Source organism: Ochotona princeps, chromosome 6 (assembly GCF_030435755.1).
Source record: "Ochotona princeps isolate mOchPri1 chromosome 6, mOchPri1.hap1, whole genome shotgun sequence".
Taxonomy (NCBI): Eukaryota; Metazoa; Chordata; class Mammalia; order Lagomorpha; family Ochotonidae; genus Ochotona; species Ochotona princeps.
Window position 1 is genome coordinate 7,093,083 of NC_080837.1, and position 286,666 is coordinate 7,379,748.

Here is a 286,666-nt window from a genome sequence, read left to right on the forward strand (position 1 = left end):
ATATCAATTAAAAAAACAATTCATAAAAAATAGCAGATATATTTCTGGAAATAGACAAGTTGATTCTAACATTCATACAGAAAAATAACTATACAAAGTTAGAGTGTTGAAGTATTACAACTGGCACCTGGATATACTCACGAAAGATACACACAGAAGGAAGTCCAAAAATAGACCTTGGGATGTCAGGAAACTCTTTTTTAAAATGGCATTCCAAATACAAGGACACAATGTTCACAATGATATTGGGACAACTTGATAGCCAGGTTGTGGGGGGGGGGATGATGCCTATTTAAATTTTGCAGCAATATACCTCTCATCTGAATCAAAGATTTATGTGTAAGAAAGAAAAAAGTCTTACAAATTGGGGCTGGCATTCCAGCACAGTGGACGAAAGCTGCTGGTAACGCTGGCAGCCCATAGTGGAGCAGCAGTTCGAGTCCCAGCAGCTCCGGTTCTGACCCAGCTCCGTGTTAATGCGCCTGGGGAAGCAGCAGAAGACAGACCCGAGTTGGCAGCGTTCTGAAGCTCCACAGCACGTGGCATGCCAATCTTTGCTGTGTACCAGCTGTTCCCAGCCTTGCTTGAACTTAAAATCCCTTAGGGGGCGCCGTGCCAGGGCCACACCCCTGGAGAGAATGAGCTCATTGGGTCTGGGTGGCGCTCAGGTGTGAGAAATCCTTTAATTTCCCTGTGTGGTCCTTCTTTCTTTTTTTAAGATTTATTTATTTTTATTGCAAAGTCAGATATATAGAGAGGAGGCGAAACAGAGAGGAAGGTCTTTTGTCTGATGATTCACTTCCCAAGCGGCCGCAACAGCTGAAGCTGAGTCGATCCAAAATCAGGAGCCGGAGCTCTTCCGGGTCTCTTACGCAGGTGCAGGATCCCAAGGCCTGTGTTTGACTGCTTTCCCAGGCCACAAACAGGCAGCTGGATGGGAAGCGGGGCTGCTGGGATTAGAACCAGCCCCATATTGGATCCCAGTGCATTCAAGGTAAGGACTTTAGCTACTAGGCCACCACGCTGGGCTCCCCTGTGTAATTCTAACCACTGCTCTGAACCTCAGCATATCTACATCAAAGTTGCCATGAGCCTCAAAGCCCCCAGGGTTGGGGAATCCATTGGGACAGAAAGGGACACCTCTCCTCTGCTCGTGGGCCAGGCTTTCTGAGACTTAACACTCTGAAGATGCAGTACCTCCTGTGAGCACTGGGCAGAAAGAATGAACTATTTTATTTTTATCTGAAAGCCAGATTTACAAAAAAAAAGAAAGAAAGCTAGAGTGAGAAGGTCTTCCATCTGCTGGTTCACTCCCCAAATGACCACAATGACCACAGCTGAGCCAATTCAAAGTCAGGAGTCAGGAGCCTTGTCTTAGTCTCCCAATGGGTGCAGGATCACAAGGGTTTGGGGCATCCTCCACTGCTTTCCCAGGTGCATTAGCAGGGAGTTGGATCAGGAGGGGAGCAGCTGGGACATGAACCAGTGCCCAGAAAGGAGGATTAGCCTTTTGCATTCTAAAGCCTGCTGGCTCTCACTAGAAGACACTGGAGGACTGTGGCTTTATTTGCCTCTGACTGGCAGCAACAGAACAAAGAGGTGCCTGTTTCCTTATCTGGAAGAGCTGAAGCGGGGCAGGGTGAGAAAAGACAAGCAGACGCTACAGTCATGATGGAGACCCCAGCCCACCTCTACCAGCCTTCTAAAGGAACTTTTAAAAGAAATGTGGGGGAAAAAGAAACACGGATTGAGTACTCTACAAACTTCTGTGCATAACAGGTGCACCAATAGCAGGACCCCTGATTGGTTCACATAAACACCTCATTACCATATACTTTGACCAATCAGGACAAAGTTCCTGCTTTAGACAGGCATAAAAGGCTGAGCCAGGCAGTCCCTTGCAGAACAGGCTCTCCTGGCTGCTGGAGAGTGGTGTCCACTTCTAAGGAAGAAGTATGCCTCATTCTTCATACAAAAACAGCTGACGCAGACCTAAGCAACTCCCCTATATCGCTGGTGCCAGAACTGCCATGGTGATGTCTGAGTAGATGCAACAAGATCAGGAGCTGGGCCCAGCATGGTGGCCTAGCGGCTAAAGTCCTCGCCTTGAACACGCTGGGATCCCATATGGGCACTGGTTCTAATCCCGGCAGCTCCACTTCCCATCCAACTCCCTGCTTGTGGCCTGGGAAAGCAGTTGAAGACGGCCCAAAACCTTGGGTTCCTGCACCCGCATGGGAGACCTGGGAGAGAGAGGTTCCTGGTTCCCGGCTTCAGATCTGTGCAGCACTGGCCATTGTGGTCACTTGGAGAGTGAATCATCAGATGGAACATCTTCTTCTCTGTCTCTCCTCCTCTCTGTATATCTCTGACTTTGCAATAAAAATAAATAAATCTTAAAAAAAAAAAGACCAAGAGATGACTTCAGAAGGATGATCATGTGTAATATGAAAGGAGGGTTGCAGCTGGGAACACTGGGCAGGACCTGGGATGGCCCAAGAACATGCATGTGCAATCCAGGCAGGACAGCAGTGGCTGCGAATCAGAGGGGTGCATGAATGAGTGTGCCCTTGGATCACCAGGGGGAGGGAGAAGGAGGCTGTGAGGGCGATATTGGCTATTGGTACAATATCAATGAGGGATGCCTTGTTCTCGATGTGGGCCAATGCTATTTTAGTTTGATTTCATCGAGTCCAAAAAAATATTTTTTAACGGAATAATTCTTTGCCAGTGCCACAGAGGGCAAGCCAAAACAAAACAAACACACACAAAATAAAAGCCAGTGGATTTCCCACTCATGTCCCTGGAGCAAATATTTACCATACACCTACCACGAGCCAGGCTTGCCACAGATGGCATGGCTGGCACGGCAAGCTTGTCAAGCACAACAGCCCCACTCCCACTCTCTTTCCGTCCCATCTGGGAGGCCCCAGTAGCTCTGACTGCTGGAGTCTTGGCCGATGCACCGTTGGGACTAACTCTTGCAAATCTGGAGTGCTCAGGCCAAGGCCTTCTCAGAGGCTATAGGATGATTGTCCAGTGGGGTTTTGGCTGTCATTTTACAAAGCCCTTGGCTCTGCTGGACTCCTCTGTAAGACCACGTCCCCTGTTGCAAGGCCCTCTCCAGCTCTTTCCTAGTTCCTGTGCAGGGCACAATGCATTTCCTATCCTCCATTTCAGAAGAGTTTGGAGAAAATCTTTCAGTAAAAGGTTTATTTGCAAGGCAGAGTGATGGAGAGGACCACAGGGGGTGAGAAAGATTGATCTCCCACTCACTGATTCACCCCCCTCCCCGAAATGCCTGTGACAGCCAGATCTGGGCCAGCCCAAAGCCCAGGACCTGGGAACTCCATCTGGGTTTCTCACAGGAGTGGCAGGGGCCCAAGCACTTTGACTACCTTTTGCTGCCTTTCCAGGTGTGTTAGCAGGAACCTGGATTGGAATTGGATTTTGATAAGGGATGCCAGCATCCCAAGGCAACTTAACTCCATATGCCACAACCTTGGCCCCGCCAGAAAATCATTCCTGATCAAAACAACCCCTCTCTACTGATGCCAAACAAGAGGCTGGCTGATTCCGCAGACGCCCCTGTCCCAAGGAGGCTTTACCCTTTATTGTTTTCTTTAGGGTTCCTCTTCCTCATCTGGCAGCAAACATTCCCCATCCCTGGTTGGGCAGTGGCAGGAGTGTCACCTCTTGAACATATCCTTCCTTTAGCAGCCTGCCTCCCACTACATCCGGTTTGTTCTCCTTGCCCAAGTTGCCTCTTTCACAGGCTCCATTCTCTCCTGAGCCACCCCCAGACTCAGGCTGCTTGATCCACTTTACTCAAGGATTCTTCTCATCTCGCCTACATTGGCTGGATTAACACTTTATCGAGGTCTCCCACAGTTGGTTCTGGGTTGTACTGTCTCCTAAGCAACTTGTGTGGGGTTTCTTTTTTAAAAGGATTTACTTATTATTTTTTACTTGAAAATCAGAGTTACGGGGGAGGGGGGAGAGAAACAGACAGAAAGATCCTCTGTCCACTGACTGGTTCATTCCAGAAATGGCCACAACATCCAGAACTGGGCTAATCTGAAGCTGGGAGCCAGGAGCTTCTTCCAGGTCTCCTACATGGGTGGAGGATCCCAAGCACTTGGACCATCCTCTGCAGTTTTCCCAAGCAATTAGCAGGAAGATCAGAAGTGGAGTAGCTGGGATTCGAACCAGTACCCATATGGGATGCTGGAGCCACAGGTGGGGGATTAGGCTGCTTTACCATTGCACCAGCCCAGCAAGTTGTATTTTTTAACCAAGGTGAAATATATACACCATCAAACTTTCCATTTTATTCTCTGTGAGTGCCAAGTGACAGGATGCCTGGCCATGTTATTGTACAACACTAACTGCATTGTTTAAAACCCAATAATGCAGTTTTTATGTGCAGAAAATAGGGACCTACTTAGCTTGCTGCTGGTTCTTAGTTCTCTGCAAAGCATGAGCCTCATAAATATGCTTGGCTAATTAGAGCAGATAAAAGATTTAACATGAAAGACAACAGAGTGGCTCTAATATCAGCCCATCAAACTTCTGCTGCTACAATCACTTCAATTAATTTATTGTATTTTAAAATTGAAAGGCAAAGTGACACAGAAAGAGATCTTGAACTCCCTGGTTCAGTCCTCAAATGGTTGCAATGACTGGAGGTAGGCCAGGTAGCCAGGAGCCAGGAATTGCATCCAGGTCTTCCATAGGGGTGGCAGAGGTCCAAGTACCTGGACCATCTTGCACTGTCTTCCCAAGCATATTAGCAGGATCAACAGTGGGGCAGCCGGACTCCAACCAACGTTTGGATATGGGATGCTATTGTCTTGAGGGGCTGCTGACCCACAGCGGCATAACGTTGGTCTCTAAAATCACTTCTTATTCCAACCAGAGGGCAAGCTAAGCAGAGAAAAGGGAAAGGTCCTAAGTGGATTTTGCTGGGGCCCAGCATCAAGTCCAAGGTGTGTGTGTGGCTGGAGGAGCTTAGTGCCCAAAGCCCCTGTGGCATCCTCCATCAGGCCATGACATGAACCGATGGGAAGTCAAACCACTGGGGAAAACACACAGCAATACCCTGCTAAGACGTCCATGCACAGCAAGACAGTATTTCTCTCCTGACTGCCCCATCCCAGGAATCACCTGGGGCATCCATGTGATGCACCGTCTGGGTGCTTCCAGGGTACAATGAGGAATGAACATGTCCCCTGGGGGGCTGGGCTGCTTCCCATGAAAGGCACACTGGGAAAACGTGACTTGGAGAGTTGCCCAACAGGGAGGGGCTGGCTTAGATCCTGGTGCTGTGATGACCAGGGCAGGATGACAAAGAGACACTAATCCTAATTTAGAACAAAAGATCCAGGCATCCATTGGGCAGGTGTTCATCAGAGAATGACTACACAGATAGCTGTTGACATCATATTCCACCTTTAGATCCAGCTGGGTAGTTTTATGGAAACAATTTGGGAAGCTTGCATCTTGACACTGGAAACCAACACCATGGTCAGAGCGGAATTTTACCTCACAAGCCCTTCTGGTCCCAGCTGGCTGAGTGGAGAATGGGAGTGAAAAAATGACGCCTATCACCAACCACCAATACCACCATCACCCTGTCCCTACAGGCTGATGAACGCAATCTGGCTGGAAAGCCAGAAATGTCTTCCTTCTCATGAAGCCAGGACGGCCTTATTTTTCATTAAGACACATTCTCAACAGGGCCTGCAAGTTGGCACAGAGCAGCGTTTCCATGGGAGGACCACAGATGTCACATGGTGCAGGAAGAGGCTCCACGGCACAGTGGTTTGGGAAATGCCAGACTGCACAGAGTGAACTCGGCTTCTCTGCTGTTTGTTCTGCTTGTAGAACCTTTCCTACATCAGGGGAAACTTGAGGAATGAATGCAATGTACTGTATTTCCTAAATACAGTGGATATATTAGCATTGAACACTTACATTGTTTCCCAGGGGACATGTTTTAGGGAATGCTGAAGTACACTGTTAAACCCAGACCCAACTTGACCCACAAGAAACACAGGTGGTTGTGCTGCAACAGGTAAAGGTGCTGCTTGCCGCACCTGCATCCCATATCAGGGGGCTGCTCCCCTAAGGCAGCTTCCTATCCAGCTTCCTGCCACGGCACCTGGGGAGACAGCACGTGGCACCCCAGTGTGTGGTTCAGTGCCACTCGCATGGCAGATCAGGATGGAGTTCCTGGGTGCAGACTTCCACTTGGCTCAGATGTGGCTGCTGTAGGCATTTGGGGGAGTGAACCAGTGGATGAAAGATCTCGTGTGTGTTTTGTGTGTGTGTCTGTTTCTCTGCCTTTCCAATAAATCTTCAAACAATAGAAGTACATGGTTGCTGCCTCACTCGACCCCCAGAGAGCGACTCTTCTTTCTGGGGTACTACTCCCCATGACCACAGAGATCACTTCTCCAGGGTGGGCAGTGGAGTCCAATGCTTAAGTAAATCTGGTTCCAGGCTTTCCTGGTTACAAATCTCAGCTAGCTCACCTGAATTCCCTGTGCCTCAATTTCCCCATCTGTAAAATGGGCAGTGTTGGTTCTCCCATTTCAAAGACGGTGCTCAAGACTGGATAAGAGCACATCCTCAACTCCTGTGAAGTCACTGAGACACTGGCCCCTGAGGAATGCAGGTTCTCAAAGTCCACACCCAGGCTGCATCAGCCAGCATATCAGCCTGTGCTTGGAGCATACAGCACATTGGGATTGGGCACCAGCAGTAATGGCAGGATGCAGGGGTGAAGGGAAGGAGTCGGACTGAACTGCAGGGGGCCAGGCTCGGAGAGCTGGGAGCACCTGGAAGGCCAGCAACAGGTGGATCTCAGGGTGTGAAACGTCAAGAAGAGGAAGAAAGGAGAGTTGACAGGTGCATCATTAGCACAGTGGAAAGAATTCACAAGGTTGGGGGAAGAGATGGGGGGTCAGACCTCACGATTTCTCCAAGATGATGGCAGCATGCTCTGCTGCTCCCTGGCCGCCTTGGGGGGCCGACAACACCACTATGGCTCTGCACAGCAAGCACGGGTGATTTTGGCTACAGAGTTCCCCACAGGTGAGGCAGGTCGCCCTGCATAGTGTCACTGGGCTTGGGGAGGGAGATCTTCAGATACCACCAGCCCAGAGGGAGAAGGGCCAGGCTCTTGTTGGAGAGAGTCCCAGGCTGAACCTGGAGCTCTTGGAATAGAATTTCAGTCCCTTGCCAACCTTCCTTGACCATGTTTGCTGCCACACGACCGTGGGCCACGGATGGAGAAACTCCACCGCAGGGTGCTGAGCTCCTCAGCAAACCTTTAGAAAACTGGGACAGCGTCTTATCTGACTGTAGTCACCTCCAGATAAGCTCATGATTGACTGCTGAGATTGAACTTTCAAAGCCCACTGGGTCTTTTTTTTTTTGAAGAAAAGATTTATTCATTTTTATTGGAAAAACAGATTAGCTTTACAGAGAAAAGGAAAGACACAGAACAATCTTCCATCTGCTGGTTCACTCTCCCAAATGGCCACAATGGCTGGAGCTGAGCCAAATTTGAAGCCAGGAGCCAAGAACTTCTTCCAGGTCTCCCATGTAGGTGCAGGGTCCCATAGCTTTGGGCCGTCCTCTGCTGTTTTCCCGAGCCAATGATTGGCCATTTCTGCGGCCTCCAAGCCCTTGACACTGTGTGTGAAACCCGGCATGAAGGAGAACAGGCAGCAGGAGGAGTCTCTTGTTCCAGTCCAGGATGAATCTCAGGCTCTATTCAGCAGGTGCACATGCCCGTGTGCGCACACAACTAAGAGGAGCATGGCAGTAAAGGATCCTACCATCAAGGCACAGGAAAGCAAGGAGACCTGAAATCTCAGGGAGGATGCTAAAAAATCAGGTGCCGTGGGGCTGGGAAGCATGGTGGGGTGGGCGAAGGCTGAGCTTTCCCCTGCAAGCCCTTTTGGATTTTAAATCTTGTGAGTATTTCAGTGATTAAAAATAAATGAAATTCCCTCCAAAATGAAATTCAAATTCAAAATATGTTGGCCGAAACATGCATAAAATATTAAGCTGAATTTTCTTTTAAAAGGCAAAAATATGCTGAGTGTATTTGAAGTATCTAGGCTAGGCAAATCTCTAGTGACAGAAATCAGATGCAGGCTGGCTGAAAGCCAGAGGGAGTGGGCCTGGGGTGTGGCTACCAGTGAAGGGTTTGAGGTTCCTTTGGGGCTGATAATAATACCCCGGGGCTAAAACCTGGTGCTAACTGCCTAACAATTGGAAATGTACTAAACGCCACCAAATTGTACACTTTAAAATGGTTTTATTAAAATGGACCACTAGTGATGCTGGCATCCCATATGGGTGCTGGTTCAAGTCCCAGCTGTTCCATTTCTAATCCAGCTCCCTGCTCACATGCCTGGGAAAAAAAGCAGAAGACAGCACAAGTGTTTGGGTCTGTGGCACCCCACATGGGAGACCTAGAGGAAGCTCCTGGCTCCTGGCTTTGGCCTGACCAACCCCTGGCATTATGGCCATTTGGGGAGTGAAGCAGCAGATGGAAGATCTCTTTGTCTAAACAGGGGCCAGAACATTATGTCAACTGGCTGATCCTCCACCTCCAAGCACAGACATCCCATATGTCCCAGCTGCTCCATTTCTGGCCCATCTCCCTGCTTGGGACCTGGGAAAGCAGTGAAGAATGGCTCAAAACCTTGGGACCCGGCACCCGTGTGAGAGACCTGAAGGAAGAAGCTTTTGGCTCCTGGCTGTGGATTGGGTCAGCTGGGCCATTGCAGCCTTTGGGCAGTGAATCAGCAAGTGGAAGATTGTTCTCTTTGTCTCTCCTTTCTCTCTGTAAATCTGCCTTTCCAATGGAAAAAAATATATATATATACCTTTTAAAATGAGTAAAATGGTGTATTTTATGCTATGTAAACTTTACTAGAATTGCAATCCATTAAATGAGTGAATTTTATGAACACAAGGTAAAGTACACTGACAAACGTAGGTGGAATCCCTCTGCTGTGTGGAGTTATTAGGTGAAAAATTCCAAAAACACATGAATGTAGAACAGGATCAAGAACCAGCGCTCACCCGGCCGCAGCTTCGACCACCAGTGGCTCCTGGCCAATCCAGCCATTTCTCCCTTGACTGACTTTTCTTCTACGTGTGCTGCTGAGTATCTGTAAGCACCGTGTAGATCCTGCAGCACGCGCCTGCGAAAGCACAGGACTCTTTCCCTGAAGTTGCTGATGATGCACCAACATATCTGCAAAATTAAGTTACCTCTTAATATCATCACAGAACCCTGTGGAGATTTCCCAGATGGGCCCACAAACATCCTTATGTGAGTGGACTTGTTTTTGTGGGAGAGTTTTGTTTAGCTTTGCTTTTAATAGATTTATTTGAAAGACGGCTTTCTACAGAGAGGGAGGTGAGAGAAAGAGAGCAGAGAATCTCCCGTTTACCAGCCAGGACTGGGCCAGGCCAAAACGAGGGGCCTGGAACTCCATACAGATCTCCTGTGTGGATGGCAGGGGGCGTCCAGGCTCTCTGGGGGCATCTTCTGCTGCTTTCTCCAGGGCATTAAGTAGGAGCTGGATCAAAAGTGGACTCAAATTGCACTCACATGGGATGCTGCCACAGGGCCAGCCCTATGTTTGTTTGTTTCTTTTTTTGAAGATTCATTTGTTTATTTGAAAGAACTACAGATAAGGAGAGGTAGTGAGATCATCTAGCTGCTGGCTTGCTTAACAAACATGTGCAACAAGCAGGGTCTGTCGGGCTAAAGCCAGGAGCCCAGAACTCCACCCTGGCTTCTCATATGGGTGGCAGGGACTCAAGTACTTGAAGCCATAATCAACTACGACCTCCCAGGATGCATTAGCAGGGAGCTGCGTGAGAAGCAGAGTAGCTGGGACTTGAAGATTCAGATCTGGGAATGCAGGCATCCCAGTGGGGGCTTAATGTGCTGTGCCATAATACCTGCCCCTGCTTTGTCGTGGTTTGAAACAGACCCAACAAGGGCCCGGTGCAGTAGCCCAGGGGCTAATGTCCTTGCCTTGCATATGCCAGTATCCCATATGAGTGCCAGTTCATGTCCCGGGTGCTCCAGTTTCTTTCCAGCTCACTGCTTGTGGCCTGGGAAAGTACAGAGGATGACACAAAGCCCTGGGACCCTGCACCTGCGTGGGAGACTCGGACGAAGTTCCTGGCTGCCAGCTTCGGACTGGACCAGTACTAGCCAATGTGACCATTAGGGAATTGAACCATTGGATGGAAGATCTCCTTCCCCCTCACCTCCTGCCTTTGTAACTCAGGCTTTCAAGTAAAAGAAAATACATTTTTGGGCCCAGCGCAATAGCCTAGTGGCTAAATCCTCATCTTGCATGCACCAAGATTCCATATGGGCACCGGTTTGTGTTCCGACTGCTCCACTTCCCATCCAGCTCCCTGCTTGTGGCCTGGAAAAGCAGTAGAGGACAGCCCAAAGCCTTGGGACCCTGCACCCATGTGGGAGACCTGGAAGAAGTGCCTGGCTCCTGGCTTAAGATCAGCTTAGCTCTGGCCATTGCTGCTACTTGGGAAGTAAATCAACAGACAGAAGATTTTCCTCTCTGTTTCTCCTTCTCTCTGCAAATCTGACTTTCCAATAAAAATAAATAAATCTAAAAAAAGAAAGAAAGAAAGAAAAGAACAGTAAAGAAAAGGAAATAAAAGTAAAGGAGGGCCCAGCACGGTGGCCTAGCAGCTAATGTCCTTGCCTTGAACATGCCATGATCCCATATGGGTGCTGGTTCTAATCCCGGCTGCTCCGTTTCCCATCCAGCTCCCTGCTTGTGACCTGGGAAAGCAGTCGAGGAAGGCCCAAAGCCTTGGGACCCTGCACCTGTGTGGGAGAGCTGGAAGAACTCTGGGTTCCTGGCTTCAGATCGGCGCAGTTCCAGCCCTTACAGTCACTTGAGGAGTGAATCATCGGATAGAAGATCTTACTCTGTCTCTCCTACTCTATATATATCTGACTTTGCAATAAAAGTAAATAAATCTTTAAAAAAAAAAGGAAAGGAAAGAAAGAAAAAAAGAAAAGAAAAGAGCCAATCCTATGGTCCTTTGCCCAGGCAACTTGGATCCTCAGCTCCCAGGACTGGTGTTGTGGTACAGGGCGTTAAGGGGCTGTTTGTCATGCTTAGCATCCCGTCTTGGAGTGCTGGTTTGAGTCCTGGCTGTTCCACTTCTGACCAGCTCCTTGCTGATGCCCCTGGGAAAGCTGCCAGCAGAGACTCCGCCCATGTGGGAGATCTGGAAGGAGTTCTATAGGCTCCTGGAAGCCATGGCTGTCTGGGGAGTGAATCAGCAGATTCTCTGAGCTTCAAATTAAAAATAAGTAACAAAAAACAAAACAAAACAAAAAAAACCTCAGCTATTTTCCTAGCCAAGCCAAGAAGAGGGAAGAAGAGAGCCCTCACATGGGGGAGTCTGGGAATCTCGGGCAGCCTCACCCTCCACTGACTGTGGATCATGTTGCTGGCTTTCTCTCTTTCTGTTTCCTGATTATGAAAGCCGAGATCCTCACTGTGGGGCAATCAAGAACATGCTCAGAGCAGGAAAAAAAACGATCTCAAGTTGTTTGTGTTTTCAACAATGTACTGTAGTGATAGATTGCAACTTATCACATTACTTCCCCATTGACGCCTGCCTTTTGAGGGCCACTGATGGGCACTACAATAGATGTTTGTTTCAAGCAGACAAAGATACATTATGTGCCTTGATGAGGCGGGGAGCTGAGGAGTCAGAGCCCACCGGCAGTATCTGAGAATTATGAAACTGAAACCGTGGTTGTGAATGAGCTGAGGAAAGACACAAGACTAGAAGGAGAGCTGCTGACGGCTTCGGGGATGCCGACAGTTCCCAGAGAGTCAAAATGAAAAGGAAAACGTGCAAATTAAACAGAGGCACAGTCACGGACACAGAATGACACTTTCCACAGTGCCTGCTGCTCACGCCAATCAACACTTATCAAACTGAACAGACAACAGCAGCAGGATGGAAGGGGACGTGGGCTGTCTGATGGGATTGAGAGGGGCCTCCGAGCTTGTAGGGGCTGACGCCATGATGAAGCAGGCTAAGCTGCCACCTGTGATGCTGGTATCCCAGAGGGGCACCGGTTCAAGTCTCAGCTGCTCCACTTCTGATCCAGCTCCCTGTTAATGTGCCTGGGAAAGCAGCAGAAGATGGCCCAAGTGCCTGAGTCCGTTGCAACCCACATGGGAGACCTGGATCAATCTCCTGGCTTCAGTTGTGGCTATCCGAGGAGTGAACAGACAGACAGAAGATGTCTCTCCCTCTCTGTTAACTCTTGACTTTCAAAATAAACAAAACCATGGGAATGTGTGCAGTCACACTAGGATGAGCACTAGTGTGAGAAGAGGTCAAAGGCAGCGTTTGAGAGTTCTGAATAAAGCCTCCTCAACCGTCACCCAGACAGACCTCTCCCTGCCTTGGGCAGTGGAGGACAGAGCCGTGGGCAGACTTGGGTCTGTACACTCTAGCACACAGCCCCAGGTAAGGGGAAGCCTGTGTTGTAAAGCCCGGGAGGAAGTGTCCCCTTAGCACCAGGGCTCTGACAGTGGACAGCACACTTCCTCGCCAAGCAACACAATTCTCCCTGACATTGAACCTGAGACTGTGCCGCACATGAGGCTATATCTGACTCTACAGTCTCAAGCTTTGTTTACCCTCTATTGCTCTCCTGGAAGTTGAGTAAATGACAGAGATGCTACACTTCCTGCTAGGGATTCTGTCCAGGCAGGGCTGTGCCTGTGTGCTGTGACGCTCCATAGCATGGCAGATAGACTGGGCTGTGGAAGAAAAAGAGGACTCCCAGCAGGCCAGCATGGTGGTGTAGCAGTCTAATCTTCCATCTGTGGCACCAGATCCTATATGAGTATAGGTTCAAGTCCCAGCTGCTCTGTTTCTGGTCCAGTTCCCTGCTAATGGCCTGTGAAAGGAATGAAGAATGACCCAAGTCCTTGGAAAACTGCACCCATATGGGAGATCTGGAGGAAGCTTCTGGTTCCAGGCTTTATACATGCCCAACAATGACCCTTGGGGTCATCTGGGGAGTGAGCCAGCAGATAGAGGATCTGTCTGTCTGTTTCTCCTTCTCTCTGAATTTTCAATAAAAATAAAATAAATCTTTAAAAGAGAATGAGAGAACATATTCACGGCCTGAAGTAGAGCCAGACCTTACTAATAAATGCTCTGATGGGGTGAGAGGCGGTGGTTTCCTTTGCAATAAAGTCAGCTATGGAATTAGAAAGAAAGGGAAAAAAAAAAAACCAAGCAGCAAAGCAATGAGTCTGTAGCTGCTCCGCCTGTGGGGGCTGGCATTGGCCATGGAGGCCCGGTCCAGCCTCGGATTCAGCTCACACTGCGGCAGCCATGCCTCCAGCTCCTGCTGGACCAGCATGGCCTGAGCCACACACGTTTTGCTCCTGGCAAAACACAATTCTGCTTGGCAGATGCGTGGTAGGCACCAACTGTGGGCCAGAGCTGACTCTGGGAAACCGAGATAGAAACTGTGGTCCATGGTTCCCTGGACAGAAAGGAAGGGGCACTCCAGGTCCCTGATGGGAAGAAAACATCCATGCAGGGGCTGGTGTGGCTCACTGAAATTAGTAAACTGGCATCTGTTTGAGCCCTGCCTGAGCTCGGATTGCATCAGCCAGTTCTTGCTAGGGAGCCACTCTAGTTGCTGGGCCTTGGCTGCCAAGGCCTGGGCCCCTAGCTCGCAGCCCAGGGGATGAAAATCTTAGAAGCAGTGCCAGGTAGAGAAAGCCTGTGTTCTTACTGCTGTCCCCGCCTGCCCACGGCTCAAAGGCAAGGCTCTTGTTTCTGGCCCAAGTGACACCTGTCCCTTTTTTCTCTCAGGAAGTCTGAACCGGGCGTGGAGGTGGGGAGAGAGAGGAGAGCAGTGGACAGAAGTTGGTGGGGAGGCACAGGCAGAGTCACTAAGACTGCCTTTTTTATTTTTGCTTGGACACTATTTCCAGATGACGGTGTTGTTTGTGGCCCTGGAGGGCCCGGGGGGTGCTCGCCAGCACACTCTGACTTTCCCTTCAGCTGTAGCCATTTGTCCTATGGACAGATCCAGATGGATTTTGGAGGATTCCTGGAAGCTTGAAGCAAGGGCTTTTCCTATGAATCTCTGACTCGGCTAAAATCAGCCTGGTTCTGGCTCAGGGCCTGGAAGGCTCTTCTGGGCTCTAAGGAAGGGGAGACCGGGTTCCAGCTGTGACTAACACTCGGCACGTCACTGAACTCCCACCCCATGCTCTCCCAGGCCAGGAGCTTCTCATCTATGCCTCATGGCCACCTTGTTCTGGAGTTTCACCCAAGTGCTTCAGGTACCTTGGAGGGTATTTCAAAAGGCTCACGGGAAAAAAATGGAATTCAAAGATGAATTTATTTCTGAGCAAAACAGTTTGAAATCCACACACAGCATTTTCCTAACATGCGTTTCCGCTCAGTTCTGGGAGATCTCTCTTGAGCATAGGTTTTCAAATTTTTACACCAAAGTAAAACTATCTTTTCTTTAATATTTATTCCCCAGTTGTAGGCAATTGCCTAGGCTGCCTTGTACCTAGGCAAGTGTTATACTGCTGGGAGAAAAGAAGCTAGTAACTGGCAGGCATTCTGGAGCTGATTAATCCCAACTTCTTGTTATCTATATCAATATGCCAGCATAGTCATTAATCCTTTTTTTTTTGAAGATAAGTGTGGTAGGTGGGGAACTCCTGGCTGGGACACATCACCCCAGCCCTCAGGTAGAGAGCCACACATTGCTCAGGGAAGGGCATCTGGGGACGTATTGGAGTGGGAGTATCTGGGGGCATGTTTGACAGGGGAGGAATGAGTTCTGGAGTCTGCCATGGACTGAGTCACTGTACTTGTAGATAGGTGAGAGAGCTGATGGAGTGGTTTGGGGAATAGGGGAAACCAGAGTGCATGTTTGAATCAGGCCAAGGCACGTGCCCACGTGGGAGACCTCGGCTGGGCTAAATAGCTTGCTGCTTGCTGGCACTTGCAAAGCTGGTGCTGGGGCTGTACTAGACCATAGTATCTGCCCATGAGTATCAGAGAAAGATGTGGGCCAAGTCAGGCTTGGCGGCAGTACACACAAGAATGCAAGAGAATTGGATCTGGGGACAGATTCTATAGGGAATTGTGGACTCACTTCTGTGGGACTTCAGCACCCAACAGTTTATGCAGAGAGCTGGGGGTGGTGATAAGTTGAGCCAGCCTGGACCATGGAACTCACCACTGGAACAGTCCAGGCTGGCTCAAGAACCCACCTGACACTCGGGTTGGGAGAAGGACAGGTGGGACCAGGCTGCAGCACCCCCATGCAAGGGTCAACACTGAGAACAGACCATGCCAGGCAGGGCCTTTGCCCCCACTGGAAAGCATGAGATCAGGGACGAGGGACAGGCTGGTAGGGGAACTCTCCAACTAGGACACAGTTTCCACTAGGGAAAACAGGAGCCAGGACTGGGGGCAGGTTAGGCCAGGCAAGGCTGTAGCATTCACTCATCATGTTGATGTGGGCCAGGTCTGGGGACAGGCTGGATTGGGCTAGGCCATAGAACCCACTGGCATGCAGGAGAGCCAGGACAGGGTATGTACTGTAGTTGGCTGGGCTACTGCAACACCCGCCATTAATGAAACCAACTTCTCAGAACTATCAAAACCATGCAAGTAACACCCTCAGAACATGCTTTCCTACATCGGGATCTCTAAGTCATCATCAAATGACTGTCTCCCATGCCTCAGTGCTGAAGTAGTTTGACAGTAAGGAATGGCCCCCTTTCCATTCTTGCCTGAGGACACAGGGGAGGGAAAAAAATAAACCAACTAAAAGATATATCCCATCTGCCTTCCTCCAGACGTGAGCCTCTATGGAGTGTCAGGTTGTTGCTGGGCACCTAGCAGTGAGCCCAGAGCTTTGAACGTGGCAGGTGTGTCTCTCCCAAATGCTGGCACATCACCACAAAGCACAAATGAGGGCAACAGGAAACATGCCCTATCTCCTTGTCTCATTTATATCCCTCTGTTGGCTTTTCTCCTGCTCTGGTAGTGGTGGGGTGGAGGTAGGGGAGGACCAAAGCTACCATGAGCTGAGTCCAGGTTGTCATGTCCATCCTGGCTTAAGCAGAGTCTGATTTGAAGGCAAATGGGCTGCCTGCACCCCAACAGTGTGGTCCTGACCAGCCTGTGCTCTGGCTCCCCTGCCATTCAGGACCTTGGCTTGGACGAGCTGCTGTTTAGCAGTCAGCAACCCAGAGAAGCACACCCTGTGCAGGAGAGCCCAGGTCAAGTCCAATGTCTCCTGCTTGCTGTGTGACCTTGAGCAACTCCACCTAGTCTAGCTAAGCCTGGCTTGTAAGGGAGGGATACGATCTTGGCAGGTGGGTGACTGTGAGGGTGGAATGAGGCAAAGTATGCAGTAAAGGCTCAGTATATAGCAGGAGTGGGACCTGTGGTGTTTGTGGCACGGCCTCTGCCTGCAGCTCAGCATTGGCATCCCTATCAGCACCTGTTCGAGTCCTGGCTGCTCCAGGTCTCATCCAGCTCCCTGCTAATGTGCCTGAGAAAGCAACAGAAGATGGCCTAAGTGCTTGGGCCCCTGTATCACCTATTTTTTTTCTATATATTTAATTTGCTAGGCAGAATGACAGAGAGGGAGACACCAAGGTAAAACACAGAGAAAAATCTCCCATTTGCTGGTTCACTCCCAGGATGCCCTCAACAGTCCAGGCTGGGTCAGGCAGGACCCAGGAACTTCAGCTGGGTCTCCCACATGGGTGCATCGCCTTCTGCTGCCCTTCCAGGTGCATGAGTAGGAACCTGGATCCCCAGACTCAAATTGGAGTTCTGATGCCAGATATCAGTGTCACAAGCAGCAGCTTGACCTACTGCACAACAATGCTGGCCTTAAAAAAAGTGTTTTTAAAGATTTATTTATTTATTGAAAGCAAGATGAGATTTATGGAAAGAAAAAAAGATGGAAAGATCTTCCACTTGCTGCATCACTGCCTAAATGGCTGCAATGGCCGGAGCTGAGCTGATCCAAAACCGGGAAGCAGGTGTTTCTTCACGGTCTCCCATGTGGGTGCGGGGTCCCAGAGCTTTGGGCCATCCTCTACTGATTTCCCAGGCCATAAGCCAGCTGGATGGGAAGTGGAACAACTGGGACATGAACCAGCGCCCATATAGGATCCCAGTGCTTGCAAGGGGAAGAGTTAGCCATTGAGCCACTGTGTTAGGACTTACTTTTTCCAATTGGTTCATCTCACTTTGTTCTGTTTTCTTACCTGCAGTCACTAGCTACTATCTCTGTCCTGCATTCGGTTAGCGTGTACTATTTTATTCACCGTGTAGGTCACACCGAAAGTGTCTGTGTCGAAGCTTTTCAGTTGGAGCTGAAGATCTGTGTTCTGTGTTCTCTGAATTGTCCCCATTCATGCTCAAATTAAACCCAGAAGTACAACAGCAGTGCAAAAATAAAATAAAATAAAGTCTCCAGATCATAAATCTTGGGACCGGCGTGATGGCTGCTTTGGCTAATCCTCTGCCTAAAAGTGTTGGGATCGGGCCCGGCGCAGTGGCCTAGCGGCTAAAGTCCTCGCCTTGAAAGCCCCGGGATCCCATATGGGCGCCGGTTCTAATCCCGGCAGCTCCACTTCCCATCCAGCTCCCTGCTTGTGGCCTGGGAAAGCAGCTGAGGACGGCCCAATGCATTGGGACCCTGCACCCGCGTGGGAGACCAGGAAGAGGTTCCAGGTTCCCAGCTTCGGATCGGCGCACACCGGCCGTTGCGGCTCACTTGGGGAGTGAAACATTGGACGGAAGATCTTCCTCTGTCTGTCTTCCTCTGTGTATATCTGGCTGTAATAAAATGAATAAATCTTTAAAAAAAAAAAGTGTTGGGATCCCATATGGGTGCAGGTTCACATCCTGCCTACTCCACTTCCCATCCAATTCCCTTTTTATGGTCTGAGAAGGCAGCAGAGGACTGCTCAAGATCTTGAGACCCTGCACCCACGTAGGAGACCTGAAGAAGCTCCTAGCTCCTGGCTTTAGATCAGCTCAGTTCTGGCTGTTGTGGCCAATTAGAGAGTGAATCAGTAGATGGAAGACCTTTCTTTCTGCCTCTCCTCTCTGTAAATCTGCCTTTCCAATAAAAATCTTTTTAAAAAATGATCACAAATTTTGAAGAAGTTTTAGCCTAAGCTTTCTCTCTAGCATTCTTTCTGAAAAGAAGCAGGCAAAATCAATGCCTTACCTCTGTGTTTAGCTTGCAGAAATGAGTACATTCAAGCGCAGTGCTCCGGGAGGCACAACACTGTTGCCGTGGAGAAAGGATGTGTTTGTGGCCCACTGCTGGCAAGGGGGAGACTGAGCCTCAGGTAGGCTGCTGGCCCCTTCCAAGGCATATGTGTTAGCAGAGGGAGTACCAGGAGCCCAGTGTTGGGGCGTGCGCCAAGGGGTGCCTGGGACTCCTTGAAGGCGAAGTTTGCGTCTATTCCCAGCCTTTTGTAGGATTCACCCTCCCTGTGACTCACTCTCTTCACTGTTTTTCTCTGTATTTGCCAACTGTTGAGATGGGTGTGTCAGCTGTTCTGGCCATCTGCTCAGTGAAAACTTGGGGATTATGCCACGCTGTTCAGAACCGCCCATCAGGCAATGAGTTAGAGGGGTCCTGCAAGGCAGTAAGTGCAAGGCTGTCATCTGTGTGTTCATGGACATGTCTTCCCCGCCTCCTGTGTATCAGCCTCAAGTGAAGGTGCTGGAGAGGTCAGTGTGTCCATCACACACGGTCCTCAGATTCCTGGTGCCTACGTTCCCCTGGAGGAAGAGAACATTAAAACAGAAAGATCCAGCTACATCATGCAGGTGCCCAGGAGGGGAGAGGAGGGGGAGGAAGGGAGTGGGACAAGAAACACAGAATGGGGCCCACCGTGGTAGCCTAGCAGCTAAAGTCCACACCTTGCACGTGCCAAGATCCCATATGGTTCTAATCCCGGCAGCTCCACTTCCCATCCAGCTCCCTGCTTGTGGCCTGGGGATGCAGTGGAGGATGGCCCAAGGCCTTGGGGCCCTGCACCCACGTGGGAGACCCAGAAGAAGCTCCTGGATCCTGGCTTTGGATTGGCTCAGCTCCAGCCGGTGCGGGCTCACTTGGGGAGTGAATTATTGGACGGAAGATCTTCCTCCTTCTTCCTCTCTGTATATCTGACTCTCCAATAAAAATAAACAAATCTTAAAACACACACACACACACACACACACACACACACACACACACACAATGCTCATTCCCTCTAGAAAACCTAAAACCAGAGGGAACAGGTGTTTAGCCTAATGGTTAAGACACCCACATCCTACATTGGAGTAGCTGGACTCTGAAGTTCAGCCTTCTGCCTGAATTTCCACCCTGGGAGGCAAGGGTGATGGAGACCTTGATCGAGTTTCTGACTCCTGGGGCCTCACCAGCACAGCCCCAGCTGTCACAGGCATCTTGGGACTGAACCAGCAGATGGGAGGTTTCTCTGTGTCTCTTTGCTTCTCAGATAAGTCAACAAAAATTAACAATAAATCAGACAGGAAAGTAGGTGCTAGGTTAGTAAGCACTAACGGAGGACGCTGGCATTGTGGTTCAGGAGATCAAAATGTTGCTTGAAAAAAACATCTGTATCCCATAGCAGAATGTCTGGGGTCAAGTCCTGCCTCTGCCTCTCAGATCCAGCTTCCTGCCAATGGGAGGCAGCAGCAGATGTCTCATGACGTAATAGGCTAAGGTAGGCCAGAATGGGAATGGACAGAGCAGACCACAGGGGACATCAGGTGTGAACACTGCAGGAGGTGGAGGGTCATTTAGCTTATGCAGGCAGAACTGCTAAGACTCAACAGAGGAGAACCAGCTATATCTTGGGGGGGGGGTGGTCATCCTGGGCTGAGGAACTTGGGATGTATTCTGGAGGCAGTGACTGGAGTAGGATGTAATCGGTTTGCAGTTTTAGAAACAACTTGTTCTGAGTTGGCTGGCAGATACACAAAAAGCAGCTGTGTTAGTGCAACCCCTGTCTGTGTGGTTCCTAACGATGAAGGAGCAACACTAGGTAGATGGAGAAGGGTCTGGAGGGGTTGCGCAGGTGGATGCAGGGACCCGTGAGAGGCATTCTGTCCGTGTGAGAAGTGATGAGGGCCGGAACTCAGAGTGTGACACAAGCAAAAGCAGTGTCTCCCACCCTCCTCCGAGGAGAGTGTCAGGAGCTTAAGTACACAGAGCTTGTCTTTGGTGAGAGGGGAGGGGGGGATTCCAGAATGACGGAGGGCCAGGCCCTAGAAACAGAAGCAGATAAACATGTGCAGGGAGAAAGAAGCACGAACCAATATTTCGACACACACTGCAGGTGCCTGTTGGACACCCAGACCATATCTCCTGGCAAGCCAGGGCACTTGTGCGTTTACAGCTCAGGCATGATGGCTGACCAGAGCTGTCCACGGTGCAGTCATCAGCTGGTGGCCTGCATGGGCTGGGGAGTCCTGACAGGGCTGTAGGCACGCAAGCTTGTAGGAATCATATCACTCACTCTAGCTAGTTCTGAGAAATCACGAAAGGCCCAACCAGGAGCCTGCTTTTGACATGCCCTTCCAGAGTCACATGGGCCTCTATATGGCCTACTTCCTTGCAGACAATTCCAGGACCAAGTAGCAGGCACCCACCCCTGCACAGGGTTCTCCTATCAGCCAGCCCCAGGCTGTTCCCCCCTACCATATTGCCTCTCCCATGGAAACCACTGGCATGGATCCCAGCCTCATGCTCTCGCCTTGTTCGGTATGCCATCCGGCCCACCGCCCTGGTGTCTTCCCAGGGGGGCCCTGCAGGGCATGCTGCATCCCCTCTCCCAAGGCCCTGTGAGAATAATCCGCCCCGTGTTGCTGACCCTCTTGTGAGCCACACCTGACTGATCCTCACCTAAAACAGGAGAGATCACAACAAATAAAAAACACAGCGGCTTGGCTGGGCAGATAACAGCAAGCAACTTGGTGACCAAGTGAGAAGAGAGATGATGGGAGAAAAAAGTGACAGAGGTATTAAATGCTGCCACATACAGTATGAACTACAGATTTGATGGAGTCTTGAATATTAGGTGTAGGTCAGCTTTACCCCGGTAAACCTAGCTAGAGAGGTTTCAGTGGGGTGCTTGGGGACAGAACCCGGGCCGAGCAGGAGAGGAAGGGGAGGATGAGCCACAAGTGTGGCGTCCTCTAAGAGACTCCCCTGTGAGGGAGAGGAGATCGGAGACAGGGGAGGCCAGGGTATCGGTTTTGTTTTTGCTACTGAAGAAACTTGAGCCAGTGTGGTGCGGGAGCAGCCAGCAAAGAGAGGTGTGTGTGTGTGTGTGTGTGTGTGTGTGTGTGGTAGGGATGTGGAAGAGAGCTGAAAACAGAGAAGAGAGAAAGAGCAGGAAGACAGCAACCGACAGAAGAGCAAAGGCACCAGGATCAGCAAGACAGAAGGTGAAAAGTGGCAGGAAGAAGCCAAAGTTGCAAGTGTGGGATTGGGAGGGAAGTAACACAGAAGCCTCCATTTCATCAGCAAAGGAAGAAAAATAAGGGATGGGGGTGGGAGTTGTCGTTTACTTGCCCAAAAACCCAGAGGAAGTGGATCCAATTTCGAGACTCCTTGTGGATGCTCTTGCTGTTTCTATAGCATGCTCTCCATGTTGATGGCTCTTTTGTGTCCCAAGCAGCTGTGTTGGGGGAGCCAGTACTGTGGAGTGGTAGGCTAAGCCTCCGCTTAATTCCATATGGGTGCTAGTTCTAAACTTGGCTGCTCCACTTCCCTTCCAGCTTCCTGTCTATGGCCTGGGAAAGCAGTAGAAGATGGCCCAAGATCTTGGGATCCTGTACCCACACAGGAGACCAGGAAGAAGCTCCTGGCTGCTGGCTTTGGATCAGCTCAGCTCTGGCCACTGTAGCCATTTGGGAAGTGAAGCTGCAGATGGAAGATCTTGTTCTGTCTCTCCTTTTTGTAAATCTGCCTTTCAAAGAAAAGCATTACCAAAGGGGGAGGTGGGCTTTCTGTGCTCCTTTTACAAAGACCATCGGGCAAGGATATCTTCATGTAAGTCACCAAAGACAACATGCTCACCAAGACCCTTGGAAGGGGATCCAGAAGGCTTGCTAGTAGGCAGACAGCAGAGGTCCATCTCCTTGGCATGGTCCTGACCTACTCATGCCACTTTTTTTCTTTTCAAGTTATAGAGCAAGAGGGAGAGACAGAGACATCTTCAATCCGCTGGTTCAATCCCCAAATGATCACAATAGAGCTGGCTCAGACTGAAGCCAGGAACCAGGAACTTCTTCTGGGTCTTTCATACAGGTGCAGTCACACAAGAACTTGAGCCATCTTCCACTGCTTTCCCAGGCCATTAGCAGGCAGCTAGCTCCAAACTGGAGCAGCTGGGACTCAGATTGGTGACTGTATGGGATGCTGGCACTGCAGAAGAAGGCTTAGCTTGCTGTGCCCCATCATCAGCCCCACTTATGCCACTATTGAGGACTTTAAAAATGGTTTTAACACTCAAACGATGATTATCACTTCCCTGCAAGAATCTGGAAAATTATCTGGAGAAGGGAATAGGATGGCAGGGGAGGAGGACTGGTTGGGGGTAAGTTTGGGACAAGACTGGCTCACTGCATATTTCTAAGATCCTGTCTGTATATATCAGATACATATTTTAAAAAATATTTATTTTATTATTATTTGAAAGGCAGAGTTACTCAGAGAGGAGAGAGCTCTTTCATTCACTGATTCACTCCTTAAATGGCCACAATGGCCAGAGGTGAGCCCATTCGAAGCCAGGCACTTCCTTTGAGTCTCCCACGTAGATGTGGGGGCCCGAGGACTCGAGCCCCTACCACACCCCTAGGATCCAGGTAAAGTTCTGGATGCCTGGCTTCTGTCTGACTTAGTCCCAGCTGTTGTAGATATTTGGGGGAATAAACCAGCAAAGGGGAGACCTTTTGTATGCTTTTCAAAACAAAACAAAAATACATTTTCAATATTCAGTTGTTTTTTTTTTTTTTACAGTGCTGGGAGAGAAGTGTTTAAGAGGCTTTCTGCGAGCCAAATGACATACTGACACTCTGGATGATGCTCTCCGAAGAGGACGTCCCGTCCGTAGCCCTGATGAAAGACCCCTCCCAGCACTCACACCTGCTCACATTCTAAGCTGTTTGTCTACCAGAAGAACGTAAGGTTCACAAAGGCAGGACTTTACTCCTTATTCACATCTGTTTTCGGGGCCTGGAATAGTGCTTGACATATCATGAGTACTCACCGATGTGTGTCCAACCAACGAAGAACGCCTAAGGGTTCATAGTTCCAGCTTTGCCCACTGGTCATCTGCATGATCTTGGAGAAGACATTCCATTTCCAGGAACAGCATTTGGAGAAAAAAAAATGTTCAGGCCCAGTGCAATGGCTCAATTGGCTAAATAATGTTGCAAGTGCTAGCATCTCATTTGAGTACCAGTTTGTGTCCTGCCTGCTCTACTTCCCCTCCAGTTCCCTGCTTATGGCCTGGGAAAGCAGTTGAGGACAGCCCAAAGCCTTGGGACCCTGCATTGGCAAGGGAGACTCAGAAAAAGCTCCTGACCCCTGGTTTCTGATTGGTTTAGCTGTGTGGCCACTTATGGAATGGACCAGTGAATGGAAGATCTTCCTCTGTCTTTCCTTCTTTCTGTGGATCTGCCTTTCCAATAAAAATAAGTAAATCTTGTAAAAAAAAATGTTCAAACAGATGATCCGTTTCAATGCTTCAGTATTGTGATGTTAATGTATATAATGGATATATACAGTAATGTATAAGAAATCAGAGTTACTAGAAAACTGTCATGTTTCCTGGCTGGCTGCAACTTTCTGAGTTTGTGACTGTGTGTGTGTGTGCAGAGCACTCACTGCCTCACAGGTCCTGCCTCTCTAAGGAGGAAACCAGAGTTCACTCACCAGCCAGGGATTAGCCTCGGGTTCTGCCTAAGAGATGCTCCTGGGGGGTTAGAGGTGAGCCGTGTAAGGCCGTGTGCACTTAATTCCTTACAGGGATGCTGTAATCCTGCCTTCAGCCCTTCTCCAACATACACGTAATGGGGGGCTCTCCTGGCATCATCCCCATGTGTGATTTTGTCTCCATGGCCTGTAAATCTCGAAGTTCCATTCTGGTCCTGCATGTGGGTGGCAGGGGCCCATGTACTTGAATCGTCTTTTGCTGCTTCTCCAGGTGCATTAACAGGAAGCTGAAAGTAGAGCAGCTGGGTCTCCGATTGGCACTGCAACCCAGGCAGCATCTTAATGCACTATACTACAATGATGACCCTTTTAGCTTTTCTCTCTTTTTAGAACTTCAAAACTGAAATTATTTTCATTTATAATGTTGCTAGAAGATGAGACACTGAGGTGATTTTTAAAATCCGAAGTGCAGGGAGATAATAAGAAACAGTAAAATGCAGTCTTTCTTATATCAACAGACCTAGAAAAATAACAACCCAGCAGAGTATAATAAGTGATGCACTAACAGTGAACTTTGGCTGTCAAAGAGAGATTAAATTATGGCCTCCAGGCTCAGTATGGTTTTTCCCCAGAAATATTATATTTAAATATCTTTCCATCAAAAAATGATTCCAATGAGAAAGTTTTGATCTGCAAAGCCTACCACTATTCAGAAAATTGCTTTTCATGAAACAGACTTCCTGATGTCAGAAAACGAGATGGAATAATTGGTATCAGTATGAGAAAACTCTATGGGGCCCGACAGCGTGGCCTAGCGGCTAAAGTCCTCGCCTTGAACGCGCCAGGATCCCATATGGGCGCCGGTTCTAATCCCGGCAGCCCCGCTTCCCATCCAGCTCCCTGCTTGTGGCCTGGGAAAGCAGTCGAGGACGGCCCAATGCTTTGGGATCCTGCACCCATGTGGGAGACCTGGAAGAAGTTCCTGGATCCTGGCTTTGGATCGGCATAGCACTGGCCGTTGCGCTCACTTGGGGAGTAAATCATCGGACGGAAGATCTTTCTCTCTGTCTCTCCTCCTCTCTGTATATCTTTCTAATAAAAATAAAAATACATCTTTAAAAAAAAGAAAAAAAAACTCTATGGATGGGAACAGTGGCATTGAAAATTTTGAAAATTGGCTAGAATACCTAGAGTCCCACTGAGGTTGCCCGAGGTGGCTAGGAGCTCCTGAGGGCCCCACATGGATCTCAAGCAAAGCAGTGCATTTGTTTCTAGGTTAAGTCCTCCTCGCTCACATCATTCCAGTGCCAAATGGTCCCAAGGAAACAAGCTTCACTACAACATTCTCTCTCTTTTCTAAACATCCTCCCTGACTCGCCGTACCGGGTGGGGAAACATTCTCCTTGATTTTTTCAACTGTGACATTGCTCCTCTCCGAGTTTTGCATTTCCGATCTTTGCTTCCTAAATATGGAGCCTTCCTGAGGCGTAGGCTGAGGCCTTCGGCTCTTCTCTATAAATACTCTCCCTTGGAAAGATCGTATACACAAAGCTGTTGTCTCCTCAGGCATGACTCACACATTCACATAAAGTGTAGATTTTCCCCCTGAGCTTTTGTCTTACATTTCTCACAATCCCATGCAAAGATCTCTTGGACATCATATATTCACTACCATCTCAAATTTTACAAGTTCTGCTGGAGCTCTGAGGTCACTCCTGCCTTCAATCCAACCTATGTTTATAACTTGTGATGATGATCTCTTTTCAATCTCAATTCCCAGCCTCAAAGGTTTGAAATATTTCCTTATTCCTAGTATCTTTTTCTTCCATCAACCACTTAGTTCCTAAGAATAGTGCTACTTTGTAGTCCTTCTATCTCTCATGTTTATTTACTTTTTAAAGATTTATTTATTTTATTTGCAAAGTCAGATCTACAGAGAAGAAGAGAGATCTTCTGTCTGCTGATTCACTCCCCAAGTGACCACTGCACCAATCCGAAGCCAGGAGCCCAGATCCTCTTCCAGGTCTCCCATGCAAGTGCAGGGTCCCAAGGCTTTGGGCTGTCCTTGACTGCTTTCCCAGGCCACAAGCAGGGAGCTGGATTGGAAGCGGGGCCACCAGGATTAGAAATGGCGCCCATATGGAATCCCAGTGCTTTCAATGCAAGGACTTTAGCCGCTAAGTCAACACCCTGGGCCCATCTCTCACATTTATTAACCAACATCAAAACTGTCTTATCCATTGCCCTGTATACTTTCTGCTAGGTCAATTTTTCTAAAAGCATGGCTTGGAGCATTTGTTTCCATCCTTCATTCCACAAATACTTACTGAGAATTTATCTGTAACGCGCACACATTACATATTGCAAAATGCGGAGGTTAGCTTGATAAAGGAGTTTATATAACCTGGCAGACATGTAGGCAAGTTCAAAGTTTAGTTCAAAATAACTGAATCCATTTAGGGCAGAAAGTATGCTAGGTATGCTGTAGAAGGGCAAATTATTTCTCTAGAGAGATGTTGCTTCATAAAGCTTTGACGAATCCATCGAATTCCTACATCTGGAGTTGTCTGTAGTGTGGTACCCTGGCTGAAACTGCCTGCTGCAATGCATCCCATACCAGAGCACTGGTTCACACCCCAGCTGCTCTGCTTCCCATCCAGCTCCTGCTAATGTGCCTGGGAAAGCAGCACGTGACCGCCCAAGTGCATGGGTCCTTGCACCACGTGGGAACCATGCGGGAGAGTAAACCAGCAGTGATAGAAAATCTCTCCCTCTCCTTTCTGTAGCTCTGCCTTGCATATGAAAGAGCTCTTTTTTTTCTTTTAATGTTTTTAAAAAGACTTATTTATTTCGAAGGCAGAGTTACCGAGGTCAATCTTTAAAAACGAATAAGAACGCCAACATCTAGAGACGATGGGAAGGGCATTCCACGCAGGACGAGCCGTTCCAAGCACGAAGTGCTTCACGGGGTTCGGTGGGATGCATTTGGCCGTTGCATAAGGCAGTTAGGTCGTGGCGGTGTCGCAGGAGACTGGCCTCCGGTGACAGATGCTGCATCTTCGGTGCTGGGGACACTGGGCAGCGCCCAGGGAAGGACGAGGACTCGCTGCTTTGGGACTCCCGGGAGGAACGTGCGGCTGGACAGCGAGGAGGAGTCGGTCCCTCTCTCCACACACACACACACACCGTGGCGCGACCGGTCCCCACCGCCTGCTCTCCTGTTCCCCTCAGACAGACGCCTCCGCGACCTTCCTAACCCGCTCATCGTTCGTTCCCGAAACTTCCAGAGGCCGAACTCTCAGACGGCGACGTCTCGTCTCGCCCGGGTCCCTAGGCAGGCCGGGATATCGCGAGACTTTACGGGCCGCCTGCCGGAAGCGGAAGAGGTTCAGTTGCCTTGGAGAACCCCGGGAGTGCCGGAGCTGTGAATGGTGGCAGGCTGAGTGTGGGCTTGGCTGGCCGGGATCGGCTGCAGCCGGGCGGAACCAGCGCTTAGCAGGTGAGAGCCTGAGGGGGCCGGGCTGCGGGGCCTTCCCTGGCGAGCCTCGAGGCCGCGGCGATCTCTCTGCCTGCCGCTCCTGCTCCCGGCGCGCGGTCCTGGCCGGGCAGCCGGCCTTCTCATGGCCTCTCTATTCCAAGGTCTGCACCCCCCGACCCCGCAGGGGGACGCTGGTGGCTGTGGAGACCCGCAGGGGGCCGGCAGGTGTCTGCACCCCCCGACCCCGCAGGGGGACGCTGGTGGCTGTGGAGACCCGCAGGGGGCCCGCAGGTTTCTCTGGAGTTCTGCAAGTCTTGCCAGCACTTTGCATCGGGGAGTTCTTTCTCCTTTGAGGCTCTGGTGTTCCCAGCTCTCCCTCCCCCTGCATTCATCTTTCCCATGCCTTTGTAGGATTTCCTTCCAGGAAGTCAGTCAAGTGTCGATTATTGGTTTGTATTTTTTTTTCTCTTTCTTCCCTCACAGATTGAAACCATCCAAACATTCAGCAGCGCAGCTATTTCAAGTACTTGGAGTAAGTTAATCTTGGATCAAAGTTCTGTTTACAGTTGCATTTCTGGAGTGATAGAAATGACATCTGTTTACTTGTGTCAGGGGGAGTTGTGGGTGATATGTATATGTATTTTTTCACTGCCCAAGTGAATTAGCTGTGGTGTTGTTTTTTTTTAACGTGATTTCTGTGATTTCCCTCAGGAAATGTAGGAACAATTTTCATGTGTTCCATTTATTTGAAACTTGTTTTATGTGTTTGAGAATTTGACACTTTGCTGATAATCCCAGATGCATGGGAAATTTGGTCTTTGACAAGGCATACTTTATATATATAAATTTATTTTTGAGAGACAGAAACAGAGATCTTCCATGGGCTGGTCCACTCCTCAAGTGGCAGCAGTGGCCAGAGCTGATCTGAAGCCAGGAACCAGAAGCTTCTTCCGGGTCTTCCATGTGGGTGCAGGATCCCAAGGCTTTGAGCTGTCCTCGACTGCTTTCCCAGGCTGTCCGCTGTCCAGCAACGACGCGTGTGGGCTACTGTGTTGGTGAGATAGCCGAAGTTTATTAGTGGCATCAGGCTTTTATAGACTGAAACTCACACAGGATAAGGGAGGAGGTATTGAGGAGCTTACATAGTTCCCATAAGCCTTTCTACAGAACCCATCAATTGTTTCCACACCCTTGTTTGAAACTGTCTTTTGTATATCCAATCAACTGTCCTCATACAAATGATACCCAAATCAGTTGTCATCCTATGTTCACTGTCCTTCTATGAATCACAATGTCCTTCTACACCTGGCTCCCTAAAAGCAGGGAGCTGGATGGGAAGTGGAACAGCTGGGACTCACATCATATAGGTGTTGGTATGGCAGACAGCGACTTTACTCATTGCCACAGCGCTGGCCCCTGTATCTTTCTTGCCCCACACTTTGTGTGAGCACACTCATCCAGCTCTACAGCAACTGGCACCGCTGAAGTTGCTCTCTGTCTGCCAGATTCAGCCAGCTCTCACTGTAGGCAGTTCACTGTGCGCAGCTCTTGGTTTGGGTGGCTTTGTTGTAACTGCCCGCTTGTTTGCCCATCTTCCTTAGCACGTCATTTGTCAGTCATCTGACCACAAGCCTGCAAGTTACCCTTTCACCTCCGGTCCTCTCGCATGTAGTCAGGGAATTCTTTTAAAGCTGTTTGTCTAGTTCCTGCCTCAGTTTGGTTTATAGTATATTGCCTGTATTGTTACAGTAATCTACCATGTAAACCAGCAGTGCTTCTACATGGTAGATTTGATCCTGAGACTTCCTAGCTTAAACCATCCATGGCTCCCCATTGCAGAATAGTCTGCAGTGAACATGTGAGTTTTCAGAGCCATGGAGTGCTCTCTTTACCCTTGTTCCTGCTGTCCCCTGGCCCTCCCCTCACAGGCACCTCCTCTGAGCTATCACTTCTATTTGCCTGGGGGAACTCTGGGAACAGCATCAGTGATACATTGTTCATACTTCTGTTGGAAGCTCCTAGTTAGTACAATGTGTGGATTATGGCAGTCAAGGAATGTTGCATGTAGAGTCTGAAGTCTACCTTCAACTTGAAAGTGCAGACAGGGCAGTTAGCTGTGTCCGGTGTCAGAGTGCCCAAGTTGGATGCCTGACTCCTCTGCTTCATCCCAGTCCCTGCTGACAGAAACACTGGGTGGCAGGGTGGGGCCCTGCACGCACATAGGAAACCCAGGTGGAGTTCTGGGCTTCTGCTTTGGCCTGGCACAGTCCTGGCTGTTGTGGGCATTTGGGGAGTAAGCCAGTGGATGGAAGATTTCTCATCTTAAAAAAAAAAAATCTGATGGAAGATCTTCCTCTCTGTCTCTCTTCTTCTCTGTATATCTGACTTTGTAATAAAAATAAATAAATCTTTTTAAAAAAAAAAAGGAAAAAATCCACACACACACAAAAACACCGTATCTCTCTTGCCTTTCAACAGAAGCAAACTAAAAGCACAAAGATTTTTAGTACTGCTCTGCCTTAAACTGTTTTCATCTTGGTTTTTCACTCTTTGGTGAAATGATGTGATGTTTTACAAGTTTCTAAATGGGAACATCTCAAAAACCGTAGAGAATTTCAGCATGACTGACACCTCTGAAGCTGTCAAGCATTTTGAAGAGATGTTTGCCAGTCGATTCACAGAAGAGGACAAAGAGTACCAGGAGTACCTGAAGCGGCCCCCGGACACCCCTCCCATCGTGGAGGAGTGGCACAGCAGAGCAGGTGGAAACCAGAGAAACAGAGGCAATTGGTAGGTATGCCTTCTGCAGGGAAAGTGAAGGACTTCTCTGTGTGGGACAGCTGTGCTGTCCAGCTGTGCTGGACCACAGAGGTGGCAGCCAGCGTTCGCAGGATGGCCTAGTGCCTGGTGTGCAGTCTGTGATCGAGACACCACTTCCTTGAACGCTGTTAGGTTAGCACCTTAGTCTCTCTTGCCATTCTGTGTGTGTGTGTGTGTGTGTGTGTGTGTGTGTGTATTAAGAAAAAGGGATATTGTTTTGATTTGAGCAAGATGTGTATAAGGATAGATGCTCCAACCATTCACACTGCCTTCATACACTTTAGGTGGCAGGTTGACCGAGCACCATACCCTCAGTTGGAGTTTGTGGTTGTAGTGCACCCCCCGTGACACTGGAAGGTGGCTGAAGGCTTAGACTGGAGGAACTGGTGCTGTAATCTGCTTTGCGGACAGTGTGTTACCTTCCCAATGACTGTAGGAGAAGGAGAAATCAAATGTGCTAGGTGATAGCTGTCATGTGATTTTTTTTTTTTTTTTAAACAAAGAAAGCTTAAAAAACGTTTTTGTTTCATTGTAGGTTGCACGATAACAGACAGTTCCGAGGCAGGGATGGCAGGCGAGGGTGGCCGAGTGACAATCGAGCCAATCAGTGGCACAGACGACCCTGGGGTAACAATTACCCCCCACAGAGACAGGAACCCCACTACCCCCACCAGTATGGACACTACGCTTACAACCAGCAGCAGCCTCCCTATGGTTACTACTGAGGGGTGGCGGCAACTTTTAATAAAAACATGGCTTCCTAACACGACACAAGTGTGTGTGTGTCTTCTGTTGGTGGCAGCCACCCAGCCTGTGTGAGAGAGTGGAGACGTGGCGGTTGCTGGGAGTACAAGCTCTGCCTACAAACACTGCAGCTTGCGTGTCCTGGCACCCTCGGCGTTTGCTTAGCTTCCTGCTCGCATCGTGCTTGGAGTTTGGTATGTTTTCCTTGTTTTGACCACCAGGAGTTCTTTCGTTGACACAGATACAAGCTTTAAAGTAGAAAATGCTTGCCTTTCCCTTGTCAAACACGGGCGTCTCCACAGCCTTAGATGTGCGGTGCTGCTGAGGCGGCTGCAGTTCACCTCGAATGAGCACCCAGCCTTGCTCCCCTGTGACGCATGGCAGGTAACACCGAAAGCTGAGAGATAAAACAAGGAGCGTGTTTCTTTCAACTTGTGTGTTAACTGCGGTAGTTGCTTACTGATAACTTTGTGATTACTGTAAAAGTGTGAGTCGGCGTCACGGCTACTTTGGTTTGCTTTTAGAAGGAAAAATAAAGCTACCCAAAGAAATTGGTATTTTCAGTGCGTGGATTTCAGTGGATCGGTCAGGGTAGCAGCAGGTCAACGTTCATGTGATCCAGAAGGTTCACGGCACTCAGGCTTTGCATGTTATACTGACTTCCGGTGGGATGGGTTGACTTTACAATGTTACATCCACTTCCAAATATGTACCTTTGCTATTTGTGAGTCTATCTCATGCTGTCACTTCCTGTATTAGAAGGGCTTTTTAAAAACACAAGAAAAAGATGGAAGTGACTTCACTCCCAAGTTTTGGCAAGTAGCCCATTTACTAATGTGGTGACATGAGCTTTTTGGTTTATTATGCTGTTCATATCTGTTGAAAAGTATATATATATATATATATATATATATATATATATATATATATATATAGCTTAAAATAAGAGTATAGATTCATTTTGGATGAGTCAAAGGAATTAATAACTTCTGGGGTGGGTGCTATGGCAGAGTTGGGATACCGTGTCCCCAAGAGAACCCCTGGTCGAGTTCCAAGTGCTGCACTTCCAACTCCCTTTCTGCTGCTTCCTGGAGGCAACAGGGGAGGGTCCCAGTGCTTGGGCCCCCACCATCCACATGAAGACCTGCAGGAAACTTCCTGGCTTCAGCCTGACCCAGATCTGGCTGTTACAGTTTTCTCTCTTTGCCTTTCAAGTAGATGAAAAGAATCAGACCTCAGGGATCAGAGGATGGGGGACAACAACTTTCTAGTGCCAGCTGCCTTCTCTTCAACACCTCCTTCTAGACCTCTTCACCACCGACTCTTTCTGAAAGGCCACCTTTTTGGTAACCCTGTGATTGGAAAGGATAATATTCAGTTGAGATGTAAAAATGCGTTTTTTATGAGATGGCTTCTCTCTGCACCACTACTTGTATCAGTAAGTAACCAGGCAGTGCTGTGCTTAGTTAGCTGAGGGTGCCAGAGTGGCCTGAGTGTCCCCAGCAGCTTCTCTGAAGGCCAAGGAGTTACTGAAAACACCTGTCAGTGACAACGCATGGGCACTGCCCCTTTGGGACAGATGGCTAAGTGTCCTTCATGGCAGGACTCTGCTGGCCTGCCTTGACACTAATGGAATCCCCAACAACATCGACTTTTTAAAATTTTTTTTAAAATTTATTTATTTTGATTGGAAAGTCAGATTTATAGAGAGGAGAGACAGAGAAGAAGATCTTCCATCTGCTCATTCACTCCCCAACTGACTTTAATGACCAGAGCTGAGCCAACCCAAAGCCAGGAGCCAGGAACTTCTGCCAGGTTTCCCACACGGGTGTGGCTTTGGGCCATCCTCTACTGCTTTTCAGCCCATAGGCAGGGAGCTGGAAGGGAGTGGAACAGCTGGGGTATAAACTGGCATGCATATAAGTGGAACAGCTGGGATATTAAGCAGCGTGCATATGGGAGCCCAGTGAATTTAAGGCAAGGATTTTACCACTAGGCCACTGCGCAAGGGCCTGCTGACACCCGATACTGCTGACCTCATCTGCCTGAGTGTCAGCCTCGCTGGGGAAAAGGGAAAAACCCTCCTCTTTTTTTTTCTTTAAGGATTTTTTTTGAAGGAGAAAGTGGTAAGAGATCTTCCATCCACTGGTTCATTCCCCAGATAGGATTTTACAATGGAATGAAGAGTAAGGGACTGTTCATTTTGAATTTCACATGCTAAAGTGAAAGGAAATGATTCCTTCTGAAGGTTTCAGAGGGCTCTAGTTTTGAACTCTAAGGAAAACATGACCCTTTTTTTGGGGGGTGGGGTGGGGCAAGGATGCTGTTTCTTGAACTATCTTTTGGAAAATGTACCATCATGTTGTTTTAGTCTTAATGACCAAAAAAACGGAGCAGGACTTTTCAAGATACAAAGACCACCCAGAAGCATTTAAAGAGAATTCCTCCTCGCTTGCCGAGGAGGAGCAAGACCGCAGGACCAGTGGTCACCTTGGATCCCCTCAGCAAGCACCGCCCTCCTCTGTCCCAGTCGTCCTAGGGCCACCTTTCTCCTTGGGTTCTCCCACACTGATGAATATGTAAGTTGTTGTCACTTGATCGATGGCAAAGAATCCTGCAGGACCGTTCTAGGGCTTCTATCTCTGTCCTCTTTTGTGAGCATATTTTTAGGATCACCATGGAAAGGTGGAATTGCTGGGTCCAAGTGTTTGTACTGGGAAAAGCCATAGGTGCTTCTAATTGTCACTAACCTTGTGTTCACTGGCCGCCATTAGGGACATACAGAGTAAGTGCTGTCTTGAATGGCCTAGGAGTTATAACTCTCTGAGGAAGTGATTCTCAAGCAGATGGCGAGTGTAGCCTGGAGGGACAGCAAGGACAGGGAGAGCTGGTGAGAGAGCATACAGGTAACTATGTCGCTGAAACGCAGCTCACTGCATGAAAAGCAGCAAGGACACATGGCAGTGAGCATCACACAGCTGTCCAGGGAAGGCAGGAAACCAGACTCCCAGCTGGATGTGTGGAATGCGCGTGTTGGGGCTGGGACTGAATGGGCAGATTAAGCTGGGAACCGACTAATAGAAGAGTTGCCTGAGTGAGTGCCATGCAGAGGGGCAAGAAAACACTGCACTCTGTTTTTGAAGATTTGTTTATTTGAAAGACAGAGTTAGAATCTTCCCCAAATAGGCTGAAGCCAGGAGCCGAGGCCGCCTTCTAGGCCATCCTCTGCTGCTTCCCCAGGCATATTAGCAGGGAGCTGGACTGGGAGTACAGCAGCTGGGATTTGAACTGGTGCTCCAGTATGGGATGCTGGTGGAATAAGCAAAAGCTTAGCTAGCTGTACCTCAATGCCTCTCCCTAGGAAAATTTTTAAGATGTAAAAAAAAAAAAAAAATTTGTATTTAAGAACAAAGTGTGGGGGCCTGTGCTGTGGTATAATGGGTTATAGCACCTTCTGTGATGCTAGGGCTGAGGGGCTAACCCAGCTTGCACATTCACTCCTGTCCCCAGGGACACCCAGAGCCCCGCGTATTAATTACCAGCTAGGCCTTTCTCCGTCTCTGTGGCCTCTCCTGAGACAGGATGGTGTGAGGATGAGCTCACAGTGTTTTTCCACTGCCGGAGCCTTGAACTCCCCCGGGGAAATTGCCAGCCTCTGTCTGCATTCATTCGGTAAATAAAGCTGCTTGCCATGATTGCCAAAGACCAGAGCTTGGTTGTTTGCGTATTTTTCTTAAGAAGTTTCCTTAACTGTGTGTTTTGTGCATAGACCAAATAGAAGACAGACAGTACAAAAATGAGGCCTCCGCACCCAGCCAGAGACAGCGGCTGCTGTGCATGCTCTGGTCCTTCTGCCATGCTCACACAAACATAACTGCATTTCATGTGCATGTTTTTGCCTTTTGTAAAAACTAAAGTGGGGTTACATGTTTTGGAACATACCTTCTATACACACAATTCTTTATCCACTCAATAGAATACAATTACAATAAGTCATAACTCCAGGTCAGTAGTTTTAAAAACTAATGATTTCAACTACATCAAAGAACTGAAAAGCTTGATATGCTTTTAATACCTTATGTTATTTCGTAATGGGTCAGGAGAGCAGAGAAATCTTCCACCTTCTTAGAGTGTGTGAGGAAGAGGTTAAGTATAATTTATCAAGATTGTAACAGGTAACTTACAGACAGCAGACTCAAATCTGCATTAGACATTAGCAAAAACTATAATGACATACAGTGGTATCCAAGATCGATCCTGACAGCCTCTTAACAGGAGGTCATATGCACAGAGGAGGGGACCCCAGAGTGGAACAGGAGGACAGGAGGAGGCTAGTATCCTAACCCCGGAGACTCCCGGTACCTCACAAGGACTATCAGTATGGGCACCAAGGACTTTATCCCGATTGCCAAGGAGATCACAGGGAACTGGAGTACCCTCATAGGCCAAGAACTCTGAGGTCAACCATCCCCTATCGGATCTCCCACACGGGATGGAAGAAGCCCAGATCCTTCCTCACACAGATCTAATGTCATCAGAACAACAGCCAGGAGCCCTGAGCAGTCCTCAGAAACAGAAGAACAGGAAACTTCCATTGAGAATTGGGAGAGGAGCTTTCTCTGGTCCTTACTTAGTTCCAACTTTGGCTCCTACCCTCTCTTGCAATCACCATCAGGTTTGCGCTGGAGCCCCCAAAATTAGATCAGATAGACAGAGACCAATAAGGAAAGCTTAGAACAGACAGGAAAAAGTCAGCTTGGACTACCATATTCCTTACTAGGTAGCACACGAAGATCAGTTACTCCTCACTAAGGTATTGAAGATTTCTCTGCACACCCCTCCTAAAAGTGTTCTGCTCCTCAATCATTAACATGTGGCTTATTAGAGTTATAAGCCTGTTTGGACTATCCTAAAAATCATGAGGCTCAGTAAAAATTACGCTTGAATACTATAAGTTGCTAAATATAAAAATGAAAATGGGCATGAGACAGCTGAATAGTACCGTATAACCAGTTTAAGGTTTATAGCAGCCGGTTGTGTATATACTAAAATTGAGATGTCAATGAAGTAGTTACAGGCTGTTAAAGAACTTACATTTTCTAACATATCGGTCACTCAGTACCATGTTAATTAACGTCATGATGTTGTAAGTTTCCATGTTTCTTCCTGTTGTTGAAGTTGTGTAGTGGCTTTTCATTGGAGGGGATGATATTCTGCCAGCTCTACTTTCAGACCAAGGATGGTCTCCCAATGAAACTGTTGAATTTATCTGGACAATAGGATGGACAAATTTATCTGGACTCTCTGCATGGTCCATGCCCGCAATGAAGGAATCATGACTGGTAATGAACTATACTACTGTAGCAATATGGAGGAATTCAATATGGGGGGAGGGTTTGGGGAGGAGTTGGGGGAATCCCAGAGCCTATGAAACTGCGTCATAAAAAAACCCCAAAAAACCGTAATGATTTCAGGCCATGATGGCTCAACAGGCTAATCCTCTGCCTGTGTCAGGATCCTATATGGGTGCTGGTTTGAGTCTCTGTTATTCTACTTCCACCCAGCTCCCTGCTTATAACTGGGGAAGCAGCAGAGGAAGGCTCACTTCCTTGGATCCCTGCACCTATGTGGGAGACCTGGAAGAAGATCCTAGCTGCTGGCTTTGGATGGGTGGACTGGCTCATCTCTGGCTATTGCAGACATTTCGGGAATGAACCAGTGGATGGAAAAACTTTCCTTCTCTGTCAGTCTGCCCTTCAAATAAAAATAAATGAATCTTCCCCCTTAAATTAACAATGCTACATGACCTTTGCATATACCTGTCTAGCCTCTGATACTTATGACAAAAAAAGCAAAAATATTTATCTGAAAACGCAAAGTGAGAGCAAGCACAACACTTTTATCCACTGGTTCACTTCAAAAATGCCCACAATAGCTGTGCCAGGTCAGGCCAAAGCCAGGGGCCAGGACTCCAACTGTCTCCCATGTGGGTGGCAGGGAGTCAACTGCTCTAGTCACCTGCCACCTCCCACACTAGCAGGGAGCTGGATCAGAAGAGGAGCGGCCGGGACTGGGTGGGACTGGCGCCTTGATGTGGGACGTGAGCTCTCAAGTAGTGACTTACCCTACCAAGCAGCAGTGCCTGACCCTTTTCATGAGTCCTGCAGAGTTGTCTCAAAAGAGCTGTTGGGTTTAAATATCTGGATCTCCTAGCACATTATAGCAATGCACACTGTCAACAGTAACCTGACTGTGCATACTAACACGTCTCCTCCTCCCTCCTGATGAGCCAGCCTTGCATCTGCATGGTCACAAGCATTTTGGTTGAGGTTCTGATGGAGGAGCCTGGGCAACTCCTCTGGCAAGACACAGTCCATGCAGGTGTATGCAAGAACCATGATAGGGAGCAGCCTGACCAGGCCAGGGGAAGGTACCCACCAGCATACATTTGGCATAGGTCAGGGGCAGACCAGGCTGAACCAGTTCACACCACTCGCTGGTGAATCCAAGCACCAGAACAGAGTGTGGGTTGGGCCAGGTATGGTCGCAACACATACCAGTGCACATTACGGCTGGGATTGGATGCCTGCTGGGCTGGGCTAGGATACAACCCACCAGTGTCAGCTGAAATTGGGGGTGGACCGGGCCGGGCCAGGCTATAACACCCACTGGCAAATGCCAAGGTGAGGTGGGCCGTATCAGACTGGGCCACAGTGCCCAACCAGCACACGTGAGAACCAGGGAAGAGGCGGCAAAACCGGTAGGGGGAATGTGGAGGGCTCCCCTGCTGGATAGCCACTGCCACTGGAGAGTGTGAGCTGGGATGGGGGCAGACCAGACCAGGCAGGGCTACAATACCTGTGGGCCTCATGTGAGCTGGATCAGGAAAAAGCCAGGCTGGGCTGATTGTTCTTACTGGTGCAAGCATAAATTAGAGTGGGTGAGGGTTGGTTGGGTTCAGCTGCAGCATCAACTGGCAGAGGCTGGCACTGGGGGCTAATTCTGTCAAGGTAGACTCCAGAACCACCTGGAGAGTGCACAATCTGGGAGTGGGAGTGGCCTAGGAGGGAAATAGTGGGCTCCTCCCTCTTGGGTTACTACTCCCATTGGAAAGCATGAAAACCAGGATTGGGGAAGGGGTAGCTAGACAGAACAGCACCCTCCAGTAAGTGTGTGGGCTGGATAATAAAGCAGGTTGGATTGAACTAGGTTTCAATGTCCATTGACATGTACGAGAGCTAAATGGGATGTGGGACAAATTGGACCAGTCTGCGGTACATACTGGCAAGCATGGGAGCCAGGGTAGGGGGCAGGCCAGGAGGGGGTTATGGGGAGTTGCCCTGACCAGGCTGCAGCTCCCACTGGTTTGCATGAGGGCTGAGTATGAAGTGGGCAGGATAGGGCTGGACTGCAACACCCATCCGTTTGGCACGGAAGACAGGGCTGGAAACAGAACTGACCCAGCAGTCGCAACCACCAGCATGTGCATAAGCTGATTGGGGTGACGGACACTGCCAGACCGTGCACTGGCAAGCACACACAAGAATCAGATCTGGGATCACCTCAGATGAAGTTTCTGTGGGGATCCCTCCAACTGAACTGATCCCAGAACCCCAACCATGAAGAGACTGTGTCAGCCAGTGGATTCTGAAGATTTCATCGCGCTTGGAGCGGCGAGATTGGCAGTAATTCAGAACTGTTGAACTATTAAAACTGCATGAGTAGGACCCTTGGAGCATGCCCCACATTAGGTACTTGGGATGGGTGGGAGGCTGGGTGATTCTTTTCCCTTTATCTCTTCCCTTACCCGATACAGAAAAAAAAATATTAATGTGGAAACAATGGTCTTACCCACTTTCCTGTAGCCTTTGACCCTCTGTGCCCTATTCAACTATGTAGATTACCAAAATAAGAGAATTAAAAAAAATTAAACCCATAGTTTCATTTTTGATTGACACAGTGACTGTACTTTTTACAGGGTACAGTATGTTTCAGTATGTGTACAAAGTGTGGAATGATGAGATCAGGGGAAGCGGCATATTTGTCACCTCACCATCTCCTTTGGTTTGAATCATGTGAAATCCTGTCTACCAGCTGTTTTGAAACGTCCCATTAGTTGTCTCCTGTGCTATGGAACATGGGAAGCTATTCCTCCTCTCCAGAAGCACCCCTGCACTCACCATCCTCTCCCCAGCCCCCTGTGCCCTCCCAGGCCTTGGTAGCTGCCGCTGTGTTCACTGCTGCTGTGAAATCAACATTTAGCCTACACACAGGAGGACACAGATGCTCCTCTCAACGTAATGCCCTCTGGTTGTCTGCGACTCACTGCAAGTGATGGCATTTCATTGTTCTGTGGGGAGCACTATTCCACCGCATACACACGGGTACACCACATTGCCTGTCCAGTCAGCGGTCGATGCCCAGGGATACTGAGGCTGTTGTGATTGGGGCTGCACTGAACCCGTGAGTGCAGTCCCTCAGCAGCCTTGGGGGTGAGGATTCAGTTCTCTGCCCAGATTGTGACCCTTGGGGCAGGCAGCAGGATTGCTAAGCACTGTAAGCCTTCTCATGGCACTAAGGACCAAGGAAGAGCCTCCGCGGGCTTCCTGAGGCCCCCAAAAAGGGAGCCCCTGGCTGCAAAGGCTCATCGCACATGTCGCAGGAAAGGGGCTGGGGCTGCTGGCTGGGTCCCTACCTATAGCAGGGAGCCCCAGAAGGTCACATTGGCCAACAGTTCCCCAATCAACATTCCAGTGATGGGCTTTTTTTTTTTTTTTTTTTTTAAGAAAAAAGTCACAAGGGCCAAACTTGGAGATCCTGTGTGAACTCAGAGAGCCTACACTTCAGGCACTGCAGGCTGGCCTTCCCAGCAATGCTGTATGTTTCCAAGGAATTAATGCCCTTTCCAAATTACCTGTGGCTCTTACAGGGGAGACCAGGATGCTGGCTCCCGGCCTCAGCTTGACCCATTTGCAAGTTTTTTTTGGGGGGGGGGCGGAAATCAGTGGATGCAGATTCTCCATCCCTTCCATCATTCTGCCTTTGAATAAATAAATCTAAAAAAAAAGTTACGTGTGCCTCTGTGTTGCCTTACAGCGCCACCTCTTGGGTGCAAGTTGAAAATTGGCTTCTCTTGTTTATAATTACAGTCAGGTAACTGGGTTTTAAAATTTCTATTGTGTACCAGATAAAATACTGCAACAAATCTAGAAATCTGTGCTGGGATGCCGGCAGCCCACAGCTCAGATAAACCGCCTTTTTAAACGACTACACAGGTGCCAGCTCTGTCTTCTCTCCCTCCATCCCGGGAGGAGTCTGGAATGGCCCTCAGCCAACCAGGAGCCGGATCTCCATGTCTGCCTGCTTGCCTTTCCCAGGTTCTAGGCGGGCAGGCCAGGCAGCCACAGTCACCAGGCTAGTCAGCTGTCCTCCTCAGGCAGTCAGGGCTGGGGTGACAGATGACAGTCTGTCCCCAGGGCCCTTCGCTGGCAACACACAGGGGCGGCCCAGGCTGCAGTCTTGGCATGAGGCACGAGTGGCAGCTGGAGTCCGTGTCCTTGCCTTGGGTCTCTCCATGTTCCTGAGGCAAGATCAGGGCCCCACTGAAGACGGCCACGCTAACTGCCCTGCAGCACGTCAGGACTGGGTCTCAGCCAGTACCTTTGCAATGGGGGAGCGGGAACGGACTTGGGGGGCAGAGGTCGGGGAAGTGCGGTCAGACTGCTGAAGGCTGCTACATTTCCAGGCACAGAACCATGCTCTGAAATACTGTCTGCAGCCAGTTCCTACCTACAACAAATAGTGTCATTAGGGCACACGTTTGTTAAAACATGCCATTAAGTTTGTTTGCTTGTTTTTAAACAGAATGAGGATGAGAACATCCACAGTAAATTCTATTCACTTTAAATGAGGATCACTATTGTTGAAATTGCTAGTTCCCACCCAGTGCCCATTCCTGCCCTCACAGCTTCATCACCAGCCTAGCAGGGGCTTCCCATGTCCAGCTCACAGGTGTGTGGCACCTGTGCTGCAGCATGGCGTTCCCTGACCACGTGGCCAGCCCAGAGATGAAGGGGCAGGGCAGGCAGTTTTCAGAGGACACAGCAGGCTGTCCTGAGCGGTGTTTGTGAGAACATGGGTCCTTGGCCTCCGTGAGGCAGGTGGACCTAGGAAAATGCCAGCACTGTTCGAGTCGGGAGCAGGAAGGATGTGGGCTCTTCCTGGCATCACTGAGCTGCTCCCTCAGCCACCGAGGGCACCCTGTCCCTGCATGTCACACCCCACTACTGCCTCAACTGCTGAGGGAACCCTGTCCCTGGAGCTCAGTTACCCTCTTACTGCTTCAGCCACCAAAGGCACCCCGTCCCTGCATCTCACAACCCATTATTGCCTCAGTCCCTGTGGTACCCCACCCCTGGAGCCCACACACCCTATTACTGCTTCAGTCACTGAGTGTACCCCATTCCTGGGGCCCACACGTTCCCTCTTCTTGCCTCAGCCAGGTGGGCGTTTCCGGGACTTCCCAAGAAAGCATCCCAAGTGTGACCCACGAACAAACACAAGTACCATGGTTTTATAGCACACACAGGGCCAGCGCAGGAAGGGTGGGGATGCACCTTATAATGAACCAGAAGTCAGGAGTGTGCCGGCTCCAAACACGAAGACCCGACAAGTGTGAAGGAGACAGAAATGCTAATTACTCCACACCGACCCCCCAGGGTGCACGCACCCCTCCCCCAGGCACACTGCTGCTCCTGCTTCCTGTTGCTGTGCCTGGCGGCCGGCAGATGATGACCCCAGCACTGGCGCTCCTGCCACCTGGTGCCGGGCATGGAAGCAGTTCCTGGCTCTTGGGTTTGGTCTGGCCTTTGAGGAGTGAACCAGCATATGGTACATAATTCACTTTGCCTTTCACATAAATAATGTTTACAAATTTTCTTTAAAAATTACGGGGAGGGTCCGATGTGGTAGCCTAGTGGCTAAAGTCCTCGCCTTGCATGCACTGGGATCCCATATGGGCACTGGTTCTAATTCTGGCATCCCTGCTCCCAATTCAGTTCCCTGCTTGTGGCCTGGGAAAGCAGTTGAGGACGCTTCAAAGCCCTGGGACCCTGCACTCACGTGGGAGACCTCGAAGAGACTCCTGGCTTCGGATTGGCTCAGCTCCGGCCATTGCGGCCACTTGGGGAGTGAACCAGTGGATAAAAGATCTTCCTCTCTGTAAATGTGATTAAGAAAAACAAATAAACCTTACAAAATAAATAAATAAAAATAAAACTTATGGGGAAAAATGTGGGTACATTCTTAGGTTTGGCCTATGTAAAACAGCACATCTGGGGGCAGTGTGGCACAGCTGAAAAGACAAGGCAGCTGAGCACGGCTTAAGCCAAGCCAAGGCATTAATGTGCGCGGTGGCCTTGAACACACCACCTAACTCTTGTCACCCTTGTTCCCAGCAGCAGAATAGAGAGTCGTGCTAGGTGAGTGGCTTGCGACCCTCTGAGCACCGGGAATGTTTATTACTGGCTCTTCTCACCGGCGGTACAATGGTTTCACAAGGACGCTGTTCTCAGGCACTTGCTAGACAAGGCAAGGACCACCAGCAGCTCTGGGGAAAACCTAGGGCAACCGGCCTCCCTTACATAACAGTTACTGCAGTGTGTCACTGTAGGCATTACAGCGGTGGAAGCTTGAGGGCTCTTCCAAATGCCAGAAACAGCTGCCAAGTCCTCCTGTTTCTTTTCCGGGTCTTTGCAGATTCTCAGGAAACCCAGGCTTACTGCGGAGGAAGGAGCTTCAGTGGTTTCTTGGAAATCATTAACGTGAAATGAGTCTTGCCTATTCTTACTTTTTCACAAGATGTTCAAAATCACTGTGAAAACACCTAAAAACAGATTTGGGCCTGTAGGCAAACATCCTGAAACACCAAGTGGGAGCTGAGCACAGTGGGGCGGATGACCTGGGCAGGGAGCAGTCCCCCGAGTCCAGATGCAGACAGCACTGCCAGCGTCTACTCGCGGTGATCGCTTCCAACCAGCAGCTGTGCCCGGGTGCCACCCGGCAGGCTGCGGCCTTGAAGTGCTTGCTCACTCCTGGGCAGGCACAGCCCCGTGCGCGTGGAAGGGGTCAAGCAGCAACTCCTTAGCGCGTTTCTGCTGCTCTGTGGTGAAGGCCACGGACTCTAAGTAACCAGTCCAGGTCAGTCAGGGATTCCAGAACCTGCGCTCCTCATGAAGTGATCTGAAAGCTCCTGTGCTCTTCTGAGTCTTACAAACCTGTTTCCTCCACGTTCTTTTGTGCGCTTTTTTCCCATTTAATAGTCTGCTTATCAGGATGGAATTTCACTGCTTGCTCTCATTGCTTTTCAGCTTCCTGTTTTAATTTCCCCAGGATCTCATCTGGAGTTGTGGAGGCCAAGAGCTTCACCACCTTCTCACGAGATTTACCGCCCTGGACCAGAAGGGAAAATGCACTGAGGACCGTCATGTGCCAGGGCCCCAGCCCTTGGTTGTCCCTTGGGCAGCCATGCCCTCAGAGGGTTAAACACACAGGCACCGCTCTCACAGGTCCCCTCTGGTCTAACCCGAGACTCTGAAATGCTACCTTGCTGCAAATTTTTAATGACATTCCAAGGCCTTCCCTTTGCCAACTGCTCTAATAGTGAAAGCTAGGTATTAAAATTTGACAGGGGAGGGGTGAGGAGTGGCAGGCCTAGTGGCACGGTGAATTAAGCCACCACCTGATACCCAGCTCTCAGAGCACCAGTGAGTACTGCGCTTGCCATCCAGCTGCAAGTTAACGCATTCTGGGAGACAGCAGGCCACGGGGCAAGTGCGGGAGTCCCTCCCCCCACATGGGAGACCCACAGGGCTTTTTACAGGTATGTAAGCATTTGTGAAATGAACAAGTGGACAGAAATGCACTCTCTCTCCATCTTCCTTGTTCCATCACTCCGCCTCTTCCATAGATGAAATCTATATAAAAAAAAAAATCTATAAAAACAGGTTATGGCGCAGTGGGCAATAAAAGTCACCGCCAGCCAGAGTCTCAGCTGCTCCGCTTCCAGTCCGGCTCCCTGCTAATGGCATAGGCAAAGCAGTGGAAGATGGCCCAAGTGCTTGGGCGCCTGCCACCGACACGGGAGACCTGGGAGAAGCTCCTGGCTCCTGGCCATTGTGGCCATCTGGGGAGCGAGTGAACCAGCAAATGGAAGGTTATTTTTGTCTCTTCTCTGTGACTCTTTCAAATGAACAAATAAAAATAAAAAAAATTTGAAATGAATTAGATAATCCAGATTTACAAAATTCTAGTTGCAAGTAATTCTTCTAAATTAAAAAAAAAAATTTTAATGCCAAAATAGATATCACGATTTTACACAGACTTTGCAGTAAAAGAATTTTAAATACAAACAAACTACTACTATCCTCTATTGTCACACATTTCGGGAAACAGCCCAGCGAGCGCTTAAGCAGGATGTCTTCTCTGGTCAGGTGAGCCGGCGTTCCTCCCTGCTGCTTCCTGCCCTCAGCAGCAGGGCAGGGCCAGGCGGATGCCAGGAGCCTGGAGCTCCACCCAGTCTCCCACAGGGGCAGCATGGACCCAACTCCTTCAGCCAGCACTCCTAGCCCCCAAGATACACATTAATAAGAAGCCAGAATTGGAGCTGGAATCAGGAATGAAATCCAAGCACTCTGATATGCAATGTGTGGTTTTTTTTTTTTTTTTTTAATACATTGATTTGAAAGGAAGAGTTAGAAAGAGAGATCTCCCATTCACCAGTTCACTGCTTCTGAAATGGCTGTAATGGCGGGAGCTGGGCCAAGCCAGGAGCTTGGAAATCCATCCAGGTCTCCCATGTGGGTGGCAGGAACCCAGGTAGTTCGGTCATCTTCTGATGCTTTCCTAGGTGTGTGAGGGGGGAGAGAGACCAAAAGTGCAGCAGGTGGGACTTGCACCAGTGCCCCTATGGGATGCTGGCATGGCAGGTGGTGGCTTAACCCACTGTACCACAACTCAGGCACTGAATACAGTCCTCCTGACTAGCATCTCTCTCTCTCTCCAAAGATTTTATTTTCACTTGAAAGGTGGAGTTACAGAGGGGACAGACAGATCTTGCATCTGCTGGCTCAGTCCCCAAATGACCACAACTAACAGAGCTGGGCTGATCCCTCAAGCGGTTTGTTCTCAAGCACATCCTTCAGAGAACATTTGAGCAGGGCTCTGTGTAGAGGAGTGTACTGTGCACAGGTCAAGTTCAAGGAGCGCACACCTCAGGAACACGGGAGAGGCCCGGGAATAGGTAGGGGCGTGCTAACTGTTTTAGGTCACTGACTGTGATTGCCAGCTGGGACTGTACACAGTGTGGCAGGTTATGCTGCCTCTGGGGACAGCCATGGCCCACGCAGGGGTGCCTGGTCCCAGACCGGGCTCTCCCATGCTGCGTGACCCAGCCTCCCAGGACGGTGCAATGCCTTCAGTCCTTGGGCCTCTGTCCCCTCCTCCCGGAGCCCTGATTGGAGGGCGTTGCTCTGGGGCACCCAAGGAGAGAGCCGGCAGGAGGGAGGCCTGTCTCTGCCCTCCCTATCTCCATAAAGGCAGGCAGCGAGCCATCGAGCGAGACCCACCTTGTCTAACACCACGTCACTCCTCCTGAGCTCCAGCACCCTGGACAGATACCGACAGAGCTCCGCGTTGGCCTCGCCCTCTGCCGGGGGTGCCGCGATAGCCACGTGCACGGCCTCGGCTGCCAGATCTGGAACAAGAGAGGGGCACACTTTACCCGCAGGGATAGACCTCGCCCCTCACCACGGCAGCAACTGTTCTGTCAACAGATTCTGCACAGGGCTGACACAAAGGTCTGTCATCAGTAAGTGCGTGAACAAAGCAAAGGATGATGAGCCATTCAGAGGAATGCTGCAGGGAACCAACCTGAAGGAGAAGTACTGATTATTCCCCAACCCCGTGGACCGAGAGCAGTCCAAGGAGTTCCCAAGCTTCAGGCCAAGGGGAACTTCACCGGCTCTGATGGAAGCAGCCTGAGGCCTCACCCCTGCAGTGTCACCAACCACACGTGACAGATGGGCGGACGGCAGCTCAACATCTCTGCAACAAAAACTTACAGAGTGCTAACCATGACCCGCTCTGAGCACGGACCATGACCTGCTCTGAAGCACGCATGTGTGAGGGCCCAACAAGCATTTAACCCTCATGAGTCTATAAAGGTGCCAAGACCATTATCATCATCTCCATTTTGCAGAGGAGGGCACTGGAGCCCTGTAGGGTCATTGGCATGGGCATCTGGCACGGGAGGGCCTGGGTTCAAGTCCCAGCCCCCTGCTTCTGCTCCCACCAGCACACCCCGAGAAGGTGGCAGGTGAGGCTGGCTCCAGTACCTGGCTCGCTGCCACCCATGCGGGAGTCCTCGACGACAAAGTGCCTGGGCTCTTGGGCTCGGTGCAGCCCAGCTCTGGCTGTGGAGAGCACTTTGGGTAGAGGGCCAGCAGATGGATCAACTCTCCCTACCTCTCAAATAAGTAATTTTTTAAAAGATCTATCTTTCTTTATTGCAAAGTCAGATATACAGAGAGGAGGAGAGACAGAGAGAAATATCTTCCGTCCGATGATTCACTCCCCAAGTGACCACAACGGCAAGTGCTGAGTTGATCCGAAGCCAGGAGCCCGGAACTTCCTCCAGGTCTCCCACACAGGTGCAGGGTCCCAATGCATTGGGCCGTCCTCCACTGCTTTCCCAGACCACAAGCAGGGAGCTGGATGGGAAGCGGGGCTGCAGGGATTAGAACAGGCACCGAAATGGGATCCCAGGGTGTTCAAGGTGAGGACTTTAGCCGCTAGGCCACTGTGCTGGGCCCCACAAATAAATAATTTTAAAAACTTTAAAAAGTAACACGTTAGAAAATGATGTGACTCAAATGCAAGGTTTGATTCATGATTGAAAATCCAAATCTAAAAATTTCATCTCTATAAACTTTCTTTTTAAATTACAGGTCTCTTTTAAATGTAGCTCCAATTCCTGTGGGCTCCTGGGGAATGAATCAAGTGAATGCTCTGTGCTGCAATGGCCAGGGCTGTGCCAGGCCAAAACCAGGAGCCAGGAACTCTCCCTGGTCTCCCGCCTGGGTGCAGGGTCCCAAGGATTTGAGCCGTCCTCGACTGCTTTCCCAGGCCACAAGCAGGGATCTGGATGGGAAGTGGAGCTGCCGGGATTCGAACAGGCGAATGCTGGAATACTGGGATGAAGGCGGTGGCTTCAGCCCCACCATCTAGAATTCAGTCAACTCTGACTGCAGATGTGAAAAATCCTAACTCCTGGGTGGGTTATCGCAGGAGGAACCTGCAGCAAGCCGGCGAGGGGCGAGGAGGATGTGCGCGTCACCCGGGCCGCCCAAACCCGCGCCCCAGGTAACCTGTCACGGCGTTCTGCTTGGCGCCGGGCTTGGCGTGGATGGCGATGGTGACACGACCCTGGGGGTCCACGGCCACGGGGCCCGAGGGAGGAAGCGGCTTCTCTTGGTCCTTGCCCTGGCTTTTACCCTAGAACGAGAGCAATGGCACCTGCCTTCAAGCCGGGAACAGGGCCGGGGTCCTCCTCCCTCCCGCGGGCGCGCTGCTCTCGTGCCCCGGTCCCTCTCTGGCCAACGCGGGCTGTGTTACTAGCCTTGCCCGTCGCTCCCGCCTTCTTGGGCATCTCGCCGCCGCGCTGCAGCCGTGAACTGGCCCGGACGCCACAGCCCGGCCACAGCCGTGTCAGCCCGCAGCCCGGCCGCAGCATGCCGCAAGAGCGGGCGCTAGGAAGCACCGCCGGCGCCGGAAGAGCCTTCTGCGCCTGCGCTCCGGGAGCCATGCGCGTCCTCACCGGCTGGAGAGCGCCCCGTGTGGCCGGAGGGGTGATCCGCGCCCCTCGCGCGCACGCGTGGTGGGGCCGCGGAAACAGCCGAGGGGCGGGAGGGGAAGAAAGGTATTGTCACTTCTCAGGACTGCAGTGGCCAGCAGCAGGTCCGAGGCCCACCACGCGGCACGGAGCCTCGGACAGCCTGGGCCTTTGGCGAGGGAGAGCGTGTCACCTTTTGATTCCCGCTAGTGCAAGGAGGGTTCACTGAGGAAAACACTGATTGTAGGGAGACCTGCAACCTCAGTGGGAGATGGTCGCCTGGGCTGGAGCAACAGCGGGGATTGGGTTGCCGGAGAAGGGCTGGGTGTGGCAATGAGCGCACGAGCAGGGATTGGTCTGAGCCAAGTTCAGGTTTTGGGCTGCTTGCGAGATGTCCCAAGTAGTAAAGGGGTGACTGGACTATGTAAGAATACACGGCTGGAGTGTGCAGACTCCCCAGGCACTGTCCTGGCAACCGAGGGAGGGTGCACCTTTATGGGGTGGGTTGTGGTAACAGGTGCCATGTGGGATGTGTCCACAGGACAGCCCCCCAAGTGACGTCACCCTGAAGGACCAACAGCTATCTGCAGGTTGACAGGGCAGGCCAAGAGAGGGGACACTGCCTGTGAATGGATCACACAATGTCATGTGTCCTGCCAGACCTCCCCCAGGTCTGAGATTGGAGCAGGGACAGGAAACCCAGCCACAAGGCAGAGGTCTAGCAGTGTGCATGGTTCTGAGTCTGCTAAAATGTGTTAAGGTGTCTAAAGGTTTTCTTTGTGTTTTTATATTATTTCCATAGATTAGTTAAATCTCAATGAACCACAGCCTTTGTTCTTTCAACTTTTAGACAATAAATGAGAAAAAAAATGGATAAAAGGATAGCATATATTTATTTTTTTAAAAAAATTCCAGGGGGTGTCCCAATGTCAGCACACAGTCAGATCCGGCCATTGTGGAGCACGGCATGCTCAGGCTGGGTTCTCTGTGGCTCACGCACCTTCTATGATGGTCGCTGCACAGCATCTGCTGGGCTGTCCATACCTACCCAGGACCACACAATCAGCAGGCCTTCCAGTTAATGGGGTTCTTAGCACCAGGCTTGGCAGTTTTTAGGGACCCCTCTAGACTGTGACCACACACAGCGGGATCAGATTTCAGATCTCGTCAGCCCTGCCTACAAAGTGTTGATACTTGAAAGCACTGTGATTTTTAAGTCATCTTCCATGACCGTCTCATGCACCTGGAAGTCAAGGACGCCCGACTCTGTCAGTTATTTTATGCAGCAGCCTGCGGCACAGATGTTCAGACGTCTCTGCCCGGCCCACCTCCTGTGGGTCACGGGAGGCCGTGGGCATCACACGCTCTGGATCCAAGGACAGCTGCATGGGTGCGGCCGGGCGTCTCACGCGCAGCACCACCACCACCCCAGATGGACAGACGCAGGCCTGACTGTACAGCATCCGGCCCTGGCCTGCACCTTCAGGTTCTTTGTTTAAATTAGAGTACTGTGAATTTCAACAAACTCCATTAATAGTTTTAAACTATTCTCTAACACACTTCCATACTAGTACCAGATATCCATTCCTGTAAATGCATGGACAATTTTCTCCAGCATTTATTAGGTCTATTTTTTTTTTTTTTTAGCATTGCCACAAATGCTAGCCACCAGACATTTTCGAAACCCCAATATAAAGTCAGTTTTCTTGATTTTTTTGCAAGTTAGTAGAGCTGACAGGGGACTCTGTAGGTATACTGACCCATCTCATCTAACCCTTTCCAAAAGGTTAAAATAAAGACAGAAAGCCAACCAGCTATAGGAAACAAGACTCTCAATTCCAGAACTACAGAATGACTGGGTCGGTTGGCCTGGGTGCACAGGGTGCAGTGGAAACAGCTTTGTAGATAATTAAATCCAAGTTCCTGCCTCCAAAAGTGTAAGAAATTGGAAAATCTGCCTTTAAATCATGCAGAGATTGAAATGAACATTTTTCTATTTCCTTTGAGAAACTAAAAAAAAAAAATTTTTTTTCAAACTTACAATTATAAATACTCAAACTTTTTTTTTTGGTGGCCCGTTAATTTATGCCTTTGAGACTAGACTGCAGTAGTGGGAGCTAAGCCGTCGTGTAGTGCTAGGTTAGGTGTAAAATATGATTTCCGGGATCTGTCCATCTTCGATGGAGGTGCCGTTGTTATTGCCAGGGGAGCTGAAGAAGAGGAAGACAGTCTTGCTGGCCGTGGCGCTCTCATGGACCACCTTCTTCAATCCTTTGGTGCCGTAGTGGGAATCCGGGCCCTGCACGAGAACAACAGGTCCCTCAGAAGTATTCACGTTAACAGTCACCCTCCACCTACTGCGATTGATTAGATGAGGGCTCTCCTGTATAAAACTGTATGTGAAGCCCTTTAAGATTTAGGTATTATTTTTTATTGGAAAGTCAAATATATGGAGAGGAGGAGGGACAGAGAGAAAGATCTTCCACCTGCGATGATTCACTCCCCAAGTGAGCTGAGTTGAGCTGAAGCCAGGAGCCTCTTCCAGATCTCCCACGTGGGTGCAGGATCCCAACGCCTTGGGTCGGCCTCGACTGCTTTCCCAGGCCACAAGCAGGGAGCTAGATGGGAAGCTGGGCCGCCGGGTTACAAACCCGCGCCCATATGGGATCCTGGTGCATGAAAGGTGAGAATTTTATTCACTAGGCTACTGCATTGGGCCCATGAAGCCCTTTAGTGAAAAACAACATTTGTGCTTAAAAGCTAACTAATGAGCACAGAAGGAATACTGAATGCTGAGAGTGTGGTTACTAGGGAATAAAGACAGAGGAAAATGATTACTGTATCTTTGTCGAACGTTCCCTTCTCTCACGGGAACAAAGGGTTGCTTCTGAGAGCCAGTCCCTTCCGGGGCTGCGGGAGAAGCTCCGAGAAGCTGGGAAGTGTGTGAGCACCTGGCCAGCCACACATGGCATCCTGGGGGAACCTGGCCTGCGCACTGGGCAGGTGAGCACCTGGCTCTCCTACTCCGCCTCGACCAGCCCCACAGGAGGGACCCTGTCTGCCAGCCCCAGGGCCTCTCTTACTTTGAGGGTGGCGCACGCTGTGTAGCACACGTTGGGCAGGATCTCGATGGGTTCCTTGAACATGACCCTGAATGTGTTGGCGGTCCCATCACAACTGAAGCCGGTATCATTCTGTCCCAGGGTTTGTTTTTTCTCATATTCGATGATCTGGAATTTTTAAGAGAAGTTCTATTGAAGCTAAACCAATGGGAACTAAGGTTTGAAGAAAAGAAGCCCTTAAAGACAGCCGCTCAGAGCACTGCGCCTGCGTTCTAACTTCCCTCCCCGCAAGCCTGGCGTCAGTGGCCGCCTCCCACACACAGGCCTGTAGAGCCAGCCTCGCAGGGCCGCGAGTGCGGTTTTACCTGGGGCACATAGCCTTCCACATGCCAGCCCACATCTGCCTGCTAGAGCCTCCCTCAGCATCTTCTGTGTAATTAAAACGACTTCCGTCATATTGGATTGGTGGATAGAGTGTAAAAAACCAAAAGTCTGCCTTTTCAATTGAAGCCCCTGGACGTGCAGGTCCTGCTTGGCCCTGGTGTGCGGATGGGTGGGCACCAGCGGCTGCAGGGACAGCACGGCGGGCAGACGCGGGCTGAGGAGGCTCTGAGCACGTTTGCTTCGGAGGTGGCCAGGTGGCCGAAAAAGGGGTTCCCATGCAGCGATGGATGTTCCTGACCCTGCCTTTTGCACACCTGAGATGAAAACAGTGGCAGTGAGGCCATGTCCCGCTGGGACAGGGCAGGGGAGGGCCATTCGGGGGAGTGGCTGTGCACTGCGTACTCAGGAGCATGTAGTTTGTGCAAACGAAGCCCTACTCACCACTTCTGCAATGAGCACACACTTCCTGTGTGTTACGGTTCAATAAAAATAACAAGACAGTAGGATGCCTATCAATAAAAGAAGTGAGTACAACCTGTGGCCATGACCATGCAATCTGGAAGCTACCAGACACTTCTCTGCCTTTCACCGATTTTTCATTGCGAGAAAAACAAACCAACCCCAAAACAACACCCTTGCTTTCTCCATTTCCCAAGATTACTGTGAGAATCAGAATAACAGCCAACTCCACAAGATAGGGACAGACGGCGCCACCAAACATGCGATATGCAGCCTGGGCCTTGGATTTAGGGGGGCGCACCTGGCGTGGCGGATGAAGAGGGGGAGGCTGAGGTTCCCTAATCTGGCCCTAGTCAGCCCTTTGCAGTGGGGGCCGTCTTCACACCTAGGTGGGCCTAGCAGGCTGCAGCGTGCCCTCGCCCATCCCTGCTTCGCCTCCTACAGTCGAAGCCGCCAAGGTCCGCGTACTGTGCTGGAAGATCTGTGCAGTGACATGTGTTCCTACGCACTGTGATGTATGGGTACTGTGACATCAGCCCACACACAGTGACGTAGGGCCCGCACACTGTGACGTACGGGTACTGTGACATCAACCCACGCACAGTGACATGGGGCCTGTGCACTGTGACGTAGGGCCCCCGCACTGTGACGTGAGCCCGCATACTGTGATGTACGGCCTACGCAGTGATGTACGGGAGCGGGCACTGTGATGTGAGCCTACGCAAAGCCATTACACCCGACTCAGTCTTTAGCCACACTGCTGTCCCCCGGACTGCAAAGCGTACCTGGATATTGACTTGATAATCCGTGGGACCATGGATAGACCCGTACAAGCCAAAGCCGACGATGGAGATTCTTCTGTTCACCGTGAACCTGTGGGAGAGAAGTCAAACATACAATCGCATCAACAACCCCACAAGTGCCAAATCACAGAAGCGTTTCTGTGTCAGCTGGAACATCCACATTTGTGTATAAAAAGGAAAACTGACAAATTAGCTATCCCTGAAAATGTAACCGCTCTCCTGCTGGAGTAGCCGTGACCCTCACTGGGACTGGGGGATTTCCTTCTTCATCGTGTGGCAGAACTGAAGTTGAACACCCGCCGCGTGCTCGTGAGTGTTTGCGAGCAGCACTAGTGCGTTGTGCCTGCATATCTCCTCGGAGCAGGGAGCGTCCACCTGCACCACGCCTACAACTTGTCACACAGTGAATGCTCAAAAGTGGCTGCCACACGGAGGGCTGAGCTGGGCACTAGGGAAGCGGTGCCAGCCAAGACCATTTCTGCCAGTGGGCTTAGGGCCTAACGGAGGACATGGAGATCAACCAGGAATGCAAATAAATCCACGATTAAGGGGTTGGGAGGGATACAGTGATGGCAGAGGGCTGGGGACAGGACCTGACCCACAAGGTGGAATGCTAAAGAGGACTCTCACCAGAGCCAGGAATAAGTCCAGTTAGGTGAGAGTTCAGAAATTCTGACCCAGCTGCCCCCATTTTATAAAGGTGTGAAAACGAACATTAGACACAGAGCAGGAAGGCTGTAGGGGAACATTTTCAGCCACAACTGTTCTGAACACCAACACCCCTACATGAGCACCTCTCACAATGCCTACAAGTTGGACGCTGAACACCAGCTCTTCCATTCATGGTTGGAAAAGCCTTATATACTAAGTTTAAGAAATGAACTTGTCTGGGTCAAAGGGCAAAGCTGAGACACATTCCAGGTGTGTTTGGTGCAAGCTCACACTTAAGAGCCGTGCTGAATACCCAGCAGGTAAGATGGCCCCTTGGAAAAACACACCAGTAAGCTGTTTATGTAGCAGGCTATTACACAAAGCAATCTATTGTTATTATTATATAAGGCAGTACATTCTGTTTTAAGTCAGAAAATAGGATCCCTGTATGATATCTCAACTGGCTAATCTTCCCACCTCCAACTGCCAAGAGCCCATGAGGGTGAGGGCTCGTGTCCCGGCTGCCTAAAGCTTTGGGACCCTGAGCTTGCACAGGAGACCTGGAAGAAGAACCAATGGATGCAAGATCTGTCTCTCCTCTCTGTGACTCTGCCTTTCCAACAAGAATAAATCCTAAAAAAAAAAAAAAAAAAAAAAAAAAAAAATCCCAGAAAATACAACCCAATAACAAAGAAAACAGCCCTTGTTACCTCTGCACTGTTTGGACTTCTATGAACAAATTACACTTAAAAGTCACAGGGACAGATCTTCCATCTGCTGGTCACTTCCCAAGGGCTAGGCCAGGTCAGAGCCAGGAGCCCAGCGCTCCATCACTGCCCTTCCCGGTGCTTCAACAGGGAGTGAGGCGGTCCCTGAGAGGCTGGTTCTTAACGCACTCAGAGATGGGGTACACAGGTTTTCAAGTGGTGGCTTGCATCACAGCATCTGCCCCACAGTGAATCACTTTAAATCTCCTATCAGAATACACATATATATATATATGTACTTCAGAAAGTTCAAGGGAAAATAATTACACTGGTACCCAAAATTGTTAAAATCAATGCACTCTTCCCATTAACTTTTTCAAGAACCTTCAAGATTTTATAATCTTATCCATGTAAAGTAGTACATGTTAATAGTTATATTTAACTACTCCTTTGTTGGAAAATCTAGGATACCTGCAGTTTTTATTATGCAGCATTTCCATGGTAAGAAATCTTATGGCTAAACCACTTTACAAAGCCTTAGTTATTCAAATAAAGAATGAATGAATGAATAAATAAACAAAATTCCTGGTATAATTGTTGGTAAAAATGAAAGGCACTTCTCTTTCTTTTTTTGTTTATTTGAGAGACAAACACAGAGACACAAAGCAGGGGTGTGGGGGACAGCGGCAGGGACAGAGAGCTCTTCTGTCTGCTGGTTCATTCCTCAAACGCCCATGGCAGCTGGGGCTGGGGTTCGCTGAAGTCAGGAGCCAGGAAGTCACTGAGGGTTTCCATGCGGGTGGCAGGGACTCAACCACTCAGGTTGTCGCCTGCGTGCAGCAGGAGGAAGCCAAGCTGGGAGTGGAGCTGAGATTCACAAACTCAGTGACTGCAAGACGGGAGGGAGGAATCCCAAGCAGTGTCTTAGTGCTCAGGCCAAATACCCGCCCCAAAAGGCACATTCACAACGCTTTACATCAAGATTGTCCGGCTGTGTTCCGGAGAGATGACACTTCACATCCTATAAGAATAAGGCAGAAACGGCCCTTATTCCTTATCAACTGTTAATAGTTCAACTTCCTCCTGTTTTTGAGAAACTGCCAAACTCACAGACTCCGTCTCCATTTCTGATTACTCGGGAGGTATGGCACCGCTCCTCTGCTTCCTGCCTGCCGTCCTGCTCTCCGGCTGAAGGCCACTCACTGCTTTCCTCGTCTTCTCCTCTGAGAGACAGCGCGTTACACATAGGTTATGGCTATTTCTGCTTCCATGTTACTATTGGTTACAAAATGTTTTCCCATGTGTCATTCATCTCTTTTTTTTTGTACTTTTTCAAAAAATATTTATTTTTATTGGAAAGTCAGATTTACAGAGAGAAGGAGATACAAAGAGAAAAATCTGTGTGCTCGTTCACTCCCCAAGTGGCTGCAATGGCCAGAGCCTTGCTGATCTGAAGCCAGGAGCCAGGAGCCTCTTCTGGGTCTCCCACATGGGTGCAGGGTCCCAAGGCGGGGGAGTAGAGCAGCCAGGATATGAACCGACACCCATGGGGGACCTTGGCACATGCCAGGCGAGGACTTGAGCTATGAAGCCACCATGACGGGCCCTCATCTCTTAAGTTTATGGTGGTCTTGAACATAGGATTTTTCAACTATTTACAGTCAAATTATGAGCAATGCCAAGTTTAGTAAATACTGTAATGCTGTAACATGTTTTATTTTTAAAAATTATGTTTCTACTATAGATATTTGTTATAGTAACATCTCATCCACCCGCGTGGCACATTGCTAGTTGGGTTCTTGTTTAATGTGAACATTTTCATGTGGGGGGTACTGGTATGAGGGCTCAATGAGGATCTGAGCTGGCTGTCCCTGTAGCTGGGGCTTCCTGTCTGTCCACTATTCTGTGGTGGGGACGAGCTCTGCAGCCTGCGTCAGACGACACTGGCCTCAGACACTTCCTCACGCCTTCTTGTGCGTGGGCTGTACTCCTGTCTCCACTGCAGAAACACTGAGCCCTGCCACAGAACTTTAAAAGAATTGTGTTGAGCCATGCCTCCCATTAAAAACATGTAATTTCTGAGAGGAAATGCCTACTACAAGTAGGTTAATTTGGAAGACAGCATCCTTATTTAAGTCTGCTTCCAGTCACATCTGTAGTTCTTCATAAATGTGCCATCCTCAGCAATTAAGAATTGTTGAACTATCAAAACTGCTTGAGCAGGACCCTCGGAGCATGCCCCACATTGGGGACCTGGGATGAGTGGGAGGCTGGGTGGGGCTTCTCCCTTTGTTTCTCCCCTGACCCCAGATACAGGGGGAGAAATGATATTAGTGTGGAAACAATGGTCTTACCCACTTTCCTGTAACCCTTGACCCTATGAGCCTGTATCAACTATATAAGATTATCAAAACAAAACAAAACAAACAAAATATATATATATACATATACTGAAGATTTCTCTCTGGGTTTAATCCTACCACTTTAAGTTGTTAATACTGTACGTGTATAAATAATGTTACATACTGTCATATTACTATATCTGTAGCAGTAACATAATTTTAAAAATCAAACACTATCATAGAGAATTACAATATTTACTAAATATATCTGAACAGCTTACCTTCTAAACGTTGCATTTTTGTGGAGATGAAAGGCAGATAAAATACCCCACTAGCTGTTTTCAGCTCTGTGGCAACAAGCAGCTGCTGCCATTACATCGCTCAAGTCTTGACGACAGATGGGAACGATGGTTTCTGAATACCCAGTGTCTAAGTGGGCATTAATGTCCCGTCAATCAACAGACTTTTGTAGCTTTACTCAGGAGGACCTATTCTGCCCCAAGGAGGAAGCCTCTGTTCTCGCGAAGCTCAGGGCCTTGGCTGGCAAGGAGTATGCACACAAGTCTTCCACAACAAACAAATCTCAATTGTCAGCAACTAGTGCCATATAGGTAAATTTATCTATGACTAATTCGTGAACTTATTTCACTACAACCAAAAAATTGGGGGGACACTTTTAATATCCACTGACTTATGAGAGACAATTAGCATAGAAATCCAGGAAATACTAATTGATTCTTATTATTTGTGATACTTAGGTTGTACAAAACATCACCAGGAACACATAATTAGCAAATACTAAATTAATGTTCTTTGGGGAAATTTGTTCACACATACATACAAATATTCACATGCACATCTCACATATATGAGAACCTTAATTTCTAAAATCAACTCATTCTAGTAGCTTCTATTTTATTTTGCAACAGAGAAAACGGGCTTGCCAGAGGCTGCCTGACTACCGGGGGCCAGCGCTAGGGTTCGCTCCCAGTACAACAAGCCCAAGAACCAGAGCTTCCAGCAGCAGTCCAGCTGCTCTGCCTTGGCTGGCAGCGCTGGAGGGAGGCCTCAACACACCACTGGTCACCCCAGTTCGGCTGAAAAGGACCAAGCAAGGGCCCCGGGTGTTTACTGTGTTGTCAGAAATAAATTCTTGCAAGCAGACCGAGTTCATAAGCACAGCAATCATGAGTCAACAGTTTGACTACACTGTTTCGGCTGGAATCTTTAAACAGAAAGGGCTGAGGCAGTGAGCAGCTCATGGAACTGGAGACATTAATCTAACGCACCCACACCTCACTCCTCCAGGCTGCTGCCTCAGCTGCACGTGTTCCACACTCAATTTTCAAAAAGTACATGTGAAGTATATATTCTAACAATTTCATTTCAGCCTAAAACTGATGGAAGTACAAACTGTTAATAAAAAAAAAAAAAAAGGAAGGACTGGTGGCAGGGTGCTGATGCTGTGGTACAGTTGGTTAGGCCACTGCCTACAACTCAGGGCGCCCATACGAGTGCTGCTCCCAGTCCCGGCTGCTGTGCTCCAAGTCCATTCCCTGGCTAAATGCACCGGGCAATCAGGAGACAGTCCAAGTGCTTAGGTCCCGGACTGAGAGACCACCAAGTGGGAGATCTATCTAGAGGTTTGGGCCTGGCTCAAGCTTAGGGTGTGAAACAGTGTACGGAATGCACTCAAACTCTGCCTCTCAAATACAATACACATTGCGAAGCGGGGAGCTGGGAACGCCCAGCGTGTGTGTCTTCAGCGAATCGCCAGAGAAGCCTCTTCCTTTGCGGCAGACAAGCATCTAACGTCCCGATCCTTCACGGTGGCGTCCCCCAGGCCTGTCACACCGCTGCAACGACGCAGCAAGGACAGCTGATCCCTCCTCTCTGGGGCGTCAGCTGCCCCCCGCCAGGCTGCATGTGTGTTTGCATCTGGAATACAGCTGGAAACCTCCCACAGAGGCCTTGTGGACATCTACTAACATCAAACCTGTGCAGAGTGGTATCAGCGGGTCCCCCGGCTGCCAAGCCAGTCTCTCCCTCTCGGAGGGAGCTCTCAGCTCCTGCAGGTGTCCCAAGGACCTGCCCCGTGGATGTGCTAACACTTGACACAGAGTACCTTCCATGTCTCACCGAGGTTGACTCAGCATGTTTTTGTCTTGTCAGGATTATGCCTCCTTCATAATCACCAAGACATGCTTTCTTCTTTGGCGCCTGCTCTGTGCCTTGAGGATTTGGTCAAACTCGCCTGTGAAAGCCACTTTGGGAAGGGACAGTTCTTTGATAACTTTTAATTCCTTCCATGGTAACTGGTCTACTCGGGTTTTCTTCTTCAGTCAATTTTGATAATTTATATTTGCCTATAAAATGATCCATTCCATCAATATGTTCAATTTCTTAGCACAATGTGAATCCAGAATTAAAATAAAAAATTTTGTGTATAATTATATTCCCATTTTGATTTCTTTTTTCTTATTATAGGATTTTTTTCTTTTTTAAATTGGAAAGTCAGATATATAGAGAGGAGGAGAGACAGAGAGGAAGATCTTCCATCCAATGATTCACTCTCCAAGTGGCCACAATGGCTGAAGCTGAACCAATCCAAAGCCAGGAGCCTGGAGCCTCTTCAAGGTCTCCCACACAGGTGCAGGGTCCCACAGCTTTGGGCTGTCCTCGACTGCTTTCCCAAACCACCAGCAGGGAGCTGGGAAGCAGGACTGCCAGGATCAGAACCGGTGCCATATGGAATACTGGTGCGTGTAAGGCAAGGACTTAGCTGCTAGGCCACTGCGCTAGGCCCCCATTTTGATTTCTTAATGTGTTTTGTTACCTTTTTGTTTTAAATTCTTTTTTTGAAATTGATTTCTACATTTTTCCTCATCGTTTTCCTGAGGTTCTTTTGCTATTCATTTTTTAGCTTCTTAGTTAAATGTTTACATTTATTTCTATTCTGTTTTCTAAAGCTAAGTGTTTTCTTTTTTTTTTTTTATTAATTTCATTGCAGTATGTGACACGCATTTTTTTTTTTTTTATGCACTGGAATTCCCCCCGCCCCTCCCCAAACCCTCCCCACCCCTACGGTGGATTGCTCCACCCCGCTGTATTTCCATAGTTCAAACTCAGTTGAGATTCTTTCATTGGAGGTTTTGACCAATCACAAAGTCCAGCATCCAATTGTCCTGGCAAGTTCAATGGCTTCCTGGTGAGACCATCTCTGGTCCAAAGGCAGAACCAGCAGAGCATCATCCCAATCAAGTAAAAAAAAACTCAACCTAATATTTACAACCATTTACAGCATTATGGCATCAATTGACACGGTATTGATTAACCAATATGTTACTAGGAAAATGCATGTTCTCAACCACAACCTGTGACTCCCTCATAGGCATTTCAACTTTGGTTTACATTCAACCATGTTCTATATACCTTAAAATGGCCATAGATTGCTATTCAGCTGTCTCTTGTCTATTTCAATGCTAGTATTTAGCATTTTATAGCATTGAAGCGTGATTTTGCTGAACCTGGCTGTTTTTCGGGTAGTCCAACTCTATAACTTTAACAGGACAAATGTCAACAGTTCAGGTGAATGTTTGGCCAGGTGGCTAAGGTCCTCGCCTTGATCCCATATGGCTGCTGGTTCTGATCCCGGCAGCTCCACTTCCTCTCTATCTCTCCTCCTCTCAGTACATCTGACTTTGTAATAAAAATAAAATAAAATAAATCTTAAAAAAAAAAGCTAAGTGTTTTCTTTGTGTGCAGCTTTGGTTGCATAACCTAATTCTGACAGAGTATTCTTAATGTGAGTGATCCCTACATAGTTTACATGTACATACTTAATTTCTGAGGTTTATAATGGTTGTTCACCTGAATTCTATTTGTTAAACTCGTTCTTTCGGGCCCGGCGGCATGGCCTAGCGGCTAAAGTCCTCGCCTTGAACGCCCCGGGATCCCATATGCGCGCCGGTTCTAATCCCGGCAGCTCTACTTCCCATCCAGCTCCCTGCTTATGGCTTGGGAAAGCAGTTGAGGACGGCCCAATGCTTTGGGACCCTGCACCCATGTGGGAGACCCGGAAGAGGTTCCAGGTTCCCGGCATCGGATCGGCGCACACCGGCCCGTTGCGGCTCACTTGGGGAGTGAATCATCAGACGGAAGATCTTCCTCTCTGTCCCCTCTGCTCTCTGTATATCTGACTTTGTAATAAAAATAAATAAATCTTAAAAAAAAAAAAAAACTCGTTCTTTCTAGTTTCCCATTAACTTGCTCCTAAATAATCAAAAACTCATTTGTCCCTTATGAAAGCCAGGAGAGCGAAAACAAATTCATCAACAGGATCACATGCAGGCTTTTTCCAAGATACGTGGGATTTTTTCCATTTTTCCCATTCAAACCTTCTATAAATGTATACTGTTATTTCTCAAGCAATGTCTACAGAATGAAAACAACTCACCTTCAATACAGTGATGTGTGCGTCATGATTTTCAGTCCTAAGCTTACACAGTGTCTCAGCAGCTGAGGCCTAGATCTCAGGGATCCAACAAGCCCCGGGCAAAGGGCCGGACCCCACAGTCAGGTGAGCCTCGGTCATAACCCAGTGAGGAGAGTGGCAGTCATGGTCACTAACTCCTTGCCTCCCACATCAACTAGAAATGCACTGCATGAAGTGTCCGAGTCAGCTCCCTTCCCGCCCGGCCCAGCGTGGCAGGTACCTGATGCGGTCGCTGGTCCCACTGTAGCCCCAGCGGCTCTCGACTTGCTGGAACCGGTTGATGCAGCACTCCTTGCCCCTGAGGCAGCACCGGGGCCGGTCGGTGTACTCCACGCGGGGTTTAGGGTTGACAGTGAAGTGCAGAAAGAGGTTCACCACTTCACGATCCGACAGAATCCCAGACTGGGCAGGGCCTGCCAAAACGAAAAGGCAAACCTCCATAAGGGCGATTTGATTTCAAAATGAACTCAAATCCTAAAGATGTAAAGTCTAAACTCTCTCTCCTTCTCTGATTCTGTCTTTCACATAAATAAATCTTTACAAAAGATAAAATAAAAGGGGTTGGTGCAGAAGCATAGTGCGTTAGGCCTTCGCCTGTGGTGCCAGCATTCCATATGAGCACTGCTTTGAGTCTCAGCTGCTCCACTTTCAATCCAGCTCCCTCCTAATGCGCCTGGGGAACCAGTGGAGGATGGCCCAAGTCCATGGGCCCCTCCATCCACGTGGGAGACATAGAGGAAGCTCTTGGCTTCCAAGTGGTCTAAGTCTGGCCATTGGAGACATTTGGGAAGTCAACCAGTGGATGGAGGATTTCTTTCTCTTCTTTCTCTTTCTATAAATCTGCTTTGCAAATAACAATAAAACTCTGAGGTAACAGAGATCTCTGGATTCTCCTATCACTCACCCGCCCCTGGGGGCTAGCAGACTTCTGCTCACCATTCCCAGCATTGCGCTGACGAGGAAGTGCTTAATGGCAGCCAGGGAGATTGCTCCGCCTTCTCTCCCCTCACCTGTCCAAAGGCAATCCATCCAGAGATGGAAATGCCAGGGACCAGTGCTTTATTTCTGTGGTTTAAAAGTTGGCAGAGGGTAGGAACCAAGATCCGAAGAGCTACAGGGGTGTCATACGACACATGCTAGCTTTCCCACTATTTCTAAGCAGAGAAAAATTTCAAATGCCTTAAACTTAATCAGAAATAAATTCGGTTCTTCATAAAAGATACCAGGAGATTCCTCTAGAGGCCAAGCAAGCTAAATAACAGACTGCGATTCCACCAGTTTGTGCATTGGCTGGTTCCTGGTGACACACTGAAACTGACCTTGCACTGGCTGGCGCACAAAAAGACTTAGGTCTGAGATCAGCCCAGGCGAGTTTTATTGGGGAACTCCCCAACTAGGCCCGCTGGACTCCAACTACAGCCACAGGGAAAATCACAAGTTACGTGGTTCGACCTTAGAGTACTCATAGCGGGTTTGGGCCTCCTCAGTTGCTGATGCCTGTGCAGTGGAAAGCATGCCAAATGCACACGGGGACATGACAGCCAGATCATCTAGGCCAGCAGAGGCTAGTGGGTGCCTCGTCAGAGGATGGAAAATGGAGCAGGTCGGACAGCTTTCCTGACCGAGCTTTGCAGCATGTTCCTGGGTCTGTGGATCACCGAGCTGAACTCTGTCATCCCACAGACATCAAACTGACAATGTCTCAGAACTATCAAATCCACTCAACACCTCTGGAACATGCTTCCCCACATGGGGGTCTCTATGAGATGACCCAACCCCCATCCTTGGGTATCAGGGCAGTCCGACAGCAAGGAGCAACCCTCTCTCCTTCCCTGCCCCCCTGCAGATACAAGAGAAAAAGAAAAAACCCAAAACATTGATCCTAACAGCCTTTCTCCCTACCTCAACCCTCTCCAGCCTAATCTGAGGCCAGATGGGCATACATCCCTTTCAATTGTGTAAACAATACTACAAATACAATTAGACTATAAAATACTTGAAATCTGGTTTAAAAGAAACCATAACTCTGTTTTAATTTAAAATGTACTCTTAAAACATTAGGTCGGGCCTGGTGGCGTGGCCTAGCGGCTAAAGTCCTTGCCTTAAACGCGCCAGGATCCCATATGGGTGCTGGTTCTAATCCTGGCAGCACCACTTCCCATCCAGCTCCCTGCTTGTGGCCTGGGAAAGCAGTGGAGGACAGCCCAAAACCTTGGGACTCAGCACCTGTGTGGGAGACCTGGAAGAGGCTCCTGGATCCTGGCTTCGGATCAGCATAGCATTGGCCGTTGCGCATACTTGGGGAGTAAATCATTGGGTGGAAGATCTTTCTGTCTCTCCTCCTCTCTGTATATCTGACTTCCCAATAAAAATAAATAAATCTTTAACAACAACAACAAAAACACATTAAGTTAATGTTTAAAAAACATGGCACACAGGGGTGGATGTGCAGCTGGTATGGGGATGCCTGCACACCTCTGCAGCCCACACTGGCTCAAGTGATTAGTTTAAGGTTGGCTGCCTCTGATCCCAGCTTCCTGCTCATGGACGCAGTGCTCGGGTCCCTGGTGCTGACAAGAGAGACTCAGACTGAGGTTTCAACCCTGGCCTCAGCCGAGCCCAGCGCTGGCTCTTGTGGTCAGCTGGAGAGTGAGCCAGCAGGTCCAAGACTGACAACCTTCTCTCGCCCTCTCTGTTTCTGTCCCCACTTTCCTGTCAGTCTTTCAGATAGACAAAATATTATGCAGTCCTACCAAACCTAGCCCAGGGGTCATGGCTGGCAATATCTACAGATTCTAAATAAGGAAAATATATAATTCAATTTAAACTTAAAATCTACATTTTAGCAAAAAGAGAAAAAAAGGAATGCATCAGGACAGAATCATAGTAGCAAAAGAAAGATGGAAGCCTTGGGACCCTGCATCTGCATGGGAGACCGGGAAGCAGCTCCTGGTTCCTGGCTTTGGATCAGCTCTGCTCTGGCACTTAAGCAAGTTTGGAGAGTGAGTCAGCAGATTTTTTTTTCTCTATTGTCTATATTTATATGAAAATAATTTATGCGTCATGCTAAATACATTATTTACTGTACAAGAACTTGGTTATTTTTGAATAAAGAAAAGTTTGTTTTCGTGATTTTTTCGCCTTTTCTTTTTTTTCCTTTTCTCTTCAAAGGAATCCATGCATTACGGATCAGAAATTTCTGCCGGCTACACGGGCTGCATGTGGAAACCACTGAATATTGCAAAGATGAACCTGACATTAATTTCAAAACTCCATTTTGAGGGCAATATGGGAGTTATTTTTTTCTTTTTTGCCACATTTAATTTATTGATTTTATCTGTCAATGTGCCTTCACTCTTCTGAAAAAAAATACACCAGAATAGTAACTGCAAGTCCTGGGAGTTTGGTTGTTGCTGTTTTGTGTTTTCTTTTTCCCCCACTTGGATCAAAAAGCTTAGATGCGACTTCACAAATGGGACTGCTGTGCCTGTGGGCACTTCAGAAGACAGAGCTTGCTATCAGCATCCATTCTCCTCTCATGTTGGTGTGTTGCCTGTGGTGTGTTTTGTCTGTGTGTGTGTGTGTGTGTGTGTGTGTGTGTACGCCGTGCACAGGGCCAGCCTTCAGGCTTACGGCTTTGGGGGACGTTCTCTCTACTCTAGAACAGAACGTGAGGATCAGCCGACACTGGCGGATTTCAACCTTTATCTCCCTTCTCTCTATAAATCTGCCTTTCTAATAAAAACAAATCTTTTTTTTAAAGAGCTCATGAGGTATAAGACCAAGTGTAACCCACTAAAACAGTAATAAAAAAAACAAGCAAAATTAAATAGAAATAATGCGATTCCTCGAAAAGCTGAAATGAAAAAAAAAAAAAAGGATCAACTAGCAGATGAAACAGGAAAGACATGTGGCTTGGGACACCGCACCCCGTCTGAGTTTCAGCTCCTCTCCAATGCCAGCTTCCCTTAAGGCACATCTGGAAGGCAGCAGGGGACAGCGCAAGCAGCTGCATCCCCACTACGTGGCTGGCAGACACATTTAGTTCCCAACTTCCGGCTATGGCCTGGCCGAGCCCAGAGGGATAAACTGGTGGGTGGAGAATCTGTGTCTACCTTTAAATAAAATGTAAATACATCTAAAAACAAAATAGTTGGTAGAACCAAAAGGAAACATGGTCCCAATCATAATCAGATTTTAACAGATTTCAGTAAACAGTAGGACAAAAGACACAACATAAAGAAAATGTGAACATTAATAAGCACGTTTCCTGCAAAGACAGATTAATGTCAGTTTGTTGAATGGATAAAGATACAGATTTTTCTGCTCCCAACAACTCCGAACACATTCCTCTGAATATGCATGGATATTTATGAAAACTGTATGCCAGGCCACAAACAAGTCTCAACAAATTTCAGGCTTACTGGACATATCAGCAGTCAGGAACCTCTGCTGCTATGTTAACGTGTATCCCACAAGTCACAACCCCAAGTCAGACCCCGCACGGACCCAAGGGCCAGTCACTTGGCCTCTCCCGGGTGCACCGCTGTGACCCTCTGAACATGGAACACGCATCCTGACGCACTTCAAACACAGGGATCAGGGGATCTTCTTGATCTCTTGGCACAGAGAGACTGACTGATTCTAACAGTTTCAGACAGATGTTGATAATGTTACAGCTGATCATGTTACCTGCTGCAAACTCCTCAATTGTCATCAGTGGAAACCGGATTAAAGAAAGTGCTTTTCCTAGAACCTTCTGCTTGTTTGCAAAAGTCACAGGCAGTTGTTGCCTCTGACACTCTGCTTCTGCCCAGCGCACAACAGCTCCAAAAAGTCGACTTTCTCGAATGCTAAGTGTGTCTCTTTCTAGAACTGCACACAGTGTGTCTACGGTAAAAAAAATCCAAAGAGACATCAAGTTAGGATTTTGTTCTTTAGCAAAAAAATACTGAAAATACATGCTTATATTGTTTTCAAACCTCAGTGGAAGATAGACTGCTTGAAACCATATATGTTATACTTAAAAACTCCTTCCTCTTCCTCTCAAATGAGTAAATAAACTGCAAATATTGAATAATTATTTTCTACATATCTAATTTAGAAAAGACAAAAATCACATTTTGCTACGCCAGCTTTTCCATTAATGTCTTAAGTCTCAGTTTTCACAGACTTGTTTCTGGATTCCCCAAACAGGTATTTCCCTAACAAGACAAATCGTCTTTTACCTTTCTTTATATTACTTGTAGGACCTTAGTACATAAGACAAGCATTCTTACTTGTCTGAAATCTTCTGAAACGCAATGAGGTGGTGAAAACTTTTAGGAATCTTCTCAGTCAAATGAAAAGGCAAGCTCATCAAGGCTGACTTGACTCATCGGGACAGAATCACGAACAGTTCATCCAACAAGGCTGCCGGCTGAGGCCACACGGCACTTAGAACAACACAGAGGTCCACGGCGAACTTACCAATGTCAATGTCAGTAAAGCCCTCTGCACTTATGGCATCCATTGTGCTTTTGTCTATTGTGTCTAGGCAGAGACTAGCGAGCTGAGGTTCATCAAATAATCGAGCCTAAACATACAGAGACAGTCAGTTTACTTTCACAGTCACTTTAACTTCATGCTGTGCATTCAAGGTCACATGGTCAAGAGTAATAATCACCAAATACATAAAAACACCTACATAGAGCATAATTAAAATGGCAACATCTCCTTAAAAACTCTTGTTTATTTCATAATTAGAAATCAAAGCTGAAGATACCAATGTGCTGCTAAGAAATACTCATTACCAATAACGATCCTGTTATTTTTCTTGTCATATGCTTCCCAGCCTGTTTTCATAAACATTACTTATTCTGACCCTCACTAAGCCCGCCAGGGTTAGACAAGGCAGGTGTTATTATTCAATTTCCCAAACAGGGAAAAGCGCTCAGAGCGAAGCATACTGCGAAGCTGCAGCTTAAATCCCAGTGTTCCGATCTTGAGTCACAGGATTAACTGCTGAGCACATGAGTGCTAACAGAACACGTTTTTCCATTTTCTGTTTTGACTGAGGAGAAAAAATGGAGCACAAGAATTTTACAGCTCTGTGAACATAAGCAAAAACTAGATCTCACAAAGAAGTACAAATAAAAGTCACATGGTGGAATATTATACAACAATGACAAAAATGACCTACAGGTATACACGAGAGAAAAATGAAGCCCACAGACCTGATGATGGGCAGAAGAAGCCATTTTATAGAATGAGCAGGAGCATATAATGCAGGATTCCAGCAATGCTGATGGGGCAAGTTGAACTTACAACACATGCTTTTCACGGGGCAGGTGTTTGGCACGACGGCTAACATGCCACTTGGGATGCCCGCATCTCATTATCACAGCGCCTGGGTTCCAGCCTCAATTGCACCTCTGAGTCCAGCTCCCTGCTAACGCACAACCTGGTAGGCAGCAGCTGATGGCTCGAATGCTTGGGTCCCTGCCACCCACAGGGACACCAGGATGGAGTTCCAGACCCCTGGCTTTGTCCTGTTCCAGCCCTGACTGTGGCAGGCACCGGGGCCGGGGAGTTGAGGGAGGGCGAGCAAGTGGGGAATGGGCCAGAAGACAGAAATCTCTGCTTCTGACTTTCAAATAAATAAAAGTAATTTAAAATTAATCTAAATATATGCTTTATAAATACACAATTTTATTTCTAAAAGCAAAAGTCTGAAAAGCAGGGAGAGTGGAAGCCAAACTCAAATGAGATTTAAAAGCCAAACCACTGAACACAGAGGCGTGACGGCTGGCCTGCTAGCGAAACAGCGCTGCTTACATTTCACAGCACGGACAAATACCAAACCCACACAGGTGCTCCTGCCAGGCAGCTGCTGAGAATGCTACCAATCAGCCAGTCACAGGACAAATGACACCATCTGGCATGACTCAGAACTCTTAACATTAAGGTGGAATTCATTTTTAAAGGATTCTGTAACTTAGATATTACCAAACTATTTGACAGTTATCTTAAGAAAGATTGCATGGCAGGGCAAAAAGCATTACCCCCAATGGCTTAATTTAAAATATATATATATATATATATTTTTCTATTTTAAGCATATAGTTGAAATGCGAAGTTAAGATGCCTGTTGGAGGCTGGCACATCATGGCACGCTAAACCTCCATCTGTCTTGCCAAGATCTCATATGGACACCAGTTCTTTCTAGTCCCGGCTGTTCCACTTCTGATTGAGCTCCCTGTTAATGGCCTGGAAAAGCAGTGGAGGATGGCCCAAATCCCGAGGTTCCTGCACCCAGGTGGGAGACCTGGAAGAAGCTCCTGACTCCCAGCTTTGGATCAGTCCAGCTCTGCCAGTACTTGGGGAGTGAACCAGTGGATGGAAGAGCTCTCTCTCTTTCTTCCTGAAACTCTGTATTTCAAATTAAAAATATTAAAAGTTTTTAAAAATTAAAAAGCTCTTACATAACAATTTAAAGTAGGGCGTTCTTTAAAGTCATGGAAAACTCAAATTTGAAAATGTCGTTCTTAGACACAGAGTCTGTTTATACATACTTGTTTAAATTTTAAATAACTCTCAGGGGAAAGTGGTACAGCAGTGGGGATGCTGCTGCTGGGACATCCACAACCCGTAACGTAGTGCCTGGGTGTGAGTTCCAGTCCACACCCAGTCGAGCTTCCCGCTTATGTATGTCCCGGGAAGCAGAGGGTGGTGGCCTGGATTGAATCCTGGGCTCTTCGCCTCAGCTGGCCCAGCCTTGGCAACTGTTCAGCAACTGGGGAATGAGCCAGCAGAGAGATAGATGAATGATCTTTCTTGCTGCCTTTCAAATAAATAATCTTTTTCAGTTAAAGGAAATATATTATTTATTCTAATAATGGAAACTTTCAATTTTAAAATCTGTAATATCAAGTTTACAGAAAAGTTTCAAGCATAGCATAAAGAATACTAATATATACTTCATCAAAATGTGTTTAAATGCTATTCATGTAACATTCTACCACACTAATTCTATCATTTTCTCTGCAATCATATACAAATATGTACATATGGACGCATATAGCTGTGGGGCGGGGGTGCTGAATTACGTATAATCATATCATCATCTGGGTCTCCCACCTGAGTGCAAGGGCCCAAACACTTGGGCCATCTTACACTGCTTTCCCAGGAACATCAGCAGGGAGTTAGATCAGAAGCGGAACTGCGGGCCTGCCGCAGTAGCCTAGTGGCTAACGTCCTCACCTTGCAAGCGCTGGGATCCCATATGGGTGCCAGCTCATGTCCCAGCAGCCAAACTTCCCATCCAGATCCCTGCTTGTGACCTAGCAAAGTAGTTGAGGATTGCCCAAAGCCTTGGGACCCTGCACCCGCGTGGGAGACCCGGAAGGAAGAAGTTCCTGGCTCCTGGCTTCAGATCGGCTCAGCTTCAACTGCTCCAGCCATTTGAGGAATGAATCAGCGGATGGAAGATAGATCTTCCTGTCTCTCCTCTCTGTATATCTGACTTCCCCAAAAAAGAAAGAAAGAAAATCTTAAAAAAAAAAAAAAAAAAAAAAAGAAGAAGAAGAAACGGAGCTTCCGGGGCTCAAACCACCACCTATATGGGATGCTGGAGTTGCAGACAGTGGTTTTACGAGTTACGCCACACACTAGCCGCAAAGTTTGGCAGATACAAAAACAATGCTACTCATTTACTGTTATCATACCTTCAAGCTGTATTTCAGTTTTGCCACTTGTATCAACTTTCTGGTACGAGATGCAGTCTAGGGTCAAAATTTGTCCATCTTTAAGATGGGTCACAGTATATTTTCACACCCTGAGATTTCATTATTAGCAAGTATGAGGATTGGCCAGTTCCACTGCGTTTTTAGTTACTTTTATTATTCCTTTTAGGATTTATTTTTTTTTTATTGGAATCTCACATTTACATAGAAAGATTTCCCATCCATTGGTTCATTCCTCCACACACATTTTAAAACCCCTTAGACAATAGGATTTTTATCACAAATTCAAAGCAGGAAAAAATGTAACGGGACAATACCTACAAGGATTTGTTTTATAACAAGTTGTTTCGCCCCTCTGTGTCTCATTATCCTTAGCTATACAGAATGGTGACAGCAAGGAAAGTCCTTACTTTGAACATTTCTGCTTCACAAAGTTGTTGTCAAGATGAGATGTGTGAGGGTACCTCAAGTCAGAAAGGTGCCCAGTTTACAACTAGGAACTATTAGTTCAAAGTGAGAATTTACTTTAACTGGTGGCTGTCCAATGTTAAATTACACGCTTACTCCTTTTTTTCTTTTTAAGAATTTATTTTTGGGCCCAGAGGTGTGACCTAGTGGCTAAGATCCTTGCCTTGAGCGCCCCAGGATCCCATATGGGCGCCGGTTCAGGTCCTGGCAGCTCCATTTCCCATCCAGTTCCCTGCTTGTGGCCTGCGAAAGCAGTTGAGGACGGCCCAATGCATTGGGACCCTGCACCCACGTGGGAGACCTGGAAGAGGTTCCTGGTTCCCGGCTTCGGATCGGCGCGCACCGGCCTGTTGCGGCTCACTTGGGGAGTGAATCATCGGACGGAAGATCTTCCTCTCTGTCTCTCCTCCTGTGTGTATATCTGGCTGTAATAAAATGAATAAATCTTTAAAAAAAAAAAATTCCCATCTATCATCTTGAAAGTGGGAATGGTTGTAAAGCCCATTTCAGTGGTCATGTGGAGAAAAAGGTGAGAATATATGAAAAAGGAAAGCTGCGCCTGGAACACACACAGCTCTACAATTGAATTCAAGGAGATGGGAATGACATCAGCATGGTCTGTCTTCTGTAACTATAAATGACAGGATTTTTCTAAAGGAGAAAAAGAGTACCAATCCTTTTCTTTAATATAAACAGGAGTCCTGGCTCCCAGCCCTCGATGTCTGTCATGTGACATCACACAAGCATTAATTGGCTTAATTTTAGTTCTCCCAATGTTGAATGACAGAGTTGAACATAGGGTCATCTGTGATTGTTCTCAATACTAATATTCACTAGTTCTTTTAGCAGTTTAGCATTTTTCAAACAACTTCATATGAGGGCACTAGAATATTGTCTAAGAAGTAAAAGCACATGCAGGTTATGAAGCTCAGATTACGTGCAATTAATAAATGTCCAATTATGAGTTAATATTTCCATACATTATGTTCAATTTGTAGAATATCAGAAATAACATTTCATGTAATCCTCAAACCCTAACTCCTCCATGCATGGGGGTCAGCAGGTCTGCAGACACAGACCCAAAGATGGGCAACCTTTCAACTTTTCTGAATTCGAGCTGATCATTCTTCCAAATCTAAAAACACTAAAGAAGATGCTCAGAAAATTTCATGCTATCCAATTCTCAATGGAGTAGGAATGACGCTGGATCTTTTTTTTAAGAAAAAAAAATTTTTTTTCTTAAAGATTTATTTATGTTTATTGGAAAGTCAGATTTACAGAGAGAAGCAGAGACAGACAGGAAAATCTTCCATCCGCTGGTTCATTTCCCAAGTGGCCGCCAAGGCTGCAGCTGAGCTGATCCAAAACCAGGAGCTTTTTATAGGTCTCCCATGTGGTCCCAGGCCACAGGAAGGGAGCTGGATGGAAACTGGAGCATCCAGGATTCAAACAGTGCCCATACGCAATCCTGGCATATGAATGGGGAGGATTTTAACCACTAGGCTACTGCGCTGGGTCCTATGTTGGATCTTAATTCTAAGTAGCTCTCCATTCTGAGACACTAACCCTCTACTCACATGAGGGCTTGGAGTCTTTAGCTCCACGGTCAAGCATTACGTGAACTCGTTTGCTTTGCTATTCCAAATGGTTATAACTATGACAGGTTTCTATGCGTAGCATTATCAACTGCATGCAAGAGCTCCTCAAAAAGTTCATGGAAAAAAACGATGCTAAAGAACTTGAGGTATAAGTGGTGTAGTGGTTAAGTCACTGCTTGGTGTAGCCCACATCCCATTTAGAGTATCTGTCTGGCCCAACTCCCTGTTCCACTTCCTACTAATGGGTACTGTGGGAGGGCAGCAGATGATGCACCAAGCATGTGGGTCTCTGCCACTCACGCGGGGGACCAGTTCCTGCTTTAGGTCTGGCCCAGCTTTCAGTGTTATGGGCATTTGAGGAAATGAAACCAGTGGATGAAAAAGACCACTTTCTATCTCTTTGCCTTTCAAATAAAAGAGAAAAAACAGTTTTCCAATTCTGCATTTAAAAAGGATCACTTAGCAAGATTTTTTTGAAATCCACACATGCTTAGTCATAATGTACATTTCCTATGAACTTGTTGCAACTTCACTGTATACCTCAAAATAATGAGCTAGAGTTGTCCAAGAATTCTTCTTAGATGCTTACACTTGGTGCCTGACCAACAGTGACACACGCCCGGCACTGCACAGACTCACCTGCGTCAGCAGCATGAAGGCATTGTCTGCCCGCAGGTGCTTGGTGAGGAAGTCCACACAGTGCGCTTCCAAGGCCGGCACCGCGTACTTCTTGGCAGTGTACAGGGTGGTCATCACCGTTTCTGGACCAATCTGAACTTCATCAGAATACAGAAACCTGGAGAGCAATTGGGAAGTGGGCAGAGACACTCAGTCATGTCTTAGACAGCCATCTGGGCCAATGTTTTGAAAGACCACAAGTAAACTGAAGAACATGGTGGCACCTGCATTGGACTGCAGCCTAGGAAGCATGGCACGCATGTCATCTCGTTTTACTCCAACCCAGCCCCGCAGGGCAGCAAGCCTCCCCACAGTGGAAACAGAGTAAGTGAGGATCATGAGGTGATCCGTGCTTCTAACCCACACCGGAGCGCTTCCTGACACCCTGTGGTTGCTGTGGTGGCCCCTGGGGCTGTCCTGCACCAGAGGATGCAATGGAAATGAATCCATGGACACTGATCTCTCAGCGTTGTCACTTATGTTTTATATATAAACAGGCCTCTCATTCTGGACATCTTATAACCTTTTACAGTTGTCTCATAATTAGCACAGTGACCACCGAATGGCAGGCCGGGGCTTGGAAGAAATACTGCCTGACCTGAGGCCGCCATACGCAGAGCGCTCGGCAGTGCCACAGCACCTTGCTGCTGGGTACAGGACAAACCAGGACAAACCAGCTCCACAGACTTGCCGACAAAGCTCAGATTCCCAGCCAAGGCTACACTCGAGCTCTGCTGGTTGGCCATCTTTGCAGCCTCTCAGTGACACCTGTGACGACTGCTGAGGCTACTGGGGAAGTACAGCCTTAAGAAGAGGACTTTCACTGTGCAACACCTAAAGACGTGAAGCACTTACTGTATTTCCAGGACCTGGGCTGTAAAACAAGGATTTAAGCAAACCCATCAGGCCCCGTACGGTAGCCTAGCGGCTAAAGTCATCGCCTTGCATGCACCAGGATCCCATATGGGTGCCGGTTCTAATCCCGGCAGCCCTGCTTCACATCCAGCTCCCTGCTTGTGGCCTGGGAAAGCAGTCGAGGATGGCCCAAAGCCGTGGGACCCTGCACCCATGTGGGAGACCTGGAAGAGGCTCCAGGCTCCTGGCTTTAGATCTGCTCAGCTCCAGCTGTTGCAGCCACATGGAGAGTGAACCAACAGATGGAAGATCTTTCTCTCTGTCTCTCCTCCTGTCTGTAGATCTGACTTTCCAATAAAATCAATAAATAAATCTTAAAAAAAAAAAAAAAGGAAACCCATCTTTTGCTTCCAGAACATTCTATCACAATGCGGTGAGGAAGGGAGGCTCCACTTCAATTCCCTTCTCCCCACCTCTCAGTTTCCTGCTGTTGTCATTACTGGCACTCAAGATGAAACCCCAACCTGCTGTACCCCAGCGTACCCTGCCGCCATGTCCATCAACCCTGCGACAATCCCATGAGCAGGTTTCCTCCCATGAGTGTAGCTGTTTCTCAGGATTACACTCGGTTTTGCCTGATTTTCACCAAAAACTCACCTTAAAGACTTACGTGAGCCAACTCTTTACTCCCTAATCTCACTTAACTCCTGCCACATTCTGTGATGAATTATGGGTCACTAAGAATTAAGTAAGGGGCTGGGGATTGGAGTAGCAGTAAGCCACCGCTTGGGACACATGCAGCCCACACTGGAGGGCCTGTTCCAGTCCCAGCTGCTCCACTTGCAACCCAGCCTCCTGCTGTGTGAGACCCTGATGGAGTTAGGGACTCTCGGGGTTGACGTGGCCCACACCCAGCTGTGGTGGGCATCTGGAGAGTGAAGCAGCAGATGGAAGGTCTCTCTATACATATTTCTCTACATTTCAAATAAGGTGGAAAACCCAAAAACAAACAATACAGGAACTAAGGCACAGTCCCTCCTAGCTAGGAGAGGGGAAGGAATTGAAAAGGAAAGAAAATTAAAATGAACATTTGTTGAGTGTCTACTGTATAACAAGTACCAATTCATTTGATCCTCCCACAAAAGGAGGTAAGTATTGCCTGCATTTTAATGACGAGAGGCCAAGGCTGGGGAAATATGTGAGCTATGGACCACAACACACCCTTCCCAGTGCCATGCCAGCCAGGAAAGCGCCATGCCTGTCACCTGCCCATGAGGTCGCTGCCATGGATACTCACCTACTCTAAAAACAAATGGGAACAGCATGTCCTCCCTAACTCTGAGGTGAGGACTAACATAAGGTAAAACATTCTAGTATAGCATCTGACCAAAAGAACTTGCAGGGAAATAACGTGGAAAAGTGCTGGCATCCCACTTGGGCAAAATTTCATGTCCCAGCTGCTCCACTTCCAATCCAGCCCCCTGATTATGGCCTGGCTTCAGATTAGATCAGCTCTGGGCATTGTTGTCATTTGGGGAGTGAAGCAGTGAATGGAGAGAGACACTCCAAAAATGAGCATCAGCAAATATTATTCATTTGTAAATTGCTTCATATTTTTTGAAACTGCCACCTTTCTCTGCATTTCGGAATTCTTCCAGCTCTCCTCTCCTGTTTCTTCCTATTGCACTGTGTTTACATTTCTGACAGTATTTCCTTCTTCATTCATTTTTTTTTCTACCCAATATCATGTCTCAGTTTTAGGAATGCAAAATCTTCCTCATACCTTCAGGATATGATGCTAACCAAAGTTTTAATATTTTCTTCTGTTCCCTGCACCATGTGCTTCCTTGAGGACCAGCAGTTCTGTTGCGCTTGGTCGTTGATATCATGTTCTGATTGTCCTAACATGTCAGATCACTGACAGTTGGCTACCCATGGGGTCAGGGCTGTGTTCCACATAAGGCCATCTCCTAAATGGACCATCTGCGGGTGGGCAGCGTGCAGACCTGTACCTGGATACCACTGAGTGCAAAGCCAGCCTGGAGACCCTCAGAGCCTCCCCGTTGGGTCCCAAAGCCAGCCAGCAGTTCCAGTCCCTACAGGCAGTGTGTCCAATTCACCTGCAGAGTAGCCAGGCAGCTCATGAGGGTGACTGTCTACCAATAGTCTTTAAGCAAATTCTCATCTTTGACTATTACCTTCTCAATTCTCCCAGCCCCACCCACCTCTGCTCCGGGGCCCAGCTGCTCTGGGTTTGCAGCTCCAGACTCACAGTTCCTTCTCATTCATGAACCAGCTCCCAAGTGCTGGAGCTGTTTTTCTACACTGCTGGCCTTGCTATACACCTCCACTTTCCCCAACCCTAATTAAAATCTTTAAAAAGGTTAAGGTGAAAACTTATACTTCAAAAATCACAAGATCACATATAAAGAATCTTGATTCATTCATTAAAAAATGTTTTTTAAAGATTTATTTCTTTTTATGGGAAAGGCAGATATACAGAAAAGAAAATTTTACTTCCGCTGGTTTACTCCCCAAGTGGCCGCAACTACTAGAGCTGCGCCGATCTGAAGCCAGGAGCCAGGAGCTTCTTCAGGGTCTCCCATACGGATGCAGAGTCCCAAGGCTTTGGGCCATCCTCGACTGCTTTCCCAGGCCACAAGCAGGGAGCTGGATGGGAACCAGGGCTGCTGGGATTAGAACTGGTACCCATATAGCATCCTGGCATGTCCTTTAAAAAATAAAAAAAATTTAATAAAAAAAAAAAAACTACTTATAGTCTGGGGCCCTGCATACTGGCAAGCAGGTTAATCCTTTGCCTTGTGGTTCCAGCACTCCAGATGGTGCAAGTTGTGTTTATTTCTGACCCAACTCTATTGATGGCCTGGGAAAGCAGCAAAGGATGGCCCAAGGTCTTGGGACCCTGCACCCACATGGGAGACCAGGAAGATGCTCCTGGCTTTGGATCAGCTCAGTTCCGGTTGTTGCAGCCAGGTGGGTAGTGAACCAGAGGACAGAAGTTCTCTCTCTTTCTCTTTATAAAATCTACCTTTCAAATAATAATAATAATAATAAATCTTTAAAAAGCTTATAATCTGGCACTGAGATAATAAAATAAATAAAGCAAATAATAATGTTTTTTTTTAAAGATTTATTTATTTTATTACAAAGTCAGATATACAGAGAGGAAGAGAGACAGAGAGGAAGATCTTCCATCCGATGTTTCACTCCCCAAGTGACCCACAACGGCCGATGCGTGCCAATCCAAAGCCGGGAACCTGGAACCTCCTCCGGGTCTCCCACGTGGGTGCAGGGTCCCAATGCATTGGGCCGTCCTCGACTGCTTTCCCAGGCCACAAGCAGGGAGCTGGATGGGAAGTGGAGCTGCCGGGGGATTAGAACCGGTGCCCATATGGGATCCCGGGGCGTTCAAGGAGAGGACTTTAGCCACTAGGCCATGCCGCCGGGCCCAGCAATTAATAATCTTAACAGGACATACTGAGAACCTGTAACTGATCTCTAAGCATGCTCCCCGAGAAGCCCTGCCTTTCAGTATTCATGTCCTTGGTTAATTGGCCTCATACTGCACCCGGGCTGGCCCTGTGTCACTCCCTTTCACAACAGAACGTAGCAGGGCAGCACTGTGCCAGGTTGAAGAGTACAGCGGAATGATGCCTGGCAGCTCTGCTTTTGCATTCGTGGAAGCCCCGAGACAAAACGTCAGGGTACCCTGCTGCATAAGTCAGGAGCAAAGAGCTGACCCCATGGAGAGGAAGACAGGCTCAGCCCGGCCCAGAACCTCCAAGGGGCACGGCTGCAGGGGAGACCAGAAGGAGGCCAAGCAACCCACACAACTGTGAAAGATGATAAGCCAGTGGTTTAAGCTACTGTGTGTTGGAGAGGCGAGAGGTAACCAAAACATGCCGGGAGATTATATGAACCCTGCTTGCCTCTGCCTGTGGGAAGAATTAAGTGATGTTTTATAAAAGAGGCAAAGCCTTAAGATTATCTGCAGTGTAGTAATTAAGTGTGGAGATATAGGAAGAAGAGTGAGACGCACAAAGGTTAGGAGACAATGCAAGAGAAAGGCCACAGAGAGGAGGAGGAGGAGGAGGAGGAGGAAGAAGAAGAGACCTGCCTTCCTACAGGCAAGAGCCAGGGGATTCTTAGGACAGTACCTGGACATTCAAGGGGGAACAATGAGCAGTAGACATGGAGAGTGAAGTATGAGGAGGGACAGCAGAATGTTCAGGAATGAATCTTCATCCAAAAGGATGGGAAATATTTAGAAAACAACGGAACCAGATTGCAACCTGTCGCCAAGCCCGCGAGTCCTCCCGAGCTGACCCATAGTATTCGTGTGCAGGACTAAAGCACCGGTTGCTCCGGCCTGGAGTCTTGGGTTGCTTTATTTATAGCACTACTATGGTTACCACTCACTGACACCAGTGAGTGCGCCTGCCCCAAGGACTGTGCTCAAGTTCAAGTGAAGTCATGCCAGGTACTTATAAACAGTGACACACAGTGAGCATTCAATCAGCTGCACTGCATTTACAACACGAGCACTGCTTGGGTATTGGGTACTGCTTCGTGACGCACCGGCTGGAAATCAGGGTCTGGAGCGCCAGAGATGGGGAGCACGTGCCACCACAGGTCTGCAGTTGGTAAACAACAAAAAAAAAATAGCGTGACATGATAAAGAAGAGCAGGACAGACTGTATCTGGAATTTGAGTTCACAGACTGCTGGTGCCAACCTCTGCAGGCAATGGTCTGCAATAGGCAAAGAGTCTGCGACCAAGGCCAAGGCCTGTGGAAGAAGGTCTGCAGTCGGACAATGGTCCAAGGCCACAGGACTGTGTGCTTTAAGATGGCCTTGAGGGCCCGGCGGCGTGGCCTAGCGGCTAAATTCCTCGCCTTGAAAGCCCCGGGATCCCATATGGGTGCCGGTTCTAATCCCGGCAGCTCCACTTCCCATCCAGCTCCCTGCTTGTGGCCTGGGAAAGCAGTTGAGGACGGCCCAATGCATTGGGACCCTGCACCCGCGTGGGAGACCCAGAAGAGGTTCCAGGTTCCCGGCTTCAGATCGGCGTGCATCGGCCCGTTGTGGCTCACTTGGGGAGTGAATCATCGGACGGAAGATCTTCCTCTCTGTCTCTCCTCCTCTGTGTATATCTGGCTGTAATAAAATGAATAAATCTTAAAAAAAAAAAAAAGATGGCCTTGAGACAGTCACGCACTGACTCCTGTTGCTTCCTGAGCATCAAGCATTAGCTGGCTAACATCAATATGGGACATAGCTATCAACGTTTGTGCTACATCAATTCCTGTAACTCAACTCCCCAAGCAATTGAATAGAAGGCTGAGGCAGTGAGCCTTCCAGGTCGGCCTCCTTCCCTCTGGCCACCTGCATCTTTTGTCTGCTTCTTCTTTTCTCCCTTGCACGCCTCCCCCTCTCAACCCTGTTCATGCCGCACTGATCGTGGTACGATCGCTGGGGGAAAGAAGAGACGGCAGAGGAGGGTTCGAGCCCTTCCAGCCACGACTCCGCAACAAAACTGTTCACGTCAACTCTCCAGCTGTCCCTTCCTCCCATTTGTCCCCTGGCTACTCTAACCAGCTGAAATCACTCCTGGTAGGGGCGAATGATCAGCAGCCCACTCACGTTAGAACTTACCACTTGTTCACGTCATCTGACCCAGCTCTCCTCGGAGGTTAACATTGCTCAGCACCGTCCACAGGTGACTGTTTTCCCTCACGCTTTCCCTTCCGACCCCAGCAAAGGCTACCTCTCCGTTTCACCCTAGAAGATCACAGGCTCATCTTTACACACTCTTCATGATCCACATTCCTCCCCAGGGGGACCTCGGTTGGTCTAAATATCATTCACACTTATGCCCAGCTGAAGCTTTTCCCTGAGCTCCACACTCCTGTCTGCCGTCTGCGCTACAGCCCATCTGCACATAGCTGAGGTCCTCTCCGTTCTGCCTTCAAAGAACATCCATCTTCAAAGGACAGTCTCATCTCACCTCATCATGCCTGCCCCCCCAGCTATAACCCACTGTCATGTCTTGCCAGGACCAACCCCCAAAGCCTTAGTCATCACTAACTTGCCCTATATTCTAACCTCCAAACAACTGCCAGGGTGACGCTCCGTTTTGGTTTTTATTTGTCTGACCACAAGCATTCCAATCTGTGGATTCACACCCCAAAGGCTCACGACGATAGGAACTGAGGCTCACAGGTCGAAAGTCAATCCAGGTCTCTCCCGGAGGTGACAGGATTCCTAGAGTGGAGCCACCAACACCAGCCCTGCAGGGCCTGCACTACAGCAAGCTAGAGTCAGGAGCAGAGCCAAGGCTCAAATCCAGACCCTACGGGACACGAGCACCTTAACTGGCCCATCCCCAGAATTGATTTTTGAAAATGTAAATCAAGAAGCCAATGCCATGGCTCAATTTTCTGATGCTCCCCTTGCAAGTGCCAGGATTCCATAATGGCAACAATTTGTATCCCAGCTGCTCCACTTCCCATCCAGCTCCCTGCTTATGGTCCGGGAAAGCAGCAGAGGATGGCCCAAAGTTTTGGGACCATGCACCTGCATGGGAGACCCAGAAGAAGCTCCTGGCTTCGGGTCGGATCGGCTGAGCTCTGGCCGTTGCAGCCACTTGAGTGAAACAAGGAATCGAAGATCTTTCCCTTTGTCTCTCCCTCTCTCTGTAAATGTGGCTTTCAAATAAAAATAAATGAATATAAAATTTAAAAGAGAAAGAAAATGTAAACCAGACCCTAACAATTTCTAACACATACCAGGTGGAATATAGTCTTTGCAATTCTACCTACTTGACCTATTCTTCTTTTTGAAGATTACTTATTTCTATTGGAAAGGCAGATTTACAAAAAGAGGAAGATCTTCCTCTGCTGGTTCATTCCCCAAGTGGCCACAATGGCTGGAGCTGAGCTGATCTGAAACCAGGAGCCAGGAGCTTCTTCTGAAGTCTCCCATGTGGGTGCAGGATCCCAAGGATGTGGGTTATCCTCCTCAGTTTTCCCAGGCCACAAGCACAGAGCTGGATAGGAATTGGAGCAGGTGGTATATGAACCAGTGCCCAGATGGAATGCCGGCGCTTGCAGACAGAGGGTTTGCCAGTTGAGCCACCACACTCGCCCTGAGAGCATTTTTAATACTTTCTCTATGTGATATAGAAACTAAATTTGAAAACCTCGGACCTCACCATGTGACTTGGGTAGCCTTTCCTGTTGTCAAAGTGTTGAGATTGCTAGGGCAAGAACGTAGAAGAAAAAAATTCTCGTTGTATATTTTACAGAAGCTGCTAGTCAATCCTTACCCATCCATGGAAAGTAAATTTTAGTCCTTGAAGTGGAACATGGTGCAGCTTGATTTCTTATTTTAATGTTTGATGTATCTTCTTCTCACGGTAATTTCTTTCTTGAGCTTCCACTCACTGACAGCGGGGTTGCTAGTTGCTAGGCAGAACAGTGCCGAAGGATCTTGCGCTGGCTGATTCACTCGTTCCTAGTCTGCTGGGCCAAAGCCAGGAGCCTGGCCTGGTTTTCAAACTTTCCTATTGGCTGTGAAACATCCATGCTGTATTTACTTGACATTGTGTGACAGAAAAGATGTCTGATAGTACTTGCAGAGTTGGAAAAAACAGGTTCCCTTGGGCATGTGTTTGTGTGTTTACAATTTCAGTTGGTAGGACTTAAAAAGCTAAGGAATACAAGTCGGAAGCCCTGTAAGAAACTGCTCCCTGGGCCCGGCAGCGTGGCCTAGCGGCTAAAGTCCTCACCTTGAACGCCCCGGGATCCCATATGGGCGCCGGTTCTAATCCCGGCAGCTCCACTTCCCATCCAGCTCCCTGCTTGTGGCCTGGGAAAGCAGTTGAGGACGGCCCAATGCATTGGGACACTGCACCCGTGTGGGAGACCCGGAAGAGGTTCCTGGTTCCCGGCTTCAGATTGGCGCGCATCAGCCCATTGCGGCTCACTTGGGGAGTGAAACATCGGATGGAAGATCTTCCTCTCTGTCTCTCCTCCTCTCTGTATATCTGACTTTGTAATCAAACAAATAAATCTTTAAAAAAAAAAAAAAAAAGAAACTGCTCCCTGTGAACCTGCCTGACTTTTCAATGATGTGGCTCAGTCGGTCACGTGACAGACACTTGCCAAAACACTCGCAGGGCCTTCCAGCCACCCTTGGCAGTATTGGGGGTACAACATGAGCAGGTCCCTGTCCTCACAAAGCCACGATGTGACCTAGTGTTGAAGGGATCGAGCCCTGAGGAAACACACACTCCATGCAGGAAAACCATGCTTCAGGACTCTGAGAGTAAAACAGGGCGAAGTGGCAGAGGATGACGTCAAGGGGCTGGCACAATAGCTCAACTGGCTAATCCCTTACCTTTAAGTGATAGAATCTGGTATAGACACTGGTTCGAGTCCTAGCTGCTCCCCAATCCATCCAGCTCCCTGTGTATGGCATGGAAAAGAAGTAGAGAATGGTCCAAAGCCTTGGGACCCTGCTTGGGAGACCTGGAAAAAGCCCCTGGTTTCTGATCGGCTCAGCTCTAGCTGTAGTGGCCATTGGGGAATGAATCAGTAGAAGGAAGATCTTTCTGGCTTTCCTCTCTGCAAATCCTATTTTCCAATTAAAAACAAAACAAAAACTCTCCCAAGGGCTCCCCCTCCAAATAATGTAGGGAGGAAAGAAGAGATCTACAAATTTCACAAGCACTCAGATCATTGTGAGAAATACTTCCAGTCTAGCAAATCTCAACACCCCACACCCAGCCCTTCTCATCAACATCAAACCCAACACCCAAAGTGTTTACTGTCCTGCAGTGATGGACTTGCTTGCTACGTGTGGGTGAGATAGCCAAAGTTTATTAGTGGCATTAGGCTTTTACAGACTGAAGCTCACACAGGATAGGGGAGGAAGTATTGATTGAGCTGACGTAGTTCCCATAAGCCTTTCTACAGAACCCATCAACTGTTTCCACACCCTTGTTTGAAACTGTCTTTTTGTTTTGTATATCCAATCAACTGTCCTCATACCAATGATATTCTATCAATTGTTATCCTATGTTTGCTGTCCCTCTACAAATCACAATGTCCTTAGTCTACACCAAAGGACCTTGTAAGTTGTCTCTCACCCCACCCCTCATAAATGCAATTGAACAAACCTATAGAAAGTACTACCAGCTTACCAGTCAGAAACCCTTGGCTTAGCATGTTGGGTCTCCTTCTATCCTTACTCTGTGGTATGTCTATCCCAAGTCCTTTCATTTTTGGGTGTTATTCCTGACAAACACTTTCATTTCTACTCAAGTTCCACACTCAGGGACCACATGATGTCGCCAGCAAGGGCATCTACACTGTCTATCCAGCCACTTTCCTCCTAAGTGAACAACACTGCAAATATTTCTCCACACAACACTTTCTTGGTCCTTGAATACTTCTCATCTCTGGAAAGAAAATCCCCATGCTCCAAACCGCTTTTCCTACCACCTTTGGTCTAGGGTGCTTCTAAAAGATGGTATCTTATAGAAACCCTGGAGGGGTTAATAGATGGAGGGGGGAGATGACCCAGTACCTCAAGGCTCTAATTTGCACGTCCTTAATGACTGTGGAGCCTAAACACTGTCCTAATTAGCTGTTATTTCCCCATTCCCCAAATGGGCTGTCTTGTCCTTGATTCATCTGTTGTTGTGGAATTTAGGGATCTTTTTTCCCCTAGCCACCTGGGACTATATATTCAATTTGCTACAGGTCCTCCCGATTAACCGGCGTGGGCAGCTCGGGACTCCATGACCTGCATGCCTCCATCTCACTAAGTCACACATGGCACTGACCCCGGGATGCTGCGAAACACACACCCCTGTGAAACACACACAGTCACAATGGCTGGCACACACACACACACACACACAGTCACAATGGCCTGGCACACACACACACACACACCGCTGTGAAACACACACACAGTCACAATGGCCCTGTGCACACCAGCACACACACACACCCCTGTGAAACACACACAGTCATAATGGCCTGGTGCACACCAGCTCCGGGAGATGGGGGGGGATGTTCTCCGGTCCCACTCGAACCCGGAGAAAACAAACTCCCTCCCCGGGGCTGGCTGTGATTCAAACTTAATCGAAGCCCCCGCGAGTTCCTTCCCTTTCTACTAAGTATAAAACGAACACCCGTGCCGACGGACTCTGCTTCGACCAAGCTAACTCCTCCATCCTGGCGGCGGACACTTGTAAACAAATATGACCTTCGGGGCACAAAACTACACTCAATTTTGCTGATAGGACGCGGGGTGTAGGGGACCAGAAAAAGCCCCAAAATCGGTCCCGCAAGACTTTTCAACGACTGTCCACCTCCCAATTAAAAAAAAAAACAAGCAACTGGGCAAATGGGTCGATCAGGAGAGCCCGACCCGGTCCTGCGTCCTGGCCACCCGGGACCCACAACTGACCGCTGGGGACGGGAGAGCGCCTTTCAACGACCGGCAGGGTGCGGACAGTGGCTTCAGAGACCCATCCCGGCTCCTAAGCAGCAAGGTGGCGGCTGCAAAAACTTGCAACTGAGAACCCCCCATCCCACCCCACCCAAGGTCACCCCCCGGGAATAGGCACAGGCCCCGACGCTCTCACCTCAGCAGCGCCAGGAAGGCGGCGGGCTCCACGTCCGGCAGTTCGATCTCCGCCGACGTGGTGGCCATGCCGCCGTTGAACATGGCGTCGAAGACGGCGCTGCCCGCCGCCAGCACGAAGCGGTGGGCGGGGATGCGCTGCGGGCCCCCGGCGGCCGCCCCGCCGCGGCCCTTGCCCAGCACGAAGCGCACATCGCTCAGCAGCTCCGAGTTGAAGAGGAAGGCGAAGCGCTCCTTCAGCGACGCCTTGGTCGCCTGCCAGTTGTACAGCGGCTCCCGCTGCAGGGGCATCGGGGGCCCCAAAGGGGACGGCGAGCGGGGCGGCGGCGGTCCCGCCGCGGGACTCGGCTCTGCCTCAGCCTCCGCCGCCTGATCCCCCGCGCCGGCCTGCCCGAGCGACGCCATCCTCTCCGGTAGCGCGTTTCTCAGGGGTACTCCGAGAGCTCCGGCCGTCCGGCCGCCATCGCCTAGGCCGCCTCCCGGAGGCGGGCACCGCCTCCCTGCCTTCCGGGAAAGGCGCTTCCGGAGGCCGCGCGCCGCCGCCGGCCCCTCCCCGCCTCGCGCGCCGCCGCGGCCGCCTGAGGTGGAGCTGGAGCGGACACCGTGTAGGGAGGACCTGGGCGTGCACAGCACCACCCGGAGCTCCCGGGGATGGAGACAGGCCTCGGTCACCACCACCCCAACGAGCAGCCAGTCGCGTGGTTCGCGGGTGCAACGCCCCCTCTGCACTATCTAGAACAGGCCTGGATGTCGAAGGAGCCAGAAGGCTTGACCAAGGGAGCCCGTAGCAGTGGTCCCCTGTCGTCGGGGCCCGAGACACCACTGCAGATGGCCGCCGACTGTGGAAATCAGGGGAGCGTGGCTGCGAGCCCTGGAACCCCGAGGACATCGACCCAGGTCTGCAGGTCCCTCCTGCTTGTCGCCGCCCGCCCCGATTCTGTGCGACTGGCCCAAGAACTTGCCTTAGCGTTTCCGCCTCTGTCTTGTAGCCCCTTCTGCTGACCCCTCATCCTAGCTAGCACCTGACTTCTGCTTGCTACAGTCGGCAACCCACCATTTGAGTCTAAAGAAAATCAATGGGAAAAACAGTGTCATACGAGCTGTTCACATCCCAAGCAATATTTAATTCCAAAGAGCCAACTTTGGGGTCAGCAGCTGTCCCCTGCAGGCAGCAGCTGTCCCCTGTTAAAGGCAGAAAGGGGATGGAACCCGTACCAGCATCCCATCTGGGTTCATGTTTCAGCTGCTCCACTTAAGCTCCAACTCCCTGCTCATTGTCTGGGGGAGCAGCAGAGGATGGTCCAAGACCTTGAGGCCCTGCGCCTACCTGGGAGACCCACAAGAGGCTCCTGGCTGGCTCCCATCCTCAGACCAGTCCAGCTCTAGCCGTTGCAGCCATTTGGGGGAAGTGAACCAGCACATGTAAGGTCTCTTCTTAGCTCTGGTTTTCAAATCAAACTTTTAAAAATTTTTTAAATTGTATTTTTTTACATTGGAAAGTCAGATTTACAGAGAGAAGGAAAGACAGAGAAAGATCTTCCATCTGCTGTTCACTCTCCAAGTGGCCGCAACGGCCAGAGTTAAGCAGATCCGGAGCCAGGAGCCAGGAGCTTCTTGCAAGTCTCTTACATGGGTGCAGCGTCCCAAGGCTTTGGGCTGTCTTTGACTGCTTTCCAGGGCCACAAGCAGGGAGCTGGAAGGGAAGTGGAGCAGCCAGTATACTAACTGGGATCCTGGCGCATGTGAGATGAGGACTTTAGCCATGACTGCACTGGGTCCAAATAATTTTTTTAAGGCAAAAGGTGGGAAGCCCTCAGAAGGATGCTTGACCAGGCAGATGTAGTTGGGAGTGCCAGTTCTTTATAAGAAATTCCTAGATATGCCAAGTAATCTTAGGAATGAATCCATGAATTACTTATCCTGAAGACATGAAAAAGAGAAGAAAGAGAAGGAAATCTCTACAGAAAAATGACAGCTGTTTGATGGATAAAGAAATAGAGACCTGGAAGACTCCCATTCTGCTGGCCCCAATTGAGTAGTTGGCTTGGGTTTTTGAATCAATGAATGCTAAAACCACTGAAAGGTTCTTTGGGGCAACAGCCCTCCCCCTCTGCAGATTCTCTATCGTTTCCTAGCAGTCATGCCTTTCTAGTGGAGGGAGTTGGTATTCACTGCCTTAACCAAATTTCCCAGCTTCGCATGCCAAGTGTGAGACATCTTGTGCCTGTTGAAGCAAGGCCAGGTTCATAACATCACCCTCACAGTATTCTTGCCGCAAAGGTTTATACAGGATTCTCACCACAAACCCAGATTGTGGGTTAGCTCTCTGTTCCCCTCTTCCCACCTCCCTGACTGTGTGAAGTAAACACAATGTGTGACCTTTGAGTGCTAGGTTGGAAAAACTATCAGCTACTGAATACACACGTTTTGTCATTTCCAATACATTAGTCTTGTGCTTTGTTAACTTTGTCCCACAGGGTTCATAGTCATGATATCCTATCATAAATGGAATTGTCTTGCTAATTTTCGTTTTGGGTGAAAGATGTGAAAGCTGCTTCATCGTTTTCCCTGAGGGCCTTTTGTCCTAATTTGTTGCTGATTTTCCCCCAGAAGCTAGAGCTAAAGCTACAGAGCCTGGGGCTGCTGAAGTGGCTGAGATGAAATCCTGGAGAGGAGGGAGCTGCAGAGAGAAGGTTCCAGAAGGCTGTGCTGGCATCCACCTCTTGCCAGTGCACAACTTCTAAGGTACACGCTTGTAAGTAAGTAGACACATCCGCAGAGACCGAGAGAGGCAGTGCTGCAGCGAAGAGTGAGCTCAACACGGTGCAAGGTGCAAGATTAACCTGCAAAAATCGATTGTGTTTCTGCATGCCCGTGAGGAACCATCCATCGTGGAATTAAGAAAGTGATTTTATTTATAAATTCTTGGGAATAATTAAGGGTAAGACTTAGACATTGAAAAATGACAAAAGTTATTCATTATTTATTTTCATTTTATTTAAAAGAGAAAGAGACAGAGATTTCCTGACTGCTAGTTCATGCCCCAAATGCCTACAACAACTGAGACTGAGCCAGCCTGAAGCCAGGAGCCAAGAACTCAACTCAGGTCTCCCACTGGGGTGGCAGGCACCCAAGGATTTGATTCTGCTCTTCCCATTGTGCAAGTTAGCAGGAAGCTAGAATAGGAAGCAGGCTGGAAACTTGAACCCAGGAACTCCAATATGAAATTCGGGCATTCCATCTAATTAAACCCCTATCCCAACAAAATGTTATTGAAAGACATTAAAGGAAGTAGAAATAAATGAGAAGAGCACATATTTGGGTCAGAAGAATTAATATCACTGGCATGAAAGTGTTATTAAATTTCTTATACAGATCTGGGCCATCAGCAGCAGGTAATCCTCTGCTTTGTGGGACCAGCATCTCATATGGGCATTGGTTCGAGTCCTGGCTGATCCAACTCTCTGATAATGACCTGGGAAAGCAGCAGAGGACCGCCCAAATCCTTTGGCCCCTGAACCCCACATAGGAGACCCAGAAGAAGCTCCTAGCTCCCAGCTTTGGATCAGTTCAGCTCTGGCAATTTTGGCCTCTTGGGGACTGAACCAGTGAGTGGAAGATCTCTGTCTCTCTTTCTCTGTGTGTGAAATCTGCCTTTTTTTAAATTATATTTTTGACAATCTTTACATAGTTAATTAGGGTAAAAAGGTTCAAGGGCTACAGGAAAATGGGTAAGACTGTTAATTCCATATTGTTTCCTTCATGTATCTGAGGTAAAGGGGGATATTGAGAGAGAAGCCCCACCCAGTCTCCCACCCACCCACCCCAGGTCCCTGATGTGGGGCATGCTCCAAGGGTCTCACTCAAGTGGTTTTGATAGCTCAACAGTTATGAATCGCTGCCAGTCTCGCCACTCCAAGCACGATGAGGTCGTTGAAGAATCCACTGATTGACATAGTCCATCATAGAGTCTCCATTTGCCTAGTATTTCACTGTCAACATATAGCTGAGGTGGTTGATTGACTTGTTCTGTCCTCTGTCCTTTCACGGTCAGGGTTCTGAGTCCGGTAGTTCGATTGGGGAGATGCCCAAAGAAACTGTCTGAGGTGTTCCCAGACCAGATTCTTGTGTGTACTTGCAAGTACAGGGCCCGGCACAGTCCATCACCCCGACCAGCTGGTGGTTGCAATTGCTGGGTTGGTTCTTTTTCCAGCCCTGTCTTCCACTGGAACCAATGGGTGTTGCAGTCCAGCCTGGTTCTGCCCAGCACATACTTGACCCTCGCATAAACCAATGGGAGCTGCAGCCTAGTCAGAGCAACCCACAATAACCCCCACCAGGCCCGCCCCCCACACTAGTTTGCCAGTATGTGTAGCAGACTAGTCCAGTCTGTCCCACATCCCGTTTGGCTCTCATACATGTCAATGGGTATTAAAAAAAATCATTAAAAATGAAAGTACAGATTCACCATAGTCCTCAAAATTGCAGCTGGCCTCTTACAGAAATTTAAAACATGGTCCTAAAATTAATTTGGGCATGTGAAGGGCCTCAACTAGATAAAACAATTGTTATGAAGAACGTTTTGGAGGGTGGCGGCAGGCAGTTGGCTGGGAAGCAGGGGAGCCAGGACTGCAACCAGCTGCTCTGTTACAGCTGCAGGTGCAGGTGTGGCAACCGCTGCTGCCCCGGCATGTAGTCTTCACTGCACATGTCTTTTCAAGTTTTCTCCATCTTTGAAATGAGTAGAGAAATAGAAGAGTCTTCATAACAAACTGAACAGTCTTAAAACGCTGGCAAGTATCACAAACAGCCCAAGTTCAAATGAGATGAAAGCAATTTTTCTTTTTCTTTCCTTTTTTTTTTTTTTTTTTTTTTTTTTTTTTTTTGTGAAAGAACTGCATCTAATGCTGGGTGTGAGAAAGATCACCCAGACAAATCTCGGATGAATTAAGGAGTCTTTATTTACTAAGCTTGGTGATGGCAGAGCCCACTGGAAATTGGCAAACAACAAGTCCATGTGACAATGCAGTCTGAATTGAAACCCTGAGAGGAACAAATGGTCATTACTGTGAAACCCATCCATTAAACTGAAGACCTATGTCCCAGCTTCCCCAGCAGTATAAGTTATCCTAAGAGGCGTACAGTGAACAACCTGGGCACACTTACAAAGCTGCAGGCATTCACCTTTTCCTGACTTCTCTGTCCATATTCCATTACTGCTAGGCCTCACCTCTCCTAGAACTCTTAAAAAGTACACAAATCAGAAATACAAAGCATCTTAGCATTAGTATCTTTACTGACTTGCCCAAGCAGTGAACAGAGGATGAGGAATACAGACATACAGGGGCCATGCTCAGGGGCTACCTGTCCTCAGAGTCTGTCCGTGGGAAGCCAGAGAGCAGGCACTGGGGGAGGCCAAGAGTCAGAGTGTCAGAGTAGCAGAAATGTGGAACCAAGAGAGCAAGCCCCTCCCAATCATGGGCCTTTGTGGGGGCTTGCAAGGGGAATGGTTTACACAACAATGCAATACCACCCCCTCTCACATAGTTGCAGTAGGTGTAGTTGCAGGAGGCGTGGCTTCCAAGCTTATGACCCTAAACTAGCTGCATAAGACCACAACACCTCAACTTTTATATATGATTTTCTTTATTTAATTATTTTGTTTAAAGACTTATTTACTTGTTTTGTAAGTCAGTTACAGAGAGGGGGGAAAAAATAGAGAACAATTTTTCATTTGCTAGTTCACTCCCTAGATGGCTGCAGTGGCCGTGCTGGGCCAGGCATAAGCCAGGAGTTTCTTCAATGTGAGTTCAGGGACCCAAATGCATGGGCCATCTTCTCCTGCCTTCCCAGGCCATTAGCAGGGAGCTGGATTGGAAGTAGAGCAGCTGGGACAAGAACTGGCACTCAAATGGGATGCCAGTGTTGCAGGTGGCAGCTTAATTTACTGTGCCACAAGGCTAGTCCCTATAATACTTTTCCTCATGCAGTCTTGGCTTCTTGGTTTTCCTTCCTTCCTTCCTTCCTTAGATTTATGTATTTATTTGAAAACAGAATGATAGAAAGAGAGGAAGACACAGTGAAAGGTCTTCTATCCATTGATTCTCTGCCCAGATGCTTGCAACAGCTGGGGCTGGACCAAGCCTTAACCAAGTTTTCAAGCTCTCCTACTGTAACCACAAGAGACCAGAAGCTCAGAACTCCATGTGGGTAGCAGGAGACAAGGTACTTGGGCCTTCCACTGCTCTCCCAGATTCGTTAGAGAGAGCTAAATTGAAAGCAAAGCAGCTGAAACTTGAACCAGCACTTCGTTATGTGATGCCAGGGTCACAGACTGCAGCTTAACCTACTCTGCTGCAGTGCTGGCCCCTGGCTTCATATTCTTCCAGGGTCTATCTGTGTGAAAATGATATTTGCAAGATCGTTATCTAGGAAACAGAAAATTTGTTTATGTATTTCTTCCAGCATGGTCAAGAAGTTTGTTATTGGTTGGTTACAGAAGTTTCGTCAGTTTCAAAACTTTTTGCTGCTAATGTGTGTATTTTTAGAGTTGTTCCAAAATCCAGAGCTCCTCGCAATGTTTTATTCTTTAAAACATGTGTTTATTATTATTAGAAAGGCAGATTTATAGAGAGGAGAGACAGAGAAAAGAATCTGCCATCCGCTGGCTCACGCCCCAAAAGGTCACAATGGTCCAGGTGAAAGCAAAAATCCAGGAGTTTTTCCCAGGTCTCCCAAGAGGGTGCAGAGTCCCAAGGCTTTGGGCCGTCCTCAACTGCTTTCTCAGGCCACAAGCAGGGAGCTGGATGGGAAGTGGAGCAGCTGGGACACAAACCGGCACCCATATGCAGGTGCTTGGAGGTGGAGGACTAACCAGTGGAACCAACAGGCTGGCTGATGCTTTTTTTCACCAAGACTTGTAAGAACCTTTTACAACTCTTGTAGAATTTGAGCCTTACAGCTGCAGGCATTATGAAAATTTCCATTGTGTATGATTATCTGTCATTGTGATCAGTGAGTTGCCAAGAATATTCCTTGAGTGGGCATTTGACCTAGAGGTTAAGACATCTATGTTGTCAATTGGAGTAACTAGCTCCAGCTTCCTGCAGATGCAGACCCAAAAGGGCTGCAGGTGTTGAGCCCCCAGCTGCCACAGGGGAGACATGGATGAGTGCTTGGCTCCTGGATTTTTGTATTACGACTCAGGACATGGAAACTCTGTTTTCTCTGCCTCACAAGTTAAAAGATTTTGAGAAAAAGAATATTCCAACTGGAGAGAAGATGCCTTTTCCTGACAAAGTGTTCTTAAGAACCAAATCCTCTATACATTTGCCTTCTCATGGACTGGAAGGACATCCCCCAGACTGGCTTCTGGCGCCACAGCCCTCTAGCCTCATCTGCCTCCACTACTCATGTGCTTCTGGGGCTGAGTTCTCGTCTCCTCCCTGAGTCCATGGGTCCCATACTGAGAGGTCTAGCACTATACCTTTGTGTCTCAATGCTAGCCGGGTCAGCATAGTGTAGGGAGAGGAATATTACTGGAAGCTCTTCTGACACTGTCACCCGGAACGCGTGACTGCCGGCCACCCCGGGATGTCCTATAACCTCGTGCATCGTGTCCCTGACTCAGCTCTTATTGCCAGAGACGCTGCACCAGTGATACAACGGCGTTGTCATAAACCGTTCAGCAGAAACAGCGATCTTAACTGATTCAAATAGCTTGTTTTGCAAATTTTCTCAAAGTATAACATCATGGGACTGTAGTGCTGGCCCTTCCCTCTACCCTCCCACCCCACCAGGGTCTTAGAAGAGGTCCATGCAGGTAAGTCTGCCGCAGCATAGTACCGATTTGAGGATTAACTGCAGTAGGACAAGGAAAGCACTTACCCAGTAATTGTCCCTCAGTTGTTAGTCACATATTAGTGATATAGGAACAGACAGGTGCACACAGGAGACCAAGTCACCCAGTGACAGAGAGATCATAAACATAATATCTTGGGTCCAGGGCAATGGCTCAATTGGCTAATCCTCTTCCTTCAAGCGCCAGGGTGCTGGTTTAGGTCCTGGCTGCTCCACTTCCCATCTAGTTCCCTGTTTGTGGCCTGGAAAAGCAGTGGAAGGTGATCCAAAGCCTTGGGACTCTGCACCCTCATGAGAGACAGTCCTGTGTTTAAGTCCCAGGGTTTGCTCTCTGCTTCTGTAGCTGAGACAACAGCTCCTGCTCATGCACATCCAAGGAGGCAGCAGGTGATGGTTCAAGTAATCAGGTCCCTAAAACCCACAGGGAAGATGTGGCTTGCACCCTGGCTCCTGGCTTCAGCCCAGCCCACTTCTGGCCAGCGCAGGCATTTGGGCAGAGAACTGGTGGGAGGGGATGCTCTCTCTCTTTCTGTCTTTTACTGTAACTCTTTCTTTGCCTTATTAAAAAAAACCAATTTAAAAAAAATACTGGCAGATTTAACTCCATGTAACTGTTATACTTTTCTCCATCTAAAAATAAAACTAATAAAATTAAAAAATAAAGAGACAAACTGAGAAGAATGTTTGTATAATTTATAATATGGTATCTTTGATATGTAAAGAGCCTTTACAAATCAATAAGATAATACCACCCTATACCTCCGTTTTTAAGAAAAGATTTAATTTTTATTTGAAAGAGTTACAGAGAGGGAGAGAGAGCTTCCATCTGCTGGTTCACTCCCCAAATGGCCATAATGGTTAGAGCTGAACTTGAACCAGTGCCCATATGGGATGCTGGCACCAAAGACAGCAGCTAATCTACCATGCCATGACACTGCCCCCGCCCACCTCTTGACAGAGGACATAAACATGGAAGGCACAGAAGTATAGCCATGCTGAAGAGTGATTCAGAAATGTGTTTCCTTACATTTTTATTGGAAAGCCATATTTACAGAGAGAAGCAGAGACAGAAAGATCTCCCATCCACTGGTTCACATCCTGAATGACCACAATGGCCAGAGCTGAGCCAATCCGAAGCCAGAATCTAGGAACTTCTTCTGAATCTCCCAAGTGCAGGGTCCACAGGCTTTGGACTATCCTTCACTGCTTTCCCAGGCAACATGCAGGGAACTAGATGGGAAGTGGGGCAGCCGGCACACACACCGGCACCCAGGTGGGGTCCCGTGCTTGCAGGGGGAGAATTACCTGGCTGAGTCATTGTGCTGGGACCCAATTATTCTGTATCAGAGTGATAGATTAAAGGTGGTTTCTCCTATCTCATGTTACTTTTCATATCTGAAGGGAAGAAAGAGGATTTAAAAAAAAAATGTTTATTTGAAATCTGTAGTTACAAGGAGAGGGAGAAACAGAAAGGATATCTTTCATTAACTGGTTTGTTTCCCAGATGGTCACAATGGTTGAGACTAGGCCAGACTGAGGCCAGGAGCCAGGAGATTCATCTGGCGCTCCAATGTGGGTGGCAGGAGCACAAAGATTTGGGTCATCTTCTGATATTTTTCCCAAATGAAGCAGCTGGGACTAAAACCAAAGCTTATGTGGGATGCTGGTGTCTTCAGGCAGCAGCTTAACTTACTATGCCACAATGCAGGCCCAAGAAAGACAGTTTCTGTTTGTTTTTCTTTTCTTTTTTTTAGGTAAAAAAAAAAATAGATTATGAAATTTGACTGCATTAGATAAAATATTTTTATTTACTTGAAAGGTAGAGCATAAGAGATGAAGATCTTCTATCTTCTGGTTCACTTCCCAAGTGCCCACAACAGCCAGGGCTGAGGCAGGCTGAAGCCAGGAGTTTCATTTGAGGGCTGGCACCATGGTATAGCAGGCTCAACCTCTGCCTGTGGTACTGACACTCCATATGAGCGCTGGTTCATGTCCTGGATGCTCTACTTTCCATCCAGCTCCCTGACTGTGGCCTGGGAGGGCAGCAAGGGATGGCCAAACTCCTTGGGTCACTGCACCCACACGGGAGACCCAGAAGCAGCTCCTGGCTTCAAATCAGTTCAACTCTGGCTATTGCTGCTGTTTGGGGAGTGAACCAGCTGACGGAATATTTTTATCTCTCCTTGTCTCTGTAACTTTGCCTTTCAAATAAAAAGAAAAAAAATACATCTTGAAAAAAATTTTCATTTGACTAAATGCAGCTGAATTCAGCTTAAGCTTCATCACAAGGCAGTGAGATTACAGAGATATAGAACATGACACATATCCCAGAGAAGCATCTATTTTAGCATAAGGAGGTAGCCCTGTGCAGCTAGAAATAAAACTCCCTCTGCTGTCTTATCCACAAATGCATCAGCCAGGGCAATTTGGCACCCGCTCGCCCAGAGCCAGCTTGCCCATGGAGCTCCTCTTTCTTTGCTTGCCACTGCTTTCTGGAACACAGCCTAGGGGAGGAATATATGTCACCATGTGCACTGGGTTATAATTAGAACAAATAGGACAACTTCTAACAGAGAGCTATATTGGCAAAAAAAAGACACACACCCCCCCCGCGACAAACAAGCATTTATAAAACTGCAGGGAAGGAGACCAGGAAGAAACGAGGAGGAGATGATGTATTTTGAAAAATAATGTAGTGAGCAAGAAAGAGAAGACATTGAAAAAGGTACCCGAGGGATTTAGATCTTTCACGGAGTGCCTAGAAACACAGCCACTAGCAGGTCTCTGTCTCTTTGACCCGGTGACCGTCGTAGCTATAAATAGAAGCCATGGTGAAGCAGCAGAAAGCACAGAAATGACTTGCACGTCCGACAGAGATGCTTAGCTTTGTGCCATGACACCTGTGCTCTAGAAGGCTACAAGGACACCTGATACCAGTTTGCATCCTGGGGGGAAGCAGGGAGTAAACGGGGGAAGGGCCTGAGAAGACAGGAACACTTCAAAAAATTTGTGGGATGGGGCCAGTGACACTGGCATCTCCATGTTGGAATGCAGGTTCCAGTCCTGGCCATCCCACTTCCAATCCAGCTCCCTGTTCGTGTGCCTGGGGAGGCGGTGGAAGACGGTCCAAATACTTGGTCCCCTGCCACACCTGAAGGAAACGTGGGTGGAGTTCCTGGATTCGGGCTTTGAACTGGACCAGCTGTGGTTGTTGTGGAAATCTGAGGGAGTGAACCAGTGCATGGAAGGTTCTCTTTCTCTCTCTCTCTTTGAGACTCTGCCTTTCAAATCTTTAAAAACAAGTTTGTGGAAAAGTGGGATTAACAGATGCACTAGGGTGTGGTTAAAATACCAGTTAAGATACGCACATCCCAGAGCTGAGAACCTGAGTGTGATGGCTGCCTCCTACTTCTGATTCCAGCTTCCTGCTAATGTGTCCCTGAGGAAGTCCAGGTGCTGTCAGCCACATGGGAGATATAGATTGGGCCCAGTGCAATGGTGCAATTGGCTAAGCCTCCACCTTCAAGCACCAGGATCCCATGCAGGTGCTGGTTTGTGTCCCAGAAGCCCTGCTTCCCATTCAGCTCCCTGCATGTGGCCTGGGAGAGCAGCAAAGGATGGCCCAAAGCCTTGGGACTCTGTGCTCCTGTGGGAGACTCAGAAGAAGCTCCTGGCTCCTGGCTTTGGATCAGCTCAGCTCCAGTTATTGCAGCCATTTGGGGAGTGAATCAGTGCATGGAAGATCTTTCTCTCTTTCTCTCCTTACCTCTCTCTGTATATCTGTCTTTCTAATAGAAATAAATAAATCTTAAAAAATATACAACTATAAAGGGAGACCCAGATTGGGTGTCTCAGGTGCTGGCACCAACTAAGCTCCTGCTGTTACACCCAATTGAAGAATGAACCAACAGATGGTAGTTCGGTCTTTCTGTCTCTCAAATAATTAAATAATTTTTTATTTCAATGCAAAATATTTTTATACCCATACATAGTTTTCATAATATTCATTTTCCATGGAACTTTTTCTATGAGTTAAGCCAGCTCCAGCCATTGTCAAAGTTCACCATGGCACCACTAATACACAGCAGAGCCCCATGCTACGGGCTCTGAGGCCATGGGTCATTTTCTCCCCTCACACCACCTTTTTGCAACTGAGCACTGAATTTGCCCCCAAAATGGGATTGCTGTTAGCATTGATAGCCAACATTCCCCTCTCCTGGGGGAGTTAAAAGAGCAAACACACACGTGGGCAGGTGTTGTGGCCTGGCGGCTTCAGTCTTAGGACACCCACGTCCCATATCAGAGTTCCTGGTTTAAGACCTGGCTGCGCAGCTTCCAACCCAGCCTCCCAGGAAGTTGCAGTGACAGCTCGAGTAGTTGGCTTCCTGCCTCTGCCTCCCTCTGGTGCTCTGCATTTTAGCAGATGAGACAGACCACCATCACAGGGACCTCTCTGGCTCGTCTCCAGTGACCGTCATCCCTGCTGGGTGGCGAGGGCTGCCTCTTTGTCCTTCTCTGAGACATTCTCTTCTCCATTTGTGGCTCACAGCTTTATGCAAGTAGAGGGGACAGAAGACCTCCTGGCACACTAAGTCACTCTCAACTTCTGGCTCCTTCTCACACCTTCCTTGCCTCTGCATCAGACTGGCTTCTGGGCCCCAGAACCGACTGATGCACTGTTTCATCTGTGACCCAGAGAGGGAGGGGCCTCACGCAGTGGGACACATCCTCCCATCCTCAGCAGGTGCTTGGTGCCTTCAAGCATTTGCCTCGCAGGAGGAACCAGGACATACTCTCCTCTTTCAGCTTTTTGGACCAAGGAGGCAGAAAAGTCTTACCCCAGAGGTTTGCCCTCAGCCTGTGTCCTTCCCCAGATCCAGCTTTCTGAACATGAGTGGAGGACGCTGGGATTGTGCCTTCCAGAGAGTCTTAGGCAGTTACATGGGCCAGCACCAGGGATCCACAGGCATGGTCTGTCATCACTGGCATCCCATTATTTTTCTTAAAAATCACATCCTACCACATCTTGTGTCAGAATTTCTCCTCTGTTGTAACCCTATGAGAGTGTGCATTCTCCTGGGCTAAATGTCAGATGAGTTTGAGGAAGCTCAGTATCAAAATCCCAACCATTTGTTAATGGCTCATCCCTACTAAGAAACTGTGTGAGCTTGCAGGCCAAATAGCCTATGTGACCTTTAGCACCGATGGGTCCCAATTCTCATGAATCATGGCCCACCTAAGTCTGGTTATCTCACAGGTGGCTCCAAGTAATTAAGCGAGTAGTTACCTTAATTGCTGGAGGCCTGGGCTGTCCAGCCGAGATAGGTAGGGAATGTGTGGTATTTCCCCCTTCACCTTGCAGGTTATTGTGAGTTTCCCCTTTTCAAGCTTTTGTGGACCGCCCCTATAAAAACCCTTTGAATGTGCTGTTTGGGGCCGCGCTCCAGTCAGGGATGTTGGCCCTGGCCTGCCAGCTGGCCAACTGGTCAGCGGACTGCCTGCTCTCAACCGAGAACCCAAGCTCGGATATACCGAGCTTGAATAAACCATCCTTGAGCACTTGTATTGACTTCAGACTCCTGGAGATTTCTGGGGATCTCAAAATCTGGGTGCAACAATTTAGGAGGAATGAAGCATATCCAGTGGTTTGTTCAATCAGGAGTGGTGTGCAGAGAGGAAGGATGGAGGCATAGGGTGCAGACATGTTTGGGATGATGGAGAATCATTAGGATGAAGCACAAGGAGCAGAGTACAGGAAAAATAGGAGCCAGGCAGCTGGCAGGGGGGTACCTGGAGACCCCCTGGACACAAGGAAGCAGTGATGAGGGTGGAGTGGTGTTGCAGTGAACAGAAAACCCACCAGCGGCCAGTAAGGGGCAGTCCAACTCCAGTGACAGCCAGGGATCTAGCAGTGGCCACGGATCAGCTCTTGTGGCAGCCAAGTGGGAGCTTGTGTTCTCATGGGGAGCTTGGGAGGTGAATGCAGACTGAGACCGGCAAATTCTGCTGAATAATTTGACCCAGCTATGAGTGGAGAAAGAGCAGCAGACTCCAGGGGGTAGACCAGTGGCAGGACAGAACTCATAATAAGGAGGTTGAGGGGGCACCCTTTTGTGTGGTATGGCAGAATGTGGAGTTGAGGGGATGGTCTGGAGTGGCTCATTCCTGGCTGATCGCATGGAGCTTATCCCACAGGGAGGGCAGTGCCAGCTTCGCATCCTGTACGGTTTGTGTGATCCCCAGATCTAAAAGCAGTAGCCCTGATTCTCCAGCAGTGCCCCACTGGACACCATCTTATGTAGTGGGGCAGAGAGTGCAGATTTCAAAGGATGGCCGAGAAGGGTCAATTCTAGCTAGTTACACTGAGCTGAACCAACAGAGAAAGCAGTGCCAGCCTCGCATCCTGCAGTGTCTGTGGGGTCCCCGGATCTGATGGCTGACAGCTCTAGATCTATGGCAGTGCCCGTCCAGGTGCTACCTTACACAAAGGGGCAAGGGGCCAGAGATTGGGAGGAGCAGTAGTAAACTGCACATGCACTAAATCAATAGCGCTCAGATGCCATTTTCATGGGACTAGGCACTGTTAGACTCAAGGGAGGACAGCTGAGCTGTAAAAGGGCTAAGCTGGGAACAAAATTACTTCCAGCTTAGAGCACTGCACAGGCTCCTTAAAACACAGTTCCACTGTGGCACTCTACAGACTCTGCCTAAAATAAATTAAGGTGGCCCTCAAATTTAATGGTCTACACAAGTCGACAAGATCAGCGCCGCAGACAAACCAGTTGTTTAGGACAGCTTGCATTTTCCTAATCTGGGATACTGATTAAACAAAGAAATCAACTTGTAGACCTGTAGGTAATACATCTTAGAAACCTGCACTAAGGAAAACAATCCACCAACCAGAACTGCAATGTTAAAAGATAAAAGAAGAGACAGACGCACAATGAAAGTTACTGAAGACTCTCCAGTAAAGGAGCAAAAGCCTCTACCACCCTAAGAGTTAACTGAGGAAGACATTGAAAAAATGGGGGACACAGAATTCAGCAAACTCATTATAAAACTTCTGACCAAAAAGGAGAAGTACATAATACAGCAGGAATTTAAGGAATATATAACATAGGAAATGAATTAAATGAAAGCTGACATTTCAAAAGTTAAGAATACAGTGAAGTGGGGCCTAGTGTGGTGACCTAGAGGCTAAAGTCCTCGCCTTGAATGCACCGGGATCCCATATGGGCACTGGTTCAAATCTCTGCAGCTCCAATTCCCATTCAACTCCCTGCTTGTGGGCTGGGAAAACAATCGAGGATGGCCCAAAGCCGTGGGACCCTGCACCCATGTGGGAGACCTGGAAGAGGCTCCAGGCTCCTGGCTTCAGATCAGCTCCCCTCCACAAGCAGGTCACCACCACTGCAGAGGGCTGCTATCACCTGAGCTGCCAAGGTCAAACGGATGTGAAAAATATTAAAAGCGATGAAGAAGGACAGCACATAATGATCAAAGGAGCCATTCAACAAGAAGAGATTAGCACAATAAATGTATATGTGCCAAATGCCAAGGCATCTTGCTACATGGAAAAAAAATTAATGGATTTAAAGGGAGAAATAGACACCAATGCAATAATAGTGAGGGACTTTAATACACCATTAACATCAATGGACAGATCAATGAGACTGAAACTCAGCAAAGAAATAACAGAACTCACCCAAACTCTAGAGCAAAGGGACTTAGTTGATATCTACTGTACCTTTCATCCTACAGAGAATACACTTTTTATCATCAGTACATTCTCCAGAATTGGTCATGTTATGGGCCACAAAACAAGCCTCAGCAAATTTTAAAAAAATCAAAATTATACCATGCATCTTCTCAGACCAATCATGGAGTGAAGCTAGAGACCAAAAAGTCAAAACACTCAGGAAAACTTGTAAACTTGTAAACACATGGAGGCTGGTTAATATGTTGCTAAATGAGCAGTGGGTTAGAGAGGAAATCAAAAGGGAAATTTAAAAATTGCTTGAAACAAATGGAGGCATCAATACAACATATAAAAACTTATGGGACACAATCAAGGCGGTGTTAAGAGGAAAGTTCATCTCAATCAATGCTTATGTTAAGAAAGTAGAAAAGTACCAAGTAAATGAGTTAATCTTACAGTTGAAGGAACTAGAAAAACAATGCAAAGCAATCCCAAGAGTTGTAGGAAAAAATAATCAAAATAAGGGAGGAAATAAATCAAATAGAGACCAAAAGAACTATACATAAGATCAATAAATCAAAGAGCTGGTTATTTGAGAAAATCAACAAAATAGACTCCCCACTAGCCCAACTAATCAAGAAAAGGAGGGAGAAGATACACATCCATAGCATCAGAGACGAGAAAGGAGACATAACAACAGATACCTCAGATATACAGAGAATTATTAGGAACTATTACAAGCAAGTATATGCAAACAAATCAGAAGACCTAGAAGAGATGGATAGATTTTTGGACACGTTTAATCTATCAAAATTGAATCAATCAGTAATTAGCAATCTAAATAGATCTATAACATGGACTGAGATTGTATTGGTAATTAAAGCTCTCCCAACCAAGAAAAGTCCTGGACCACATGGCTTCACTGCTGAATTCTACCAAATGTTTCAAGAGGAACTTACCCCACACAAGCTTTTCCAACCAACAGAAAGCAAGGCATTTCTTCCAAACTCTCTCTATGAAGTCAATATCATCTCAATACCAAAGCCAGATAGAGAAACAGAAAAAGAGAACTACAGATCAATATCCTTGATGAACATAGACACAAAGATCCTCAACAAAATATTGGTCAGCAGGATCCAACAGCACATCAAGGAGATCATTCACCCAGGCCAGCTGGGATTCATCCCAAGCATGCAGGGATGATTCAACATCTGCAAAACAATAAATGTCATACATAACATGAACAAATTGAAAAATAAAAACCATATGATTATCTCAATAGATGCAGAGAAGGCATTTGATAAAATCCAAGCACTACTTCATTGCTGAAAGCCTAAGGAAGATATGCATAGAAGGAATATTCTACAACACGATCAAAGCAATTTACAAAAAATCCAATGCCAGCATCAAACTGAATGGGGAAAGATTGGAAGTCTTCCCACTAAAATTTGCAATGAGACAGGGGTGTCCACAGTCACCATTACTCTTCAATACAGTATTGGAAGTCTTTGCCAGAGCTATTAGGAAAGAAAAAGGAATTAAAGAAATCCAATTGGAAACAAGGAACTGAAATTATCTCTGTTAGCGCATGACACGATTCTCTACATAGGAGAACCAAACAACTCAGTCAACAGAGTGTTGGAACTCATAAGAGACTTTGGCAGGGTGCAGGATACAAAATTAATGAACACAAGTCGATGGCACTAGTGTACACAAATAATTCCATGGTTGAGAAAGAAAGTACAGTCCCCTTTAAAATAGTGAAGAGGAATCTTGAATACCTAGGGATTAAGCTAACTAAATATGTGGAAGACCTCTATGATGAAAACTATAAAACATTTAAAAAGGAAAAAGAAGAAGAAATTGAAAAATGGATAAACTTACCATGTTCCTGAATTAGCAGGACCAACATCATCAAAATGCCCATATTACCAAAAGTAACATACAGATTCAATGCAATCCCAATCAAAATCCCAACAACATTCTTCTCAGAAGTAGAAAAGATGATGTAAAAGTTCATCGGGAAACACAAGAAACCACGAGTAGCCAAAGCTATCCTGAATAATAAAAATCAAGCTGGAGGAATCACCATTTCAGACCTCAACATATTACAGAACAGTGGTCATCAAAACAGTCTGGTACTGGTACAGAAACAGAGAAGACGATCAGTGGAACAGAATAGAAACACCAGAAGGGAGCCCACACATGTATAGCCAACAAATCTTTGACAAGAAAACTGAAAACAATCCAGGGAAAAAGCCTGGTCTCTTCAACAAATGCTGTTGGGACTACTGGATAGCAGCCTGCAGAATTAAGAAGCAAGACTGGCACCCGCCACTTATACAAAAATCAGCTCTAAACAGTTCTAGGACCTAAATCTTCACCCAGAAACCATCAAACTATTAAAGGAAAACATAGGAACCACTCTCCAAGAAATAGGAATGGGGAAAGACTTCTTAGAAAATATGGCAAAAGGGCCCGGCACGGTGACCTAGCAGCTAAAGACCTCGCCTTGAACGTCCCAGGATCCCATATGGGTGCTGGTTCTAATCTCAGCAGCCCCGCTTCCCATCCAGCTCCCTGCTTGTGGCCTGGGAAAGCAGTTGAGGACGGCCCAAAGCTTTGGGACCCTGCACCCATGTGGGAGACCTGGAAAAGGCTCCTGGTTCCTGGCTTCGGAATGGCGCAGCACCGGCCATTGTGGTCACTTGGGGTGTGAATCATCGGACGGAAGATCTTCCTCTCTGTCTCTCCTCCTCTCTGTATATCTGATGTTCCAAAATAAATAAATAAATAAATAAATCTTAAAAAAAAAAAAAGAAAATATGGGCCCGGTGGCGTGGCCTAGTGGCTAAAAGTCCTCGCCTTGAATGCGCTGGGATCCCATATGGCCACTGTTCTCATCCAGCTCCCTGCTTGTGGCCTGGGAAAGCAGTTGAGAATAGCCCAAGCCTTGGGACCCTGCACCTGCGTGGGAGACCCAGAGGAGGTTCCTGGCTCCTGGCTTCAGATCGGCGCAGCACCGGCTGTTGTGGTCACTTGGGGAGTGAATCATAGGACAGAAGCTCTTCCTCTCTGTCTCTCCTCCTCTCTGTATATCTGACTTTGCAATAAAAATAAATCTTTAAAAGAAAAAAATTGGTTTCTTTTTGTTGGAAAGGCAAAATTAGAGAGAGGGAGAAAAACAGAGATCCTCCTTCCACTAGTTCATTCACCAAGTGGCCACAATGGCTGGAGCTGAGCTGATCTGAAGCCAGGAGCCAGGAACCTCCTCTGGGTCTCCCATGTGGATGCAGTGTCCCAAGCTTTGGGCCGTCCTCTACTGCTGTCCCAGGCTACAGGCAGGGAGCTGGATGGGAATGGAGCAGCGGGGACACGAAATGGCACCTATTTGAGATCCTGGCACTTGCAAGGTGAGGATTTAGCTGTTGACTGAGCCATCATCTGGGCTCAGTTCCAGCACTTTTAAATGGAAGATATTAGGTAAGGGGTAAGGAGGAAGGAAGAACTAATTTTTGGCAGACATTTTTCTAACACAGTAACTTGTTACGTGTGTGTGTGTGTGTATAAAGATTTAATTTTTTATTTGAAAGTCAGAATTACAGAGGGGAAGAGGGAGAGATAGAAAGAGATCTTCCATTTGTGGCTTCACTCCCCAGGTGGCCTCAACAGCCAGAGCTATGCTAGTCCAAAGCAAGGAGCCAGGAACTTCATCCTGGTCTCCCACACTGGGGCAGGGATACAAGGACTTGGACCATCCTCCACTGTTTTCTCCAGCCACAACAGGATGTTAGATTCGAAGTGGAGCAGCTGGAGCTAGGAATTGGAAAGTCTTGCAGAGTGCTATGCAGGGCACAGCAGCTACAGATCCCTTCTGCCAGGCATCTGACAAGTGTACCCTTGGGTTAGGAGTGGGTGGGTGGGACAGGGATCTCCCTTGTCATTGACTGGCTGGCAGAGCTACTACGATGGGTAAACCTTGACAATGTGGCAACCTTTATGCCAGGGCCCTAGATTGCCCCAAGTGTTGTCTCCCTGAGTGAATGGGACTGGTCCTCGCCAGTCCCAGGTGGCAGGGACCCTCACCTTTGGGCTGTATCCCACTGCTTTCCTAGGCACACTAGCAGGGAGCTGGATTGGAAGCAGAGGAGAGCAGCCAAGAGTCAAAGCAGGGCTCATGCAGGATGCCAGTATTGCAAGAGACAATTTAATGTGCTGCATCACAACTCTGGCTCCACCAGCTTGATTCTAACACACTTTTTTTTAAAAAAAAGATTTATTTATTTTTTATTGCAAAGTCAGATATACAGAGAGGAGGAAAGACAGAGAGAAAGATCTTCCATCCGATGATTCACTCCCCAAGTGGCTGCAATGACTGGAGCTGAGCTGATCTAATGCCAGGAGCCAGGAACCTCCTCTGGGTCTCCCACGCAGGTACAGGGGCCCAAAGCTTTGCTAGGCCACAAGCAGGGAGCTGAACAGGAAGCAGGGCTGCCAGGATCCCGGTGCATGGAAGACAAGGACTTTTACCCACTAGGCTACCGTGCTGCGCCCCTAGAAGCAAGTTTTAAACTCCACTTAAAATAATAGCAAAAATAATAAAATACTTCGGAATACATTTGCCGAAGGAAGTGAGACTTATACACTAGAAACTATAAAACATTGCAAAAACAAAGGGAAAGTGGAGTTTTGGTATAATGGGTAGAGCCACTGCTTAGGGCACCCACATCCCATATCAGAGTGTTGCTTTGAGGCTCTGCTTCCAGTCTGGCTTCCTGCTGATACGCCTGGGAAGGCAGCCGAAAATGGCCCAAGTGCTGTCGCTACCCATGTGGGAGACCCAAATGGAGCTTCAGGTTCCTGGCTTCATCTTTGCTAGTCTTTGCCATGACAGCTGTTTGAGAGTGAATCAATGGATAAAGGATCTCTCTTTTTCTGTCTTTACCACTGTGTCACTATTCCTCCACATAAATAAATCAGTCTTTAAAAAGGAAGATGGAAAGATCTTAATGATCTTGGGTCCACTGACTAGCATTCTGTTAAGAGGGTAACGTGACCCAATCTAATCTGCAAATTCAATGGATCCTATGCAACCCTCAAAGACTTCATTTGTAGATATTGAAAAGTGAATCCTAAAATTGATGAGGAATTGGAAGGGGACCTGTGCAGCCAAAAAATCTTTAAAAATAAAGTTGGAGGACTCATATGTTCTGTCTCATAACTACAAAGGTGTGTTAGAGGGCCCGGCGTGGTGACCTAGCAGTTAAAGTCCTCACCTTGAACGCACCAGGATCCCATATGGGCGCTGGTTCTAATCCTGGCAGCTCCACTTCCCACCCAGCTTTGTGCTTGTGGCCTGGGAAGGCAGTGGAGGATGGCCCAAAGCCTTGGGACCCTGTACCTGTGCATGGGAGACCTGGAGGAAGTTTCTGGCTCCTGGCTTCAGGTCGGTACAGCCCCAGCTGTTGTGGTCACTTTGGGAGTGAATCATTGGATGGAAGATCTTCCTCTCTATCTCTCCTCCTCTCTGTATATTTGATTTTCCAATAGAACTTAAATAAAGCTTAGAAAAAAAAGAGCAAGGGCTCTAAAGTCATTTTGCTGAATCTGAGCTGCAACTGGGACACCTACTTGCCATGTGACCTTGGGCAGGTCGCATGCCCTTGCTGTGCAGGTTTCCATATTTGGAACATAAGCCTGATGTGGAAGACATACTGAGTAAATGCAGTTTTGCAAGGAATTGAACCCAGAAAAATATGGCTTACTTTTGGGCCTGGTATGATGGCCAACTGGCTGGAATCCTCACCTCGCATGTGCCAGGATCCCATATCGACGTGGGGTTCTAATCCTGGCAGCCCTGGTTCCCATCCAGCTCCCTGCTTGTGGCCTGGGAAAGCAGTCAAGGACGGCCCAAATCTGAACTTCCAATAAAAATAAATAAATATTTTAATAAAAAACCACAGGTCACCTCTCCCTCCCCGCCTCCACCCCCCTACCCCCTGCCAAAGATTTATTTATTTGAGAGGCAGAATTATCAACAGAGGGAGGAGAGACAAGAGAATCTTCCACCTGCTGGTTCATTCTCCAAAAGGCCTCAGTGGCTGGAATTAGGCCAATCTGAAGCCAGGAGCTTCATCTGGGTCTCCCATGCAGGAGTCAAAGCATTTGAGCCCTCTTTCACTGCTTTCTCAGGCGCATTAACAGGGAGCTGGACTCGAACCTGCACCATTCCTAATATAGGATGCCAGCACGGCAGGCAGTAGTTTTACTTGCTTCCCCACAGCACCAGCCACACCAATCATTTTTGTTGAGTCAGTTTCTTAAAGTTTACGCTACCAGAATTTAATCATTGCACTTGCTTTTAATTATTTAATATGTGGTACCTCAATGATCACATTTACACCTCTGCGATTGCTGCCCAAATTTTTCTCAGCTAAATGTTTTTCTTTTAAATCTGCTTTTTCAATCATCCAGTCATCTGTGTATGATCAGCTGCATCACATGCTGTTTTGTTGCCCAGCATAACCAACTAAAATTCGTCCACAGCATATTGTCAAGGCTTGCTGTGTCACTAATAATCACTACATCAGAGTGTTTCAAGGGCACTCGCATCATCTGTCCCTGGTCCAGGATCTCTTAAATAAGCCCTGCGGCCCGAGCACAGCTGCTGCGCTTCTGCTGTGCCCATATAAATAGGACCTTTCACGAAAAAGCGCGCCCTGGCCAGAATCGCACTTCCCAGCAGCTGCTTGGGTTTCAAAGTCACCACTGCTGGAGTCAGCTGCCTCTCGGGTTACGGGGAAGTAAATATAGAGCAGGCCGCTTGTGGGGACAGTTGTCCCTCAGCTCTGTCCCTCTCTACTCTCCCAGCTTACGGACAGCAGAACAGCCCGGCTCCACCACGGCCTTCTCCGGCCTCTCCCTCCAGTTCCACTTCTTCCCGAGACTACATTTCTGTCTTGGCTCTAAGTGTGTTCCCCCTGGGGCCGGCTCACTGAGTCTCCCTCTCTGCTTTCCTTCTGGTGACACTGTGGTCCCCACTTCTATTTGGTTCTGTCCTCCTTCCTATCAAGACATGCACCCTCCCCTTTGGTCACGGTTCCCCTGAGGGGCTTCCAGACCACCGACTTGATGGTTAGCTCAGAACTGTGTACCCAATATCTGTGAGATCCAGGACACTGGATCACCTTCCTCCCCCAGGCAATGTCAACACCAGCCAGTCAGCTGCCCACCGGCTCCAGGCTAACCCTAGTCTGCTTGTACCCAGCGCTGACCTTGACTCAGAATGCGGAAGACACCAGTATGGGGCAGGCCTTGGAGGGAGTGTTTCTGACAATATCTGGGACTCCCACATCCTCCCACATCATGTGTGGGAGCACCCAGGTTCAAGTCTGCCTCTGCTCCTTTAGTTTAGCTTCCTGTTGATGGTCGCTGCAGAGACAGCAGCACATGGCTCAAGTCTCTCTGCCCTGCCATCCACCCAGGAGATGCAGAGTACATCTGGGCTGCTGGCTGAACGTGGCCAAGACCTGCCTCTTGTGGGCATTTGAGAAATGACCCAGTGGATGGACCATCTTTGCCTCTCTCATCCCCTGCCCCTTTCAAAGAAAATGAAAGAGTAAATAAATTGCCCATTCCCTTAAAAGAAAAAGAGGGAGAGAGACACTATGTTGTTGAGAATTAGGTCAAGCATGGAGGAGTTTGGGACCACCACCCGGGCTCTGGAGCCTCTCCGCTGGTGGGGACCCCTGGCAGAGTCTGAATGGAGGTTTTCAAGGATGCGTGCAGGATAGCACCCTACCCGTAGAGGTCAGGAGACAGCCTTATTTTATACCGCAGTAATTACAAAGCCGACACTAATTCTTTCCAAGGGGCTAGGTCCCACTAATGCCTGCATTTCAGGTGTGTGTGCCAGGAAGTCTGTCAGCTACATCCTGGCAAATGTATGGCGTACCTAAGGCCTTTGTCTTTCTGATACTAACGAGGTATTTTAGAAGATTGATCCCAGCCGTTTCTTTCTTGATTTCTGTTTTGTTCTATTTTACAAAGGTGGGAAATACTGCTTACAAGCGTTCCCTCACGGGGCCTGCTCTTTCCTTCCTGCCTTCTAGGACCTGTTTTTATTCTGGCAACAACATGCACGAGGAAGGAGTAACCTGTCCCTGGGCTTCGGAGAGAAGCCATGATTGGTTTAAGCCTTGCCCAGTTTCCTGCTGGTGATTGGTTCAGAACTGAACCTGTGACCCGTTATAGCCAATGAAAGGGGAGAATTTGGCAACAGGCTTTTGGGAAAACGTGCTGCTCCATCTGAAGATACAGCCCCCCTCTTCCCGCCCCGAGAAACAACCTGGAGTTGTCAAGCCTAAAGGGGGAAAATAGCCGGGTGCAGAGGACGGGGATTTGGGAAGCACACGCGTGGAAAAGTACACGCCCGGAAAAGTACACGCCCACCACCCGAGAGCAGCTGCAGCCGCAAAGGAGCCCGTTCCCCCATATGGGAAACGGGCGTCTGTCCCCACACACCCACTCCCTGATTTCTTTTAGTTCCTTTAACTCCTAAAAAGGCAACTCTTCCTTTAGGATTCTTGTGCTGCCGGATTTTCAAATGTTTTTCCCTGCTTAAAACAGTGTGAGTCATGCAACTGGAGCTGTACCATGTATAAGGGTGCTTTCAAAGCATTTGCCAAAAAATAGGATTAAAAGACAAGTTAGGTGTTAAAAAAAAAAAAAGACAAGATTAGGGAGTGTCTGTTCTCAGGATTGTTAGTACCAATCCATGCTCTGTGCTGCAGGGTCTGGGTCCAGGTCTGGCTCTGGCTTCAGACCCAGGGTACCAACAGTGTTGGCTCAAATAATGGAATTCCTGCCATGGATTCTAATTTTTTTAATCTTAAAGTAAACATATCTTTTTCATTTGCCATGAATCAATATTTGTTTATCTGAGAGGCACACAGAGAAAAAGGTCCCAGTCACTGGTTAACTCTCCACATACCTGCGGTGGCCTGGAACCCAGCACTTAACCCAAGTCTCCCACATAGGTGGCAGGAAGCCAACTGCCAGAGCTGAGCCATCACCTGCTGCCTCCAGGTTTGCATTAACAGGAAGCTAGACTTGGGAGCTGGAGCTGGGACTCAATTCCATCACTCCAACGTGGGGTACTGTCGTCCCAAACAATATCTTAATCACTAAACCATGGAGCTAGCACATCGCCTCAATCCTCTACCTCCAAGCACCAGAATCCCATTGGAGTGTCACTTTGTGTTCCGGCTGCTCCACTTCCCATCCAGCTCCCTGTTTGTGGTCTGGTTAGGATGGCCCAAAGCCTTGGGACCCTGCACCCACTTGGGAGACCCAGAAAAAGTTCCTAAATAAATCTTTTACAAAAACCATAACACCACATTTCCACCCTCTATTAAAAACACACACACACAAACACACAACATTTATTTACTTATTTGAAATGCAGAGCTACAAAATCAAGGAGAGAGAGAGCGAGTCCATTCCCCAAATGATTGCAGCAGCTGGAGCTGTACGAGGCCAAAGCCAGAAGTCAGGAGTTTCTTTCGGATCTCCCACATGGGTGCAGAGGCTCAAGCACTTGGGTCATCTTCTGCACATTTCCAAGGAGCTGAATAAGAAGTGGAGCAGCCAAAACTCAAACTGGTGCCTGTGTGGGATGCAGGTCACGGCTTAGCTGGCTATGCCACAGCACCAGCCCCACTCTTTGCTTTTACAAAACTCAAACACATCATGAATGATGTCACATTAATATGCCAGTGTACTCACTTTCTTATTTTTCCAAAGTTTAGATGCATTCAATAAAAATGAGAATAGTTTTACAAAGCTTGTGATTAAAAAAATAACTCCCTTCCCCCATCCTCTCAACCTTATTCCCAAAGACAGGGTCTTCTGAGTCCTGCTCGACCTCATATTTCTACACCACTTGCTTGCATTGGTGTTTCTTGATGAGCGCAGATTTCAGTGCTACCCGTCAACCCTCTGCTGTGGAATATGAAGTTGTGCAGCACAGAGAGAAGGAAACAGAGAAAGGAAAAGATTTTCCATCCACTGATTCACACCTCAAGTGGCTGCACCAGCCAGGGAAGGGCCAGACTGAAGACAGGAGCAAGGAGCTGTTGTGCTGGATTTTTAGATCCCCAGAAAATCAATAAGTTTGAAATCGGTGCTAACGGATAAAGGCGGTTTATTCAGGTTAGCCTAGATCTCCCACCCACCCCCCCACCCCCCAACAGCCCAGCAGGGCTGGGTGGGGGAGGGGCAGCCGGAACGGCAGGGTGGAAAAAGAGAGAGAGGTTCAACAGCACAGGGTTTTTATACATTTCAGGACAATTCTTACAGTCATGATTGGTCAGTTTAACTGTTAACTTTTTTTTTAAAAGATTTATTTATTTTTATTACAAAGTCGGATATACAGAGAGGAGGAGAGACAGAGAGGAAGATCTTCCGTCCAATGATTCACTCCCCAAGTGAGCCGCAATGGCTGGTGCTGTGCCGATCCAAAGCCGGGAACCTGAAACCTCTTCCGGGTGCAGGGTCCCAAGGTATTGGGCCGTCCTCGACTGCTTTCCCAGGCCACAAGCAGGGAGCTGGATGGGAAGTGGAGCCGCCGGAATTAGAACCGGCGCCCATATGGGATCCCGGAGCTTTCAAGGTGAGGACTTTAGCCGCTAGGCACGCCGCCGGGCCCGAAGCAAGCAACTTTCAAAAAGTACAAACTGATGGGCTATAGGGCAGTGGGTCTTATCTAACACCAGGGACCTCCTTCCTGAGGCGTGCTCTGCCTATGTGACCTGCCAGGTGTCCTGCCAGGTGTCACATAGGCTGCCAGGCCTAGAGTTCACACAGCCCCCAGCCAAGCAATTAAGGCAGAAATCATAAAAACAGAAAGCACTTAGGTTCTTCAGAACTTTATCCTGCTCTCTCCCTGGGGACTGAAGCACTTGGCTTCCTTTGTGCTGTGTTCTAGAATATTATCAGAAAGCTGGATTGAAAGTGAAACAGCAGGGACTGGAACTGATGTCACCAATAGCGGCTTGACCGGCTGTGCCAAAATCCCGGTATACAGCTTGTTTATACGTAAATTATAAACAATAGTTATTGCATTTTAAGAATATTATGGGAGGAGTTATGCATATTTGGAGCAAAATGGGAAAGCCCACCAAGTTATCACGGGTGCTCCATCTGGTCTCTGTTTGGTTGCAGGTAGAGATTTCACAAGGCAATGGTGATGGTGGGGCGGGGAGAGATTGGCTTTTCCCATCTGGAAGGACATAGCTGCTGTTTATGCCCAGAATCCTGAACCCGGCTTCCAGTACGTTCCAGGCCATGGTTTTTCTGTCCAGGGGATTCAGCAAGGAATGAGTTGTGACTCTCATCCACCCCTAAGGACATCTGAGGTGAGGTCATGTACAGTTTGTCACTATCCTCAGGAAGAGGAACATGGGATTGACTCCTAGAACCTCCAAATCCCTGTGGTGAGAGAGACGGGCACAGAGAGAGAAAGAGCTATCCCCTGTCCACCAATCAGCGCTTCAAATGTCTGCAGCAGCCAGGGCCGGTTCAGGCCAAAGCTATGAGTCAGGAATTTTATTGGGTTCTCCCACATGGGGCATCACCCAGGCTCCCGGGCACATTGGTAGGAAACTGTCTGAAGTGGAGGTGGCATTCCATACTAGCTCTTCGGTATGACATGCTAAACCACAGGGCCTGTACTGACATCTTTATTTGTTTTTTATTTTAAGATTTATTTATTTAAGGGCCTGGCACAATGGCCTAGCGGCTAAAGTCCTTGCCTTGTACGCCCTGGGATCCCATATGGGCGCCGGTTCTAATCCCGGCAGCTCCACTTCCCATCCAGCTCCCTGCTTGTGGCCTGGGAAAGCAGTCGAGGATGGCCCAATGCATTGGGACCCTGTACCCGTGTGGGAGACCTGGAGGAAACTCCTGGCTCCTGGCTTCAGATCGGCACAGCACTAGCCGTTGTGGTCACTTGGGGAGTGAATCATTGGACAGAAGATTTTCCTGTCTCTCCTCCTCTCTGTGTATCTGACCTTGCAATAAAAATAAATAAATCTTTCAAGAATAAAATAAAATATATCATATATTTAAAAAATATGTATTTATTTAAAAGAAGGAGCTGCAGAGAAAGGAAAGACAGAGAAAGATCTTTGATCAGTTCTGGTACTCTCCCCCAAAATGGCTACAACAGTTTGGGCTGGCCCAGACCCAAACCAGGAGGTGTGAGTTCTGCCCAGGTCTCTTACGTTGGGTGCAAGGGCTCAAGTACTTAGGTTATCTTCGGCTTCTTTCCCAGGCATATTAGCAGGGAGCTGGATTAGAAGCAGAGCAACTGGGAATGGAACCAGTGCTCCAAGATGGGATCCTGGTGCTGCAAGCAATGGCTAAACCAGCTATGGCACAATGCTGGCTTCTTGTCTTCACATCTATTACTTTTTTATTTTTAAGCTTTATTTATTTTTATTGGAAAGAGTTATAGAGATGAGAGACAAAGATTTTCCGTCTGCTGGTTCACTCCCCAAATGGGCACAATTCCGAAGCTAAGCTGATCCAAAGCCAGGAGCCTCTTCCAGGTCTCCCACGTGGGTTCAGGATCCTAAAATTTTGGCCCATTCTTCTCTGCTTTCCCAGGCCACAAGCAGGGAGCTGGATGGGAAGCAGAGCAGCTGGGACATGAACCGACACCCGTATGGGATCCTGGCACTTGTGAGGTGAGGATTTAGTCAATTAAGCCATCGTGCCTGGCCCCTGATATCTTTTTTGAGAAAGAGTTCAAGAATAAATCCTCGGGGGCCTGGCAGCGTGGCCTAGCGGCTAAAGTCCTCGCCTTGAACGTGCCTGGATCCCGTATGGGCGCCGGTTCTAATCCCGGCGGCTCCACTTCCCATCCAGCTCCCTGCTTGTGGCCTGGGAATGCAGTTGAGGACGGCCCAATGCATTGGGACCCTGCACCTGTGCGGGAGGCCCGGAGGAGGTTCCTGGTTCCTGGCATCGGATCGGCGCGCACTGGCCCATTGGAGCTCACTTGGGGAGTGAATCATTGGATGGAGGATCTTCCTCTCTGTCTCTCCTCCTCTTTGTATATCTGACTTTGTAATAAAATAAATAAATCTTTAAAAAAAAAAAAAAAAAAAGAATAAATCCTCAGGCCTGGTGGTGTGGCCTAGCGGCTAAAGTTCTCACCTTCAATGCGCCAGGATCCCATATGGGCGCCGGTTCTAATCCCGGCAGCTCCACTTCCCATCCAGCTCCCTGCTTGTGGCCTGGGAAAGCAGTCGAGGACGGCCCAAAGCTTTGGGACCCTGCACCCGCGTGGGAGACCCGGAAGAGGTTCCAGGTTCCCGGCTTTGGATCGGCGCACACCGGCCCGTTGCGGCTCACTTGGGGAGTGAATCATCGGACGGAAGATCTTCCTCTCTGTCTCCTCTGCTCTCTGTATATCCGACTTTGTAATAAAAATAAATAAATCTTAAAAAAAAAAAAAATCCTCACACGGGAGACTTGGATTGAGTTCCTGGTTCCCAGCTTTTACCTGGCCCACTTCCGGCCAATGTAGGCGTTTGGGGGATTGTAGCAGGGGATGGGAGGCATGCCATAGGTAGCAGACATTGCAAACAAGGCCCAAGCACCAAATGTGGGCTCCAGGTAGATTTTGAATTCCTGAGAATGCCTTTTTTTTTTTTTTTTTTTGAATTTTCACTTGGTAGTTTTGGTTTTTAATTAACTAGGGTACAATAGGTTAAGTTTCCAGCTGAGTGGTCAGAGTCCTGGCTATTAAACTTCTGATTCAGCTGACTGCACAGAATGAGCCAAATGCCTCGGTCCCTGCACCCACATAGGAGATCCAGAAGAAACTCCTGGCTGCTGGCTTCAGACCTGCCCAGCTCTGGCTATTGTGGCTTTTTGTGGAGTGAATCAGCTGACAGAACACTTCTCTGTCTTGTGTCTCTCACTGTTGTAACTCTGCCTTTTCAAGAAAAATTAGTAAATATTTAAAAAAAAAGATACAGTCTTAAGTTATGTGGACTAGACAGTCTGAAAACTCTCCTGCTACAAAGCATGTGAAAACCCTGGATTCAATAGAACAAAATCACCTAAACCACAGCTGTGCCAAGCCTCAGAAAGGAAGTGAGAGAGAACTACCCCCACTCCCCGGGCCTGGAGTGTCTGGCAGCACGGGTGAGGCTGCCAGCTCAGCAGCCAGCAACCTCAGATGGTGGGTCTGCTCCTGCCTGGGTGACAGCTCTGTTCGTGGAGCATTTGTAGGAAATCCCAAAGGTTGCAACATTCTGTGTTTATAATTGGATGCAGGAAATCTTGCCAGGATGAATCTAGATCTAGATTAAAAAAATTATTTATTTTTGGTGAAAAGGCAGATATACAGAGAGAAAGAGAGGCAGAGAGGAAGATCTTCTGTCTGCTGATTCACTCCCCAAGTGGCCACAACGGCTGGAAATGAGCCGATCTGAAGCCAGGAGCCCGGACCCTCTTCTGGGTTTCCCATGCAGGTGCGGGGTTCCAAGGATTTGGGCCATCCTTGACTGCTTTCCCAGGCCATAAGCAGAGAGCTGGATGGGAACCAGGGCTGCTGGGATGAGAATTGGCACCCATATGGGATCCTGGTGCTTGTAAAGCGAGGTTTTAGCCATAGAGCCATTGAACTGGTTCTAGATCTAGATTTTCTTTCTTTCTTTCTTTCTTTCTCTTTCTTTCTTTCTTTCTTTCTTTCTTTCTTTCTTTCTTTCTTTCTTTCTTTCTTTCTTTCTTTCTTAAAAATTATATTTATTTTTTATTGGAAAGTCAGATATACAAAGAGGAGGAGAGACAGAGAAGATCTTCCATCTGGTGATTCACTCCCCAAGTGACCACAACAGCCGGAACTGAGTTCATCCGAAATCAGGAGCCAGGAGCCAGGAGCCAGGAGCTTCTTCTGGGTCTGCAACACAGGAGCAAAGTCCCAAGGCTTTGGACCATCTTCCACTGTCTTGCCAGGCCACAAGCAGGGAGCTGGATGGGAAGTGGGGTGGTGGTACATGAAGCGGTGCCCATACGAGATCCTGGCATGTGCAAGGTGAGGACTTTAGCCACTAGGCTATTGTGCTGGGCCCCTGGGCCTAGATTTTCAGTCACTTAAGCAAATATTTACTAATGCTTCCTGAATGCCAAGCACAGATCAAAGTACTTCATGAAAGAACAAAAATCAAAGATCCCTGCCCTCTGGAATGTCCACTTGCTTGGCCACCCTCTGCTGCCTTCCCTAGTGCATTAGCAGGGAGCTGGATGGGAAGTGGAACAATGGGGACCTGGACCAATGCCTTTGTGGGATGCCAGCATCATAGGCAGAGCCTTTACCCGCCATGCTACAACAGGAGTCCTGTAATCTCATTTTTCAATTTTCAAGAACCCTTTTCCCCTTTGTTCTTTGTAGCCACTCCTTTCTGATGCCCAACTGCAGCTTTGCCCCCAGATTCCTCTGAGGATGGTCATTGCCGTTTTCATGTGGTCCGTCCTCTGTTCTAAATTGTCTCTGTTTCCTTTGCATCCTTTTTTTTTCTGTTGGTTGAACCTGCATCTTCTCTTTCACGTGTGGGCTGTGTGGGCTGTGTGACCCCGTGTGGGCGCCTCAGACAGAGCTGTGGGCTCCTAACTTCTGCCAGCCCTGCCTCAGCTGTTATGGCCAATAGGAGGGTGAACCAGCAGGTGGAAGATCTCTCTCTCTCTTACACACTCTGACTTTCAAAAAACAGGACAATAATTTTTTTTAAGATTTTGTTTTTATTGGGAAAGCAGATTTACAGAGAGAAGGAAAGACAGAGAGAAAGATCTTCCATTGGCTCACTCCTCAAGTGGCTGCAATGGCTGGAGCTGAACTGATCTGAAGCCAGGAGCCAGGAGCTTCTTCTGGATCTCCCACACAGGTGCAGGGTCCCAAAGGCTTTGGGCCATCCTCGACTGCCTTCCTGAGCCACAAGCAGGGAGCTGGATGGGAAGTGGAGTGGTGAGGACATGAACTGGCACCCATATGGGATCCCAGTGCATGCAAGGCAAGGATTTAGCTGGGGTCCATCATATTGGACCCACAATAAATCTTTGAAGAAACTTGATGAAATAAAACCACACTCATGGAACAATCCTTGAGGATATTTAATTGCTTATAATCAGAGCTGGAAGATGAGTTGAGCGATGGATTGTGGAGGTGTGGCTGTCCTTGGATTGGAAGTGGAAGTTTGATGTGGGTACCAGACAGACATCTTCCACCCCAGGTCCCATGTATCGTGACATTTATCGTTGGAGCAAGCCAAGTCTTCAGAAATGTCTTATCTGCCAGAGATGACGACTGACCACTTGAACGTAGCAAGGGGCACCTGGCAGTATGCCAGTCATCTGCACCAAAGATGCATGGAGCGACAGCTGCCTGAGCGCTGATTCTATATTTACTGCTGGAGTATGACTGGGGACAGGCTACCCAGCACAGTGTTCTCTTTGAGAGGAGCCAGAGGAGTTGTCATCCCTGCCTCCCCCCGTACTCCCCCGAGCAACTGCTGTTTTTATCTTATGGACTCCAGGAATGAATGTTATAACCGATTATGTTTCCCTTCTTGCTTTGGTTGCTAGGAAACCCAGATAAAAAAAAAATTGCAGCCCTCCTCCGGCAACTGCACAGGGTCTACCTGCAGCTTCACCTCTGCTTTCCCTTCCTTCTCCCATCACTCTTTCCTGTCGAGCTCCTTTCCGCTGGCACTTTCTCTCTTACCTGTTTCTTCACTGTGAGGCTGGGCGTTAACAAAGCATCTGCAGTATGCTTGTGATAGGGACTGGCTATAGCTACACACCCCCTCCCTCTTCCCTAAACTCCAAAGGAGGGGCCAGGAGCGAGGTGTGGGCTGCCTTCTGCTTTCCTTTCTCAGATTTCCTGTCTGGGCCACCCCCTCAGTGCCCACCCCTCCGTGTGCTAAGTTCTCACTCCTCTCAGGACCAAGCCCCCAGTGTGCTACTTCCTGTTTCCCCAGGGTGGACGCAGGCGCTGGTAGGCTGGCCTTGACTCTAACTCCTGATTGTGGATTATTTTGCGTGGACACTATGCAATTGTCCTGCACATCAGAGCAGGTATAAAATCGACCTTGCTCTTTTTCTGTCTCTCTGTTTCCAGTTTCGCCTGCAGTTCCCTTTGCCCTTCTGGTCTGGGGCACTGTGATAGCCTTCATGGCCTGCAAGGTGGGTGTGCCCGCTAAAGCAAAAAGAGGAAACCGCACCAGCTGGGTGACTGTCTCCTCCCAAACACAGTCATTGCTGAGCAGATTGCGTCACCTCCTGAGCCATGAGCACAGATGCAGAGTGTGTCCACCTATCACCTGTGCTGTCACAGGCACAGCCACGCAGAGTCAGCACACATGCCTTGGAGCTGGCCATTTGAGCTTCGGAAAGCCATCTGACTGCCTCAGGCCCCAGGCTCCAGGAGGGCATTCCTCGGAGCTGGTGCCAGGGTTACAGAGGACAAGGTCCTGGGGACCACCCTGCGAGCTACCTCCCCAGAACTGGGTGACATTCCTTGGTTGACAACCTACTCACCACCCCACAGGTGTACCATTCCTCCCAAATGCGAGGGGACTTCAAGTCACTCATGGAAAATGGAATGAAAAACGGTGCAAGAAGTTTTAAAGTCCAAGTATACAGAAGAGTCTTCCAAAGAATAAATGATGTGGCCCAACAGCAGCTTAGCCAGCTAATCCTCTGCCTGCCACACTGGCATCCCATATGGGTACCAGTTGCCTCACTTCTAATTCATCTTCTTGCTAATGACATGGGAAAGCAGGGGAGGATGGCTCAGATCTTTGAGCCCCTGCATGCATGTGGGAGACCTGGAAGACGTTCCTGGCTCCTGGCTTCAGGTTGGCCTAACTCTATCCACTCTGTAGCCATTTGGGGAGTGAAGCAGCAAAAAGATATCTCAGCCTCTCTGTAACTCTAAAAACAAATAAATCTTTAAAAACAAAACATTAATGATAAATGAGTAGCACGAAAGACGTATGCATGGATTAAAAACTTTTCTTGTATAAAAATAAACATTTTTTAAAATCTCTATTTTAAAGGAGGCTGCACAGAGGAGAGACAGAGAGAAGATCTCCCACTTACTTGGGACCACAGAGGGTCCTCTCACATCCTCTCCCTGACCTTGTTGTGACTGGGGGATGTGAACCAGTGGAAGAAAGAATTTCTATAATTTGACTGCCTTTTCACTTGATTATTGTTTATAGTCCTTGCCTCTTCTGCTGACCTATATAGTCTGTTGTACATTTTACTTGAACTTGCCAGTGACGCTGTAAGCCTTTGTAACTTAAACACGTACCATGTCAGAACATTATAGTGGAAACAAAACACAAAAGAGACAGTTGGGTGCCGAGGGGTGAGCAGGTCAGGTCTTCTAGTGCAGGTGAGGCTGGTGCCGGACCTGGCTACTAAGAGGAGGTACCAACCAGGACTAAAAGGTGGTGGCACAGACTGGGAGGAGCCAAAGTAGTGTGGATAGAAACCAGAGGAGTGGGGACTTGTTGAGGGTGCAAGGGGTTGCAAGGGACTCCTGCAGGGCACAAGAGAGCCAGTCAGGCAAGGAGGACGTTGGTGGTGGTTGGGGGATGGGGGTCCGACCTCAAATTAGCAGTGGGAAGAGGCAACGGCTTAGCCGAGGTGTTTGCAATTGTCAGCTGTGAGTAGTTTGGGGCATAGGGCAAAGCTCAGCTGGGGCTGTGAAACAGGGTGATGGGCAGGTCACAGGAGGGACCAATTTGGAGAGGAATTTTGGATGCCTCCGGGCTGGGCCTTAGCTACTCAGAGCTGCAGAAGGGGTAATCTATGCTCCTCATTGGGGCTCTCCCATGGCCAAAATGAGACTTGTGATCTCTAAATTTCCCTCCCTGCTGTGAGGACCCTAAGTCTGTACCAGCCCCGCTCTTGGTCGCTTCCGTCCTTCGACTGTCTAAAACTCACTGCTCTGTGCAGGGAAGGAGGGTGGGGAAGGGAGGTGTCTCTGGCCCTCCCTCCGCCTCAGTGGGGCACCGGGGCACCTTGTCTTCCACCCTTTGTTCCCTACAGCGCCCGCCTGGCTCCCTGGCCGCAGCCTGGCCCTCCAGGAGCTTCCTGCAATAGAATTCAGCAAGGAGGGCTGGACAGGATAGGGTTCGACCCCACAGGCCCACGCGGGGGTGGGGAACCCTTGTTTTCTGCAGTTCCCCAGACAGCGCCAGACTCAAGGTTTCCGGGCCTGGTGTCCCTCCACGCGTGCTCCCCGTTTCGCACGCAGAGGTGGGCACAGCCGGTGAGAGGGTAGTCAGGGCTCAAGACTGAAATTCTGATCTCTTGCACCTCGCGGCGCGCGGGGAGACCCCGAGGTCGCCGGGGCATGTGTCCCGCCTGTTCTCTCTGGGCCCATGGCTGCCGGGGACCCGGTCTGTGGTCCTTCTCGTCTGACACCCTCCCCCTCAGGTTTGGGCACCTGTGCCCGGGCAAGGCTGGCGCCGCCCCTCGGCGTCGGCGCGCGCTCCTCGCTGCGCCCTGGCGCCCTGGCGCCCCCAAGACAGCGGCGTGGCGCGGCCGCCCCGGCGGGACTGTACCCGCGCCGCCCTGCTCCCCGGGCCGGCGCTGCGGGCGGCGCGGGGCGGGGCGCGGCCGGGGCTCCGGGAGCCGACGCCGCGGGGCGCGGGCGCCGCCGGAAGCGGGCGGGGCGCGGGCGGGATGCGGTGAAGGGCGAGCGGCGCGGCGCGGCGGCGGCGGCGATGAGTGCTTCTGCAGCCACCGGGGTCTTCGTGCTGTCCCTCTCGGCCATCCCGGTCACCTATGTCTTCAACCACCTGGCAGCCCAGCGCGAGTAAGTAGCGGGTGCGGCGGGGCAACTTTCCGTTAGGGCCAAGTGCACCCAGCGCCCAGTGGCTCCTGCTCTGCCCGGGAGAGAGGACCCAGAAGAGAGGACCCGGGAGGAATTGCCGATTGCTGGGCGCCTGGGCTGGGGTCACAGAGGTCAGCAGGGACATGCCCCTGCCCGTATGTGTGTGTGTGTGTGTGTGTGTGTCTGGAGGGGTTGCGGGGAGCAGAGGAAGGGTGGAGAGCGAACCAGCGCGGAGGCGACGCGCTTCGCCGGGAGCTTTCTTCTCTTCCCATTTCACAGCGGAGTGCCCATGTATGGACTTGCACATACTCACCCCTTCTCAGTAATTTTAGAAAATGCTGTGCGTGACCGGCAGGATTAGCCGCCCCCCAGTTCCCGGCCAGCCCCCGGCAGGCAATGGACGTGGGTTCCAGGCATGGCTCTGGCGCCAACGCTGCGGGCTGGCCTCAGTCTTCTGGTCTGTGAAGTGGACTTGGTGTGCATCCTGTTGTGGTGATTTAAGAAGACTTGCTGGTGAAAGGAGAAGGGCTGGTGGAGCAGGGTGGGAGCTTCTCAGAGCGGGGGAAGTGATGGGGCTGAAGGAAAGATGTCTTTGGGTCAGGGTCCGCCTTCCAGGCTGGCAGAGGGTGATAGGGGCCGGGGCTGCTGCTGCTGGTGGTGGCTGTCTGGGGGGGGGAGCAGGAAGAAGCCTGTTTCGCCCAGTGGCTGGTGCTAAGGAAATTGCATCAGCGTGCAGGCCGCATGTAAGTGGCGGCCGCAGCAGGCCGGAACTTCTCTGTGGCTGCTGCAGCCACCTAGTCCAGGGGGCACCTGAGCTGTGTAAAGGCAGAGTTTGCCCCCTGCCCCATCCTGCAGAGCCCTCTGGGGCAGCCCAGTGTTAAGTGCCTGTCGTTGGGGTGTCCTAAGATGGCATTGTGGGCAGCTCAGTGAGCAACCATGGACTTCCTGTTCTAAGTGTGGAAGCACTGTCCTGAACAAGCCAGAAAAGGCTGAGGCTGGGGGTCAGGGAAGCCTGGGGGGACAGGGGTGGGAGTTGGCATGGGACCTAGTGGTGAGCACCTGGACTTCCACATCGGAGTACCCGGCTCCGGCTCCCTGTTGTTGCAGCGCTTGGGAGGGCAGCAGGTGGTGGCACCAGTGATGGGACTCCTGCCACCCACGTGGAGAGTCAGGATTGAGTGACTCGGTCCTGGCCATTGTATTTGGGGAGCTGTGTGTCTGTGTCTCTGGCCTTCAAAACAGATGTCCACAAATGCGCCATGATGTGCAAGTGGAAGAAGGGGGCAGATGGTCAGAGGGCCCCTGTGAGGGGACCAGCAGGGGACAGTCTTCCAGCAGGGGAACAGGGATCAGAGCAGGGGAAGCAGGTGGGTGCACCTGCCAGGAACTCTGCAGGTAAGCAGAGTGGCCCCCGGAAGGCTGTCCCGGCAGCCAGGGGGATCTGCAGGTGACTCCTGGGACTGGGACTCAGCTGACACTTGCATCTACTTTGGTGGAAATGGAATCTGCTGTTGTCAAGGCATTATCGATAGATTGATGGGTTGGTCACCTTGCTAAGTCCTGCTGTGCTTTGAGGCATTGATTCTAAGTTCTCTTCTGGTCCTCCCGAAGGTGGGACTTCCAGGGCTCTTGGACCCCTTGCTCCCCTGTCGCCGTCCCCTCCAGGGTCTGGTCTGAGATTTTCCTCCTGATCCTGGCTATGGCAGAGATTCTCAGGACAGACACTGTCCAACATGCAGGCCAGCTGACCTTGCTCCTTAAACAGCCCCTGTCCTGCCCCGCCTCTCCGCCTGGGGTCGCTGTCTCCCTCCCTGGCATTGATAGTTGGTGCTGCTGCATGGCCCAGGCAGACTAAAACTCCACCTCTTTCCTTCTGCAGAGCCCCCTCCAAGCGAGCAAGTAAGGGGTACTTCTCTTTGAGCATCGCCCCCCTCACGTGGTATAACTAGAGTTGCTGTCCTTGGGGCCAGGTCCTTTCCATACCTTGCCCAGCCTGACACCTGGCAGATTGTGGTGGAGTCTCTCTCTCATGCTCATACACTGCTCACGCTCATCCATGCATGGAGGAGATGTCTGTTCTGTCCTCCGAGATGAACAACCTCATCACCCTTGGCCCACTCGCCCACTTGGCCCTGCTGTTCCAGCTTTGGTCCTGCTGACTTAAGAGGACCCTGCCCTCTGCTACTGCAGGAACCTGGCGCCCCAGTTTCTCTTCTCTTTCCTTCTCCTCCCCCAGAAGGAATGCCATGAACCAGGTTGCGTGGCCTCTTCCTGCCTTCACCAGCCCCATGGCTGTGTGTGTGAGCTCTTGGAAGGAGCAGGGTGGGGGTAGTCTCCTGCCCACCACCTGCTCCCCTCCAGCTCCCCCGCTGTGCACCATGAAAGCGCCTGTCTCATGCTTCCCTGCCTCCCTCCTCACGGGCCTAGCCTCGTGGCCTCGACCCACGTCAGCTCCCCGGGCTCAGCTGAGAGGCAGAACATGAGCAATCATTGATGTGCACAGCCGGGAGCCTCCCAGGGCCTGGGATGCAGTCATCCTCATCCTCCTCCCGGAGCTCCCCGTCCCTCCCCTCCTAACCCCTTCCCACAACCTACCAGCTGTCTTCCGTATCACCCAGTGGTTAGCGTCCACCCGCTCACCCCCTGTCCATCATCCACCCTCCTCCCTCATTGGCTGCTGTCTGTTTCCTTTCTCCCAGGGGCATGTGATGAAGGTTATCAGGCTGCCATGTTGCACATGTACATGCGTGTACATGCATGTGCACAGTGATACCCAGGCTGCCATGTTATGTGTGCGTATGTGTATAGATGTTCATATATGTGCATGGTGGTTGTCAGACCGCCTGCCATGTTGCATGTGTGTGCGTGGTGTCTGGAAGGCGTTGTCACAGCTCTCCGGGCTGGTGTAGCATGTTAACAGAGTAGCCCGGGTGCTTCTTTGTCCCAAGCTGGGAGTTGTGCTGGTTGGAGGTGTGGGAGGTGGAGGCACTGAGATGGGTCTCTTACCTAGATGGGAGACTCTCTGTTTACCTGGTATCCCTGGTGGCCAGAGAGCCTGGCCCTGGTTGGCGGTGTAGGCCCCCTGCTGGCTCTGCTGAGGGCTGCCTTGGTGCTGGCCTCTGGTCCAGCCCCGACGCTCCTCCTAGATTTTCTAGCCTCATCCTCTGGCCTGTTTGGATAGACCAGAAGTCTTGAAAGGCAGGGATGGGAAACGCATGCCATGAAAAGAACTTCTAATTCCATTTTCTCACAAACCACTCAAAGTCCCCTAGTACACGTGGCATTGCCTGTGGTGTCCTGGAAGGCATGTGTGTGCCTGTGTGTGTGTGTGTGGCTTTAATGGTTCTGTTTGTGTGCCTGTGTGTGTGTGTGTGTGTGGCTGCAATAACTGTGTGTATATGTTTGTGGCTGTAATGGTTCTCTGTGTGTCTCTTTGTGTGTGTGACTGCTGTGGCGGTATGTGTGTGTGTGTGACTGCTGTGGCCACTGTGGCTGTTGCGTGTGTGTGTGTGACTGTCATGAATGTGTCTATGTGTGTGTGTATGGCTGTGCATTTCCCTTCTGGCCTGCCCAAAGGAAGGAGGCTGATTCTGAGGCCATGCCTGCCGCAGCCCTGGGAAGCAGGAGCTGGAGGGGGCAGGAAGAGGCCGTAGGGGCCAGGCTGGCCTGGGGTGAAGCGCGCTCCACACGTAGCACTGTGTACAGGAGAAGGGGTCACAATAAGCCAAGAATGAAGGCCTGGGGCTCCAGCTCCTTCAAAGTCCAGGGCTGTGACCTGGAGGGACTGGAGGGTGTCAGGCGACCCTCCCTGTGTACAATGCCCTTAGCTGCAGGTGGAGGCCAAAGGACGTGCCCAGGATGTGGCACTGGTCCAGCCCCAGCCAGGACACTCAATGGTCTGGAAGTTCCCTGGCCCCTGGGCATTTGTTTCCTAAGTGACCACTTCCCTTTTCTGGTCCTTCCAGCTCCTGGACAATCGTAGGGGTGGCTGCTCTCATCCTGCTCCTGGTGGCCCTGCTGGCTCGCGTCCTCGTCAAACGAAAGCCGCCCAGGGACCCGCTCTTCTATGGTGTGTATATCTGCACCGCCCCCAACCCTGGCCAGTGGCCTATGCCCTGTGTAACTCCCCTACCCTGGCCTTGGCACTCATTTCTCCTTGGCTGTGCACCTGCTGGGTCTTGCTGTGGATAGTGGCCGGAAGTGGAGGGTGTTTCAGGCCAATCCCCCGACCCCCGTACTCCCGGGGGGGGAGGTATCCTGGAGAGGATTTCCACCAGGGTCAGACAAGCCTCAGGCCTCCAGCTCGCAGCAAGCTTCAGGTCCTGACCTCTGACCTCTGGCCTTGGCTCTGGGACCAGACTCTTTCCTGTTTCTGGTCTTTTCAATTGCTGTGTGCAGGCTCCTCCCCTTACAGTCTGGCACAGTTGTTAATTGGATGGTGGCCCCTGTCTGTACAATTTTGTGTATGAAATAGGAAAATAACAAAGGGAGGGGACTTCAGAAAGTTTGTAGCAAGTGGAATGAATAGACAAATGTGTTGCTGGAATGAAAAAAATTGCCAAATAAAATGGGTTTATTCTTTTTTTTTTTTTTTTTTTTTAATAGTAATTTTTTTTTAAAATATTCATTTATTCATTAATTACATTGCATTACATGACACAATTTCATAGGTACTGGGATTCCCCCCCCTTCACCCCAAACCCTTCCCCCATCATGAATTCCTTCACCTTGATGCATAACCACAGCTCAAGTTCCGTTGAGATTCCCTAATTAAAAGTTTACACCATACAGAGTCCAGCATCCCACTTGTCCAGTTCAAGTTCAACCGCCTCTTAGGGAGGCCCTCTCAGGTTTGTAGGCAGAGCCAGCAGAGCGTCACCTCGATCAATTAGAAGCTCCAACATATCATCAGCAACAGTCCAGGTATGATGAGGCTGGTGCAGAGTCCACTGATTGACATAGTCCGTCTTAGGGTTTCCCCTTGTCCAGTTTTCCGCTGCAAGCATAAAGCTGAGGTGGTTGATTCATCTACTCCATTTTCCATGTGGTGGCTGTGCGTGGATTTCACATTTTTTTTCACACCAAAAGAAAATTGCTTTCCTTTTGCCTCCTTGTTTCCTCAGACTCTGAAATCCCCCTCTTACAACGATGGTGGAGGGAGGTGGAGGGGATGAAGGGACAATGAGTGAGTGTTGTGTACTGGGGGGCAAGATGCTGGCTCAGAGAGGTTAAGCAATGCCCCAAGGTCTGAGCGGCCTTGACGCTGAAGCCCACCCCCTGTCCTGGCATGTGCCACCTGTGGCCTTTGAGGGCCTCCTGTAGCTGGTGCCAGGCACTGTCTCTGGCAGCCATGGTTGATTTTCCCCATTCTCCAGGGCTGTGAGGTAGGGTTTGGGACCATGCTCTGGGGCTCCTTGCTCCCTGACTGACCGACTGGCGGAGCGTGTCCTCCTCACACAGCACAGAGAACTGAGTGGTTCAGGAAGAGCCATGCCCCTCAGTGATGGCCCTGCCGCCTGGCACCTGCGTCTCACGGTCAGAGCCACGCTGAGGGCCTGTTGCCTCTGGCGTGGGAGCACAGTCAGCCTTGGAGGACCTGGGCAGAAGTGGGCCAGAGGTGCTGAGTCCTGAGCTCCCTCCTTCCCCCAGGGCTGAGGGGAAGAGTGCGCCTCCCCTCTGTATTCCCCAGATAGCTGGCCGAGTAGCCGTGCCCACTGGCACCTGCCACCTGCAGTGGACTGTCTGTTCCTCACCTCCTTCCCTCTACTCCTGGGAGTTTTCCCACAAGCAGGGCCCTCCCCGTAGCCCTGGCCTCCCATCTCAGAACACTGGTTCCTGTCTCAGTGGACGGCTTTGCTTCCAGTCCAGCTCCTTTACTAATGTGCCTGGGAAGGCTGCAGAGGAGGGCCCCTACTGAGGTGACTCAGATGGAGCTCCTGGCTCCTGACTCCTGCCAGCCTGGGGCAGCCCCAGCAGTCACTTGGGAAATGAACCAGTGGAATGGAAGATCTCTTTTTTTCTAGTACTCTGCTTTTCAAAGAAATAAATAAGCGAATCTTTAAGAGGGAGAAAAAAGCAAGATGGATATCAGAAAGTGATGTTGTTGGGGTTGGTGCTGTGGTGTAAAGCGTAAAGTTGTTGCTTGTGGTACTGGCATCCCATTTGGGCACTGGTTTGAGCCCGGATGCTCCAATTCTGATCCAGTTCCCTGCTAATACATCTGGGAAAGCAGAGGAGGATGGACCAAGTGCTTGGAACCCTGCACCCATGTGGAAGGCCCGGAAGAAGCAAGAGTCCCAGCTTCTGACGGGTCTAGCTCCACCCTTTACAGCCATTTGAGGAGTGAACCAGTAAGTGGAAGATCTTCCTCTCTGTGTCTCTCTCTCTTTGTAACTGCCTTTCCAATAAATCAGCACATCTTTTTCTGACAGACAACAGCCATCCCTGTGCTGCGCAACTCTGTGCTTACCCAGGGAAGCCTTGGTACATGTGAGCCTCGCCTTCCCTGGGATCCCCATGCATGCCGCGCTCCTCCACATGCATGGCTGTGGACCCTGGCCGAGGCCAACTTACCTTCCCAGGACGCAGCCTCCCTTTCTGGGCCTTTTCTCTCAGTGACCATGTGATTTCCCACTGTCCAAACCTGCTGCACAGCCCACAGTGCGTAGATGCCCATTTGTCCTCACTGAAAGTACAGCTTGCTCCTCCAGCTGGCAGGCGCTGGGTCCTGTTACCCACTGTTTTCTGTTTGGCTCACGCTGCTGCTGGCAGTGTGGCTTCCGTTCTGGAATCTCCTATGGACCATTCTGTGTCTTTTTTTTTTTTTTTAAAGATTTATTTATTTTATTGGAAAGGCAGATTTACAAAGAGAAAGATCATTCGTCCACTGGTTCACTCCCTAAATGCCCACAGTAGCTGAGGCTGGGTCAGGCTGAAGCCAGGAGCTGTAACTTCTTCCAGATCTTCCACATGTACTTGAGCCATCCTCTGCAGCTTTTCCTAGGCTGTTAGCAGGGCGCTGGATTGGAAGTAGAGCAGCCAGGACATGAACTGGTGCCCCTGGCAGATGCTGGCACTGCAGACGGCAGCTTAGCCCACTACTGCACTGTGCTGGCCTGAACTGGTGTCTCTTTCCCTAGTGTATGCAGTTTTCGGATTTACCAGCGTGGTGAACCTCATCATCGGACTAGAGCAAGATGGAATCATCGATGGCTTCATGACTTACTACCTGAGAGAGGTATGGGGCTGTGCTGGGCACGGGTGTCCCCCACGAGACCGTGAACAGGGGCGGGTCACAGCATTGTATTTGCTGCCTTGGCCTCGGGCCACCCAGCCCCTAGGAGCCATGGCCTCCCAGGGCCTTGCTTGCCTTAGGCGTTCAGCCCCTGCAGCTCATGGCCGGCCTGCCTCGTGACCTGCTTCTGCTTGACTCCTACTTAAGGTAAATGAGGAACTGGAGATGGATTTAGGATTTGTGTGTCTGGTAATACTTTCTCAGAAAACCCAAGTAAGTCTTAAATTTGTTGTTTTTTTTTTTAAGATTTATTATTATTGGAAAGCCGGATATACAGAGAGGAGGAGAGACAGAGAGGAAGATCTTCCATCCGATGATTCACACCCCAAGTGAGCCACAACGGGCCGGTGCTGTGCTGATCCGAAGCCGGGAACCAGGAACCTCTTCCGGGTCTCCCACGTGGGTGCAGTGTCCCAATGCATTGGGCCGTCCTCAACTGCTTTCCCAGGCCACAAGCAGGGAGCTGGATGGGAAGTGGAGCTGCCGGGATTAGAACCGGCACCCACATGGGATCCCGGGGCGTTCAAGGCGAGGACTTTAGCCACTAGGCCACGCCGCCGGGCCCAAGTCTTAAATTTGTTAGGTGCCCAACATAGCGAAGGCACTCAGCGGGACTTGTACCACCCTCTCACCTTTTCCCCCACCCCATACACATAGGTGCAACTTGTAGCAGGTAGCAAGTCTGACACCAGAGAAAGAGATATCTTCCATCTGCTTGTTTGTTCTGTGAATGCCCACAGTAGTCAGGGCTGGGCCAGGCTGAAGTCAGGAGCCAGGTGCTCCATCCAGGTCTTTCATGTGGATGCAGGGACCCAAGCACTTGCTGCCTCCCGGGTGCATACTGGTGGGAAGCCGGACTGGAAGCAGATGCGGGTCTTAATCCTTGGTGAGGGAGGATTTTCAGTCAGGGCAGGTTGTCTGTCAGAGAAGGGGGATGTGTTGTGTGACAGGGATATAGCATGGAGAAACCAGCTTGAGCAGACAGTACACGGCTGCAGGTTGCAGATGAGCACCACTTCCGGCCACCCCAGCAGGTGGAGGGCACCCAGGGAGAAGGGACAGGTGGGTGGAGGCTGCGGTGGAGGAGCATCAGCATCTCCCCTGAAAGGCACTGCTGTGGGGAGGAGGGGCAGGGGTGGGGAAGCAGTGTGGAGGTCACCTGGGGATGCTCAGGGTCTCGGGGATTTGGGGGCTTCATCCTGCAGAGCGCTGTGGGTCCATTCCCTTGGGACCAGGGAGCCCAAGGCAGAAGGGGAGGAGCCCCTGAGGTGGAAGGTGCCGGGTGGGGGGCAGGTGAAGGAAAAAGCCTCAGAGTGGGGGTCCCTGCAGGGGCGATTTGGGAAAGCAGCAGCGCCTGGGAGATCTGGGGGTGGAGCCCTGATCAGGGCCAGCATTAAGCATTGAGCAGGTGAGTGGGATGAAGGGGGCAGGTCCAGCAGCACCCTGGTCTGGGTTGTGGGGAGATCTGGGCTGGATCCAGCACCAGCAGCTTTGGGAGGTTGCAGAGTAGAGACCACCTGGATCCCTGCCTTGTGGTGGGAAGTGATGGCAAGGCCAGGAGGTGAGAAGGGACTGGGGCTCACCTGGACTTGCGGCCGGGGTTCCGTGGGGAATGCCCAGGGACTGAGAAAGGGGATATCCTGGGTGACATCACAGTTGGGATCTGATGGAACCGTGTAGGTGACCCCGGGGTTGGCATGGGCAGACTGAATGTGGAGGGGAGGGGAGGCTGATGGACTAACAGAGATTGAAGGTTGGAGGTCGGATGAGTGTGAGGGGGGCTGGGGACGCTGACCCACAGAGCGTGGTGGGAGTGACTGGTGAGCAACAAAGTCAGGTGGGGATTTCTGATCAGAGCTGGGGGGCGGGCTTGGTGGCTATTGCTTCCTGCCCCATTGTGATGTTCACTCTATCTGGTCAGTAGGATTCAGCAGTGACACTCCCAGGGTGAAGACTGGTTTGACCTTGTGCTCTTCCATGTTGGGCAGGAATTTGGGAATCCTGGGCTTGGGTGGGGGGGGGACATGTGGGCTGAGCCAGGAGGGCAGGAAGGTGGGCGGAAGGAGGGAGGAAACCAGATGGGGCCAGAAGGACACCAACAATGCAGGCAGATCTGCCGGGACTTCCCAGCAGCCCCCACCTGTAGCCGTGACCGCCTGGGGGAGGGGAGACATACACTGCCTGCCCCACAGTCTCATGGTCATCGGGAAAAGACAGGCTCCTGGTGGTACAGGCCACAAAATTTCACCTCCTGGAGCCCAGGCATGCCTATCCTCCCAGGCTGTTGGGAAGGGGCACGAGGGGGGCCATTGTGCAGCTCTGTGCGTGCGTCCACACACAGGGGTTTCTTCACAGAACTCACAGAAAATGGAATTAAAAGCTGAGTTTGGGATGACAGCACGTGTGACCTCATGGTTAAGCTGCCCATGTCCCACATTCGAGTGCCTAGGTTTGATTCCTGGCTCTGGGCTTCTGCAAATGCAGACCCTGGGAGGCAGCTCGTGGTAGAGAGCTGGATGGAGTTGACTAGCTCAGCTAGCTAGGGCTGGTAGTGGGGAAGGGTGGGCACCAGCAGGGGGATGGGAGCTCTCTGTCTCCCTGTCTATGTCTGTCTGCCAAGTGGATGAATGAACTGATTCAGTAAATGTATGTTGAAGCCTTGTTTCCAGTGCACTTGTCTGGCATCTTCCTCAGGGTGAACCGTACCTGAACACCGCCTACGGCCACATGATCTGCTACTGGGACGGCTCAGCCCATTACCTGATGTACCTAGTGATGGTGGCCGCCATCGCCTGGGAGTAAGTCACTCGCCCATCATCCTGAGTGCTTGCGCTGAGCAGCAGGTGTGGAAGGGCAGCTGTGAGAAGAGCTGGCCTGGCCAAGAACACTGGTTCCGTGGCTCCATTCTCCCTACCTCTTTCAGGCAATGGCTCAGGTGTGGGGTCTCCCCTCCAAACCCAGGGACTGCAGCCTAACTGGCTGGCTGTGGCTCCTTTCTCCCAGCACTGCCCCCCTCTCTCTCCCACCGTCCTTCAATGCTCAGGAACTCTGCTTGCCTCTGGCTCATTCTGGTCCGCTCTGGGGGCACACTAGTGGCCAGGCCAGCCAGCTCAGAGCATCCACTTCCGCCACCCTGTGCAGGTTCGCCTGAAGTTCCAGAGCCTGCCCCAGAGCATGCGGTCCAGGTGGGGATAACGAAGATGCCAAGTTGAAGGGACTCCTGTCAGCGTTGGCCCCACAGGACGGGTTATGTTTAGCAGTTCCTTTAGCATGTGGGGACATGCGTCACATGGTGTCTTCACGTTGGGGCTGTGGCAGCCCTGTTCTGACATAGGGGGAAGTCCGCTGCTGCTCACACCTGACGGGGCTCCTCCCCACCTCCATCTTGGGACCTTCCTCAGCTCTTCTGGCTGTGAGTTTCATGCACAGTTGAGGTGTGAACACTGCGGTGTGTGGCTGCCACCATTTCCTGTTCACATGGCTGACGAATGGAAATGAGGCTTCATCCCCAGGGGTCCTTGCAATGTTCCCAATTCCAGAAGTTTTAGTTCAGGAGCTTTGCTAAATCCTGAGGGTTGCCTTTGGCTCGTCCATGCTCAGGGAACTATATGAAGATTGAGTTTTGTTGTGTCTTTCAGGGAAGGTTACAGAACCGTTGGCCTGTATTGGGTTGGCTCTATTCTCATGAGCATTGTTGTGTTTGTGCCTGGAAACATTGTAGGTAAGATGATTCTTCACTGACTTTTTGTTCTCAGAAACCAGAGAGATTTCCCCACCTAAAGACTTATTTTATTGGAAAGGCAGATATACAGAATGAAAGAGGGACAAAGATCTTCCATCTACTGGTTCACTTCCCAAATGGCCACAGTGGCCAGAGAGGAGCCAATCTGAAGCCAGGAGCCAGGAGTTTCTTCTGGGTCTTCCACACAGGTACAGGGTCCCAAGGCTTTGGGCCGTCCTCTGGGGCTTTCCCAGGCCACAAGCAGGGAGCCAGGTGGAAAGTGGAACAGATGGAACATGAACTGGTATCCGTATGGGATGCTGCACTTGGAGGTGGAGTGGAGGATTAGCCAGTTGAGTCATTGTGCTGGCTCTGGTGAATTTTTTCCAATAAATAAATAAATAAATAAGTAAACAAACAAACAGAGGCACTGACTGGGTTACAATGGAAACGGGGGATTCCCAAGCTTACCTGTAAAAACCTGTCTTGCAGAATTACTCTTTCTGTTTGCCTCCTCAACCTCACCTTCTAAGAAGTCTTTCTTGAGTGGTTTTTAGAAGTGTATGCGGAGCAGGGTCAACTGTCAGATCTCTTAGAAGGCCCCAGAAGGTTTGAGTAGAGTGTTGGTGATTACATTTAGTGGCATGCTCCCAAGATGTGCTTGGAAATGAAAGACTCCTGAAGGCCCCAGTCTGAGAGGTGACGGATGCCCATGAGGGTGCTCACTGTTAAGTTCTGAAGCTGAGGCATGCCTGTTAATGTTAACACCCGATGGCTTAACCCAGGCTTTTATTTCTGCTTCATCACAGATCTTGCCTGGTTGTTTTAGTCTTATATGACTTGGGATGGGGGAGGGGTGGGTCACTTGTGTTTCCATGTGCTTCTGGTCAACTTTTGACTTTCTCATTTCTCTTTCTCAAATAGGGAAGTATGGAACCCGAATTTGCCCTGCTTTTTTCTTAAGCATACCATACACTTGTCTTCCCATCTGGGCTGGCTTCAGAATTTATAATCAGCCAGGAGAGCCTTGTAATTACCCCTCCAAGGTGATTTGATCACGTTTGAATGTGATGCTTTCTCAGATCTGCCGGGTTCACCCCCATCCACTGAAGCGTCTGCCCTGTGATCCTGGCACGCCTGCAGCATGCTTCACAGCCAAGTCAAGGGAGCCATGGGGGTCTGTTTGAGTCTGGAGACACCTGCTTCCAAGGGGGAGAGGCCATGCTTTTTGGGAACCACCCGTGCCCCTGGCTGTCACCTTCAGAGCCTGTCTCAGTCCACAGTCCACAGTCTGCAGTGGGTAGTATGCTATTCAGGGCTCAGATGCGCAGTGCCTGGGCACTACCCTGGGAGCAGGCTAGAGACAGGACGCTGTCCACTGCTGGCTCTGTGGCTGAGGCTCCGGCCTCTTGAAATGGCAGCCCCATGGAGACTGGCCCTGGATATCTCCTGGGATGCCTCCTTTCTGTTCACAGTCAAGGTGGTCAGAGTGAACAAGCCATGGCCTGACAAGTGCTTCATGAGGGGCTCGGCCTCCAGCTAAGTGACATCTCTCCAAGTTTGACTTCCTTTCATTGGTGGCTGGTCCTAGGCCAGGGTCATTTCAGCAAAACACACACATAGGAAGCCAAGGTGCTAGCGATAGCCAGGAGACAACAATCCACTTTACATGCAGATGGACAGAATCACTTCCTGTGGGTTACACACACACACGCACACACACACACACACACGCTGTGGTGAACGGTTCGGCACCTGCTGTGCCAACCCAGGCTGGCACAATGGCAACTGAAACACCCTGCTTTTGGTTAATTGAAAGGACTGAGGGGGGAGCTCAGAAGATGGCACATAGAGTGCCCTTGGCTCCAGCGCTTACAGTGTCCCACCCCCTAGCGTCAGCAAGGGTGTTCATGTTCTCAATCGGATGGCATTGTTGAGCACCCTTATTTTTAGTGCGAAGACAGTGATAGCTGGGGGCTGACGGGAGCCCCGATTCAGGCTCGGCTTGCACAGCAGCTTGCAGACTGATCAGCCTTCACAAACCTGGCCCGTTAAGCCAGCCTTGTTGGGCCCTAGCTTCAGGAACTCCTTAGCAGTACTGAAGAAAGTAAAAGAGAGAGAAAGATCTTCCATCTGCTTGTTCATTCCCCAAATGGACCATCCTCAGTTGCTTTCTCAGGCCATAAGCAGGGAACTGGATCAAAAGTGGAGAAACTTGGACATGAACTGGTACCTGTATAGAATGCTGGCACTGCAGGTGGCAGCTCAGTGTGCTATACCACAGCTCTGGCCCCTCCAGAAAAATGTGTAAGAATGTAAAAAAGTGCTTTTAATAGATGTAGATGTTGAGGGCAAAAAGAACAAATGTAAGCTTTGTTTAATCCATGGAGTTTTAGTTTTGTGAAAAAAAAAATCGTGACTATATGAGTGTGTATTTTTATATGCAGGCCAGGAAAGCATTTCAAGTATTAGTGGTCTAGCATGTTGCTGGATCACTTTTTCAGATTGTACTTTGCAAATGAGCACACTTAACTTTATAATCCTCCAAGTGGCATTGAGGAAAAAAAAATATCTCCAAGAGATGGGGGACAAGGGATGCCATCTCCTCCTTCCCTTTGATGAGGGAAGTGGGGCTGGAGGGAGGCCACACTCGCCCTGAAGTCCCCGGGCTAGTGAGGCAGGCCGAATCGGGACTCCTGTCACCATCTGTCACAGTGACATCTGACATCTTGGTAGTTTCCAGCACTGGAGCCTGCAGTCTAACCACGCCCTCTGTTTCAGGTCGTGCAAGAAGCACAAGCGAAGGACCTACTGCGAAGACCGCTGGACCTCGTGCTGGTCGCATGTCTCCTACTGGCCACTGGCTTCTGCCTCTTCAGAGGCCTGGTGAGGCGGCCTCATGCCCTGTTCCCTGCTCCCTGCTGCTCTCCTGCCTGGGCCTGGGGTTGGGGCTTGCTCATCTCACAATGCCCCCTTAGGCACATCTCTGCCCAGAATTCTGCTTCTCTTAGTTGAGTGCCGCTGGAGAAGTAGCCATCACAGCCTCAGGATTCCAGCGTCAGCATTTTGGGTGACAGCACCCATGCGACCTTGGGTGTAGGCAGTGGGGAATGGGACTGAGGCAGGGGGTAGAAGGAGGAAGGCAGACCCACAGTGTCTTTGTGTGTAAGGCCCGCGCCAACGTTGCTTGCACGGGCTACCTTGAACACAGGGAGCTTGAGGCTGTGGCTATGTTTGGCTGCGGCCCATTCACGTTTGGGGCACTGGGGCATTTCATCTTTTTTTTTTTTTTTCTGTTTTCCCTCTTCTCTGCATTTAAAGAAAAGACCTGGAGACCAGGGAGTTGGGGTCTGGCCGACCTACAGAGCTGGATGTGGTTGTCTCTTTACCCTGAATTCTTTGTGTTCTCAGATCGCCTTGGACTGCCCGGCTGAGTTCTGCCGGATGTACACTCAGTTCCAAGAGCCCTACCTCAAGGACCCCGCCGCATACCCCAAGATTCAGGTCAGCCTGGGCTGGGGCCCAACGTTTTCTTCTAATAGAGTTTTCCCCCTTAAACAGCAGCAGCATCAGGACAGCTGGGTCCTGTGGCTAACTGTAAATCCGCCTGCTCTTTCCCATTCAGATGTTGGCGTACCTGTTCTATTCTGTCCCGTACTTCGTGATGGCGCTGTATGGCTTGCTGGTTCCTGGCTGCTCCTGGATGCCTGACCTCACGCTGCTGCACGCTGGAGGCGTTGCTCAGGTATAAGGCCAGCTCCCTCGGGGACAGACTCCTTGGTGGGCCAGCTGTGGGGCTGATGTGGGATGTGTGCATTTGCCTAGCTCAGCGTGGAGGGGGAGGCTGTTACCCAGACATGGGAGAGAGCAGTCCCTTAGGACGAGGCCTTTGTGCCTTGGCATTTTACTTAAGTCTCTGCTAGGGGAGAGGGATGGTAGGGCAGCCGGCAGATGTCACACCCCTGGCAAGTGTCCCTGGTTGTCGCCTAGGACGGCTGCCCAGGCTAGGGTGCTTGGACTGTCACGGTGGCCATCTCAAGGTCAAACCCTCAGAATTCTACTTTGCTATGAGACCCATAGAGCCAGGGCAACTGACTTAAAATATACTTTTGTTCCTGCCAAGTGAGGCCTGTCATGTCCCGGCCAGCACTTCGCCAGGTCCCCGTCTCTGTGACACCTTGCCTCCTGGAATCGGTATGAAATTGTCTGTGGTGTTACCACGCTAAGCACAAAAGTGACACTTAGCCAAGAGTCTGCTCTTCTGGCTAAGGACATGAAGTAATGTTATCTCCTTTTAGAAAAGATAGGATAGTCTTTTAATTCTGTCTTTCTGTATGGTTATATACTTGAGTATATAAACACCTCAGATTTTGCAGAGTTGAAAAACACCACTTTTATGGGGGGGGGGATGGATTTGAATTCCATCCTTCCGATCTGAGACAGTTCACAATAAAGTTAGGTAAATACCAAATTAACGGTGAAGTTAACATTGGAGGTGTGGATGGACTTGAAGGAATGGGTCCAGTTCTTTCCTGAGGGACCTGGGAAGGTCCCTGTCTGCATGCCCCCACCAAACCCCTGGTGCCTCAGCCAGCGTTGGGGTTTTTGTTCCTCTGCAGCCCCTACTTCCAGTCTAAAACAGCACTTGAGCCTCCCTACAACTCCCCTCTTCTGATCTTTCTATTCTGTTTGCATGCATTACCCTCTCCCCACCTAGTCCCATCTCTAGGTCTGGCCAGTTGTCTGCAGAGTAATTCCCAAATCCATCCATTTTCTCCCAGCTCCACTGCACTGGCCTGAGTTTACACAGGGTGGAGGGTGTGGGGTGGGGTGGTGGGCACCCATATTGTTTCGCTGTGTCCTGTTGCCGTCATGCCCAGTGGCTTCCCACAACTGAACTTCATTTTTTATGCCTTCAGAGTTTGTATGGGGTGGTTTTCAGGGGTCTCGCCTGGCACCGAGGCGCCAGCATGGGGACTGGTGATGCCGCAGGAGGCACCCAGCTGGATGAATTCCCGGTTCTTTCTCTGTCGCTGCCCACTGGAAGCACAGGCTGAGCATGGCCTGAGGCTGTGGCTACTGCACGACAGAATAGCAAAGGGACATGCCGTGACACTGCAGTGCCCCCACTTCTGCTGCATGTCCCCGGGCTCCATGTGGCTAGCTGCAGCGGAGCGCTGTGGGGCGAAGATGCTGTAGTGTGGCACGGGGCAGCTGCAACCCTTCGGGGCCAGGGGAGGAGGCACAGGCATGTGTGCTGAGCTCTGGGCTGGGCTTTGTGGGCTTGAGTCTCTCCAGGAAGCATTTAGGCTTAGGAGGGAGCAGCTCAGGGGGCACAGTCAGTCCTGGCTTTTGTTGGCCTACCACCCCAGCTCTGCTCTTATGTTTTTCCAGCACAGAGGGCCTCCCGTCTCTGGCCAGCCTTGCTTTATTATAGATGTTTCTTTTATTTAATTTTAAAGGTTTATTAATTTTACTTGAAAGATCGATTTAGAGAAAAGGAGGAGATACAGAGATCTGTTTGGTTCACTCCCCAAATGGCCAAATTGGCCGGAGCTGAACTGATACAAAGCCAGGAGGTGGGAGCTTCTTTCAGGTCTCCTGTGTGAGTGCAGGGCCTGAGTACTTGGGCCGTCCTCTGCGTCCTCCCAGGCTGTAAGCAGGGAAATGGAGCAGCTAGGATGCCAGTGCTACATGGCAGAGGTTTCGCACTGACCCCCTTACAGATTTTCTTTGAGAAAGATACACAAGCAAGATCTCCAGATGGCCAGTAGGTGGTGGTGGGCCAGGCCAAAAGCAGGAGCCAAGAAGTCAGTGTATGTCTCCCACACGGGTGGCAGCGACCCAGCAAACTGAGCCGTCACCTGCCCTACCTCCCAGGGTGCACAGGAGCAGAAAGCTGGAATGGGAGCAGACACTTAAGGGGTGGGCTCCAGCCCTGGCATCCCAAGCAGCATCTTCTAGATGCTAAGCCAGATACCAGCCCCGTCATCCAGTCTCGGCTCACCCTGTGCTGGCTGCTGGGACAGCAGGAGTGTTGTTAGCGAGGAGGCTGGCCAAAGAGGTCCCTCGTGGGGTTTGGTCTAAACTCAGGACACAACTGGAGAATTAGGCAAAACAGCCTAAGACAGGGCTTGTCCTGTGGACATAGTCAGAAGTTAGGCTCAGGAAGGTTCCAGCTCGGGAGCTGGTAGGTGAATTGGCTGTAGGAAGGAGAGCCCGACTCTGCCAGTGGAACCCTTGTGGAAGACAGTGGGGACTGCAGACTGACAGATGGTGGCAAGGCCCTGCAGGGACTCCTGGGCACAGCCAGAAGCTCCTCTCTCCCCAGTAAGATACCCAGAGCCAGGGCCTCAGGCTCAGGGCCAGATCCTGTCAGCGTCACAAAGCTGTTTGTCCCATCCCATGGGTGAGGGTGGCCTCAATCAAGAGCCAGGTGTCTTGTTATCCCAGGGGCCTTTGGCTGGGCTCTAATTGACTTGTTGTATTTAGCCTAAAGGAAAAAGCAGAAATGCATATACTTAGAATTCCAAATTCCAGGCATATAGTTTGCTTTGGGAAGGAGTTTTATCTTGGGAGAGCATCTGATCCATCTGTCCCAGAAGGACCCTCACAATCCTCGCCAGCACCCCGTGGGCTCATACTGCCATTCCCGAGAAACCTTGTGCATTCACAATCTGACCAACTTCATGAGCACCTGCTCTTATGGAAAGACAGCAGTCCCAGAACACGTACAATTTAAGAAAAACAGAATCTTTGAAAAAGTTTTGGATCAGTTTAGGTAGGCGGAAGAAAACCTATAGGGAAGTTACTGGGTCCCTGAATGTAGATGCTAAGAGTTTGCTAGGACTGAAGGTAGGATTTCCACCTTCAGAAATCAAAAGAGCTATCAAGATGTAAAAAAAAAAAAAAATAGAATGCTAAAACACAGGACAGATTTGACAGGCTTCCACTGGAGACTTAGTCATAACCAACTACCTCTTTTTAAAAAATTATTTGAAAAACAGTGTTAAGAGAGGGAAAAAAAAAAAAAAAGAAAGAGAAAGGAAGACCTTCTGTCTACTGGTTCCCTTCTTGAATGTCTGCCAAGGCTGGGCCAGGCTGAAGCCAGAGCTCAGGAGCTTCATCTGGGTCTCCCGTGTGGATACAGGGGCCCCAGTGTTGGAGCCATCTGCTGCTGCTTTCGCTGGCACATGAGCGAGGAACTGGATTGGGAGCAAGCGGCCAGGACTTGAAAGGTGGCCCGTACGAAATGCTGGTACCACAAGGAGTTGGCTTTACTTGCCCTGCCACGACTCTGCCCTCCCCAGCTATCTTTTCATAGAAAATCCTTACCATGGGGCTGAGGTTGATTCTGGCTTAGAAAGTATTATGGGCTGCTCAAGTCCACTTGTTCCACTTGTTTTTTTTCCTTTAAAGCAACTGAAGCACACTCGGCCCTCTGAATCTGCAGGTTCTACACCTGGAGATTTGACCAACTGTAGATGGGAAGAGTACAAGTTTATAATGGCTTAACTTACAAGACTGAACTTTTTTAGTCTTCTTTTGGTCATTCCCCAAATGACACAGTCTAACATTTACACAGCATTTGCATGGTATTGGTTCCCACATTGCCATTAAGGATGATTTAATGTATTCAGGCGGGAGGGACTGGCAGAGGTCATATGCAAATATGGTACTGCTTTACAGAAATGACTTGACCATCCTTGGGGCCTGGGGGATGGGAGCATCCACTCTGCTGGAGTAGTACTGGCAACGTGGTCAGAGGCCTGCGCTCTGGGGGCTGCTGCTGGGTTCAGACCCTGGCCCGTCACAGAGGCCTGCACTCTGGGGGCAGCTGGGTTCAGACCCCGGCCTGTCACAGAGGCCTGCGCTCTGGGGGCTGCTGGGTTCAGACCCTGGCCTGTCACCTGCAGTCCGGGTGGCCCTGGTTTCTTCGCCTCGTTTCCTCTCCTGGGAGTGGAGGGCAGTCGGAGCAGCTTCCCAGCAGAGTGGCTGAGAATCCACTGAGGAAATACACGTGCAGGGCTTTGGGCGGTGTGCGGCGCTGCATTTCTCTTCTCTGTTACTGTTCTCACGGCTAGATAACAGATTACAGGAGAAATGCCTTCTGCTGCTTATGTGATTGGTCCTTAGACAGCCAAACCTTCACCTATGTGTGCTGCACATAAGGTTCTAGAAACAGCTTCAGGACAGACAGTGGACTCTGCTCTCAAAGTGGGGTGAGATCCACTGGTCTGGGCACTGGCTGTCCTCACCAGCCCACACCCCGCTAGCAGTCCCATGCGCCCTCTCAGTGGGGCTGGAGGCTTAACTGAGGATGCTCTGGGTGTGCAGCTGACTTCACTGGGTTTCTTACTTTTTCTTTTGCAAACCTTTAATACCAGGAAACAAAGCTTTAGGAGAGCGGGGATAATGGGATGGGGTGGGAGTGGGCAGTGTGTTTCTGCCAGTCTCATTACTGACCAACTCTACTTAGTATTAAAATCAGACTTTGGGGTTTAACATGTTTACATGCATACTGTCCTTTGGTGCACATGAGCAACAGCAGAAGGTCAGCAAGGGGATTTAAAGAGCCCAGGTGTTCAGTAAGAGCAAGCCCCAGGTCACGAGCAGGTGTTGTAGTTAGGCTGGGCACTGTCTGAAGCACGTTACAGCTAGGAAGTGGGTTCCCATGCCTCGCCCAATGCTCTGAACTACTTCACTGTGCTGCTCAGAAAACCAAGAGAGCATGATTCTAGATTAGCTGTGTTCACACCCCACACTGGCCTCGCAGCCTGGCCTCCGTCCAGGCGTTCACCTCGGTTGTCAAGATTCACAGACACCCACAACATCTGCAGTTTCTTCAGTTCTTCCTCACACAGCCAGCAATGACTCAGTCACCCTCTCCAAGTCATCTCTGTAGGATAATGCTATTAAGATGCAATTTTCCTGTGGGCCTTTAGTGGTTTACCTTCTAATCACGCATTAAAACAAAACAAAACAAAAAAACCACAAAACCTTGGAGCCTAAAATATTTCTTTAAAGTTGAAAGTGATTTAGAATGAAGTGGAAGAAAAGTTTGTTAGGGATGCGACCTCATGGTACTGCATTCTGGAGAAATGTCTGGCTTGTACCTGTAATCTGGGCCACAAGCCAGCACAGGACTCCCTGGGCCCTGGCAGGACACACGGGCTGGGCTCTTAAGACCTTAGGAGGAGATCCCACCCCCTCCCATGACCCATCATTGTCACACTGGAAGGGAGGAATCCTTAGGTGAGACTGAGGTTTAATTTTGACAGGATTCCCTTTGGGGAGACATACACGACATGGTTGGGTGCCCACCGTAAACAGAGCACCTGTGGAGTGCCAGGTTCTGAGCAGACCCACAGACGCCCTGGCGATCCTGCTGTAGCCCGATAGCCATGAGACCACTGTTGTTGAATGTTTATTGAGCTCTAACAATGCGACAGGTGCCACACACAACATCAGACACAGGACCTGCCCCTGGGGCTCACAATCTAAGGACATAAATCATTTTCTGTAATGTTGCTGTGAGTTTGCTGTCTGTGATAGAATGAGGTATTAACTGCACTGGTCAATGTTAAGAAACAGGCCTACGGAATCACAGGCTTTTTTGCAGGCTTCCCTGTCAAGAAGGCATGGCTGCTCATTTCTCTCAGCAAAGGCTGGCATCTCACTGATTCTGGTGTCTGTGATGTGTACTAGAGTCTTAAGATACAGCCATCAAACCCCTGTTTCAGAAGTGTAGGGTTCAAAACTGGCTACTAGTCCAGAAGGAAAAGCTTGGCTAATGACTCAGAAAAACACTGCTGTTCAAAATAGGCTTGAGGCAAAGTGCAACAGGAGCCAGGCTCCTGTATGTCCACCACAGGTGTGCCCCAGGGCAGCCCCACACTTGGTCCTTGTAGCCCCGAGGAGCAGGTACACTTGCTGGTTTGGTTTGGGCGTCTACCCCCGGAGGTGTCTCGAGGCAGAGCCCTCTCTTTGGGGCTGCTGGGTTGCAATGCTGGCAATCCATGTCACACTAGTTCCTAACGCGATAGTTAGCACACATGTGCCAGAGGTATTGAGAATTGTGGTATTTTATCCAGTTCCAGTCCAGTACCTGCCACGGGTACCAATCCATAAAGCTGGTGCCTAGAAAAGCCTGCCGTTCTGTCTGGGGAAGGCAGTGGCTTTTTAGCTCTGCAAACCAACTTGGGTTCCTGTGGAAGAAACCCACGTGACATGCTGAAAGCCAGTCCTCTTTAGTTTGTTATGTCCGTGACTTCAGACTGCACGTCTTCCATCTCTTCACTGTGATCCTGACAAACCAGTGATTCACTACTTGTCATCTTTAGATTCCTCATCTGTTACTCACACGCACTCTGAATTCCGGCAAGGTAAGAAAATGCAGACTCCAGGGTTGTGTTTTGTAACAACAAATGTCTCTGGCGAAAAGTTCTCATAGCTTTTAATCTTGCTGCTGTCAGAAGCACCCTTGCAAACAGCTTTCCTCTGTGCTTAAGCAAAGTATAAAAAAGACAGGCCGGCACAGGCTTGTGTTCTGAGCAAGAACATGAGGACAAGTCACCCCTCGGAATACTTCCGCTGCCTTGGTGACACGTGGCCTATGCGTGCACCTGTCACTGGGTACACAGCCACTGCACTCTTGCCCTCACCGAAGCTGTGAGCAACCTCACCTTAGAAAACAACCCTTGGTATTTCTTAAGTTGCCTTAAAACCAAATACATGAATGAATAAATAAACAACAATTCCACACTGAAAGGGTTTTGAGCTCTTGCTCCAAGGTGTCCATCAAAGGCTGAGAAATGAGGCTAAGGGACCCAGTACTTCTCTTTATTGGTTTATTATGCTAAAAACTGAAAAAGAAAAAACCTGTGCTTTCTTCCACTTTTATTGGAACACAGCTTGTGAACCATGATTGTTATTGTAGGATCTCCAGGATGCACATCAGAAAAAAAATTTTGAGTTTATCCAGATTTTTCTGTTGAATCACTGGTATCTGGGCTGGGGCAGCACGCCTGGTGTGACGCAGCCCCACTGGAGAAGGTGTAACGATGGGATAGCTGTTAGCAGGAATGGCCTGAATGGTGATGAGAGGGAATCCGACTGAAGACTGCGGGTCTTCGGAAGGCGTCTCGCGTGTGGATGAGGTTGATTTTTGGGGCACTCCAAACTCACCTGTCGTCCGCCTCCACGCACATGCCCTGCTTACCCATGTTTTTGTTTTAATGCAACAGGCTCAGTTTTCTCACATTGGTGCTTCTCTTCATGCTAGAACTGCTTATGTCTACAGAGTCCCCGAAGAAGCAAAACTTCTTTTTTTAGCATTAAACATAGCATACGGAGTTCTTCCTCAGCTCCTGGCCTACCGGTGCATCTACAAACCCGAGTTCTTCATAAAAACAAAGGCAGATGAGAAAGTGGAATAAAAAGACGCCCGGCTTGACATTCTTCCTCTGCTCCCTGATTTTTGTTACCCTGGTACTTTGTCCCATGGTGTTCTCCCTTCATTCCCGAATACTTAAGACTACACAAATTAAAAAAAAAAAGTAAACTCCTGCTCTGTACTTTATGCCTGAACTATATGACGTGGTATTTTGTAGGTAAATTTTTCTTTGAAGGGAGATTCAAGTTGTTGAGAAAGTTTGTTTAAAGAAATATATTTGAAATTATTTATGAATGAATGACCGTTTATCTCAATGCTCTGTTTGCTAATAAATAGCTGTCAAGTGTGGAACGCTACAATCTAATCACCTACAATAGTGAGCATGAAAATGAAACTACTCAAAAGTGAGTATGATCCATGCATATAAAAAGTTCAGACTAGCCAATGCAGGTTGGAGAGACAACTATTTACCAGACATACACGCCTTATCATGAACCTCAATTTGCAGGTCAAATCATCAGAATATTTCACAAATGTTTGGAAAATGTTTTCCCAGGGAAAGTTCAAAATTGGCTTTTACTAGTTTGTGTGTGTGTGTATGTATGTATGTGTGTGAATCTAAGTAGCTAAAGAGAGAGTAACTTTACCACTACCTTTAATTAACATTGGTTTTACTGGTGGCTGGAAATGTTTATATTATATTTCTGTGTGTATTTTTAATAAAATTATTTTTGGCCTTTTATGAAGATAAACCTTATTTGATTTGAAATTTTTTTTCTTCCCATGGCAAGTTCTGGCTTTTTATTTAAGGAAATTTGTTAGTTAATATGTTCCAGTTAAAATGCTATCTGAGGTGGGTGCACTTGGCCCGGGGCTGAGGCTGCCGTGCCCCCAGCAGAGCACCCCGGTTGGACTGCTGGCTCTGGCCGCTCACTCCAGCTTCCAACCAGTGCAGGCCCCAGGAAGCACTGGGGACAGCCACGCGGCCAGCCCTGCCCCTGGGGGAGACCTGCAGGGAGCTCCCAGTTCCTGGCTGCAGCCTCAGCCCCTCTCTGCCTGCCGTGGGCCTTTGGGGAGTGAACCAGTGAATGGGAGTCCTGTGTGTCTGTCTTTGCAAACTATATCTATATTCTCCTGATGCTGTAGTCTGAGCAATGAAGTCTGATGAGTTATTTTCATTCACTGTCAAAATAAGCTGAAGCCATTCAAATTAAAAAGCACCTTTTCAAGAAGAACTGGATTAGCATTCCTGTTGTCTTTTGGGGAACTTTCCATATTTGGAACTGTGTATAACAGAGAAAATCATTGCTAAATGAGAGAAACAGACCACAAAGGCAGCTGCTGCCTCAGTGTGTCCCTGCGCGTTCCCTCAGCTGTCATCATTATTACCACCACCATCATCATCGATGGACCTAAGCTCTCAGATCTTACATTTTATGTTCATGTTATTTATTAGCTCTTGGTCAAGAGAACCAAAATCAAATGGGATTAAATAAGATACAAATTAATGCATGGATAAAATCAAGTGTGTAATTTCAACGCTTCCTTACATGTGCAAGAAAAGTGTGTATTCACCTCTCTTAACCCCACCTCAAGGGTTTTCAAATAACCAAAAACCCAGTGTTTAAAACAAACAAACAAACCAAAAAAAAACACAAAAAAACCCTCACCTGCACTTGATTCTACCGTAAACCTGCTGTTAACAATTTTTGTTTTTAATATGAATTACATTAATACCTCACATTACATATATGAAGCCAAATTACACTAACTTAGTGTTTACAACCTCAAATCTTACTCCCAGTACACATTCCAATAAATTTATTCTGTAAAAACAATACATTTTTTTGTTGTTTTTGATTTTTTTCTTTACAGTAAACTTTTCAACTACAAACCTTGAATACGAGAAAGATGTTCCAAGGACAAGCATAATAGGATTGATAAAACCCAAACTGACTAAATGTATTTTCACAATATAAGCTGGCATAAAAATAAATAAAATTTTCTATTATCACAATAGCAACAATAATGTACACATAATAATGGTTTATGGATGAATGTCAACTATTCTACTTCTAGTTTCAAAAGAAAACAGTTCATTTTAAAAGTCTGTTTAAAAGTCAGTGTTTCATCTGGTTTCCCACAGGGCTGTTGCTGATTACAGCTATAAAATGGAGTGTCCACCTGGAGTGATTTGCTCAAATTGTGTTGGCACTGGGAAAAAATAAATCATTGCCTTTATTTTGGAGTAACACAAAGAGACTCACTAACTTCACATACAGAAACTCAAGTTTGTATACATAACAACATGAGTTTTGAGAAGTATAAGCTGTCAGCTAGCTATTTCTAATACAGAATAGGTATTTTACAATGTGGTTAAACTTTACACATGGCCTCAAAACTGAAGGACAATTTTAATAAATCTTCAATATACCAATGTTATGCATCTAGGAATTAGTTCCTGGGTTTGTTAGGAAATCTCACCCTTACGCATTATGTTGAGTGGTACTCTAAAAAAATGCGAGTATTTAACAAAGTGTTTGGTGATGGTGGGAGAAGGCAGCAGAAACAGAACAGAACTGCCTTGGGACAAGGATCCTAGACATGTACAAGTCTGTGCAGAAGTCTTGACCATCCTCAGTGGTTAAGGGCAACTTCATGCAGCCAAGTAACAGGAAATTAAGTCAACAACCTTAAAAAAGGCTAAAATGTCTTTTGTTTTTCCCCAAACACAAACAGGAATGTGAATAATGCACATATAAACTGGGGTTCTGTCAATAACAACAATGACTATGTATTGGTTCATATTAAATCCAAGAATATCAGATAACCAAACATACAACCTTCTTGTGGTTTCTCTTAATATGCAGCATTCATTCTAGTGGTTAGGTCTGTAAAAAGAAAGAAAGAAAATAAACCTTTAGATGATGTGGGATACTAGCTGTGGGAGCGACCTGCACCTGCACAGTACAGAAGTAGGTCCTCTGAGATGTCCACCTGCTTGACGCCTGGCTACAGGCTGATGGAAACGTGGCACTATGCTGTCTGCCAGGGCGCAGGGCGCAGGGCGCAGGCCTGTGCGCTCCTTCAAACTGATGTGCTCCATGTCTGTGGGGACTATGTTGTCAGCAAGCTAAGTTTGCATATAATTTAAAAAGCACTTGGAACGTGAACAAATTATTAAGTATTTACATCTTAATTACTTGTGATACATGACTCTGAAATATAGGAGTTAACCAAGCAAAGATGTACAAAGTCTGACTTACTGCTTTTGAAAACATGAGAAAGACAAAATTCAAATATTCCATTTAATGAGATGATCTGTTTCATCTGGGACCCAGTTGAAGTGGTGCTAGGTTCTGTTTCTCCATAGGAATGCTATTTTTGTTTTTCTCATCATTAACCCAAACATATTCAATTAAAACTCTCTAGTAACACTCTCATGGGATGAAAGGAAGAGGAAACTCAGGTCCTAGACATCTTTAAAAACAAACAAACAAAGCAGCCCGTTTGAAGTTGTTTTTTCCTCTAAGTGTGAACGCAGGTGTGCACACTCGTTTGAAGTTGTTTCTTCCTCTAAGTGTGAGCACAGGTGTGCACACTCATTTGAAGTTGTTTTTTCCTCTAAGTGTGAACACAGATGTGCACACTCGTGGGGATGTGCTCACTTGGACAGCCAAACCTGTCCAAGTCTGTACACAGGTGATTCCAGAATCTTCTAAGGAAGAAAAGTCGCAAGACCCTCACGATGACAGAAATATATTTCTGTCTCCCAAAACAAGACAATCTTTTTTAAAAAATCACATGTAAAACCTGTGAATTTGCCCAATGACTCCCGATTACCTATTAACAACACTAAAGAAACATGATATTTAACAGATGCTTTGGAAGAAGACACCCATTAGAAAACTGAAAAAGTTTTGTGGAAGGTCCGTAGCTACAACTTGTCTACCCTGCAGAACAGCATTGGGATTCATCTCACAGCAGTCTCAAGATGAGGATTTTTTTTTTTTTTTTTTTTTTTTTTTTTAGTCTTTAAACAAGATGCTATAAAATGGGTGCATACAATACAAAAAAAAAAAAAAAAATTCTTGCACCACAATCACCTCCACATCTACGTACTGAAAAACAGACGGTGTTACTTCGTCTAACAGTAGCTATGTGGCCACGGTGCTTTGGTGGCTGTGAGGCTCCCATGTGCAGGTCACACTGTGGAGTCTAATCCCTGTTCCCGTCAGGATCTGCAGGTGAGGCATGCTGATACAAGGGCAAGGACGCTGGGATAGAGTGAGCAAAGCTGGGAGGCGGCCGGAGCACCGGTCGTAGGTGAAAATGTGCTTCTGTTAAGACTGGTATTTGGCAATTTGTAAAACATCAAATGACCTATCACTTCAAGGAAAAGAACGACAGTGTTTGTTGCCAATGATAAAATGTGAGTGTTCAGTGCTCGCTCTGACACCACATACAGTGTTTAAGTGAAAATAAGAATTATGCATTCTTCATGACTGACAGATTCCCATCACTTAAAAAACTTCTGAAGAGGTAGGTGGTAATATTAAAAAATGATTAAAATATTTTATAATTAAGTATATCAATAGCTCAGCAAAGCATTATCTCCCAAGTTGGTCAAAGCTATTCCAATTGCCAGATGTCCAGTGGTTTTTTGAAAAACTCAAGATTCTACATTGCCACTTTGAAAAAATGGCCATTTATAGCATTTGTGTAATATTAAATAATATCTACAATTATCTGGAAGGATTTTTAAAAATAAACAGTTCAAATTTATTTTCATTTTACTGGAAAGGCAGTGATAGGTTGAGAGAGAGAGATCACTCCCGCATTGACTGTGTCACTCCCAAATGCCTGCAACAACCAGGGCAGGCCGGGTAACGCCAGGAGTCTAAAACTCAAGGCACACCTCAGACAGGCTGCAGGGACCAGGGACTGAGCCCTCACATGCTGCCTTCCTGAGGGCTGGAAGCAGAGGAACTGGGATGTGAACCAGGGGCTTAAATGTGCAATGTGAGCACCCTAGGGGCCATGACAGCTGTGCCAAGTGCCTGCCCAAAGACACACTAAAATATTCCTACATATATGTCTGTCCAGTTTCCTTCCTTTTACACAGCACAGCAGACAAAATGCAGGAGTCATGAGACTCCTCCCACTGTCTTCTATTAAGCCAGACACTAAAGAGATTTGTAAAATGTAAAATAATGGCATTCTCCCAAAACATTTTTTTGGGGAAAATATAATTATTTTCATAAAAACATGTTCTTATTATCATTTAACAACACTTAAATCTTCTGATTTCTAATAAAGTACAAATAGTATTAGCACATGTAAATGACGTTCCATGGGACTTCTAATGACTGCTAGCAGCCTTGAGAATGACAGGAGATGAGATGGGAAGGGCACTGCATGCTGTGGCAGGCCTGGGGAGACACAGAGGGGCCAGAATGCAGGAAGGACCACAGAGTCAGGCTGGAGGCTGCTGAATGGGTACAGTGATGCCGTGCCCCCCTCCGGACCTCTGTCCTCAGCCCCCTCCCAGTTGCCAGGCAGCCTTGCGGTGTGGGAGCCTGACCAGCTAGAGCCAGCTCTAACCCCGTGTCAGCAGACACGTCCAAGAGGTATATGGAAGTTTCTGGCAGGGCCTTCAGCCGTCCCTGCTTTGCACTGGTCACACCCCTTGTAATCCTGTCCCTGGGCATGGGCTGGGTTGCTTGGCTTCTGATAAACAGGAAGAAGCTGAGGTGATGGGCGTCACTCATGAGGTGAGGTTACAAACAGCTGGCTTCTGTCCTGCTTGGAGTGTTCTCTCCTGGGCCCCTTTCCTGTGCTCTGATGAAGCCAGCTAAGTCCTGAGCCACCTTCTTCGAACCCACAGGCAGCGAGCTAAGGGAGGCTTCAGGCTAACAGTGGTTCTCAGTCCAACACCCCTGGAGGGAGATGGGAGAGGCCTCCCCAGAGTGAGCCTTCAGATGTCTGGAGCATCCATGGACAACTCACTGAAGGTTTGTCAGGCCCAGATACACGGGACTCAGGAGGTTGCACTTGTCTGGAAAGCCATGCTAGAAGCTGATTTTTCATTTATTTCTAAAAAGGTCTTTATTTGAGAGAAAGAGCGAGAGGACAGAAGAGTGCTTCCATTCGTTGGTTTCCTCCTCTAACAGCCCTGCAGCAGGAGCCTGGCCCTCAATCCAGGTCTCCTGTGATGCCAGGAACCCAGCAGTACTGGAAGCACTACCACGGCCTCTTAGGGCCTGATAATGAGCAGGAAGCTGCAGCCAGGAACTGAATGCAGGTACTCTGAAGTGAGATGCAGGTAAGCTACCATCCTTTTGTTTCTTTTGTTGAGGAAAAAAGAAATGGAGGGGGGCACACCTACCTCCTGGCTCACTCCCCAAGCATCTCCAAGAGGTCCAGTGCCAGGAACTCAGTCTCCACTGGGGTGGTGCTATAACCTGCTGTGCCACAAGGCAGCATGAGGCAGGCCTATGTTCAAGGGCATCAAACCCAGGCACTCCCACAGGGGTGTGGGCATTGTAGCAGTGCCTTCACCACTGGGCCAGATGCCTGGGACAGTAAAGGCTTCTTCAGGCCCACAAGGCTTTAGGATAATCTGTTATATGGTAGGAGATAATAGAGAAGGTCTAAGCCAGTCAGTGCATGGTGGTCCCTGAGAGGTTTCGGGGCAAGGGGGCTGTGGGAGCAGAGGGTCCTCTGGTAAAAACTTCTCTTTCCTCAGCAATCCTCAGCCTCGGCACTCTACTGCCCGGGGACCTGCAGGCTCTCCATCCCCACGTCCTTCATCCTCGCTTGCTGCTGAAGGCTCCATCACTGGTGGGCTCTCATCCTCCGTGAGTCTTGTCCATGACCTGCCTGGTCTCCCACCAGCTCCCTACTTTCCCACAGCTTTCCCACTAGGCTCCCTGAAATGGCAGTTAGCCATTGTTATCTCTGACATTCCTAACCTGAGTCTCTTAAGACATTCCACGTACCAGCTCATTCCATCTTGGTACCCCTAAAGGCAGTGCCACTTTTTGGCAACTCTCCCAAATGGTGTCTCTCTGCTGTGGCTGCTGCTCTTACGGCTGATCCTGCAGGAAGGAAGGTGCCGCCTTGCTCTTCACTGCTTTGTCTGTTATTTTTTTTTTTTTATAGATTTTTTTTTTTAATTGGAAAGTCATATATCCAGAGAGGAGAGACAGAGAGGAAGATCTTCAGCCCAAAGACTTGGGCTGTCTTCGACTGCTTTCCCAGGCCACAAGCAGGGAGCTGGATGGGAAGTGCGGCCGCTGGGATTAGAACCGGCGCCCAAATGGGATCCCGGAGTGTGCAAGGTGAGGACTTTAGCCTCTAGGCTACTGTGCCAGGCCCTTAACTGATGTTGCTAAGTCATTCTTCCTCTACCTTGCGCTCTTATTCCCTGAAAAAGATTCTTCCTAGCACTGAGTCTCAATATTATAAACCACTCTTACTACTATCATCTATCTGCAGAGCCCTGGACTATCCTTACCCCTTAGAGGATTTTCTTCTGGCCCACTGTTAGGCAACATCCATGCATACCACCTTCCCAGCACTCTGACCTCTCTCAGTTCCTTGGCATCTCATCCTCCAAACATGGTTATATTTTAGACAAGAAGTCTATGGTGACTGGGAGGATCTGCATATATGATTTTAGGTCACTATTTTGGGGATCAAATCATGGGGTCATTTTAGGTTTTCTAAGACTTGAACAGTTTATTTAATGGGCAAGAGTCAAAGAAACGCCTGTCCTAGCATGGTCAGTGACCACAGGATGAAGAATGGCTCGACTTGCAGTACCAACAGGAGCTGTGCCGGCACCAACCACTGCACCTTGCAAGACCTGACCCCAACGGCTCACTCTTCATCCCCACCTGCAACTCCAGCTCCTGTTCCACCTGCTGGCTGACTCCCTCCCTCACGTCCTCAGGTATTCTGATTCCTCTGGTCCACTGTTACTGTAACTCTTGCATATACTCTCAACCCTCTGGCCCCTAACCTCCCTTAACCTTCTCAGATAAAACAGAAAGCAACTCCCTCTCTTCATACTTTAAGATCATGAGCATTAACCTCAAGTAGGGCCTTACTGCTGCCTGGCAATTCAGCTTGATTTCCCAAGTACCTTCACTCTCCTTCTTTCAAGTGACTACTTCATCCTTTTTCCTCTTTCTTGAAATTTCCAGTATTCCGTGTTCTCATTCTCAAATGCTAATTTTGCTTTCCTTAAGGATAGAATTAGATAACTTTTATGAGCTCTACCTCAATATCCACTCACCTCTCTGTAAGCCCAAATAGTCTCCCAATCAGTTCTGTCTCAATGGATGAGATACAGTTTCCCCACACATCATGTGACTCCATCTTATGTCTTTCTGCCTTCTAAAGTTCACTGTTATGGCATTTTTTTCCAGTATGTTATGTTATCCTTTGTTAATTCCTGACTTTGGGTCATTCTTAGCAGATGTGCTGCAAATTCTCCCCAGAAGTCCCTCTGCACTGTCTGTCCCAAACCATGGCCACCCAGTATCTGAGACTACCTGCCTTGCAGGACCCCAGGATTCATTAGACAGATACTATAGCTAAGAGAATGTGGTACCGACGGAACCCAGACAGACACACGGTATGACGGATGACTCTGCAGGTCCGAGAGACAAGGAGGGCAGGGACACTTGGTAAACAATAATGCTTCACTTGGTTTTGCTTGAAAAAGACAGAAAAATGCTAACCATAAAAGGAAAAGTTTCATACAAAAGACTATAATAAAATAAAGAAAGTCCATTTTTCTATAAAGACCAGAAAGAAATTGAACAGAGAAGCTGCAAATTTAGAGAAGACAGACCCTTGAAGCATATGAAAATCCACAGTAGTCAGAATGTATTACTTTATAAATCCCTACAAGTTAAAGAAAATCCAACAAGAAAACAGCAGAGCCCCAGAACAAGAAGAGAACACAGGGTGATCAGTACACCGGAAGGCAGCCTCCACGTTCCAGCACTTAGAGCACTGCACCTGAGCACTGCCAGGACCACACCTACTTGACTGGCAAAAGTCAGAGTCTTGATATGGCAGGTTCATTAGAAAACTCTGATACACTGCTGACTGTACTGTACACTGGTCTGACTATGAAGGAAAACAATTCAGCATCATCTTGCAAGGTTAACACCACAACTTGTGACTTAGCACCTTCTGCTCCAGTTACACCCGCTACGGGAGCTTTTCATGGGAATACCTGCTAGGAGGTAAGGGGTGCTTCCCACACTAGAACAACCCAAATGCTCATCAGGCAATGCAGTAAGCAAATGGTGGTATATTCATAAAATTGAATATTATACAGCATGAAAAAAAATGAATAAACTACCTCTGTAAAATTCTGAAATCCCTGTATTTGAGAGACCTTCAAAACATTTATGAAAAAAGCATATGATAAAAAAACTGTATGGATTTAAAAGTTTTTTGCACTAAAATGAACTCATCTTTAAATTCCATTTTTCTGAGAACCCTTTGAAGTACCCTCATATACTGCAGACACCTATATGTAAAATACGGGCTATATATATTTTAAAGGTTTATTTATTTTTATTGGATAAGCAGATCTGTAGAGAGAAGGAGAGACAGATATTCCACCCGCTGGCTCATTCCCCATTTGGCTGCAATGACTGGTGCTGAGCCGATCCAAAGCAGGAGCCAGGAGCACCTTCCAGGTCTCCCCTGCAGGTACAGAGTCCCAAAGCTTTGGGTCATCTCTACTGCCTTCCCACGCCACAAGCAGGGAGCTGGATGGGAAGTGGAGCAGCCAGGACATGAACTGGTGCCCATATGGGATTCTGGCACTTGCCAAGTGAGGATTTAGCTATTGAGCCATCGTGGTGGCCCTGGACTATATATTTTTAAGTGGGGTCTGGTGTTGTGACTTATGAGGTTAAAACTGCCTCCTGCATTGCCAGCATCCCATATGGGTACAGTTTGATTCCCTGATGCTCCACCTCTGATCCAGCACCTTGCAGTGGAAGATGGCTCGAATGCTTGAGCCCTGGCACCCACATGGGTGATCCGATCAAGCTCCTGGCTCCCAACTTTGGCCTGGCCCAGCCCTAGCCATTGTGGCCATCTAAAGAGTGAACAAGAGGATGGATAATCTCTCTTTCTCTCTAACTCTTGACTTTAAAAATAAATAAACCTTGGAGAATCAAGATGGCAGAATAGGGTAAGGACACATTTGAACTGATGGAGAAATATTAGCCAGTGTGAAGCATAGAGGGCGCATTCCAGGAAATAGAAGAGGACAGAACAATAGCAAATGGGTACCCAGACAGACACAGGAAAGCAGCAGGCACAACGGTGTGGTGTTGCAGTGAGTGATACCCCAGCAGCATTCAGTGAACAGCAATCTGAACTCCACTAGCAACAAGGTGGGAAGGGGTGTTTACCGGGAGCTCAGGAGGTGAACCCAGACAAAGAACTGCCTGTCCTGCTAGTCTTGTTTGATTTGACCAGGAGCAGAGAAGGAGTGGCCAGTCCCAGACAGACAGTGTGGGAACAGGGTGGATTTCAGAGCCCAGTCTGCCTCCTAGAGCCGTTATCGGGTGCCATTTTCTTTAAGGAGGGAAGGGCTATGGGGCAGGACTGGGCATGCACAGAGCTGGGAGTGAACTGATTTCTGACTCAGTGAACTGCAACAACATGGCATCCTACAGGTTCCACTCAAGACAGATCTGGGTAGCCCTCAGATCTGACGGCCAGCAGATCAAGAACTCTAGTAGTGGCACATCAGGCACCATTTCTTACAGTGTGGCAAAGAATTTAAGACTGCAGGGGACAACAGTGAGCCGCGCATGCACTGAGCTCAGCAAGAACTCACTGAGCTCAGTGGATTGCACTGGTCCCGCAGGAAAAAAATACTGACTATGGCATTGTACGGGTCAAAATAGATCCGTGTGGCCCTCAGACCTAACGTCTCACAGGTTCTGGCAAGATCAGCACCAACAACAACCTCGCCATATAGGACACCTGGTATCTCCCTAATCCTGGGAATTGCTCGAACCAGAAGTGGGAGAAAGGTTGTACAGACAACAGTGCAGCCTCAGCACAGTATCATGGGAGGTGGAGAGTGGTGAGCCAGAAGCTGGGGCTACAGAGACCATGGTGGAAATCTAACTTAAGAACCCAGACCCAGGGCCCGGCGGCGTGGCCTAGCTGCTAAACTCCTCGCCTTGAACGTGCTGGGATCCCATATGGGCGCCGGTTCTAATCCTGGTGGCTCCACTTCCCATCCAGCTCCCTGCTTGTGGTCTGGGAAAGCAGTTGAGGACGGCCCAATGCTTTGGGAACCTACACCCGTGTGGGAGACCTGGAAGAGGTTCCTGGCTCCTGGCTGTGGATGGTGCAGCACCAGCCATTGTGGTCACTTGGGGAGTGAATCATTAGACGGAAGATCTTCCTCTCTGTCTCTTCTCCCCTCTGTATATCTGCTTTGAAAAAAAAAAAAAAAAAAAAAGAACCCAGACCTGGAACTTGCTGGAGTGGCACAAGTGACTGTAAAGAAAGAGCCATGTGCCAAACACAATAAGTAAAATTGAACTGTAGACCTGTGGGTGACACAGCTTAGAAACCTGCACCAAGAAGAAGAATCTGCTAACCAGAATTACAATGACAGAGACAGAGGCACAATGAATATTACTGAAGACTCGCTTGCAAAGGAACAAAACCCTTTGCCAACCTCAGAATTCACTGAGAAAGACATCAAGAAAGTGAGAGATACAGAATTCAAAACACTTGTTATAAAACTTCTTATCTGGGGAGAACCCAAGTACCTATGAAACTGTGTCACATAATACAATGTAATTAATGAATTAAAAATAATAATAATAAAAAAAACTTCTTATCAACAACGAGAAGCACGTAAAGCAGGCATTTAAGGAATTCAAGGCATATGTCACACTGAAAATCAATCAAATGAAAGCTAATATATCAGAAATGAAGAATACAGTGGAGCAAATTAAAAGTACAAAAATAGAATGAAGGAGATAGAAGAATCTCAAAATTAGAAGATATTTCCTGTCACCAGGGAGAAACGAACAAAAAGCTGGAAACAGAGCTGGATCAGGCAAAAAAAATGTATTCAAGAATTGAAATTGAAAGCCAAATATAAGGGCTATGGGAGTCCCAGAAGGTGCAGAAAGAGAAGTTGGGTTTAAAAATGTATTTAATGAAATAATACGGGAAATTTTTCCTAATCTAGAAAAAGAAATGGGAAACAAGATCCAGGAGGGGCACAGAACTCCCAACAGGCTTGACCAAAAGCGATCTTCACCACGACATATGATAATTAAGTTCTCTTCAATCAAACATAAGGAAAAGATCCTTAAATGTGCACGTGAAAAAAAAAAATGGAGTTCTAATTGACCTATGGAGGAATGGCCATTAGATTCACAGCTGACCTCTCACAGGAAACTCTACAAGCCAGAAAAGAATGGAGTGACATATTCCAGATTTTAAAAGAAAAAAATTGTCGGCTCATGATAACATATCTAGCAAAGCTTTCCTTTGTCTTTGAAAATGAATTAAAATTCTTCCACAGTAAAGAAATTTAAAAGAATGTGCCTATTCCAAACCTGCCCTACACATGATACTTAAAGATGTTCTTTTGACAGAGAGGAGAAATAGCACCCACCAAAACCAAAGCAAATGTGAAGAACATCCCAGTAAAATAACAACAGAAGACGAAATCAATGAACAACCCATTGTTAAAATGATCAAATTATCACCTATTTGTATTAACCCTAAATGTAAATGGCTTAAACTCATCAATCAAATGTCATAGATTAGTTGACTGGATTAAAAACAAAACCCATCTATTTGTTGCCTACAGGAGACATATCTCACCAAGAAATATCAGTGGAAACTATATCTCATGGATTTTGATTTTTTTGTTAGTTTCATCTCTTCAAAACACTTTCTTATTAAATTCTTCAATGACTCATAGATCATACAGTAGCATCATTTTCTTCAAGAAGGTTTTTGATTTTCTTTTTCATTTCTTCAGTGACACATTAGTCATTTAATAGCATGTTATTTAACTTCATGGTGGTGTTAACTTTTTTTTCTTCCTGTTGTTGATCATGTTTTGTGGCTTTTCATTTAAGGGGATGTACAGTAAGCTGTAATGGAAACTATCATATGCAGATGTGAGGATACAATGCAGTATGCATCTCTACTTCTGGACAAAGATGGACTACCAATGAAACTGTTTACTGTATCTTTTTTTTTAATTTTTAAAAAAAATTTAAAAAAATTAAAAAAAAATTTTTTAAATTATGTTTACTATATCTTGACAATAGCATGCTGGGTCATTCTCCATGCCCGCAATGACGAACATGTGATTGTGTATGAAGAACTATACTATTGTAATGACATAGGGGAATTCAGTGAGGGAGGAGGGAACTGGGAAGGGGATAAGGGAAATCCCAAGGACTATGGAACTGTATCATAAAATGATAATAATAAAAAGAAGTAAAATTAAAAAAATAAACTTTTAAAAAGCTTTATATATATAATTTTAAGCATGTAACACTGTGCTTATCTCTGGGTAGGAAGAAGATGGGATGACAGAGGAACATGTAAATGAAAATCATTATATTTCAGTTTTTGAGTTGTGAGAGGGTCACTGGTATTCACTCCAATATTATGCGCTATAACGTGTGTGTGTGTGTGTGTGTGTGTCTCTTTGCACGTAACACATGTATTATTAAAATAGACTCTCAGGCTCTTGCCTTCTGCTGCTTCCTACAAGCTATGTGGTCCTGGGTCAGTTTTTCAGCCTCAGTCTCCCAGCTGAAAAATGGAGATTTCAGCCCACTTGTGGGGAGCGGGGTGCCGGAGGCGCTCCCAGGAATAGGAAAGGCCTGGCAAGATGGCTGCTGGCCCAGGGCCAGGAGGCAGGGTTGGTCTCACCAGCAGATAAACAGGAAGTCACAGGGATAGGCTGATGCCCTCGCTGCGATTATGTCATTGCTACTGGCCTATCAGGTAGTGCCAACTGGACCCACGGGGAGAAGTGATTGGTGGAGAGCAGTATAAAAGCAGCCGCTAAAAGCTATAAGAGGGACGAGGAGCAGAAGGACTGGGGGAAGAACGACGGACGGAACGAGAACGGGGCAGCAGAGAGGGGTAGAAAAGCTAAGGGAAAAGCTAAGGCGTACGGGAGGAGGAGGAGAAAGACAGGGAGAAGAATAACGGACGAGGAGAAGAAGGACGGGGAGAAGAACGGGGCACCAGAGAGGGATACAAAAGCAGGGAGAAGAGCTAAGATCAACGGGGAAAAAGGCAGCAGAGAGAAGGGTATAAACGCAGCTGCTTTTGGCAATTAGGGGTCCGGTTGTGGTTCTGGCTTTTCCCAGACCCTCAAGAGTGTGCCTCATAGGTAGTGTCGCTGCTGGTTGGTGACACCCACTGGTGTCTGTGAGGCTGAAACGAGAGCGCGGTGGCATCCACACACGTGTGGCACAGACTGCCCTTGCTTGCCAGTCACAGCTATTTCCTAGGGTGCTCTTCATCCAGCCGAGTAGAAATGAGTTCTCTAGGGGAGTAATTAACTGGTGAGACCACATGAGCATGAACAGACTCAAGAAGCTTCTTGAGAGAGAAGTGTGCAAAGACTGAGAGAGGAATGGAGTTCTAAAAAGAGACCAGAAGGACAGGCGGACAGAGCGGAAGAGATGAGTGACTCGGGGGACATGGGTGGGGAAGATGCCTGGCAGCGTTAAACACTGCAGAGGTGAAAACCAAGATAAAGAAGTGCTGGCTTGGCAATAACAGGGCCATTTCAGGGCAGTTTTCAAAGAAATGGTCAAGAAAGAAACAAAAAGGCCATGGGGTAAAAGTAAAGAACAAGAGATTTGGAAATGGAGCCTGGGGAAAACCCACAAGGCTCTGTTAAGAGAAAGGTGAGCAGCAGGACAAGTAACTGCAGGTGGGACACCCGAGGGGACAAAGCCAACAGAGCAGACAAAGGCACAGGGAGAAGGCGACACGCGAAGCAGAGGAAGCACCAGAGCTAGCTAGCTTTTTTCCCCGCCACACCCCCACCTTTTTAAATAGGAAAGTCAGATATACAGTGAGGAGGACAGACAGAGAGGAGGATCTTCTGTCTGTTGATTCACTCCCCAAGCGGCAGCAATGGCTGATGCTGTGCTGATTCAAAGCTAGGAGTCAGGAGCTTCTACCAGGTCTCCCATGCGGGTGCAGGGTCCCAAGGCTTTGGGCCGTCCTCAACTGCTTTCCCAGGCCACAAGCAGGGAGCTGGATGGAAAGCGGAGCCACCGGAACACGAAGCAGCGCCTATATGGGATCCTGGCATGTGCAAGGTGAGGACTTTAGCCGCTAGGCTGCCATGCCAGGCCCAGAGGAGAGCTTTTTGCCGGTGCTGTGTATGTGAGTTATGTGGGAGTCTGGTTAGAATGCAGACGGTCAGTTCTCGTCTGCTGTTGACGCTGATTTCTGAAACAGACCACACTCTGGCTAGTAAGGAGGTAGAATTATCTTTGTGTGCCCAAGAAGAGCACTAGAAACAAATCTGTTGGCTAATGGGTCAGAAATTGTGAGAGCTTTTCCTCTATGCCTATTGAAACTAGCAGGGATGAAGACAGTAGGTGCGGAAAAACAAACCAACCAACCCTCCTCAAGCAAGCAGGGATTCAAACTCTGGTGGTGGCAAGTATATGCGCAGGAACAGAGGACAACCTGCTGGGGAGATGTGGAGACAAAGACACGCACAGGACAGAGCAAGGCTACAGAGGGTCGAAGGACACAACAATCAGAGTCATAGCACCTGAGGGCAGCTGTGGGTAAACCATCAAGGAGGGAATGCTGAGAGGGACTGGTACGCATAGGCAAGAACTGAAACCAGAGCGTAATGTCAAGGTGTAATATTTTAAAAATCATTTGACATTGTCCAACCAGTCCACACACAGAAAAGTGTACAGGAAATTGCTATGTGTAAAATCTGCCTACCTCAACAGTTTCCCAACGGTGTATCAGCCAGTGACTCTGAAGTTAACAGAAGTTAATGAGTTAAAGCAGATACATAGTTATTTCAAGAATTAATATTCCAATATTGCTTGACTAATGACATATTTAAAGTCCATGTGGATTTACTGAATTATGTTTTCTAGAAACAAGTGGCATTACGGAAACCCTATTTTGAACATATCTTCAGTTCTGTGATTAAAGAAACACAGGCATCCAATTTCATAATTTCATTGCTGCAGTTAGTTTAAAAGAACAGACCTGCTGACAAAACTCCAAATTGACAGGCAGGTGTAATTTGCACTTGGCTCTCTCTTAGTCTCAGACTCTGGGCATCCAGTCCCTCAGGCAGGAGCTGTGAGTGGATGTACTCACACCCACAGGCTAAGAACGCCTCTCCATTTGCCAACACACTGCTTAGTAATGCTGAGAGAAGGATGCTGGTTCTGAAGCAAAATGTCTTCTAATTTAATAGGAAACACATGACACACACACATCCTTACCCCTTCACTGGTTTTCTGCAAGTCTGAAGTTGTATTTCTTGTGTCATTGCCAGCATCTCCTCCCTCGGAGCTGCTTTTGTTCTCCTCTTCTTTGCAGTCCTTGTCATCCTCATCTCCCGGAGATTTCCGTGACTGTTTAGAGGATTTCTACATGTTCAGACAAGTTAAAGATTTGGGTCAAAAGTAGAACTTGGCATGCCCAAGAGAAAGCCAGAGATGCACAAGTAACTGATCTGTGTCTTGACACAGAACACACACACACACACACACACAACATGCAGTGTGCCAAGGCTGGGCTGGGGACTCTGGACAAGTCTCTTCACCATACTGGTCCCAGCTTAACTCCCTGGAAGGGCTGTGGAGGAGGGAAGATGACTTCTTAATTCTGTCCAGCAGCGTGAAAATATCCACTGTCCATGACTGAACACCATCTTGGGAAAGGTACAGACCATCGCCTTGCTGCTCTCCATCTTATAGTGGAGGAAAGCAAGGTCCAAAGAAGGGAGCTAATTACCCAAGATAATATATGTATGTATATTCATGCTGGAACGCAGAGTCAGCTTGATAAAACTTTTGCACCATTGTGCTACAATAAACTAACCTTAATCTTCTAATTTATAGGCAGTCATGTAAGAACCCAAGGTTATACTGATGAACCAGTCCCTTCTTCTGATTCTTTGACTCCATCCTGGCCCTTCCAATAGAAATTCTAGGGGAGACTCTCAGCTCTGAGCGTGAGCAAGCTGTCCAGAGGACTTTGATGTCATGAAAGCCTGAGAAATACAGGGCTAGGCACTTTGTTAATATTAAAGATAAAATGTCATGGTTCTCAGGTGATCATGGAGGATACAACATTGAAGGAAATCTAAAGAATCTACTCTTCAACTTAAAACAGATAACGCTTAGTGAGTGAAGCATCTCTTCATCCCTCTTTGGTCCATTACTTCTGGTCTTTTCAATAGTGATGAAACAGTGGCTTGAAAGTCATAGATCCATACTACTAAATGAGTAGGTACTACTAATTGAGAGTTGCACAAGACATTACACAGAAGCTCAGCAGGCAAACCTAAATAAAACAATTCTAGTAGGTGTTCAAGTGAAATACAAAATGCTCTTAAAAATCAGCTTGTGGCCAGTGTGGTGGCGAAACTGACTAATTATTCGCTTGTGGTACCAGCAATCGATGTGCACACTGGTTTGTGTCCTGACTGCTCCACTTTCGATCCAGCTTCTTTGCTAATAGCCTGGGAAAGTGGAAGAACGGAGTTCAAATCCTTGGGTCCCCGCACCCACATGGGAGACCTGGAAGAAGCTCCTGGCTCCTGGCTTCAGATTGGCTCAGTTCTGGCCACTGGGGTCATTTGGAGAATGAACCAGCAGATCAAAGATCTTCCTTTGTTTCTTCAGAAAAAAAAATCTTTAAAATAAATAAGCTGAAAAATAACTTCAATGGAAGATAGAGTTTGACAGAAGATATTCTAACTATTTTGTTGTCATCTGCAAACTTTGTCCTGATCCAAAGTACCTCATGTTCTCCATTAGGTACACACAAGGTAACCTGTACTGGCACAACTGTTACGCAGATGACAGCTGGATGGGTTTTGCAGATTGTCAAAATAAAACACTGACGGTCTGCCAAACTCTTGGTGGCTGTTTAATTTTTTTCCCCCGTAAGTTTCCTAAGTATGTAAAGCCAATTAAAACAAGAATCTAAATGGAAGACTTTGATTGTGTGACAGGCCAATTAGTGTGAAGCCTGTGCTGATCTCCGATCTGCAAGGATACAAAATTACAGTTTTGAATTAGTAGATGAGAAACCTATATAAATCTATGATCCAGATACTCCTCTGTTTAAAAGCTTCAGTTACTGTTGCATTTGGAATGAAGGCCAGACTCCTTGGAATGCTCTGCATGTCTGTTAGCTGTGTTAGCTGGCCTTTCCCTCTCCCCCTGCTTATAATTCTCTAGCTCTACCTGACTTTTTCAATTCCAGAACATTCTAAACTCTTTCCTACTCTGAGTTTTGCTAGTGTGTTCCTTTACACACCTGCCTCTTCCTCGGGTCTCAGCACGAAGCTCACCTTTTTAGAAATATCTGGCTATCCTATCTAAAGCAGGTCCCTTTATTGTTATTCCCCACTCCCACTCATTTCCTTCCTGGCCCTTCTGCCACTGGTACTCACTTGGGTTTCCTGCAGCCCTCCCATCCTACTGTAAGTTATGTGAGGAAAGGGACAGAGGAGGACGTGCACACGTGGTATAGTTTTTTCACAGACAAGGTGATCAGAAGACGTCAGAACTGAAGAAAGCCAAAATGCACACAGACATGAAGGAATCAATGTGCACAGTGCACAGACACAGTGCTGAGTCCTACTGTGCCTCCACTTTCCTAAATTCTTCACTGCTCCTCTGGAGGTTCTTGTTCTAGGCATAGCTATTCAGTCCTCCTCCAACACATCAGCCCTGCACAGTCAACAGCCGGATTGCCTTAACATCCATGGTTACCTGTCTTACTCCCTCTGCTGGCTGTCTTGAAAGGCAGAAACCAGAGAATCTTTGTGCCCTACAAACACACGGGAAAACCACCTAAAACCTCCTAATGCATGTGCAAATCCACAGGCAAGCAACGTCACAGCGACAGGCAGCTCCTCAGCACCTTGGAGGTGTAGGACTTTTTCCGTTTTGAGCCTGCTTTTTCATTCTTCCTTTTGCCTTTTCCATCCTCCTCCACTCGATCGCCTTCGTCTTCACTGCTTGCATCAGCAGTGTTCCCGCCCTCCCCCTCGGTTTCCGAAGAGCTCTGTTGCTGAATTGCCTAGGAAATAATAAAACATCAGCTAATTATATTTTTGATAAAAGAGCCTGCTGAAAGGAATCAGTCAATTTCAATTTGAAAGCACTCAGCTTCCTCTTCACATATGCAATACAAAGGGCTGTCAAACTTAATTTTCCAGTGGGGACTTGGCTTGAACCCGTGTTGGTAAAAGAGTAACATTAAAGCTAAAATAATACTGGAGTCAAAAAACAAGCCTAACTTCAAATGCATGCAAGGTAACTATTAACACAGAGGACATGTAAAAGATCTCACAAAAACTAAAGCCAAGGACAGACACTCAGCAAGAACAAGGAAGCCAACCTTTTACCTGGTAACCTGTAAACTTTACTCCGGGGTTGTTTTCTATTTCCCATAATCCTTCATTAAATCCTTTCCGTTTGTTGGACTTTCCAAATTTGTCTTTATATTCTTTATATGGAAAAAGGTCTTTGGGACCTAGAAATGCACTGCAGAAATACATTAAAAACAGAATTGACATGTTGATCTTCAGATGTCAGATATTTAAGTATCGTTATCATGAAGATGTCAGAGCATATTACAGTAAACAAATGAAAACAGAGGCTCCTTCTCAGAAAGCACACATCACAGCATGTTTTAGATACACACCTTCAGGCAGGTACCACTGGATTGTATATTTTTATTTTATTTTATTTTTTTTAATTTATTTGAAAGCCAGAGTTATTGGCTGGGTAGGGGGAAGAAACAGAGAGAGATTGAGATCTTGCACCTGTTGTTTCACTCTTCAAATGACTGCCAGTGTAGAGCCAGGCCAAAGCCAGGAGTCTGGAACTCCACCTGAGTCCCACATGGTATGGCAGTGGCCTAGGTACCTGGGCTGTCTTCCTTAACTGCTTCCCCAGGCACATTAACAGGGAGCTGGATCAGAAGCAAAGCAGTTAGGATCTGAACTGGCACTCAAATGTGATGCCAGCGGTACAAGTGGTGGCTTAATCTGTTGTGCCACTATGTTGGCCCAATTTTACTTTAAATTACCCCAGCACCTTCTTTGTTTCAAAATTCTCTTCAGCTAAGCAAGTTGAATTTAAGATATTTACTTTCGGGCCCGGCGGCGTGGCCTAGCGGCTAAGGTCCTCTCCTTGAACGCCCCGGGATCCCATATGGGCGCCGGTTCTAGTCCCGGCAGCTCCACTTCCCATACAGCTCGCTGCTGTTGGCCTGGGAAAGCAGTCGAGGACGGCCCAAAGCCTTGGGACCCTGCACCCGCGTGGGAGAGCTGGAAGAGGTTCCTGGTTTCCGGCTTCAGATCGGCGCAGCACCAGCCGTTGCGGCTCACTTGGGGAGTGAATCATCGGATGGAAGATCTTCCTCTCTGTCTCTCCTCCTCTGTGTATATCTGACTTTGTAATAAAATAAATAAATCTTTAAAAAAATATTTATTTTCATCAGTTATATCATCTTCTTAAACTAAGATGTTAATCTTAATACAGAGTAAGAGCTTTGTGAGATTTATAATAATAGCCTGAACACGGGCCAATGCTGTGGCATAGTGGACAAAGCCACAGACTGTGATACCAGCATCCCATATGAGCTCTGATTTGTGTCCTGGCTGCTCCACTTCTGACCTACCTCCTGCCTAAAGCTGAGAAAAACAGCAAGATATGGCCCAAGTGTTTGGGTCTCTGTCACCCAAGTGGGAGACCCAGATGAAGCTCCCAGCTTCAGCCTGGCCTAGCCCTGACTGTTGTGGCATACAGGGAGTGAATTAATGGATGGCAGCTCTTTTCCTCTCGCTCTGTGACTCTTTCAAATAAATAAATAAATTTTCTAAAAAAATCACAAAAATTAAAATACAAAGATGTTAACTCTATCTACCATATCATTATTCACTATTATTTCCCTAATTTAAAAAAATCATTACTATTTAAATGGGAAACTAGGCAAGAAACAGGTTAGAAGTAGCAAGTAGAAAGAAACTCTTACTAAGTTTAAGCCATATCCTAAATTAATTATAACCATGAAAAGTGAGAATCGATCCTGAGCTGGGTAAACAGATCTGAGCATTCAAGCTAGTCTGTAGCATTAGATTGCATAGATGGGAAGACTGGAGGCATGTCAAACCAAGCCGTGTTCACTCAAACTATACCTCCATGTCAAGACATGACTACAGAGGTGCTGGAGCCGCTGTAGGAAACCGAGACAAACAACTCTGCTCTAACAGCACATCGCTCCAGTGGTAGGGGCAGGAGTGTGGACAATAAAAACAGGTAAGTGAGGTATACAGTGTGTGTGCTGAAATAACTAACTACATGCAGGCAGCAGAGGAGGGGGGAGGGACTGGGGGGATTTTACAATCTGAGGCACACAGGTCAGAAGAGGCTTCACCAAAAAGATCTCTAAGGAAAGAACTAGAGGTGGAGGCACAGCCCCACACCTGGAACACAGAAGGTCTGAGATGGCAGAATGCCAGCCTAAGTGGGTCTGAGAAGGAGGCCACTGTGCCTGCAGCGGGGGCAGTCAAAGAGTTAGGACGAGCAGGGGATGGACAGCTGACAGGGCCAGGCACACACTACGCTGGGTGCTGGAGGCCACTGCGAAGACTTGGCATAGCATAAGGCTTCAAACAATCAGGTTTTTAACAGGATCACTCTGGCTGCTGTGTGGAAAACAACCTGAAGACGGAGCCATGGGGAAGGCCAAGGATGAAGCAGGAGGTACTGAGGTAAGGAGGTTGGCCTTGTGGAGAAGGGCTGGCAGGAACTGGCTGGATCCTGAGTTCCTTGTCCAAAAGTGATCTGTTGACATGCTCAGTGCATAGCATGTGTAGGCAAGGTTTTGGAGTAAGATGGGAACATAGCTGAGATGCACTGGAATGGAAAGATTGAGGAGAGGACAAATTTTGGGGTAAAAAACTCTGTTCTGAATGTCAAGTTTGAAACTGTGGTTAGGCATCCAGTTGGAGCTGTACAGCAGGCAGCTGGAGAGCTGGTTCTGGAGATGGAGACATGGTGTGGGCCAGAGACACACACGTGGAAATTACCAGTAAAGGGACAGTGAGAGTTTCAGGAAACAGGTTTATGAATTCATAAATTCAATTTCTAACTGGATATTGGTATTGCTCTCTCTCATTGTGCAGCTGGCAAAGCCTCATGAAAGCTTTCTGGCCCAGTGCTGGTGAAGAATCAGTACATCTTTCCTTGGAGTAGACCTTTAATCACTCAGTCAATGTCATTCCATCTCACTGAACCTAGAAAAATAATCTAGGAACATTTTCATCACCAACACGACAGAGTCTTACTTCACAAACAGAACAGGGTGAAGAAAAGGCTGTTTCACTGTCAGAGTAATGAGGGTCAGACTTGACCTTCCCAGCTTTGGACTCACTCTAAGTACAGGAAGCAGCTGCAGGGTCAGCTTCCCCACGTTCACCTCAGGCCGGGTCCCAAGAGTTACTTCCTTCCCACCACCATGGAACGTGTGAGACACAGGTCTTTATTAGGAGTAAGTGAGGCATCTTTACTGTCACCATCAGGAATGACACAGCTGGCCATGTCAGCTGCTGCAGGGACGATTCTAAAGGCAGCTAAGGGGGGCGTTCAGCCTAGGCATCAGGATACTGATGAAAATGAGTACTCACTCTACCCCCAACAGCAACAAGTCTTTACATTGAGAAAAAATATTTTGACCAGGTTAGTAATTCATGTGATTCTGATGATTTTGAACAACATACAAAACATTATGAATAGTCTATAAACAATACAGTCTAGCAGAGTCAGATTATAGCTGTTTAAACTTCATTTTTGCTCACTTACGTTTCATGGGTGCCAAAAAAGAAGATGGGGTATTTGTTTGCTGGAGGCTTCACAGCTCCCTCTGGGAGTTCATCAATCTATTAAAGATAAATCCAATTAGAAAATAGTTACCATAAAGAGAATATGAACACAGCCCTATCAGTTTATTGCTAATTTCAAAGTAAAATTATTCTAATCAGAATCCTCAGTTTTCTTTAACCTGACACAATGATCCTAAAGCTCCCATTTGGCTCACTGCATGGAAGTTCACACTCTATAAGTTGATTCTACGCCAACTGTGCTCATTCATAAGCAGGAGTCGAAACTACTCATTTCCTTTGACTCCAAAGAACTACCTGGAAGCTGTGGTAGTGAAATAATTCCCAGCAGTAAATTTAAAAAGAGTGAACAAGATGTAACTTTTGTGGGAGATAATGGCAAATACATGTACGTCCCTAGAAACATACATGTGATAAGACAGAATTATGGAAATGAATTCAATGAAATGTCAAATAGTCATGAAACCACCTCATCTTTTGTCTGGACTACTACAAATCTTTCCCCTCTCTCAGCTGAGATAGAATTTGTTTTACAATGCTTGTTGATTAGGTTGCTTCCTTGCTTTAAACCCTCGATAATCCCTCACTGTTCACAGCATTCTTTGCTGGGTAACTGAATCACTTCTGATATGTCATCCTGCCTCCCCAGACCTACCAATTCCTACACACAGTACAGTTAAAGTTGAGGACTCTAAGAGGGATGTGTGGTGACTGTGTAGTGGTGAATAACGTGTCCAGATGTGAGGATGCAGTGCAGTGTGCATCTCTACTTCCAGATCAAAGATGGACTACTAATGAGACTATCAGCTGCGCCTTGACAGCGGGATGCTGGACTCTCTACCATTACCCATGCTCGCAGTGATGGTCATGTGACTGTTTATGAAGAGCTGTGCTATGGTAGTAATATACAGGAATTCGGTGTGTGGGGGAGGGGATTGGAGGAGGAGGCAAGAGAAATCCCAGGGCCTATGGAACTATGTTATAGAACGACAATAATTTAAAAAGTAAAAATAAAATAAAATACAAAATAAGTTGAGAACTCCTAGTAGGATAAAGTCCAAATGTCTTAGACAATCACACAGTACATGTTATCCCTTAGGATGTTTCAAGAATGATCTCTGACCAGTCTAAACTGTCACTTTTCTCTCCCTATGCCATGACCCAGCAATATGAAACAACAGAGTTATTTATAAACATGCAATACTTTTTTCTTTAAAAGAAAAGTCTTATTTCATCAACTTGAAAGGCAATTACACAGGCTGAGTGAGAGAAAAGAGAGAGAGAGAGAGAGAGAGACTGTGCCAGGCTGCAGCCTGTGTCTCCTGGGGTGTACATGAGCAGGAAACTGTTTGGGAAGTGGAGAAGTCAGGGCCCAAAGCAGACACTCCGATACGGGATGGGGCATTTTCACCCATGTTTTAGTCTCTGAGCTGCACAACTGCTGATACGTCCTTTTATACAGTTGAACTTCTCATCTTTCCAAAACACAATTCAATTATAAAAATGAATATATATTTACAATAAAAAACTAACAGCCTATAAGAACTGCCATTAGTATTCTTTTTTTTTTTCAGAAGATTTATTTTTTATTTTTATTACAAAGTCAGATATACTGAGAGGAGGAGAGATAGAGAGGAAGTGGAGCTGCCGGGATTAGAACCAGCGGCCATATGGGATCAAGGTGAGGACCTTAGCCACTAGGCCACGCTGCCGAGCCCCTGCCATTAGTATTCTTATGACACCTCTCTAGGCAAAGTTCTAGAAATGCTTACCCAAGAATGCTTTCAGAATACAACCTGCTTTCTATCTCCACCTCAAACATGGTAACTTCCAGCATTCACAGAGGTCCAGGAAATGAGGGGCCTCTAGAATTTTAAAAAATACATAATTTATTTGAGAGGGAGGGGAGGAAGAGAGTGAGAACAAGACCAGAAAGGCACCTGTACTTACTGATTCACTCCTCTAACACCCACAATAGCCAGGACAAAGCCAGGAGCCCAGAACCCCATCCGGGTTTCCTGGGTGGTGGCAGGGATGCAGCTATTTTTAAGCCATCATGTGCTCCCTTTTAGGATGGGCATCAGCAGGATGCTGGAGACAGGAGTGGAGTTGGGACTCACCTACCAGGTTGGAAGTCTGCCTGGGAGCTCATGAGATTTCTACCTTTGTTGGCTCTTGGCCATGTCACTCTCTGGGTACATGCTCTCACTGTTTCACTTACTAGCTCTGTGATTTGGGGCTGGTCAATAACTGCATTTTCTTTATCTTTTCACATGTAGCTAATAGTATTAGCTTTTTAAAAAAGATTTCTTTTACGTATTTAAAAGGCAGAGTTAGAGAGCTCTTCTATCTGGTGGTTTATTCTTCAAATGGATGCAATGGCTTGGGCTGAGTCAGAGTGAAGCCAGGAGCCAGGAGCTTCTTCTGGATCTCCCATGTAGCTGCAGGCAGTCATGCCATCTCCTGCTGCTTTTCCAGATGCATTAGCAGGGAGCTGGATCACAAGCGAAGCAGCCAGGAGCTTTAGCTGCTAATCCTCAACGTCAGCCCCAGTGCCATCCTTCTCACAAAGTGTCTGTGATCATCAAATGAAGGGTAGTTTAGAATCCCTGGCATACACATCAGGAGCTTAGTAAGTGATAGTTATTTGCAGCTATGAGAGGCCCCGGACAAAGAGCCCTGTGGCTTATAAAATTTAACTGAAAAAACTTTCATTGCCAAATTCCTGTTCCTTTATTTCTCTTAACTTTCCTGCCATCTAGTGCCACTCACAGGGTAATCCAGTCAGGATACAGGTCAGGGGACTCTATGTAATGGTTCAAACTTATAAGTATTTGTCTCATCCCTTATTGCACTTGAATGCTACTCAGATCACACTTCATCAGACATTTCCACTATAATCTAACTTTAAATTGCTCCTCTGGGGGCTGGTTTTGGGCAGACCAGGTGAAGCCACTATCTGCAATGCCAGCATCCCTTATCAGGGTGCTGGGTTGAGATGTGGCACCCTGCTTCCAAAATGGCTCCCTGATAATGTGCCTGTGAAGGCTGTGAAAGATGGTTCAAGCACTCGAGCTCCTGCTACCCGTGTGGAAGACCTGGCTGAAGTTCCAGCTCCTGGCTCCGGCATGGCCCAGCCCCGGCTGTTGAAGCAGACGGCACTGGCATCTCTTGGTCTTTCCGCCCCTCTGTATCTCTGCCTTGCAAACAAAGAAACAGCATCTATTTCCCTATCATCCTCTACTCCCTATCCTGCTTTATTTTTATTCTTGCCATTTTCACGACATCAGGTGTATTTTCTCTGGACATTAGGACAGTCTCCATGAAGGGGAGACTTGTTATCACTATACCCCTACTGCCTGAAGCACTGCCTGACACCTAACTGATGCCTAATTAAGATTCCTTTGAGGTATGAGGTCTTAAGTCTGAGCCTGTGGGCTTAACGCCAAGTGTGTGTGTGTGTGTGTGTGTGTGTGTGTACATCTATGTGCATGCATCTGTGTGTGCATGTCACAAGGAGGGACTTCTGTGTGTCAGACGTTGGTGGGGGGAAGGCGGGGTGGTAACAGCAGGTGTAGAGTGTTGTGGGGCCAGGGCCTAGCTCTGTGGCTGAAATAGTAGATACCAAATCTCATACTAGAAACAATTGTCCTGAGCTTCTCTAGAACAGAGAAAAGAAACACAGGGAAGGATGCAGGTTTCTCCACTGACTCAGGCTCTGCCAATGCCTATACTTGTCCATGCAGGGAATCATTAGCTGTGAGGAGAGAGCGAGAGAAAAGAGTTGTGGAATACTTTCAAGAACAAATTACCCCTGAAAAACCATTAGGAAGCTAGAGTATCAAGGAATCTCTATGCATAACAGAAGGTTATGAGGGCAAGCCGAGCTTGTCTCTGAGTGTGTCAATGGAGACTGAAGTGCTGGGGGAGTTACCTGGCAAAGGATGGCAGAGGAAAACCCCTCAATTTGGCTATAAAACAGCACATGAGGTAATGTAAGTTAGAAGTTGGGGGGGGGGGGGATCTAACTTGTGATTGTGCAAAAAAAAAAATAGTTAAATAAAGAAAAAAAGCTGTAAATAAGAAATTTACTATAGGGATAGAAAGGGAAAGCACACAATAAAAAAAAAGAAATGTACATAAGACAAGGGGAAATTTTTTAGTAAGAATATTTGGTTTCATAGGTAACTGATCAATTTAATATCAGGACTATTGTTAATTCCAAGCATGACGACAGGTTAATATCTTACAAAATAACAGTTTAAAAAGGTGTCTGGAGTTAATCTATCAGTCCCTAGTTATCTTCAAGCACACAAAAACTATCACCTAATGGCTGACAGGGCAATTTCACAGCTAAAGACACTTCTCTTTTGATTTGATAAAACCCCGGAAAACACTGACATTTTATTTGTGATGAGTAATAAATAACTGTGACGGTCATGATATGGTTAGCACTTGGCGCTCCTCACGTGCAGTAGCCTTCAAGGCCCTTCTTCAGGAGGTACAGACTGCATGTGGGGCACCGGTTCACCCTCATGGCGCATCTATGGTCATCTGCAGACAGCCAGCCTCCACCAAAAGCTCTGGTGAGTCACTCAGACTCCGGTTATGACCGTCATACGAGGTCTTATTTCAGCCTCAAGGGGAATATTCTCATTCAGACTTTCTTTTAATCCTAAAAAGTCACATTCTAAATTGAGTTGTTTAGAAATCATCCACATTACTCCACGTCCCCTTTCCCAGCCTCAAGTCTTCTAAGCAATCGTCCAAACATGTTCAATTTTGAACAGGCAGAAAATATACCCCATAAATAGGGCTTATTTTCACTTTTGCTGATGTAAAATACAAATACACTTCCCAAATTATGGCATTTGTATCCGGAAGAAACTCCTGGCTCCGAGCTTCGGACTGGCTCAGCTCTGGACATTGCGTCCACTTGGGGAGTGAAGCAGCAGACTAAAGATCTTTGTCTTTCCTTCTGTCTGTCAATCTTCCTTTCCAATAAAAATAAATAAATCTTAAAAAAAAAAGAAAATGAAAGATGCTTAACAAACATCAGCTTGTTGACAGAAGTTTGACAAAACACATTTGGCAAAACGCTAACTATAGAGTCGAGGTGGTAGGCATATGGATGTTCACTTTTATATTCAATTTTTTTGTACATTTAGAATTTTTCTACTGATACCTTACTAAAAATAGAGGTAGAAGAGGGTGAGATAGTATAACAAACTGTCTTAAGCTATAAAGTCAACTGATATTATTTAGTCAGCAAATCAAGATGAAGCAGAAAACCTTTATGCTTCGTTGTAAGCTGAAGTTGATCTTTAAAAATAGGCACATATTTTACCTAAGGAAATATTAATGACTACTTCTAAAATATCTTTAAACTTGCCACTCAAGGATTACACCAATTACACTCATGCCAATAACATGTATCCAACCCTATGTCCCCATAATGGGTATTAGAATTTTGTTCTCTTCTAAATTTGCTGCATGGAAAATGTCACTCTGCTTTAATCTGCACTTTCCTAATTGTAGATGCTGTTGGACATCTTTTCATATAACTTATTTGTATTACGTTTTTTGTAAAGTGCTTTTCCACACCCAATGCCTGTTCTTCTATGGTGTTGTTGGTGTTGTTGCTCTTCTGTAACTGATCTGTAAAAACTCATTTGTCATAAAAGCATTATCTGTCATATCACTTTACTTATTTATACATCTCTTGGTATCCCCGGGCGTGGGTCTAGGTTTCTCTATGGTATCACAATCTTCCTGATGTAACTGGCATGTTTGTATATAAACTATGCAGTCCTCTATTTGCATCCTCTCCTACACTTGAACTCATGTCCAGATTATCTGTAATATCAAACACAAAGTAAACAACTGTGACACTGTACAGTTGAGGGAAAAATGACAGGAAAATGTCTACATGTTCAGTATGGATGCATTTTTCCAAGTATTTCTGGTTTATTATTATTATTATTTAAAGATTTTAAAACTTTTTATTAGAAAGTCAGATATATATAGAGAGGAGAGGAGACAGAGAGAAAGATCTTCCATCTGCTGATTCACTCCCCAAGTGGCCACAATGACCAGTGCTGTGCCAATCCGAAGCTGGGAACCAGGAACTTCTTCCAGGTCTCCCACACAGGTGCAGGGTCCCAAGGCTTTGGGCTATCCTTGACTGCCTTCCCAGGCCAACAGCAGCGAGTGGGATGGGAAGCGGGGCTGCAGGGATTAGAACTTGTGCCCATATGGGATCCTGGTGTGTGTGCAAGGTGAGAACTTCAGCCGCTAGGCTACTTTGTACCTGGTCCTATTTTTTTTTTTTTTTTTGAGAAGAGAGAAAGAGTGACCGAACTGATTTCCATTTGTTGGTTCACTTCCCAAATGCCAGGAGGGGAAGGGGCTGGGCCAGAGTTGAAGCTGGTTTCCCTGACATGCAGGCAGCAGGAACCCAATCACCAGAGTCCTCCCTGATGCCTGCCACGAGCCGCATGCGCAGGAGCAGAAGTGTCTGCTGCTCTGAGGGGTACGCTGCCAGATGGGCTCGCTCCCCCAATAGTTCTGATCCTAGCCAGGAAGGCTGCACCTGCATGTCAAACTCATGGACCTGCCTCAGTGTGCCTGTGTATTCACAGCTCAGCGCTGTCCCTGTTGTGTGCTCCCAACCTTCCCCCCACTCACTGCCTTGACTGCAGTTGCAATAGTTTCTAAGAGAAACTGTCATTTATGTAGTAAAAGCTATTAGTCTTGTCTAGCTTTATATCTTGCTTATAGGCCTTTTTCTTTTCTAAGATTATTAAAAACTCTCCCATACCTTCCTTAGCATTACCTTTGTGATTTCATGGAATTTTCTTCTTTATTTTTAATTTATTTATTTATTTGAACGGGAGAGTTACAAAGAGACAGAGAGAGATTTTCCATCCTTTGGTTCACTCTGCAAGTGGCTACTGCAGCTGGGTGGGCTGGCTGAAGCCGGGAGCCTGCGACCATCCAGATCTCCCACCTGGGCACAAGGGCCCAAGCACCTGGCCATCCTTTGCTGCCTTTCCAGGTGCATTAGCAGGGATCTGGATCAGAAATGGAGTGGCCGGGAATCAAACCAGCTCCCTATGGGATGACAGTGTTGCAGCTAATGGCTTAACTTGCTGTGCCACCCTAAAATATGTTCTTAAGCTAGAACTCTAATCACATGTGAAGGGAAATGAGCACACATGAAAACTATTACTATCAGCATAAACTGCTACAAGAATTTACGAAGTGAACTTGGCTGTAGACACCATAAAATTTAAAATCTACATAGCATATGACCTAATAATTCACTGCTAGGAAATAATCTAACTCAGAAAATGCAAGCATGCATGTATAAACAATCCAAGATGTTCAATGGAGCTCTCCTGCCAAAAGTAGCTGCAACTAAAGGGCCATCAGTTTAAGGATGGTTAACTAAATTACTATGCTGTATACTACTGCATGTCACATAGCAACTAGGAAAATTAGTAATACATAAAAGATGTGAAAAAAGGCAAGCTGCAGAATTTAAAAAAGGTAATTCAATTCAATAAAACTGTGTGTTCATCTGCAAGTACTTGTAGGCACTGAAAAACACTAGGGAGGGTATGCACCAAGCTTCTCCAACCAGTTACCTTGGTTACATTTTTATCTGAAATTTAAAACAAAAGCATGGGGCTGGCACCATGGTGTAGTAAGCTAAGCCTCCACTTGCAGTACCATCATCTCATATAGCCATGGGATTGAGAGTCTAGCTGCTCCACTTGGGGTCCTGCAGACAAGCCAATGGAAGATCTCTCTCTGTCCTTCTCTCTGTATCTCTGCCTCCCAAATAAAATAAATAAATGGAAAAATAAAATTTTAAATAAAACAAAGGCCAGGTGCCGCTTAGTGTCCCAGATATTTCATTTGCCATCCAGCTCCCTGTTTGTGACCTGGGACAGCAGTCGAGGACAGCCCAAAGCCTTGGGACCCTGCAGCCATGGGGGAGACCCGGAAGAAGCTCCTGGCTCCTGGCTTCAGATTGGCTCAGCTCTGGCCATTGTGGCCACTTGGAGTGAATCAACAGACAGAAGATCTTCTCTCTGTCCGTGCTCCTCTCTGTATATCTGATTTTCCAAGTAAAAAAAAATTAAAAATATAGATATCTAGGACCTGACCCAGATAAAGTATGACTTAAAAGGAATAACTGTTGGAGGGAGCTCCTGTTAAAGAACAACTAGACATAGGATGTATCAGACCTTGGCATTGACATTTTGTGAAGCTGATTTTCCTTTAAACATTCAAGCCCTCTACAGAATGGAGCTTGTCTGCCTGGAAATTTTCCCACTACAAAGTAAATTTGGTGGGGGTCTCTGGCACTTTAATCTTCTCTATCTCATCTTTCCAGCAAAATTACCCTAATTCAATGCAAAATTTTATATAATACATTTTATTAGGGAGAGAATTCACTGCTTTACTCAGATCTTATAAGCCTTGCTTCTGCCGCTGAAAAATTCTGAAGAAATAAAAGCAAGTAAAGCTAACTTGAGATACTTGTGAATCCATTCAGAAGACTTACGGCAATCTAGGCAAATCTTCTATTTTAGTGTCAACTACAGAAGGCTTTAAGTTGTTAATATACAATATGCAATATCCATTTTTTTTCCTCCTAAATTCCATTTTGTCTGACACAAATATTGCCGTCCTCGTTTTATTAGTCCGATAAACATGTTTCCAAATTGATACTAATTTTTGGCTAGACTACTCTGTGGTCAATCTCTTACAAACATTACATTGATGTATTGTTGGATTTTGCTTACTAATCCAAATAGAGACCACTGTTCTTATAATAGAACATCTAACTTTTCACATCTCTGATTTCTCGTGTTTACCTTTGTTCTATGAATTACGACACAAATACCCTCATCCCAGGGCGTGCATTTCAAATATTTCAAAAACATTAAAGTAATATTTATTTAATAAGACAATATTTATGTATCCCAATCTAAAAAAGGGATGTTTACTGCTTTCCTCTTTTTTTCCTTCCCTTGCTTATTAAAAACCATCGTTTACTTACACAAGAGGCAGAGACGGCAAAGGAGGGGGAAGAAGGAGAGGTGGGAGAGGGAGACTGCACACTGGGTCAGGCTGCAGCGGGGAGCCTCACACGGGCAGGCGGGACCCAGGTGCCTGAGCCATCACTGCTGCCTCGCAGGGTCTACAGGAGCAGCAAGCTGGAATCAGGGGCTGCAACTAGGCACTGAGCTCAGGCACACTCTGAAGGGACTCGCAGAATCTTAACTGCTAAGCCAAACCGCTGCCCTGCCCTGCCCCTGCCTACCCCCCAAAATCAATTTAGGTGTTTGAGAGGCAGAGAAACACAAGGTGCTCTTCCCTGGTGCCTGTGACTTCTGGACCAAACTGCAGCTGGGAACTGGAAGGGCAATGCAGATTTCCCAGGTGGGTGGCAGGAGCCACACATGAGTCAGCAGCGCTGCCTCCCAGGGTGTGCTTTAGCTGGAAGGGCTGGAGCTAGTCGTTGAACCAAGCAGTCTGTATGTGGGCATCTGAATTGCTGGACTAAATGCCCACCTCCCTTTCCCACTCTTAATCCCTCCTTCATCTTTTCTCTGGTAGGTTCTGTTTGGTTTAAAAATCATTTAATAATCACTTTTCTTACTGCAGTGATTTCAGGAAATTCCCCAGGGCAGATGCCTTCAAACAACCAGTAGGAGGAAGGCAACCAGCTCAAGCAAGCAGTCAATAAGGAGCTCCTCAACCAGCAGTCTCAGCTGGAGACTCAAGGGATGGACAACACATTCCCCAAAGAGGGGAGTAATCACCACAGAAGATTTGCAGAGAAGGTAGTCAAAACCCTACAAAAACAAAAGCTTAAATCCTAAACAACAGAAGGGGAGGGGGAAAGAACGAAGAAAGGGTGGGAGACAATGAGAGAGTTGGCGTCTATTAGGAGAGAATTGGGGGGAAAGGTGTAGGATGCTGCTTTCTCACTCTCCTTCCCCCAGGAACCAGGCCTCCGCAACTTGACTGCGCTGAGCAGACAGGCCTTAAGGAGCCTGGGAGTCGCAGCAGGCGCCTGGTGTCACTCCTGGAGCTGTCTTCTTTTAAGACTCATCTTAAAGACACAGTTACAGAGAAAGGAGGAGAGACCAAGAGAGATCTGTTATCCATGGTTCACTCCCCAAATGGCCACAACAGCCAAGGCTGGCACAGAACCAAGGCAGGAGGCAGGAGCTTCTTGTCTCCCATGTAGGTGCATGGACCCCAGGATCTGGGCCAGCTGCTTTCCCAGACAAATCACCAGGCACGTGGATTGGAAGTGGAGCAGCTGGTTCACAAATTGGGATGCCAGCATCACAGGCAGCAACTTTACCTGTTATGTCACAATGGTCCCACACTGAACAGCTAAGAACACAGCACTTTCTGGCTAGCTGGGCAATGGTAAGTGCACTAATACTGACTTGTACTTCCAGTTGCTTGCGGTAAAAAATGCAAATCTTCCATGGCCTATTTATTAGCTAGAGATAGTGGGGGCTGGGCCAGGCCAAAGCCAGGAGTTTTTCTAGGTCTCCCTCATGCGAGCAGGGGCGCAAACACTTGGGCCATCCTCTGCTTCTTTCTCAGACCCAACAGCAGGAAGTGGAAGTGGAGCAGCTGGATCTTGAACCAGTGTCCATATGGGATGCTGATACCACTGGTGGCAGCTCCCAGCTGCTCCACTTCCAATCTAGCTTCCTGGTAACACCCTGGGAAAGCACCGGAAGACATTCCAGTTTCTGAACCCTGCCACCCATGTGGGAGACCCAGAGGGAGTTTCAGGCTCTTGGCCACTGCGATCATTTGGGGAGTAAGCCATGGATGGAAGATCTACCCCTGTAACTCTGCCTTTTAAATAAATACACATAAATCTCTTAAAAGGGGGCAGGGGATGTATTTGCCAGTATCGGAAGAAGTGAAGATGAAATAATCCCAGAAATTTGGCAGGGGTATATGTGGTAGAATATTAATATAAAGCAAGCAAACAAACAAACCTCAGTGACCCCCCTCCTCCTGGTTTGTGTACAATTTCCTTTCCTTCACTGTGGGCTAAGAACAGTTACTTACAGGGAATGGAACATAAGGAAGTGCTAGATGTCACTGAAGGGACTAGGTTCCAAACACTGACTTTTGGCCCTGCAGACTCTGGCCTTCTTGCTTGCCTCTCGGAGCATGGCAGCTGCCACTGTGGGTGTTGCTGCTCCACGAGGCCCACAGCCTGTGAGGAACTGGGTGCTTGCAATAGTTACCAAAATGACCCTGAAGGTGGTTTGTCCTGCAGCCAAACCTTAAGATGACTGTGCCGTGGTAACTGATTGAGAGCCAAGAGACCCAGGTTAGCCATGCCTAGACATTTCTAACCACAGAGAACTGTGCTATTTTAAGCCATTCAGATCTGGAACGATCTGTTAGGAAGTAAAAGATGAGCAACATAGGGTGCTCTGAAGAAACTGTAAAAATGGTTTATTGAGCAGGGCTGGCACTGTGGTGCAGTGGGTTAACTGCTGCTGCTGCATGGGACGCCCACTTCCTATGCACAAGAACCTTGTTCCAACTCCCACTGCTCCACACTGCTGATTCAACTTCCCGCAAGTGTGGAGGGAGGCAGCAGGTGAGGGCCCAAGCAGCTGGGTTCCTGTCACCCACGTAGGAGACCCAGCTGGAGTCTCGCTCCTGGCTTTGGCCTGGCCCAATCCCAGCATCTGCAGGCATGTGAGGAGTCAATCGGCTGATGAAACTTCTTCCTCTCTGTCACTCTGCCTATTAAAGCTAAAAAAAGAATTAATAAGTAAAGGACTCAGCTGTAAGCAGTTGCCAAGTTCACATAGCATCAGCATCAACTCACAATAGTTAATACTCCTGCAAGCATTTTTGGCCACTTCTACTCCACCCCCACTTTGGAGGGCTGAAATATGTGGTTAGCAAGAATGTGGGAAGAGGAGTCAAATTTTAAAATTTAATAGTTTTAATTATTACACAGATTTAACCATATGAATGACTGAATTTAGCTCTGTGTGTGTGTGTGTGTGTCTCGAGGACGTTCAGCAGCGGCAAACACAAGTTACAGGACTTGCCCCAGGGAGCCAGGCTCAAAGCGAGCAGCACACACCAGGCCAGCACAGAGGCAAACAAACTTCAAAGGGGCAACACGGGGAAGAAGAGAAGCCACAGCAGCCAAGAGCAAAGGCAGAGAACAGGTTAAGGTGAGCGCCAAGTCATGTGTGAAGAGAGCAGCTGGACACCAGCGAGGCTTTTATAAATAGTGGTTAGCAAACCCATAGTTCTCCAAGGTGCCTTGAGAAGTTTGCCTTATTAACAGTCACGATATCAATGTCCATGTCAAGTTAAAGATGGACACAGACACCAGCACACGACCCCCTACATGCCACTGAGCACATGCCTGTAGCATGTAACAGCAGGTGCTAGTCACATGTGTTCACATGTCAGATTCGCAGTCAAGGTTTACTTAACTAAACCCTGCTGGCCAGCTGCTGGGGCCTTGGCCACTCTCCTGCTCTGATTTGTATTCTTTGTTTTGTTACTTAGTTTATACCCAAAGCAAAATGCTAGAAGTGTATGTTAATGAAGTTAAGGAAGAACATAATATAACCTTTTAACTTTATTTCAAAACTATCTTTATCATATCTACAAGTTGAAGATCTTTCATCTGAACCAGAACTGAAAGCGGAAAGATGGGCAGGCACCATGGCATCATAGGCTAAACCTTCTGCCTGCAGAGCCGGCATCCCATATCACTGCCAGGTCAAGTCCTAGCTCATCAACTTCTGATCCAACTCTCTGCTTACAGGCTGGAAAAGCACAGAGCATGGCGCAAGTCCTTGGGCCCTTGCACCCACATGGGAGGCCCAGAGGAAGCTCCTGGCTCCTGGCTTCAGATTGGCTCAGTTCTGGCCATTGTAGTCACTTGGGGAGTGAGCTAGTAGATGGAAGATCTCTGTCTCTCTTCTATGTAACTGCCTTTCAAATAAAAATTAAAAAAAAAAAATTCTAAAGGGGAAAAAACATACTCTAATTTAGTCTGATTATTAAAAATTAATTACACTTTAGGATTAGTGTTCTGTGACTATATTTTCATATCTTTTCTATATTAGAATACATATACATATTTTACATAAACATATCACATGAAAATTTATGGTAATGAGGATCCTTTTTTAAGACACAACATGAGTGAGTAGAGTTTACCTCACTATTCTTCCTTAGACTTGTTCCTAGGAAATCACTATTTATAACAGTATTTTTTTTTCCAGATCCATATTCAAAATCAGAAACCAGCATTTTATATATAGCAAGGATAGGTTTTGTTTTTGCAGAAGAGCAGTTCTAAAGTCTTCCTTTCGCTCTTACATACATTCCCCATATGTGGAAGCAAATTTTGTAAAATATTCTGCATCCAGAAAGGTCCTTGAAGTTAACTGGCATAGCTCTAATTAATATTTTTAATGCCTGCATCATAATCCAGTGATCAGACCATTCTGAATGTAACCCTCACGCAGGGGGGAGCTAGTCACCTTGTTTTCAGTGTTTCGACCCTTGAAGAAGGCTGCAATAAGCACACTTTCATTTTCTACGCACTGGGGCTTCTACTCGCATGAGAGATTACTGGGAGTAACTGTCAATTTCCATTTACAGTTAAATTAAAATTTAAAATTCATTAAAATTTTCATTTTAATATGTATAAATCACATTGCTTCCAAAAAGGCTACAATAATTCACATGTTCACAAAGATAGGAAAAGGACTACTCTTCCAAAGTACAGTGTTAACTGTTACTGCTCTTTAACAATGAGGGTAAGCACCTTTTCTCAGACTTACTGGCCATTAGGATTTGTCCTTCAGTGGAACGACGGTTCCTATCAGGTTTGCATTTCTCTACAGGTTGTCTTTCTACTATCCACCTGTACTATATTAGGCCTATGCTTGTAAATTCCATGACACACACACATATGCATACACTTGCCCATTACGTCACGGGTTCCTTGAAACACTTCCCGAGTCCGAGGAGCCTGTCCACTAGGCTCTTTTCCTAGCTTGTCATCCACCTCTTCTCTCCCTGTCCTTACACCTTCATCTCATCCAATCCCATGGTTTTAGAATGTCAGCGCATGCTTATGCATTCCACGTGTCTACCCCCACACTTCACACCTCTCTGCTGAGCTCTGATGCCCCATCTTGGGGTGTCTCACAGGCACTCCAAATTTAAGAGTCCTAAAAGCAAACTCTTCCTCTTGTATCCTAGCCTGCTTATGCTTCAGGATTCACCATCTGAGTAAGTGGCACCACTATCTTACCAGCTGTTTCCATCAGGAACTTGGAAGTTACATGGATTTACTCCTCTTCCTTAGTTATAGCTCAGCCATTAACAAGTTACTTCAGTTAAATTCCCAGATATATCACTAGGCTAACCATCCTTCTACACCCACTACCAGCCTCCCCCAATCCTGTCTACTTTATCTATTATCATCTAATGCCTGAACTTCCACAAAGCATTGTAACTGAGTCCTCTGCATCTAGTCCCCCAACATGTTCCCCAACAATTTTCAGTCCTAAAACTTAAGTCCTGCTCAAAACTCATGATGCTTTGGGGCCAGAGCTGTGGTATAGTGTGTTACGCTGCCGCTGGCAACGCTGGCATCCCATGTGAGTGCTGGTTCAAGACTGGCTGCTCCACTTCCAATCCAGCTCCCTGCTAACAGCCTGGGAAGGCAGTGCAGGATTGTCCAAGTGTATGAGCCCCTGCACCCACATGGGAGACCTGGGAGAAGCTGCTGGCTTCAGATCAGCCCAACTCTGGCCACTGCAGCCATTTGGGGAGTGAATCAAAGGATCAAAGAGCTCTCTCTTTCTCTCTACCTCTTCCTTTCACTCTGTAATTCTTGCAGGTTAAACAAATGATTTTTAAAAACTCACAAAATTTATAATATCAGCAAAAGTATAAAATACCTACCTATGAACACATCTAAACTCAGATATATAGAAAATCAGGAAACAATTTAAAAAGTTAAGAAGAAATAGACCATACTCTGGAATTAGAAGACTTACTGTAAGTTTAAGATTTTAGGATGAGCTGGCATTGTGGCACAGAAGTTTAAAACACTGCTTCCGTGCCAGTTCAAGTTTGGATTGCTCTGTTTCTGAGTCAGCTCCCACTAACGCATCTGGGAAACAGCAGACCCCTGCACTGACAGGGAGACCTTAAGGGAGCTCCAGGTTCCTGGCTTCAGCCTGACCTGGCCCTAGCCACTGTGGCCATTTGGAGAGTGAACCAGCAGATCTCACTCTGTCTCTTCCTCTCTCTAGTCACTCTGCCTTGAAAATAAACAAATTTAACTTAAACCATGTTCCTTCTGCTGCTTTTCCAGGCACACAGGCAGGTAGCTAGACTGCAAAGGATTCCAACCAGTGTTCCTCTGGAATGAGTGTTGCAGGTGGCAGCATAACTTGCTGCTCCACACACACACAAAGAATCCTTAACAAAGATAAAAAAAAAAAGTGGGGCTGGTGTGAATAGCAGGTAGAGCACTGACTATAACCCCTGCACCTATGTGGGCACCAGGTCATGCTCCGGCTGCACCACCTGGATCCGGCTCCCTGCTAAGGGCCCGGGAAAAGCAGCAGTGGGAGAAGGCTCAAGTATCTGCGGCCCTGCCACACAGGGGGGAGACCTGGATGAAGCTGCTAGTGCTGGTCTGGGCCAGCCCTGGGCACTGGGCCGTCAGGGGAGGAAACCAGAAGATAGCAGCATGCTGTCTCTCTGTGCGCCTCTTCCTCTCTGTAACTCTTTCAAAGAAATAAATAAATCTCTAAAAAACGGGAATACACAATAATTTACACTTTTGTTAAGGTCATCACCTTCTTTGCTTATATTTCTAGTAATTTTAAACCATCTGCCTTGTTTTCTGAAATTCATGGTGTTTTTTGCTTGTTATCTGGAATATTTATATACTTTCTAGTCTGGATTTTCTCATTTAATACAGCCATTATTCACACCGGTTTTTTTTTTCATTGAGGAGCACAGATGTGGAAAGAATATTATAAAGAAGGGCTTCAGATAATCATAAGGGTAACACAAAGGACTAAAAAAGTTGTGCAAATGACAAGAAAAAAAGCAGAAAGACAGAAAGGGAGGACTACTCTGCACACGCTGTGAAGCTCAGGATCACAGCAGCTAACCCTAGCACCCGGCACACAGGGACTTGTTCCCCCAGACTGACCCAAGCACAGGCAGGAGAGTCCAAGGATGCATCAAAAACTCAACCTGTAACAGCACCAACAACATCCTAAGGATTCAGAACCATCTGTCAAGTACATTTTAATGTAACTTATGTTGTTTTAAGGATAAAGAAGTGAAGACAGTCTTATTTTTCTGCTGAAAGTTTAAAAATGGAATAAACTCTGATGGCCGTATGTCCACTGTTAAACAGATATTTAATAACACGAGCAGCAGGAATGTCAATACAGGCCCAACCAGGAGAGCAGACAATGTGGGTGCTTTGGATCAGTAAGCTAGAGTTCAGTTTTTTGATGGTTCAGTGTAACTGGCAATAAAATAATATGGAAAAAAAGAGACACAATGATCCAGATGTAAGAAATTTATTGACAAGTGGAAGAGAAGACTTGGTTCCCAGAAAAGATAGCACTTGAAGAAAGGAGATGAAGATTAAATCAGAAAGCAATGATACATTATGTAGATAATTATACAGATACAAGCATACAGGGATATATTTATAGATGCTTTATTAACAGAAAAAGGGAAACAAAAAATAGTAAGAGTTAAAATTTGAGGGGGGGAATATCAGTAAAGATAACATATCTTTGGCTCTGGCATCATGGCATAGCGGGCAAAGCCCAGACCAGTGATGCCTACACCCCATACAGGCACCAGTGCGTGTCTCAGCTGTTCTACTTTCTGTTTTCCTTTTTGAAGATTTATTAATTTTTATTGGAAAGGCAGATTTTCATAGAGAAGGAGAGACAGAGAGAAAGACCTTCCATCTGCTGGTTCACTTTCCAAGTGGCTGCAAAGGCCAGAGCTGAGTTGATCCGAAGCCAGAAGCCAGGAATCTCCTCCAGGTCTCCCACATGGGTGCAGGGTCCCAAGGCTTTGGACCATCTTCAAAAGCTTTCCCACGCCACAAGCAGGGCATTGGATGGGAAGTGGAGCAGCCAGGACATGAGCTGGTGCTCATACGGGTTCCCAGCGCATGCAAGGTGAGGACTTTAGCCGCTAGGCTACCACACCTGGCCCAGCTGTTCTGTCAATCCAGCTCCTTGCTAATGGCCTGACAAAAGTAGAAAAGATGGCCAAGTCCTTAGTCCTTGCCACCCACAAGGATTGCTGGGTGTCCCATATTGGTGGCAGGGGCCCAAGCACTTGGACCATCTTCTGCTGCCTTCCTAGGCACATTAGCAGGGAGCTGGATGGGAAGCAGAGCAGCCCAGAACTCCAATTGTCCCTGATATGGGATGCCAGTACTTTAAGTGGCAGCTTAACCCACTGTATCATAACACAGGCTTTTCCAGGCTCTCTTTCTTTCCCTTTCTCTCTCTCTCTCTCTCTCTCTCTCTTAAAACTTTCCCCCTCTCTTTATTTGAAAAGCAGAGCTATGGAGAAACAAGAAAAGACAGAGAGATCTTGCTGATTCACTGCCAGCTACAATGACCAGGGCTGGGACAGGCTGAAGCCAGGAGCTTCTTCCGGGTCTCCCACACAGGTGCAGGGGCCCAAACACTTGAGCCATCATCCATTGCTTTCCCAGGCATATTAGCAGGGAAATGGATCAGAAGTGGAGCATCTGGGACACAAACTGGCATTCCATGGGATGCCAGTACTACAGGTGGAAGCTTTATGCACTGTGCCACAGCACCAGCCACCAGATTAGATTTCAATAAATCCAATAGAATTGGAGCCATACCTACAAAGTAGGTATGATAATAGAAATGAGTAACAGAAGCAAGTTTGGGAAAGTCACAAATATGTGGAAACTAAGCTGCATGCTCCTAAAAACCAACTGGCAAAGAGGGAATCGCAAGGGAAATTAGGAAATATGTAAAGATGAATGAAAAGAGAACAAAATGTAACAAAACTTGTAGGTTTCAGTGAAAGCAGTACTAAAAGGGAAACTTACAGTGGAAAAACACCCATGTTAATGTTGCAGTCTGAACACCATTTGTCCCCTGGACTCATCCAGATGGTTAAGCCCCCAAAGAAGTAAGTTAACATACTAATATATTAGTATATACTTAGTAAGTAAGGTAATACACTAATATACTAAGAAGGCAGAAGATTAACCCAATTACGGTGCAGGTAGGCCTAGGGGATGTCCTAGGGTGATGGGGCACCCCCAGAAGGCAGGCAGCAGTTAGATGGCTGATTCTGCAGTCTGAGGGGGGCTCAGCTGTGACTCCTGGTTTGCCAGGTGATTCTCCACAAGTGTTCTATTATTGGCATCTGCTGGACCCCCCAAAGCTCAATGAATGGGGCACCTGTTGCTGAACCTGAACCTCTAAACTGCACAATAATGAATCATTTTTCTTTATGAAGTTACTTGTTTCAGGAATGTCATCTTACTAATGAAAAGCTACACAACTAAAGAAAGAAGAACAAATCAAATAGAAAGCTTATTCTTCCACCTTAAGAAACCAGAAAGGAACATCAAACCAACTCAAAACAAGCAGAAGGAAATGATAAAGATTAGAGTGGAAGTAAATAAAACAGGTAACAGAAAATGAAAGAGTTAATAAAGTTCTTTTAAAAGATGAATAAGCTGAAAACCTTGAGTTAGACTGACCAAGAAAACAAACAAAACAGAGAAGTTTCAATTAAATATGAAAGTTGGAAATACTGCTACTGACCTTACTTAAATATCCTGAAAGAATACTACAATTGTTTGCCAACAAATTAGATAACTTGATGAAATGAACACAATCCCAGAAAGACATAAACGTGAAACTGAAGAAACACAGAGTCTGAGTAGAATTATAACAAGCAAAGGTCTGAATGATTAATCAGAAAAGCCATCACAAGTCACAGGAAGAAAAACTGGTCACAAAGAGAAGTCCAGGACCAGATGGCTTCACTGGTGAAGTACGACAAACATAAAAAGAACTCCAAGACCAAGTCTTCAAATTCCTTGAAGAAGTAGGAAAAGAGGAGTAACTCTCCAACTCATTGCTGAGGTCATGAGTATCCTGACACCCAAACCAGACAGACACACAAGAACACCAGGGACCAATATCATTACAGCTATAGCTGCAAAAGTATTCAAAACCAAATCTAGCAACATATAAAAAAGATTACACAACAATACTATGAGGATTCATTCTGGGAATGGAAAGTTAGTTCAACATACAAAAGCATGAAAACCACATGATCACTTCAATATATGTGCATGAAAAGCATTTCATACAGTCCAACACCCTCATGACAAAAAGCACTCAACAAATTAAGAAACATTCTCAACCTGATGAGGCAGCACCTATGACATGCCCTAACCCAACGTCATATTTATAGCAAAAGCAACACTTTTCCTTAAGGCCAGGACTGAGATAAGGGTGTCCATTCTCTCCACTCTGACTCAGCACAGTACCAGAGAGTCTAACCAAGGCAACTAGGCTGCTGGGAATGGAGGCTCGTGCAGGTCCTTTGGGAAAGACTATCACTTCTTTAAGAATTAAACAGAATCACCACATGACCAGTAAAACTATTCTCAGGTATATACCTAGAAGAATTAAAACCAGAGTCCACATAAAAACCTGCACCAGAATATTCACTGCAGCATCTTTCATTTCAGTCAAAAGTAGAAATAACAGAAATACTCAGTAACTGGTGAAAGAATTAACAAATGTGGTACATCCATACATCGGGATACTTCTCCATCATTATTGCAAACAAGAAGGGGTTAGGATTAGAGGGGAATGAAAACTATTCTTAACGGATATGGGGTTGCATGCTCAACATATCACACTGTACCCCACACACAGGCATAACTTTTACATATTAGTTAAACATATTTCAGTATCATGAACAATCATTTGAAAGAGTCAAAATAATATGTAATGATGAAATCTATTTTTATTTTTTCTAAAGACTTATTTATTTTTATTGGAAAGGCAGATATACAGAAAGGAGGAGAGATAGAAAGATTTTCCGTCCGATGACTGAATCCCTAAGTGATTGCAATGGCCGGTGCTGTGCTGATCCCAAGCCAGGAGCCAGGAACCTCCTCCAGGTCTCCCATGAGGGTGCAAGGTTCCAAGGCTTTGGGCCTGCTTTCCCAGGCCACAAGCAGGGAGCTGGATGGGAAGTGGAGCTGCCGGGATTAGAACCGCTGTCCACATGGGATCCTGGCGCATTCAAGGCGAAGACCTTCGCTGCTAAGTCACCGCACCAGGCCCGAGATCTATTTTTTTTTTTTAAAGATTTTTTTTTAAAGATTTTATTCATTTTTATTGGAAAGCCAGATATACAGAGAGGAGGAGAGACAGAGGAAGATCTTCCATCTGATGATTCACTCCTCAAGTGAGCCGCAATGGGCCGGTGCTGCGCCGATCCGAAGCCAGGAACCTGGAACCTCTTTCAGGTCTCCCACACGCAGGTGCAGGGTCCCAAAGCTTTGGGCCGTCCTCGACTGCTTTCCCAGGCCACAGGCAGGGAGCTGGATGGGAAGTGGAGCTGCCGGGGGGATGCCGGGGCGTTCAAGGCAAGGACTTTAGCTGCTAGGCCACGCAGCAGGGCCCCCGAGATCTATTTTTAAAAGTCAAGAAGAGCTGACAAAGATATTAACTACTTCCTGTACTTAATATTCCGAGTTCCAGTCAATGCTTCAACAAAATTTTCATTCTACCTATCACTAAGCAAAAATATTGAAACAGAAAAAGGAAGTATATTTGTACCTGATGGGGACTTGAGGAGGAGTAGGGGACACCATTACCAGGTTGGATGGGCCCTCTCTGGGAGGGGTCTGTGGGGGAGCCTGGGTACCCCTGCCCCCTGAGGAGATGGATGAGGATGGATTCCACTCACGAGGTCAGGCACAGACCTGACCAAGTGCCTGCTATTCAACAGAAAAGAAAGGTGGCATTTCCTTCCTTCCTTTTTTTTCCCCAAAGATTTGTTTATCTTTATTGGACAGTCACATTGACATAGAGAAAGATCTCCCATCTGCTGATTTACTCTCCAAGTGGCTGCAATGCCTGGAGCTGAACTGAGCTGATCTGAAACCAGGAGCCAAGAGCTTTTTCTGGGTCTCCCATGCAGGTGCAGGATACCAAGGTTTTAATTGGGCCGTCCTCGACTGCCTTCCCAGGCCACAAGCAGGGAGCTGGATGGGAAGTGGAGCTGCCGGGATTAGAACCAGTGTCCATATGGGATCCTGGCTCATGCAGGGTGAGGACTTTGGTTGATAGGCTACTGCGCCAGGCACAAATGATGGTATTTCTAAACCTTGTGGCACTCGCTGTACAGTTTCTCAACTGCTTTTCTACCGTTTGTGAGGAGAAACTGGTAAACCTTTCTCTACCTACTCAGTAAACTGACACAATTCTGAACATTTTGGATGCAAAGTTGTCCTCTATCCAGGTGCTAATGATGTCAGATTTGAAGTATCTCCTTTCAGTGTCACTCTGGAGCCATCACAAGATTCTGGACCACAGGAAGGTGAAGTAACAGCAGAAAATATCTTAACTGTAGTCAAGGATCCAAGACATGCCAGATATCCCCAAAACGGTTCAAGTGGGTGTTCCAGTGAGGGCAATAAGGAACGGAATGCTGCAGCAGGCCTGGAGCCAGGGCCATGCCAAGGGTGAGAGCCAAAATGCTGCAGGACAAAGTTCAGATAGTGGCAAACCTGCACATTGTGAGACAGCCCGGACTTTAACACTTCATCATGAAAACATCAAACGGCCACAAGCCAACCACCAAGCTTTTGTTATGTTAAAAGGCAGAGATTGAATTCAGTCACTCATCAAGTCTGTACCGAATGTCTTTAGTGCACTGAGGCCATACCAACACACAAAGGCAAAATAAAACAACAAGTAACATTTATTATAAAGATTACTTAGTGTGCGTGAATGAAAAAAATAAAGCTGTAAAAACAGAGCTAAGGATGAAGATGAGATTTAATTTTAAACAGGAGAGCTAAAATTTCTAAGTGAGAAAGTGGGATTTGAATTGAGTTGGACGAGTTCAGAAAATAGCTAGGGCATGGGCCTGAGCCAAGTGACTGTGGCAGCAGTGTGACCGGCACGCTGGAGGACTCCTGAAGAGACCAGTGTGACCACAGCGGAGGGAGTGAGGACAGTTGTACACGCCGCTTGAACAGGCCCCCCAGGCCCACCCTGCCGAGAGGAGTTCAGACAGCACAAATGGAAAATCAGTGAAGGTTGACTCAAACAACACAACCGAGAAAATAATGGCTTAGACAAGCACGTGGCATGGTGAGTGCTCAGAGTCCAGATATATTTTGAACTTCAGATGGGAAATGAGAGAACTTGAATTCAAGTAGGTTTCCAAGATGTTTTTGTCATGTGTAACTAAAATTCAAACTATAGGGCCCGGCGGCGTGGCCTAGTGGCTAAAGTCCTCACCTTGAACGCCCCGGGATCCCATATGGGCGCCGGTTCTAGTCCTGGCAGCTCCACTTCCCATCCAGCTCCCTGCTTGTGGCCTGGGAAAGCAGTCGAGGACGGCCCAATGCACTGGGACACTGCACCCGCGTGGGAGACCCGGAAGAGGTTCCTGGTTCCCAGCATCAGATTGGCGCGCATCGGCCCATTGCGGCTCACTTGGGGAGTGAAACATCGGATGGAAGATCTTCCTCTCTGTCTCTCCTCCTCTCTGTATATCTAACTTTGTAATTAGAAAAAAAAAAATCTTTAAAAAAAACCATAAAATAAAAAAAAATTCAAACTATAAAAGCACTAACAACAGCAAGCCCAGTAATTAACACAAAGCATCCTGTATGAACAAAGTTATAAAAGGAGATTAAGTCACCACCTGCAATACTGCCATCATAGGTGAACTCTGGCTGGTGTCAGCTGCTCCATTTCCAACCTCATCCCCTGCTAGTATACCTGGGAAGGCAATGGAAGATGGCCCAAGTTCCTGGGCTTCTCTCACCCACAGGAAATGCAGATGAAGCTCCTGGCCTCTGGCTTCAACCTGGCCCAGGCCTGGCTATTGTAGCCATTTGGGGAGGGCACCAGTGGATGGAAAATAACGCTCTGTCTATCCTGTGCTTTTGAGGAACCATGTTGTACACAATAGGCTAATGCTAATATAGGCTAACATCCCATATGGGCAACAGCTGTGTCCTGGCTGCCCCACTTCCCATCCAACTCCCTGCCTGTGGCCTGGGAAAGCAGCTGAGGATGGCCCAAGGCCTTGGACCCTGCACCCACATGGGAGACCTGGAAGGAGTTCCTTGCTCCTGGCTTCGGATCATCTAGGCTCTGGCCACTGCAACCATTTGGGGAGTGAACCAGCGGATGGAAAATTCACCTCTTTCTCTGTCTCACTGTAATTCTTTCACATTAAAAAAAAAAAATCAATAACTCTTTTTAAAAACAAGATTTCTTTTGGAAAGAAAGTGTTTCTAAAGTCAATTTGAAAAATAAGTATTGGTCAGTGTTGTTGCATAGATTAAGGCCTGAGATGCTTGTATGCTATATTAGCAGCGCTTTGCGTCCCAGCTGCTCCACTTGTGATCCAGCTCCCAGCTAATGCTCCTAGAAGAGCAGTGGAGGATGACCCAAATCTTTGGGCCCTTGCCACTCATGTGGGAGTTGCTGGCTCAGTCCCTGCTGTAATGGCTGTTTGGGGAGCCAAACAGCAAATGGATTTTTAAAAAAAATCTCTTCTGCAATTCTGTCTTTTAAATAAATCTTTAAAAAATGAAGGGCCCTGCTCAATGGCCTAGTGGCTAAATCCTCATCTCGCAAATGCCAGGATCCTAAGTGGGCGCCAGTTTGTGTCCTGGCTGTTCCATTTCCCATCCAGCTCCCTGCTTGTGTCCTGGGAAAGTAACAAAGGATGGTCTAAGTGCTTTGGACCCTGCACTGTGTGAGGGACCAGGAAGAAGCTCCTGGCTCCTGGCTTTGGATCGGCTAAGCTGTGGCTTTTGGGCCATTAGAGGAGTGAACCAGCTAATGACAGATCTTTCTGTCTCTCCTTCTCTCTGTAAGTCTGCCTTTCCAATAAAAATAAATCTTTAAAAAATTAATTAGGAGAAACACAATCCTTGCCACCTTCTTAGAATGCTCTTCCCTCAATATTCACATAATTCCCTCCTTAACTTCCTTCAGGTCTCTATTCAACTATCAGTTAATTAGAGGGGCTTTTCTCCACAATCTGTGGAAAGCACAAACATCCTTTAAACATTCTGGACTGCTACAAACACTCCCCAGCCCCTCAGTTAATGCACTTCACTTTAGCATTTACCATCACCTGAGAACAGTGCGTGAGTAAAAACACTCAAAAAATGGCTACCAAATAACCTCACGAATCAACGTACAATATTAGGGACAAAACACAGCACCTGTATGGGCTCTAAACCAGGTCTCCAGTTTCCCATTCAGTATTTAGCATCTCTCTAAACTTGAAGCTTTTCATCAGTAAAAAGGTGTGCGATAGTACCTATAGGCATCCAAGCTCTCAATCAATACTAAATTTTTCTTTTTCACTTGCTTTCCCTGAAGAAACAATTACTTAAATCAGTTTCCTCTGAGTTTCTATCCTTTGATTCCAGTTCCCTCCACCTTACAGCTGTTAAAGTAGGAAAGGATTGTACTATATTTGCTTAGCTTTGATTAGGGGTTAGGTACTTTTAACCAAGTTTTCATTTTCATTTACCTAATTTTACCTAATTTCTCTCAACAACCTTACGGGTTAGGTACTATGAGAGTACTTTAAAAAGAATGTGGAAAGAGAATTAAAAGATGTTTATCTTCGTGCTAAAAATAGTTGAAATCCATACACAGGTTTTTCCTAACATGCATTTTCATGAGTTTTTTGAAGAACCCCCATACTATCTCCATTTTAAAGAAGAAAAGCAGGATAATGAAGATGAAGTATCTGCCCAACGCCGCACGGTTAGTAAGTGGCGGAGCTCGATTTGAACACACAAGTCCCTGGTCCGAAGCACATGCTTCCTTTCTTATCCCATTTTTCTGCTTTCCTATAACACTCCATCAAATACCTGACAAAACTGTTCTCACAGCCCTTATAGCTTCTGACTATAATTCAAATCTGAGTATCTCCTCATGTCTTTGTTTCTAAACCCTTTCTGTGAGTATTCATTCTAGTTTGCTGAGGTCTGTTAAATCAGTAACACCTTAAACTAACCATTTTAAAAGGGAATAAAATCTTGCAGACCTCCAGCTGTCATTAAAATTTTATATTGTCAACGTTCTGAAATATGCATAAACTCCTTTTAATGTGCTTATCGTAAGCACATAAAATCTATATTAAATGGAAATAAAATTAGTACACCAATAAAATTCCAATTAAAGTATTCATTTAATTTCACCTTGTTCTGCAACATGAGTATGTCTTGAGTTTAGAACCCTTAGCCAGTACTAAGCAGTGGGCTGCACATCACATCACATACCACTTCCCGCTATCAGAACTGCCTGCAGGCCTGCACTGCACAGTCCACTGAAATGTAATCAGGTAAAGAAGTAAAGAACAGGGCCTGGCGGCGTGGCCTAGCGGCTAAGGTCCTCACCTTGAACACCCCAGGATCCCATATGGGCGCCGGTTCTAATCCCGGCAGCTCCACTTCCCATCCAGCTCCCTGCTTGTGGCCTGGGAAGGCAGTCGAGGACGGCCCAATGCATTGGAACACTGCACCCACGTGGGAGACCCGGAAGAGGTTCCTGGTTCCCAGCTTCGGATCGGCGCGCACCGGCCATTGCGGCTCACTTGGGGAGTGAATCATCGGACGGAAGATCTTCCTCTCTGTCTCTCCTCCTCTCTGTATATCCGGCTTTCCAATAAAAATAAAATAAATCTTTAAAAAAAAAAGAAGTAAAGAACAGGTCTTTGTTTTTGAGGGTTACTGGCTAGATAGTAATCTACTTGGGTGTGGAGGGGCAGTGAATAAGTGGTTCCCCTGGGACAGCTCGATGGAGCTATTTAGTAGGTAAAGGGAGTTTATGAACTTGAAGTTCGCAACAGGGAGTCAAGCCCTGAAACACAGCGGTTTGGAAGAGATCGTCCTAAGGTTAGTGGCTGAAGCCCAAGAAGTCCCTGCAAAGGCACTGTCAGAAGAATCATGAAAGGAAGCCCAGGCAAAAGAGTCTTTTCTTTAAGTCACAATATTAAATTCCACAGAAGGAAGTGTAAGGGCTGAAGTGAATTCTTTGGTTTGGCAGGCTATGGGGACTTCTGGCAGAAGGGCTGGGGCAGAGCAAAGCCAGGTCTCAGGAAGTTTGGCCACTAAGAGAGCAGTGCCTGGAAGACGGGCCAGCGTTTCCAATCTGCAGAAAGAGCTGCGAGTCGAGAAGAGGTTGACAGCTGAAATTGGATGAGAACAAAGGCCTTTCTTAGGCCACTTCTTTAGCCCTAGCAGTACAAATTTTTAAAGCACCTCTGTACAGCCAGGAGGGGGAAACAGAGCAAAGGAAGTAGATTTTCACTTGTAAGGAAGGGGTGGGGAGTTGCAAGTCACCTGCTGCTGGTGCCTGTTCTGTGAAGCCTGAGGCAAGCAGCCGGCCCAGGACAGGAGACGGACTGAAGCGCACACATGAAAGTGCCCTGGCGTAGCCCCGGTCTGCCGTCTGTGCTGCTGCTGCAGGACACAGGGTGACCGCAGTGTCAGCTGGTCAGCTTGTCACATTTGGTCTGATTTGGCTAAGGAAGGGATACAAGAGAGGACTGCCATCCCCAGGGAGGATGGAGAGGCCCCAGGCTTACTCGGGAGCTGGGAGACGAGGCTCCAGGGCATAACCAACTGTCCTTCGTTTTCGCAAACCACCCCAACCGCCCGCTCTTGTTAACTACTTCTATCATTTGCTTTTGTAACAATATGAAAGCAAGGGACACATTTATTCTGCACACCTGATCCTTTGCCTCTGTCAACGAACTTGTTAAAAACGAAGAATGGAACTCTGCTGCTTCAGAACTCCATCAGAGGCTTTGCTTGTCTTCCTTACCGCCCACGGCAGCACGAGACAGGGACAATGAACAAGCAGCACACAGGCTGACCTGGGGAACAGGCAGAGCTCTCAAACTGCTCACACACAATTAATCTGCTCGTCTTTGTTCTGTTCCAAGATATATGCAGTAAGTGCAGTAGGGCTGCTTTTTTTTTTGACAGAAATATATTTACTTTGATTCATTCACCCAGAAGTTGGAATTGTGCCTACTTAACTTTTCAAAAATCTCTCCCAGATGTTGGAGAATGCTTTCCCTACCATCAGGGTTAGGCTTTTTCTACTGAGACTGCTGCACCAACAGTAGTAGGGAAGTATTTCTGTTTAGACAGAGTGATTGTAAAGGAAACACAGCACCATTGGAAATGTGTTTGTCCTGAAGACTTGACTACTTCAGAGGGCGCCACAAACCTGTCCTAAATATGTCTCCTGAACTTAACAAGAGTCTAGACCCACAATTTCATTCATTATTAGCAGCCAGAACACCTTCTAGTCAAACAGCATATATAACTGGATGGTTAGCTAACGTACGGAGGTTATTTATTCCCTTAAGGTCATCTATGAAATTGTGATAGCTTTGCAACAGCTGTGAATTTGTAGTCTGAGGAATAGAGGAGCAGGAGACGAGAAAAGGCTTATGTACACACCTAGCCTTCTGAGGTCAGGAGAAATGCTGCCTGGCTGGCTGAAGAGCTCACAGAGCATCGCATTCATGTCTAACGTTTATTAAAGTGACCTTCACGTAAGACCGCAGCTACAGCAGAGTTAGCTCAGGACTACGGACCAATCAGCGTCGCCTCCGAGGCCCAGCTGCAGCTCACACAGAGTCAATGTCCTTTGGCCTAGTAGACTAAATCAGTGCTTTTCAAATTGTAGGTAATAAGAATGATTCAACGCAAATTATGCAAAATGAAATACCAAAATTCATCACAGATAGTAAGCACTGGTGTGTATGCGTATGTGGGCTGGTTTGGTAATGAATATTTATTTCTTAGAGTGGGTTATAGTAAAAAAAAAAAGTCTGAAAGCCACTACACTATCTCAGAATTGATCAACAATTACTCATTTCTAAAGTTCGGATTTTTTTTTTAATTTACCATGTTCTAAAATAACTCTCATTCTGAAAGTCAGAGGTCCAGAGGAAAACCATTTTCAGTCCACTCAACATGTTAATTAAAAAATTAAGTCAGAACCTACAATACTGCTCCTGGATGGACATTCCTCCAAAATCACAGATGTGCTCAGAACAAAACTGTCAAAGAAAAAGGACATGCAGATCTAACAAGTTTATTTTCTGACAATCCTGCCTATATAAACATTCTTGAATCTTCTGTGAGCCTCATTTGTATATGTGACAATACTAACCCTATCACATACATACATACAACACCTCTCATTTTCAACGCGTTCCACAGTAGAAACTGACAATCTGGGATCATGTTATCAAGAACTTTCCAGTCTCCATGTAGGAAACCTTGACCATCACTGCTGACTCTCCACTTGTGGGTGGCTTTGACTGCACAAGCACACAACTGCTCAAAAGCTTGAGCCTTGGTCAAAGGCAAGTGCAATCTACTGAGAGACCCTTTCGCTGGGACAGCCTAGGGCACTCTATCTTGCTCTGTGTATGATAGCCCAAGGCTCATCACACTCCAGAGTTAGCAGGCTGGATGACGGGTAAAGACCCAGCAAGCCCAGAGCCAGGAGGAAACTGCTGAGAAACACACTTGCTGAGCCAGAGGCACTGACTGAGACTATTGGTTTTCTTTGTTGTCGTGCAGTGTATTAACAACTTCAGTACTCCCGGAAGGTGATGATTAGGTAATTAGTGAAGAGTACTTTCATGTACGCTTTAACATTCGGTCTCTAACAAACAGAAAGGAAGAACTTCTCCCTCCGGACTGTACAAAAAAAGAAGCTCAATTTAAGAAACCAAGACAGGTGCAAAAATGAGGTTCCTGTCTTTTGAATTCTAGTCTGGCTCTTGGTCCCTCTGCTGCACGTCTTCCTCAGCAATGTGGAAAATGTGCCTCTGTAGGCCTGAGGTCACAGGTCATAATACACTTCTGTAAATGAGTACTATTTTTAAAAAGATTCATTTTATTTATCAGAAAGCAGAATTCCAGAGAGAACAGAAATCTTCCACTCTTTAGAAATGGTCCATCCAAATGGCCACACTGGCCAGGCCTGGAGCATGCCAAAGCCAGGAACTAGAACTCCAGCTGGGGCTCCCATGTGGGTGGTGGGCGCCCAGGTATTGGTGCTATCGCCCTTTGCTTTCCCAGACTCTACAGCAGGAGCAAAGGCAAGTGGTGCAGCTGGGAGAGGAACTGATGCTTATAAGGGGTGCCACACTGCAGGTGGGGATTTAACTCACCCACGCACAATACTGGCTCCCAGCACTTAAAAAAATAGTGTATGTGATTCTTTGAGATTATACAGATGATTATTTCCCAAACTGCAGGAAAAAAAAAAAAAAACCTCGTCAAGGCAAAGACAAAAAATAGAAAAATTCCTTTCCTATCTTTAAGTGGCTTATTTATCTATATCAATGATAGTAAAATAACATGAACACAAAGGGGCCAGCACAGTGGTGTAGCAAGTTTAGCCTCTTTCTACAGTGGTGGAGTCCCAGCCACCCCACTTATGGCCTGGGAGGGTAGCAGAGGATGGCTCAAGTCCCTAGGCCCCTGCACCCACCTGGGAGACTGGGAGGAAGTTTCTGGCTCCTTGCTTCAGACTGGCCCAACTCTGGCCATTGGCAGTGAACTAGTAGATGAAAGATCTGTCTTTCCTTTACTATAACTCTACCTTTCCAATAAAAATTTAAAAAAAATCCCCAAAGTATCAAAACCTTATCAGAACACGCAATATGTAAACTGACAAAAACCCACACAGACTAGTCATTGCTCTGAAGATGGAGCTTCTAGGCTCCACTGAACCAGTGACTCTCCCAATCTCATCCTACCTGCTGTTCCGAGTAAACAGCTTCTCTTGTGGGTGCAGCCCTGAGGAAGCCGACATGGCTCTGGGATGCTCGTGGCCCTCTGCTTCCTCTACCAGCACAACTAACATCTGCCTTACTTATCACTCCCTTGCGTTCAGGTCTTTAAAAGACAGCCAGACTAGAGAACCTACTACAACAAACGTCCTCCAAGACGGCCAGCTTCAGTGTTCTCACACACTGCCATTGGCCCCTTCAGTCCTTTCCTCTGCCCTAAAGTCACATTTCTGATGTTTTTGTGACATTCTCAGTAGACATGGATTAAAATGTTTGTTACTATGTGATTACTGGGTTAATTTGTTAATTTAAGTCTTGGGAATAATGTCTCACAGTAGTGTTACGTATATTCATCCTAACTTGTAATCAAAACATCTATACAACCCATAATTTGATATATGTTGATCTCTCTCTATTTATCTATATATTCAACCTAAATTGTAGGTAAAGAAATTCAGTTAAGTATTTGTATTTATTAAATTGCCAAACAAACTGAAAATTTTTAGTCATCTACTTTAAATGACTGTGTAACATATTCTTTTATTCTGTTAGTGAATACGTGACAGATTCAAAATTTTATGAAAGACAATTTGGCAGCATAAGTCCAAAATTCTAAGATATGCATATGTCCCCTGCTTCAGAAATATTATTTCTAGAGATTTTCCCTAGGGAAATAACTAGCTGTTTAACAAAAAAGGATGTTTCTTTTTTGAAAGATTTATTTTTATTTTAAAGACAGATTTACTGAAAGAAAGGACAGAAAGATTTTCCATCCGCTGGTTCACTCCCAAAGGGCTGCAACAGCTGGAGCTGAGCTGGTAGAGTCAGTTTCCTCTGGGTCTCCCACGTGGGTGCAGGGGCCCAAGGACTTGGGTTTTGCTCTATTGTTTTCCCAGGCCATAAACAGGGAGTCGGATAGGAAGTGGAGTAGCTGGGACACAAGCTGGTGCCCGTATGGGATTCTGGTGCTTGCAGGTAGAGGATTAGCCTGTAGCCATCATGCTGACACCAAGGATGTTTCTTAATCTTGCTTTGTAGTTAAAAACTGAAAATAACCTAAGTGTCCTAGTAGGACATGGTTGTAATTTATTATAAATTACAAATATATAAATTATAAATATTAGGTAATTTACTATAAATTACCTAAACCAAGTAAATACCATAAATTACAGAGAACTACTACAAATTATATTATAGAAATATATCCATTGCCATTAAAAATACTTCAGGGGACAGAGCACTGAGGTGCAGTGGGTTAAGCTGCCACCTGCCATGCTTAGCATTCCATATGAGCCAGTTTGAGTCCTAGCTGCTCCACTTCCAATTCAGTACTTTGCTAAAATGTATGTGAAAACATAGGAAAACAACCCAAATTCCTGGGTCCCTGCCACTCACGGGACCATCTGGCCGGGCTGAGGGCGAGGGTGAACAGGTATCAGTGGGTGAAAGATCTCTGTCTGTATCTCCCTCTGTCATTCTGCCTCTTAAATATATGTATCTTTAAAAAAAATTACTTATGATCCATTCCTCTCTTTAATAGTTGATGCTAGCTTAAGTTCATCTTACAAGCACATGGCTTTAGGGCAAGGAGCATTTCTGACCTTGAAAGTTCCATAGTAGTCAACAATACTACACATCCTGTCTGTGGTGTAGGACTGGCTTTTTAAATTCATTGCAGACTGAAATTTTATAAAACACAATAAAAATGAGCTATTAAAAATAAGGCATATACCAAATGCAAGCCTCAGTTCTCATTCAAATAAGAAACATACAGTTACTCCAGCAAATTGCCTACAAATGTTTCTGTATTTCTCCATTTCTGCACCCATCTCATCCCAGACAGGTGGTAGCTGGCAGCGTGTGCTTTGAGCATTGCTGGGAGTGGCCAGGAAGCCATGCTGCTGTGGACCAATGACTGCGGAATGGATCCCGAGCCAATGCTGGGAGACTTTTCTGCAGTGGAAAACACTCTTCAATAAACAAAAATACAGGCCTCTTCTATTATTTTTACTCATTAGCCTATGATGCTTTTCTAATGTTAATATATTTCAATGAAGTTATATATGGTTTTAAAATTTTCCAAAAGAATAAAATACAACCTTTTACAGAGGGAATTTGGCTTCAGAGAAGTAATATTTTCCCAATATTACTTTCCCTGGGGAAACGATGATTGTTCTAGCATACCAACAACCACCATGGAGTACAGATTCATGTGGCTGAAACGGGAACATGAGAAATCTTGTGAATTGAAATTGAGAGTTTAAAGTGCCTATCTGTTCCCCATCTCATCCGCCAGTTCCTTGGCAAAGTCAACACAGTCCCAAGGGAAAAAGCTGAGTGAGCCCGTGCCACGTCACCTGAGGACTGAATTATTGATGGACTTCTTTGGACTTGGGCCAGAACAATGAGGAGGAAAAACATTTTACCTCACATTAAGATTAAAAACAGCTCAAGTCCCAAGGAATTCCTTGAGAACATGGCAGAAATGAAGTCTCACTTTCGAGAAGCTCACGGTCAAAGGCAGACAGCCCTAAAAGCTCTCTGGGCTAGAAGCTCAAGATTCTCAGTGTTTACATTAAGGGCATGGAAACACTTGTTATAGCCATGTTTTAAAAGATCTTATTTGAGAGGCGGAGAAGGAGGTGGCCCACTTGTTGGCTCACTCCCCAGACAGTAGGGATAGCTGGGGCTGGACCAAGCCCAAGTCAGGAGTCAAGAGCTTCACTCGGGTCACCCACGTGGGCACAGGGACCCAAGAACCTGGGCCGTCTTCTGCTGCCTTTCCAGGCGTGTTAGCAGGGAGCTGGCTCAGAAGCATTCCATCTGGAACACGAACCAGTGCTCCAATACAGGCTCCTGTGATACAGGCTTAACCCACTGCGACACAACGCAAGCCCAACCGCTGCAATTTCAATTTATTGATAGAAAAAAAAAGAAAAAAGGCACCATGTACTGTGCCTTACATAGAGTATGTGGGTGCTCAGCCTAGGTTCACTAGAACTGAGCTCTTCAAGCCATCCAATAGGGCAAGGCCGCATGCTTTATTTCTCCAGCTTTATCAGATGAGGGGTTGACAGCCAGATCAAAAATGTGAGTGCTGACTTAGTAAGACAGGAGTAAGGAGACCCTAACAAACAAGACAGAAGCTAAAGTCAGAAAGGAAGTCAAAAGGAAGCCTAATGATAAAGCATGAACAAAAAAATGTAGTTTCTAAAGTACTCAAAAGAGAGCAGGACCATGCTTCTTCATAGGGCTGAAGACAGAAAGAGGAAAAAAATCTTGCTCAAAACTAAAAATAAAATTCAATCCACACAGAATCTTGTGGTATTATTCTTTCTTCCCATCTAATAGAAGATGTATTTGTAAAACCGAAGCCAAGTGCACACATTTTAAATGTGCAACCTGATAAAGTTTTACATCTGTACATCGCCCTGTGACCACAGACCCAGCCAAGAGCCAGCACCAGGGCCACCTGTGTCTGGCTGGCTGCCCGCTTGCCACCACGGGTCAGATGGAATCAGATGGAACCATACAGAATGGGTGGCTTTTTGAGTCTGGCTTTTTCACTCAAGCCTCCATTTCTGAGATGTCCACGCTGTTGTGGACATCTGAAGGTCACTCCTTTTTCATGCAGACTAGTTCTGCTCTTGTCCAAATGTGTCTATACATTCTGCTGGCAGACATCTATCTGGTAGCTTCCCACCTTCCGTTGCAGACACTAGCTGCGTAGTGGCTGTGTGAGCGATCGTTTCATTTGCATATCTGCCTACATGTCTGCAGACTCACAAGGTTCATGCAGACTAGGCCAGCTTTCTGAGGTCACTTGACCAATTTACTCTCTTACCAGCAATGTGAATTTCAGAGTTCTGATACACATATTTTTAAGTTTTAAAAAGCTCTCTACGTGAAGCCCAAGAATTCTGAAGCTTTTTGTATTTATTTATCTTCATCTTTTACTCAGAAATAACAAACAACGTGCTCATACATCTCAGGGGATACATAATTTGGATTTTAGGGGTGTGGAAATAAAATAGTAAATTTTACTAGCATAAATAGACACTAGTACCCTTCTTCAGATAGGTATGTTTTTTTACACACGTGGGATGACTGCAAGTAGCTGCCATTTGTGCATGCCTGATTGAGAAGACTCACGGAATAACTACTTTTAACTCAACTAGCTCTTAGCAAATGGACAAGTCACTAAAAAGCGTCCTACAAAGGCAATATTAATAATCTAAGTGCAGGTCCTGGCATGGTAACCTAGTGGCTAAAAGTCCTCGCCTTGCACACATCAGGATTCCATACAGGCACTGCTTCTTTCCCAGCTGCTCCACTTCCCATCCAGCTCCCTGCTTGTGGCCTGGGAAAGTGGTCAAGGACGGTCCAAAGCCCTGGGACCCTGCATTCATCTGGGAGACCGGGAAGAAGCTCCTGGATTCAGACTGGCTCAGCTCTGGCTGTTGTGGCTACTTGGGGAGTGAACCAGCAGATGGAAAAGCTTTGTCTCTGTCTCTCCTCTTCTCTGTAAATATGTCTTCCTCCCCACCACCCCCCAAAAAAAAACTTTAAAAAAAAGTCTGATGGGTGCTTAAAAATATCAGAAGGTAAAATCTGTGACTATCTAGTCAGACACATTGTATGAAGCAAATATTCAATATGAAAGTTTTAAAATATAGGACTTAATACTGCTAGATGGGTTTTTAAAAAAATTTTTTAAAGATTTGTTTATTTTTCTTACAAAGTCAGATATACAGAGAGGAGGAGAGACAGAGAAAGATCTTCCATCTGATGATTCACTCCCCAAGTAGCCACAACAGCCAGAGCTGCACCATTCACAGCCAGGAGCCAGGATTTCCTAAAGGTCTTCCACACGCGTTCAGCATCCCAAGGCTTTGGGCTGTCCTCGACTGCTTTCCCAGGCCACAAGCAGGGAGCTGGAAGGGAAGCAGAGCTGCCAGGATTAGAACCGGTGCCCATATGGGATCCCAGCGCATTCAAGGCAAGGACTTTAGCTGCTAGCCCACTGCACCAGGCCCTAGATGGGCTTTTACTTACTCATTCATTTTTTGTTATTTTGCACTAAAAATGTAAAACATGAAATAGTGGGTGTGACACCTGTTATCCCAGCATCTGTAATATACAATGAGAGCTGTATAAAATACGTAGCTAAACATTTCAAAGTAAATTTACATATTCTAGGGATATGTACATATATATTTTTTAATCAACAGTGTTTACCATTCAGAGCTGAGACTTGTTCTAAAGCTAGTTTGTAGGCATAGGTGAACTCCAAAGTTTTAAAGTCATACAGTCAAGTATGCTCCATTATAACAGCCTGATGTTCTTTGGTGTTAAAATACCTCAACTGTGGGAGAGTCGTGGTGGGGAAACTAGAACTCAGGCGCGAGAGGACTTGCCCTAACCTCAACAGCTATGTGTGGGATTCCAGTGCCTACGTTAGTAAGACTGACTGAATGACACATTTAAGATAAGCCTATTTCCTTATATTTTTACCTAAAAGGAAAAAATATTTACCTGTAATTCACGGAGTAAATTTAGTGACCTATGTAATAAGTTACTTGGGCATGCTTTACCACCAAGACAGGCAATTGTTTGGAAAAAGAAATGGACATATGAACAGAGACATGACAGGACAACTGGAGGACATCTGCAGGATCCAGGCTGTCGCACATGCGTGTCCACTGTACAATTGAGACTTTTCATGATATTAGGAAAATAACAAGTTTACTCATGCTGACAACGACAAATGTAATTAAAAGCAGTGCAATGACACTAGGGAAAGTTACAAATGGGAGGGACATCCAAGTAGCATGCTTTTAGATATAGAAGTTCCTGTTATCTTCAGAGGAGATATGTGCCGGGAACCACATGACATAAAACTATGAAAGTTTGATCTGTAAGGCAGGCACAGTAGATTAAGAACAGCAACTAGTAATGCAATAGATCATAACAACATACTATAATAAAGGTTAGATGACTGAAGTCTCTTTTTTAACTGTATTATATTTTCTGACCACAGCTAACAAACCAGAGAGTGAAGCTGAGGATGAGAAGACAATTCTGTGAGGAGGGAGTTATCCCTCCTTTACACTATACAGAATAGAAATGTATAAAGATTACAGGACACACAAAGGTCCCCCAGTGTGCAGGCCAGCCCGGCCGGACGCACCCTGTTCAGATCCCACACCCCTTGCACCACACGGCTCCCACGGGGCTGTCCGGAAAAGTCCAGCCGCCTCCCCATTCCTGCTCTGTCCCACCAGCTCCGGCTGCTGCCAGGCAGCTCTTGCCTAGCGCAGCAACTGAAATCTGGCCGCACATGTATTTCTCCCTCATATTGACTCCTTAGGGGTCATACAGACTTGAACTCCCACATAACTGGCCTACATAGCAAAGTGACAGTATGCCAAATGTGCAAGTAGGATTTTTTTCCCCAGGCAGCTTTTTATAGCATCATCATCTACTGAGCTCTAAGTAGATGTAAAACGGGGAAAACACCTCAGACTTGGGATGCAAATAATGAGAACATATCAGAAGCATATAGTGCTATGACCAAGAACAGGGTTCTTTTTCTAATCTACCTCTTCCTAGAAACGGCAACATGCCACCACCCATTATGAAACAATCCTTTTTTTTTTCCAAGTCTTAGGTTCTTCCCTTGGGGAGCTTGTGTAAAGTGTGAATAGATTTTCTTTCTTGTTTCTATTTTATTTGATCTACAAACAATGCTTTTTCTTTCCTTGTTGTATGTTCTATTTTCCTTTGGTCTGGAATTGTAACTTTCAGGAATTTGCAAGCACAATTTAATATATAACTAGGACCACTTCTGGTAGCATTCTTCCGTTCTGCAAATAACTACAGGTGGTCAACCTGTACAAGCAACACGTTCATGGAATGAATGTTCAGTCTTTTTACTCTCAGAAGATACATTTCAAATGTTAAGTCTAAGGAAAGCTGATGTGGAATGCATAAATCACCAAACTGGCCATCATCTTTAATTCACTATTGACAATGGATAATACATCTACGCATTGAAGCTGTTTACATCTCACTGAACAACTGTAGTTGGGGACTCCCTGAAGGCCTTAGGGAAGCCAAAATCTTACCCCTTTTCAGCAATATGGTACTACAGCTTGAAAAATAACCTGTTATTCTAACAGAAAGACTTTGCCTTAATGCAAGACCTTCAGTTTGGATGTGAGTTCTTCCTCTACCCATGTGAGATTGTGAGTGAGCCTACACATGATTACATTTGCAAAAATACTTATGCTAGACAGTCCAAGCAGTTAATCCACATGAGAGCACGGGCCAAACACTAGTTCCCCCCAACTCCTCGGCCTAGTGCCCTTTCCACACCACAACCACGCCAAGCCAAATAAGAAAAAAAAAATAAGTGATGAAGTCCATCCATGACCTCAACTTCACTCAGTTTGTCTGGCTACTCATGATGTAACTTCCTTTCGGGAATGGGGGGTATTTTCCCCTCCCTGGTCTTGCCACCTCCATGTAACTACGGGGTAACCTGTCTGTATATTCATGCCAAAGCCCTCCTCCCCCCCAGGCCTATATCTGTTCCTCAAGGATGCGCATCTATAGTCTCTGAGGCGCCTGCACCCTAGCATGCCTGACTCCTTCTCACGCTGACGGCCGATTTCAAAGCCATTCACTGCCCACTATCACTAAACGCCAAGTCAAAGGGAATTAATCTTAACACACAAGCCACACATGGCAGTGTCATGTCCCCTTCATCACTCCAAGGGCCTGAACGTTGGGCATGACGGGGCTGATGCTTTCTAGAGAAAAACAGCCCCGTGATCAACCTTGCCACCTAGGAACACAGCGAGCTATTGTGGGGAGGGCAGCGGGAGGCCAAAAGAATCAGGTCTGGGATCCGATGGAAAACAAATATGGAGGTGAAAAAGGCACACGGAGCTGACTGGCCCCAGCAGTCAGCGAGCACCCCACCCCCCCGGCTTCTCGGGGTGTCGCTTTACACCACAAGGTGGGCACCCGCCAGGCACGTCTACCCAGCACCAGGATAGGGCAGGCGGGGCACCCGGAATCTCGCGCTCAAGGAAAACTCAACAAGTCTGGAAGGCGAGGAAGGGATGCACTGCGAGCGGCGGGGGCGCGGCGGCCTCGGGATGCCCAACTACCCGTTCCCAGAAGCCGCCGGCCGACCCGGCCCCGACGTCCGCCCGGGTCCACGCCGGAGCCCACGCCTCCGCCCCAGGCCCCCGGGTGGCCGCCGCTTTCCGGGAGGAAGGCAGCGTCGGGCCTGCGGGGGCCCGGACCCGCCTTCGAAAGTGGGTGGAAGGATGGCCGCCCTGGCCGATTCTTTATAATTTTTTTTTTGCGGGCGCGGCTCCCCCCTGCTCACCCCAGTCCCCCAAACCCCAATCCTCGTCGCCTCCCGTGGCCTTGACCCCGTCAGCCCCGCGCAGCGCTGGGCCGAGCCGTTAAGCCTTCGCCGCGGCCGGGCTCGGGGCTGAGGCGATGGGGAAAGGGGGCGGGCGCGCCATCATGAAGGGGAAAATGGTGGGCGGGCGGGCTCGCGCGCCGCGGCCGCCACCGCCGCCGCCGCCGCCGTACTCACCCGGGCCGGCCAGTGCGGGTAGCCCTTCATCTTGGCGAACACCAGGTCGCCCGCTTTGTACTCGCGGGGCCGCGGACGCGCCATCCCGGCCGCTCCCCTTCCCCGGTCGTCCTTGGTCGCCGCGAAGATGCCGGGAGGCCGTCCCCACCGCCTCCCTCAGCGCTCCACCCCTCCCCGCGGACCGACGACGGACTGCGCCGCTGGCTCCTCCGCGGGCCTCGAGCCGGCCGGCCGGGCGGGCGGGCGAACGAGCGACCGCTTCCAAGAAGGGGAAAGCGGCGAGGAGGCGGCTGAGGCGAAAGGGGGTGGGCGGGAGGTGGGGGGGCGCAGCAGGCCCCGGCAAATCCCCGCCCGGCAGCGGGGGAGGGGAGCCCCCGGCCGCTCGGCGTTCGCCCGCGTCCGGCCGCGCCGAGGTCCCCGCTGCTGCCGCCGCCGCGCGCGCTCCTCACGGGCGCCGCGTCGCCTGCCGCATGCCGCCGCCGCCGCCGCCACCGGCCTCTCTCCCGGGCTCCCAGGCCTCGCGCCTCCTCCTCCGCCGAATTCCTCCTCGGGCAGCGACCGCAAACACGATCTTATTATTGTTCTCGCGCGCGCTCAGCATCCCTTCCCCGCCCCGCTCTCCTCTCCCCTCCCCTCCCGCCCCGGCCGGTTAATTCCTAGGTCCACGGCCGCCTTTCGCCGAGGAACCGACCGAGCGCACCAGCCCGGCTGCGTCCTCCCCCTCGCCCCGCAAGCCGGGAGGAGCGAATCCCGGTGGCGGGAGCGCCTACTCCGAGGGCCGCCTGCCGCCGCTCGCTTTCTTTTGTTCTTGGCCCGGAGCTGCCTACCGCGGCCCAGCCAATCACTACCCGGTCGTCCCCTCTGTCACCCTGGGGTTGCAGGGGGCACTTGCACCCGCATCCTATGCCCACTTCCCGGTCACCCCTGCCCCAACTCTCCAGCCCGGGGGAGCCTCAGCCGGCCACCTCTGCGTGCTCTTTGGTGAGTGTGTGTGTGGGGGGGTAGGGTGGGGGTGACAAAGGCACCCCGGGCTGTGCCAAGGAGACCCTCTGCCTTGGAGGGCACGGCCCTGAGTGTCAGCGACCTTGCTGGATTCTTGCGCCAGCTGTGTCTTTAAACACAGTGCAGAGCCACCGGCCCAGGGCAGGTAGTTGTGGAGGCTCCCTCATTCGCTCTGCGGAGCAGTCGGGATTCGAACCTGGATCCAGAGTCCCTGAGTGGGCCAGGCCTGTAGCCTTTGGGGCAGGTCTTACCCTGGCAGATCTCTTAACTTGTCTCCACTCCTGGCAGGATCCCAGACAGGGTTCTGGAACTTGGCCTCCAGCCATGTGGTGTTGATTTGTGGAACTCAGTGCCTGAAGTCTTGGGAACCTCGCGTGCAAGTAATCACTGTTGCAGTCTGAACTCCCTAATGGGGCTGTTTTCAAAGACATTTTGGGGAATGCAACACTTCCTAACACTCTCCTCCCTTGATAGCAGTAAGGCAAAGAGCGCCTTGAGCTTGCCGCCATGAATGAACGCTGCTGCTTGGCTCCTCGGCCAGCCCACGCTGAGAGGTCAGCTGGCCGGCGCCCTGCGAGCTGCTGACTTGGCCCAGCCTTCAGCCTGCACAAGGACGGGTGTCCGTTGTCTCTCCCACCCCTGCCTGCTGCCTTCTCGTAGAAGCTGCAGCTTCTCCCAGCATTGTCTCCCTCACTTGCTTTGTAGAGTGTGTATGTGTGTGTACCCCCAAGTCTTGTTCTCTGTGCTGGACTTCCAACAGTGAGTACCCTAAAATTTCAACACATCTTCCTCACCTGCCCTACAGGTTCATGCTTCCCCTCTTTTCCCACCGCGAGCCACAGATGGGTCTAAGTCTCTATGCCTCCGTGACAGTCGTCCACAGAGGTACCTCTCGCTTCTGCAACCTGCTTGCGGTGTGTAGCTGGCATGTCAGGCCCCACAGATGAACCTGTGGAATGGTTCCTAGATCCTGTTATGGTCAGAGCCAGATCCCTCTGATGAGCTGCTGGAGTGGGAGCTGTCCAAAGCTGGTTCCATCCAACCTTGAAGGCAAGACCCTGACTGAGGACTTATTGAGTAGCAGATGGGAAGATAGAATGAAAGATTAAAAAAAAAAGATTCCCTAGTTTCTGACGTAAGCAGCAGGATGATGAGTCTGGCCCCCATGAAGGTGAAGAAATGCATGAAGAATGGGCATGTTTGGAGACCAAGATCTGAAGTCATCTTGGATGTGTGGAGATTCCCATGAGCATCCAGAGAGATGTTTAAGTGATCAGCTCAGTCATACAGTTTAGAAAAAAAGAGACCAAGGCAGAAGGTAGGTAGTGGGTGGTATGCAGACACACTGACGATTGAAACAGAGGTGGAGGCTGCCCAGGAGACTTCGTCTCATGAGAAAAGCAGTGATCCCGGTCTGGAGCCAGTTAGCACCCGTGTTTACCAGTTAGGCAGAGGAGTCTAGAATTTCTAGAAGGAAGGAAATACCCAGATAGATGCCACTGGGAGGTTAAGAAAGATATGGGAGTGGGTCCATCAAGCATGATGAGGCAGAAGTGTATCATGGCCACTCCTATTGCAATGAAGACAGTGTCAGGCTGAATTAAAAGGACAAGTGTGCACTGCTTACAAAGGGTGTATTTTGAGTAATGAATGTAGAAAGAGTAAAATGATAAAAGTGACTCAATGCCACAGAAAGCCGACTTGAATGCACAAAATATCACTAGAACTTAGTGGCTCTTCACTAAGAGCAATTTTTTCCTCAAGTGAACATCAGGCAACGGCTAGAGAAATTTCTGATAGTCACCACTAGAGGGCAGGTGTTAGCATCATCCCGTGGGTCCAGCGGGTAGAGGACAGGAATGTGGCCTGAGAGCCTACCTTGCCTAGGACAGCACCTCATGGAGGAGGACAGGAACCCTACTTCACCCAGGATGACACCTCATGGAGGACAGGAATCTCATCTAGTTCAACACCTCATGCCAACATGGAATTCTCCTGTCTGAAATGTCAACACTGTGTGGTTGAGAAACGCTGTTACAGAGGCCTTACACAGAAATGAAAGGGTCAACTCACCAGCATGAAATAAATTGCTCAGTTTGTATGCACAAGTTAATGTGGCCTCCAAATATAAGAATCAAGAAATTGACAACTAAAAAGGAAAATATTCACATCCTCAATTATGGTGGGACATTTCAGCATCATTTTCTTAGCAACTGGCAGAATGAGTGGGCACAAAGTGTCCAAAAGAATTTAGATGACTGAGAGAATAATTAATAAATGTAACTTTACTGTTAATGTTGAGAACACAGTAGATACCAGTCGTTGATATACATCACTTTCAAATAGACATGTAACATTTACCAATATGACTTTGGGCTGGGCTATAGGATAAGTCTCAACAGCTTTCTGAGGGTTAAAATGAGACACGGCCTATTATTCTCTGACCATAGCTGAATTAAACTAGAATCAGTAACCAAAAGAGTGGAGAATTTCCAACTATTCATAAATTAAACAATATCTTTATTGTGCATCTTTTAATAATCTGAGTCAGAGAATAAATAATAATGGAAATTAAAACATTTTGAATAACGCTGGAAACTATTTAAACTTATGGTCAGATGGTAAGGCTATTTAGAGTCTTGGGAAGAAAAGGATAAAAATTAATAATATTTGCATATATCTCAAGAATTGAAAACAAACAAAATTAATTTTTAAAAGGGAAAAGGAGATGTTACAAGGCACAGAAATTAATAAACCCTTAAAATATATCATGGAAAATTATCAATAAGCCTGAAAGCTGGTTTATTAAAGATATTAATAAAATAGACAAGCATATCAAGTATGATAAAAAAGAAATAGAAAAAGCACAAGTAAAATATAAAGGGTGAAAAAAAGGATATCACTTTAGATCACAGAAAAGTATCAACTGGACAAGTGTGGTCCGCCTTACATCAACGCATTTGAAGATTCATATGGGATGGACAATGCCCAAATAAGGTGTATCTTCCCAAAAGGGATGCAAGAAGAAAGAAACCTGAAGAGCCCTAAATCTACTCTAAAATGTTCTTCCAGAGAAGATTCCAGATTCTGCTGACTGTCCTGGTTAATCTACCAAACAGCCGTAGCAATGGATAGAGCCGATGTCAGACAGACGCTTTCAAAGGAAAGAGAGGACATTTTCCGATTTGTTTTATGAGGCCAGCACCATCTTAATACCAAAATCTAAAAGAGCTCCGCCAGGAAGGAAAGCAGCACGCCGGCCCTTCTTTCCATAGAAAACAGGCTCAGCCAGCTCAGCAAACCACATCCGGGTGTCAAACTGCTTGGCTCCAGAGTAATACACTGTGACCAATTTGAAAATGAGCTGCAGGAATGTAGGCTGACTGACATATGAAAATGAACCAGTGTCATTTCCCACACAAACAGATTAAAAGAAGATGCAGAGAGCGTAGCTGATGGAAATCACTACACATCTTCTAAAAAGCCGTGAAAGGAGGACTAGATAGGAATTTTCTGTAGTTTACATGGTTTTCTACTACTGTTTTCATTTTTAAAAAGTTATTTATTTTTATTGAAAAGTCAAATATACAGAGAAAAGACAAAGGAAAATCTTCTGTCCGTTGATTCACTCCCCAAGTGGCACAACAGCTGGAGCTGCTGAGCCAATCTGAAGCCAGGAGCCAGGAGCTTCTTCCGGGTCTCCCACATGAGCGCAGGGTCCCAAGGCTTTGGGCCGTTCTCAACTGCTTTTGCAGGCCACAAGCAGGGAGCTGGATGGGAAGCAGGGCTGCTGGGATTAGAACTGGCACCCATGTGGGATCCTGGCCACTAGGCTACTGTGCTGGATCCTACTGTTTTCATTTGACTTGAAAGGTGGAGGAACATCTCTCACCCATTGGTCCCTTTCCTAAATGCCTGCAACAGCTAGGCCAGCCTGAAGTTAGGACCCTAGCTCTCCATCTGAGTCTCTCACACAGGTGGCAGGGGCCGCATAGTTGAACCATCACCTGCTACCACTGGGTGTACCCCAACAAGGAAGCCGTGGACAGAAGCACAGCCAGGACTCTGATACGGGAACGGGGCAGCCCAAGGACTGCACCCAATGCAAGGAATGACTCCAACATCAGCCGGAGGATTGGTGAGACTCCCGCGACTCCCTCCATTTTAGACCCACCGCCTTGAAAAGCTTCCTCCAAGCTTCAAGTTCCCTTCAATTTCGGTTTCAGTTTCATTTCTGTAAGTCTCAGGTTCTTTAGTTCCGTGCCCGATTTTGTTCCCTGACAGCTCTATCCACCAATCCCTTGTGGTCCCATACCAATCCCCACGGCCCTGTACTCCCAGTACCTGCCCCTTTGCTATACCAGCACACACCCTTTCTTCCTCTCCCAGCCCGTGGCTCTTCCTGCCCCCAGCTCTAGGCTTTGTCTAATCTCCCAGTCCTTGACCCTCAGCCTTGGGGTCTCTGCTTTCTCGGCTCTCGCCACTCCCTGCTCTGCTCCCCGCCTCTCTGTCTCTTGGAGACCCTCCTGTCACTATGGCTGGACACCTCTCTCTCCTTCTCTCTGCCTTCTCTCCGTTTCCGCTGCCATCTTCCTCTGCTGTGTTTTCTTGTCCTCTCCCACTGGGATAAAGCCCTTCTCTGCAGCCACCCCTTCCGCTATCCTGTGTGACTCGCTGTGTCTGGTGTCTAGCGTTAATGGCGAGAATTCTTAACACCCAATGCCTGCACAAGGAGTTTCTTCCAGGTTTCCCACTCGAGTGTAAGGTCCCAAGGTTTTGGGCTGTCTTCCACTGCTTTCCCAGTTCACAAGCAGGAAACTGGATGGGACGTGGAGCATCCGGGACACAAACTGGTGTCCATATGCGATCCTGGTGCATGCAAGGCCCAGAAATGAAAGCATCTTAAAACATTTAACAAGTGAATTCAATCAGGAGAATTTATTTTCATAATCACTGTGGTGGATGTTAACCTTGATGAGAAAATAAACAATGGTAAAGGATTCTGGCAGCAAGTGCAATGGGAGGAGACGAGACACAGAACTGGTGAGCCTGTGCCTGCTTGTCACAGCTTTCCCCAAACACCAGTTCCCCAGAAAACCAGTCTTCAGGTGTTCAGAAGCACACGTTCTCCTGTGTTAACTAAAAGTTAGAAGTCAAACTAACATCGTGTTAGATAAAATGTGTTCATTTATGTGGATAAAGCTGCTGCCTGCTGCACTACCATACGGCCCCCAGTTCACGTCCCAACTTCTCCACTTCCAATTCAGCTCCCTGCTTATGGCCTGGGAAAGCAATAGAAGACGGCCCAAGTGCTTGGGACCCTGCACCCGCATGGGAGACACAGACGAAGCTCCTGGCTTCAACCTGGCTCAGGAAGTGAACCTGTGAAGGAAAGAGCTCTCTCTGCGTCTCTCCCTCTCTCTCTGTAACACTGCTTTTAAAATAAATAAATAAATGTTTAAAAAAATGTGTTCTCTCTACCTGTCTTCAGATAATAAAATTGAAAAATATGTAAGCAGCAGTTGCCTGCGTGTGACTGAAAAGATGGCAAAAATCAGAGGCCATCAATTCATTCTTCTTGTGCCTGCCTGGCTGTTCCGCTGCATTCTAGCGATGTTCGGATGAGTAATAAAATGAGGGCAAATGCGATGAATCATTTTATATTTATTCCATAACATTTATTCCCTTGTCTTTGTTTCAGCAAAATTGGGATTTGTATAACATGTATTTTACTGACAATAATGTAAATTAGGTGTGCTTAATGTGTATAATCTATTCCTCCAGTTTTTTAAAAACAGTATTTCAAATTTTAAAAAATTACTGTTTTGCTGGGAAAACTTTAACTGCCAATAATATTTTTAAAACAGTATCTACATTTGTAAACAAAGCAGCTTTTTGACATATAATATATAGTATTATCTAAATAACGATCATTGCAGAATACATTACAAAAACATTTCAATTTCATCATGTTATTAATATTTATATCATGATCAGTACCATCTCCTAAAGAATATCTGTATCACGGAGCATTTGTCAGTTTCTTGAAAAAAATAATTTTCAATATTGAGATGTTTTTCTTTAATGATTTTATTTTGGAAGTCAGAGTTGAAGAAAGACCAGGAGGTACATCTATTCATCTGCTCCCCGTAAGGCTGCCACAACCGGGGCTGTGCCAGGAGCCAGGAGGAATCAGGAACTTCTTCCAGGTCTCCCACGTGGGTGGCAGAAGCCCTACACTTGACCATCTTTCGTTGCCTTTCCTGGGTCAGTAGGATGGAGCTGGATCACAAGTAGAGCATTCAGGACACAAACAGGTGCCCAGTGGGAGGCTAGTGTCCCTGGCAGTGACTTTGCCTGTTAGGCCACGACACCAGCCCACTGTTGCGATAGCCTATAGCAAATTTAAAATAACAGTATTTTGCTCAATTATTTGAATTTCCTTTTAAAAGAGACCACATCTTGACTGACTGTGACAGAGAGTGGTCTCCCTTGAAAAGAATCTTAGTATTATTTGTAGGCAAATCCCCTTCAAAGCAAAACGAAGTCTTGTTCTGCTACCCTAATCTTAAATCTTTCCTAGGCATTTCATATGCAAGTTCTTGTTAGTTTTGAGTGATTTGTTTACTTTATTTGAAAGGCGTAACTGCTCCATTTCCCATCCAGCTCCCTGCTTGTGGCCTGGGAAAGCAGGAGAGGATGGTCCAAAGCCTTGGGACCCTGAGCCTGCGTGGGAGATCAGAGGAGGCTCCTGGCTCCTGGCTGTGGATTGGCTCAGCCCTGGCCATTGTGGCCGCTTGGGGAGTGAATCATCAGATGGAAGATCTTTTTCTCCTCCCCTGCAGCAGAGCCGCCCACATGCCTGCCCTGTTCCCACATGATCACTTGCGACTCTGAGGATACAGCTGAGACCATGCTGAGAGGCATCTAGTTGTTGGGAACTGGTGTTGCACAGAGGGCTTGGGGTCTGTGGCTTATTGCAGCATTAATATGTGTATATGTTTGTGTGTTTGTGTGTGTGTGTGGGGGGAATGATCCAGTTTTAGAATCAAATAACTTTTGGGGAGTGTCAAATTAAGCCAGAATTCAGTCTTCTTCATGGCAGGAATCCTTAGAACCTTGTTTATTTACTTATTTAGAAACTTATTCATTCCATTCAAAAGGCAAATTTACAAACAAGGAGGTGGAGAGAGAAAAATAGAGAGGGAGAGAGGATTTCCCATTTGCCAATTCACTCCCCAAATGGCTATGACGGTCAGAGCTGATCTGATCTGAAGCCAAGGAGCCAAGAACCTCTTTCCAGTTTGCCAGGCAGGTGCAGGGTCCTAAGGCTTTGGGCCGTCCTCAACTGCCTTCCCAGGCCTCAAGCAGGGAGCTGGATGGGAAGTGGGGCTGCCAGGATTAGAACTGGTGCCCATATGGGATCCCAGTGCATGCAAGGCTAGGACTTTAGCTGCTAGGCTACCATGTGCTGGGCCTTCAAGTCTTTTTTCTTGTTCTGAATGTTTATCAATGCTTTGCTTTAGTACTTTGAAGGTTTTATTTTCCTAACACAATCTTTGAATCCTTTAGACTATTTGTGGGTTTTTTCAGGGGGCTGCAGGTGAGCGGACACAGCTCTCCATTTCCCAAATGTTAGCTCATCATCCACTTCCTTCCTTCCTTTCTTTATTCTTCTTTAAGATTGATTCAAAAGGCAAAGTACACAGGGAGGTAGAGACAGAGAAACCTTCATGAAAGGGTTAATTGTAAAGGTGCCTGTACTCCTGGAAGTCCGGAATCTCCAAAGAGACACCTGCATCCTTTCACCAGAAAAGCTCCTGTTTCCTGAAAGACCAGGAGGCAGGCAGGCAGAAGACGGGGATAACCTTGGAGTTTTTGGATTTGCGGGAAAGACAGCTCCCTTCGAGGCATGCTGTTTTATGACTGTCTGCGTTGAAGTGACATGATCAGGACCCCCAAGCCTACATGTTGTAAATTCCTGTCGCATACTTTCTGTTTTGTGTCACTGTTAGCCCCTAATCGTATACTTGCTCGCTGTCATGTAGCTTTTGATTCTCTTACTATAAAAACCCCACGATTGTTTCGTTCAGGGTACTTGTTGTTTATGGCAACAGGTTGCCCCTTGGACTAGACATTAAAATCATCTCACTCGCCTTGGAGTCTCGCTCGGATTCATTGAACCCCAACACCTTCATCCACCAATTCTCTCCTCAAGTAACCACAGCTTCTGAAACTGGGCTGATCCACAGCCAGATGCCAGGAGCCAGGATATTCTTCTGGGTCTTCCATATGGTTTGCAGGGGTTCAAGGACTTGAGCCATCTTCCATTGCTTTTTTCAGGCACATTAACAGGGAGCTGGATCGGAAGTGGAGTAGTTAAGACTTGAATTGATGCCCATACGGGTTGCTAGCACTGCAGTTAGCAGCTTTACCCACTCTGCTACAATGCTGGTCCCCACATGCTTTCAATGACTAAGTCACCCCTTCCCCACTGATCTGAAATACAATTTTTATCATCACCTAGATTGCTGTCGAATCTTGGGTTTGCTTCTGGATTCTTGGCTTTCTTCAGATGTACCAATATTATTCTATTTTTGGGTATCCTGGATATTTTCATGTGTTTTCATATTTTCATGTGTTTTATTTTGGAATCATTTTTAAATCTGAAATAATTATGTTCATCAATATGGCTTGGTATTTTATTTTCTTACACTGAACTTACTGAGTTCTGTTTTGAAAAAAAATTTTTTTTATTTGAAAGGTAGAATTACAGAAACGGAGGGATGATTCCTTCATCTCCGGATCCACTCCCCAAATGGTCACAAAACGCCCTGAAGCCAGGAGTCAGGAGCTTTCTCCGGGTCTCTCACGTGAGTGCAGGCCCCAAGAACTTGGGCCATCCTCTGTTGCTTTCCTAGGCACATTAGCAGGGAGCTGGATGGAAATGAAACAGCTGAGACTTGAACCTGCAGCCTTGTGGGATGCTGACAGTGCAGGCAGAAGCTTGACTCACTATGCCACAGCACCAGGCCAGAAAGAATCAAGTCTGACTTTCTACAGTTCATGTCTACTTTATGCTGTTTTTTTTTTAAAAAATGAGTTGTTTTTACTTGAAAGGCAGGTTTACAGAAAGAAAGGATAGAGACAGAGTGAGAGATCGCTTATCTGTTGGCTCACACGCTAAGTGGCTGTAACAGCCAGAGCTGAGCCAAATCGAAGTCAGGAGCCAGCTTCTTCCTGGTTACCCTTGTGAGTACAGAGTCCGGTGGCCTTTCCCATGCCATGACCAGGGACCAGAAGTAGAGCAGCCAGGACACAAACCGGCTCCAAAATGGAGGATTAGTGTGTTATGCCACCATGCTTGCCCCAATGCACATATATTTTAAATATAGATACCACTTGTTTCTTAGTTTTAAAACTGAAATGTAATTGACATACAACCAACTGAGCAATGCATAATTTGGCAAGTTTTCACCAATGTCAACAATTACAAAAGCAGCAACATTGTTAAGATGACACACAAAGGGCCCGGCAGTATGGCCTAGCAGCTGAAGTCCTCGCCTTGAAAGCCCCGGGATCCCATACGGGCGCCGGTTCTAATCCCAGCAGCTCTACTTCCCATCCAGCTCCCTGCTTGTGGCCTGGGAAAGCAGTCGAGGACGGCCCGAGGCTTTGGGACACTGCACCCGCGTGGGAGACCTGGAAGAGGTTCCTGGTTTCCGGCTTCGGATTGGCGCAGCACCGGCCGTTGCGGCTCACTTGGGGAGTGAATCACCGGATGGAAGATCTTCCTCTTTGTCTCTCCTCCTCTCTGTATATCTGGCTTTCCAATAAAAATGAATAAATCTTTAAAAAAAAAAGATGACACACAAATTTCATGTTCATACCCTGAATCTGCTTGGTGCTGCTAAGGTTTGATTCTGCATTATCTATCATTTTCTTTCAATGGAACCACACAGTAGACACTTTCCTCCATATGATCATCTGGAGACTCACTCATGTTGTTCTGCAGCCACAGTTCACACTCTCCACGGCTGAGGAGTGTTTTTTTGTTACCGTGAAACAGCTGCAGGACCTCAGAGTGGCATCCAGGTTTCAGCTGTTATTCATAAAGTTGCTGTGAACATTTCTGGTGAGTCTTTGGGCATGTGCTCTCTTTTCCTTTTGGTAAGCTCCTTGGAGTGAAATGTCTGGGCCATTTGAGAGATGCATGCTTGCCTTACAAGAAACTGCCGTGCCCAGCACAGTAGCCTCGAGGCTAAAGTCCTTGCCCTGAATGTGCTGGGATCCCATATGAGTGCCAGTTCTAATCCCGGCAGCTCCACTTCCCATCCAGCTCCCTGCTTGTGGCCTGGGAAAGCAGTCGAGGACAGCCCAAAGCCTTGGGACCCTGCACCCGTGTGGGAGACCTGGAACAAGCTCCTAGCTTCTGGCTTTGGATCAGTGCAGCTCCGGCCAATGTGGCCACTTGGGGAGTGAATCATCGGAAGGAAGATCTTCCTCTCTGTCTTTCCTCCTGTCTTTATATCTGACTTTGCAAGAAAAAGAAACAAATCTTTAAAAAAAAAACCTGCCAAAGTGTATTGTATAGGGGCTGGGCCATTTTTCTTTCCCATTAGCAATGTGTGAGACTGTTTGGGATCCCTAGGCTTAGTGGTGGCCACATCAACACCAGTAGGGACTGGATTTTATTCTACTTTTTTGAATTTATGTAGGTTTGCTTTATGGCTTTATAGAAGATTGATTTTTTATAAAAGTTATATTGCTACTTGAATAGAAAGTGCTCACCATGCCTAGGTTAAACAGTTCAACTTATTGATTATATAATTCTGAGCCTTTATAGGCCTACCATTTTTTGTCTATTGTATCTGTTATGTGCCTAGAGAAATGAATTACAGTCTCCTGCTGCCACCATGTTTTGCCCATTCCTTCTTATTTTCTGCAGTTTTGTCTCATGAATTTTATTTATTGCAAAAAGATTAATGACTGCTATAGCTTCATCATCGCTTGCCCCCTTCAGCAGTTCAAAATCTTTCTTTATTTCATAGGCTGTTTTTCATTTCATTCCATTTTACCCCTATTACACTTATATTCTTTTTTTGCTATATCTTTTTACGAACTTTTTGTTGTTGAAAAGACAGATCTAACGAGAGAAAGAGACAGAGAGAAAGATCTTCCATCAACTGGTTCACTCCCCAAGTGGCCACAATGGCCAGAGCTGAGCTGATTCGAAGCCAGGAGTCCAGAGCTTCTTCTGGATCTCCCACATAAATGCAAGGTCCCAAGGCTTTGGGCTGTCCTTGACTGCTTTCCCAGGCCACAAGCAGGGAGCAGCCTAAATGGGACCCTGGCCTGTTCAAGGCAGGGATACAGCCACTGAACCATTGCCCTGCCCCCCTTTTTTGTCAAATATTTATAAAGATGTTGACCATGGGAATGTCAAACATGTGTCGAATCTAACAGAAAGTATAACAAACATTGATTGCGTCGACTATGTAGTTCCAGGAATTGCCATTTGAAGTCCCATCTTGTCCCACCTCTGACTTCTTCCTCTAACCTGTATAATTCTTTTTTTTTTTTTTAACATTTTAATGATAATTTTTATTCTGCTGCACATTTTTAAAAAAAGATTTATTTATTTTTATCGGAAAGGCAGATATACAGAGAGGAGGACAGCCAAAGAGGATGATCTTCCATTGGATGATTCACTCTGCAAGAGGCCGCAACGATGGACCTGCGCCAATCTGAAGCTAAGAGCCCGAAGTTTCTTCTGGGTCTCCCACACGGGTGCAGGGTCCCAAGGCCTTGGGCCATCCTCCACTGCCCTTCCAGGCCACAAGCAGGGAGCTGGATGGAAAGTGGGGCTGCCAGGATTAGAACCGGTGCTCATATGGGATCCCAGGGCGCAGTCAAGGCAAGGACTTTAGCCGCTAGGCCCTGGCACCTAGCCCTGTTGTGCATTTTTTAAATAAAATATACAAACCTCATTTACTTTGGTTTTTAGCGTGGATTTACACACTTACAGCCAGGGACACAATAAGGTTCTAGATCAATTAGATCTTGGCTTTTCCTCGTTCTCATAGGAGTGTCGGATTTCAGATGAAAGGCTGTGTTGGTGGTTCTGAGCTGTCTGTGGGATCTCAATAATCCCTCAAACTCGAAGGAGAGCAATAAATAAAATTTGGAGGTATTGAATATTGAGTGTTAAAGCTTTTACACATCTGTTGTCAACAGCAAACTCTTCAAGGTGAATGTTGACTTCTTAGATTAAAACTGGAAGAATAAAATTTCATTCATGTTTTTAAAAAAGAAATAAAAGGGGAGTTTCTTGTGATTATGAGCTGCCATATGTTCAAATAAACATGGACTATAACCTGTATAATTCTTAAGAAAACCCCCAATTATATTGTCATCTGTTAATACCTCAGTGTGCAGTTCCAAAAGATAAAGACCGTTAAAGATAACTGCTCTGGCCTGTGCTATGGCATAGTGTGTGAAGCATCTGTCTGCGGTGCTGGCATCCCCAATAGGTGACGTTTCAAAGTCCCAGCTGGTCCACTTCCCACCCATATCTCTGCTAATCTACCTGGACAAGCAGCAGAAAATAGCTCTAGTACATGGGCCCTGGCACCCATGTGGGAGACCTGGATGAAGCTCTTGGCTCCTGGCTTCAGCTTTGCCTAGCCCTGGCCAATGGGTCCTTTTGGGGAGTGAATCAGTGGAAAGAAGATTTCTCTGGCTCTCCCTCTCTCTGTGACTCTGCTTTTCACATAAATAAATCTTTTTAAGGACCACTGTTACACACACTCTTATCCTAAAAATGGACAGTCACTCCCTCAGGCCGCTGCACGCATGCTCAGTACTCAAAGGCACCGAGTCATTTCATAAGTGTTTTTGGATTTGTTCATTCAAATCATGAACCAGAAAAAGCCTGTATTCAGTGGTTTCTTTCACTACAGGCTTTCTGCTTCATCTTTTTATTTTAAAAATATTTATCTATTTATTTATTTAAAATGGAGAGAGAGAGAGAGACAATGAGAGAAAAATGTCTCATTCATTCATTCACGCATCCATCAAGTAGTCACAAGAGGCAGAACTGGGCCAGGCCGTTTCTGGGAGCTGGACACTCAGTCGAGTGCCCCACATTGGTAACAGGGACTCAGCCATCATCTGATGTTCCCTGGCGTCTGCATGAGCAGAGACCTGGAACTTGGAGCCAGAACGGGAAACCCAGCCCGGACACCTGCAGCTGGGTCTCTTTCTTTTCCTGGTAACATGTTTGTCAGAGACCGTTTCTTTGTTGCTCCCCGCTGGGTTGATTTTTTTGAAGAGATTGCCATAGCCTGGTGACTAGCTCTAGAGAGGTTTGGCCAGATTCAAGTTCAGCATTTTGGCAGGAATATTGCATAAGTGGTATGATGTATTTCAACAGTGCATAACATCTTCTTATCTAATTTTAAATGTTTCCTAAAATCTCAATTTTAACAGATCTACTAATTCATTATGGGTTGCAAAATGGTGCACTGTGGTCCTATATAATAAGTCCTTTGTTTGTAAACATGAATCCTGCTTTTAGAAAAAAAAAAAGCCTTACCACCTCAAGGTATAGTTCATACAGAAAAATTAGAGTAAAATGGCTTATTTTTAAAATTTACTTAATTTTTTTGAGTCTCATGTATATTATTATCATTTTATGATAAAGTTCCATAGGCTCCTGGTATTTCCCTTATCCCAGTCCCAATTTCCCACCCTCACCTAGTTCCTCTATATCATTACTACAGTATAGTTCTTCACACACAGTCATATGTCCATCATTGCGGGCATGGACAATGGCAGAGAGTCCAGCATCCTGTCGTCAAGCTGTAGTAAACAGTTTCATTGGGAGTCCATCTTTGTCTGGAAGTAGAAATGCATACTACATTGTATCCTCACATCAGGATATGTTAGTCTCCATTTCACAGCTATTATACATCCCCTCAAATGAAAAGTCATAATACAAAATCAAAAACAGAAAGAAAAGTAGAAATTAACAACACCATTAAGTTAACTAACATGCTACTAGATATGACAGTCTCCATTACACAGCTACTATACATCCCCTTAAATGAAAAGACACAAAACATAATCAATATCAGGAAGAAAAAAGAAATTAACAACACCATGAAGTTAAATAACATGCTACTAAATGACTAACGTGTAGCTGAAGAAATGAAAACCAAGAACCTTCTTGCAGAAAATGATGCTACTGTATGATCTACGAGTCATTGAAGAATTTAATCAGAAGAAGTCAGGAGCCAAGAGCCTCTTCTGAGTCTCCACATAGGCATGGGTGCAGGGTCCCAAGGCCTTGGGCCATTTTCCACTGTTTTCCCCAGCCACAAGCAGGGAGCTGGACTGGAAATGGAGTATCTAGGACATGAATTGGTCTCCATATGGGATCCTGGCATGTGCAGGGTGAGGACTAGCCACTAGGCTATCACATTGGACCTGATAGTCCTTTATATGGAGTAAGATTTGTTGGAACGCAGTTCTTGGTCTAGATGGAACGTGAGAATATTGCTTGGTTGGTTGCTGTGGCTTGGACTCAGGGTGAGCCCAGCATTGTAACCTCTGATTTATTTCTTTGGCTTTAATCAGTGTCAGCAGTGTCTTTAAGCACCAATGGTGTCAAGTCTTCAGCAGCTGGTGAAGGCGTTTGTAAACCTTCAGGCTTCCTAGCGTGTGCACCTTCAGTCTCCATGGAGTTAGGGGTCACCTACCCCAAGGACTGTGACAGCTGGAGCCTCATCCTTGGTGCTGAGGGCATGAGGACTCTAGGACTGTGTGCTGGGGATGGGCTCTTCCCTGGATACCGTTGGGAGAAAGCAGGGGTTAACAGCAGCAAAATCCCCAATCCCAGAACCGGGGAATGTGAAGGAGAACCCGTTTCAGTACTATGTGACGATCACAAGGTAGAGTGTGAATTTCCCCATGGCAGGTGTGTGTGGGCCCGGAGAGGTAGAATGCAGGCAGGTTCTTTCCTAGGTCCCACAGGGCAGATCCCTGTGAGCCTGAAGAGCCCCGGTCTAACCATGACAGTTTTCCAGTGAGGATCTAACAAGTATTGCTGGGTATCTGCCAACAGCATGGGTCAATAGTGATTCCGTTCTGTAAAGTGAGTGGTGATTTTGTGCCTGAAAATATTCTCCCTAGACCTGGGGAATATTTTATTCACCATCTCAGTATTTCACGCATCACTGGAGACCAGCTTAGAATGGCTATCATCCAAAAATCAAGAGACAATAGATGCTGGAGAGGATGTAAGGAAAAAAGAATTCTAATCCATTGCCAGTGGGAATGTTAACAAACACAACCATTAGGGCCTGTAGTTGATTTAGAGGTTGAGACTAGAACTGGCCATTCTGAATCCTCTGTGACATTCAGAATGTTAGAGAAGGAGGTTATTGAATTCACTGAGAGATTCCCATTACACAGGGAACTGAGTTTTCTAGGACTTAGTGGAACTCTAGGCATCTCCTAATTTTCCCATGCTCAGCAGAAAAAAAAGTTAATGAAAAAAAAAAATGAAGACCAATGAATGATGACCATTCAGAAATGGAAGTTTGATCACAAAAGTGGGATGAAGTGGCTAAGCATGGTTTTCCTAATTTGATATATACATACAAAGTTGCATGTATTATTTTTTCTCCTCATTATCATCTGGTTGACTTTTATTGTTTAATTTTACTGGAATTCTCATTTTAGAAATTATTGAGAGGCAGAAAGAAAGCAAGAAAGCTGACATCAGCTGGTTCTCTGCGAAAGTATGTAATGGCCAGGGTTGAGTTGGGCCAAAGCTGGGCGCTGGGAAACCGGGAACTCAATACACATCTCTCCTATATGTAGCAGGAACCCAATATCCTGGGCCATCACTGCTTCCTCCCATGGTCTGCATTAGTAGGAAGAGTTAGAAGCTAGAGCCAAGAGTTGTACTTAGCCAACTTGATATGGAATATAAACATTGAAATGCTGGCTTAAAGACGTATAACACCCTTTCGGACTTTACATAAAACTCACTCTAAATCTAATGGTTCACAAGGAAGCTGTGGCCTTATCACTCTTCCCTTTGAGGGATGGCATCACTTTGAGGTTGTGACAAACTCTCTAAGGTAAGGATACAGAATTACAACATCATTAGGGGCAAACACAAGGTATGCATGGAATTCTTAGCATCAACATAAATAAATACACACAAATACAAATAAATGGCTACACATAAACAAGCAATATTCTATAACTAGAGAGGAAACTAACAAAATTCTTAAGAGCCAGGAGAGCACTCATTTGCAGAAGGTACTTTGTTTTTAGTTCTCAGAGTTTAAGCGGAGGCACGTGAATAGCGATGGCCACCCAAATTTATATCTATCCATAAACCCCTAAAAAACATAGATCTACAAGAAGAACAGATAAAACCACAAAGCAACTCTTGCTGTTAGCATCCTAGAGAAGGATGCTCTATAGGGCCCAGTGCATGGTAGCCTAATGGCTAAGGTCCTCCTCACCTTGCACGCACCAGGATCCCATACGGGCACCGTTTCCTATCCCGGCGCCCCGCTTCCCATCCAGCTCCCTACTTGTGGCCGGTAAAAGCAGTCGAGGATGGCCCAAAGCCTTGGGACCCTGCACCCACATGGGAGACCCGGAAAAAGTTGCAGCTTTGATCAGCGCAGTTCTGGCTGTTATGGCCACTTGGGGAATGAATCATTAAACATAGGATCTTCCTCTCTGTCCTCCTCTCTCTATATCTGACTTTCCAATATAAATAAATAAATCTTTTTTTTAAAGATTTATTCATTTTATTACAGCCAGATATACACAGAGGAGGAGAGACAGAGAGGAAGATCTTCCATCCGATGATTCACTCCCCAAGTGAGCCGCAACGGGCCGATGCGCGCCAATCCGAAGCCGGGAACCTGGAACCTCTTCCGGGTCTCCCACGCGGGTGCAGTGTCCCAAGGCTTTGGGCCGTCCTCGACTGCTTTCCCAGGCCACAAGCAGGGAGCTGGATGGGAAGTGGAGCTGCCGGGATTAGAACCGGCGCCCATATGGGATCCCGGGGCTTTCAAGGCGAGGACTTTAGCCGCTAGGCCATGCCGCCGGGCCCAAAATAAATAAATCTTTAGGAAAAAGAGAAAAGTATGCTTTACAAAATTTGTGTTTATTTCATGTACGTTATTATGCCTCCCAGACTAAAAAGAGGAAGAGGAAATTGTGCAAGAATAGTACATGGAGAGGGAAGTAGAATAAAGCTTGTTCAGTAGTGGGTGAGTAGAGTCAATTAGTACTACAAATAACTGACAAAGTAAATGGAAAAAGAATCAATGGGGTCAAGATATTACACAAAGTTAAATTATAGCTCATCACTTGACTAATGTTCTGTGGCTTAATAGATCTTTCTAAATATCAAAAGCATGTTTAAAAGTCCTATGTGGGTGGCTCAAGGCCTTGGCGTCTGTTGCTTTCCCAGGTCATTAGCAGGATACAGCCAGGACTAGAACTGGTATCCATAGGGGATGCTGGTGCTACAGGCACAGGATTAGCTACCTCTCCGATCCTGATGTACACAAATTCATTCAAAACAGACCAATGACCTACGTATGAGAGCTAAAGCTATAAATCTCTTGGAAGAAAATATGGGGTTAAATATTTACAACCTAAGTTTGGGTCCCAGAGTATCAGATGTGACACCAAAAACAGGAGCAAAAGAAGAAAAAAATACACTAAATAAGTTATGGAAGAGACTAACTATATCAATAACACAATAAAGCAACAACACATTAAGTATTGTTGCCAAAACTGCATGACAAATTTAAACATAAGAAAACAGCAAATTAAGGGACAGCCTGTAAAATAAACCACCCTTCATCTTTCAAATACATTGCCATACAAAGAAACAGAACTATCTTCAGACAAAAGGAGAAGAGAGTCAAAAACACCAACTGAAAGTTAGAATTTTAGATTGGATTCTGGACTACCGAAATAATTGCCAGCCAGGACATGATGTGGACAGTTTGGCAAAGCTGAATTAAGTCCACAGAGTAGGCAATGATTGCATTGATTTTGATCATTTTACTTTCAGCCACATATAGTTGATGCCTTTGAGCCTCTGAAATATACTCAGGGTGACAATGGCTGCACCTTGCCCACAAGTCCTACAGAAAGAAATGCTCGTTCACTCTCCGACATTTAGGGGGAAGAAGAGCAGGCTGGAGGAAAGGATGAACAAGAAATATCGCAGTGCTGGGTGGTGGGCGTGGCACGTGCAGTTAAAGTTGTTGCCAGCATCCCATTTCAGAGTACTGGTTTCCCTGAATCCCAGGAATTCCACTTGTGATCCAGTTCCCTGCTAACGCACCCGGGAAAGCAGCAGAGGATGGATCAAGTATGTGGGTCCCTGAGAGAGGAGATGTGGATGGAGTTCTGGGTTCTTGACATCAGCTGGCCCTGCTCTGGCTGTTGTGGCCATCTGGGGGTAGTGGATCAATGGTGGAAGAGCTTTCTCTCTCTCTTCCCTCCTTCTCTCTCTGTTTCTGTCATTCTGCCTTTCAAGTAAGTAAATAAATTTTTTTAAAGGAGGACAGGTGTGGCATTGTGACATAGTGGTTTAAGCTGCCTCCTGTCTTGCTGGGATCCCATTATGGGACCAGTTATGGCCTGACTGCTCCACTTCCAACACAGCTACCTGTTAATGGCCTGAGAAAGCAGCAGCAGACGGATTGAGCACTTGTGACCCTGCCAGCCATGTGGGGCCTTGGGAGATTTCTTGACCCTTGGCTTTGGTCTGGTCCAGCCCTGTTCGTTGTGACCTTTTGGGGACTGCACCAGCAGATGAATGATTTCTCATTCCCTGTCTCTCCCTCTCTCTTTAGATCTGACTTCCAAATAAATATTTTCCAAAACAATTAAGAAAGAGAGAGAGAGAGAGAGAGATCCTTCATCCACTTGTTCACTCCCCAAATGACGATAACGGCTGGACCGAGCCAGGTAAAGCCGGGAGCCTGCAACCTCACCCAGGTCCCTGATGGAGGTGGGAGGGGCCCAAGGGCTTGGGCCATCTTCTGCTGCACTCCCAGGTGCATCAACAGGGAGTGGGTGCAGCCTGGTCTCCAAGCAGCGCCCATGTGGGATGCCATTGCTGCAGGTAGTGGCTGAACCCCCCTGCTCCACCACACTGCTTCTGATGAATAAACCTCGTTTGAAAAACTGCCAAATGTGAAAGCCTAGAGAATGTGGACATTCTTGGGTCTACTGAAATCTTTCCTCTAAGCTTGCAACGCTCTTCAAATGAAGAGCTAAAGATGTAAAGCTGAAGAAAGCACGATCCACACAAATGAGGCTATTGAAGACATGGATGGACCATCCAACACAGAAAAACCAGAAAACACCGAAAGAATGACTAAGAATCAAAACAAAATTCAGTATACTGGTAAAGAGAAAAATAAAACAGTATTCTTGTTAAACAAACTGAAGGAAGAAAAAGGAGTCGCAGGTTGTTGGCTGGCATTATCAAAGCAGAATGAGAACGCCTGTGTAAATGACTCCAACTGCAGAATGACAACTAAGACTGGCAGAGAGGCACTTCCTTCCCCTCCTCCACACTTGCTTCCCTTGAAGCTTATCAGAAACAATCGCCCAGAAGAGCATGACTTAGGCCTTGCAATCAGATGCACTGGCAATAGAATGCATGTGTTTTGGAAGAGAGCCCAGAACGGGGCAGGCGCCTTGGTGGATTCCATGGCTGGCAGGGTTGGCTGGGCCACAGCTAGGCCTCAGGTGCTGGGTGGCAGAGCTTCCAGCATCCGGTCCCAGCTGGCATCTGCTCTTTGGTGGTGTCTGGTCAGGATGAGTCGTGCTGCAGGCAGGCGTGGCTATTGGCCGTGTAGCCGCCAGTTGTGACTCAGTGGCCAGCCTGCCCAAGACACTTGGTGATCTATCTGGTGCCTTTCCAAAAATTCCTTTTCAGGTTAAAAAGAGCCACCAAGGACTCTGTGGTTGATGACCAAGGACCCCGACGGACGTGAGGGAAGTAGGAGTACTGCAAGCTCATTGTCCAGGGCAGTGTGCACTCTGACTTTGTTTTAGATGGCAGACTGTTAACAGAATAAAATGTTTTAGGAGCACTCTGATAGATACTTCTTTATTCCTCTGCAACTCATAAAGGCGGGATCTTCAAAAAGTTCATGGAAAATGCATATTATGAAAACTGCATGGATTTTTAAAGCTTTTTGCATCAAAATGAACTGATTTTTACATCCAGTTTTTCATGAATTTTTGGAAGTATCCTCATAAAGGTAGTGGTATCCTTATGGGTTATGTAAGCAATAAAACTCACTCAAATAGAAAAACCATAAGCTGATGAGACAGGAATAGACGAACCCGCAGTTAAAAACAAGCCACCCTTCCTTGCTCTTAGCATATCTGCTGATCCTGGGTCTGAATCTACATTTCACATTCTTTTTCTTGAAGATTTATTTATGTATTTGAAAGGAAGAATTATACAGAGAGAGAGAGAGAGAGAGAGAGAGAGAGAGAGAGAGAGGCAGAAAGAGATCTTTCCCCAACTGGTTCACTCTCCAAATGGCCACCACGGCCAGGACTGGAACAAGCCGAAGCCAGGAGCCTGGAATTCCATCCTGGTTTCCTGCATGAGTGACAGGGGCTCATACAGCTGGGCCATCTTCCTGCTGCTTTCCCAAGCATATCAGCTGCTTGGGAAGTGGAGCTTTGGGACTCAAACCAATGCTCTGATGTGGGGTGCATGCCAGGCAGTAGCTTAACCCACAGGACCACAAATGCTTTTCTTAATGAAATTTGGTTTTCTTGAGATTGCTTTCTTAAAAAAATATGTAAATCCAACTAAATCATTATGGTTTTTACTTTGTAATGTGGTAGATAAAACCTCATTTCCGGCAGCACAAGAGGCCTTACGCCCACCATGGCTTGGGCACGCCTTACCAACGCTTTCACTCTGCAGGGTTTTTGTTTGTTTTCCTTTGGCAGGGATTTTTGTAATTTTTTTTTCTGACTTTGTATGGCTATGTTTTAGAACAAGACAGGGAAGCATGTTGGCAAAATAGTGGTATAAGTTAGCCCGGCCTTCATTCCAGCAGGAGTAAGCAGCAGCAGACAGCCGTCAATAGTGAAAACAGACCCGCCAAGGCAAGGGCAGGTAAGGCGCTGAAGCAACCCCCGGGAGGGAAAAGAAGATCAGCAGGTGCACACACATCTCGCGCGGCACTGCCCTCAACAACCTGCTTGGTTTTTGCCACGCATGACTCACTAACACCAGTGCAGGGCACATTTCAGAATTGCTAAGAGAATAAACATGAGATGGTCTCACCACCAAAAAATAAGTTTTTGAGGTGACGGATGATCCAATGATTCCACCTTGCAATTCACAGATAATAGCATCTCTTTGTACCCCATCAATAGATGCGATTCTGAGCTGTCAGTTTTCAGGGAAATAAAGACTGGAGAATGGCTGGCTCTGAAGTACAGAAGTGAGGTGGGAGCATGGGTTAGGGGCTTCCAATCACGGAAAGGATTTTAGGGCTGGTTGACTTTGAAAATCACGCCCAGCTATGACTTACACGTCTCTTAACACGAGCAAGGGGGAAGCCGGAAGCAGAGTGTCTGGGTCACGAGGCACAGCTTTGTCGTTCTGTGTCCCCGTCACTCCTCACCCCAACTGCCCACACACTTGTATTAACCTTTGTATTCAGAAAATACCATTTCTATTTAGAAAAAGTTTTTTTTCCCTTAAACCCAGCTTATGATATGCTGAGATCTCTACTCCAGCAGCTTGGACCTCAGAGAGCTGGCTTCTACTTGATTTTATTGATTGCTTTACATTTTATTTGAAAGGCAGAGCAAGTGAGACATCTTCCAGGCGCTGGTTTGCTTCCTGCATGCCTGCAGCAGCAGGGGCTGGGCCAGGCAGAAGCTGGAAGCCTGGAACTCGGTTTGCGTCTCCCATGTGGGTAGCAGGGAGCTTAGTACCTGAGACATCACCTGTTGCCTGCCAGGGTGCTGGAGTTGGCACTGGAGTGGGGACTGGCATACACACTTAGGTGTGGATGTGGTGTCCTAACCGTAGCATCAAACACCTGCCCTTCTTTCTTTGATAAAAGTCATGGTTCATACATGACATTACTTTGAAAAATTTCACAGAAATGGAATAAAAAAATGTGGTGCCAGGACATTTTGAAATCCATTCCTCATTTTACCATGATGGGTATTTTCCATGAGCTTTTCGAAATGCTTTGTATACAGAAGTTAAAAAATGAAAAGCTTGGGCCCGGCGGCGTGGCCTAGCGGCTAAAGTCCCGCCTTGAACGCCCCGGGATCCCATATGGGCGCTGGTTCTAATCCCGGCAGCTCCACTTCCCATCCAGCTCCCTGCTTGTGGCCTGGGAAAGCAGTCGAGGACGGCCCAATGCATTGGGACACTGCACCCGCGTGGGAGACCCGGAAGAGTTTCCAGGTTCCTGGCATCGGATCGGCGCACACCGGCCCGTTGCGGCTCACTTGGGGAGTGAAACATCGGACGGAAGATCTTCCTCTCTGTCTCTCCTCCTCTCTGTATATCCGGCTTTCCAATAATAATAAAAATCTTTTTTAAAAAATGAAAAGCTTATCATTAAAAAATTGTTTATTTTTTACTTGAAAGGCAGATTCACGCAGAAAAGGAGAGACAGAGAAAGAGAGAGATCTTCTATTTGCCGGTTCACTCCTCAGGTAGTGGCAATGATGGGAGCTAGGCTGATCTGAAGCCAGGAGCCAGGAGCTTCTTCTAATTTCCCAGGTGGGTGCAGGGTCCCAAGGCTTTGGGCCACCTCTGCTGCTTTCCCAGGTGTATTAGCAGGTAGCAGGGTCGGAAGTGGAACAGCTGGAATACGAACTGGCACACATATGGGATACCGGTGCCATCTTGCCAACATGTTGGCCCTGAAAAGCTTATCTTTTGATTCCATTTTCCCACAAACCCGTGTGTTTATCTTTTCACCTAAGCTTTAGCTGAACCCACCACCCCTGGGCCTTCAGGAAGCTGTGCCGTCAGCAGGCAGCCCAGCTCTCGCCCAAGAACTCCGGAAGGCCGATGAAGGAGGAGCTGAGTAACAGTATCTGGCTGGGTTCGATTCCCCAGGCCAACTGCCCAAAGAGGTCTCCTATCCAGAAACAAACCTGAGTGCATGAATTCTATTTCGAGTCAGGAGTGAAGGCGCCAGGGCCCCCTGGGGTCATGGCAGTAGCTGGGCCTGGGCAGCTGGATGCCCTACAACTTTGTGTAGCTTTTCTCTGCAACATGGAATTTCCCTCACAGGGCTAATGTGAAAGTCAACTATTAAGTGCTCTGCGAATGTTAAGGTGCCTTCAAACACACAGCAGGTGTTCATCAGTATTGGTTATTGCAGTGATCACAGGGTCTGGTGGGGCCAGCTCCCCCCTATGCTTGTTGGTGTGGGAGGGAGCCTTGGGGGACCTCTCAGATGCTTAGCACCTTGGGTCTTTCGTGGCTAAGGTGATTGGATTCTTTCCAGAAACAACTATCGATCCAATTAAAAGTGTCGATAGGCATGCTGACTTTTTAGTTGTTTGTTTATAAACCTAAATGACTTTATTTATTTTTCTTTTTTTCTAAGAAATAAAACAAATGCAGCTGGTGCTATGTAAGCCTCCACTCAGCAGCATGGCATTATGTATTGGATTTGAGTCCTGGCTGTTCTGCTTCCCATCCACCTCCCTGCTAAAAGCCTGGGAAAGCAGTGGAACATGACTCAAGGGCTTGGCTCCCTGTCACCTGCTTGGGAGACCCCAAAAGAGCTCCTGGCTCCTGGCTTCAGCCTGGTCCAGCTCTTGCCACTGTGGCCATTTGGAAGATCTCTCTGTTTCTGGGTCTCCCCCTTTGTCACTGTCACTAAACTTTTCAAATCAATAAATAAATCTATGAAAGAAAATTGATGATGTCTACCATGGCAGCATAACAATACGAGTTAGTACCTTTATAGGGGATGACGTCAAACTTCGCAGCACCTAGTATTCAAGGTCAGCCATTCTGGGGGGCTTCACTTTTCAACAGGACACTGGGGGAAGGGTTTGTACCATGGGGCAGACCACCTCCTCCAGGACGTTCTGGCCATCAGGACTCAAAGAGTGAGGTTGACTTGGAACGTGTCCTCTTTAGGGCAGGCAGGATCACCCTGGGCTGTGCAACAAGTTACTGAGCTTGTGTTAAAGAGCTGGTTTTGGGAGAAGCCATTGTTAGCATCTCTGGCAGATGGATGTGGCTCAGCTGAGGGAATAGCATATTTTCACTGTTCTCAGAAAGCAGGGCAGGGCCGGGTGACTCCTGACAGAGACCTGACCCAGGCAGCTACGTCCTAGGCAGGAATCAGAGTATGAGAAGGACTTTGTTTATCTGGAAGTAACTGATTTTTAAAAAATATATAATTTCACAAGAAAGAATTTTTTAAAAATGTATTTGCTTATTTTTATTTATCTGAGAGGAAGATGACAGAGACAGAATGATGGCATATTTGCTGGTTGTCCCCAAATGTCTACCACACCCAGGGCTAGACCAGCCAAAGCCAGGAGCCAGAAACTCCAGCAGGGTCTCCCCGTGGGTGGCAAGCTCCCCTCGTACTGGAGCCATCACCACAATGCCTGTTCCAAAAGGAAAAACCCACTGTGCACATTTATAAAGCAAAGCTATTTCTTTCTTCCCTGCCTCCCTCTCTTGCCTCCCATCCTTTCTTACTAAGATGCAAACTATTAAAAACTTAATCTAGATGATCCCTAATTTACTTCGCAGAAACAGGTTTTAAAACCTTTTAGGGGGCCCAGCGCGGTGACCTAATGGCCAAGGTCCTCGCCTTGAACGCCCCAGGATCCCATATGGGCGCCGGTTCTAATCCCGGCAACCCCACTTCCCATCCATCTCCCTGCCTGTGGCCTGGGAAGGCAGTGGTGGACGGCGCAAAGCCTTGGGACCTTGCACCGGCATGGGAGACCTGGAGGAGGTTCCTTGCTCCTGGCTTCAAATTGGCTCAGCTCCAACCGTTGTGGTCACTTCGGGGAGTGAATCATCGGATGGAAGACTTTCCTCTCTGTTTCTCCTCCTCTCTGCATATCTGACTTTGCAATAAAAATATATAAATCTTAAAAAAACACTTTTTGGAAACAGGTGCTGCTAGCTTTGCGACCAGCCTTGGGGTTGCTGGACATGGGTGGGGTCATGAGCCCCATAGGATTCCAGAGACACACACAAGGCTGGCTGCAATAAGCAAGAGCGTCCAGCAGAGGGCACAGTTCCACAACAGTCTGAAATGTAACCAGTGTGGCTGTCAGACCAGGATGCTCCTTTCAAAAACAGTAACAAAACACATTTTTCTTTTTCAGAATTCTCTAGCGCTTCATCTGTTTGAAAGGCAAGGTGGATGGGAGGGAGGGAGGGAGGGAGGGAGGGAGGGAAGGGTTCACTCCCCAGATGCCTGCGACAGCCAGGGCTGGGCCAGCGTCTGGGAATGAAGCACTGGAGTCATCCCAGGATGCGTTAGCAGGTAGCTGGACCAGCAGCAGAGCAGTCAGGACTTGAACCTGCTCTGATACAGGGTGGGGACATCCTAAGAGGCAGCTTAACCCACTGGATCACAACACTTGTCCCTAGCATGTAGCTTTAACAACATTTGGTGTCCAATATTCTCTTCCTGCAGCCATGTCTAACATCTCCCAGAAGCGTGATCATCGCAGGGCACACGGGCAAGAGACAGGGTAGGTGACAGGAACCACCTGCTTGCTCAGGGTCACACTCAGACACCCCTGGCCCGGCCATGGCCACGGAGCTCGGAGCAGAGTCCTGGCTGTTCTGGGGGCAATGGGAGCAGAGGAATGGGGTAAGTGGTAGGACCCACTTTTAGGAACGTTCTAGAGCAGTCATTCTCAACTGGGTGCTAACTTGTCATCTCCTCACCCCGCAACCTGCACCTCCCAATTGGAGGATACTGGATTCTGTGGAGTCCACGATCATTTGGGGGAGCACTGTGGGCCTCTGGGTTGAGGGGCCTGTGGAACTTTTTTTAAGGCACAGGGATCGCCCTCCGCAGGAATATGGCCCCCGAGGACCCACAGTCACCAGTTTTGAGAAACTGTGGTCTGGACTCAGGAACTGTGGAATCCTAAGAGGGTGGTGCCTGGGACCTGGTGCATCAGCTGGGGCTCATTTCCAAAGTCAACAAACAAAACAAAACAAAACAAGTCTCCTGATCTGTGACCAGTTACACCGGAAGCCCCGGGGGTGACCTGTGCTTTTCTGAATGTTGCAGAGCGTTGAAGGCACACTCCCGCCCAGGAGCCTGGAACTCTCATTCCAGATGAGTTGCCAAGGTGGCAGTGTGCCACCAACAACGGCGACCACACACATTTAAGACAGAGTGGTGGCCAGAACTCCAACGTTTAAAAATGTGGTCCTTCTTGCTTTTCTTTTAAAATTATTTTATTATTTAGAGTTACGGGAGGGGGGAGTCTTCCATCCACTGGTTCAGTCCCTGCATGGCCACAATGGCCAGCACTGGGTCAACTTGAAGCCAGGAGCTGTTTTGACATCTCCCTGTGGGCAGCAAGGGCCTGGACATCTAGCACGTCTTCCATTATTTTTTCCAGGCCAATAGTAGGGAGCTGGATGGGCAGTGGAGCAGCCAGGACTAGAACCGGCTCCTGTACAGGATATACCAATATCCCAGATGGCAGCTTCACCCACTCCACTACAATGCCAGCCTAATTTTTAGAAGTTATTTTTATTTATATGAAAGGCCAATTGACAGAGAGGGATGGAGAGACAGAGAAAAGAGGGGTTCTCCTACATGCCAGCCCAGTCCTCCAACAGCTGCAACAGCCAGGGCTGGCTGGGCCAGACTGAAGCCAGGAGCCTGGAACTCCATCTGGGTCTCCCACACGGGCGACAGGGCCCATGCTCTTAGACTGTCCTCTGTTGGTTTCCCAGGCACGTGATGAGGGAGCTGGGTCAGAAGTGGAGCAGCCCAGAATCTGTATGGGATTCCAGAGTCACACCTGCTGTGCCACCAAACTGCTCAAGAGCATCTCTGTCTCTCTTTCTCTTTTTAAGGTTTATTTAATTTAGTTTTTATTGCAAAGGCAGATATACAGAGAGGAGGAGAGACAGAGAGGAAGATCTTCCATCTGATGATTCACTCCCCAAGCAGCTGCAATGGCCGGAGCTGAGCCAATCTGAAGCCAGGAGCCAGGAGTTTTTTCGGGTCTCCCACACAGGTGCAGGGTCCCAAGGCTCTGGGCCATTCTTTACTGTTTTCGCAGACCACAAACAGGGAGCTGGATGGGAAATGGGGTTGTCGGGATTAAAACCGGCACCCATATGGTATCCCGGCATGTGCAAGGCGAGGACATTAGCTGCTAGGCTACCATACTGGGCCCCAAAGAACATCTTTTTAATAAGCACCCCAGAACATTCTCACAATCAAGCAAATGTTGGCAGGCTCAGGGGTTACAACTGAATGACATCATCGCTGAGTCCCCAGAGCTTGGCTGGGGACGGAACGATCACCCAGGGAGCTCAGTATTGTCTCCAGCCCAGGTTACAATACAGGCACATGACATCAGAGCCCTGGGGAAGGGACCCTGGATGTAATACTTTACCGAGCTGTGAGGCGAGTCCAATGTGCAGTTCTGACAACCAGTGGCCTTGTTTATTTATTTGTTTATTTATTATTATTATGTTTAAGGGACCTCCTATCTGCTGGTTCACTCTCCAAATTGCCAAAACAGCCAGAGTTGAGCTGATCTGAAGCCCGGAGCCAGGAGTTTCCTCCAGGTCTCCCATATGGGTACAGGGGCCCAAGCACTTGGGCCATCCTCAGCTGCTTTCCTTGTTGCATTAGCAGGAAGCTGAATGGGAAGTGAAGCAGCCGGGACTAGAACAGGCACCCTTATGAGATGCTGGCGCTACAAGACAGGGGATTACTCTGTTGAGCCACTGTGCTGGCTCCACTAGTGACCTTAGAAAACATTCTGGCAGTTCCTCAAAAAGTCGCACCTGCAGTAACCACCCACCCCAGCAATGCCACTGTGAGGATGCTGAGAGGCCTGAGAACAGATGTCCCTGGGAAAGCCTGCTTGCCAATGTGCCACAGAAGCACTGGCCGTAAGTGCTGAGGAGGGGAAGAAGTCCATGGCCATGCCACCCTGAACGTGCTCGGTCTCATCTGATCTCAGAAGAAGTGGCAAGAAGCCAGTGTCCATCCGCTGATGGATGGATCAGTTCATTAGGAGACAAGTGTGATAGCCACACCACAGAGTATTATCTACAGATAAGAAATGAGGCAGGTCATAGCATGGGTGAACCTTGAAAATACTACGCTGTTATGCTATACTATACTATTCTATACTATACTATGCTATACTATACTACACTATAATACACTATACTATACTATACTAAACTATACTACACTATACTATACTATACTAAACTACACTATACTATACTATACCATACTGCTGGGGAGTAGCCTACTAGCTAACGTCCTCACCTTGCACATGCCAGGCTTCTCCACTTCCCATCCAACTTCCTGCTTGTGGCCAGGGAAAGCAGTCAAGGACGGCCCAAAGCCTTGGGAACCTGCACCCGTGTGGGAGACCTGGAGGAGGTTCCTGGCTTTGAACTGGCTCAGCTCTGGCTGCTGTGGCCACTTGGGGAGTGAACCAGCAGATGGAAGATTTTTCTCTCTATCTCTCCTCCTCTCTGTAAATCTGACTTCCCAATAAATAAATACATCTTTTAAAAAAGAAAGAAAATACTATGCTGAGCAAAGGAAGTCGGTCCTTTTGCCTGAAATATCAAGGATAAGCAAATTACAGACCAGAGGCACGTCGGAGGCTGCTTTGGGGAAGCAGGGATATTGTGTGCAACCTCATGGATACAGGGTTTTGTTTTGGTTTGACGAGAACCTGCTGGCTTTCCACCATGAATGTAGTCAGTGCCACTGAGGTGTACCCTTTCAAATGGCTAAAATGGTGACCCCTATGTAACGTTACTTTCATCTCAGACAAAAAAAAAAAAAAAAAAAAAAAAAAAAAAAACCCTCTTTGGTGAGCCGTAATTGTATTAACAGAGGTCGGTTTTAAGAAGTCATGTATGAACTAGACATGAGCAGAAATATCCTCCCACAGACATGAGGCCCCAGCTGACTCTGGGGGTCGTCGACTCTTGGGGGTTAAGCAGCTTTCCAGGGCTGGATTGGAGGAATGGAAATGATGGGAAGGCAGCTGTCCTCGGCCAGTCGATCCCAGTGACGCGGTCGCCACAAGGTCTGTGCTTTGACTCTCCCCGGAGCCTGGCAGAGGAAGTAGCTGCAGAGACTCAGACCATCTAGCCGGAACACCAGGCTGGGTGGCTAGGGACCCCGGGCCGTGGAGGTGCGCTGATGTGGCCCCACACACGGCAAGGGAGGCTGAGGGCGCTCAACCAGGGAGGAGAGGCCATGGGGAGTCATGATCCCACGCCCTCAGACATGGCTGAAGCATTTAGCACAAGTGCTATTGGGAACAGTTCAAAGTGGATCTCTCTCATCTGGAGACTCAACTTGTATCGTCATTTCTTATTGCTTTTTGGGGTGTAACATTTGTTTCCCTTATTGGACTCCGCAAGGACAAGCTCCAGGGCGGCTGTATTCACCACGTTGTGTTCAGCAGTTCTTAGCCCATAGTAGGCGGTTTGTCTCTACATCGTGGTCGACTGACAACTGGCGGCCCCAGATGAGGTTCCTTGGCGAGGGGTGAACGCAGAGCTGGCTGTTGAGCCACCTGTGGGCGCAAAGCTTGACCACACACTGCTACCTACTGGTGGGGGAAGCAAGCGGGCTTGCTCAACACTAGGGGGCGCGCTGAGACAAGAGGCGTCCTGCAAGTCACCACCCTGGAGCTCGAGCCCAGTGACAAAGGTGGGTGGGCCAGACACAGAGCCAGGGCTGGGGCAGCTCTGCCCGGCAGGCATCCTAGGTAGGGTTCCAGGAAACTGGCCAGCCCTGGGACTCCAGGGAGGCTGCAGGGGGCAGCCTGGCTGAGACCCTGGCCTCGCTGGGATTGCACGCTGGGGGCCACGGGAAGACACTGCACCGGACAGAACAGGATGGTCGCTGCTGACAGGAACACACATGGGCTCAATGTACAGGATGGATTTTGGGGAATTTAAAGAACTTATTAACAAAAAAACCACTTGAAAGGCAACGAGAGAGGGAGACAGATCTTCCATCTACTGCATCACTCCACAAACGTCTGTAATACCTGGGCTCGGGCCATGTGGAAGCCAGGAACCAGCACTATTTTTATTCTCACTTATGTGAGCAATAGGGCTATAACCCAGAGAGCTTTTTACTTGGCCACATTCATGCTGTTAGTCTGCGAAGTGGCCAAGGTTTGAACAGCCAGGCTCTTCAGCGTTCAATGGGCCTGCCCCCGTGCCCAGGCTTTCAGTATGGAGTTGGCTGGGCGGGTGATAGCAACGCTCTGCCAGTCAAGGAAAGGAGAGGAGGAAGATGGTGGATTGACACCTTGAGTTTAGGACCAGCTGAGCTGGAGATGCTGTGGATTATTCTGTGCTGCTAACCAGCCCCAGAGGGTTCCTGAGAGGAAAGTGTACAAAAGGGAGGCGGGAACCCAGACGCGCAGTGGTCTGAGTCGCGGGGAAGAACAGGGCAAGCCAGGAGACAACATGAGAGAGGCAGGGCCAAGGACACTACTGGGGGGTCCAAAGAACCGAACCTGCCCTTGGGCTGCCGCCACCAGGAAGTTATGAGAACTGGCGGGAGTGGGGCGGGTAGCAGGGCAGGGGAAGAAGCAAGATGGCAGTGAACAGAGATCAGGCTGCAGGGCAGGAGTGTATTACGAGATAAGAGCAAGACTCCAGAAGGGCCATCTGTTTTTCCTTTTAATCATTAAGATGAGACATTTGCAAATGTTCCAGGTGAGAGAGGTGGCTGCCCACCTCTCAGTGTCAAGGGGGAATCTGGTCATGGCATGGGAGAGGCAGGGAATGACGGAGTGGGACCCTCGAGGCAGCTGCAGGGGTGAGGTTCTGGCATCTAGAAGCAAGCCCAGGTTTCAAGCCACGCGGGACAGGGGAGATTTGAGCTGTGGATTCAGGCAGCGGCGCTTTGGAATCCACTGCTCTGTGTGCACGGAGTCTCCTTTTCCATGCCCTGCCAAGCCGAGGATCATGGAGCGGGATAGTTTTCCCAGGGCACCTTCTCCTGGAAGATGTGGGATCCCCCTGCTAGCTGACCTTGTCTCAAGAACTTGCCATGGCCTTGCTGCACGCGGTCTTAGATACGTCCACCCAACCCCGCATCCCTGGCCTCCTCTGGGGATCAGAGTGGCCTTGTGTCTGCTGCCTCTCTTTGCTCCCCACCTCCCATCCTATCTCACTGCAAAGGAGTATCTTTTTCTAAAAAACAATGGAAACTATTTTTTATGATGTTCTTTTGGTTTTGTTTGAAAGACAGAGAAACAGATGCCCCAAATGCCTGCAACCACCAGGGTTAGGCCAGGCCACAGCCAGAGACCCAGAACTTTTATCTGGCTGTCCCGCATGGGTAGCCGGAACCTAAACTCTAGAACCATCGCTTGATACCTTCCAGGGTGTGCGCTGGGAGGAAGTCGGAGTCAGGACGAAGACCTGGGAATTGAACCCAAGTACTCTGATGTGGGATGCAGGCCTCTTTTCACAGCTGGGCCAAACACTCCTAAAAGCTTTAATACATTTTTTTTTTTTTCAGTCTTCTTGCTGTCTGGCTAATGCAGGACCCAGATTAACCGGCCTACCCACAGGCACAGTTGGATACAATCGGAAAGGCTGAGCCATGGCAATCTGGCTCAACTATTCAGTCAAAGGTGTTGAGGTCAGGAAGACCGCGGTGGGCCGAAGTGTCACAGCAAGATGGGTAGTTGGGGGATTCTGGCCACTTTGTCAGAGAGGTTCATAGCTTAGTGTTGACTTCCCCCAGGCACAAGGTGGAAGCTCAATGTTCAGGCACAGGGGACCCCAAGAGGATGGGTATGAATGCAGACAGATAAGGGGTTGCGGGAACTGAGGCAGACGCAGGAGGGTTACAACCCAGTTATCCTAGAAGAGCAGCTGAGGCCGGTCACTGAACGTCAGGGTCCGGGAGGGTCTTGTAGCTAGCAGTTTTGGAAGCGCTCGGGTGGAGAAAGGAGGTGAACAGCAGTGGGAATCAAAGGGGACTATGGGAAGATGATGCACAACTGATGGGGAGAGACCTTGTAGGGTCTTGAAACAATCTGGAAATTTTTTTTTTTAATTGAAAGGCAGAGTTTGAGGAAGAGGGGCAAGATCTCTCTGCTACCCTATTCCTCAAATGGCTGCCATGTCCAGGGCTGGGCCAGGCTGAAGCCAGGAGCTCCATTGCAGTTTCCCATGTGGGCAGCAGTGACCCAAGCACACGGACCACCTTCTGCTGCTTTCTCAGGCACAGCAGTGGGCAGCTGGATTGGAAACAGTAGCTGGGACTCATGGGATGTTGGTGTCCCAGGAAGTGGCTCAACCCATTGTGCCACAATGCCAGCCCCTCTCCTCAGCTCCCATCTTTGTTTTATGCTCATTGTTAGCAGTTTTGAGCTGGGGCATGCAATCTGATTTACACATTGAAGGCTCATGTTGGCCACCAAAGGATGCAGCAATGCCAGCAAGACTCAGGCGCTACTGCAGCCTTGGGAGATGCATGGATTAGAGCAAGCCGGAAGAGCACACTTGCTGACACTTGCCTCCGAGGAATCAGCTGGACAGGTGGATGGAACCCCCCTCTCGCACCCATACATGTTGTAAAGAACAGGAAAACTTTGAGAAAAAAGGAAAAGCTGTAAATATGTAGTTTTTCTTTTCAAACTATGCCTACTTCTTAAGAGGCGTTACTCTTCCACCGCATCCTATTTGAAGCATTGGTTATCAACACTTACATCTTTGCATCGTATTTAAAAAAAAAATCACTCCACTTCATGCTTTCCTTGAACAAAGATGTACTTAGCTCCTCTTCCCCACGAAGTGACAGCTTCGTTTCTTTTCCAACTAGAGACTTTTTCCACAGTTTCTGTCCTCATGTGGCAGCATCTACTACTACCCCTCGTGTACCTGCTGTCCCTGAGTTGTTGGCTCTGCCAGTTACACACGCACACAACTGATGATAAAAATGTCTTCACAAGCATTTGCCTTTTTAAACAAAAGATGTGCCATATATATTTATTAAGTCATAGAAAACATTTGTATACAAATTTTTCCACTCTTGAAGAAACTGGGTTATTCAACAGCTGGGTAACAAAACAGCTGAAAGATACATCTTATTTTAAGTAGAGATAAATTTTAAGTTGTCACATTGATTTGAAAAAAAAAAGCCCTGAAATAATCAGTAACAGTTTTGGCTCTCCGCACGTTTTAGGCCACAGGAGTAGTACTGTTATCCTCTTCAATTTAAGACTTTCTTTTAATGACTTAAATCAACCATGGAGTTAAAAAGATGATTAACTTGAACACCGAACAGAAAATCAACTTTTTTTTTCCTTTAACCTATGCAGGCGTTTAGAAGGCTGAACGCCAAAGTCCAGGAGATGACGTACATAACGGTGTGGAATATATTTCAGAATAAGTTAAATATTAAAGACATACAGTATGGTGATAATGTCCTAGGCTTTCTACTGAGTAAATCCCAAGTTCATCCTAACGGGGGCTAAGGGGTCCAGTGACGCTGACAAGACACACGGCCAGGGCCGTCAGAATCGCATTCCCGCAGACAACTGCTTTGGTGGAAAGCTCTAGTGGCCCTGGCCGGCTCTGGCTCTCACTCACTCCACAGGGCATGATCCAGACGAGCTGACTTCCAGGTCCACTGAGTCAAAGTGGGCAGTGATTCTGAAGTCTAAGTTGTCACCTTCTCAACAGAGATCGGAGGTGACATACCAGATACTCACATGACAAATACAAATTAAATAGGATTGAGTCACTTTAAGTTAAACTGGATACCACTATGTTTAAGTGCCTGAGGTACTTCTAGCTTGAATGAGTGTTACAGATCAATCGTGGATAAGGAACATGTCAGTGGTCAATCTCTTCCTCCTCTGAGAACTCCCGGGAAGGACACGCAAGGCCTCCGGAGGGTGGGGGTAAGGAGGCCCCGATTACCTACCTACTCTAAGCCAAGGGGTGGTCTTAGGAAGTCGTTTACCCAGACTCCAGTCTGGATTTCAGACTCAGCAGACGAGGCAACTGAAAAATGGGATCTTCGGGACTGCTGTCTTGCCTGTGTTTACTGCTATCTTCTCTGGAACCCTTAATTTGACCCTGAACACTGCAAGCCACACTGGCAGCTGCTCCCAGGTCCTGGGCCCCTCACTCCCCAGCGTGGCTCTGCAGCCTGGAGCTCTCTTAGAAAACGTGTAAACAAATCTGGAGGAGAGGGGGGGAAAGTGTTTCTGAGAGTTTCCTTCCTGTCAGTGAGCAACCTCTCTGCCTAAGCAACAAGAAGAATGGGCAGGGCTGCCCCCTGGTGGCAGCTTCCCATGGAGTCTTACCCTCCTCTCACCCTGTGGAGGACCTGCCCAGTTTGTCCCGGATGGCATTCAACAGTCAGAAATGTTTCTTTGGACTCTCCTGATTCCTGCATCACGACCACGGGCTCTCTGAGCCAGCTTGGTCTGCCTCTGTCTCCTCACTGGAGGTGAGTGGGAGAGGAGGACAGGCTTTTGTGCAGGTTGGGATTCTGGCTGTGCCTGTTCCGGCTGCGGACAGATGAGAACATGGTGTTGCAGCCCGGCACCTTACACTTGTGGAGTTGGCGGAGGTGCACGGTTTTGTAGTGGGCCCTGAAGGTCCCTTTGTTACTGTATGTCTTTTGGCAGAGGTGACAGGTGATGGGCAGGCCGGGAGGCAGGCTGGCAAGGCTCTGGTCGGCCTTTTCCAGCAGGACACAGATGGGGTACTCCTCCTCTCCGGGGACGAGGCCAGGCCCGTCACAGTGGCCATCGCTGTCCATCAGGAGAGCGGGGCCCTCCTCGCTCGCCCCTTCCGAGTCCCAGGAAGAATGACTGCTGCTCTCAGACTTCATGCTGGAGGTAGTGCTTAAGTCCAGGACGGTGCCCTCGCTTAGGGGGCCGGCGCCATAGCCCTCCAGGTTGGCCTCGTGGACCTGGGGGATTGGGTAGACCAGGCTGCTCATCCGACCCGCTCCCTTGAAGATGACGGACGTCGGAGAGGCCTGCTGGGCCAGGGCTACATCCTGATAAACTTCCTTGGCCACGTCTTTCAGAAGGTACGCTGCTCGGAAGTGGTCTTCGGGGCCCTCCACGGCTTCAGGGTCCAGGGCTTTCTGGTGGAGGCTTAGGTTGGAACTGTGTCTGCGAGAGGCAAAAGATGGTTAGCAAGGAGTCCGGCTGCTCTTCTGGATAGACGTCACTCTCAGTAGAGGGAAGTGGCACACACGGGGAGAAAACCACGACATGGGAGAAGTGACGGTGTAGGGTTAGTCCCCTGTGGGATGTAATGTTGTGTATGCTGGCCCCCCACTGGTCACTCTTTGTAGGAAGTTGACACTCGGCAGGAAAGTGATCAGCCTGGACATGAGAATATATGGCTCTTCAGTTTCCACAAACCAACCAATGTGTTACCTTTCTATACCTTGTCTAAAGAGAAGTGACTAGACTAATCCTACTAGGCCAGTTTAACTGGGGTGCTGGAACCAGGAGATCCCAGAGGACCTGACTTGGATGCAACCAGGAAACATTTTCTAGAGCTGTATTTCCCAATGACAGCCAGCAGCCTTACTGCTCTATTGAGCACCTGAAATATGGCCAAGGCCAGAGGCTGAAATACTTTTTTGGATATATTAAACTAAATGCTTTCAAAACTTACCCTATCCATTTCTTTGTCTTCCTTTTTTTGGTGGCTATTACAATACTAAAATTTGGGGAGGGCACTTGTTATGGTGCAAGCGTTAACTCTGCTCAGAACACCTGAATCCCACATAGGAGCCTTATTTGAGTCCTAGCTACTCTGCGTCAGATCCAGCTTCCTGCTAATGTGCTTGGGAAGGAAGTGTAGGCTGCTTGGGTCCTTACCACCCACATGACAGCCCCCAGATGCGGCTACAGGCTCCTGGCTGCGGCCTGGCCCAGGTCTCCCTACTGTGGCCAGCTAGGGAAAGAACTACTGAATAGAGGATCTCTTTCTTTGACACTCTTTCCAATCAATCCACCTTTAAACATTTTTTTCCTATATGGCTTACACTGCATGTCTATTGTTCTAGAGTACTTACATACATGCTACAGGTGTGAGTGCAAGTACGACTGGCCGGAGCCGGTGCTTGCAGAGCTAACTGCGTGGTTCAGGGCGTATGTGCAGCAACTCACTCTGTGCCAGACAGAAGTTTTGCAAGTGCAGCAGTGTGATCACACCACCCATCTTCTACCCAATGATTACCTTTGATGGGCAGGTCATGAACAACCACGACAAAACTCGCCTTTTCTGCACGTTATCATTCTGATGTAATTTGTAAATCCAAGTTGTTCTTGCTCCAAGATTCCCTGCTAACTTCTGACAGGCAAAACTATCCCTTCCTGAGGGGGTACAATCTTAAAGTTCATAGGAGAATGATCCTAAACAGAGACCGTAACTTTCCTGCCACGGACCAAACTGTGAGCCTGGGTCAGGCTGGGAAAGACAACCAGTCAAAGACTTGGATCTTCTCTTCCAAATCTCTAAAGACATGTGTATGGGGGAGGCTTATTTCTTAAAAGGTGTAAAATAGACTACTCACTTTATCTCCTTAACATGTTTTTTTTGGGGGGGGCGGGGTACATAATCAGCATTACATTTCCAGATCACCCACTTTTGCAAGCCGCTCTTCTGGGCTCCAACTCCCTGCCCTGTGATTACGGTCAGGGCTCTGGATGGAAGGGGCTGGTGTGTGTCAGTAGAAAAACAGATGCGAAATTGACACATAGGTTCCAGCACCCTCAAAGAGGTAAAAAAAAAAGTCAGACATACACAGTCACTGGAGCCTTGTACAACAAAGGAAACCTCCATCCCTCCTGCCATACTCTGAAGTATCCCACAGATACCGAGCGCTCATGGGGGAGGGGGGATACTTCACCTCCTCTCAAGCAGAGGATGGTTAGTTCTTAGCCCTGCTACTTCCTCTGCTACCCTTTCCCCTGAAACCAGTAAACACCACAAACACAAATGCTCTCTGGATCCCACACTGGGTGCTGTGTTCCCAGGACTTTGCCAATCCTGTGTCCACTCCTCACGCCTCTCGATTTCTCCCCTTTGGTCTCTGCCACCCTTTCCCTTGGCGTCTCCCAGTTCTGACCGGTTGACATCCACGGTTCTCAAGGTGTTGCCCTGAGTGTCCCCGGTAGTCCCAGACCCTTCTAAGAGAATTTCATGATGATACCACAATGAAATATTCATAATGACGCCATGTGTATTTCCCACTTTTACTCTGAGTACAGTGGCGTGGTCCGGAGGCTCTCTGACGTGACACTGCAATGGGCAGAACGCAGAGGTGGACGGGACAGCCCAGCTGGCTTCTGCTAAGCCAGACTTCACAGAGATGCGTAAAAAGGTTCTTAGCGTACTACATTTTTTCTTTGGAAAATGTACTTATTTTTTTTAGCCAAAAAAGTTTGTTAGTCTGTACTATTTCTATTGTTATTCTAAGTGATAGAACATTACTTTTTATGTTTCTTCTCTAATGTGGGAAATATTGGTTGACATAACCCAAACAGAGAAAAGCTCTTCTGAGTCTGTACTGTTTGTAAACGGGGGTGGGGGAGCTGTCCGTGAGTCCAGGAGGGCGAAGAGCTGTAGGCCTTGATCTGCCTTCTTCTTCCAGGAAGCCCAACTGCTCAATGAGTATGGTTGGGCTGCCCCCGCGGCAGTCTACACAACCCCATATTGCACAAAACATATAAAATGTACTATTCAACTTCTTACAGTCCTGTACAGGTCTTTTTTCTGGACACGATCAGAATTATGCTCCTAGACACACGCTTGCTAGCAGCTCTTCTCAACACCAACTCTGCCCCAAGTGTCTGCACACTGAGCTGTAATCTTCTGTTTCCTGGTCCGTTTCCCCTATGGCACTGAAGGCTTTTGAGGGCAGGCCTTGTGTACCCTCACAAGGTTCCTGTTAAATAAACAACCATGGTGCGATCCCAACCCCTCCCTGGCGGGCCTTGTAACTTTGGTTGGCAGCAGCAGCGGCGGCACAGAGCAGAAATGAGTCACCCGGCAGCAACATGATTTTCACCTTTAGCTCAGAGAAATGCTGCCAGGCCTGGGGCTGGCCCCAAAGTCCTAGTTAAAATGGTATCACTTTATCCTTTTAATAATATTTATATTCAATAATATTTATCTGCGTAAGGCATAGTGGTGGATGGGGGTGGGGAAGGGAGGAGACAGGGGGAAGCGTGGGAATGAATAAAACAGTCAAGGTGCCCATCTCGTCTTCCAGTCTTCAAATGTCTGCAACAGCCAGGGCGTGACATCCAGGAGCGAGGAACTCAACCCAGGTCTCCCACATGGCTAGCAGGAACCCAAATGCCTTTCACGTCTGCATTGAGCAGGAAGTTGGAGGCGGAAGCCAGAATTGAAGATGCAACCCCAGTTCTCAGAATGGGATGCAGGTTTTCCGACCACTGTCTTACTTCTAGGCTAAATGTCTGTCCTTGGAAATATCATCATTATCACAGATTCTAAGTAAATGCTATCCGAGTTGTAGAGTACTGGAAGTTATAGTTCTAACTTAGAATAAAAGACCGTTTTCTTTGGTGGTTGTGGTGGTAGGGGCTTACAGTATCTACAGGTGGGTCAGAACAGTTTAAGAAGGTATTAGATAATGATAAAAATGACAAAGGAGTATCAGACATATGCCTTCTAACCAAGCAGACAGTGGAGCCTAGAACAGTACCCCAAATGTCAAGGATAATCTGATATGACTCCCTCTGGTTTGTAACAACAGTTCATTCATGAACAAACCCCCCTTCTCCAGGAGGGCCAAGGAGGAGGGCTGACTCACTAATTAGGATACCCCAGTGATTTAACATCCTAGCAACAGGAATTTTCACTCCTATCTTCCTGCTCTTGCCTCTGCTGAAGACAATGAGGGTGCTCTTCAGGAGCCCTCTCCAGGAATGTGTGTGGGAGTTGGTACACTGGTACATTTTCACCCTCCTAACGAGGCCAGGCGTTACAGCTGGGGTTCAGAGAGCGGGTAGTGCTGAACCCCTGCCCGTCCGGCTTGTTTGAGTGAACATAGCGTTCCACTATCTTAGGAGGGAGGGAGGGAGGGAGGGAGAGAAGGGCAGAGAGAGAGAGAGAGAGAGAGAGAGATCAGAAACCTAGCATCTTTCAACTACACCTCACAGCCCCTCAAACAACCTGCCAATTGCCTTTCTTCTTCAGTAACTTAGTATTTTGGAAAAAAAAATCCTCAACCAGGTTGTTATTTTCCTTTGCACATGTTAGCTGGATAACTGGGAAACAGAGAAAATGTTTCCCAAAAGCAGACAAATTTGGGGAAACGTAGTGATGACTCACAAAGCTTTTTATCTGCTCCACCCCCCTGCCCCAGTTCAAAAACAGCTGCCCAGGTTGCTGACGTGAGACCTAGTTCACAATTCATTATGCAGCCCCTGCCACCCCCTGCCCGGGGGCCAGCTGTGTGTCTGAATTCAGGATTCCTCAGACTTCCAAAGAGCAGAATGCTACGTAGACTGAACTGTCACATCAGTGTTCCTATCATAAATCCCCTAATGTTGTGGACTGAATCTAGGCAAAAATCCACACAAAGGGATATTTAAAAAAAAAATAGCTTCCATTATTTCACATCAGGTTTTGCAGGTGAATGCGCTTTGGTTTCTGTGAAAAATCCATCGAAGGGGAACTATGGCAATCCACACACCCTGTGGGTCCCAGGGCAGCCATTTCAGCATCTCTCCTCCCTCCCTCCCAGCTCTGTGTGTGAGATGCAAGCCCCCACCCCCAGCCCGGGGCCTCCTTGCAGACCCGCTCAAGCAGGAATGCCAGGGGTAGGGCGCACATGCCTATGTTCTAAACAAGCCTGCGGCTGATCCCGGCCGGCGCCTGTTAAACCCTCAAGCCGTGGCTGGAGGAATGCTCCGAGCAGATGCCTTACCTGTCCCTGCTCCTCCGCGAGGGGAAGGTGGCGCTGCAGCCCTCCACCGTGCACGTGTGCGTTTCCTTGGTGTGCGTGTTCTTGTAGTGCAGTTTCACACTGCAAGCGTTTTTAAAGGCCTTCTTGCAGATGTCACACTGGAAGCGACTTTCCTCCTTTGGCCTGGCCAATGCGTGCTGACCCACGCGTTCCAGTTCTTTAGACTCTTCGAGACAGGGGAAAGGCAGTCCCCTGCTGGACAGAGCGTTGAAGAGTCCTCCGGCTAGCAAGTGCTGCTGAAGTTCCATGTAGTCCACGGGGAAAGGGAGCCGGGGCTCCATGCCTGGTGGGAAGTGATGTTCACGACCACTGTCCTGGACCTCCCTGGTGGGTAACATGGTCAGTGTGGGCTTCTGCTCGCTCTCCCTCTCTGAGCTGTGTGTGGCTTGTTCAGGGGTTCGGCTGATGGCTCGATCGCATTCGATCATGGCTTCGAGGTGGCAGGGCCGGTCTCCTTCAGGAAGTGGTTGCCCTAAACTTCCTGCCTGCATGTGCTGCTCCTCAGGGGCCCTGTCGGAGCCAGGGCTGCAGGCCTCGGGCTCATCTTCGCTGACCACCTGCAGGGGTGTGTCTTCATCGGAGCTAAGCGTGTTCCTCCTGTCCTCAGCTATGTCCACAGCTTCCTTCTCTATTTTGATGGGCATGCTGGACTTGCGGGATTTTTTTTTGGGTAGAGCGTCGAATGACATTTCTTGAGAAACCAGCTCTTCTGGGATCGAAGAGGAGAGTAGCGGGAGAGAAGGGAGCATCCCGGGCGTGTTGGCCAGCTCAGCGGGGGTGGCTGGGCTACGGTAGAAAGGCAGGACCGGCTGCACTGTCTTCAGGTTGGGAAACAGCACACCATTCTGCCCGATGCCCGGGAAGGCTGGCTGGCTTTTGGGATCCTCCCCAGATCCCGGGTAGCCCGGGAGGGGCCTGCAGTCTGGAGGCACCACAGTGAAGGCTGGGTGCTTGTAGTTCTCAGGGCCGGCCAGGTTCAGGCTGTTGCGGAGATCCTTGTCCCGGTTATTCCTGTTCATGGGCATGTGCAGCCGAGGGTTGGGGTTGGCACTGTGGCGGTTCCGGCTCCTCAGGGAGCTGAACACCATGTTGCAGCCTTCGATGGTACACTTGTGCTTGATCTTGAGGTGCACGGCGTTGTAGTGGATCTTGAGGGTGCCCTTATCGTAGAAGGTCTTCTCGCATGCCGTGCAGAACACCCGGCCCTTCTTGGTGCCCAGGCTGTTCCTCTCGGGCTTCACTTTGGCCTCGGGTGACAGCTGTGTCCTTTCCAGCTTGGCGACGAGGCTGTAGGAGCTGGAGTCACTTAAGTGGGCACAGTCTTCCTTTTTGGTCATGTCGTCGGGACAGGTCACACACTGTTCTTTTTCGATCTGAAACGGCGGGGGGCTGGAAGTTAAGTAGCTGCTGTTGGCGAAGGGCCCATGGATTTCGGGTTTGGGGTCTTGGCTTTGGTCCTGAGCCTGCTCCAGCATGTACTGTTCGGGCAGCGACCCTATCAGCGCGGGAGGCAGGGGGTTGAAGAACTGGAAAGGCAGCATGAAGGTCATGTTGCTGATGAGGCTCTCAAAGGGGTGGATGCCGCCAGGATTTCCTCTGTCCACAGCGGCGGGCAGGCCCGAGCTCCTGTGGCCACAGCTCTCGATGAAGGCTCTGAGGTCGGCGGGCGCAGGCGGCAGCACCACCGACTGCTCCTCCTTCTCTTGAATGGCCATGAGCTCCACTATGGACTTGGTCTCACCGAAGCGAAGGAACTGCTGCAGGGTAGCCACCTCCTCCTCGCTGGTCATGATGCTCCAGTGATCCAACACCTTTCCCGAGGCATCCTATGGCAGGTGTGTGAGAGTGGGAAGTAGGGAGGTACGGTTAGCATGTCAGAACGGCACCTATGAAATCTTCTCTTCATATAAAGAAAAAAAAAAACACCTAGGTGATCTGTTTAGCTCTCTTGACTTTTCTAAGGAAAGTAGCCCTGGGGGGTGGGACCGTCATCAAGCTCAGGGGACCCCTCTGTATTCCTCAGACAAAGGTACCCCCACCTGGATGAGAATGGGGCTCAGGCAGTTCAGCCACTGCTGGCTTAGCTCTGCTGGGCCAGTCTTTGAGTGAAACCTAAACTGTAGATGGTTTAGAGGGAAGAAATAAAATGTTACAACTCAAGCTGAAGCTAGGGGAGCTTGGTGATCATTTTCATCTTATTTCCAATGAACTGGTTTATCTTTCATTAGGCACGATAATTTTTCTCCCAGTAAACTTAAAAATAGGTATCATCTGGATAATAGTTAACAACAGCATCTTCTTTATCAAAAAGTATAGATGGAGCAATTAGGCCTAGATATAGATCAAGCATTTGTTTTCTGCAAGGTTAATAATGTTCCCAAGGAACTAACATCAGAAAAGAGATGAACCTGTATTGATCTATTGCCCGCGTTCACAGAGCAGAGCTGTAATTACACTGGAGTGTTGGAGATCTTTCAAACTCTAAGGAAGGCCTAACTTTTCCCAAAACTACAATAAATATTTTATCACAGAACATGTATTTGATGGCCTACTGAGATTTTTCACAGTGCATGGAAGAGTTTTGAAGATGATGAGGGATGTAGCATCATCAATTTTTCATGCTCCAGAGGTTCAAGGTAATTGATTCTATATTTTTAATCCTAACACTAGAAAGCAAGATTATTAGGATCATTAAATATTGATCTGTGTCATTATGTAAGATCATAATGCTACTCTACATAAATGGTTGCCTCTAGTCTGCTGGGGGTCCTGCATGGAGGTGAACAAACGTGATTCTAGAAAACAGTATGGGTTTTATGCTTAAGTGGAAGTGAGTTCAAATGACTTTTAGCAGGATTTTGAAGCTCTGGGAGTCTCTGAGTTTTCAACTGGAAAATAAGACTAAAATACTTAGCAGGTTACTCGAGGAATACCTGGTTGGTGGTTTTAATAAGATGTTTGTTTTGGGCCCGGTGGCGTGGCCTAGCGGCTAAAGTCCTCGCCTTGAAAGCCCCGGGAGCCCATATGGACGCCGGTTCTAATCCCGGCAGCTCCACTTCCCATCCAGCTCCCTGCTTGTGGCCTGGGAAAGCAGTCGAGGACGGCCCAAGGCATTGGGACCCTGCACCCGCGTGGGAGACCCGGAAGAGGTTCCAGGTTCCCGGCTTCGGATCGGCACGCATCGGCCCGTTGCGGCTCACTTGGGGAGTGAATCATTGGACGGAAGATCTTCCTCTCTGTCTCTCCTCCTCTCTGTATATCTGGCTGTAATAAAATAAATAAATCTTTAAAAAAAAATAAGATGTTTGTTTTAATAAGATGGCTCACTTGAGTGAAACTGAAATCTATGCGAATCCTGGAAATCATATTCATTCCTCTCATTGAAATGTTCGCTAAGGTTAGCGGATGTTTTCTGGTTGTGCTGGCAGGAGGAAAGAAAATGCTTTCACTATTTCCAATTTCAAGTGAGTGACACAAGTCCTTCCAGGAAATATGTTATCTTACTTTTAAAAATACCTTCATGGGTCTTTGGTTATGAGGCCTGTGGCCACACCATCACCTAGGAAGAGATCAACGACTGTAAGATAAAGACAGAAGAGCTGACCATCATAGAACACTGGAGAACAGAGCAGGCCACCACGAGAGACCAAGGGAGAGAGTGAGCAAGTGCGTGGACACAGGAATCTGACAAGAAAGACCAGCAGTGGGATGGCTGGGAGCTCTGAAGAACAGGAAGGTGTGGTAGAAGAGGTGGCTTCGTCAAGATTCACATCACAGATGGCCAGGGCACTTTAAAAAGCCCACGGGATAGGCCAGTGCAGTAGCCTAGTAGCTAAAGTCCTCGCCTGGCATGCACCAGGATCCCATATGGGTGCCAGCTCATGTCCCGGCAGCCCTGCTTCCTTTCCAGCTCCCTGCTTGTGGCCTGGGAAAGCAGCTGAGGACGGCCCAAAGCCTTGGGATTCTGCACCTGTGTGGGAGACCTGGCGGAGGCTCCTGACTTCGAACTGGCTCAGTTGTGGCTGTTGTGGCCACTTGGGGAATGATCCAGCAGATGGAAGATCCCTCTCTCTGTCTCTCCTTTCTGTAAATCTGACTTTGTAATAAAAATCTTTAAAAAAATTTTTAAAAATAAAGTTCATGGGAAATGCAATGCAAAGATACGGTCTTGGTAAAAAGTTAACATTTGGTAAAAGTTAACTTTCCAAAATTCATACGTGGATTCTTGCCTCCGGAGGAATGCTCCCACATTGTGAAGTTTCACTGATATTTTGGGGGAAAGCTCAGGACTGCCCTGAGAGCATAAATTATTACAGAAAGGATTCAAGGAAAGGATGACCACCAAAGACTTTCAGCCAACTGAGCTATATTGGCCACATGGGTTTGGAGGACACAGGAGAACAGTGGCCATGGTTACTGTGTACCTGCAGCACGTATCCCCGGATGTAGTCCTGCAGGGTCCAGTCCAAGGCATGGAGGATCTGAAGGACCTCATCTTGCTTCAACACACTGAAGAGCCGGTCCAGCAGGATTTTCAGGCGAACTGGGATGGCCTGAGTCCCATAGAGCATCAGGCTGCTAATATCAAACACGACGTTGGACTGAACAATCTCCACCTGGCTTGTCGGATACACAGGAGGGATCCTCAGCTTGCTCAGAGCTGAAAATGGGAACAGACGAGCATTTTGTCAAGATCTCATTTTTGAGAGTGAGAGTCACTATAAAGAAATGACATCAGAACCAACGCTAGTTTTCTGTTCTACTGGGGGCAAAGACCCACAAACACAGACGTGACCAAGGGCCTTAAACACTATTAGGCTTCAAATTATTCCCAAGAACTTGTAAATGACAACTGATGGGCTTGGGACTTTTCTCCTTTTTCTGTGGCATCCCTGGGAGCAAAACAGTCACAGGAAAACAGAGGTGGCAGGTTCATGTTGAAGAGGATGGTCAATGGGGAAGGTCAGAGTCTCGGGGGGTGGGGGTTGAAGAACATGGATTTGGGAATCAGACACGTCTGGGCTGGGGTACTTATCTTTTGTATTCCAGTTGCAGGGATTGACAAACCACCCCAGCAGCCAAGTCCAAATTATATAGGGACTAGACATATACAGGGACTTAAATTTGTACTAAAAGAAAATTATTAAGCAAAATTAGAAATTCAACTTTTCAGTCACACTAATTATATTTCAAGGGCTCAGAAGCCACAGGTGGCTTAATGTAGGTGTTGAATTTGAGAAATCAACAGATCCTCAGTTAAATTCAAGTATAAATCTTAGATTAAAAAAAAAAACCCAAACCAGTGGAATACACGTATACTACAAATACTCACTGGGGCTTCAGTAGGCCAAAAAATATCTGCAGTGCATCTGAAATTCAGATTTATAATGAGGCATTCTCAGTTTCATCTGTCAACCCTGGGTTGGCGGCCACTGACACAGACAGCACAGAGCGCTTCCATCACTGTGGGACAACAGCATTCGAGCACCAGTTTTTACATCTTTTGAATGCGGCCCACAGGACACCTCATCTGAAGAGTTGTTAAACAACAAACGGAAGCCTTAGCCAGTCTCCTGGCACATACTAGAAACTTGCTAGTTGGCATTCTTAGATATCAGATCAGTTCCTGAGTGAGAGACGTATAGGGAGAATAAAATTACCGTGGGCCACCCATCCATGTCTGCACTGCTCACACTGCCGGTGGTTTATTTTCCCGGGTTTGAAACTCTGGCAGCTGCAGTTCAGAGTACAGCCGATAGCCTGCAAAAGAGAACACAGGTGTGCAAGGCGTGTAAGTCAGGTGTGGAACACACACTGTCTCCGCAAACAAGACACATTCCTCCATCCGGCAGTATGCATGGAGCAGCGCATGTGTGCTGAGCCAGGCCCAGAGCTGTGCAGTGTGCCCTGGCCCAATGCCCAGGGCATGTGGACACATGGCTTAGATAGTTCGCATGGGGAATGGGCTACAGACACTGGGGCTTCTTACTGGAAAAGATAACAGGTTGGATGGAATGCCTCTGCTCTAATTTTTTTTTAAGATTTATTTATTTTTATTGGAAAGTCAGATATACAGAGAGAAGGAGATAAAGACAGAAAGTTTTTCCATCCATTGCTTCACTCTCGAAGTGGCTGGAGCTGTGCCAATCCAAAGCCAGGAGCCTCTTCCGGGTATCCCAAGAGGGTGCAGGGTCCCAAGGCCTTGGGCCGTCCTCAACTGCTTTCTCAGGCCACAGGCAGGGAGCTGAATGGGAAGTGGGGCTGCCGGGATTAGAACCGATGCCCGTATGGGATCCCAGTGCATGCAAGGCGAGGACTATACCTGCTAGGCTACCATGCTGGGCCCTCTGCTTTTAAGAGTACAGAAAAGATGTAGGTTCTATACCCATCAGAACCACAATCTTGACAGGTGCGTACAGAAGCATCTTGTAGCAAGCCAAAGTGGGGAGACAGCCTGAGTTCCGTGTAATTCACGTGTGGACTTTGTTATCCTTCCCACACCTGGGGTGTGGCAGGGACTGAAAACCTAGTTTTCACCAGTGTCACGGAGGAGGATACTGAAGATGATTCCCCGACTGCCCTTGCTGCACCGTGTGGCTGTCAGGCAGGCACAGGCTACAAGCCCAGCTGCTACAAAGACCTGACTGCATGTCCTAGTGTCCTGTTTGGTGTCAGGGTATGGGCACACAAAAATATGAGGGTGCTTCCAACATCTCACGTGGGACAGAATGAAAGCTAAGCTGATTCTGATGCGAGGCTTTGAAGTCCATGTGTGTCATTTCCTGACATGCATTTTCATGAACTTTTGAAAAGAACCCACCTATATACACAGACTATTTTTTGGTACCCAAATAAACTGTCTTCATCCCAGTTTTCCCAAACTTTCTGAAGTACCCTTGTATAACTCAAACATAAAACAGAGATGGAAATGTTCAACAAAGTTTTAGGTGTAAGGACAGAGTGTCAAGTAGATGTTTAAATGTGAGTTATTGAAAAAGTAGATAGAGGTCTGAGGGAACTGCCAATCATCAGAGACACCAGCCCTCCAAGTAGACCTGCTGGCAAGGTTCCTGAGATTTGCATGATTACAGACAATCTTGGGAGTGAAGGTCTGAGGAATGAAAAAAGGCTGACGGCCCAGGTATGCCCCCAGGGACAGGGTGGCCTTGTCTGGGACCCAGGAAAAGAAGAACCTGGCTGAGGATTCGGGAAAAGTCACTTTAAGGAGCACACAAGTTGTGCTTACTTAAAAATCATTTGTGAGTGAGATTCTACAGTGGTACGGTCACTTTGAAAAAAACAGTTTGGAAGTTCTTCAAGAAGCCAAATGTCAAGTTGCCGCCTGATCCGGAAATTCATTCCCAGGTATGTACGTGAGAAATGAAAACACATCCACAGAAACGTTCCTAGCAGCGTTACCCGTGAGCGCAAGCGGCAACAGCTCTGATGTTTCCTGCACAATGGAGAGACTCACAGGACGCGGCACACCTACAGTATCCACACCACGGACTAGGATGCTGACACAAGGGAACAAAATACTGGCAAACGCTACTACACAGCTGGACTTGGCAACACAGGGTGAAGGGAGCCAGGTACAGACAGTCACATAGTGCAGGAGTATATGTAACATACAAGGACAGGATCCTCCACACAGGCAGAGAGTGGGCGCTACCCGCGGGTGGGGAAGAAGGCACAGAAGGAGAGTGCCACTGGGAAAGACAAGTGTTTATTTATTCCCACCTTTTTTTTTTTTAAAATAGTGTTATTTAGATGTAATGTACATATCCTAAGTCTGCTCAATTCAAGCATGCAATTAAATTCTTTTTAGTGAAGCCTCTTTCTGGCTTAGTGTGTGATGTGACCTCCTGAGACACCGGCATCCCATCTGAGTGCAGGTTTGAGCTGTGGCTGCTCCACTTCTGAACCAGCTTCCTACTAAAGCACCTGAGAAACGAGCGGAAGATGGTGCAAGTGCTTGGGCCCTTGCAAACCTTCATGGGCAGCCTGGATGGAGTTCTGGGCTCCTCAGCGTTAGCCTGGCCTGGCCTGGGCTATTGTAGTCATTCAGGGATGCAATCAGTGGATGGAGCATGTCTCTCTCTATGTGACTCTGCCTTGCAAACAAATAAAAATACTAAAAAAAATGAAATTTTAATACTTCTACTGAAGTACTAAGGAACCCTTAATTACCACCTAATTTTATAACATTCTCATTATCCTCCCCAAAGAACCTTCTATACAAGTTTACAGTAGAATGTATCTTTATTTCTCTTGGGTTTGATCTTAGAAGTCACACAGCAACCCTATATTTAACTTGAGCAATAGTTGACCTGAAGCAGCTGCCACCATTTCACATTCCCAAAGGCAACATAGGAAGGTTCCAAGTTTTCCACCTTCTTGCTAGGCAGTCTCAGGTAAGGGAAGTGAGCTGTTCATCACCAAGGTGGGTCGCACACAGCGATCATACTCTCGAATCCCCGTGTGAGAAAGAGGCTGCTGAAAAACTGCAAGCGCAGGAGAGAAACGATTCTGTTCTTTGCAAGGTCACATGACACCTCACACAGAGCTTCATGAGATCACAATACTGTTTAACTGGAATAGTGCCTACACCTTCCCAAGGGACAGCATCCCCAAAGGACTGAAAGGGACTTGGGGAAGGGGTGTCAAGATGTATTGTTGCTTCTGGCATAAAGTACAGCCCCCTGCCCCCCCTCCAAATCTACAGCACAAGCTGTGTTACTATTTGGTAAACACAATTAGGAAAATACAAAGATTGAGAAACACTATCCTCACGCTAGAGATAGTTTACTTTTTTTGGTTACAGAGTTTCTATTTGTATGTATGTATACAAATGTATTAAATACAGTAACATGCACATCTATACCTCATCCATTTATATACAGCTTTCCCTAGATGGAAGTCAAAGGATAAAAGTGAAGCTTTAGTTCATGTTACTCTGTCAGAACATACACCCTGAAAGGCATCCTTAGCTTCGTTTGTAGCACAGCTGTCACGCTGTCCAGCATGTTGTCTACCATTCTCTGCACAGCAGCTCACACCTGAATCAATCATGCAAAGTTATCAACACACTTATACCAAACCTCTGGAATATTTCATGATCCAGATACTATAGCTACAACTGTTTCAAAGAAAACTTTTCCAAAAGGGAGAAGTTTCCCTTAAGATCTTTCTTAACCAAACACACACACACACACACACACACACACACACACACACACACACACACAGAGCGAGAGCGCGAGAGAGGGAGTGAGAGAGAGAAAAATGGACTTGGAACACACATGCCTCCTCTACTCCCTGAGTTAACGGGTCCTGTTAACTCTAAGGACCCAGCAGGTGGCTGGATCAGGTGTGGCACAGTCATGCCATCACACAGGGAACAGTTCCAGGCACGCTTTATGGCTGAGGACAGAGCCTTGTTTTCTGCATCTTTCACTGCTTGACTCAAGATGTCTCGGCTTTGGCACTACTGATACTGTGGTTTAGGTAACTCTGTGGTGGGGGCTCTCCTGATCACTGTAGGACGCCTGGTAGCATCTCTGGGCTTCGCCCACCCAGGTGCCAGCTACAGCCCTCTCCCCAAGTTGTGACCACTGTCCAACCTAGATCGTTCACATTTTAACAGCTTCTAGTTTGGCTACAGAATTTAAAAGAATTTAATCTAAAATTACAAGGTATAAGCATTCGCGTGGTTCTACATGAACCCACTTGAGCAAGACTTAATAAATATCATTAAACATCTCTGAAAATAAATCTTGGAGGAATTATTTATGAGCTAAAGAAAATCTCCAATGTCAAGACTCTTGGCTTTTTCTACCCATCTCAAAATGTCACAATGTAATAAAATCCTAGCATCAATATCTAAACTTCTAAATATTAAACTTCTAAATATTAAACTTCTATTAAAACTTCTAAAATGAAATCAAGCCCCCAAATCCTAATGACAAAAAGTACTCATGTAAGTCACAATGGAAAACCCTTAAAATGTATATCCTTTCCTTTGAAATCTTAATACTTGCTTCATTCTTCAGAAACATAAAGCAGATGTTTATAACATTCTGGGCTCATCAAGACATGATTATTGCTTTTTATGCACTCATCATAATCAGACTATTTCCGGAGCTATTATTAGTCATGTTGATGCAGTAAAAGTCAACATTCAAAATTCGGATGTGTTTTTGTCAGTCATTCATCTGAAAACTACTGACACACCTAATATGTAATGGATGATTTGGTAACTTGCAGTCTTGGGACAGAAGGCCACAACCTAGGCTTCAAGTTTCTAAGGACTCTGCTTCTCAGACACCCTTCTACTGCCAGAAGATGAAGAGATGTTGATGTGAATTCCTGGCAGTGGGCTGGCCCAGGGTCCCAGTGGGTGGACGCACCAACACCCAGCACCAGACAGCACAGGTCCCTGAGAGGACGTGCATTACTGAGCTCAAGAGTAAAAGCCGTTAACATCCACAAGTACCTGCAGATACTTCCACGTCAATGAAGCTAAATTCAGGGGGATATTCTTGCGGGACTATACAGAAGCAGGGTGGGAAAAGAGAAGATGCTTAGGTTGATTCAGTGCTGGCTCTTGGAGGGGAGTCATCTGTGACCTGGCTGAGGCAGAGTTGAACTACAGACCCCAGCCAGGTAGCATGGTAGGCTCCTGTTACTTAGTCTGTAGTCACTAGCCACAGGTGACTATTTTAACATAATTAAAATTGAATAAAATTAAAGATTCAGCTCACTGGTCACATTCCCAGTGCTCGGGAGCCACACGAGGGTAGCGGCCACCATCCTGGACAGCTTAGACAGAGAACATTTCCATCATAGAAAGTTTCACTGACCAGTGCTGAGAGACCCTGGGAATGAGCCACCCTTTCAGCTCCTGCCCTCTGACACGGTCATGTTCACATGGAAGTAACCAGAGCTCCTCCTTAATCCTCCAACATTACTGTGAGGAGGGAATTAACCTCATGGAAGCTTTGGTCTTTGGAATCTCTGTAACTTGCCCCAGGTCACACAGCAGGCGAGCTACATGGGCATTTGCTGTGTGAGACATTATATTAGGCAGGGGACATGGGTAATTTTCTTTCTCACAATCAACCAGAGAGGTGAGATGTCATTATCCCCAGTTTATAGGTAAGAAGGCTGAGGAGCTCACTGGCTATGAGGGTAGTCTCAAATCTGGATGCTAGGGATGAGTTCTGTTTTGAAATATCAATGTTTGGGGATAACTAGTCACATGTATGGTTTAAGGCTTATTGATTTGAAGGGCAGAGCAACACACATGTACAGCCGTGCACCACTGGTTCCCTCCCCAAATGTCACTAGGGCCAGGGCTGGGCCAGACTAGAGCCTGCCACTCAATCTAGGTCTTCCACGTGGGCAGTGAGGTACTTGAGCCACAATCTCCTGCTTCCCAGGGTGAACATGAGCAGAAAGCTGCATCTCCAGCAGAGAGGAGACCCCATCCCACTGGTGCCCTAAGTGGTAGCTTTACCTGCGATGCTGAACTACAATGTCTGCCCCATGTGCATGGCTTAGCTGAACACAACAGCTTTCAGAGTTCTGCACCATCATAGCAGAGTACCCTTAAATGTTTGTGAAAAATGAAAGATAAAAGTTTATTTTGGTGCAAGTCAGCTTGATAGGAATGGTGGGGTTAATAGTTCGAAAATGGATTTAGAGAGGTGATCTAGACCATGCTGGGAAAAAGAAAAAAGAAATCAAGAAAATAAAACAAAAACAAAACAAAACCCATGTAGGGAAGACAAGACACCGTGGATGAGTGAGTTAAGCTATTTAGGAACCGCACCTCGAATCTGAATCCAGTCTCTTCTGTTTTTGATCCAGTTTCCTCCTAATGAACCCTTGGAAGCATCCACTGACTGCGCAAGTATCCGGGTCCCTAATACCCACGCTGGACACTTGGAGTGAGTTCCTAGCTTCTGACTTTGGTCTGGCCCAGCTGGGGCCACTGCTAACATTTGGAGAATAAACTAGCAAATGAAAGATCTCCCTCTCTGCCCTTCAAATCAACAAATAGACCTTAAAAAATTAAAATAAGAGATGAATACAATCCACTCATTAGAAAGACACCTCTGGCTGCACAGCTGGGTTGCCTGGTCTACCTTTGCACCTCCCTTCATCGGGTGCCTTTCACTGACACACAATAAAACCCAAGATTGGCCTCCACCTGTGTGTTGCTTCCAGCTGAGTCCCACAAACCAGCTCCACGCCTCAGCACTGCAGTCCATAAAATGGGTTGGACACCTGCTCCTGCCTCCTCAGAGGCCTGTGAACCACACGAAGGAGGTCACCGAAGAGATCTGCTGGCCCAGTGAGACTATCACTGCACCATGCCTGCAAAAAGTAGGTTCTTAGGTAACTCTGGGCTCTGGGTCTGACTCTGCATAGACAAAACCACCAAAAAGACATTGGGAAGGATCCTCCAAGTTGGTCCACATTTGGAATCATTTCGGAAGGAGGTAATACCAACAACTGAAACTCCCAAAGCAACACTTCCCAGCGAGTGCTGGGCCTGACAGCTGCTCAACCGCTCATAAGCAGGACTAGACTGAATCAATAACAGTGTTTGCTGATCACAGGTGCCCAGGGTTCTTTGATCTGTCTTGGTGGGATAACACTAATGTCCCTGGCGGTCAGGTGGCTAAGTACTGACCAATGGTATAGAGAAGGTGCTGCTTGGAGCACCAGAGGAAGCTTCTCATAGCCGACAGGTGACTCAGCCGAGATCCGTTTGTCTTTCTCCCTTTGTTCTGCCCCTCCTCGGAACACAAACATGATAGCTGGAGTTTAGAGGCTATTTTGTGGCCCTGAGGCAAGCCTGAGATCCAGTCCTAAGGGTGGGCATTGTTAACCAGCTGCTCTTTAACCAGCAGTCCAGTGTAGCTCCTGGGGGCACACCGATGACTGTGGTGGAGGGTGCCACCAAGTATTCCCGTGGAAGTCAGCTCATGAGTAGAGATTACGGGTCTAAGCTCAGGAACTGTGGTCCTCTCTTACCTGTGAAGTTCAAGGCTATAATCAGCTGGAAATCAAAGGACCATCACTTTTGAAAAGTCACCACACTCCCTGGTTCAGGAAGCCGCATCATTCACACCCTGGGTTCTCTACTCCACTGCTCCTCACACACACATTCTGAATTTCTAAGTTTTCTTAATAGAACTGGATGCTTTTTGTTCCCCATCTTCCCTCCTCATTTTTCTACCAACTTCTTTCACGTTTTATTCTTCTGTGTTCCACTGTATTTCTCGCAGTTTGCAGACCCATAAAGGTACATCCAGACTTCCAGCCACGGCAGTGCCAAGTGACAGATGGACAAAAAGAACAAGTGGAAAGAAATGACACCTTCCCACACTGCTTCTCTGTGTGCAAGTGTATCTGTGGCTGGAAGTACAGAGGGAAACACACAAATGCTTGAGACAGCTTCACCTTCCCCCATTCAGAGCTTACCAAAAGCATAACCAGTTATGCAAAGAACTGTGTTCTCTTCGTTGTTTAATCATCTGTCCTGTGTTGGTAACCATGGGGGATCCTTACAGATGGGAAGAAAACCAACAATTTGAGACCTCTGCAGGGAGGGTGGGCGGCACCAAGCCTCATCATTGGGAAGAACAGGCCTAATAATTGGGTTGGTCAAGAAAAGCAAAGAGAACTTGAGGGGTTAGCATTGTGGCATAGTGGGTAAAGCCACTGTCTGGGAGTGCCAGCTGCTCCACTCTGAATCTAGTGCCCTACTAATCGTGTGGGAAGAGCAGCCAGAGATGGCCCCTATACCCATGTGGGAGACTCAGAAGCTCCTGACTCTAGCCTGGTTCAGCCCAGGCTGTTGTAGCCATTTGGGGAGTGAACCAGTGGATAGAAGATCTCTCTCGCTCTGTAATTCTTTCAAATAAATAAATCTAAAAACAAACTAACAAACAAAAACTAAGAAATAAGCCTATGGCATAGCCATAGATGATGTTAAAATTTCAAATCTACTCCAAAGGAGAACACAGGTGTGTGTCTGGCCTAAGCAGTTAGGATGCCAGTTTGAATGCCTGCTTTCCCCATCAGAGTGCCTGGGTTCAAGTCCCAGCTCTGACTCCTCAATCCTGGGAGACACCAGTGATGGTGTCAGTAATGGGGTCTCTATCACCCATGTGGGAGACTCAGATTGAGTGCCCAGGTCCAGCTTTGGCTGGGTTGCTGAGAGCTGCTGAGGACTCTGCTGGCAGATGGAAAGCCAATGTGTGATCGCTAATATATACATTTTTAAAATTTAACAATAGGAAAAGAAACTGAACCAACTACAAAATTCACCTTTAGAGCCTGCTAGGGAACCAACTCTTATTTTGAAAACTGGTAAATAAAGGAAAAGAATCAAGCAGGTATCCTTTCTCATACACAATCTGTCATTTCAGAATAATCAAATCATGGATGACACAAGGAATATTTCTGAGCAGGAATCGAACAAATGAAGAATATTACCATCTTACAACTCCTGAAAAAGATAACAAAGTAATTTGCCTCTGGGATGGAAGGGAACCATACATTAACTGCTCTTGCCAAAAACGTTCAAACTTGGGCCTGGCCTTAGGACCCAGCCCATTAAGCTGCCGCTGTGATGCCATCATCTGACATTGGATCTGCTCAGCTTCCAGTTCAGATCCCTGCTAACGCTGTTGCTGGGAGGCAGCAGACAGGACCTAAGGATTGGGGTCCATGCCACTCATGCACACACCTGATGGAGTTTCAGCTTCTTGGCTCTGGCCTGGCCCAGGGCCCTGCTCCAGGCAGCCATTTGGGAAGCAAACCAGATTAAAGTGTGCTCTCTCTCCCCCTCCCCCTATTTTTCTATTGCTCTGTTTTCCAGATAAATAACACAAAATCTTTTAAAAGTTCAAGTATGAACCAGATTAAGGCTCTGATCAATCCTAATTTAAGAAACTATTCTGTGCAGGGAACAAAGGAATATTTAAATGATCCCACAAGGAAGCCACCAACATCCAGGCTGGGGAACGTGCTACAGGACAAACACACGACTCTACTTTCCAAAAGATCAGCTGCAAGGAAAAAAATAAAGCATAAACCTGTGGCTTAAAAGCAATGTGATCTGGGCAAATCAACATGTTGTAACATAAAGCTGAAGAGACAATCAAGTAAATTTGAACACTGACATGATATGCTTGGGTTATTAACCTTCAGGTGCCCTATGGTGTGCTACTCTTTATTTTAAAAAGCGCCTTCCTATATTTTACAGCTACATATTAAAACACCTCTGAATGAATTAGATGATAACTAGGATTTGTCTCAAAGTAATTTTGTGTTGGTAACAGTGCAGAGACTGGACAGGGAATAAAACCAAACGACTGGTCCAATGTTGCTGCTAAGTGTGGGGACCCCAAGCACATATTATCATCAAACTTATTACATAATTCTACGTGGCCAGAAAAATTTTTATACTATAATTTGTACTTCCCCCATAATTTGAAGGAGAGGACAGAGACAGAACGATATTGCACAGAAGCTGTACGCAGGCCCACTGTCATAAGGGTGTGCAGGAAATACCGCGGGCCTGGGCGGAGAGGAAAGCTTAGCACACCGTTAGGCCCAGGAGCACAGCAGTAACAGTTAACCTTAAATGGTGCTGCTGGGTGGGGGACTGGAGTTCATGGGACCCTTAGGGTTCTGAACAATGGGGGGACACTTCATTCCAGTTCACAGTCCAAAGGGGACGTGGCAGGGGGCCTCAGAGAGCAGGCAGCTGGCACTTGCGATTTATGAATGATGAAGCACTGACAGAATCTAGTAGCTCACTGTTTACGTGGGGATGAAAGGAGAGGCTGGCAACCACACACGGCAGGCTATGCAGAGCGGTCCAGCAGAGAGAAGCGCAGGTGGCAGGGAAAGCCCCTTCAGGTGACAGATGTTGGGCTGTCTACCTGGGAGCAGAAAGCAGGCGTGACACATTCGCAGAGTTCCCTAGCCGCTGAGTTCAAAGAGGGTGATGGGGCAACATACTTGTTCTTTTGATGTCTATAAATCAAAGTATAAACTCTATGCCAAAATAGTTTAACATCTGTGTTTTTCTTAAATTATTAGTTCAGAAGGCTGGAAACACGAAAAATAGTAGAAAGACATGCAAATATTACCTTAGAAACGAAACATTTCATCTTGGAAAAAAATTAAACCATACAGAAATATACATGATGTGGACAAGATTTTTTTTTAAATTTCTAAGCTAAATTTTGAAGAATGCAGAGGTAATTTTCAAACACCTGCAGTACAAAGCCCAGTGTAACTGTAGCTGCATGCTTAGGATCTTTGTACAGGGCTGAATCAGACTGGGGAACAGGAAAGAGAACCAACCAGACACTTCACTCCAGAACGATTTTACTAGGGTGGCCAGTCACACAACAAAGCCACTTGGCATCCGATGCAAAATAAAGCCCCAAACCAGCAACACTTCACTAGGTAAAACTCCATAAAGGTTTCTTTAAGAGAGTTCACGAGAACAAGATTCTGAAAACTTAAGTTTTCAAAACAGAAAATCTTCGTTCATGACGACATCCTGATCTCCCTGCTTAAAATTCAGCTTCATGTTTTCACGCAATGTTGCAGCTGACACTGTAAGAACGTTACCTTCAAAATGAATAATGCAAGAATCAGAGGGCAAGAATATGCGCCAGGCTGCTGAAGCATGTGCAGGACTGGAAATTAATTTTGATATTTGTTGCATTATGTGAAAGGGATACACAACTAACCTGTAGGAAGAAAAAAGTCCAACCAACAACAACATGAACAAACAAGTAAGGGGCAGGAATCAGACTTTATCTGAGACAACCAGGTCCCCTGCACACAGGTCTGTCTGAACTTGGCCTTCACAACATTTTATTTTCTTTGACTTCACATTAGCCAAATGATCATCCCTCCCCACCCCCCACGCAGGTACTTCAGCGATCTGAGCCCATGGGTGCACAGGAGCAGCCACAGCCTGCTCGCTGCGCCTGGACCCTGGACAGGCAGGCCTGCTGTCGATTCCACCCTTCGGCTACACATGTGCAGAGGGAGGGTGCCATGCTAGAATCCTGGAATTTCCAGAATTAGATAAAAGGACTTCAAAGGACAAGAAGATAAGCAGAAGAAGGTTTTCAGGTGGAACCCAATTTAAAAGAAAAAAAGCAAAATTCCCCTCCTTTCCAGATGCTCCTTCTGTTATCTTTTTAACATCTTCCAGAGATCGCATCACAAATAAATAAACCCAGTAAAGCAAGCTCTGCAGAACACTTGGAACAAGGCAATGATAAAAAGGATCCTACTTCCTAATGTATCCAGGATATCAGAAAAGACGAGGGGCACATTGGTGTGAGATCTGACCTCGTCTGGGGCCCCTTCCTGCTCTAAAACAGGCTGCTTCTGACAAAATCAGTCAGATCACACAACATCTCTTCTGCCAGCTGTGGAGGAGAAAAATCCAGCCTGGGAAGCAGTGTGCTCTTCCTGCAAGGAGTAGGCTGGAACTGTTAAATGGCGACGCACAGCCACTAAGATGGGAAAGGCTGTCTACTGGCAACTCTTAATGGCTACCCTCAGACTAACTTCTAGAGCCACACAGGAAAGCTAGAAGATCCCTCTCCCCCTCACTCTACCCAACAGGCTGCAGTTAAATTTTATTGAAGAACTTCAACGATAAAATCCTCCCCTGCGTATATTCATCTGTAGACATTTGTAAGTGACAACTATGTGCTTAAGAGACAGTTACTATTTGCACTTGGGGCCAACTGATCTGAGCCGCTGGTTGGAGTGTGCTTCGAAGCTGATGTTCTCAAATGTGGGAACAGGCTCCGGATGCGGGTCTAGCCCTTGCAAAGGAAAGGTAATTCAATAGAAGGAAACACCTCGCTGTGTAAACCCTAGGCTTCCAAGGCCATGACTCCACATTGGTTAATACTTCCAAGGTGCATTTTAACAGCAGCCAACAGACCACCATTTCCCATCCTGGTGGCTGTCAACTGCCACTTAACAAATCCAACCAAAGGCGGGCTGATCACCAAGTTCTCACTAGTCTGAATGGACTTCATCCGTACAGATGAGAATCCAAATTGAGTTGCACGGATGTCTGAACATAATTATGAGTTCCAAAGCGCACGCAGTATGTGTGCTAAGTGAAGATTTCACCACCTCTTCTCACTCAGCATTTAACTACAACAGGAATATGTTTGACCAACAGCTGAATGAAAATAGTAGTACATTCTCAGTGAAGCGAAGGTTAGCAAACTTAGTAGACGAGATATCCAGTGACTCATACCTGTTTCTTTTTCACTCAGAGCATGCCAAAAAGAATAAAGTTATTTATCCATGTTCACCATAGCCAAAGGGGCAGAGAGCTTTTCACACCTAGTTTCAAGCAAAAATCAAATCCAGCACTTGTAACAAATTGAAGTACAGAAATGTTCTTTTCTAAGACCTACAAACATTGTATTTGGGTGCATGCATTTTTAATGAGGATTTCATGATGCTTACTTAACGGCTTCGGGAGGGGACAAGTGAGAAAGCTGTGAACAAAAGTTTCAACGCACAAACACAGCTCTCGGCAACACCTAGAGTCTACAAAATCTTAGGGAAGGAACGTATAAAATCTAACAGCAAATTAAAACGAGGAACAAGCGAGGGAAAGGTAGAGACAAAAAAGATGGGCCAAATACCCTTTTTAAAATCCACTCCCTGTCAAGTTAAAAATCTTGCGGCTTTGATGAGAATACACTGGTAAAAACTTGTGGCGACATCTGCCGCGGGGTCTCGTGCAGGAACACATGTTTTCACACACACACACACACCCCTCCGCTGACAGGGATTCCCAGGACACCAGCGGGGCCCCTTGTAGGCCCCTTAAGTGTTAACAGCAGAGGCCTGGCTGCGACCAGGAATCTGGTCCCCATTTCAGAGAGCTGCGGTGAGCGCGGCCATAAAACCCGGGGACACTAGCGTCTGCTCGCCTCCCCCCGCGACGCCCACAATTAGGGGCTGCTGGCTGGCATTCCATTTAACTGTCAAACGGCCACCGGTGGCAGCCCCGCAGCCACAAGGAGATGCCTTAAATGAGAAGAACATGTTTCTACACCGCAGTTGAGAAAGTTTGGCTCCGAGCTATGCGCTGATTAATATCAGATCTCCTCCTGCACTCGCCTCTCCACAATCTTGTCACATCTGGCTGACAAATCCTTAGCAGCTTAGGCAAAAGCCGGGGTGGTAGGAACGGGGCGGGGGAGGGGGGTGTAGGGTGGGTTGTTGAACCGGCCGGGCTCAGGGGTCCTCTCGCTCGGGGTTACCGGGTCGGGGGACCCCGCGACCGCTCCTTCCGCCCGCCCCGGGTGACCCCTTAGCTCCGCCACTGGCAGTCAGGCTCGCGACATGGAAGCCACCCGGCGCTCCCCAGACGGGCGCGCAGCGCTCGCCAGGGTCCGCAAGTTGAGACTTTTCGGAGACCCGAGGGCACCGCGAGGGAGGACAGGAGGGGGCCCCAGCCGGCTCGGGCGCTTTCCAGGCAAACACCTGGCTCGGCAGCCCCAGCTCACTTCCCGTCGCTTGCAGGTCAGTCACTTCCAGGCGGCGGGAGGCGGCTGGGGTCAGGAGCTTTGCGGCAGGGACCCGGGCGCCCTCAGCCTGCTCCAAGTGCTCCCGCCACGCCTAACTGTCCCAAGGGCAGCGGTGGCGCTGACAAAATCCGCCCCGTTCCCGCCAAGCAATCGGGACCCGGCCTGCCGGATGTCAACGTGCGGGGGTAAGGAAGTTATAAATTAAGGAAAAAAAATTCATGCCCTCATTGCCACTTGCCCATCTCCATAACACTCCTCACTTAGGACTGCCAGAAAGTTACCGCACACTTAGTTCCCCGGAGAGACGCAATCAAGGCGGAAACAAGGAAAAGAGAGGCTGTCCTGTTCATTTTGGAGTAAAAGCGCGCGGGAGATGGTGGGGGTGGGGGTGGGGGGACAAAAAACGGGGTACAAGTGTCGCTGGTCCAAAGAGTCCCAGCCGTCCTGGCGGGGAAGTCTTGGGGTGCTGGCCGTCCCGCTACTCCGGGGCGCTCCGAGCCGAGGACGACGGTCCCTGGAGTCCCCGCGCAGGTGGCCTTCGAGGGCCTCTCCACCACTGCCCCGCTCCAGCCTGGGGTCCCTCGTCCCCCGCCACCTCCGAGCGTCGCCTCGGGTCGCCCCGCGCCCGCGGAGAGCGCCGCCACGCTTACCTCAGCCATCCTGCTGCGGCCGCCGCCGTGCCGGGGCTCCCGGCGCGTCTTCCCGGCCCGGGCCGCCGCGCGTCCGCCCCGGCTCGGCGGGCGCCGCCGCATCCAAGCTCCGGCCGTCGGGGCCCACCGCTGAGAAGTGGGCGGCTCCGCGGGTGCCGGAGCCTCGCCGCGCCGCGTGTGCCCGCACGCCCGCCCCCTGCGCCCCGGGGGTGGGGGCTCCCCGCCCCCGCCGCCTGCCCTGCGCTCCCCGCCCCGCGCGCCCCGCGCCGGCTGCCGGAGTCGCCCGAGGCCGCAGCCGCTGCACCGCTCGGACAGACGTCCCCCGGCTCCGGGGCCGCGGCGAGCGCGCTAAATCACCGCAGCTGATACGAGGCCGTGGCCCCCGCAGACAGCGGAGCCCTAGCCGGCCGCCGGCGCGGAGGTGTCTGCCCCGGCGGGCTTGAAGGCACTTGTTGGGAAAAGACCCAGACGTGTCGGTGTTTGCCTCTCCCGGGGAAAGGCGAACGCTCTGAAGTTCTCTGGCTCCCATCAGGCCATGATGCTGCCTACCCCGGGGCGCCTGCTGGTCCCACCACCGTGGCCCAGGGCAGAAGGCAGCATTGCGCGCGCCCCCCAGGACACTTTGCGTCCCAAAGAAAGCTTGGCGGTGGCGGTGGAGGGGAAGGGAGGACTTAATGAGCTAACGCCTCAGCCCCACAGGACATAGTGGCTTGGCCCTCAGAGCCCCAGTTGCTTCCGTTGTAAAAATGGGTTTAAAGTTTCGCATCTCCTACTAGATGCCAAGGATAAAGCGAAATGAAGTGTACGGGGGCGGAGGGGTGGAACCACACGGGACCTTGACTCCGGTTCCCCCTACCCGCAGGTGTGTTGGGGGGTCGGCCCCAGAAACTGCTTGTGGGGCCTGAGCCCAGAGGGTGGATCAGCCCTGGGAGATGGCCCACAGCTGCGGAAGCGGCCCCGGGGGCAGGGCAGACGCAGGAACCTGTGGCAGCGAATCAGGCCCCTTTGTCAGTTCCCTACAGAGGATTTTCTGGAGACTCTTGGGGGGGAGTCCATCCTGGCTTCCTCCTCCCCAATTCTCTCCACCTGCCTTGCTGTTGGGGGAGATCTTTGAAAAGGAAACAAAAGGTCTTCCTTCCACGACCTGAGATGAAAGGGAAAATGGAGTGAGCTGCTGCAAGGGGGGCAGATTCAGGGATGCCTGGCTGTGGCCCCCTGGAATTCACAGTCAGGCAGCAGGGGGGGGGGGGGAGGGGTGCAAGGTGCAGGAGGACGAAAATGAGGGTGTCTGGGTCAGCAGGGACTCCTGCTGCCTTGCCACAGAGTGGACTCACGTGTCTGGCATTTGGGCCAGGTGGAGTGTCCCTGCTCCGCAGTGTGGGGCCCTGACATGCAGGGGTGCAGTCACCTGGCCGCATGGGGTGGGCCTTGCCCTGTGGCTAACTTTATTCACTCTTCTTCCAAACTGCTTCCTCAGCCTCCCCCCCCCCTCCTCTTGTTCCCCTGTGAACCTCAGCCTGGGGGAAGCTTTCAGAGTCCTGCTTCGGATGTCTTGGCAGTCTTCCCTGGGACTAAGCACATATTTCTTCTTCTCTTACGACACTTTTACACAACCTATTGGGTAGAGTCCTGTCTTCAGCTGGTAGCGTCTGTGCCATCACCAACAGAGCTCCGGTTTGGAAGTTAGGTTGACCCAGGCAGAGCCTGTTCCCTGGCAGCTGGAAACTGGCCGGAAAAGTCAGCATTCTTGGCCCCCCATTCTCCTCTATAAAATCAGGCATGGAACCCTGTCTCAGGCCAAGTTGGCAGGACTACGGAAAACAGGGTCTATTCTGCAAACGTTGGTCTCCTGCTCTTCTTTCCTCTGCTGCAGTCAAAACTGATGTTTGGATTCATTCAATGTGTGACAAGGGGGACCCTTGGTTGCAGTAGTATCAAATGCTCACACAGGCCTCAGTCCTTCAGTCTGGTAGAAGAGATGATTTTGGTCATTCACTTTGTGTTTGGGGGCACCTGAATTATATATATTTTTTTTCATTTGATTTATTTGAGGAGAGAGAGAATGCTGCTATCCATTGATTTACTCCCCAAATTGCCCACCACAGCTGGGGCGTGGCGGGGCCAAAGCCAGGAGCAGGGACCTCAGTTGGGATGGAGGAACTCAACTCTGGGAGCCATCGCTTTGCAGCTGCCTAGGGTTTGGTTCATCAGGAAGCTGGGGTGGGCCTGAAGCTGGAACTCTCAAACCCACACAGTGATGAGAGAGTCCCCACACAGGTCAAACACCCACCCACCCAGATCTTTACTAAAAAGAGAAAAATTGAGATGATTCGAAAGAAGAAGAAAAAAAATCACAGTGCCTTGATATTAAAGAGGCAAAACCAGGCTTTTGGAGACTCAGGGCTTGGTTGGGCTGCCTTGTCCCTGAGCAAGGTCTGCTGTGAGCCTAAGCTGAGCACCACAAGTGTTGAGCGGGAAGGCAGGGCAGGTGGCTAACTTCCCCCAGTGAAGTTAAGTGAAGTGGGGGAAGTGAAGTTGGTGCCTGTCTGAGGGGCACTGCTGGTGATACTGCTCAACAGCATCGACGTCTAGGGCTTCTGTGTTGCCAGATTTCCTGCCAGCGTTGAGCAGTTTTTAAAGAGAGGTTAAAAGTTGGCCAGGATTGCATGTTTTTGTAAATCGAGTGTATGTCAAGCAAAATGTTTGCGAGTGGATCCGGGCAGTGTATTGTGGCTGTGCACTCTTGGCTGTCAAATGGTGTCTTCGTGAGGCCTGCCCTTGTACGACGTATGTTGTGAATGTGCCATAAATACTTGCCTGCCTGTGTTTCAAACAGGATTCTCCAAGATCACACTGAGATCACACACGATGTTTATGTGTTGGATTCCGAGTCCACCATCGGGCTTGAAAATAATTGCCAATATTTGCACGCCAAGAGTCCCCTTCTGGCTGTTCATAATTCTGTTAAACAAGTGGAGGTTAAAACTTCTTTTTAATGAAAAAAAAAAAAAACTTTGACTTACGGGAATCATTGTATTAAAAAGGAAGGAAAAAAAATACCCTTTGGCTGTGGAGGTCTGGGTGCTAATGATGGGAACATACTACAGCAGGGCAGACAAGCAGGTAACCTGCCGCTCAGCTGAGTTCAACTCCAGCCCTGGGGCTGTTGGCGGGAGGAGAGGGTGGAGACCAAAGGGGCACAGCAGGCAAGGGCTTTTGGCAGAGCAAGATGAGCTGCGAGCTACAGCCTTGTCAGTGGCCCCCCGCCCCGACCAGGACAGTCTCAGAAAACACCAGGAGGCAAGAGTCCCATTTGTGCCGTCACCTCCCGGCCCAGACATAGACACCTGGTGGGGGCAGGTCTGGACACATCAGCACTCCACTCGCACTGGAGCCTGACTAAGCAGCACTTGGGCCAAGCCGGCCCCCCCACGCAGTTGCCTGCTGGGGGTGCAGGCCGGCCTGCCCCAAGTCTGGCACAGCTGTCGCAACTTCCCCTCCACCAGCCCCAGAACTGCCCCCTTAATAAAACAGAGGAGTCAAAAGTGTGCCAAAGGTGGAAGTCAGGGGTTAGGGTGGTGGGGACCCGTTCCCTGTCCCTCTTTGTCTGATACCAGATTCGGGGGTTGTTGGAGGGATCAGACAGCCCTGCAGGCCCTGCCACAGGCAGGTCGATGCACCGTGCCTGGCATTTTAGGCTCTGGTAGCCAAGACTGCCAAATGTCGAAGAGTGGAGGGGAGGGGGTTGCCAGTGAGGATGAGTGATAAACACAGAAATAAATTCCAGAGAACAAAGCCAGGCCTGATTCTAGCTGGTTCTCTGGACATGTCTGGTTCTCTGGACATGTGAGCCTCAGCGGGGCCCTCTACTACGCAGACAAGTTGAAAGTTCATGATGCCTTTCTCAAGGGTAACACTTGGAGAACGACATTGGCCGTGTAGCTTACCCTTGTTTTGGTAAAATCAGGGGTGTGTGAAGCTGGCTTTTGTTATGGCCTTTAAACAATTGGCAACATTCACAAGAAGGCTGTGGCCTGCCTTGGAAACAGCTCATTCTCTCATGACCCAGGGAGTGGGAGGATAATATCACAGGTGGACGACTTCTTGGACACTTTATTTGGTACCACAATTACATCTCTGAACTCAAAGAGCTCCGGTTCTTTCTAATTAAAGTGTGGAAGAACCACTTAGCTGTTTAAAAATCTCTTGGACTGGCACTTTACAGATTCTGTTGATGAGTTGGGGGTGAATTTTTTTTTAAGGTTTTATTTTACTTAATTGAAACAGAGAGGGTAAGAGAAAGAAAGAGAGCTCCAATCTGCCGGTTCTTTCCTAATGACCACATCTGTCTGGTCCAGGCCAAGTGGAAGCCAGAGCTGGGAACTTGAGATCTCCCACATGGATGACAGGGGCCCAAATATTTAGGTCTTTGTCTACTACCTTTCCATGTGCGTTAGCAGGGAACTAGACCATAACCAAAGCAGAGGCCTTGAACTGTGCTAGGGTGAATTTTATGAGGTCAGCTACTGCTCTAAGGTTGGTGAATATGTGTGAAAAAAAAATTTGGAAGATTCATTTTGTCTTGGAACATGGTATCTTTGGCAAATGTAATGGTCCATTATCCCAAGATGAAGGGGGAAAATATTCAGATTACCAGAGCTGACAAGTCATTTTACATTTTGGAAATTAGGAGAAAAGGGCTAAGGACACTGGGCTACAGGGCAGATTTTAAATCCTTAATTATTTACTAATATCACACTTAATTTTTTTTAAGGTTTCAGTATATTCTTAGAAATGTTTAAGGTACAGTGAGTTAAGCCACACATGTGATGACAGCATTTCAAAGTAGAGCCCTGGTTTAGGTGTTGGTTGCTCTGCTTCAAACCCTGCTTCCTGCTAGTGCACCCAGGAAGGCAGCAGGAGCTGGCCCAAGTATTTGGATTTGTGCCAATGCATGGGAGCAACAGAGGTAGTTCCAGGTTCCTGGCTTCAGCCTGACCCAGCCCTGGCCAGGACAGCCTTTTAGGGGAGTGACTAGTATATGGAAGATCTCTCTCTCTGTGTCATTCTGACTTTCAAATAAACGAAATAAATCTGAAAAAGAAAAACAAAAACCTTTAAGGGGATGGAAATATAACCTTAGTTGATCATCACGTGTGTCAGTTTAGCACACTGTACCCCACAGAAGTATACAGTTATAATCAACAAAACCCAAAGAACTGTCCACACTTGGATTTATATATATTCATAGCAGTGCTAGCCTTAATAGCCAAAAGGAATCTTTCAGGCAGAGTGGAAAATGAACTCAGACTAGAGTATGGTGGATGGTTAGACAAGCTTGTAAAGTTACTATGAATTGTATGCTGGAAATGGATGTATTTTATAATACTGTACATGAACTATATCCTGATAAAGCCTTTTTTTTTTTTTAAAGTTTCTCATTTTGGTTGTGTAAATGCTTAATTAACTAGGGTCTTTAAATGTATCACTTAGCAAGTTTAAAGAAAATAGGTTTCTTTTAGCAAAGCTTATTTTGGATAGCAAATAAAAATTAAGCAGCAATCCCAAGTGTTAGGATTGAAAGGATTGCGGTGGCCACTTAACTGTTGGTCGCCTCCTCACCTTCCTTGCATTCTCCACCTCTGTAGAGCGAGCCGCGTCCTCCGCAGTCACTCATCCCCCAATTGCATCCATGATTGGCTTGGGTAACCCAGGCTTAAGCCAATCAGCATCAAGTTAATTTCCTGGCTGGAAGAGGGGTTCCATGTGGGCCAGTCAGGAACAAAGGGGAAAAAAGTTGTTGTGTGGACCTAGATACACCAGAGAAGTTGATAAACCAATTCAGCTGAAGTTCTGATTAAACCATGCCTGGAGGCCTTAATGTCTTTAGGTCTGTGAAAAATGAAATCACTTACTATTATTTTAGCCATTGTTTTAAAAACTTGTTGATTTGAAAAGCAGTGATACACACCCAGAGAAAAAATCATCCATCTACTGGTTCACTTCCCAACAACCTGGGCTGGGTGTTCCACTAAGATCTCCCGTGTGGCTGTTAGGGACTCAAGCACTTGTGTCGTCATCCGTTCCCTCTACTGGCACATTAGCAGGAAACTGGGCCAGAAGCCGAGCAGCAAGAACTCAATCTGGCACTCTGACCTGGAAAACCATCAGTGTTGCATGTGGCCACTTCATAATGGCCCCTTGAGAATTCGTCCTTTCCTTTCTTTTTAATAGAAAGCAACTCAAGGCAGAAACTTATATTCACCTTTTCTGACAGGTTATTCTGGGATGAAGGATACATGAAATATCAAGTGTCCCTTGTCATAACAATTTTTATTCATGTTTTGCGTTTTTGGGCGACATTGGCAATTCAGGATTAGGAGCACGATTCACAAATCCTGGGCCAAGCAAGGAGATTCTTTCAACCCAAGCATGTTCATGCCGTCCTTATGCTTTTTCTTTGATCTTAAGTAGAATCTTTTCCAGAAATGCATACTTTACTTTTTATACTGAGTGCATACTTGAGCTTTTTTGAAGAAACTTTTCTTGGGGTTTTGATATATTGAAAGGTAGAAACTGTTGATTTTTTTTAATTGTATGCAACATGGTTTACTTCTGTATGCAGTAGGTGCTTCATAAATATGGACTTTATGTATATATGTATAAATGAAGAGATTTAAATACATATTCCTCACTTGTAGCCTCTTGGTAGTACCCTTTTGCAAATGGCATAATGGCAGACTTCTAAAAATATAATTGCTAACTGCACTTGGAAATCCACTTTGTCAAACTGTGGCTTCTAACACCCCATCTCCACCACCGAATCGGTTTTGATACCGATGTTTCCCGGAGGTGTGGCTTTTAATCCTCAAATTACAATACAAGTTTTAACAGGCAAGTTTTGTCTGTCACCAGGAGTTTAGTAATTAACAAAATGCTCCAGCACTAATGGTTTATCAAAAAGCTGGTGAACAAGGAAGAGACATTATACAGGAAGTAGACCTGGCTTGCCTATTGAGCACCCCAGTTATGCATTAGGCTGAATTTAGTCCCAATCACAACCTCTAAGGAGCTCAACAGGAGACTTCCAAAAGGGAGGAGAGAAGCAAGCTCTGATCACACAGCCTGGGGTTGAACAAACTTGAGTGGTCTTCTGGATGCCCATTCTGCGACTCATACCCTCAGATCATTTTCCCAGCCTTGGCTGTTTTGCAATAGCCTTTGTTACAAACGCTTTCATAAATGTTAGTGGTTTTCTTGAGAGTCCAAAATAGGGTGCCTAACAGACAGTGAGTAACCTGCAGCTAATGCCCCGTGGTGACAATTCTGCTTTGTTCCGTGGGAGTGTGGGAAGCGGAGACAGGTCACTGACTGTTCTCCTCGAGTGTTGGGCAGGCAAGGTCCACACACTCAAAGCAGGGAGTGTTCTCCTGATCCGAGGGGGCTGCCAAGTCTTAAATACTAAAACATGTAGGTGTACTTGAGCGAAGAGAAAGCCCTGACATCTCACAGATAACCTGATAGGAAGCAAGGAAAAAAAAAAATTTTTTAAAGAGGAACTGGTTTATTTGGCAGAGATGTGGGTTCAGCTTTAGAAGGGTTACCTTCGTTGGCAGCTCGGTGTGACGGAGGCCTGACAGTCGCTGGGTTGGCATGTCCACAGAGCCGGCATTCTGCCTACACCTCTCCTCTCACTTTCCCTCATCAGGACACCCCTAATGGATTGCAGATGTCCCATTTGGTTAGAAGCACGTTTCAGATACATGTGCCCTTCTGGCTTTTATGCAAAAAACACCTGCAAATCTTTATCTTTGGTCAGATTTACCACACATTGGAAGCTTTTGAAATTTTGGTCCGGGGGAAAGAGGAACATGTCACCACCATCCTTCTCAAGTTGAATTTTTAACTGACAATAGCCTTTGGGGAAGATGGTTGTTTTTTTCTTTTTTTTTAACTTTCAGTATAATAATCAGTAAAGTTTTAATAGCTTCAGAACCAGTCAGCGGAAAGCTAATTAATTTTGTTAATCCTACCGAGTCTGTGGACAAAGTCAAGGTGACTATGAGGAGACAGTGTGAGTGAGTGTTTGTGTGTGTGTGTGCGCACACATGCTTGTGTTTCTGATTCTCTAAGATGAAACCACAGACCCAGAAGAGGAGACAACAATGAAATGTTGGCAGCCTGGCTAGGATACAGTTATAAGACTAGCTTTCTTGAATGTACTTTGAAAATACATGTGGTATAATTCTACTAAGTGAGTAAATTGCTCCAGGCCTCAAGATTTTAGCTATTGAGCTTTAGGGTATTTCATCCCATCGCCCAAGGAATGACAAAAGCACTTGAAATGATTGGTGATAATAAATAATGAGTGGCTCTGGGAATGGCAAAAAGGAAGCCTGCATTTAGTGCGGTTTTATTGGGAGGCAGGAAGTTTTGGCTCACTGGGGCTAGCTCCGTGTCTTGGGGCAATGTATTTGACTTCTTGGACCTCAGTTGCCTCATCTGCAAATGTGAGATGGAGAAAAAAGTCATTTGTTTATTCCACAAATAATTGTCTTTTTTTTTTTTGAAGAAAAAAGATTTTCTTATTTGAAAGAGAGAGAGATGGAGATTGACAATCTTCCATTCTCTGGCTCGTTCCTCAAATGGCCACAATGACCAGAGCTGGTCCATGAGCCTGGAACTCCATCTGGATTTCCCATTGGAGTAATGGAGCTCAAGCACTCAGACTGTCTTTCAGTGCTTTTCCAGGCAACATTAGCAAGAAGCTGGATAAGAAGAAGAGTAACGGGGACATAGAAGGCCAGTGTCACAAATGGAAACTTAACTGCTGTATCACAATACTGGTCCCTCAATAAATAGTTGTTACTCTTAAGTGTCTTCTCCATGCACTGTTCTGGTACCTGGGCACATGTCAGACCCAGTCCTTGTCCTCATGAGCTGCCCCTTAACAACAGTCATTTCCTGGCTACTTCCCATCATTCCCTACTGCCATTGAGAATTGACTCAGGACTTGCTGCCCCCACTGTCACTGTCATTAATTCCTGGGTTTTAATGTGCATGTAATTTGCTCATCCAATAATTTAGCCCTATGAATCTTGGATCTCTCTGGCTTCAAACTTCTCTCATGCTCAACCTTTGCTTATACTCCAGTGTATATTGAAACCTTGAGAGATCTCTGGTTTTTGGACCCTTCTATTCTTTCATTAGTTAAGGCCCTGTTTGTGTTGGTCAGAGTCCTCTCTGCAGTCACCATGATTCCCATGCCACTTCTACGGCACTCACCAACCAAATCTAAGCCTGGATTGCCACAGAACCAGCCTCCTCAGCTTCAACACACACACATACACACACACACTGGGTGTTGATGGAGAAGTAACAATTGCAAATCTCTACCCCTGGGGCACATTTTCATGGACAACTCCCCACAATTCCTCCCAGTGAGGAAAACTCGAATACATCTGGGTCATTTTTCTCTCTCTTCCTCCAGTCTCAAAAGATGGTTTTCTTCCTCCATCTCCCACCAAGGACATCCTTTGGGACCCTATTAGTAATAACCTTTCTTTTTTGAACTTGTATCTTCAGGTCTCTTTCAGTTGTTTCCTTAAGGGCTTAAGTTATCAATATGTTAAACTGCTCTGGAATTAAGGGAGAACCCCTCCCCCACTGCTTGTAGTGGACTAGTGTGTCTATTGGCAATTCCCCGCTTCAGCTCTCCCAATATCCACACCCCTGTACAGGTTCCTCCTGTATGACTGTGTCATTTGCTTTAACTAAAAAGTCATTAGCAAATAGCACAAGTGGAGACATTGCATTACAAGTGCAAGACCTTGCACACTGAGCTTACCTTTTTTGCGTTATTCCCTTTTTGGAGCTCAGTCCCCATATGTAAGGAATTCCCAGACTGTCCTAATGGAAAGAACGGCCACATGGACTAGGACCTAGAATAGGAGACACCACTGTGAGAAAGAAATTCTGAGAGGGCGTGGAGACAGAAGCATAGCATCCCAACTAGCCTTACCTGATGACGTGCCAGCAAACAATGGCCCTGAGTGACCAAAGGAGAGACCAGCAGAAGAGCTAGCAAATGGACAGGAGCCTAGGAAATGATAAATCTTGCGGCGAGTCATCATGTTTAGGCAGCTTTGCTGTGCAATAACAAAAAACCAAAATGAGCCTTATAAAATCTAAAAACAAAACAAAAAGCCAAGAACAATCCCTTAACGTCATTCGCTCTCTAGTCTGAGTCTTCTTGTCAAACTTTTCCAAGTAGTCTATGCTTGCTGCCTGAGTGACCAATTTTTAGTTTCCTAGGCATTCTGCAGTATTTGATCACTCTTTACTCAGCTGTACCAGCTCTGGGGCTCACTCCTCTTCTTTCCTCAAGCTTCCCTCACTGCTTGCCCAGGCTATGGCAGGAAAGCTTGATCAAGAGTGGAGCAGCCTGGACTCCAACCTGCACCCGTATGGAATGCTGGTGCTGCAGGCGCTGCAGGCACAGAATTGGCCTGTTCAGCCTCCTCCCTGGTCCCTTGTTGTATGGTTTCAACCATAATAATGTGCTGATAATCTCTAAATCTAGATGTTGGACATTGGTTTAATCTGTGTGGAAAAAGCAGGTATAGTTCCAGGCCTATAGACCAGTGAGTCCATAATAGTTTTCTCTAAATACCAAGCAATTTTGAGCCTCTAAGCCCCACTCCTTTGCTCTTCTATCTGAAGTAGCCTGGCCTGCTAAGGTTGAACATTGCTCTCCACGTGTCCGTTTGAGCTAGCTTCCGTTTTTCCTTTAGACTTAGTTCAGGTACATGGACCACCAAGAAGCCTTGATTGACAACTCCTGATTTCCCTGGCTTCTGCAGGTGAAGTGCCCCTATTCCATGGCTGTTCTCTGAGGACAGATTTTATTTGTGTTCTCCTGTGTCCCCTTCCCCTACCCTGAGGGCAGAAAACATAGTTTACTAAAGTAGTGTGTCCCAGGGCTTACCTTCCTGCTCACTATACCATCTGTGTCAAGAAATAGGAGGGTGGTTGAGGAATGATTGCTGTTGAAGTTCTGCTTTTTCTTTTTTAAAGATTTTTTTTTTTTAATTTGGAAGATGGGGTTATGGAGAGAGAAGAAGAGATGATGTTTCATCTGCTGGTTCATTCCCCACATGGCTGCAAGAGCTGGAGCTGGGCCAGTCTGAAGCCAGGATCCTGGAGCTTCATCAGGGTCTTCCACATGGTTGCAAGGACCAAAGCACTTGAGCCATCCTCCATTGCCTTCCCAGGTGCTGGATTGGAAGTGGAGCAGCCAGGACTCAAACCAGTGCCCATGTGGGATGCTGGCACTGTCAGTGGAAGCTTAGCCTACCATGCCACAGTGCTGGCCCAAAAAGTTCTGCTTCTTAATGTCCTATGGAATTCTGTGCATTCTAAGATTTTTCCTATTTTTTATTTATGGGACAAATTGGTCTCCTGTTATGTGTGAACATAAGCCAGTGAAGTTTGGAACCCATGGACAAGTTACCTGTTCTTAAAAGATTTGACAGCATTTACCTGTATTTCTTATACCCAGTGGCAGGGGTAGATGTTTTAATGTTTCTGTCAGTTTTTTTTTTTTTTTTTTATCAGTAGGAAGTTTTCTGCTTCTACCATTTTAATTATTTTGCTTATTTTTAGGTAGAAATGTTCATTAAATTGCTGTTTTGAAATTCAAAAGCACATAACTATGATTAATTATGTCAAATATTATAGCTATTGTTGTACCACTTGTCTGAATTCTTTTTTTTTTAAGATTTATGTATTTTTATTGGAAAGTCAGATATACAGAGAGAGAGGAGGAGAGACAGAGAGAAAGATCTTCCATCGCTGATTCACTCCCCAAGTGGCCAAAATGGCCAGAGCTGAGCACATCTAAAGCTAGGAGCCTGGAGCTTCTTCTGGGCCTCCCACATAGGTGCAGGGTCCCAAGGCTTTGGGCCGTCCTCTGCTGCCTTCCCAGGCCACAAGCAGGGAACTGGATGGGAAGCAGGGCCACCAGGATACAAACTGGCGCCCATACAGGACTTTAGCGACTAGGCCTTGTTTGAATTCTAATTTTGTTTTTTTTCCTCTTAGATTTACACTAGATCATCTATTTGTTTTTTCAACAAAGTCGGGTTCTTTACTGCTTCCTTACTCTTGAGGATTTATTTTGTGTGCTATTTCTAGAAAGGTAAATGGAACTCTGAGTTCATTTCAAAAAAAATTCACTGTATAGATGCAGGGCTGTTGCCTAGCAGTTCAAGTAAACCTATCCCAGGTGCCAGTACTGCGTTGCGGTGGATAAAACCACAGCCTGCAGTGATGGGATTCCATATAGGCACTACTTCTGATCCAAGTCCCTGCTAATGTGACTGGGAAGGCAGCAAAGGATGGCCCAAGTACTTGGGTCCCTGCATGCACAAAGGAGACCTGGATGAACATCCTGACTTCTGGTTTTGGCTTAGCTTGTCCCCGGCTATGGCGATCAGCAGACAGAACATCTTTTCTGTGACTCTGCCTTTCAAATTATATACTCTGTGTGTTTGTGTGTGTGTGTGTATGATACACTTGTTTTTTATTTGAAGGGCAGATTTTTACAGAGAAAGAAGGAGAGAGAGAATGTCTTCCATCTACTGGTACACTACCCAAATAGCCAGCAAGTCCAGAACTGAGCTAAGCCAAAGCTAGGAACCAGTAGCTTTTTTCCAAGTCTTCCACATGGGTGCTGGGTCTGAAGGACTTGGGCCAACCTCTGCTGCTTTCCTAGGCGATTAGTAGAGAGTTGGGACACAAACAGGTGCTGAGGAGGGAGGATTAACTTGCTACGCCACCATACCAGCTCCACTCCCAGCAGACTGCTAGGTTTTCTATACAGTTCTGCATCCTGATTGCAGCTTTGACTCCTGATTTCAGCTTCCTGCTGATGTGCAACTTGGGATGCAGTGGTGATAACTCAAGTGTTTGGATTCCTGCTCTCTATGGGGGAGATGTGGATCGAGTTTCCAGCTTTGGACTTCAGCCTTGGCTGCTGTGTGCATTTGATAAATAAAACAGTGGATGGGCGCTGTCTCAACTGAAGAAAGTCGAAAAGAATAAAAAAAACTTCATAGGGCCAGTGTAATGGCCCAGGGGCTAAATCCTCACCTTACATACACTGGGATCCCATATGGGCACATAAGCTCTACTTTCCATCCAACTCCCTGCTTGTGGCCTGGGAGAACAGTAGAGGATGGCCCAAAGCCTTGGGACCCTGCACTCAGGTGGCAAACCTGGAGGAAGCTCCTGGCTCCTGCTTTTGGATCTACTCAGCTTTGGCCATTGCAGCAGCTTGTGGGAGTGGTCCAGCTAATGGAAAATCTTTCTATATTTCCTTTTCTCTGTATATCTGCCTTGCCAATAAAAATATATAAACCTTAAAAATAAAAACAAAACTTCATATATTCAACTAAGTATTTCTCTAGTTTTGTTCCATAATCAGTTTTTCTAAATTACTGTGTTATTCTTTTCCTTTGAACCATGTATCAGCAAAATCTTTCCAATTTGTTTACTTTTTGTTGTTATCAAAGAAGTTGTTAATTAATGATTTAGTTATAATACTATGATTAGGAGAATTATGTCAATCAAGTTTCCTTTTGTTTTATACTTCTCCCTTATTGCACTTAAATATCTCCTGTTATAAGTGCTTGCTTGCATGTATTTTCCATCAAATTGAATTTGTTTTGTTCATTATAGTTATCTTAGTAGGCATTTGATAGGTATTATTCACCAAAGAAGTAAATAATGTTGGATTTTTTAAACCAATGGAGATTCCATGCTCTCTCTAAGGGTATCTGGTTTAATTGCCATGCTTCTCTCTCTCTCTCTCTCTCTCTCTCTGTCACTTTTTAAAGATTTATTATTTATTTGCAAGTCAGAGCTACACAGAGAGGGGGGAGAGATGGACAGAAGGAGAGAGAGAGAACACTTTCATCTGCTGGTTCATTCCCCAAGTGGCTGCAAAGACCAGGGCTGAGCCAGGCCAGAGGCAAGAACCAGGAGCTTCTTCAGGCACTCCCACACGAGCGCAGGGGCCCAAGTGTTTGGGCCACTCACCACTGCTTTCCCAGGCCATTAGCATGAAGCTGGAGTATACATGCAACAAGTCGGATATGAACTGTTCATATGGAATGCCAGCATAGCTGGTAATGGTGTTATCCACTACTCCACAGCACTCCCCAATACACTTGTTCTTATTGCCTAGAGTTCATCATTATCTACTTTCTCAGAGTTCCTTTTTCTGTTTCCAACCTAACACATGATATATATATATGATATATATATATTTAAGATTTATTTATTTTTATTGGAAAGACAGATTTACGGGGAGAAGGAAAAACAGAAAGATCTTCCATTTGCTGGATCACTCCCAAAATGGCCACGATGGCCAGAGCTGATCCGATCCAAAGTCAGAAGCCAGGAGCTTCTTCTGGGTTGGTCTCCCATGCAGGTGCAGGGTCCCAAAGCTTTGGACCATACTCTGCTGCTCTCCCAGGCCACAAGCAGGGAGCTAGATTGGAAGTGGAGCAGCTGGGACATAAACTGGCATGCATATGGGATCCTGGTACTGGCAATGTAAATATTTAGCCATTGAACCACAGTGCTGGCCCTATGAAAAACATTGTTTCTTTTAGTTATTTCGAAATAACCATCACATTGTTAATAATCTCCTTAAAACAGATAACATTTTTTGTTGTTTTGTACTTAACTAAAGCCTGTATCTTTTTTGTTTTGTTTGTTTGCTTTTTACTCATTTTCATGGAAACAAGAAGTGTTTTGGCTTTTAAAGGCTTACCTTTTCTTTGTTTCTCTTTTCTTCATTCTTCTGAAATGTAAAATAAGGTGAGAGAACCTGTTTATTGGTTATATTAGCCTGCATGTCATAGTTCTCTTAAACCGACGAGCACAGGTCATCTCTCAGGGTGTGGCTTTGCTGGTCTTGTGACGCTGGGTCTCCTGCAGTCTGCAGGCAGGGTGTTGACCATGGTCATCTTAAGGCTCAGCCTTGGGAGCACTTGCTGTCAGGCTCACCCATGCAGCTGTTGGCAGCCTCAGAAGCTCCATTTCCAAGCTCAGTCATGTGGCTCCTGGCAAGCGTCAGGTCCTGGCTGGCTGTTGGCCACATGTATCTGTTTCTTGCCAAGTGGGTCTGTCTTTGGGGCAGCTTACAACCTGACACTGCTCAGTGCAAGGAAGAGAGAGAGAGAGATGCGAGATGGAAAACAGTATTGCATTGTCACTGAATCACAGCTGTGACAGTCCCTCTTGCTAGACACGTAGTGTACTTGTTAGACAAGAGTATTTCAAAATCCTTCTTTTGTTCCAATATCTGATATTCAGACGTCAGCCACATTCTTGCTGTTGCTTGTAAAAATCTAGTGGAGGACCTTACACTTATCTGCGGCACTTGATCACAATTTCATCTCAGTCCTAACCTCCGATTCAAAGTTCTTTCATAAATTCTGACCACAGCGTGAGTCTCGCGGAGAACTTCTGCCCAAGCGCCACTGAGCTTTTTGGCACTCACTGCAGTCCCCACAGGTCTTAGAGAGTGCTGCTCCTACAAGCTCCACGTGGGCATCATCACGGAAGGAAATGCTCAGCTGTCACGCATTTCGGGGGAAAGGGAAGCTTGTCTCCTCTTTCTTCTGAGGTAGCTTCAGAAGAGATACCGGATGAGGCATGATATTTTAACTTATTTGCATATGACCTCTCTCCTTTTATCCATCTCTGATCACCTTTAAGGTGTATTTTTCCTGCTTGAGGTTTACAGAACACCAGGATTTGTAGTAGTGTTTCCTTTCTGTTGGTCTTACCTCTGATAAAAGTAACTCTTCTTGAATCATCCCTCAACTCTCAAATTCTGGCCACTGTGATTGTCAAGTCTTGACCATTTGTTTGGTCATTCTAGTGTCCCACGCTTCCCTGATTTTGGATTTCTTTTGTTTCCTTTAAAGTATTTGATTGACTCCTTTTGCATTTGTCACCCTTGGTGGAATCATGTACTAGGAGCAACAGTTTCTGTCGTTTCTGGGAACTTTTCCATAAAGACCTAGTTCCAACCAGCATGGTTATCATTTTAGTGCATTCTCCTTCTGTGCTGATTCCTTCAGTCTCTTTGGAAATGGAAAGTAGATTTATCTTCCAATTAACTGCATCCAGGAGAAAGATTTTTCTTCAGGGAAATCTTACATATTCTCTTACTGATGCAGAAATTTTTTGTCGTTTCTATGTCCTCTTTTCCTTGGAGTCTATTTCTGAAAGTCTTTACTGTTTCTGTCTGGAAAACTTGAGGGCCTGGATTGCTTAAAAAAAAAAAAAAAAAACCCGCATCCCATGATTCATTTGAACACCACGGGGCTCTCTCTGGGACTAGTGCCAAAGGTTCAATCAATAGCTGCCAATGACTCCCTTAGGACATTCCTGGATCTGCAGCTGAAGGCCAGGCCACGAATAGCTGCAGGTTAGCTAATCTAAGTCTTCCTTCAAGTAAGGCTGGAGCAGAAATCAATCAATAGGTGTAGGTCTCTCATCCCTCCTCTGCCGAATAGCTGAGCAAAGAGAATCTAGAGCAGACCGAATTCTTTTCATACTAATGCTGGCGAATGATTTCTTTGTCTTGGCTCGTATTTTCAACATTTCCTCTTTATCTTGTGCTTCTTCAGGTAACGTCTGGCCCCAACTTATAGTCAGTAGTAATTCCACCAATATGTTTCCCCCTATTTTCGCCTCTCTGCCTTGCCTTCAATTCCAGCCCAACGCTGTGGGTTGCTTTTTCTTCTTGTTGAAGTGAATGCTTTGGTAGCCTTTTCAGTGAGGATGTGTGAGTGGCAACTGCCTTCAGGTTTGATACATCTGAAAGGCCTCAGACATGAACAATAGTTTGGTTGTGTGAAGAATTCAAAGCTATTTTTTTTCTTTAGTACATTGATGATATTCCATTAGCAATCTTGTGGCTTCCAATAGTGTTGATGAGTGAGTGACCCGTGGCTGGCCTACCCATCATTCTGTTGGCAGCAATCTGTCTTTTCTCTCACACAACTTTCATTTTTCTCCGTATTCTTGATTTTCAGCAGTATCATGGTGACGTGTTTAGGAATGATTTATTGTCAGCTGACATGTTGAACATTTGGTATATTCTTTCAATATAGAGAGAATTCTTGGCCAACATTCCTTTAACCACTGGTCTCCCTAATTTTCCCTATTCTCTTATTCCAGCTTGCTCTTTGGCACATATCAGAAGCTGTCTACTAGCACCTAGGGTTCTGGACTATTCTTGGCTATTTTTTATCTTTATCTTTCAGTTTTCAGTTCTAAGTAATTTCCTGGTACTCTCTCTCATTTTGTTGTTTTCTTTCTGTGTCCAGTTTACAGAATCTTTTCAGATCAATGAATGTATTTTTCATTACTAAGGTCTATTATAAATTATTATAAATGTCCTATTCTTCTATTATTTTATTTTCCCCTGTATTTGTTCATAATTTTTTAATATATTTTATTTCCTCATTTAATCCTCAGGCAGAGATGTTTAATGATGACTTTGGTCCCGGTCCAGTGCATTCCTGGGACCTGGGGCCAATCAAGTGTACTAGACATATGTCAGCAGAAGCCCTCTGTGCACCAAAGGAGCTCAGGAACTCAATGCACACTTCTGTGATTCTAATGATATCACTAAATATCTATGAAAGTCAGGACAAGGTGGTAGTTTCAGGCGAGGGAGGATGCTGCTGCTGCTTCTGACGACTAAGGGAAAGATGGGAGCTGGGAGTCACAAAGGTCCTCTTCTTTCCCTTTCACAGTCACCAAGGTATACTTACAATGGCTTCTCTTTGCTTCCTTGGTCCTAGGCCCTGTGTGTATGTACATCGTGTGCATTCTCCTTCAAACACACTGGCAAGTGTAAGGTAGAAACATTTCAGAGAGCTGTCTTAGAGCTCTACTGTTCAGGGTTTTAACACAAGATGCTGGGAACACAGAACTGAGGTCATTGGAAAGAAAGAGCTCTGGGCTCATGTTATGAGCTAGCTCCAAATACCAGGGCACAATAACAATGAGGAGAAGAATTCTCTTGGTTCCTTTTGAATTCGAGACATAAAAATAGAAAAAGGTCTTCCACGTGCTGGTTTAGTCTGAATGTCTGTCATGGCTGGGGCTAGGCCAGGTTGAAGCCAGGAGCCTGGGACTCAATCCAAGTCACCCATTTGGGTGGCAGAGATTGGACTACTTGAGCCATTACCTGTTGCCTCCCGGGGTCTTCAGTGCAGAAAGTGGGGGTTGGGAGCTGGAGTTCCAGGATTGAGTCCAGAAGCTCTCCTATGAGGTGTTGGCGTCTGTACTGTTAGCTGTATTCTGGCTCTGAGAGCCTCTAGGGTCATACAGCCAAGGTGACCCATCCTACCCAACCAGCTGGAAACTCTTCTGACACAGCTGATGCCATAGACTGGAGAATGACTGCGGACAGGTGGCCAGGAGAAACAGCATTTTATCACTCCGCCGTCCCATTCCTTTTTTTAAAATTTATTTTGGTGATTTAAGGTGAGAAGAATCGGATGCATAAAGTCATCAATACCAGTCTTGACTCTTGTATTCTGTGCAAGATAGAAAGGGGATTTGGTTCCAGTCCCTTACTTCTGGGCGCATGATCTAGATTTTGTTTGCTATTTTGCTAATCTTAGTATACTAAACTTCTGACAACTGACTCTCTCTTTCAATACTTATTCCTATTAGTAAAACACACTCTCTTAAATTTATCTTTATTTGTATTGGAAAAGCAAATCAGATTTACAGAAAGAAGGGGAAACAGAGAAAAAGATCTTCCATCCATTGGTGCGCTCCCCACATGGCCGCAATGGCCAGAGTTGAGCCAATCCAAAGCCAGCAGCCAGGAGTCTCCTCCAGACCTCTCATGTGGGTGCAGGATCCCAAGGCTTTGGCCATACTCTGCTGCTTTCCCAGGCCACAAGCAGGGAACTGAATAGGAATTGGAATAAGCTGGGACATAAACTGGTGCCCAGATGGAATGCTGGTACTTGCAAGGGGGAGGATTAGCCATTAAGCCATCATGCCAGGCTCTATTTTTTTAAGTATGTAATTTCCTATCAGTAAGAACATGAATAAATGAAATCTGTACACCTACAATGGAATATTGCTTGACCTTGAAAAAGGAGAAAATCTAAATTATGTGAAGAAGCATGGATGAACCTTTAGAATATTGTACCAAGGGAAATAAGCCACTCACAAAGGGACAAAGCCTGTGTGATTGTCTAGTGTAGTCCAAGTCCTAGGGAGAAACGGGAGACTGATGAGTCTCAGGGCCTGGGGGAAAGAAGGCATGTGGAGCTGTCAGTTACTGGGGATACTTCCAAAGGTCATGGAATTGCATATTACATGTGTATTTCTAGAATTTCTGCAATAAAATAAACTCATGGTAAGTCATTTTGTTTTCTGCATGAATGTTCAGAGGTATCCTTGAAGCTAAAAGTATTCTGGGGTTTGGTTATGCAAGAACATGAATTGCCACTGAAGTGTATACTAAGAAATGGTTATGCTGGGCCCAGTGTGATAGCATAGTGGTTAAAGTCCTCACCTTGAACCTGCTGGGATCCCATATGGGCGCCGATTCTATTCCCGGTGGCCTTGCTTCCCATCCAGCTCCCTGCCTGTGGCCTGGGAATGCAGTTGAGGACGGCCCAAAGCTCTGGGACCCTGCACCCAGAAGAAGCTGCTGGTTCCTTGCTTCGGATTGGCTCTGCTCCAGCCATTGCGGCCACTTGGGGAGTGAACCATTGGATGGAAGATGTTCCTCTCTCTCCTCCTTTCTGTATATCTGCCTTTCCAATAAAAATAAACAATCTTAAAAAAAAGAGAAATGGTTATGCTGGCCAATTTTTATATAATATTGGTGTGTGTATAATATAGAACACCATGGGAAATTAGGACAGAGAGCTCTTCAGTGGGAACATGCAGCAAAGGGGGGAACTTGGACTAATCTGGGGCCAGCCAGGGAAGACTCCTCCGAAGCCATGGCCTTCAGCCAAGATCTCACGGATGACAGGAGTTACTCACAGAAGTGAAGGACAGGGACTGCAGAGGACAGCCCCAGGGGACAGTAAGTAGATACAGCAGCCCCTGGGCAGCCCTGTGAAACCCTGTATGGGTGACCAGCGCCTTCCTCCACCTTGTTGCCAGACTGGGTTTTCTAGGACACCACCTGGATCGTGTCTCTCCGCCCCCACCCCCAGCTTTCTGGCTAATTCTCCTAGATTTTTTGTTTCCCTGGCCTGCTGAGCGAGCCCTCTGCCTGGCACTCCAGATCCTCTTTGTCTGACCCCACCCTGGCTCTTCAGCCCCGCTCTCGTGTGTTACTCCCTGAACGAACTCTTGCACCAGCCATCTCCCTGTAGAGCTGTTTCCTGAGCATGGCCCAGGATTTCCCCACTTGGCACCTCTGCTTCTCTCATTTCTCCTCTGGGCATCACCCTGCCTTCCTCTCCCCAGCCCTGGGCCATTCTGTCCCTGCTACCCTCCCCTCCCACACTGTTCCATTCTTCAGTGACCATTCCTTTCTCCGATTCTTTAATTTTGCCACTCCCCTTCCTCTACCCCTGCACACAGGTTACCTGGGAACTGTGGCCTACCCTTGCCTTAATTCCTGGCACCCAGCACTGTGTCCAGGGAGTCACAACACTTAACAAGGTCCAGTCACCGGCAGAGGATCATGCCAGTGGGCAGGCAGTTGCTTAGCCAGTGCGAGCTGATGTGCACCAGAGAGGCTGCCTGTTTATCCACAGCCTGCCCCCATCCCACCTCCAGTGCCCTCATATCTGCTTCTGACATTCTTGAGCAGAACATCTCCTGGCCAGGAGCTCCAGATGCTTAACAGGATTATCTGCCTAACAGCACAGCCCTCCCAGGCGAGGGACTCCATCCAGGGAGCTGCAGGGGCGAGGAGGAGCAGGCACGGAGGCTTGGCAGTGGGGGATGGAGGGAGGGGGAATCAGGTGGAAGCCCTGCACTTAGGAGCCCAAGCCTTGTGGTTTTAGCTCTGGAGAAAAGCCACTGGAGTTTTGCATGGCGGCTTGCAGCAGCGGCAGCAGTGGAGCTGTGGTGTTGGCCTATGCAACTGTCCTAGGGGGCCTGGGGAGGAGTAGGGGTGGGAAGGAGGAGGAGCGGGGGTTGGGAAATCCA

The 286,666-nt window shown here is 47.5% G+C and overlaps 6 protein-coding genes across 13 annotated transcripts; 2 read left to right on the forward strand and 4 right to left on the reverse strand.

Moving 5' to 3' along the window:
* Positions 1-27,427: 27,427 nt before the first annotated feature.
* On the forward strand, positions 27,428-31,155 carry RAMAC (RNA guanine-7 methyltransferase activating subunit). Its single transcript, XM_058665527.1, has 4 exons — positions 27,428-27,529; positions 28,052-28,101; positions 30,179-30,359; positions 30,925-31,155. Exons 3-4 carry the CDS (start codon positions 30,190-30,192, stop codon positions 31,112-31,114), a joined length of 360 nt encoding a protein of 119 aa, XP_058521510.1. The 5' UTR covers positions 27,428-27,529; positions 28,052-28,101; positions 30,179-30,189; the 3' UTR covers positions 31,115-31,155.
* Positions 31,156-43,239: 12,084 nt separating this feature from the next.
* C6H15orf40 (chromosome 6 C15orf40 homolog) lies at positions 43,240-47,965 on the reverse strand. The gene is made up of 4 exons (XM_058665526.1): positions 47,809-47,965; positions 47,558-47,684; positions 45,758-45,885; positions 43,240-43,583 (listed from the first exon to the last, which is right to left on the reverse strand). Exons 1-4 carry the CDS (start codon positions 47,920-47,922, stop codon positions 43,488-43,490), a joined length of 465 nt encoding a protein of 154 aa, XP_058521509.1. The 5' UTR covers positions 47,923-47,965; the 3' UTR covers positions 43,240-43,487.
* A 1,650-nt stretch (positions 47,966-49,615) lies between these two features.
* BTBD1 (BTB domain containing 1) lies at positions 49,616-84,444 on the reverse strand. The gene is made up of 8 exons (XM_058665524.1): positions 83,927-84,444; positions 72,353-72,509; positions 66,394-66,499; positions 65,617-65,814; positions 61,145-61,337; positions 52,712-52,799; positions 51,105-51,251; positions 49,616-50,320 (listed from the first exon to the last, which is right to left on the reverse strand). The coding sequence occupies exons 1-8, from the start codon at positions 84,328-84,330 to the stop codon at positions 50,162-50,164; spliced, it is 1,452 nt and encodes a 483-aa protein (XP_058521507.1). The 5' UTR covers positions 84,331-84,444; the 3' UTR covers positions 49,616-50,161.
* Positions 84,445-86,536: 2,092 nt separating this feature from the next.
* TM6SF1 (transmembrane 6 superfamily member 1) lies at positions 86,537-148,789 on the forward strand. 8 transcript variants are annotated; one of them, XR_009245574.1, is made up of 11 exons: positions 118,508-119,384; positions 123,368-123,471; positions 126,542-126,639; positions 129,391-129,494; positions 130,335-130,417; positions 131,342-131,463; positions 133,199-133,303; positions 133,829-133,921; positions 134,043-134,162; positions 147,986-148,137; positions 148,561-148,789. XR_009245574.1 is itself a non-coding variant. In XM_058665531.1 (10 exons), exons 3-10 carry the CDS (start codon positions 126,619-126,621, stop codon positions 141,853-141,855), a joined length of 840 nt encoding a protein of 279 aa, XP_058521514.1. In that variant the 5' UTR covers positions 86,537-86,670; positions 123,368-123,471; positions 126,542-126,618; the 3' UTR covers positions 141,856-142,553. The 8 variants fall into 8 exon arrangements, 6 of the variants coding, with proteins under 6 accessions (XP_058521514.1, XP_058521511.1, XP_058521513.1 ...); XR_009245575.1 differs by having other exon boundaries at positions 147,986-148,116; XM_058665531.1 differs by lacking the exons at positions 118,508-119,384; positions 147,986-148,137; positions 148,561-148,789 and adding exons at positions 86,537-86,670; positions 141,664-142,553.
* HDGFL3 (HDGF like 3) lies at positions 143,512-203,985 on the reverse strand. The gene is made up of 6 exons (XM_004594586.3): positions 203,852-203,985; positions 164,969-165,045; positions 161,506-161,644; positions 161,019-161,177; positions 158,363-158,509; positions 143,512-144,703 (listed from the first exon to the last, which is right to left on the reverse strand). Exons 1-6 carry the CDS (start codon positions 203,933-203,935, stop codon positions 144,698-144,700), a joined length of 612 nt encoding a protein of 203 aa, XP_004594643.1. The 5' UTR covers positions 203,936-203,985; the 3' UTR covers positions 143,512-144,697.
* A 35,254-nt stretch (positions 203,986-239,239) lies between these two features.
* BNC1 (basonuclin zinc finger protein 1) lies at positions 239,240-265,613 on the reverse strand. The gene is made up of 5 exons (XM_058665311.1): positions 265,436-265,613; positions 250,827-250,926; positions 249,591-249,826; positions 245,128-246,992; positions 239,240-240,325 (listed from the first exon to the last, which is right to left on the reverse strand). Exons 1-5 carry the CDS (start codon positions 265,535-265,537, stop codon positions 239,641-239,643), a joined length of 2,988 nt encoding a protein of 995 aa, XP_058521294.1. The 5' UTR covers positions 265,538-265,613; the 3' UTR covers positions 239,240-239,640.
* Between the last annotated feature and the right edge of the window lie 21,053 nt (positions 265,614-286,666).

Coding starts and splice junctions, on each gene's coding strand:
- RAMAC (XM_058665527.1), top strand. CDS start 30,190: ATGACTGACACCTCTGAAGCTGTCAAGCATTTTGAAGAGATGTTTGCC. Junction 30,360..30,924: donor CAGAGAAACAGAGGCAATTG/GTAGGTATGCCT, acceptor GTTTCATTGTAG/GTTGCACGATAACAGACAGT.
- BTBD1 (XM_058665524.1), bottom strand. CDS start 84,330: ATGGCGTCGCTCGGGCAGGCCGGCGCGGGGGATCAGGCGGCGGAGGCT. Junction 72,510..83,926: donor GCCTTCCTGGCGCTGCTGAG/GTGAGAGCGTCG, acceptor ATTGCTCTCCAG/GTTTCTGTATTCTGATGAAG. Junction 51,252..52,711: donor ATTATCAAGTCAATATCCAG/GTACGCTTTGCA, acceptor TAAAAATTCCAG/ATCATCGAATATGAGAAAAA.
- TM6SF1 (XM_004594587.3), top strand. CDS start 118,948: ATGGCTGCCGGGGACCCGGTCTGTGGTCCTTCTCGTCTGACACCCTCC. Junction 130,418..131,341: donor TGTGCCTGGAAACATTGTAG/GTAAGATGATTC, acceptor TTTCTCAAATAG/GGAAGTATGGAACCCGAATT. Junction 133,304..133,828: donor TCTGCCTCTTCAGAGGCCTG/GTGAGGCGGCCT, acceptor TTGTGTTCTCAG/ATCGCCTTGGACTGCCCGGC.
- HDGFL3 (XM_004594586.3), bottom strand. CDS start 203,935: ATGGCGCGTCCGCGGCCCCGCGAGTACAAAGCGGGCGACCTGGTGTTC. Junction 161,645..164,968: donor TTTTTTGGCACCCATGAAAC/GTAAGTGAGCAA, acceptor GTATTTCTGCAG/TGCATTTCTAGGTCCCAAAG. Junction 158,510..161,018: donor AAAAGTCCTACACCTCCAAG/GTGCTGAGGAGC, acceptor CTGAACATGTAG/AAATCCTCTAAACAGTCACG.
- C6H15orf40 (XM_058665526.1), bottom strand. CDS start 47,922: ATGCTGCGGCCGGGCTGCGGGCTGACACGGCTGTGGCCGGGCTGTGGC. Junction 47,685..47,808: donor AGGCGGGAGCGACGGGCAAG/GCTAGTAACACA, acceptor CTCTCGTTCTAG/GGTAAAAGCCAGGGCAAGGA. Junction 45,886..47,557: donor CAAGCAGAACGCCGTGACAG/GTTACCTGGGGC, acceptor CTCTTGTTCCAG/ATCTGGCAGCCGAGGCCGTG.
- BNC1 (XM_058665311.1), bottom strand. CDS start 265,537: ATGCGGCGGCGCCCGCCGAGCCGGGGCGGACGCGCGGCGGCCCGGGCC. Junction 250,927..265,435: donor GCCGCAGCAGGATGGCTGAG/GTAAGCGTGGCG, acceptor TCTCTTTTGCAG/GCTATCGGCTGTACTCTGAA. Junction 240,326..245,127: donor TCGCGGAGGAGCAGGGACAG/GTAAGGCATCTG, acceptor TGCCTCTCGCAG/ACACAGTTCCAACCTAAGCC.